The sequence below is a fragment of the Eptesicus fuscus genome, chromosome 18 (genome assembly GCF_027574615.1).
Source record: "Eptesicus fuscus isolate TK198812 chromosome 18, DD_ASM_mEF_20220401, whole genome shotgun sequence".
NCBI lineage: Eukaryota > Metazoa > Chordata > Mammalia > Chiroptera > Vespertilionidae > Eptesicus > Eptesicus fuscus.
In genome coordinates this window covers 34,200,841-34,448,741 of record NC_072490.1, presented here as the reverse complement: position 1 = coordinate 34,448,741, position 247,901 = coordinate 34,200,841, and the positions used below count along the sequence as shown (strand labels likewise).

The window sequence follows — 247,901 nt, the reverse complement described above, 5'->3', positions numbered from 1 at the left end:
ATCCTCGGCTCCCTGCTGCCCAGGGCAGAGCTGTGAGGAGGGGGAGGAAATGTTTTCCTTCTACAATTGGAAAAAATAACAGTGGGCCAGGCTGTGCGGGGAGGAGGGGGCTCCTGCTGTTGGGCCTGGGCTCAGAGAAGGCTTTTCCTGCAGGAAACGCTCCTGATGCCTCCTGATACGCTGACCGCTCTGAGCACTGCCTTGGTGACAGGAAGGTGCTGGAGACAGAATCCTCTGGGACAGCTCAGCAACCCCCTCCTGGGCCTCTACAGAGAGAGGGAGAGGGGGAGGGGAGAGGGGAGGGGAAGGGCCAGGAGCCGAGGCTTCTTCAGGGCTTTACCCCTATTGTTTCCCCCTGGGAGCAGCCTGAGAGGTGGGGTTTGTCAGCCCATTTTACAGATGGGGACATGGAGGATCAGGGAGGTGCCAACGCTCGCCTGTGGGGGCACAGCTCACTGGCCTCCAGACCCTGCTCTTGACCACTGCCTCTCTCTGCCCCTTGCCGGGGAGTTGAGACCTGAGTTCCACCACGGCTCTGCCCCTAGCCACCTGGGTGGCCTTGGTGACCCCACCTCTCTTTGAGCCTCAGTTTCCTTATCTGGAAAAAGGGGAGTACAATCCGCCTTACAAGGCTGCTGTGAGGATGGAAAAACATACCCATGTCACACGGCCCGGCGTATCAGGAAGTGTGGCATCCACTGTCTTCCCAGCTCTGAAACTCGGCTCCTCTCCCCCAGGCTCCTCACAGCGATCATCTGTACCCCACTCAGGAGAGCCCCCAGGCCCAGATAATGATATCACCCTCATGGCAGCTGCCACGGAGGCCAGTTGTCAGTGCCGAGCCAATTGGATGCCTAAGATCAGGGCGCAGATGCCTAAGATCACCTGCTTAATTAACCCTCCACCGGGTCTCCCTCCTCTCTTCATAGAAACATGGACACCAAGGTTCAGAGAGGCCTAGAGGCCTGAACGAGGTCACACAGCAAGCAGGTGGCCCAAAGCGACTCCTACTCCCTCTCTAGCCCATCTTGCCCCTTCATATCAGACCTCCTGTCATTGCCACCACATCCCACTGAGCGGCCCAGGAGGAGCCGAGTGACCCTCAAGTGGCCGCCCTGACAGGAGACCCAGCACCCGTCACGCCGATGCGTTTAAATTACAGACTGTGGTGCTGCTGGCATGGCTCTGTCGGCATTTCCCACGGCAGATGCCACAGGAAACGAGGCGGTTTCCCCACCTTTGGAGTTCTGGAGTGTTCTCTCCCCTGCCTCTGTCGGATGCCCCCTAGGGGTGAGGAGGGGGGAGTGGCCTTTTAGGCCTGGTTTCACAGCTCAGGAGGAGTGGCCTGCCCTTGCCCGAGAGGAGGCAAGTCCCTGGTCATTTCTCTCTGTCTTTGTCTCCCCGAAGGCTGGAGGAAATGGTTCTCATTCCTGCGTGAGAGCTGCCCTCTCGACTCTGGGCACATCCTTGCCCTCTGTGGTGGGGAACCAGACCCCCCGTGCACCCATCCCGGGCGCCGGGCCTGCCAAGCCCCGCGTGGCCCCTTTGTGCTCTGTGAGTTGGATAATGGGAGGCATTCTCAGACGTGCAGTCATGGGTCTGGGCCCCGGGAAAGGACCCCAGCAGCTCCACACTGAGGCCTCTGTCCAGCAGCCTACGCCCCGGGGGTCCCCACCCACATTCCCAGGCTGCCGCCATCTCCAGGGGACAACACCAGGGCGGGCTGGGGGCAGGCGACCCGTGAGCAGACAGTAGGTGCTCCATGAATGCGCCCCTGACGATGGAAGCCACAGGGAGGCAGGAAAGCCCAGAGCTGAGGAGGATGGGGAGTCATGTGGGGTGAGCACCCACTGTGCCCTGGATGCTCCCCGGCCAAAACCTTGCAAAAGCCTCCACACTATGTCCCAGTAAACTTCTGAGGACATTTCCCCCACTTCTGATGCTCCCTGGGAGACCGTGGTGGGGATGAAACCATTCCTGGAAGCATCAGAGCTGCTGATGGTCAGGCAGCTATGGGCTGAAATCCAGGCCTTCCAGCAGCTGCTTCCAACCCTCACTACTTGGTTGGCTGGGACACAGTGAGGTCTGAAAAGTGAAAAGGCTGCCCTACACGGGAGTGAGTGCCTGTCGCTGGAGGTATGCCCATCGCAGGAGGCCCAAAAGAGGGAGATGGCCTGAAACTGAATCAATTCTGGGATTTCCCCAACTCTGGCTGAGCACCTGCTCCGTGCTGAGCACACACGTGAACTGGGTCAGTCTTCACCACTCCAGGACGAGGCATCTGAGACACTCTGTCTCATTCAGTCACACACAGGGCACATGGGAGAGGCTGGCATGGATGAGCAGGGCCTGGTCTTACTTGTCCTGTGGCCTACACATGGCCCTAAAGATAACCCAGCATCCAGAGATGGTTCCTCTCTTGTGTTCTTGGTCAACTTGTATGCATCCCTCAAGACCCAGACCAAATGTCACCTCCTCTGGAAAGTCTCTCCTAGTGAACTTCTAGGCATTCCTCAAAGCCCAGGCTAAAGGGCCCTTCTCCTAAGAAGTCTTCTTTGAGCCTTGAAGCAGTGTTAGAAGCTCCTCCCATGAAACTGCTTACCACACGTATGAGGGTGTATGTGTGGGTGGGACACATGGTCGCTACCAATAAACGTTGGGATGGATGGATGGATCACCACCCAGGATATCTGTCAGAGATCTCCTTCCTGGACAATGCCAGACAACTCTGCCAAAGCTGCCTTCTTGACCCCCATTTGTCCATGGAGCCGCACTGACCGCCCACCTTCACAAGGCCAGGCCACATCAGGCCACCCTATTCTGTTTTGGCTTGGGATACCCACTGACTCTCAAGGTGACCCCTCACACTTGATTCTTGGTGCAGTTCTGAGGGTCCTGCCCCCTCCAGGAAAAACCTTGAGCAGAATAAAACACTAGAACCGAGTCTTTCCTTCCTTCCTTCCTTCCTTCCTTCCTTCCTTCCTTCTTTCCTTTCTTCCTCAATAACCATTGACCAACCACCTACTATGTGCCAGGAACTGGGGATGTTATGGGCACTCTACTGACATAGTCCCTGTCCTCAGCCCAGTCTCATGGGGGAGACAGTCTTTAATCAAATAACTCAAATAATTCCATTACTGCAAAGGGCCACCCGTTCTATGAAGGGTGATGCCGGGTGATCAGAGGAGAGTTTCTCATCGGGGAACTTGAGTCCATCTTGTTGTCAGTGGGGACTTCCCCATGGCGGTGAGGGTGGGGCCAGGGAGAGCGTAGGACACCGGAAATGCCTTTCAGAGGGAAGGGACAGGATCAGAATGGACTGACGGGGGACAGGCAGGTCATGACGGGGGCCTGACAGGTGGCGGCAAAGGCAGAGCAGGAAGAAGACCGGCCAGGGGGCTATTTAGGAAGTGGGCTCACCAGGACTGGGGTGATGGATGTGGGGTGGGGGTGAAGAGAGGGAGGCTCCAGGTGGGGAGTTCCCAGGTCTTGGGTTTTACCAACCTAGGGGGCCTCTTTCTGAGTCAGAGAGTACTGGGGTTGGGGGATGCAGAGCTCGTTTTGTAGGTCTTAAGTTCGAGGGGTCCCCGCGGCCACTGGTTACAGACTCTCTCCCCTGTTTGCACAGTCTTAGAGGGCGGAGCCTACCCCAGGCCAAGGCTCTGAAGGAGGAGGGCCTTCTCACAGACCGCTGCCGGAGAGGCAGGGCCCAGCCGCCTGGTCCAGCTCCCAGCAGCCGGAAAGAGGCATCTGGGCCCCATGGAGCCGCCCTGGTAATAAGCTTCTCCCAAAACACCAGCCTGCAGGTCCTGTCTGGGGGTGGTTCCCAGTGTGTGTGCGTGAGGGGCGGGGGGAGGGGGGTGTAGGAAGATGAGCATGGATGTGAGACGTGCCTGGAAGTAGGGGTGTGAATGTGTGTTTGTGTGCATGGAGGGCATGTCAGGGTCATGTGTACACAGATGGGGATCCAGGTACATGTGGGGGATGAGTGTACAAGCAAGTCTGCGGGTACAACAGGCTGATGTGAGAAGTTGTACACAAAGGCTGCCATGCACCAACAGTCTGCCATGGGTTCATGCTGGGATTCGGGCCATTAGAGGCCATCAAGACCTTCTCTGCCAAGGCCGTTGGTCCTGGTCCTGCTGCCCCCAGCGCTGATAGAGGGTTTCCCCATGAAATCCCATGACTTGCATGATCAACCTTCAATAGCACGATCTCTGCTTTGTAGGGTGCAGCCTGGCCTTGGATAGCCAGCTTCTGACCTTGGATGGTCCCGCACTTAACCTCGGGCAGCCCAGCCTGCAAGTAATTACTCAGCCTAGCCAAAAGTCCCCTCTGTTGAGGAACTTGGAACCAGTTCTTTAGGGACTTTCGGGTGACGCCATCTCTCGTCTTACTCAAGAGCAGCCTTCACTGACCACAGGACGAGCTGCAGTCCTTTGCTTGTACTCCTCCTCAGGCTCGCCCACATGAGTTAAAATCTGAGATCCAAAGGCCCAGCATGAAGAGCAAGTCCCGCTATGACCCTGAACTTCCCCTCCCTGCCCTGTCTCCCTGGTTATGTCTCCAGGACTCGGCTCTGGCCTCTCTTCTTCTTTTCTTCCCCCATCTTTAAAAATTTTCTATTTGATTTGAGAGAAGGAGGGAGGGAGGGAGGGAGGGAGGAAGGGAGGAAGGGAGGGAGGGAGGGAGGGAGGGAGGGAAGAAGGGAGGGAGAGAGGAAAGGAGGGAGGGAAGAAAGGAAGGATTTGTTGTCCACTTATTTATACATTCATTGTTTGCTTCTTGTATGTGCCCTGACTGGGGATCAAACCCACAACCCTGGTGTATCAGGATAACGCTGTAACCAACTGAGCTACCCAACCAGGGTTTATGGCCTCTCTTCTTACAGGCAGCCTTCCCAGACCTCCCAGGCTGGGTAAGACCCCCTCCTCTGGACTCCCATGGCACCCCATACTGCCACCATCAGAGCACCCACCAGGTGGCCATGTGTCTGTTGCTCTGGCTCCCTAGCCAGCCAGCAGGCATCTCCGGAGCTGGCTCTTGCTGGGCCATTAGAGGCCATCAAGACCTTCTCTGTCAAGGCGATTGGTCCTGGTCCTGCACACCCTCCCTGCACAGTCCTCTGCGCACACTAGCTGTATCATTTGGTTAAACCCCACACCACCAGGCAGAAGGTTGGACTCAAAGCAGGCTCACAAGAGTGAATGAATGAATGAATGAATGAATGAATGGGAGAGGAGATGAACGAATGTTCTCCATCGTTTTCTTGGCTGGTACCCACTCTATACAGTGCCAGGGCAGCCTTGACCTTTTCCCCTGCCCAACCCGTTGAGGCTGTCCTCACCTTCCAGGGAAGGTAGACATCCCCTGCCCTGGCCTGGGGAGGGTTTGTATGTCTAACATACAGGTTTTCCTAGGAGGTCGTGGCTTGGCTGTGTTGAAATTTACAGGGCCACCGTGCCAGCCTCCCCTCTATTCCCCCGGCTTGGGCCAGGGCAGGGGAGGGGCGCTTCGGGGCCCAGTGCAGCAAGGGAGGCTGTGGGGCCAGAAGGATTCCAGTTCACATCCTGCTTCACCACCTCCCAACTGTGGGACCTTGGACAGAGCCCTTCTCTCTCCCAGCCTGTCTCCCAGCTGCACCTCTCCAACTCACGGAAGCCTCCTCACTCCTGGCAGAAGGTCAAGACCTACGAGACCTGAGGTAGAAAATGCTTTTGGAATAAAAGCAGCTAATGTTTATCGAGGCTGCCCATGGACCCTCTTCCTCACAGCAACCACCTAAGAGGGAGGTTTATTGTACCCATTTTACAGATGGGGGAAGCGAGGCATAACAGTTAAGTGACTTGTTCAAAGTCACAGAGCAGATGACAGGCACATCTTGGACTCACCCCTGGGCCCCCACTGCAATGTGCTCAAGGCAGAACCGGGGAGGCACCTGGATGCCCTGTCCCTTTTCCTCACCTGTCTAGAAGTACCCCCTAGACACCCCCATCAGTTTGAGAGTACCGTATGGGTCCGAGTCCCACCCTTCTCACCTGGACTTGTCCTCCTGCTCCCTCTCCTGCTCTCCTCCTGCCTCTTCTGAGTCACTTTTCCATGAAGTAGCCTGAGGGATATTTTCAAATTGCAAATATGTTCATGCTATTTTTTTTCCAACTTGAAACCCTACAAAAGCTCCTGGGATAAATCCCTGTCCCTTTTTCCTCATCCGCAGTCTCTGTGTGGCCGTGGCCACACGCCAGGCGTGCATGCACTCCTGCTGGTCCCACCACCCAGCTGGCTGTCCCTCTGGCTTCCCAGCTCAGCTCTGTGGTCAGACTCCCTCGCACCCTCCCTGCACAGTCCTCTGTGCGTCCTAGTTGTATTATCTGGTTAATGCCCACGGAGGCCTGGAGGGCAGGTCCTCCTTTCTCCTTGTCACTGCTGCTGCCCCAGGGCCAAACCCAGTAGGTGTCCCCACCTCCCTAAATGAGCAACCAGTTCCTTCTCAGGCGGGTTTGGCGTCCAACAGAACACAGACGTGGGTAGTCGGTGGTGAATGCACAGGCCTGGGTGGAGGCATGCTGGTGGGGACTTTGAGCAGCTGTTTATGGAGGTAGCCCCCCAGCATCTGCCCAGCATCCAGGGGAAGCTATTTCCAGCTCCTGGAAACAGGAAGTGAATCATGGCCTGAGAAGACAGGCCGGACGCTTGGCACCTCGGGTGCGATTGATGAGTGCCTGGACGGAAGGGCCCAGCCTCAGACCAGGGAAGCAGGAAGGAGGCCTGGAGGAAGAGGATAGGAGGGGAGACCTCCCCAGCAAAACAGGCCGCCCTGTGGGGCCCCAGAGGAAGGCGATGAGGTCAGCACAGATTCAGCCACCCAGCCCATTATCCGGCCACACCTGGGCCTGGCCGGGAGGGCAGGAGTGGCCACACGCCTAAACGCCCCCAACCCAACTGGCACTCATCCTGGGCCCCTCCAGGCTGGGCCTGCACTTAGCTTAGTTACTCTCCACATGAGCACAGGGTCTGTCCGGCCCCGTTTTACAGAAGGCCGAAAAGAAGCAGGGGCCTGCCAAGGCCGTGTCGGCCAAGGGCAGCACAGGACTCGAGCACCGCTCTGTGTGACTGTGCAAATCGCTCAGGTGGTACCGGAGATTCAGGGGCCACGCCGGCCCCAGGGAAGCCACCAGGAAAGTCTGGGCCAAAGAAGCAACCATGTAGGTTGCTTAGTAAAAAAGAAAGAAAAAGGACTTTAAAAGAAACTCTAAAAATGACCTAGAAATTACTCTGGAAAGAAATAAAGAGAGGTTTCCTTCAAATGTCTAGAAAACTGTAATTAAAAGTCAATGTATTAGGCCTCAAAAAAAAAAAAAAAAAAAAGAAAGAAAGTCTGGGGCAGGTGTCTGAGGCTCTGGCTGAAACAGGCCAGGGTGCTAGTCCTAATTCAGGCTCTATCTGAAAACAGGGCTAATGTGGTGCCCCTCCCCTAGCCTCAGTGTCCCGGAACCCGCTCAAGGGGTGTGGCTGGCCAGGCCGGGTCAAAGCCAGGGGTCTGAGGAAGCTGGGGCTTCCTGGGCAGGAAGCCAGGGGACCCCTTCCTTCCTGCATCACAGCCTGGGGCTCCAGGAAACCCATAGACCGTGTGGGCTGAGTGGTGGGGGCACCTCCATTCCAAACAGGGGGCTGTGCTGGCCGGCGGTGGGCAGGTCTGTCAGAGGAGGGAGAACTGGGTTACTTTCACTTCTTCTGCTGGACCCGGTTCACCTGATCCCTGCCCTCCATTCTCACTTCCCCCTTGCTACTCATGGGCGGAGGTGGGCCCCCTCTGTCTTGAAGGGAACCAAGACCTTCCATGGCCTGAGCTCCAGCCCCAGTCCTGGGCGTGGACAGGCTGTGCAGCTGCAGATGGGCCCTGAGGCCTAAGGCCCAGCCTCCCAGGTGTGCATCCTGGGTCACAAGGTCAAGGAGAGGCAGAATTGGGCAGCATGCACCCCCAGTGCCTCGCCTTGCCGGGTTATGACTTTTAGTTGGGGGCGGGTGGAATGAGGTTTTCCTTTCTTTGTCTCTGAATTTTCTGTCTCCACAAAGAATGTGTATTGTTCACGTTAAACATAAACACGGGACAAAAGCCATCATGGGTTGAGTGAACATGGGTTCTGGTGGAGTTTTGCAGGGAATCAGAGGTCAAAGGGAATCCGCTTGCAGCTGCACCTCCCGGGGGGAGTGGTGGGGCCCAGGGGCTTGGATGGAGACACGCAGACGGCCGTCCAGATGGGAGATGGGGGCGCAGAGCAGCCAGCTACCTGTTGGAGGTCGTCCACTCAAGAAGAGTCCCCCCGCCCCCCAGCCTCTTCCCTCCACCACAACTTCTATGGCTGGACTCGCCTGGGTGATCTGCAGGCTCCCCTTTGGAAGCGTCGGAGGAACCCCAGCTCTACAACTTCTGGGCAAGTCACAGCCCTACTCCGGGCCTCAGTTTCTCCCAGTTGTTGTGGAGCATTAACTTGGGGCAGAGCCAGGCACACAACAAGCGCTGTGTAAACCTGGGGGGTGTTGGGCTCCATTCCACGCACTTGCGAAGGGCGGGGGTGAGATACCCCGCGTGAGTGGTACTGTCGGCAGGCCTGCCCTCCTATTCAGTACCTCGCCAGAGGGCGCAGGTGTTTTCCCAGGAGGTGCCTCCCTCTGCTTCCTCTACCCCTGTTCCTGTCCCTCTCTCCTCAGCGGCCCTCAAGGCCAACAAGTGGGTCCTGGGCATGGGGAGCCTAAGCCAGAGCCCTGGCCCTCGGGACCCCCTCATGCCTACCCAATGCTGGTCCCCCCCCCCCCGTGATTGGCAAGGGGACAAAAGGTTAAGTGAGGAGCCTCAGAAAAGGCTCTTAAATGTTGCGGCCACAGAGTGATTTACAGCAGGTTTGAGTACCCCCCTCCCTATAATTCACTTCCATTTGCAGGACCCTTGGCCCCCTCGCAGAGGATGCTGGGAGAAGGCAAAGGGGGGTGGTCGTACTAATGTTAGCATTAGCAGCCGAGTGGCTCGAGGTGATTTATGGGTCCAGGGCTCTGCTTTTGCCTCCATCCGCTGTACCCTTCCAGCCAAGAGACCCTACCACCTCAGTACCAATCCCAGCTCCCGCCCTTGCTAAGCTGGTTAGAACACCTGCAGGATCCCCCCCTAGACCTTGTGCTGGGGCCACTCAAGGGGTGCTCTTATCCTCATTTTACAGATAAGGAAACAAGCTGAGAGAACTCACCGCCCAAACTCACACAGCCTTGGGCGCTGTCCCATCCGCACCCGCTCTGTGCCTATACCCGCTGCCCCTCCGACCCCCTGGCCCTCCCATCTGAACTCGATTCTCCCCTTCTGCTTTCCCCTCCCAGATCAAGACCCTTGAGCAATCAGTGAGGACCATGGTGCAGGGACTGGGTCCCCGTTTCCATGCTCTACTCAGCTGGTGTCCACTGAGGGCCATCTTCGGGCCCCGTGCTGAGCTCAGAGTCTCATGAAGAGGAGATGACCCTACAGCAACACAACCAGCCCACAGTGGGAGGTCGATTATAACTTAATAAGAGCAGGAAGGTGCTGCTGACACCAGTTCAGTCCTGGTGGGGGTGATCGGGGAGGGCTTCCTGGAGGAGGTGTTGCTTCAAGGAGGCACTGGAGCTACCAATGGGGCCAGGTCTTGGGGTGGGAGGGGGCCAGCACGTACAATGATCCACAGGCAAAAAGGAGCACATCAGGTCTTTTCCTAATGCTTGCCCTGCCTAGACCACTCCCGCCTCCCCCCTCCACCTCCTACCCAGTCCCCCCCTGACCTCCCGCCCACACTCATCCTCTTCTGGCAGTTCCTCGGAACACCAACACCGGAAAGCAAAGTGGGAATCCAGCCCCGCAGCTCTCAGATGAGGAGAAACTGCTAGGAAGGAAAAAAAAAAAATTTATTTCATTGTTTCTGCTCCCAGATCCTTCCTGGAAAACAAAAACAAAATCAAACCCCAGCTGGAAAGGCTTTATCTGGCAAAGTTCTCAAGGAGGGGGCTTGGATTGTGGGCCAGTCAGGAACCCCAGCGAGGTGGAGCGGGGAGACCCGTCTCCCTCAGCCACGGAGGGGGCAGGCACCTCCAGGCACCTCCACGCGGGCAGCTGCGGGTGCTGGGGCTCTTCCCTAACAGAGTCACTTACTCCCCACGCCGCTGAGGAGGTAGAGCAGCGCCCCTCAGAGAGCTGAGGGCCTGGTCGCACAGCAGAGCTAGGATTTGTTTTTTGTTTTTTTTAAAATATATTTTATTGATTTTTTACAGGATTTGTATCTGAGCCTTTCTGACCCCAAACCCGCTAGCTTGCCCACTTCACAGGGCTCTCGGAGCAAACAATGAGGAAATGTTGGTGAGGTCACCTCCTCCACATTCAGCTGCCTCTGCTCACGCCTCCAGGGACAGGGCGCTCACTCCTCAAAGTCCATTTTCACGTATTTCACACTGTCAGGACTGTCCACTGCTGCCCCCACCCTTGGCTTGGTTCCTAATTTCTGACAGGAACCCCAGGAGGCTCTGAAGTGACAGGAACGGGACTGGAGGAGCAGTCCCATGGGCCACTTCAGAATGGGAACGGGAATGGGGCGGTCACAGGAGGGAAGGTAAAATCCGGCCCCGGCTAGCACTAGGGTCCCTTGGGCGGGTCCCTAGGAGACCTACTCCCCAGGCCTCTCACAACTTGGTGGGGAGCGTCACCCCCTCAAGGTGCCAGGCCAGGGAGGTGCTTTCCATGGTCCCACAGTCCTCTCAGGGGGTTAGAATTGGGCCCATTTTACGGATGGGGAAGCTGAAGCCCATGCACTGCGCTGGGGCTTCAGGAGCAGGAGGAGGCCCCCAGGGCAGACACGCAGACCCAGGGGCGGCGCCTCCTCCTTCCCACTCTCCCCAGGGTTGACCTGAACAGCCCCTGGCCGGGATTTTCCCAGAGCTGAGGCCAGGAGCACAGGTCCCGAGTGTTTGTTCAGGCCCGGCTGGGGCTCCGGGCAGGCGAGGCGGAAACGGCCGCAAGATGTTTGTCCAAGAGGGGGTCAGGCTCCACAGCCAGGAGGAAGGAGGAAGGGCCGGAGGAGCCCAAGGCCTGAGTCAGCACCCTTTGTGGCCTGGATTCGGGCCCCCAGGCCTCTCCTTCCTCACCCACAGGGGCAAGCTGCACACAATAGGCACTTAGGAGATAAGGAATCCGGCTGGAAGCAAGGAGAAGCTGGCAGGTCCTTCAGCCCAACCCTCATGTTCTCCTCCCTCTCCAGCCACATCCATTCTTCCCTCTGGGAAACCTGCAAACATAACAAGAGTCTGATCTCTATCCCCACCGACCCTACCACCCAGGTCCAGCCTATGGCAACAGTCTCCTCACCGTTCTCCCCATCCCTCCCTGCAGACTGTTCTGGGCGTTGGCATCAGAGGGATCCTATTAGCATGCAAATCATATCTCCTCTCTTCTAGCTCAACACTCACGAAGGCCCCCACCTCCCAGATAGCTAAAGCCATCTGTTATGAGCTAAACTGTACCCCCCCACACACCGCCACACACACACCAGAAATATATGTTGAAGTCCTAACCGCAGTACCTCAGAATGTGACAGTATTTGGAGACAGGGTCTCTGAAGAGGTGATGACGTTAACATGAGGGCATACGGACGCGCCCTCGTCTAATAGGGCTAGTGTCCTTATAAGGAGAGACGTGTTCAGACACGGGAAAGACCATGTGAGGACACAGCAAGAAGGTGGCTAGCTCCAGACCAAAGAGAGGCCTCAGAAGAAACCAGACCTGCTGACACCTTGATTTTGGACTTCCGGACTCCAGACTGTGAGGAAAGACGTGTCTGTGGTTAAACTGGTGGTACTTTGTTACGGCAGCCGAAGCCGACTCAGCACCATCTGACGCCATGACCTCACCAGCCTTCTTCTCTTCCCTTTTCTCTCGGCTCCAGCATCCCTGGCCTCCCCGCTGTTGCCTTTGAGTACTAGGCATGCTCCCACCTCCAGGCCCTTGCCTCTGCCTGTGAAGTCCTTCCCCTAGGGCTGCCACCTTCTCTTCACTCAGTCCCTGCTCAAACACCCCCCTTCAAAAAGGCCCTCCCCAACAGAGCAGATAGGAGGACCCAGGTTGAAACCCGGTCCCATCCCTTTTGACCTGGGGACTCAGTACCAGCTCCTTCCCCTGAAGCATCTGGGAAGGACTGGAGCATAGGAAGGTGCATGCCACTGAGGCATGATGGGGCAGACATCTGTCCACCTAGGGCCTGGTTCTGGCTCCAGGACTCCTGCCTGGACCTAAGTTCTGCCTGGACCTCAGTTCTGCCTGGAAGGCGGGGAAAGGCTGGGACACCGATGGCACTTCCTGGAAGTGGGGAATGTTCACTGATTTAGTCAATAAACTCTCTTGAGACGACACCACACCCACCGCAGGAGCTGACATTTAAAAGACTCACAACACCAAGTGCTGGCAAGGATGCGGAGCCATGGAGCTCTCATACACTGCTGGGCGGGTGTGTGTGTGTGTGTGTGTGTGTGTGTGTGTGTGTGTGTAATGGTGTAGCCGCTCTGAAAGACCATTTGGTGGTTTCTTTTAAAAGTCCAATGTAGACTTATGCAACCCAGCAATCCCACCCCTAGGTATTGAAATAAAATGAAAACACACAACCACACAAAAACCTGTACACAAATGTTTACAGTAGGTCTATTAATAGTTGTCCTAAACTGGAAACAACCCAATGTCCCACAGCTAGTGAATAGATAAATAAGTAAAGGTACATAGAATGGAGTAATAACGAATGGACTATTAATATACAAAGCAACGTGGCCCTAGCAGGTTTGGCTCAGTGGACAGAGTGTTGGCCTGCAGACCAAAGGGTCCTCAGTTTGATCCTCCCTGGCCCAGACCCTACTCAGGTGTGTGCAGGAGGCAACCAATCAATGTGTTTCTCTCACATTGATGCTTCTCTCCGTCTTTCCCTCTCTCTTCTTAATCAGGTGAGGATTAACAACAACAACAACAACAACAACAACAACAACAAACCAAAAGGATGGATCTCAAAATCAGAATCTAAAGTCTTCCTACTGTAGAGAAAAATCTGATCAGCGATTGTTAGGGGCCGGGGTTGGGGTCAGGGATTGACTGGGAAGGAGCACCAGGAACTTCTTGGAGCTGGGAATGTTCTCCCTTGTTCTGAGAACTGGTTACAGGGTACAAACGTGTAAAAACTCCTCATAGCTTTTCCACCCTCCCCTCTCCTCCCTGCTCCCGCAAAACTCGCACACAGCATTGCTCCGGCTGCAGTGCACTCGCTCTGAGCTCCCAGCTCCTGCTAAGGCAGTGCCACCCGTTTCCTTCCAGCTGCCATCCATTGTGATCATCTACCAGGACCTCACCAGCCATGATGAGATGTTCTCGATATCTACAAGACCCAGGAGATCTCGGACGGGCTGTGCCTGGAGGAAGAGGGGAAGATGGTCAGGAGGACAGAGGGTAACACTGATGACTCGCTGATTGGTGAAAATGCCCCCGCTGAAGGCCCTGCGGGCCAACGTACCGAAAACACAGCCATCACTGGTGTGGATATTGCTGTCAGGAACCATCATTTGCAGGAAACCAGAAGAAGCCTCCAAGAAGGACATCAAAGATGACATGAAATCAATCAAAGGCAAACGTGAAGAGCAGAGACCAGAGAGAGTAAACCCGCCCTGACCGGTTTGGCTCAGTGGATAGAGCGTCGGCCTGCAGACTGAGAGGTCCCAGGTTCGATTCTGGTCAAGGGCATGTACCTTGGTTGCGGGCACATCCCCAGTAGGAGGTGTGCAGGAGGCGGCTGATCGATGTTTCTCTCTCATCGATGTTTCTAACTCTCTATCCCTCTCCCTTCCTCCCTGTAAAAAAATCAATAAAATATATTTTAAAAAAATAAAAAGAAAGAAAGAGTAAAGCCTTTTATGACAGGGGCTGCAGAACAGATCAAGCACATCCTTGCCAATTCAAAAAACGACCAGTTCTTTATTGTGAAAACATGAATCCAGATGGCCTGGTGGCTCCGCTGGGCTACGTGAGGATGGTGTGACCCCATATGTGGTTTTCTTGAAGGAGGGTTTAGAAGTGGAAAAATGTTAACAAGTTTGGCAATTTGGATCCGTCACCTGTCGTCATAACTGGCTGCTGCTTTTCATCCACACACCAGGACTAGGACGTGGCACTGGTGATGGTATCCTGAGCTCTTCATTTATTTTGACCTTGATTTACTTGGAGTGGAGGCATTGTTCTTTAAAAAAACATGTCCTGTAGGTTGTCTAAAAATAAAATGCATTTAAACTCATTTGAGAGAATGCCTCTTAGTTTAATGCCTCTTAGCCTGGAGAAGCTAGAGCCTGGTTGTGGACCACTATTATAAAGCATGCAGACTGTCCACAATGGAAACTACTTCTGAGACTGGGGAGAAAAAAAAAAAAACAAAACACACACACACACACACACACACACACACACACACCCCAAAAAAAAAAACACCCAAAACGAGAATCAAGTCTTAATTCTGAGTTGAAGCAAAGGGAGAAGACCATGCTCACAGCAGCCAACATTTGACGTGGATTCCTTAGGCATTCCGTCACCTACAAACAGAAGTAGCTAACTGGAAGAGATTACCAAAAGAATAAAAAGGGACTCATACAGCCGGAAGCAAAGCATTGTCTGAGCTTATTTATCATGTCAAGTTAGGACTAAGTTCTGTAGAAACCTAGGTCTCCTGGAATTGTGCTGCATGCTCTCGTCAGATTTCATGACATGGGGTTGGCAAATTTTGTATGATTTCAAGGTAGTTCCCTTTCAAATGGGAAAAGTCAGCAGCTTACAGGACAGGAGCTCTAACTTGGAGTTCGGCTTTATCGGGACGATGCCACCATCGCTTGTTTTTAGAAGAGCAGAGATGAGTGACAGGCCTATGTGGCCTAATCAACGTGTGGACCTCTGAAAAGACAAACAAAAACAAACTCATCACAGTTCACAATGAGATTTGTCCATTTCCCTTTTTGTAAATATTACCTCAATTAAAAAAAAAAAGTTTTAAAAAGCAACCATCCCCCTTGCCAGGCCACCTGGGGACAGAGTAGGTCGGAGTGGACTCCTGGCCCCTAGGACAGCGCTGAGGGCAGAGCTCGGTGGGCTGACTCCGGTCCCCTCCACTCCAGCGCCTGGCGGCGGCGGAGAAAGGCCGGAAGCTGGGGGGTGGGGGTCAGGGGGTGACTATTGTTCCCACGTCCACTCCAGCCCCGCCTCTGCCATTGTCTCAGGGGTGGGATCCGCAGCGGAACCAGGTCTGCCAGTAGGGCCGGGAGGGGAGGGGGCTGAGTGGGGGTGGGGGTGGTGTGGGGGTGGGGGGGGGTGTGCAGACTTCGCTCCGAGAATCTCCTGCCCGAGCTGTCCCTCCTCGCTTGGAAAGGCGAGGTCCCCGCACTGGACGGGACGGACCGCTCTCCTGGGATGTCCCAGCTTGGGTCCGCGTTGTGAGCGCCCTGGAGCCCCTCAGCACCCCTCGCTCCGCAGCGTCGCACTCTTTTCTCTGACAGTGCACGCTGTCACCAGAGAGAAGGCCACCATCGGCACCCCCAAAACACACCCATTTCCCCCTTGGAGCCTTCAGCCTCTCCGAAACCACAGATGCATGTGCTCGGGAAAACGCGGAGACAGGGCTCACGGAGTTCAGTGGGCATCGCAGGCCTCCGGGTGGCGGGGAGCTGGGGCAAAGGAACCGCGTGGGCGAGGCGGGAAGATGGGAGAGTGTGCCTGGTGGGTGCAGCGCAGGGACAGTAGGAGGTGGAAAGGGAGAGGGAGAGAGAGAGAGAGAGAGAGAGAGAGAGAGAGAGAGAGAGAGAGAGAGAGAGAGAGGCAGTCCTGTTGGGAGCCCAGACTCTAGCGGAGGGCCGGGTTTGAGCGTCTGCAACCAGCTGCTTTTTGAGAAAAAAGGAGGCAGGAAGACTTGGTTTTAGTCATGCTCGAGCACTGGCCCTCTCTGGGCCTCAGTTTCCCTCGTCGTAGAAAGCTTCTGGGTTGGAAGCCCTCAAATTCTGACTTCTCTCAAACCAAGATCAATGTGCCTTCACCTTGGTTGCGCCTGCAGTGGCTCACAACGTCAGACGGACCTAACGACGAAGCGGTATCAACCCTGGCCAGCCAGGGACGCTCTGGACAGAGCCTGAGGCGGCGAGTTGAAGGTCTCCGGCCCGAGGGTGCGCTCCCCGCAATAGCCACCAGGTGGTGACAGAGACCAGGCTTTCCGCGTCAGAGTTTGTTTTGAAATAATTTCCGTTACAAAGTTGTGAGAACAGTACGGAGAACGCCTGGACACTCTTCTTAACCTAAATCACCAAGTTTTAGCATTTTGACCCCCCTCTCTGCATGTTCAAGTCCCCCTCCAAGCATCAAAGAGAAAGTTGCAGATGTGATGCCCCTTGACCCCTAAACCATTCCGTGTGTATTTCCCAAGAACAAGGACATTCTATTACACAACTACAGCAGAGTTTTCAAAATCAGGTGATTTAATTAGGATGCAATACCATTACTTAATCTGCAAAACCGTATGCAAATATTGCCAGTTGTCCCAAGGAGGTCTTTTTTTGTTGTTGTTGTTTGTTTAAAGTATTACAAATAGTAGTACATATGTCTCCTTTTTTTCCCCATTGACCTTCCCCCCTCCCCTACCCAACCCCCACCCCCACCCGGCACATGCCCTCACCCCACCTCCCCAGTGTCTTGTTTCCATTGGTTATGCTTATATGCATGCATACAAGTCCTTCGGTTGATCTCTTACCGAACACTCCCCAAAGGCCTGGAGAAATGGGCCCCAACACTTCCCAGCCTTCCCGCTGTAATTTGACAGTGTGTTTGATGCTTCTCTGCCTCTGTATCTCTCTTTTTGTTCATCAGGTTATAATGTTCTTTATTATCCATAAATGAGTGAGATCATGTGGTATTTTTCTTTCACTGCCTGGCTTATTTCACTTAGCATAATGCCCAAGGAGGTCTTTTATAGTGTTTCCCCTACCCCTGCTCCACCCATCCCACTCCACTATCACATTTAATTGTTTGCTTTGTTTTAATTGAAATTAATTTGCACTCTGGACTGGCGGTTCAGTTGGTTGACGCGCCCTCCTGGACCCCAAAAGGTTGCAGGTTCGATTCCAGGTCAGGGTACATACCTAGGTTGTGGGTTCAACCCCCAGTTGGGGTGCCTACCGATCCCACGTTTCTCTCTCCTTTCCTCTCTCTCTAAAGTCAATTAAAAACAAAACAAAAACACGTTCTCGGATGAGGATTTTTTTTTAAAAAAAAGAAATTAATTCACTTTAATTAGGCTTTCCTGGGCTGAAGTATCTTGCAGAAGATGGATGGAGATAGTTCCAGCCTCACCCTTAACCACATGCCCCTGGGCAGGTCCCTTGTTCTCTTCACCGAGAGGGGCCAGGTTCTGGGCAGGGTGCATGGGAGAGGCTGCAGGGGAGAGTGAATGCACTTGTATTCCGAGATGGAATCTTTCTTTCCTTCTTGGCCTGACCCATTTTCCCAGGCCTTTGGGGAAATGGGTCACCCACCACAGTCTTCCAACGGGCCCACTCCTAGAGAAAGCTTTGGGAGAGAAAGGCAAACGCCCCAGCCGCCTGAGGCTGACAAAAGGCCAGTTGGAAGTCTTGTGCTGGATCTGGAGAGAAGAAAGGCTCCAAAGACTGGGAAATAAATCCCTTAGCCAGTCAAGTACATAGTTCCCATTTTTTTACTTGCAACACAATTACAGGAGGGCCTAATTTTCTTGTCAACTAATAGAGATTAATCATAATTTCTTTAACTTTTACTATGTACAGTAAAATGGAAACAAACAAAAAGCAGAGGAACTAGTATAATAAACCCTCATTTACCTGTCACCCAGTTGCAGCAAAAAAATAATTCTTGTTGATATAATATTATTGATTTAAAATACTGGCATGACACGGCTCCATGCTCCCTCCATTCTTTTCCGTTATTTATGTCACGGGATTTCAGAGTGCTTTGCCTGTAAGAATGAGAACTAGGAATAGATGAAGCTGCACACTGTCTTGAAAAAGGAAGCATTTATCCATTGGTACACAAAATGGGGAAATGCAGTCAACTCATAAAATACATTCTAATATTTTGCTGAATAAATATCAACATTTGTAATATATTTATGTTGTTTTGATCAACTGCATACTAATATTTGTAATGAAAACTTTACAGGATAACGTTTTAAACAGTGGCTATGGTCACAGAAAAATTTTAATTTTTAAAATTTCAGTTTGTATTTCTAGTTTTTGCTGCAGAGAAGTAGGACGATGTGATCAGTAGAATCTCTTAGGCATAAGGACATATTACCTTAGGCTAAAACTGTGGGGACAGTAGATTTGAACACAAGTTCAAAGAGAAAAATATGGTAAAATCTCATTAATATAGAAGAGCGTGTTCATGTACTTCCCACACGGGTGACAGTGGGTATTCAATCACTATCTTTAGAGTCACTGGCTGTATTACAGTGATGAAACAGTTTAACCTTACAATGTCAATATTTAAAATACCCTGCAGTACATCCTTGGCAACAGTTTAAACTTTTATATTGTAAATGTCAACTTTAAAACATGTAAGAGTGTTTGTTCCCAAATTCTTTGGGGCAGGGAAGGTGCCCATGAGTAAAACAATTTGCAGTTCTCCAACAGGTGGCACCAGAGAGCTGGGTCTGAAGTGTGGGGAACCCTTGGAACGCTGGCCTCACTCCAGACTCAAGTTCCTCTGAGTACTTGTCCCATAAACCAGATTTCTATCTCAATCACTGTTTCATACTTGGTATCTCCCTCTCCAGAGCCGGAAGCATCCGGAGGCGCCCTTGTGGGATAGGTGCCCCACAGCGCCTGCCATTGCCTGTCTATTGAGACTGTGGGGTCCCTGAGAAGAGAAGCCTCGCCCTCCCTGAGCTCCCCTCACAGTCCAGCCGGTCTGCACCACCAACTCACCCTGTCATTGTTGCAAAGGCCCAGCACAGCTGAGCAGCAGCTTCACTGCTCCGTTTGGGGAAATGGTGAGGGGAGAAAGGTTGGTCGGGGAAGACTTCTGAGAAGAGAGGGTGACTGAAGGAAGAATAGAAATCCGAAGTGGACAGAGGGACAGTGGGAACTTCATGTGCGGAAGTATGAAGGTGATAGCAAGCATGAAAATGGCAACATTTTGTTACAGCCGTAATATATATATATATATATAATATGTATATATATATATATATATATATATATATATATGGCAGCAGAGCTTCCAAATAATAGCCACACAGGTTTATGTTAATTGAGAATTTATTATGCGTCAGGTATGGTTCTAGGTACTTCACATGGATTCACTCATGAACCAAAGCCTCACCTTGCCCATCAACTTCACCATTTCTACCTGGCTTACCTCAGGGAAGACCCCCATCTCTTTGGCTTCATCAGAAAAATTTCATTCATGTTAGGTCGGGCCATATGAAATTGCTGTTTTTATAAGAAAAATATTGGAAATTTCAAATGGCATCTAATAGGGATGCTGGGAGGCTTAAACAAGACAACAGACGTAATAGCTTAGCACAGCTCCTAGAATGCATAAACACTCCACCTAAAGTCCGCTGCGTGTCCATGCAGGCATAGGCCATGCTGGCGTGAAGGAAACAGAAACAAGTAAGTAGCTTGTGTCTTAAGGAGCTTGGGGAGATACATGAAGAGGGGTTACAGAAACACAGCCTGAATTAGATTGGACCAAAAGCGGGGATTAGTAAGAAGTATATTGGCAGATGTTACATCATCAAACGACGGTGGGGATAGCGTGCGGCTGGCCCCAAGGGCAGCTGGGCTGGGGGCCCTGGGTGCTGTGGTGTGCGTTATCTCACCTCTCCTGGCCAGCCAGCCTAGGGTCTGTCACTTACAAACTTCATACTTTCCTGCTCCTATGAGCCAAGCACTAGGACTGACCCTCTCTCCTGTCCCAAGCCTGACAGGCCTAGATTGTGAGAATACGGCAACTCCCGTGCAGACAGCATGCTGAAGTGAGGGGAGGTAGAAGGGAGGGTATGGGCAGACAATCCATTATGTATCTACCATCACATGTGTCTCTTGGCTGCAAACGACAAAACCCCGTTCGGACTAGCTTCAGCCATAAAGGAACTGCACTGGCTCATGACGCTGGGTGGTTCAAGCATGGCTGCTGCATCCAAGGAATTCAATTGGCTTTACCAGGAACCCTCTTCTCCATGTCTTGGCTTTGCCTCCCTCCCTCTCGACTTCATGCTTAGGCAGGCTGTGCTCCTGGCAGCTCAAGTACAGAGGGTCCTTACAGGTAGCAAACCTAGGGGGCAAGTCCCTCTTCCCCAGCGCAGCCAGCTAGAGCCTCAGGCTGACTCCGGCACGAAGTGGATCACCTGTCCCTCTCTTAAGCCAGGAGTCATGTGGGGACTACGGGATGTGCAAATGAGGGTGTTTTCTGAAAGAGAGCTCAGTTACCAGACAAAGGGATATAGTGTGGTAAAGCCACACGTAATCCAGTAGAAGCCATGCAATGAGGTAGGTGCTGTAAGGGAGGGAGAGAGAGAGAGAGAGAGAGAGAGAGAGAGAGAGAGAGAGAGAGAGAGAGAGAGAGAGGCAAACGTGGGGGTCACATGAATGTGTGAGGAAATCAGGGCAGGCTTCACAGAAGAGAGGCTGCTTATGTCCTCAAAACGTTGCACATAGAAGAACGCCTTCTCTCAGAATTACCACACGAGCCAACCATTTCCCTCCTAGGTGTACACCCCCAGAAGGATTGAAAACAGGTACTCAAACAAGGACATGCACACCCAGGTGCACAGCGGCATTATTCTCTGTAGCCAAAGGTGGAAACAACCCAGATGGCCATCACTTGATGAACAGATAAACAGAAGGTGGTCTATTCATACAATTGAATGTTATTCAGCCATAGAAAGGAATGAAGTGATGATACATGCTACAAGGTGGATGAGTTTTAAAAGCACTATGCTAAGGTCACATAGTAGATGTTTCCATTTATATGAAACATCCAGAAGAGGTAAAGCCACAGAAACAGAGTCCGGAATGGTGGTTAGAGGGTGGGCTCAAGGGGAGAAACTGCTTAAGGGATATGGGGTTTTCTTTTGGGGATGAAGTTCCTTTCAAACTAGATAGAGCTAGTGGTTGCACAATATTGTGAATGTACCGAATGACATGCAATCATTCACTTTTTAAATGATTAATTTTTAAATATATATATGTGTATATACTAGTATGTGTGTGTGTGTGTGTGTGTGTGTGTGTGTGTGTGTGTGTGTGTATATATATATATATATATATATATATATATATATATATATATATGATTTCAGAGAGGAAGGGAGAGGGAGAGATAGAAACATCAATGATGAGAGAGAATCATCTATTGGCTGCCTCCTGCATGCCCCCCCACCCCCACTGGGGATCAAGCCCGCAACCCGGGCATGTGCCCCTGACTGGAATCAAACCTGGGACTCTTCAGTCCGCAGGCCGACGCTCTATCCACTGAGCCAAAACAGCTAGGCTAAAATGATTAATGTTACATGAATTTCACCTTAATAAAAAGAACATCTGACCAAGAATAAATAAATAAAATAATAAAAGTGGACAAATAATGTATGCTCTCTTGTATTTGCTGCAAAAGGATCCAGTTTGAGGGGAGTAGGGACTGGAGGGCAGGTACGGATGAAGAAAGATTGACCACATGTGGATAATTGTTGATTGGGGTTTATTATACTATTCATTCTTTGCCTATGGTTGAAAATCCCTCAGTAAAGAGTTAGATAAAAGAATGAATAAGAGCTTGCCAGGCAGACAAGTGGAGTCGGGGGAGGGGTCACTGCAAGAAGGAACAGCACATGCAAAGGGGCAGAGGAGTGAAGCGGAACCAGGCATGAAGCAAGGAGAGGGAGGGCATTAAGACTTGGGCCAACCCAGCCCGCTACTGGAAAGTCACGCTTCCCTCTTCCTTCCTTCCCTCTTTCCCCTCCTGCCTCCTTTTCTCTTTCTCGCTCTCTCTCCCTCCCTCCCTTTCTGCTTTCCTTCTTTTGCATAAAATCGTGGTTTTAAGCAGAATCATCGCAAAGCTGCTAGATCAGCAGTCACAGAGTGCAGGCACAGACCTTACTTCATGGCAGGGCCTCATTCAGAACCCATTTAATCTCACGTTGGACATAATCCTGACAAACTGGGTTATATGGAATCCTGGCCCATAGTAGATGAAAAGCAGTTTTTAGAAGGGAATTGAAAGGCTTTTTAGGTACGGCAACCACACTGGCAATAATGAAATGTGACAGCCACAGCCTGGTTTGGGAGGATATAGACAGGAAAGCTGGTGAAAAGAGATATTAGAACAAAAACACACAGTCATCAAGGAAATGCAAGTCAAAACCACAATGAGACATCATTTCACATCCACAGGGTGGGTACGAAGTCAGATAATGAAAAGTACCCGAGGATGTGGAGACTGCTGGTGGGATTATAAAAGCGCTCAGCCACTTTGGAAACAGTCTGATAGTTTCTCAAAGGTTAAACATAGTTACTATATGGCCCAGCAATTCCACTCCTAGGTAGATACCCACGAGAAATGAAACATGTTCATTCAAAAACTTGCGCATGAATGTTCACAGTAGCATTATTCCAAATAGCCAAAAAAGTGAAAACAACCCAAATATCCACCATCTGATGAATGGATAAAAATGTGGTATATCCATACAATGTCATCTTATTCGGCAACAAAAAGGAATGAAGTACTGAAACACGCTACCACATGAATGAAGCTTGAAAACACCCTAAGTAAAAGAAGCCAGGCACAAAGGATCACATACTTCATGATTCCATTTATATGAATGTCCAGAATAGGCAAGTCTACAGATAGAAAGGTTAGTGGTTTCTTAGGGCTGGGAGGGATAGAAGAGCAGCAGGGTGGCAGCTAAGGGTGCAGAGTTCCTTTTTGGGATGATGAAAATGTTCTGGAATTAGTGATGCTGGATGCACAGCTCTGTGAATATACGAAAAACCACTGAATAGGACACTTTAAATGGGCGAATTGTATGGTGTGTGAAAGCTGCCATTTTTTAAAAAAGAACAAAAAGCACAGTAGACTAGGTTGTTTTAGTGCAGGGCCAAAGAGCATCACATGCCAATCATCTGAGTCAGCATCTCCAGGCTGACAACTGGGTCATGATGATTACATTACTTTCAGCAGGAAGTGTGTCATATGTTTTTGGAAGATGCCTGTTGGAAACGAGTAAGAGAAAAGAAGAAGCTTACACCACTGCTTAAAACTGTGTGTGATTCAGGGTCTCTATTAAAAGGAGGCTATCAAGAACCGCCAGGGCAGACAGCTGCCCCCACTGAATAACACTTGTGAAGTCAACTTTTCACATTCATGAATTATACATACTCTTTCAGCTTAATTATCTAAGAAAAAGGTTCATTGATACATTAAAACATATATATATATATATATATATATAGATATACACACACAAACACACACATACACACACATACACATACACACACACACAAACACACTAGGGGCCCATTGCAGGAAGATTCCTGTAAGAACAGGGCTTCCACCCCGCTCCGCCCGCCGCCGCCGCCCACCCTGCCACCTTGCTTTCTGCTTTCTTCAGTCCTCCCTCCCTCAGTGTATGCAAATTAACCGCCATCTTTGTTGGGTTAATTTGCATACTCGCTCTGATTGGCTGTGGGCATAGTGAAGGTACTGTCAATTAGCATTTTTCTCTTTTATTAGTGTAGATATATACTGTATGTATGTATATATATACATACATATATATATACATATATATATATATATATATATATATATATATATTTGGAACCAGATAAAGGTGTTTTAAAATGAAAAAAAATCAAATTATGTGATAGAGCATTTAAAATGGACAAAAACTTGGTGACATTATGCTTGAAATTTTTACTTTTTGTGCTTGAAAAATCAATTATTAAAATTAATACTAGCTAAGATTTGGAAACAGCCTAGGTGCCCGTCAGCAGATGACTGGATCAGAAAACTGTGGTACATCTACACAATGGAATACTATGCTGCCATAAAAAGAAGGAATTCTCATCATTTGCAGCAACCTGGATGGAATTGGAGAACATTATGCTAAGTGAAATAAGCCAGTCAATGAAAGAAAAATACCACATGATCTCACTCATTTATGGATAATAAAGAACATTATAAACTGATGAACAAAAAGATAGATACAGAGACAGTAAAGCATCAAACAGACTGTCAAATTACAGGGGGAATGTTAGGGAGAGGTGGGGGAGATAAGAGATCAAACAAAGGACTTGTATGCATGCATATAAGCATAACCAATGGACGCAAAACTCTGGGGGGTGAGGGCATGTATGGATGTGGGGTGGGGGGGCAATGGTAAGATATGTACACATATAATACCTCAATAAAAAAATTAATATTTATTTTAAAGGACATGAGAAAATTTTAAGCTGCTTGCAACTACTTCTTTCAGATAACCCATGAGCCTTTAATCATTACAGTAAATGAAGAATTAAATGGGATAAAACTGATACTATATATTTTTTTGGAACACTGAAGTACCACAGATGTGTTGATGGGCTCTGTAAGAATTCTGACCAGTCGAACACAACTTGCAGATTTCATGAAGAACATATTGAGAGGAACTGGCCCAATTATCATCACTTTAATGCTTCCATTAATGTGCTATGTCACTGACATGGTACCTTGTGTTTTTTCCTTTTAGCTCATGAAGTGTTTCATACAGTGCGAGTACAGGACACCATGAGTCCACTGTTACGCAGACATTGTTACATTTACATCCTCCTCCCCTGGCTTCCTGCTCCCTCGCTCCACAAATTCCATTTTGGTCATACCTAGATCTCAGCTACGTACTCCCATTTTGTCCTGTCCTGACGCTTAATCAGCTCAGTGATTATAGCTTATGCTTCTATGAAGATTGTGAGCTGGGCATCAGGCACTGTACTAAGAATATCATTTTTGTGCTGGAAAAGAACTAAGGCGACTGACTTTACACTGAGGCCCAGAAAAAGTGATTTGCCTTCTCAAGGTCAAAGAGTCTGAAATCCACAAATCTGATTCCTTGTCCAGCCAAATGGAATAGTAGAAATAGCATGGGCCTTATGGTAAACTCAGCTGGATGCAAAAGCTGACTTTGCCATTTACTTAGTGGAATGGCTTATCCACAGGATGAAATCCAAGCACCTACCTGAGCTTCTGTTTTCATCTGCAACATGGAATTTATGGCACCTCCTCTTCAGAGGAGTTGTAAGAGTTAGAAGTGAAACAAGTGGCACTGTGTCTGGCACTGAATAAGTATTTAATAAACAACATTTTTAAATTCCGCTTTTTAACAAGCTCCTTTGAAGTGCCAGGCACCATTCCAGGCACTAAGGACATAGCCATGAACACAATGTCCTTGTGGTTAAGAAAGCTCCAGTAAAATCCATCGTTAGCCAATTGTATGGGAGTCCATTTGCAAGTTTGTTCTCAATGGCTGTGGTGTTCTCTTTTGTTGTTTCTATTGTCAGGGTATATTTGACCTATACTGATTTTTTTGGTTTCCCAAATCAACTCAAGAGCCAGGGCTGGCCAGGGACAGTTCAAATTTTGGCTACTGGGCCCTTTTCCTCAGGTAAGAATGGGAAACATGTTATATTCTAAAGAGATCAAGATGAGCGAGACAAATACCTGTCTTCAAGGAATTATCAGTCTATTATTAATATTAATAGCCCAGCCGGTGTTGCTCAGTAGTTGAGCGTCGACCCATAAACCAAGAGGTCACTGGTTTGATTCCATCAGGGCACATGCCTGGGTTGGGGGCTCAATCCCCAGTGCAGGGTGCAGGAGGCAGCCGATCAATGTTTCTCTCTCATCTATGTTTCCATCTCTTTATCCCTCTCTCTCTAAAATCAATAAGAACATCTTTAAAAAATAATATTAATAATGGAGACTATTTGTGAAACGCTTACTCTACGTCAGTTGGTGGGCAAGGCACTGTATAATTATTTCACTTAATTCTCAGAATCTTCTCTTTAAGGTATAGTGGTTATCATTTATTTCCATCATAGTTTGCTGTACATTTAATAGGAGTCTCCATAACTGCTGAAATGAAGTCTTCTAAAAGAATATTATTTTGGACAATTTAAGCATTAAGGCAGAAACCTGAATAAATTTTGTCAAATCCTTTTGCTCTAGCATTTAAGAATTAAAAAATTTTTAAATGTTTTTATTTATTTATTTTTTTTAGAGAGAGGAGAGGAGAGATAGAAACGTCAATGAGAGAGAAACGTTGATCAGCTGCCTCCTGCACACCTTCCCACTGGGGGGTTGAGCCTGAGACCGCAACCGGAGCAAGACTGGGAGTCCAACCGGTGATCTCTTGGTGCATGGGGCGATGCTCAATCCACTAGCCACACTGAGGGTGGTGGAGGGGGTCGAATTTAAGAACTTTAATGCCAAAGGTGACAGGAATTGTTTTTGTAACAAGAATTGAACTCTGAGCTTCCTATACCCTCACTTCCTAGATATCAAATAAAATTTTCCACTCCCCCCCATTATAGGATCAAAAGGCAAAAGATCAAATACCTTGGACAGCATTTCTCAACCAGCCAATTGACTTAATGACACGAAAAAGGCTACAGGTTCCTTTAGAAAGTATTATAATTACCTTTAAACACAAGGCTGGGTCATTACACCTCCCAACAGCTTTAATGGCTTCTCTTGCAACCATAGGGCAAACCTTAGCATGGCTTTCAAGATTTCTTAAAACCTTCCCTACCACTTGAACTTTGTTATTGATTCACACTTTCTTCCAAGGCAGCCTACTAGCCATCCAAGGCTCACATCCATTGCTTGAACTACTCATCTTGGCCTTTTTCACTTCTGTGAGTTTTGCTAATATTGTTCCTTCAATGTGGAATGCCCTCCTCATTCATCTCCACTCATCAAAAACCCATCATCTCTCAGCCCAGATACCACTCCCTCCTCCATCCAGCCTTTCCCAATTGCCCTCTCAAAATTGCTTCCTCCTCCTCACTCCCACACATGGCTTCTGACTCTATTACAACATGTATCTCCTTCTGCCACATTCCTTTCCCCTTGATTTAGCATATCCCCACAGCGCAGTCTTATACACAGAATGGCTCTCAATCGCTGTTGGATGAATGAAGGGCTGAACTGAATAGGCTATCCCAGTTGCTGCAAGCACACTTCCCACTTGTGCCCTCTGGCATCAGGACATCCATTTGACCACCAAGCCCAGAAATCCAGGGCTGTAAGAAACTTGGCCCAGAGCCTCTTCTAAAACAATCCTAAAGAAAAAGATGGCCTATTATAGCCTGACATTAGGAACACTATCCACCTTATTTTTTTTTTACCTCTCCTCATTGGACTTATTTTCTTTAAGTTTTTACTTTCTGAAATAATATATATATATATATATATAATTTCAGAAAGGACGGGAGAGGGAACGATAGAAATATCAATGATGAGAATCATTGATCGATTGCCTCCTGCACGCCACCCACTGGGGATCCAGCCCACAACCTGGGCACGTGCCCTTGACCTGAAATTGAACCTGGGACCCTTCAGGCGGATGCTCTATCCACTGAGTCAAACCAGCTCGGCTAAGTTTTTATATTTTTAATTAAAAAATACACAAATACATTCATATTAAGAGATCCATATTTTACAAGAGTCAAGCATCAAAGTCCCACCATTACTCCCTTTCCCAGAAGTAACTATTTGGGGACAGTTTTCTATGCAGTTATGTTTCTATATATTTACATACACAAACAAAAATATTTTATTTTTAAAAAAAATATATTTTATTGATTTTTTTACAGAGAGGAAGGGAGAGGGATAGAGAGTTAGAAACATCGATGAGAGAATCATTGATCAGCTGCCTCCTGCACACCTCCTACTGGGGATGTGCCTGCAACCAAGGTACATGCCCTTGTCTGGAATAGAATCTGGGACCTTTCAGTCCGCAGGCCGATGCTCTATCCCAGGCGTCCTCAAACTATGGCCCACGGGCCACATGCAGGTGTTTTTGCCGTTTTGTTTTTTTACTTCAAAATAAGGTATGTGCAGTGTACATAGGAATTTGTTCATAGTTTTTTTAAAACTATAGTCCAGCCCTCCAACGGTCTGAGGGACAGTGATCTGGCCCCCTGTTTAAAAAGTTTGAGGACCCCTGCTCTATCCACTGAGCCAAATCGGTTAGGGCCAAAAATATCTTAAATGTAAATAGGAGACGATTCCACAACTGGCTGCACGCCCCCCTCCCCCCCTCCTCCCCCCCCTCCCCCCGGAATTTAATGCACTGATTTTCACACAAGGCTGAACATTTTCTTTTGAATGCTTATTGGAAATTCATTTCTTTTTTTGTGAACTATTTTGTCATAACCTTTGTCTATTTTCTATCGAGTTGACTTTTCTTCTTGGTTTGTATTAACTCTTATACTGACACGCTGTGGACACCCATCTTTTGTTACATATCCTGCATAGATCTATTTCCCATCACATTCATTTTCCATTTCCTACCAGTGTAACTTTGAGCAAGCCACTTAACTCATGCTTCACTGTCTTTAGCTCCACGAGGACATTGCTTATGGGAGATTGTGGGGGGAATTAAGTGAGAACTACATGTCAAGTACCAAGCATTATGCCTGGCATTCAGTAAGTACTTATCAAATGTAGCTACTCTACCTAGACTTAGTCCATAGCGTTTAAAAGTAACACATTTGAATCCTTTAGGTGAGTCACACATTTTCTAGTTGGCCATACTGTCCTCTACCTCCCCAAACTGTTTGCTACATGGCAACTTCTCAGATTTATGCTACCAGCCTTCCATTCTCCAAAGTTTTTAGTGAATGAAAATAAAGCAGGCTTTGAAATTGCATATCACCTATAATCAGAGCTGCTCTTTGTGCCCATTATGCACTGTACAACACTAAGATGTATCCTTCGTAGTGTAACTTACTTATCGAGCCCCTTGGGATTGGGCAATGCACAACCTGCATTCTGTTTCTAGAAGCTTAAGGAAGGGCATTCTCACAACAATTTTAAAAACTTTCTCAAGAGATCTCTCTTATTTTCACAACATCTACTAGGTAGGATCAAGATGGGTGTGATGTTTCTAGTTCATAGATGTGGTAGGAGGAACAGAGCTACTAAACCAGAAGTGTGGCCCCAAATATCCTGAAATGCAGATTACTTTACCCTGTCAAAGGCAAGATTAAGCTTCTGGATTTCCAGAGGCTTCCCATAGATCAAAAGCTGTAATAGAAATTTACTACCTCAGCCCGAGCCGGTTTGACTCAGTGGATAGCGCATTGGCCCGGTGACTGAAGGGGCCCAGTTTGATTCCAGTGAAGGGCGTATGTATATCAGTTGCAGGCTTGATCCCCGGCCCTGGTCAGGGTGCGTGTGGGAGGCAACCAATCGATGCGTCTCACATCAATGTTTCTCTCTCTCTGTCTCTCCCTTCCACTCTCTCTAAAAATCAATGAAAAAATATCCTCGGGTGAGGATTAACAAAAAATAAAGAAATTACTACCTCTACAACAAAACCCTCAATGGAATTAGGCTAGATAAACCCCTTACATGTATATGGAACTCTAAATGTTAAATATTTACCAAGTATGTTTATACACCCATCATAACATTTGTTTATTAACGATGGACAGGGATTATCATACCCACTGTGGAATCTTCAGATGCTGAATTGGGGAGTATCGCCTCTAAAGAACTCCCTCCAAAGGTCTAAAAGGCAGTCTTATCAGTCTAAAGGAATTGTGGCAAAGTGCCACACTGGAAGTGATGTATATAAAATCCAGGGAGACAGTGATAGCCACTCAGCTATCAGTTACAGTTTCAAGATACTGGCTAAACATATACTCGCACATGCTCGCACTCACACAACACATACACACAGTGTCTAATGCACAAACTAGTGGAAAGTTTTCAGACTGACAAACTTGTCACTGGAAACGGAATATGCAAAAATAAAGAGCAAAACAAACCCAAGTCCAACCACCTCGTTAATAGCTGAGGTCTTTATTTCAATTTGTATATACAGTAAAAGTGCTGCTGAGAATCTGCAGCAACCAGACAAAACATAAATGTAATTCTCTCTCAACAATTAGCAGCTTAAGATCTATCAACTACAGTGTTAACGTTCACACGTTCACAAGTGTCATTTCTTTACTTTTCAATTCGTGCGAGTTTTTATTCTTACACACTTTGATAAAACACACTTACAGTCTAGTAGTCAGTCCTACTGGGGATATCACTTAGCATACATAACACACAGATTGAAATGTTAACTCTTAGAGCCACATTCAAAATCCCCAGTCTCATTTAGGGGTGGGAACCATAATTTTGCCTTTGTGAATTTGTTGACTATAATATTTGGTTTTGTTTTGGATGCATATTTTCCAAAGCTGAAAGGCAGCTCTGTACTGGAACTCTCTCGGAATTCAGCATTTCATCTGACTGTACCTCAAAGGAATATGAAATTAGAAACAAAACCAAAGGCAGTGAAAGACACATGAAAATATGCTCATTATTAGGACATGACTAGCAAGGAAGGCTTAATCTCAGTATTTTCCTTGGTATCAGATTTTTACGTCATTTGGGTGGAGGGGGTACAAGGGAGAGAAAGGGTCCCAGTCAATGTGAAGTGTAAAATTTAACCTACTTTTGCTTAAGAAGCCACTGGAATAGAAAGCCTCCCTTGCTAGGATGCACTGAGTATATACCAAGGAATTGAAATTGGAGCAGACAGACATGTCCTTCAATTATCATAAAAAATGTAAAATATTAGTCATTCTATAACCTGAACATAGTCACCCAGGCTACCACAGCCAGCCTCAGGCACCACCACTAACAAGTAATCCAGGAATGCTTCATTTCAAAGGGAATGCATGTAGTCTTTAAAAGAGAAGAAGCATTAAAATGATGGGAATTTTCCACCTACAGAACAATTGTTAAATCATTAGAGCAAGGTTATAGAAGAGCTTTGAACAGACAAGAGAATCCAAGAACAGTCACAATGCAAAGAAACTCAAAGGTAACAGGTATGGGCAGCAGAAAATGGAGAAAGGCATCAAACCATATTCATAGTTACAAATAGCATTAAATGCAGACAACTGTTGGGCCTGCTGAACAATCAAGAAACAAGAGAGCTAGAAGGGCCATTACTGTGCCTGACCCAGCCTGAAGGTCCTTCCTAGGACAGTTTGAGAGAGGAGAGTGGAAAGTTAGCACAGGCATGTTTGGCTGGGAGATCAGGGGGCTTTCCAGAGGTAAAAACATTCCTTTGCTAGAAACCATCCCAAGGCATAAGGAATAATTTAAATTCATCTATCACAGTGACTTCCAGTGCCCGCAAAACTTAGTAGCCTTTACACAGTTTAGGGGACGCAAAGGTTCCATCTTAGAAAAACTGGAGAACTGTGGCTCTCTATTCTGAGCCTTAAGCTAAAACAGAAAGAACAAACTGTGCTAGTTCAACAAGGTCATGGTATCCTTTGGCACTCCGGTCTAAAATCACTGCAATATTTTTAGACAAAGTTAACATTTTCAATACATAGGCTTGGGAACAATTTGTTTTTGGCCTGAACATGAATTGGTTCCAATTATTTTTTAAAAGAAAAGTCTCCCTTGTGATTAAAAAAAATCCACCCTGGTCCCTGCTCTGGGCACTAATTTTGAGAGGTCAACAAAGCTAACAGGTATGCTACAATCATCTGGGGATAGAATGAAGACTGGGATACCTGAGTTAAAATATCAAAATGATTATGGTAACAACATGCTGACTCTGAGAAGGCCAGCCTGCCAAAGCCACCAGAGGCTGGAGCTGTCATGTAAACCATGCTGTCAGACAGACAAGGCAATGCTAATCTAGTTTCAAAGGAATTTCCCGGGATAGAGGGAAACAGGCAAAGCATGTTCTCTTTTTGGGGCACATCATGTGCCCCTTGCTCATTACTTGGTTGCACAGAGCTGAGGCTAAGAGGTGACTTAATGCTACAAATACACCTTCTAGATAAGCTCTAAAAGCCCAAGTTCCACCAAGATGGTGGAACTAGTTATAGAAAGGGGAAGAAGTCTCAGTCCATTTTTCTAAACTGTCTATAAAAGTCCACTGAGCATAATTATGTTAATGTCAGTCTATATGAATAGAAAGCTGACAACACTTTACACCCCAAACTTGGGTCCTTCTAACCTGATATCTCCTTCTCTGCTCTTTAGGGAGAATCGCCATCAGTCAGTTCTCTCAGGCAGACAAAATAAAGCTTTGAAATTAAGGATGCAGGGGCCAAAATGCAGACAGAAGATTCATAATCACTTTGGTTTCAGTAATTAGGAGGTGTTAACAAATAAATTAAGAAAACACAAGGAATTATTTATGACTCTCTTAGTCTCATTTTTTCCTAAAGACAGCTCAGCCCAAACTCACTGAGTGAACATTCTCTTGGGGCAAAAAAATCTCTATCCTATCATGCTGGTTTGTGGAAACAACTTCTCCCTGCACACCCCTTTCCTCTCCAACCAAGCCAAGCCCATGAAGTGGTGGTGGTGGTGGTGGGGCAGCAAATAGCAAAAAGCAGCAGCAGCAGCCAGACAAGGGAGTTTAAGCTGCATCACAAAACAAGGGCATCAGAGGGCAGCATTTATAGCAAGTCTTCCTTTACTCAAACTGTTTCAAGACAAGAGGGAGCAGCACTCTTAAATATCCACACATTTCTTCATTTAAAAACATCACTTCTTTATTTCAAAGGAAAAGTAAAAGACCCTCCCAACCCTTTCAAAAAACAAAACAAAAAAACACAAACCACCCAATAATATTAACAATAAAAAATCCTATTAGAAACCATAAGGAAGCACTGAGAGTTTGAGTATTACATTCTTCAAGTATGCTGTTCGGATTTATTTTTTTTAAATTGATGACTATACACATGTTTTTAAAAAAAACCTTAAAAGTGCGGCCATGGGATTTTGCTTAAAATTAAGTATTTGGAGGGCTACTTCAAAATACTGTAGTAGGACTATGCAGTGATCCTGTGGGGCATGATGCTCTCACACTTGTATCCTAGCAAAGGTTAAGGGACCAGGTTCAAAAGCAATCATACTTTCAGCATTAGCACGAGTGGCCAACTTGGGTGAGAAAGCCAGGGAGATCCATGTGTTCTTCCACGGACAAGGAAAATCCGCCCTGAATCCAAAAATTCAGACATGGAATGTGGTAGGATTTCACAGTAAAGTTAGTCTGGGAGGGGAGAGGTGGTGAGCCCAGACAAGGCAGGGTGTTAGGTTTAATTGGTTTCCCTAATCAGGTTTTCGCATCTTTTTAGTGGGTTTTAGTGCAGTTTTTCAAGCCACATTTTAGATGCCCTTCAGTGTGCTCCAGATTGTTGGTTCATGTTAAAGGACTGTTTAAGATTTGCATCCCAAGGAAAATCATGCTACATAAAAATGATCCAAGAATTTTGCCCAAAAAACTTCTTGGATAAAATCTAAAAAATACTATTGCAATTGCGTCTCTTGAAGAAAAAAACATTATTCTAAATGTAAACAGATTCACTCAACTCTTTTGTTGTTGTAGAAAACTTCAGAGTAGGTAAGTTGCTGTCTAATTCTTTGCTGCATGCACTCGCCAGAGGGTAAGGGAGCACTGCCTTCTTTTGCCAGCATCATCTGGGGGATGAAAAGAACCGTTCCACATAGCTGAAGAGGGCATCCCAGTGCTTCCAGAGAAAGGCAATGAAAACCACAAGAAATAAAGTGCTGAACGTCCTGTTGCGAGTCTTCATAAGAGGAACCACGCAGTTGGCTACTGTGGAGACAAAGACCAAAAGAACTGCCATGACAGCCAGAAGAATGTTGATGAGTTTGCCCAGAAGGTTCCGGGCAGTGGCATTCTCCAGCCCTTCCAGCTGCACCACCTGCTGCTGCTGCTGCTGCAGCTCCATCTTGGAGATGCGGGTCTGGCACGCCTCCAGGGCCTCCTGTGGGCCAGAACAGGGAATAATTAAGTCTTTTGCTCACAAGTAATCTGAGTAGCTGATTTGCCCCTGGGGCAAGCCAGATGCATCTTGAGCTATGCCAATGATTTTAAATATACTACAGTGACCACAGCATCATAGTGAAAAGAAGACTTCTTTGTTTCTCCCCTTAAATTTACAAATCAGACTAACATAATTCAAAAAACGATCCCCTGCTCAACATACAAACATGCCTAAAAGATCAACGCATCAGAACAGCTGAAGAACCCTGCAAAGAAGGCTAAGACCCGGGCAACCCAGAGGTGATTACAACTGTTGCTGGCAGTTGGGTGGAGCTATAAGATCATGAACTTGCCTCCCTTGTACTACCCAATCCAAAAGAGCCAGATAGAGAAAATTGAGATATCTTAAACAGTACAGCAGGGCTGCAAAATCATGAACGTGTCCCTGCCCCCATCCTGGCAGAGCCTAGTAGAGAGACCTCCAAAAACACAGTGGGGCCAGTGACCACTCGTAAAAAGAATGTAGCTCTGGCCCTGGCCGGGTGGTTCAGTTGGTTGGAGTGTTGTCCCGTACATCAAAAGATTGGGGGTTCGATTCCTGGTCAGTGCATATATCTAGGTTGCAGGTTCAGTCCCCAGTAGGGGCATGTATGGGAGGCAATGGATTAATGTTTCTCACATCAATGCTTCTTTCTCTAAAAGTCAATAAAAACTTTTTTTCTTTTTTTAAAGATTGCTCAATGAGGTAACAAGAGAAGTCAGAAAGGTGGGTAAAAGAGCTCAGGTAAAAAATGAATGAACAAAAGGAGTACTTTATCAAAGAGACTGGAACTATAAAAAAGGGGGCCAAATAAAATTCTGAAGCTAAATGAGATGAGAAATGCATCAGAGAGCATGGGAAACAGAGCAGACTAGATGGAAGCGAGAATTAGTGAGGTCAAAGAAAGAAACAACCCAGAAGACAGAGAACTAAGAATTTTTTTAAAAAAAGAAACAACTCTTTGAGAATTATCTGACTCCATTAGAAAGAGCAACATAAGAATAACAGGTATATCAGTAGGAAAAAAGAGAAAAAAGGGAACAGAGAGCCTATTCAAACAAATAATGAGAACTTCCCAAATAAAAAGTTAAACAAGGAAATATCGACCTTAAATTACATTAGTGCTCTGGCCAGTTGCTCAGTGGTTAGAGCGCTGGCCCAAGGACTGAACCAAGGGGTCACAGGATCGATTCCTGGGCAAAGACATGTGACTAAGTTGCAGGTTTTCAGCACCTGTAGGGACAGGTGTGGAGGCAACCAATTGATGTGTCTCACATGGATTTTTTTTTTTCTTTCTCTCTCCCCCTCCTTCCTCCCTACCACTCTCTCTAGAAACCAATGGCAAAAATATCCTGTGGGGGAGGATTAAAAAAAAAGGACACATTAGAGCAAAGGACAAATCTGATATTTATTGAACTTTCCATACCCAAATGACAAGAATATACATTCTTTTCAAGTGCACACGAAACATTCTCAAGGATAGACCATGTTGTAGCACAAAACCAGTCTCAATAAATTTGAGAAGACAGAAATCATACCAAAGCATATTATCTGATCAACATGGTATAAAACTATAAGAAGAAAGCTGACAAAAACATGAATATGTGAAGATAGAACAACATGCTGCTGAACAACTATTGGGTCAAAGAAGAAATAAATAAAACAAAAGATCAAAAGATACAGAGAGACAAATAAAAATACGACATACCAAAATTTTGGGGATGCAACAAAAATGGTACGAAAAGGTTTACAGCATTACAGGCCTATCTCAAGAAATAAGAAAAATCTCAAATAAACCACTTAACATTATACCTTAAAGAACTATAAAAAGTACAAAGAAATCCCAAAGTCAATAGAAGAAAGTAATAAAAATTAGAGTGGGAATAAATGAAATAGAGAACAAAAGGATAATAGAAAAAATAATGAAGCAAAGAGCTGGTTCTTTGAAAAGAAATAACACTGACAAAACTCTGGCTAGACTTGCTAAGGAAAAAAGAGAAAAGACTCAAATAAAATAAAAAATGAAAGAGAAATTACAATGGACACCACAGAAATACAAAGAATTATGCAAGAATACCATGAAAGGCTTTATGCCACCAAATTTGATAACCTCGAATAAATAGACAAATTCTTAGAAATACATAACCTTCCTAGACCGAGACATGAAAAATTAGAAAACCTAAATAGTCCGATCACTTGTAAGGAAATTGAAACTGTCATAAAAAAAACTCTCAAAAAACCCCCACAAAAGTCCAAGACCAGATGGCTTCACTGGTGAATTCCACCAAACATTCAAAGAAGGTTTAATACCTATCATTCTCATGCTCTTCCAAAAAAACTGAAAGGAAGTAATACTTCCTAACTAATTTTACAAGGCTAACATTATTCTGATACCAAAACCTGGTAAGAACAACAGAAAAAAGAAAGTTATAGGCCAATATCTTTGATGGACATAGATGCAAAAATCCTAAACAAAATATTGGCAAATTGAATACAAGGGTACGTTAAAAAGATAAAACATCATCATCAAGTGGGGTTCATTCCAGGGATGCAAGGATGGTTCAATGCAAATTGGTCAATGCACCCCATTAACAAATAAAAGATAAAAATCATGTAATCATATCAATAGATGTAGAAAAAGCATCTGATAAGATACAACATCCACTTATGATAAAACACTTAATACAATTGGTATAGAAGAAAAGTACCTTAACACAATAAAGGCCATATATAACAAACCCTCACCTAACATCATACTAAATGGTAAAAAAAACGTTTCCTCTAAGATCAAGAACAAGACAAGGATGCCCATTCTCACCAATGCTATTCAATATAGTACTGGAAGTCTTGGCCAGAGCAATTAGGCAAGAGAAAAAAGAACAGGCATCTAAATTTGGAATGAAGAAGTAAAACTGTCATTATTTGCAGATGACATGATTCCTATATAGAAAATCCTAAAGACTCCATGAAAAAACTATTAGAAACAATAAATACAGTAAAGTTACAGGATACAAAATCAACGTACAAAAAATCTGCTGCACTCCTATATTCTAACAAAGTATCAGAAAGAGAAATGAAGAAAAAAATTTCATTTACAATTGCAACAAAAAGGATAAAATACTTAGGAATAAACTTAACAAAAGAAGTGAAGGACTTGTACATTGGAAACTACAACACAGTGTTGCAATATACACTGAGTGGCCAGATTATTATGATCTCTGAACGCATAATAATCTGGCCACTCAGTGTATATCCTATATAATAAAAGGCTAATATGCAAATTGTCCCCTCAACCAGGAGTTCGACCAGCAGGCAGGCCGGACCCCACCCATGCACGAGTTCATGCACCAGGCCTCTAATATATATATATTTTAGATTATTATGATCTCAAAATGCATAATAATCTGGCCACTCAATACACACATACATACACACACATATATCAGAATGCATAGCCACTCAGTGTATAGGTTTAATAATAATCTGGCCACTCAGTGTATAGGTTTAATGCAACTCCTATCAAAATCCCAGTGGCATTTCTCTTAGAAATAGAATTTTTAAAACCCTCAAATTTGTATGGAACCACAAAAGATCCCAAATAACCAAAGCAATCCTGGAAAAAAAGAACAAAGCTATAGGTATCACACTCCCTGGCTTCAAATTATACTACAAAACTATAGTAATCAAAACAATAAGGTATTGGCAGAGAAAGGACAAATGGAACAGAACTGAGAGCCTAGAGATAAACCCACACATATATGGGCACCTACTTTTCAAAGGAGCCAAAAACATATAATGGAGAAAGGAAAGTCTTTAATAAATAGTGTTGGGGAAACTGAAAAGAGTGAAACTAGACTATCTGACACCACACACAAAAATGAACTCAAAGTAGTTTAAAGGCTTGAATATAAAACTGGAAACAATAAGATAGATAGAAGAAAACATAGTCACCAAACTTCAGGACCTTCATTTCAGGGGGGTATTTGTGACACCAAAGGCAAGGGAAGTAAAAGCCAAAGTATAGGACTACATCAAACCAAAAGCTTCTGCACAGCAAAAGGAATAATTAACAAAACAAAAAGGCAACCAACCAAATTCTAGAAGGTATTTGCAAATGTTAACTACCTGAAGGGGATAAAATCCAAAATATACAAAGAACAACTCAACAAGAAAAAAACCCCAAACAATCCAATTAAAAAGTGGGCAGAGGACCTGAATAGACATTTTCCAAGGAAGACATACAGATGACCAACAAATATATAAAAAAATGCTCAACATCACTAGCTGTAAGGAAAATGCAAACCAAAACTACAATGAGGTAGTCGGAATGGCTATTATCAATAAAACAAGAAATAAATGTTGCACAGGATGTGGAGTAAAGAGAATTCTCACATACTGCTGGTAGAAATATAAACTGGTGTAGCCACTATGGAATACAGCATGGAGGTTCCTCAAAAAATTAATGATTAGCCCTAACCGGTTTGGCTCAGTGGATAAAGCGTTGGCCTGCGGACTGAAGGGTCCCAGGTTTGATTCCGGTCAAGGGCATGTACCTTGGTTGCGGGCACATCCCCAGTGGGGAGTGTGCAGGAGGCAGCTGATCAATGTTTCTCTCTCATCGATGTTTCTAACACTCTATCCTTCTCCCTTCCTCTCTGTAAAAAATCAATATATTATATTAAAAAAATTAAGGATTAGAGCTACCATATGACCCAGCAATCCCTCTTCTGGTTATCTACCTGAAAATTCTGAAAACATTTATTTGTAAAGATATATAGATACCTATGTTCACTGCAGCATTACTTACAAGAGCCAAGGCATGCAAACAACACAAGTATCTGATAGATGGTTGAATAAAGAAGATGTGGTATATACATATACACACAATGGAATACTAATACTCAGTCATAAAAAGATGAAATATTGCCCTAGCCGGTTTGGCTCAGTGGATAGAGCATCGGCCTTCGGACTGAAGGGTCGCGGGTTCAAATCCTGTCAAGGGCATGTACTTCGGTTGCAGGCTCGAGCCGCAGGCCCTGGTCAAGGTACGTGCAGGAGGCAACCAATCCATGTATCTCTCTCACAATGTTTCTTGCTCTCTGACTCTCCCTCTCCCACTCTCTAAAAACCAATAAAAAAATATCTTTGGGTGAGAATTAATAGACAAATGATGAAATATTGCCATTTATGACAAGATGGATGGATTTTGAAAGTCTTATGCTAATTAAAATAAGTCAGAAAGAAAACAACAAGAAACCATATCATTTCATTTATATGTGGGATATAAAACAAAAAGCAAACAAACAAAAAGCAAAACAAAACAAATAAACCCATAGATACAGACAACAAAATGGTGGTTACCAGAGAAGAAGCGGGTAGGGGGAGGACAAAGAGGGTAAAGGGGGTTAAATACAAGGTGACAAAAGGAGTCTAGACTATTATTCACCTAAACTGTCCTCCATTGCACTCCTGTGGGATGGCTCACAAGAAGCAGTGGATACAATTAGATTTGGTTAAACATTTTATGGACAAGATCTCAAATATATAATGTTTCTTTTTTTTATAATTTTGTTTCTTTTTCATTTAAAAATTATTAATTTAAGTTGCACAAGACACACCTACTTGTTCACCATAAAAAAATTCAAATAGGACACATACTTTCTCTTGATATTTTCCTCAATTCCAGCCCCTGCTCTTGAAGTAAATACTGCAGTTTGGTTTGTTTTCATCCTTTCACCTATGTTTTAAGTGTATACAAATATGTGCCTAGGGAAATGTATGGAATTATTTTTTTATTTTCTATCATAATATAGGACTGTCCACACTTGCCTCTTTCTCTCAACAATGAGTCTTGGCGATCTCTCCATATCAACACGTAGAAATCCACCTCATTCTTTTTAACTGATGCAGGTAATTTTATAGTATAAATATGTCAGCCAGTTCCGTATTGGAGAGATTTAGGTTATTTCCAATGTTTCCACTATAACAATGGAGTACACCCTACCAGGTGTTCTTTTAAGTCAAGTAAGTCCCTGACATCAGTGGAAAGGGCTCTCTGCTCTGTCTTTTAAGTACAGAGCAGAGTACTTCCCCTTTTTAAGATTTACTGATCTATGTAGAGAGGACACTATGCTCAAATACTAGACCAAATATTACAAGTGATCTGCTCCCCTTAAGGCTATGACCTTCACCCATGGGTTTTTATGAAATTTACCATAAGACTCAGAGGATAGAACCTATTCCCTTAAGTCAGATAACCTCCAAAATTCAGCATTGGTGGAACCCTGGGTTTTTCTGATCTTGGTTTCAATGGGTCCTGGTTTCCTAGGATTTGAAGTGAAGGTCAGGCAACTTCAGACTGAAGTTAGCTGGAGAATGGACACAGGATACTTCCTGATGCACTATGATCTTGGGGGGGAAAACTAAAAAATAAACAGAATTCCAGGCGCCTGGACAAAACAGTAGCTGGGCAAATAATATAGACATTCTCTTGATTCTTTTAGGCTACTGTAATACAAGTTTCCTAGACCCTCTCCAAGACTAATTTCAAGATGTTCACATTAAATTACCAAATGTTCCCTTAGAAATACCTCCCAACTGGATAAGCAAAAGATAAATATTCTATTTTCCCACAGAATAAACTAGAGGGTTGCTACGAGCCTTACACATGATAGCCTTGTGGTATTCTCACAAACTGCCTAGCAATGTACCTATAAAAGATTTTGACTTGGCAGCTAGGATAAAAGCCCCCTTTGCTACAGAAGAAGATCAGCAAGATGGCCATGAGACTTGTCTGCACAAGCAGTAACTAACAGATGTAGTGCATATGATTTTCCATAGGCTGAGACTATTTTGAGCCTAAGAAACATTTCCCAGAAACCCAAGCAAGCGTATCACCTTCAAATTGTATAGATTTTTGAGAAATGAAGAGCAGGTATATTATAGCTGGTATTGGTTTCTTTTGATACTCTACCCTCCCAACCTTTCCCCCCTAAACTTCTTTTTATTATGGTAAAATAAACCTAACACAAAATTTACCATTTTAAAATATACAATCTAATAACATTTAGTACATTCACAATGTTGTACACTACTATAACAATTCCAGAACATTCTCATCACCCCAAAAAGAAACCCTCTACTCCTCAGCTATCACTTCCCGGTTCCCTTTTCCACAGCCCCAGGCAACCACTTATCTACTTTGTCTCCATATGTTGGCCTATTCTGGACATTCCATATAAATGGAATAATATAATATGTGTCTTCTGTGACAGGTTTCTTTCAACCGGACACAATGTTTTTCAGATTCATCTATGTTGTAAAATTATCAGTACTTCATTCCTTTTTCTTTTTTTTTTTTATTGTGTTAAAATATACATAACAAAATTTATCATTTTAACTTTTTAACCTTTTGCACCCGGATGTCGAGTGTGATTCGACACGGTTAGCATCGGTAGCAGCTCGAGAAAAAAAGCAAGCGAGTGCAAAGGGTTAAGTATAAAGTTCAGTGGTATTAAATACATTCATATTGTTGTGCAACCATCACCATCATCTATCTTATAACTCTTTTCATCTTGTAAAACTGAAACTCTATACCTATTTAACAACAATCCCCCCTATCCCCTAGCCATTGGCAACAATCATTCTACTTTTTTTAATCTTTTGCTTTTACACCTGGATCCTTCATGCTAACCTGGATGTCCCGGGCCCGTTCATAGGACTGATATGCAATTTTCTCTTCCATGCTGGCCAATTCCTGCTTCAAGTTCAAGATTTCATTCTGATGGAGTTCTGTTAGGTCATTCAGTTGTTCTTCTAATCGTTCACATCTAAAAAGGGGGGGGAAATTAAAAATTTAGGCATTCTGTATTTTCCTGGTGTTATTCACCTCTAATCCCCAAACTCATTCTGCAAAGGAATAAAATAAAAGCACAAAAAAGTTGAGTGGCCTGGGGTAACAGGGCATCCCAGTGGGTACAGCACTTCCTTAAAATGGGCAGTTTATCACAAGGCCATATGATAGTGGCAACATAACTCTTCTACATTCTTCTTCACACACAGTATTTGCAGAAATGCCAGCAACCCTGGTTAGCTTTGAGCATACCTATAATAAATGAGGCAGTTCTTTTTCTGTTCTGAGCAGCATATGGGAGAAGTGAAAACTCGAGTACAATTAAGCAGGTCTCATCAAAAGATAAACAAGCACATAAATGGAAACTGATCAAGCAGTCCCCAGTAGCTTGACAATGGACAGGTCACTCACCTTGATGTCCATGATTCACAGCCCATCGTTCCCATGGTCAAGCACAGTGTCAAGGACATCTCAGTCAACACATATTTACTGAAAGCCTGATGTGTGTCAGGTATGTTCAAAGTACTGGGAATATTGTGGTAAGCAAGATAGAAACCCGGACCTCAGGAGTTTACATTCTAAAGTAGAGGTGGAAGAGATGAGGGAGAGGCAGAAAACCCAAGATGATGGCAGAAAGGGATAAGTAATCAAAATAAGATCACTAGGGGTATACAGCAGCGCACCTGGTGGCTGGTTAAGACGGAAGGCCTCTTCCCAGTTCAACACTCTTCAACAATGAGAACTGAAACTTGAATGATAATATGAATAAGTGCTGTGAAGATGGGGTAGGGGACATCTTAAAGCAGAAGGAATAACAAGTATAAAGTTCTCAAGGTGGAAAACAAGCTTTGTAGGTTTGAGGGAAAGAACGTAGGCCTGTGTGACTATAGCTGAGGGAAAATGAAAGGAGATGAGATTCTTTGGGAGCAAGGTGATTTTATTATTTTATTTATTTATTGTCCAAAGTTTTACATGTCTCCTTTTTCCCCGCTTGACCCCACGCCCCCTGCCACCCAGCCATTCCCACCCCAGGCAAGCCCCCACAGCCCCAGTGTCTGTGTCCATTGGTTATGCTAATATGCATGCATACAAGTCCTTTGGGAGCAAGGTGATTTTAATTCACCTTGTATGACTAGCACTAGGACTACATATAAGAGAGCTTATCCTATCTAATAATAGAAAAATATGCAAATTGACCGTACCTTTGCTATGCCCACGATTGGCCAGGAGGCGCGGGGGGGGGGGGCGGGACTCAGGGTGGCTGATTGGGCCAGCGGGACTTTGAGCGCACGTTGCCAGTGGCGGCGTGCGCTCAGCGTCTGCACCATGGCTGTGCTGCGGCACAGAAGGGGCCTCTGGGGCAGTGAGCTCATGTCCTGCCGTGGACCATCAAAAGCGGGGGAGCTGGGTGCCTGTCTGCTCAGGCACCAGGCCTTTCAGAAGCCTCCAGCGCCGCGGAGGCTTCTGAAAGGCCTGGTGCACCAGCGGACAGGCACCCAGCTCCCCCGTGATCGAAAGCGAAAGCGTGTAAGGGACCCTATATGTGCATGATTCAATCATGCACTGGGCCTCTAGTTCTACATAAAGATGGAACCTGGGCAGGGCATCTAATGACCCATGGGACTGGAACAGGTTTAAAGAACGAGAGCAGAATTTCCACGTAGAAAAGAGCATGGGTAAAGGACAAGAGGTAGAAATGTATTAGGATAATTGGAATAGTGGATCTATGTTGGAGGAAAAAAGGGAAGTTTGGTCTTAAAAGATAGGCAGGTGAGTGAGGATTCTGGAATAGACAGTAGATGGGTCCAAAACAGATTGCTGAAAGGGGAAAGGGTGACATGATGAACACAGTATTTTAGGAAAATAGGTTATATGTTAGTGGTGAGGAGGACAGACTGGGGTAAGTTGTGTGTGGAGTCCCAGGAATCAAACAAAGAGCTACATAGGTAGGAGAAAGGTTGAAGACTACACATTTAAAAAGACTAGAAAGGAAAGAATAAACACAGCCCCAGCTTATGGTGACTAGAATGGAAGCCTCTCTGTCAGACAGAGGGCTCATCCCAACTGGAGTATATACTAACTAGCGAGCACTACTCAGGTAAGCACACACCTAACACTAGCATGTGAGCCTCAGAGGACTTCTTATTAAAAAAATAAAAATACCAGAACTCAAACATTTAAAACTACCCTCCCCTTTCCCTTACTTTTCATCACATCTATAGCATACAAACTTTTAAGAACTACAGGAAAGGTCTTTGTTTAAGAAAATTTTTCTGTTGTGGCATCAACAACATTCTTTCTTCCAATGATTATATGATAAGTAACAATATCCTGAACTTCATTCCTCCTATAAGAAACAAGATTTTTTTTAAAAAAGCATAGTTTGACCCTTTTACTATATTACTGAATCCTGTTTAATTCTCCTTTATCCTTGATAGGAATCTGTATTGCTTCCTTTCATGCTGAAATTCTGTTACTAAAGTGACTGAACAGGGTGATCAAAAAGCATTTCTACCGTTTGTCTGTAACTATGGCCAACATTTTCCGTAACTCTGCCTTTTCACTTCATCTGCTGTCCAGGGCATGTGCTCAAAAATAGGTGCCACCTCTGGAATTGATTTTCTATCAAATTTTAAGTTCACCCAATGCCATAAGATTAACATTTTGTCTTTTTATGAAATTAAGCCCATTGTTTTATGGTGTTTTCAGTGTTTGATGATTTTCATCATTCTCTCTCCTCATCAGAGAGGGGCTTTTTAAAACGGGTGTTCCAATGTGTCAGTTCCTTGGGATTTAAGAAAAAGGATGGGCATGTCAGCAAATAACTCTCCTAAGCTAAAGATTAATGTTGGTGGCAGGGAGGGGAGCATGGTGGTAGCAACCAGCCTGCATACTGATGAAAGCAGACCCATGTGACATCTTTGGCATGTGTTCTATAAACTACTGCCCCAATCTCTTGGCCCACAAATTATACAGTCTTTGAGGAATGCTGGGGGAATCTTTATTTGATATTAAACATAGTTCACGTATACCATTAGGTCAGATTAAAAAGAAATAGCAGCAGCAGTAGCAGAGCTACCATTTATTCAGTGCTTTATTTATTTATTTATTTTTATTTTTAAGGGGAGAGCACGAACGCAGTCCCCCACTACCACAAATTATGCAGTCGAGTTTCCCACATTTGGGGAAATCACAGGGGTCAGCATACCCGGAGTGCAATGGATAAGCCTCACCCTGGGGAAACCACCTTTGTGATCATGGTATCTCCCCTGCCAGGTAAGTATATTCAGTGCTTTTTAAAAATATATATATATTTTATTGATTTTTTTACAGAGGAAGGGAGAGGGATAGAGAGCTAGAAACATTGATGAAAGAGAAACATTGATCAGCTGCCTCCTGCGCACTCCCTACTGGGGATGTGCCCGCAACTGAGGTACATGCCCTTGACCGGAATCGAACCTGGGACCCTTCAAACCCGCAGGCCGACGGTTTATCCACTGAGCCAAACCAAACCGATCAGGGCTATTCAGTGCTTTCTATGCAAATTCATTTCCACAACACCAAGAAGGTAGTAGAAATTATCTTCACTTTAAAGGTGAGTTAAAGTAACTTGCCCAAGGCACACAGAAATTAAGTAGGGGAGCAAGGATTTGAATCAAGGTTTATTTGACTTTATTTTTTAAAAATATATATATTTGTATTGATTTCAGAGAGGGAGAGAGAGGTAGAAACATCAATGATGAGAGAGAATCACTGATTGGCTGCCTCCTGCATGCCCCCTACTGGGGATTGAGCCCCCAACCCAGGCATGTGCCCTTGACCGGAATCAAACCCAGAACCCTTCAGTCCACAGGCCGACGCTCTATCCACTGAGCCAAACCAGCTAGGCAGGTTTATTTGACTTTAAAACCCAAGTTTTTAACCTCTACACTGCGATGCCACTTTTAAACTACTCAAGAAGCCCAGATAAGCTAACCCCTTATAAGGAAGACATCTGAGTCAGGTCTATAGCTGACCCAAATCACACAGCTACAAAGGGAGATGGAGTGTAATACTAGTAAAAAGATCATGACTCTATAATAAAATACAAGATAATCACAAGAGTTGGCGAAGATGTGGAGAAATTCAAACCCTGATATATTGCTGGTGGAAATATAGCATGATGCAATTGCTTTGGAAAAGTGTGGCAGTTCCTCAAAAAGCTAAACTTCTGACCCAGAAATTCCACTCCAGGTATATACTAAAGAGAAATGAAAACTTATTTCTACACAAAAACTTGTACTAGTACATGAATGTTCACAGCAGCATTATTCATAATAGCCCCAAAGTGGAAACAACCCAATGTCCATCAACCGATAAATGAGTAAATAAAATGTGGTTTATTCATAAAATGAATTATTATTTGGAAAGGAAATGAAATGAGCCTTGGCTAGGTAGTTCAGTTGGTTAGAGCATTGTCCCGATATGCCAAGGTTGCAGGTTCAATCTCTGGTCAGAATCAACCAATGAATGCATAAATAAGTGAACAACAAATTGATGTTTCTCTCTCTCTCTCAAAATCAATGAAAAAGTAGGTATATATACACACACACACACATACACACATATAAATGAAGAAATGAAGTAATGACGCATGCTACAATATGGATGAGCCTTGAAAATACTATGCTAAGTGAAAGATGCCAATGGGAAAGGACCAAATTGTATGATTCCACGTATGTAGAATGTTCAGAACAGGCAAATTTATAGAGACAAAAAATTAATGGTTGCCAGAGGCTGGGGCAGGATTGGAAAAATTGGAGGTTGTTGAAAATGTCCTAAAACTGATTATGGTGATGATTGCATATATCTGTGAATATGCTGTGATTTGTTTACTTTAAATGGGTGAATTGTATTATTTAGGAATTATATCTCAATAAAGCTGTTAAGAAAGATTAGGGATATATGTAATGTACTTTGAAATGCATTAAAAAATAAGACAGACGTGGGATGCGTAGATGGAAAGATAAGTGATAAAACAACATAGTAAAATGTAGAATCTAGGAGATAAGTGTATGGGCATTCACTGTACAATTTTTTTCCAGTTTGCAGTGTGCTTGAAATTAAAAAAAAAATGGGGAGGAAATTATTACAGGTGTTATAGCCAGGAATACTTGTGTTTGAGTCCTGGTTCCTGCTCATAAACTATAGAATTCAAGGGTGAAACAAGACCCACAATGGATCCAGTAGAAACAGTCCCATTAATTCATTAGTAATTACCAGCATTTGTTTCCTTCTTAGAGTCATAAGGATTATCTAGAAAATGATGATTTTCTGAAAGAAAAGTTATAGCTGTTATTGTGTAACTAAAATCCTCTTACACTTACACAAACAGTTGTGTTTGGGTTACCATAGTAAACACCTCCAATCTGTAGGAAACATCAGGGAGGAAACTGAGAAAACCATAAACGTTGAGGCCTTTGCAAAATGTGAACAAAGAAATTGGTGAAATGCCCTTGGTGTCTTGAAATGCATGTTTTCTGGGTTGCCTCAGTGCCTTGAAAACATTACTGGCCTGTGATAATTAAAACACTTTCCCTATTTTGTTCACCCAGGTCATGGAAGTTTTGTTTTTCAGCTCTTTTCACAACCTCACAAGCCTATACATTATGCTCAGCAATTCCAGTCAAACATTTTTTCAGTGCCATCAGCCTTGGAGTGGCTTATATAACAACCTACATGTGAAAAAACATGCTAACACAAAGAGCCCAGTAAAAATGATGTGGTATTATTCTGGGTGGAGGAGTGCATGTGGGGAGGAATTAGGGTTCAATCTAATCTACTTAATCACTGTAAGCATCAAAACACTAGAACCAATCATAACAAGAACAATGATAAGTACCCTCTCTGTGCCGTTTTATGTGTAGCAACTGCTTCTGAGGAACTTAGATTCATGAGGATGTTTCTACATTAATCCTCACCTCCCTCTTCCTGAGGAGGTACCTTCAATTTATAATTAAGAAATGGGAGCCCAAGAACGATGCAGTAAATTTCCCCCGTTAATGGGGTACAGTTAGGAGCTGAACTATTTGGTTCATGCCTTTTGTTTGTAGATTTTTTCAATTGTTGCTTTTAAAAAACATTTTTTCCTGTACTATTAATCAAATGCAAAATCTGAACAAAAAGTAAAAAAACACCCATATTCCTGTTCCCACTAGTACTTCCATTATTAATATAATCTCTTTTACTTACTTTACTTGCTAATGTTTACTTCTGGTCTGAATTCTAAAATGGAGAAGCCAGATACCTAGGGAATTCATATAAAGAACACTTCTATCTTTTCATTAAATAATAACACTAAAGATTAGGGGGGGAAAAGGAAAGGTCAATTGTGTACAGCCTTTCATATGTGATTTTTTAAATTAAATCCCTTCATCTGATAATAATTAAAGCTATCTGGAAATAAAAAGGGATTTTTTTTCAAGAAAACTTTTATTATTATTTATTTTATGCTGAATTTATTCCCAGGCCACAAGTTTTTGTTTCTTCAGTTTCTTCTGGAATATCTTTTTCTTCTGTGCAACTTACTCTTCTGCTCTTTTTCATAGTAAGACCATCTCAATATGACAGGGAGAGAGCTCATGGGTTAATCCACCAATGAGGTCTGTTAAGTTCTACGTCACATCTTGGGAGCTTTGTTCACCTGGATGTGCTCAATGACCAGAGAATATACATCTAAACCCTAAGTTCAGCATTACTCTCCATTTTTAAGCATGTGCAGTAAAAATTCAGACTCTTTATGGGCCACTGACCCTCTGTCCTGTCCCACTGTTTGGCACGGACACACTTACCAACTCCACCATTGTAACAAGGGAATGGCACACATTGCTTCCATAAAGTGACATCCTTCAAATACTTGGTGGCTTTTTGAATATGCATATACTAATGGCCTGGGCAATTTCACAAGTGTTCCTAAAGTGAACACGAAGATTTGAACCTCTTGATTTGCATGATATTGTAGAGTTTTCTGAGTCAAATGAATAGCAAGCCATTTTCAGAAGTCACCTTTGGCCACTTTCAGGAAGACAGCGAAAAGGGGGATTTTTATCCTACTAGCATATGATTTTGATTAGCAAGTGCTTTTCATAAGACTCAGTGTGGAACACAAAGTAACACGAGATTAATAATGTCATTTTAATACTTTTTCCTCAAAGGTCCTTTGTAAATCATTACAACTCAAAGGGAACATAGACATTTCAATATGCTTTGTTGGTGGTGAACAATTCATAAATGAATACTGATCTTGGAAAAGTGTTTCATCCACTGGATTAATCAACACAGTAGTCACCTTCCTAGATCAAAGATAAGCCAGGGCTCTTTTGGGTCAAATTCCTGAGAATGAGAAATTGGGTGAGTATACAGGTTGGGAATGCTTCACTTAATGTATCACTCTTTAGGTGTGGCTCAAAAGTTTGGAGTCATCTCTGAGAGCCAGTGGTGCTTCCATAGTTGGGAAATAGGTCACTAGGACAGGATGGCTGAAGAATCTTGTAGAGCAGGTATTTGAGAGAAACAGGAAGAACTAGGTCCCAGGGCTGACACAGATAAGCAACTATGGGAGCAAACTACTGCATTATTTCCCAAATGTTTGCCAGGGATCTGATGTAGCTTCTGCTAGTGTTTGACCACAATAAAGAGACATAGTTGGAATAGGGGATATATGTGGTGGGAGCTTGAATATATTCTTGGCTGAATTGCAGAAAGTGGATTTTGCCTCCTTAACTTTTGTTACCTCATTTGTGTTGAAGTCTGAAAAGAGGCTGAACTAGCCTTCAGTTGAAAAAGAAGAGACTAGCCAAAGAATATATATTCATGGACCATGAATACAAACAATGGTGTGGTGAGGGCCAGAGGGAGGGGTGGGTAAGGGCTGAGTGGGGGTAGGCAAAGCAGGGAAAATGGTATGTATATATATATATCCTATATAATAAAGGGCTAATATGCAAATGGTCATCTCACCCTTGCATCCTCGTGCCCTCATTCCCTTGTGCCAGGGCACCTGAGGCTGTGCCCCCTGCCCTGGCGCAACCCCGCCCTGGCGCTCCCCCTGCCCCAGTGCCTGGGCCAGGGGACCTGAGGCTGCACCCATCCCGAGGCACCGGGTGACCTGAGGCCACCCCCCATCCTGGCACCAGGGGACCTGAGGCCATGCTCCCCACTTCCGCTGTGCTCCCTGCCCTGCGGGGCTTGATGGGAGTGGGGCCGGCTGGGTCTGGGTCTCCTGCGATTTTGAGGTGGGCAGGGACTTGACTCTGGGTCCCACAGTGCACCCCAGACTCTGACAGGAGGGAGATTTTCATATACATTTTACTAATTTTCTTTCATCTCTGACACTTCTATTATAGAGAAAGGGCAAACAGCAATATTAAAATATTTCCTCTAATTAATTCCCTTTTAATGTGCACGAATTTCATGTACGGGGCCACTAGTACTAGTGTGTGTATGTGTGTGTGTGTGTGTGTGTGTGTGTGTGTGTGTGTGTGTGTATGGCTAATATGCAAAGTGTACCCTGGGGAATTTGACAAGGAGACCGGAGTTTGATTGCTCGCTATGACGTGTGCTGACCACCAGGGGGCAGATGCTTCGAATGGTAGACTAGATTGCTGCTGAAATCTGGCCGATTAAGACTGGGCAAGATGGGCTAGACACACTCTGGAGCCCTCCCGCGGTTCCTCCCCGGTCCCAATTGTGCACCGGTGGGGTCCCTTGGCCTGGCCTGTGCCCTCTCGCAATCCGGGACTCCTCAGGGGATGTCGGAGAGCCAGTTTCGGCCCGATCCCTGCAGGCCAGGCCGAGGGACCCCACTGGTGCATGAATCCATGCACCGGGCCTCTAGTCTATATGTATTAAAGCCTAAGCGACCGGTCGACCAACCGTTAGCTATGACACGCACTGACCACCAGGGGGCAGACGCTCAACACAGGAGTGGAAACCACAGGCATGGAAACATGGAACAGACTGATGAATGGCAGGAAAAGATTAACCAAATATTTTATATGCATACTAGAGGCCCGGTGCACAGATTCATGCACCGGTGGAGTCCCTTGGCCTGGCCTGCGGGGATCGGGCTAAAACCGGCTCTCCGACATCTCCTGAGGGGTCCTGGATTGTGAGAGGGTATAGGCCAGGCCGAGGGACCCCACCAGTGCACGAATCTGTGTACTGGGCCTCTAATCTATACTAATAAAAGCATAGGTGGCTCTCACGCGACACCCCCATGACGTCACAAGAAGGCCGCCCCCCACGTTGTCACAAGATGGCCGCCACAAGATGGCCAGAAGGGGAGGACAGTTATGGGTAATCAGGCTGGCAGGGGAGGGCAGTTGGGAGCGATCGGGCAAGCAGGGGAGGGCAGTTGTGGGCAATCGGGCTGGCAGGGGAAGGCAGTTAGGGGTGACCAGGCCGGCAGGGGAGGGCAGTTGGGGACAAGATCAGATTGACAGGGGAGGGCAGCTGGGGGCCATTGGGCAGGCAGGGGAGGGCAGCTGGGGGCGATCGGGCCGGCAGGGGAGGGCAGTTGGAGGCCATCGGGCCAGCAGGGGAGGACAGTTGGGGGCGATGGGGCAAGCAGGGGAGGGCAGTTGTGGGCGATTGAGCCAGCTGGGGAGGACAGTTGGGGGTGATGAGGCAGGCAGGGGAGGGCAGTTGGGGGCGATCGGGCAGGCAGGGGAGGGCAGTTGGGACTACCAGGCCAGCAGGGGAGGGCAGTTGGGGACAAGATCAGACTGACAGGGGAGGGCAGTTGGGGGCCATTGGGCAGGCAGGGGAGGGCAGTTGGGGGTGATCGGGCCAGCAGGGGAAGGCAGTTGGGAGCGATCGGGCCGGCAGGGGAGGGCAGTTGCGGGGCGATTGGGTTGGCAGGGGAGCAATTAGGTGTCAATCAGGCCAGCAGGGGAGTAGTTAGGGGGCAATCAGGCTGGCAGGCAGAAGCAGTTAGGGGCAATCAAGCAGGCAGGCAGGCAAGTGGTTAGGAGCCAGCAATCCTGGATTGTGAAAAGGCTGTTTGACTGCTGGTTTAGGATATCCCCCGAGGGATCCTAGATTGGAGAGGGTGCAGGCTGGGCTGAGGGACACTCCCACAGGCACGATTTTCATGCACCAGGCCTCTAGTCTCTCTATATAAAAGTAAAAGGCTAAGCGCAGGTCCCTTGGCCTGGCCTGCGGGGATCGGGCTGAAACCAGCTCTCCAACATCCCCCAAGGGATCCTGGATTGCAAGAGGGCGCAGGCAAGGCCGAGGGACCCTACCAGTGCACGAATCCATGCACCAGGCCTCTAGTAAATAAATAAATTTTAAGAAAAAGGTAAGGAAAAAGTACAGAACCAGTCCCCAAACTTTAAGGGCAGTGCATTTGTCTTATAGACAAGAGACAGCAGATGCCTAAAGTATATAGGGAATAAATAAAAGCTAGAAGGGCTTTCTGGGTAATTCAGACTTGGTAATGACAGTTTTCTAACATCCTGGTACACCTCAGACCATATCTCATTTAATAATCTCAACAACATGTACAATAGATATCATCATCTTGTTTTTATAGAGGAAACTGAGGCTTAGATGAGTTAAATAAGGTCCTCCTCCAGCCTCAATTTATTAATGAAGTAATTTATCTCCTCTCCCTTTCTTCCCTACTCTAAACTTCCTCCCCATTTTTCCTCCATTACTTTTTCAGTGGCTAAACTAGGAGGAGCTTATCTGTAAATTTCTTTTATGAAAGGTCTTATCCTTCCTAAGAGCATCTCCCAATTAGGCTTTTTTTTTCTCTTAGAAACAAAGAGCTAATTTGATCCAATATTCTCAGTTTCTATTTCAAACTTGTTGGCCACGTATCTTCTGGAGATTCTCTGATCAATTTACTAGATGACAAACAGGACTAAAACCTGAAATAAAGGGGCTAACATAGTTATATCTGTCTTATGTCCAGTGATAATTACTTTATTTTAAGTAAAATTATATTTAAACAACAATTTGTTTAGTTAGAACTTCAATGGCCTGTACCTAATTGGGTTAGCCTAGTTACTGACTGTTCTACTGCAAGTGATGACTGCTAATGGTGACTGCCTCCTTCTGTATTTTTGTTCTTATGACTCAGTGCAATTTAAAATATCTCTGGGCTTAATACAATTTCAGAAGCCAATTTCTAAAGCACAATAATCCCCTTAAAATAGAAGCTTTCATCAACATCCCTGCCCTACATGATATTGCTTTATACAGGCAGTAGATGAGTAGGATTCTGCGCCAGGTTCCCTAGGGAAAAACTACAAAAGGAACCTGTAAAACTGTCTGTAAGTTGTTTTCCTAGTTCTCCCCTGTTTTCAACGGATTTTGCCACAGCTGAATTTTTTCCTATAGTAACTCATTAATATATTATACTCACTAAGAAAATAGGACTGGTCCTCCAGTTTTTAAATAGCAAATTAAATATAAGTTAAACCATTTTACTGTGTGACCTGGCAAAAGTCACTTTATCTTTCTAGGCCTCACTGTACTCATGTGTAGAACAAGATTAAACTAAATATCTAAGGGCTCCACTTATCTCTGAAGTACTAAGTGAATACTCCATTGCTACTAACAGATCTACAATAATACTTAAATGGGATGAAAAGACTACTAGCAAGACAAGAAGAATCTGAAGTCAGTACAGATCCCATCACTAAAAACCTGTCTAAACCTTGTCTCCTTCCTTTCCAAAAGTAGGTAATCTCACTCATATCTGAGTGCCCAATGCAAAGCTCAAAGTCTAAACTACTAGTCAAAAGTTGGAGTGGAGTTTAGATCCAAGCTCTGGTACAATGGCTTCCAGGACTAAGTGCATGTGGGTGGCTAAAGTACTATTCAGTCATGGCACAATTACATGGTTGGAGAGAGAGAGAAAGAGAGAGAGACAGAGACAGACACAGACACATTGTACTCTACAGGCTCCTTGATGCTTCTGATTTTTCCAGAGTAAGTAGATGATCTTGAGCAAAAATCCTGACTTGGCACTAATCACTGGGGTAGAGAGCAATGGGAAGCACATTAAGTAACACTGAGAAGGAACTCTGAAAAGGGGAAATAATGATGGGAATGAGGGTTTCTTAATATATTCCTCTAGTACATATCTACACTGTTGTATTAGCTTGAGAAAACTTTCCAGAGCTTATGCATTTACAGAATTTTCCAAAATATGTTAAAAATAGTGACTCAACCTTTAGTGAAACCTGGGAAAGGTCCAATACCCATTGCCAATGAAGTCCAGGTTTCTTAGAGCTAGACTCTAAAAGTAGTCTTTTAATTATAGAGGTTTTAGGTTTAAGCTTGGAAAACAAAACAAAAGAACTGGCCTGATATGGAAAAAATGCTGGCTTTGGAATCAGATAAAACTGGGTTTGATTCCTGACTTTACCACTTACCAAGTGACCTACCTCTGGCAAATTTTAAAACCGCACTGGGGCCAATATCCTTATTAGTAAAATAAGGATAATACACCTGCAGGGCTATTGTGAGGATTAGCAAATATATGTAAAGCACCTAGCATTATGCATATCACAGGAGTTTAGCAAATGCTGTCAGTGATAGTGTCTTCCTCCCCATCTCTTAAAATAATAAGCAGCAATTCTGTGTATGACCTTCCTCCTGTCAACTGTGATAATCTATAATAATAAAAGCGTAATATGCTAATTAGACCTGACATCCTTCCAGATGACCTTCTGGACGAAGCCGGGGCTGCGAGGGAAGCCTGGGTCCCGGGTGCCTGCCAGCGGCCGGAGGGAAGCCCAGGTCCCGGGTGCCAGAGGGAAGCTGGTGCCAGCAGCCAGGGGAATGATGGCCTACACTCGCACGAATTTTGTGCACCAGGCCTCTAGTCCTATATAATAAAAGGCCAATATGCAAATCAACCGAATGGCAGAACCAGTTGCTATGACTTGCACTGACCACCAGGGGGAAGATGCTCTATGCAGGAGCTGCCCCCTTGTGGTCAGTGTGCTCCCACAGGGGGAGCGCCACTCAGCCAGAAGCCGGGCTCACAGCTGGTGAGCACAGCGGTAGTGCTAAGGATGTCCAACTGACGGCTTAGGGGAGTGGGTCTAAGCCGTCAGTTGGACATCCCCCGAGTGCTCCCGGACTGTGAGAAGGTGCAGGCTGGGCTGAAGGACCCCCCAAGTGCATGAATTTTGTTCACCAGGCCTCTAGTCAGTAAAATAAACGAAAGCATTGAAAATAACCAGAAATGCATCTAAAGCAGCCATGTGCGCTTGGTTCTTGGTTAGAAAAGTGTTCCTTGAGTTCATCCCTAGGCTACTTCCTTCCCAGACAAAAAGACAAGCCTGCAGGAGTCTCTCTCTTCTAATTTCTATTTCTACTCTCCCAGAGGCTTAGCTTTTTGTGTAGGAAAGAGGGAGACTGGGGATGGAGCTAAAGTTCTATCCTGTCTCTGAATTATTTTAAATGTATACACAGGTGGGTCTTGGGAGACCTGTTTTTCCTCTCTGATTTTCTCACATTGGCCTACATCTGACTTGAAGACGTAACAACTCTATATGAATTTTTAAACTCTGGAAGAATTTAAAAACTGGAATGTTTTGCTATCCATTTAAAATAAAAGGGTCAAAGCAGGCAGTTGGTTTTTTGAGCAACTAACTATGGAACACCCAGGTCTCCATGGTTCAAAGGGGTATATTTTAATAGCAGCAGTGGCAGCTGCTACTTAACATCAACAAAGTACTTACTGGGCCAGGCACCAAGCTATGTGCTTCACATAAATTATTTCATTTAAATGTCACAGTAACCTTATGAGGGACTATTATTTTTCCCATGTTAGAGATGTGGAAACTAGAACTTAGGAACGTTAAGAAACTTGCCCAATTTTCAAGATTAGTAAGTGGCAGAACAAGAATTTGAATGTTAAGACTTAAATATAATATGGTACAAAGGACCAGGTGTTTTATTTTGAGTCTACTTGAATATTTGTTAAGATTGCTCATTGCTTTAGATATTGTCTTCTAAGTACATTAAAGAATACATAAAACAATGAATTAAGAATGGTAATGTATTTGCTTTTAGAACTTCTTTTCTCTTCCCCTCCCTCCCCTTCCCTCCCCTGCCCTCTCCTCTACTTTTGTTTCCTTTCCTCACAAAGTCTTAAGTTTGAATTAAAGGATGGAAGAGTGAAGATAACAGACAGGACTGAATTACTGACTAGTGTTTTCACCATGTGAAAGAGTTTGCTGCTGCAACTCTTCACTCATCTTACTGATTCACATGAATAATTTATTCAGGCCCTGAGATTATCTCATAAAAGCAAACTTAAAAAAAATCACTTAAAAAAAAGAGGTGAAAGGGACCTTAAAAGATTGCCTGTTCAACCCTTGATATAGTAGAATTGCTGAGGATTCCTTCTCATTAGAAACTGGAACAAAACCAGAACAAACATCTTTCAAGGCCTAACCCAACCTGTGGCTCCCATGAGATTAGCTCTTAATCAGTATCAGTGAGGTGGCTTATCTCTGGTTGACAAACTTTGGATCTGATTAAGTACTACAAGGTGGACATTATTTTCTATCTGCATGTGATGGAAACAAGAGGAAAAGACACACAATTTGAAGAATGGTCTAATATGAATATAGAGTGTAATATGAAACAACAAAGCTATTAGCTTCTACCTTTAGCACAGATTATAACTCAAAGCATTTAGCCCTCTGAGAATTCTCTAGCTATTGCAGAACCATTTCACATGTTTAAGTTCATTCCCATTCAAATGTTTGCCAATTCATAGTAAAGGTAACAGACATGCTTATCTGAATTTATTTTCAGTCTAATCTTTCTACACCAACTGCCTAGATAAATGTGTTTAAGCCCCAATAGCTACAGGTTCATTACATTTTGGACGGGCTATGTCTTTGATTTATACAGAGTTGGGGGTTATAACAAATCTTTTGAATTCAATGTAGTATACATACAGGCTGCAATGACTTGTGCTCTGTAATTATAAATGAATAAATGAAATGCCTCAGAAACCTTGGGGTTCATTTGAAAGTCTTAAACTAGAATGGAAGACTGGAGAGCTACAGTAATCATCACCTGTCAACTGCAATGCTTCACTGGTGTGTAACCTTGGGAGTTATTTAATTTTGCTGTGTCTGTCATCTGCATTCTATGATAGGAACTCATGCAGACATCATATTACATATCTAAAGTGCTCTGGACATTCCAGAGAAAGACAGTCTACTAAATATCTTTAAAAGCCAGCCCCCCTGACAATAGCCAAAGAAAAGGGAACCCCAAACATAATTTCGGATTTTAATTCCATATTAACTTACCTATATCGCTCTTCCTGCAAGGCCTGCATTATTAATGAATAGTCCCTCTGATAATGTTCCTTGAGGGTCTCAAAGGATTCCTCTAGCCTGGCCTGGGTTTCTCGGATCTCCTGGATCTCATGTAATAGTGCATCAAATCCTGAGCTCTGCATGTCCAGAGTGTTTGTTTTGGAGCTAGATGCTCCTATAGCGATGCCTCCAGTGGTGCTGTTGGCTCCTACTGAGCCTGAAGTGGCACTAGAACAATCTTCTTCACTACCATATTTTGGGCTTGACTGAAAGTTTGAAATCACTCCCAAAGCCTTCCCATCATCCACCTGTCCTTCTTCTAAAGAGTCCTTCAGGTTAGGGATGTTGTCTGCACTGCCAAATTTATTCCGAATTAATGAAGCGATCTCTCTGGGCTTTGAGACCACTGCCCCTGCTGCTGAATGAGTTGCCTGGGAGAAGCTGGAAAGTCCACCTTTGACACTGTCTACCACACCTTCACTGAAGCCAGTCACCTTCGCTCCCACATCCTTCAAACCCTGGTGCATGTCCCTGAAGACATCCTTTGGCTGCCGGGGGATCCCATTCTGCTCCACTTCTCGGAGCTTCCTGTGGTAGTGCTCAAGCTTCTTTTGTAGCTGGAGGATGGTTTGGGCAGATTTCTGGTTCTTCTTCTCAAAGACCTGCTTGATGCGGGCAGCCTGCTGCTTATCTGCGCTGTTGGCAAGCTTCAAATACTCAGCAACGTTGTCATCCCGGGCTGTTTGTGCAATCTTGATTTGTTCTGTGAGCTTCAGGATCTTCTGCTGCAGGTGAGCGATAGCAGCCTTTGTACGCTGAGGGTCTGGTGTTCCATCCACAGAGTCTGTGTGGATGCTGCCATCAGTGCTGGAGGCCACTGCACTGGAAGTCTGGGCGAGGCTGCTTACTTCCAACCGCTCGATCTAGCATCAAAGCAAAAAGTGGACGTTAAAAGGAGCCCCAAAGAAGACTACTTTTCCAGAATCAACAGGCCAATCAAGTATACTTTGCTTTAAGCAAAACAGATAAAAGAAAAAAGATTTATACAAGATGTAAACTGGGGTATTTTTCCTTTGTTAGAGTATTTAGTATGGTATATCTTTTTTTTTTTTTGTACGGTATATCTTGAAATAACAAAGCTCCTTAGTGGGCATAAGTTAATTTACATTCTTCACACATACTTTTGTTTACAAGCATATCTATGTAAAACAAGGTACATCTGCATTTCAATTTAATTATATAAAAATCATTTTAGTATTCAGACATCACAGTAATTCCAACCCATGTTCTAAGATTACGGTCATCTGAAAATGTTGGTGAGAACAAGTATTTTACTGGCTAAATATAAAAATCCAATTTTTATCACAGTATTTTTTTTTTTTTGGGGGGGGTGTCCAAATCATGTCATGGGCAATAGAATCATTCTTTCCATTCTAATAGGAACACTTATTGGTAGCTGGAGACAGGTGCAGGTAAGATTGAGAAGGTACTGCTGAAAGTGGTAAGGATGAATGTGTACACTCTTAAGAGTTAAAATTCCAAGACACAAGCAACTGTGATAAACTTGGGCAACATTATGTGAATATTAGAGACAGGGACAGTAAGGTAAATAATTTAAAAAGTCAGTGACTAAGTTCAGACCTTTTGGAGGCCAAATTCTATGAGTTCTAACCAGGAAACAATTTTTATTAGGCAAGAGACTCCAAAACACACACACAATGACTATACTTTCATACAGGTAAGCAACCATGAAAAAGAGTTGAAGAAAAAGACAAGCCGCTCAGATCTGAAAACTTATATGATCATACTTCAAAACTGTTAGCCAAAGCAGGGGATAGGTTAGTTTATCTAACTCAGGAGAAAAAAGTCTTTTAAGAAGGTGCCACTGGATATGGCTTGTGGTGGTGGTGAATTAGAGTAAGGCCTATGCAGAAAGGTTTTAGAAACTGTTCTCTATTGAACATTAACAGAAATACATAATTAAATAAACACTCCAGGTAATAAAAATTCCCAGTAAGCATGTCAAATTACAAATTTACCATCTCGGAGACTTGAGAGCACACCCTTTTCCTTGCTTCCCATCCCTAATCTGTCATCTTCAGCAATCTGCTAGCAAGAACTGTATATAGGTTACTCTCACATTAAAAAAGGTTGAATTACATTTTTATGATGACAATAATATACCAATTCTGAAATGTTCATAAAATGCTAATAATTAACTTGCCAGTCCAGACATGCATTCTCTTTTTTTCATCTTGGTTGTATCTCCTCAGTTTGCCTTCTGAACAGAATTTATTCTGATCTCTAACTCTAAAACACACTGAGTTCATTAATGAATTCAATATATTACTATTGATGTGAATAAAACAATATTATTTTCTTTCTAGATGAACACAAAAGAAATATTGTGCCTTTAAATAAAATCAAAAGATAATTTAAAACCAAAATGAGTAATAAAATGACATTATACTCCACTAATAAAAAAACACACCATCCAGAATAGTTAGGGGCTAGTGCAATAACTATTTTTTTTCCTTTTTATTTCCTCCCTCTCTCTCTCTCTCTCTCTCTCTCTCTCTCTCTCTCTCTCTCTCTCTCTTTACAATAACTGTTTTGTATCGCTTCCTCCATCTGCCCTATTCATCTTTTAGGTACATGCTAACTAGAAGTGAAAAGACCAGAGGAAGGCAGCAGAAGGGAGGATGATGAGCCAAAGTTCCAGATAATCAAGTTGCCAAGAGTTTCAACTCTTCAGTGCCTTAGGTTCACTCTCTTAGGTTGTACAGGGTTCCCACTGTGTGATTTTCTTTCTGAATGGGATTTCAGATCCCATAATTACAGTATGTAATATTGATACCATTGTAATTAACTAGTTATTAATAACTAGAGGCCCGGTACACTGGGGGAAGGGGGGTTTCCCTCGGCATGGCCTGCGCCCTCTCCCAGCCCGGGACCCCCGGTGGACATCCCTCAAGGGGTCTTTAGCACTGCCACAGAGCCGTGCGCCCGGCTTAGTGCTTAGGGGTGGGTCCTTAGTGCTTGCCAGCTATGAGCCCGGCTCCCTGTGGGAGCACACTGACCACCAGGGGGCAGCTCCTGTGTTGAGCGTCTCCCCCGGTGGTCCGTGCACATCATAGTGACCAGTCGTTCTGCGGTTCGTCGATTTGCATATTAGCCTTTTATTATATAGGATAGGAAAGGAGCAAAGGGAAGGCCAGGTATTATAGTCATGTTCCCCACAAAACACTGGGGGAAGGGGAGTGGACAAAGGGAAGATAGTCGCATGCCCAGTAAAGTTGGGATGACATAGGGAAGATACTTGACTCTCAATCACATCTGGGGACAGAGATAGTTGGCCAGAATGGGGATGGCAACTGCAAGCAAAATTTGGATACTTAATTCCCTGAACAAAGAAACTTGCTCTCTTGTGCTCTTGGCTCTTTGGGACTCCTGTGACTCTGGGCTTATGGGGCTCTTTTGTTCCTGCTCCCCTGCATTCCCCCACATGGTCCATGGCCATGTGGACCCCATACACAACGGACTAATAGACTGCAGTTAGCCTGGCTCCAACATGGAAAGGAAACTCTAGACACTGGCTTTGCTTCTAGCTTTACTGAAACCCCAGCTATACTTCTTCTATGACTGAACTAAGAGAAATGGGACTTTGGAAACCAAGGGGTATAATTCCAAGGAAATAAAGCTTTCTATCATATCACACCCTCTCGTGAGGGCCTCCGGAAATGTTTATTTCAGCGGTACCCCAAGAACCCTACTTCCACTGATAAAAGATAATATGACCCTGACTATGTACTTATGTTTAATAGCTCAAAATCTACCACAATATAAAAGGGAAGCAAATACGAAATATAATTTGATCCAAGACTACCAGCGTAGGTATGGTTTAGTTTTCTTAGGTTGTTATTCATTTGAATATCAACTTATATGTAATCTGTTGTCTAAAGAAATACAGATATGGAAATCAAGTTTATTACTCTGGGAGGATAAAAATTAACTATACTAGTGAAAAGATGGCTTTGAGATTAGAATCTTTATATATATTTTATTGATTTTTTACAGAGAGGAAGGGAGAGGGATAGAGATTAGAAACATCGATCAGAGAGAATCATCTATCAGCTGCCTCCTGCACCCCCTCCCCCCCACTGGGGATGTGCCCGCAACCAAGGTACAAGCCCTTGACCGGAACCAAACCTGGGACACTTCAGTCCACAGGCCAACCCTCTATCCACTGAGCCAAACCGGTTAGGGCAAGAGATTAGAATCTTTAGAACTGGAAAAAAACAAACAAAAAAACCCAAACAAACAAAAAAAACGAACACACTTTTAATACAATTATTTACAAATGATCAGTTGAGATGTGAGTTGTTTTCTCTACCCAGTAACTAAAGAAATAAACCAGGCTTTAATCGGACTTCTTTCCTACCTGGGCTATGTCCTTCCAGTGCATGGCTCCCCTGCAAGAGCTCAGCTGACAGAACCCAGTCCTCAGCTTCCAAAGGAAACTAACCCACAGCTTCAGCAGGAAGATAGTTTTAACACCTGAAACCATGAGTCACTGGATTACTCACTAACTACTCCCAATTTTGGCAGGCACTATCCTCAAAAAAGGAAGGAGAGAGAGAAAAGAGAAACTGGAAGCAGAAGGGAGTGGAGGGGAGGAGAACAGAGGACAGAGGGGCAGGAGTGGAGGAGGAAAGAGGAAGATATACTACACTGAAGAATTATAGGTCAGCTGTGAACAAAGCCCTTAGAGATACAAATACTTAGCACTGGAAGTGCCTGACTTAGCCATGAGTTATGAAGACAACAACTGAAAAGTGATTCTTTTTTTCCAACAGCCTTTGCTAGCATATTAGGTTATCCATATTGTGGGGGCTAAGCTAAATGTTTTTTACGTTAACATTTATATCAGGGGTGTCATAATAATGAGTCTGGAAACAAACTGGGCTGTAGAGACTTACATACTATATGGACAAAGGAGAAAAGGGGTATGGGTCTGGGATTTTGAAGAGGAGATAGGCAATTCACAGGTAGCTGAGAAAAGAGTGAAACACACTCCTGGCCAAATTCCTGCTAGGCAACCCAGAAACAATGGGATTTAGGGGAGTCTAGCTAATAGTCTCCTGCTTGGATCCTTCCTATCTACCAAACTTAATTCAGATAGGCTACTGTGAATATCCTTAAGGTGAATATGCTAAGATTCCCTTCCTAAAGCAGGTTTTTCCATCTGGATTCAACTGTAAAATGCATCAACTGTAAAATGAATGGGATAATATTAATGCCCATTTCAGAAAACTGCTGTGTGGATAAAATGAGTCAATAAATATAACAGTGCTCAAAACAATACCATGCACAGAGTAACTGCTATTACTAGCTATTACTTTTATATCATTTAATTGGTTCTTTTAAAAAATTCAAATATTAAAAGATTCCAGAATATACTTCAGTGGATGAAAGGGGCCACATGCTAACCTGACAAGCTAACCTGAGTTTGGCAGTCCTGCAAACTCAGAGACCTAAAGTAATCACAAAGGATGGTCTGAAATTAAACTTTAACTAAAAGCAGTTATGGTGGGTAGTTACATCCTAGGCTGGTATCTTCACTGACAAGGTCAACCTTTACCTTAACTGAGCCTATCTGTCTTTTTGCATCTGTAATAACATACCCTTTGAAATGTCTGGGTAACTTGTAACTTCCCTTTTTCTGGACCCCTTGGGGCACAACCTAAAGTGCTGGGTGCCAGGACAGATACCACAAATTTCTTCATTATCATGTTAATTGTTCCTGCACCCACCTAAGTATGTGTCTATCATTTTACTTTTTATCCATTCCCAGGGGTTTCCCTGCTTTGCTTTCTCCTGCCTCTCTAGTCATTACCAATGGATTTCATGTAACCCACCTAGGTCCCTTCCTTTGATTGCAATGTATAAATACAGATGTAACCTGCCATTCTCCAGAGCATTATCTCAATTCATTGAGGTTCTGCTTCCTGGCAATTGTTGACAGATTGGCTCAAATAAACTCACAAAAATTCTTTACAGGTTTTAATGGTTTTTTATGTTAACACTTCCTTCCTAAATCTTTTACATTTCAGGCACAGACAAGGGATATACAGAGTGGCCAGATTATTATGATCTCTGAACGCATAATAATCTGGCCACTCAGTCTCTAATCCTACCTAATAATAGACAAATATGCAAATTGACCATACCTCCGACACACCCACAAGCCATGCCCACCATCCAATCAGAGCAAGTATGCAAATTAACCCAAACCAAGATGGCTACAGCCACAGAAAGCAAGGTTTCCTAGGTAACAGAGGAAGCCAAGCTTTCCGCCTGCCCTTGCCAGGCCTAAGCCTCCACTCAAGCTACAAAGTTTCAATTATAGAAAGTAAACAAATTCAAACAAATGGCAGCAGGATGGAGCTTGAGAGAACAGGCCCGGGTTGCCGCAGGCAACAGGGGAAGCAAAGCTTTCCACACACCCTGGCCGGGCCCAGCCGCTTAAGGCAACAAAGTTTCAATTATAACCCCAACACAAATGGCTGCCGGCCTCGGAGGGAGCCCCAGGCTTGGCTCTGCTCCAGGCTACAAAGTTTCAATTGTAGAAGGAAAATAAATTCCAGATACCAGGGCCTCCGCTTGGGTTGCCAGGGGGCATGGCCAGCCTGCAAACCACCACAGGCCCCTCTCTCAGGCCGCCCCAGGCCCCAAGGGAACCCCCACCTGATTCAGGATGCACTTCAGGGCAAACCAGCTGGCCCCCACCCCTGTACCAGGCCTCTATCCTATCTAATAAAAGAGTAATATGCAGATTGATCATCACTGCAACACACAATATAGCTGCCCCCATGTGGTCAAAGATCCTGCCCCCATGTGGACACAAGATGGCCACCACAAGATGGCCAGCAGGAGAGGGCAGTTGGGAGGCACCCGGCCTGCAAGGGAGGGCAGTTGGAGGTGATCAACCCTGCAGGAGAGGGCAGTTAGGGGTGACCAGGCCGGCAGAGGAGGGAAGTTGGGGGCAAACAGGCTGGCAGCAGAGTGGTTAGGGGGTGATCAGGCTGGCAGGCAGAAGCGGTTAGGGGCAATCAGGAAGGCAGGCAGGCAAGCAGTTGGGAGCCAGCAGTCCTGGATTGTGAGAGGGATGACCGACTGCCTGGTGGGATCGGGGTCCCATATTGGAGAGGGTACAGGCTGGGCTGAGGGACAACTCCCCTCTGTGCACGAATTTCATGCACCGGGCCTCTAGTATGTGTGTGTGTGTATATATATATATATATATATATATATATATATATACACACACACACACACACATACATACACATACACACACACACACACACACACACACACACACACACACACTAGAGGCCCGGTGCATGAATTTGTGCATGGGTAGGGTCCGGCCAGCCTAGCCAGGGGGAGGGGACATGGGCAGTTGGTCGGCCTGCCTGCTGGTTGAACTCTGGTCGAGGGGACAATTTGCATATTAGCCTTTTATTATATAGGATATACACTGAGTGGTCAGATTATTATGCATTCAGAGATCATAATAATCTGGCCACTCAGTGTATATGTAGAGAGTCTAAACCAAAGGAATAATGTAATTCAACAGTACAGTAAAATAATAATAGTCACATTTCTGAATAGTTGGTCTTATGGCTAGGCACCTGGTTAGCTTATCTTCCAGTCCTCACAACCCAAAAAAGTAGAATTTTTATCACTAATTTACAGATGAACTGACTTTGAGGTGCCTCCTACTACCTTACCACAAGGCAGTTTGACAACAGCAGCAATAGCAGTATCACCTACTCAATAGGGCTACCCTGATATCGTGAGGGCCTACAGATCTGGTCATATCCATCAATGTAGCAAGTCAAAGACATTTATGGCTGAGGTTAGAATTAATTTGTATAGAAAAAAACTTAGGGCCCTAACCGGTTTGGCTCAGTGGATAGAGGGTCGGCCTGTGGACTGAAGGGTCCCAGGTTCGGTTCCGGTCAAGGGCATGTACCTTGGTTGTGGGCACATCCCCAGTAGAGGGTGTGCAGGAGGCAGCTGACAGATGTTTCTCTCTGATCAATGTTTCTAATCTCTATCCCTCTCCCTTCCTCTCTGTAAAAAATCAATTAAAAAAAAATCTAGGACCAAAATTCAGTCAGTTAAATATATTTTGATAAAACATATTATATATTGACTACTTATAAGCTAGGCAATGTGCTACAAAGCTATGATTCATATCTAATTGTTGCTATAACAAGCAGACATTACTGCTTTGTTTGCAGTTTGTCTCTTACTATTAAGAATTCATTTGCAAGGCTTAAATTATCTATTAGTTGATCTAAATGAATTATCAGAAAACAGCCCAAAACAACATTTAAACAGACACCTCAAAACACCAATTAATCAGGGGCAGAGTAGAGCCATCTAGGGCAGAGTATTAGATAAGCTTTATAATGGCTTACAATTTTCATTTGCAAACATATTAAAAATCTATCTATTTTCTCTAAGTGAATGAAAGTGTCAGAACATGGCAACACCTGGCTTTGAGAACAATCATGTTAAAGGCAATATTGTGCAAAAAGCAAGGACAAGGGCAAAAGGACCTAAGCTCAAATCTGGCTGCATGCCTCCTCACTAGCTGTATGTCTTTGGGCTACCTACTTGTTCTCTTTGAGTCTAAGTTTTCTCATCTACACAATGGAGTTAACATTGTCTCACGAGATTATCTGAAAATATGTTAAATGTGTGCTAAATCAGATCATGCCTGTCAAACATGGTAAGCATTCAAGAAGTTATCTTTTTCTATTCCTTACCTGGTTCATTATTCAAAATCCAAATTTTTAACTAGAATAGATTCAGAAATCTCTGACTTGACATTAGTATCTTCAAAAGATGACAGCCCCTACCTTAGTATGCCAAAGTCATCTTATCTATGCTTTATAGAGTATTAGCTCTCTTTCAGGAAATTTCATATTCTGCACACTAAATAATCTACATCATTTCTGAGAAAATTAAAGCAACATTTTTAGAGTAAAAGAAGGGGCTGGAGAGCGTGGAAATCTTTGTAAGTAATCTGAAAACAAATAGAAACTTGACTAGAAGTGTATCTTTTCCAGGGCCTATTTCATAGAATGGGCGATGTAAACTGATGCTGCAGACCCAGTCCATTGTTCTGCTAAAAATTTTATCTCAGAGATAAACTGACCATGTTTTAAACCAAAATTGGAGTGTGTGGTTCAATTCAAGTGCACTTAGTGGGGGCAATAGGATAGAATATTTGATTTTGGGGAGAGCACCCTCCAAATCCAATATAAATAGTAATCCCTAGAGATTCATAATCTTGGCCCTAAGAACTACACAGGAATCTTCTTCTAATCTATATTAATAAAAGGGTAATATGCTAATTAGATCGGATGTCTTCCAGACGACCATCTGGACCTTCTTCCTGACAAAGCCGGGCCCAGGAGAAGCTGCCCGCCCCGCGGTCCCAGGCGCCAGCACCTGCTCCTGCAGCTCGGGAGAGGGAGAAAAGCTGGGCACCTGCGGCTGTGGCCTGGGCAAAGCCACCTGCCCACAGTTCCCTACGGCTGTGGCTGGCCCGGGTCCCAGTTGCCTGTGGCCAGCCAGAGGGAGGGAATCCTGGGTCTCGGGTGCGGGGCTGAGGCAGAGGTGGTTAGGGGCGATCAGGCAGGCAAGCAGGCGAGCGGTTAGGAGCCAGCGGTCCCAGATTGCAAGAAGCATGTCCGAGGGGTCCCGAATTGGAGAGGGTGCAGGCCAGATTGAGGGATCCCCGACTCCTGTGTACGAATTTTATGCACCGGGGTTCTAGTCAATAATAAACCTAAAGATGCTCTGGTTGGTCTTATCAGGTTTTTTTTTTCTTCCAGGCAGATTGTGTTGAGGAAGTAAAACAGAAGAAAGCGTCTGGCCTTAGGAGACATATAGCTCTAGGTTTGAATTTTGTCATCTTCTTGAGGCTTTCCTTTGCCAACTCCCCCACCTAATCCCTACCAAAAAGAAAAGAAATCCCACAATCTATTAGCATTTTGTGCAGAAAGTATATCTTAATCATGACGGTATTTTTCGCCTATCTTCACTGTCTCACTGTAGAAATTATAAGTCCTTCCCTTCTCACTCTACTGAGAAATTCTTTCATGTACAATTCTGACTGACATTTAGTTTGCTGTGCTGTGGAATAGAGAGATCTCAAGTGGGGGTAGTAGAAAATAAAAATGGACTAAGTTCCACTAGTCTACAGACAAAAAGCTTTTTCTCTAAGTATTCCATTTTTTACTTTGGAACTAAAGTCAAGATTCAGCTTATATTCTAAAAATCAGGCCTTTTCAGTTGTCACTAAAATTTTTTCTCACTTGATAATTCTTGTACAGACTGGAGTGTTTCCTGTAAGTCCCAGAAATCACTTTTTCACAGAACTTGGGTACATGGAACAATATTAGGTTCTATGGAGATGTGTCTGGACCACCAATAAAGGGAATAGTGGAGCCAAGTTAACAGAGTTCCTGGAATCCTGATTATCTCTGTTTTCATCTATTTTATATGGGTATGATGGAGAAATTTTGCTTAGAAAAATAAAACAAAGTTTTAGCCGAAACCGGTTTGGCTCAGTGGATAGAGCATCGGCCTGCGGACTCAAAGGTCCCGGGTTCGATTCTGGTCAAGGGCATGTACCTTGGTTGCGGGCACATCCCCAGTAGGGGGTGTGCAAGAGGCAGCTGATCAATGTTTCTCTCTCATCGATGTTTCTAACTCTCTATCCCTCTCTCTTCCTCTCTGTAAAAAATCAATAATAATAAAAAAACCCCACAAAGTTTTACTGCTTAATTTTTTTTAAATTTTGAAAAATCATTGATATACAAATAATACTCATGATAATAATCCTGTCACTTCTGAATTTGGAACTACAGTCTAGTTTGTCTCAAACTTCCTTTTTCTACTAAGAACCATTTTAGGCCCTGCTCTCTCCACGCCACACCGCCTCCCCCCAATGATTTTGTGTATATATCTTCCTATATAATTAAAGTCTAACATGTAAATTGTCCCCTCAACTGAGAGTTTGACCACTTGCTATGAGGTGTGCTGACCACCAGGGGGCGGCGCGGAACATGGCAGGCGACAGCAATGCAGTGCTGCCGGCCCCAACGGGCCCTGACGAGAGCGGGACCGTGGCAGGATGGTGGAGCAGGTGAGCGGGTGGTGCCAGGCCTAGGTGGGTGTGAGTAGGGGCCCGATCGCCCTGCTGATTAGGCCCTGATCGCCCTATCAGGGCCAGGCCCTGGGCTGGAATGGGGGGTGGGTGGCAGTGACCAACCTCCCACAGCGCCTGGACGGGGGCCTGCGACTTCTCGCTGGCTACCTAGGGGTGGGGGTGATGGGGACGGAGGTGTGGTGAGAATACGGGGTGTCCACCGAGCTCGCTCTCACTCCCCCTGCTACCCTCCCCCAGGACACCAGGGCTCACATGCCAAGGAAGCCCCCTGCACTCAAGGTTCTGGGTGCCTGTGAGGAGCCCACCCCGCACCCACGTGGCCTCTTCCGGGTGAGCTGGGCTGCAGCCGCCAGGACCACAGGGGCCGGTCGAGCTCCCCGTGGGTTCGCACAGGATCCAGCCCGGAGAGCACGCGCTGCCCACCAGGCTTCCATGTGGCGCCGCTGGCTGGCCCAGAGGCCCACGCTGCGCCCCGGCTTGCATTGTCTCGCTCACTGCATCTCTGTGTGGGGATTCGGATGCTGTGACTCAGGCGGAGGTGGGGTGCGTGGGGACCAAGGGGCCCAGGTGCTGCCCAGGGCCCAGAGGTCAGCTAGAACCTGCCCTTCCATGCCAGATGCTTGCGCTTTGATCACCAGCCAGGCCTAGGGACCGCACCCGTGCAAGAATTTCGTGCATCGTGCCTCTAGAGAGAGAGAGAGAGAGAGAGAGAGAGAGAGAGAGAGAGAGAGAGAGAGTGTGTGTGTGTGTGTGTATATATATAAATGTATGTAAAATTTTTTAATTGATTTCAGAGAGGAACGGAGAGGGAGAGAGAGAGAGAAACATCAATGATGAGAGAGAATCATATTTGCTCCCCATTGGGGATAGAGCCGCAACCTGGGCATGTGCCCTGGTCAGGAATCGCACCGCGACCTCCTGGTTCATAGGTCGATACTCAATCACTGAGCCATGCTGGCCAGGAAGGCCCTACTCTTTTTTCTACCACCAGCATATTCCAGGTTTATCTACATAAAAGACAAAGTTTTAAAATCATTTCATGGGTGATACTGAATATGTGGTAACGAGTAGAGGACATGCTTGCTCAAATGGGAATTCTGGTGGGGTTTTCTCACCAGCTTTGTAGCTAAAGCAAAATGATAAAAAACAAAACAAACCAAACACACACAAAAAACAAAGCTCTATCATGGATTACTTGGGAATAACGGAAACCTTAAATTTAAATCCATATATGCTAAGTCACAACTATCATTTGGTTCTTCTGACTGGTGTGGCATGCTGTTTCACACCTCCAGGCTTTTGCACATACAGTTCCCTCAGCCAGTCCACGGCTTGCTCTCCTTCCCTTTTCTGGTTCACTACTATTCATTCTTCAAGACCCAGTTCAGGTGTAACCTCTTCTAGGAAGTCTTTCCTGACAACTTCTCTCCCAGCTGGATTAACAAGTCTTCCTTTATATTCCCATATATCTGTATATACATTTCTATCACTGTTCTTTTTTTTTAAAATATATATTTCTTTATTGATTTCAGAGAGGAAGGGAGAAGGAGAGAGAGAGATAGAAACATCAATGATGAGAGAGAATCATTGATGGGCTGCCTCCTGCACACCCCCCACTGGGGATCAAGCCCGCAATCCAGGCATGTGCCCTTGGCTGGAATTGAACCTGGGTCCCTTCAGTCCGCAGGCTAACGCTCTATCCACTGAGCCAAGCCGGCTAGGGCTCTATCACTGTTCTTATCATATTACGTTGAAATGACTGTTTAGGTGTCTTGTCTCCACTGACAGTTTCTGAGGGCAGGGGTTATGGCATATTTATCTTTGGACCCCAAGAAGCTAGCATAATACCTTGTACAAAGAAGACACACAGTGAATTTCTGTTTAATATAAATGCTCACCAGCATCTTCTTAGCATGATCCTTCTAGATCTCATATGTCAGGCAGCAACTGAGCCGATGTTACCATGAATGGAATAAATGTCAGAATTTTTGCAAGAAAAATAGCTTCCAATAGATGATACCCATCCTTCCAGGGCTGCCGAATAAAAACTACTGACTGGGTTGAATATCAGTTTAGATTATTAACATCCTATCTGGCCCACCCTCCTCCAACCCAACTGCAAAATATCCATTATAGGATCTAGAGCTGCTGCTCAGAATTGCTTTGTCACCAAAGGACGGACTTCCTGGCTTATGTGAAAGACATCATTGAGAATTACCACTGCCAGATATTCTTTAGGCCTGATGTTTGGACTTAATGGATACATGTGAGCCTGGCCAGATGATTTATTGTTCTTTTAACAACATTTTGCACAATGCCTCCTATGGACATGGCCTACGTTAAACATTTGAGGTATCCCACCCCACCCCCCAAAAAAGCTCTTTAGGAGCCTGCAATCCTAGTAGTGATAGTGTAAGTAGACAATAAGATGCTTTGTTATGGTTTAGAATTATTTTTATAAGCACAGATTCTCTGAGCTTATAGGAAGGAAACTGAGAAGTCACCCATTTAAGAAAATTTATTTTATAGATAAGTTAAAAGATTTTTAAGAGAAAGATCTCTCCCTGATACTTAAAAGAAAAAATAAGTGACATATACTGAAATAAGGAGATAACAGTTTCTGCATGCTACTGGAGTATTCAAGTGCATACTTTCACGTCTGCATGTTAAGAATGTCATATACACTGATTGATGAGATGATCCAAGTTTCCTTCTAATGTTAAGATTTTAACTTTTGTTTGCAAAAAACAGTGACTCAGGCTACGGGTTATTCAAAAAACATGACTTCAAAATGAAGAATGAGCCCTAGCTCGTTTGGCTTAGTGGACAGAACATCAGCCTGCAAACTGAAAGGTCCTGGGTTCGATTCTGATCAAGGGCACATGCCTGGGTTGCAGGCTCGATCCCCAGTAGGGGGCGTGAAGGAGGCAGCCGATCAATGATTCTCTCTCATCATTGATGTTTCTATCTCTCTCCCTCTCTCTTCTTCTCTGAAATCAATAAAAATGCTTTAAAAAATGAAAAGTGATAGTCTGAAGCACACATACCTGTTAATGCTAAAAATAGTCTATTTTCTGAGTAAATGCTCACCAGTAAAAGAAGGTAACATAGAAACGTTTTCACTGCTGAGGATTTAAAAATACATGTAAAGTGTGCTGGCCAATGTGGCTCAGTTGGTTGGAACATCATCCTGTGTGCAGAAGGGTCTTGGGTTCGATTCCTGGTCAGGGCACATACGGGAGGCAATCATTCAATGTTTCTCCCTCACATTGATATTTCTCTCTCTCTTTCCCTTTCCCTCTAGCTTTCTCTCTCTAGAGTCAAAGAAAAGCATATCCTCTGTGAGGATTAAACAAGCATAAAAAATCCATATGCAGATAAGCCAATTGGTAAACCCACCTTTACAAGTTAATTCCCTAGAAGTTCCCCTTTACAAGTTAAATCCATACAAATACTTTTATGACACAAGTCTCATTGAGACAAAAGATTTCTAAGACTCAGTTAATCCTATTTATTTCAAGTAATTTTGATAAAATAAAATTCTAATGCAATGAAAGAATTTGGAATGCTCCATGGGGTCTGTGATAATCTGGCTCTCTCCTAACTGGCTATTGTTAGGCCTCTTAGGCAGCTTTTGAAGAGTAGAGGCTTTAAGAAGGACCTGTCCTAATTATACATTCCCAATCTCATTTTAGGATATAATTAATCTTTTCTCTTAAAATGGTCTTAAATATAATTTATTTGCTAATAACTTCCAAATGTATACCTTCAACCCACACTTCCCTTAATTCTAAACTCAGATATATAACTATCTACTCAATATCTCTACATATATGCCTAACAGTCACTTCAAATTTCCTATGTACAGCCCTGGCGGGTGTGGCTCAGTTGGTTGAGTGTCATTCCATGCACTGAAAGGTTGCTGGTTCGATTCCTGGTCAGGCCACATACCCAGGCTGCAGGTTTGATCCCTGGTTCAGGAAATGTACAGGAGGCAGCCAATCAATGTTTCTCTTTCTCCCTCTCCCTTCCTCTCTAAAATCAATGAAAACATATTTTTAAAAAAATTACTATGTGCAAAACTGAGTTCCTGATATCCCCCAAACCTGCTCTTTGTGCAGTCTTTCCCATCTCAGCTAATGGCTATTTCACTGATTCCCAAGCTCAGATCAAAAGCCTTGGAGTCATCTTTGATTCCTCTTCCTCTCACATACCCTATCCGGTTAACAACAACAACAATTCATAGCTGCTAATATATATAGTATAGTACTTACTATGTGCCAGACACTGTCCTAAATTCTTTGTATGTTTACTAAATTGTTTAATTCTTACAACAATACTACAGGATGGGTATTAATTATTATCATTTCTACTTTATAGCTAAGAAACTGAAGCATAAAGAATTTAAGTTGAGCCCAGCCAGTGTGGCTTGGTGGTTGAGCACTGACCCATGAACCAAGAAATCACCGGTTCGATTCCTACTCAGGTTCCATTAAAACAAGATCAGCTCCCTGCTCGCTCCCCCCGCATCAGATAAGCGCTTGACAGGTTAGTGGGAGGTGTGGCAAAAACAAATGTTTGGTTTCTGATAGAATAAAAATTAATATTATAATAGTTTTCTAAAACTAACGTTTCCAGCCCTGGCCGGTGTGGCTCAGTTGGTTGGCTGTTGTCCCTTGCACCGAAAGATTGCCAGTTCGGTTCCCAGTCAGGGCATATATCAAGGTTGTAGGTTTGATTCCTGGTCGGGGTGCTAACAGAAGGCAACCAAAAAATCAATAAAAACATTTTTAATTAAGAAAACCCAAAACACAGCCCAGCTGGTGTGGCTCAGTGGTTGAGTGTTGACCCATAAACCAGGAGGTCATGATTCAATTCCCAGCAAGGGCACATGGCCGGGTTGCAGGCTCGATCCCCAGTAGGAGGTATGCAGAAGGCAGCTGATAAATGGTTTTTCTCTCATCAATGTATCTCTCTATTCCTCTTCCTTCCTCTCTCTCTCTCTCAAATCAATAAACACATATTTTTATTATGAAGAGGAAAGGGAACAGAAAATGCTTCTTGGAGGAGGTGACAAATGAAATGAACTTTGAAGGAAGAAATTTTGGATAAAAAGAGAAGAAAAGGCATTTCAGGTTGACAGCCTAGTATGAGGAAAGGTCTGGAAGCTGAAATGTAATAACACCTTCATGGTAACTGAATGGTTCATGAGGCTGTAAAAGTATGGCATAGGAGAGCCTTTGGTGGGAGATGAGCTCTGAAGGTAGGTCTAAACTACTGTTTTGGACTTTATTCCAAGGATATCACTGAAGGCTTCCCAATGGTAAGAGTTATATAATCTGCTTTGAATCTAGACTTACTTGACTACCAAACCACAACCACAATTCTCCTCTAACACTGGTTTTCTTATAGCATTTTGTATCTCAGGAAAAGCATCATAATCCATCAGGTTACACATGTCCAAACAAAACCAAAGCCCAGGAACCAATCTTGACATATGCTTTCTACCTCTATCAAATCCAATATCAAGTCCTATCTATTTTAGTTTCCTAATTCCATCAAATTATAATACTCTCCATCTAATGCTATTTATTTCTACTGCCACCACCTTGTCATCTCTCTCCTGAATCACTCACTCTGAATAATCAATCTATCTGCATTCACTTAGGCTCTCAGTTAAGCTGGAGAATTTGTTTTAAAAAGAAGTCCTAAATCACCCAGTGCTTAAATTATTTTAGTAGTTTCCCACAAATCTTCAAATATTAAGAACAAGAATTTGAAAAGGGTCTATTAAGTTAGTCCTATGTGATTAGGCTCTGGATCTCTCTCTCTAGCTTCATCTTAGAGCATGCTTCCCCTATTCTGGTCATGCTGGCCTTTTTCAGCCTGTTTGGTTCATCCAGTTTCTTCTCACCATAGGGCCGTTGCACATGCGATACTGTGTACTTGTCCTTTCTTCAACTCTCAGCCAGGCATTTTGCTAGGTGCTTGGGCATATACTGATGAACAAAACAAAGTCTCGGTTTTCACAATGCTTAGGGCTGAGGGGGAGAAAGTGGTAAAGACAGAAAAACCAATAATCAAATAATAAAAATTGTTGAAAGTGGTATGAAGAAAAAGAACAAAGTGATGTGAGAAAAGGAATAAAGTAAGGGAGAGAAATCTACTTTAGACTGTATGGACAAAAAGGGGCCACATGCTAACCTGACTAGCTCAAGGAAGGCCTGCATGGCAGCCTGGCAAATTTAGAGACCTAAAGTAACCACAAAGGATGGTCTGAAATTAAAACTTTTTTTAAACTAAAAGCAGTTTATGGTGGGTAGTTATGTCCTAAGGCAGTATTTTTCCATAACAAAGGTTAATATTCACCTTAACTAAGCCTGTCCTTTTGTCTTTTTGCATCTAGGATAACATGCCTGATTAACAAAATAATTTCCCTTTATCTGGATCCCTCAAAGCACCACAAATCCCCTCATTGTTATTCAGTTAATTGTTGACCATTAACTGTCCTGCACAGACCTAAGTAAAGGAATTATGTGTCTATCATTTTATCTAATCCCAGGGATCCCTCCCCCCACCTCAGCAGCCACTTTGCTTTTTCCCACCTCCCTAATCTATCACCGAAGATTTCATGTAACCCACTTACATCTCCCTCTTTTGACTGTAATATATAAAACAAGGTACAAAACTTCCATTCTCCAGAGCATTACCTCAATCCATTGAGATTCTGCTTTCTGGCAATTGTCAACAGTTTGGCTCAAATAAACACACAAAAATTCTTCACAGGTTTGAATGTTTCTTACGTTAACAACTGGGAGGTCATAGAAGAATTCTTTGAACAGGGGCATTTGAACTGAGCTCTCAAAGATAGAAAAAGAAGTTGTTACTTTAACCAGGTCATAAATGAAGAAAAGTATTATTACTATATGTTACATGAGTCAAGAGAATACAGAATTTGGAATTTTATCAATACTCAAGATGAAAATACACAGTTAACATGGCAATTCAAGTAAAGACAAAAGAAAAAAATTTGTTTGTCCACTGCTTGAAAATTCACTTGGTGAAAGTGTTAACAAAAAAGGTTAAGGAAGGAGCAGAAGGATGTTAAGAGAGGAAAAGGTGAGTAGTCAGGAAGGGGACCACCTGCCCAGTTACCTAATGAAGTATATGGACAGTTGTGGTTACAAGGCTTACATAACCAATGAGTCAGCAAAAAGTCAGGGCACAGGATCTCTTCAATGCCCATTCTAAACATCTAGGAAGTTTGGCTCTCTCTACTAGTGAGACAGGGGCCCGAGAACAAGATCTGAGGCAGACTAATAAAAGGTACTATACCTTCCAGCAATACTTGCCTAAGTTATTTAGCATGAGGAAAAGTAAACCTTCATGCTTAGCAAAACAAAAGAAACAGGATCCAACTTAAAGCAGATTAGAGCAAGTCGATTCCGGTAAGATTTCACAGATCTAATGTTGCCCATTTCTTTAACTTGTAAAGATTCAAAAATCAAGACTCCAGAAGGTACTGAAAGCAAAACCTAGATTTAAAGAGAAAATGTCTTTATATATTTTGGAGTCCATAAATATTTCAAGGCTACTTTCTTACTCTAATAAAAGCTAATATGTATTAATAGCAATAGAAAAAGGCTTCATAATGTTAAAACGGGGTCTTGTAAACAAAAAAGAACACATAAAAGGGATTAAATCACAGTACAGAAAAAGAGATACAGCACTAACATCCACTTGATACTGATCTGCAATGATGGTGAATACAAGACAAATGCTCACCAACACACAGCTATGAAAACAGCAGACTCCTCATCCTGCCTTCCTCTACCTCCATACTTATATTAGCTTATTACTGTTCCAGGGACAACAACTCAGTAAGAGCAGAAAGCCTTTATTTTTTCTTTTCCACTTCAGGCCATAGGAAAAAGCTGGTGTGAGGGGGAGGGGTGGGGGAAGGGTAGAAAAGTAGGGTGGAGGAAAGGTGTAAATATGACTGTTCAAAGAAGGGAAAGATTATCTGTTAGCATTCTTGGCTCTGTAAATTCTTGGCTTCTGCCAGTTTCCGGATATCTGAGAAAACGTGATAATTATCTCTGAAGGTCACAACTGAATGACCAGAAATAATGTTTTCCTTTCTGGTTCCCTTAGCCATCCCTTTCAATCAAATGTGAATCTGCAAAATGTTTTAATTATTGCAGACACAATTCTATGTAGCTGATATAGAAAAGTAAAACAAACAAGCAAACAAAAACAAAACACAAGCAACACATTTATCTTACCAAAACCCCCTGTCAGGCAGTCTGCTGATTTTGCTTGCCACAAAGCTCATCCTTCATTTGTGCACTGCCAGAGCAAGCTTGGATCGTGAAAACAAATCACAACCTCTTTTGGCTATAAGCTCTTTCCATTTGTCCCAGTTTCCAAGCTGCAGAGGAGCTGTGGCATAGTCTGTCACGGCTGCACGTACTTGGTTTCCGAGAATAACGCTGTAAATGAGGACAGCTACCACTGGGAATTCATTCCCCCACCAAAGAGCCAGCCGAAATGAAGCTTCTAGTGGATCCCTGGGCCTCTCACCTTCACAGACTCAGAAAAGGGCCTTTCACAGAACAGGCAGGTACAGCCGCACCACATCAACATCCCGCATAGCCAATCCTCCGCAGTGCCCACCTCAGCCTACGTACAGTTCCGGTTCTGTCTGCTGCACCAATTCTTAGAGCTTTCTATATCTGAGAGCCTGGGAGGACTCTGTGCTGAATAAACAGAAAGCTTCTGCCAAACAAATATCCGTGTGCATGTGCATGTGAGTGTGAGTGTGCATGTGTGTGGTTTGCTATAGCTGCTAATGCAAATGAAGTCTGAGAATGGAGATCACAAACAGTATCTGCCTCTCTTCTCGAGCTGTGAGCATCTTTTATAAGAGAAAGGCACCAAACTGGTTGGATTTAAAGCTACAGGACATTAATTCAACATTATGTGTCTTCTCACTTAAAACGAAATAAGATTTAGAGAATAACTTAAAGAATGTTAAAACATTCTAAATAAAGTAACACCATTTAGGTAGCGTGGTTTAATAAATACAAAGAAATAAACAATCTACCCATGCTTTGATAAAGGATTAACAAAAGATTGCCAGAACAGATTTCTTACGTGCTTTCCTAATGTTTCTTCCCTTGTTTTCACATTAGGCTCACAAAACCATTTAAATGAAAATTGATCAAGGAAAAGAAAACTGAACATGTGACCCTAAAGTCTTATTCTTACAGACAAAGAGAAAAAAGCTCTTCTGAATGAAAGGCATTAGAGTTCTGTGAAGTTTAAGCAACAGATTAAAACATCACAACTGTAAGCCCAGGCTAAGTACCTGTACTATCACATACTATTTATTGAATACGTGCAATATTGCATGAAAGAACTGAACACCTTAAGGATACTATTCCTGCCCTTAAAATTCACTTTGGGATTTAGGCAAGCTATCAAAAATGAGCTTTATTTCTTCTATTGTAAAAACAGTTTTGGGGACTGCAATCATCAAGAATTTTAATGATTACAAAATACAGTGTAGCATGTACAATGTATAATATCTAGTAACATTTCTCTCTGGTTAATATGCAGAAAAAAATCGGACATGACAACAGTTTGATATAGTATAGTACAGTCCTTTCTATGAGCCTAAAGTTGTGATAATTTCTGTTCTAGTTAAGTACAGAGCTGGAAGCTCAGGCTATCACAGTACTGAAAGGTCAAAGAAGGTCTTTCCAAACAGTATTCACCAACTTCATATAGCATTCTTTCATTTAAATCAGATAAAGCCCTCTGAATAGAATCCAAAGCATCTTAATTTTTCAAAAAAATATATTTTTATTAATTTCAGAGATGAAGGGAGAGGTAGAGTTAGAAATATCAATGATGAGAGAGAATCATTGATTGGCGGCCTCCTGCATGCCCCACATTGGGGATCAAGCCTGCAACCTGGACATGTGCCCTGACCGGGAATGGAACAGTGACCTCCTGGTTCATAGGTCGATGCTCAAGCACTGAGCCACACAGGTTGGGCCCCTTAAATGAATTTGAAGAAAATTCTGGGTTGAAACCAGTGTTCCATAAATTTCTCTTCTGTGTCTAAAGGAACAGAACCCTGATCTTGGCCTTTCAGAAAAAATTAATAAAAAATTTAATGACTTAACACAAGTTTTGTCTTTGCTTTCCAAAGAGTATTTGTTTATATAAAAACAATGTCAAAAAAAATCACCACTAGCATCAACACTAGCTGATGTCTGCTTAATTCTGTTTATTAGCATTTTTAATATCCCTTCTTTTAAGACAATCGTGTTCATTATAGAAAATTTTGAAATTACAAATGGGCATAAAAGAAAGTAAAAATTTTTTGTAATCTCACTGCTCACAGAAAGCCAAACCAGACACTGTGTGAGATTCTTTTATCCTCTTTTGTTACCATTGAGATCACTGAAGCCTGTGTTGAGACAAAGTGCCATAAGATCAAAACTGCCTTGATTGGATAAGCTACCATATATGGAAGACAGCAGCCCTGAAGAGTTGCCTGGGTCTCAAGTAGACCCTGTGTATGAGAAGTGTTCATTGTATATTTCTATGAGAGACATTATTATACCTTTAAAAATTATCCTAAAACAGCCTAGCTGGTTTGGCTCAGTGGATAGAGCATCAGCCTACAGACTGAAGGGTCCCAGGTTTGATCCAGTCAAGGGCACATACTTTGGTTGTAGGCTCCAGCCCAGGTCGGGGTGCATGCAGGAGGCAACCAGGAGGCAACTGGATGTGTTTCTCTCACATTGATGTTTCTCTCTGTGTGTCTCTCCCTCTCCCTTACACTCTCTATAATAATCAATGGGAAAATATCCTCAGGTGAGGATTAACAACAACAAATATTATCCTAGAACAGTTTCTGAGGTTCCACCAAGATGCCAATGGATTTAAGAGTTGCCAGAGAAGTGGCCCTCATTAGCTGCAATTAGCACGGGTATATCTCTTCTTAAATCCCAAAGTAAATCTCATGTGGCACTAGAACTTTAATTTTGCTGACTTTCTGGTTCTCTCAAAAAATTTTTTTCTCTTGCTGATTTTGCTTTTGTTTCTGGTTTAAGCACAGTTGATAAGTTACCCCTCATTGATGGCAGCACTGATTGAGAATTTGATTTTTATGGTTGACCACTTGATGGTCTCTGTTGAAGAATGATAAATACTTATTTTCTGTTGGGTGAGAAACCAAAAGAGAACCACATTAAGGAACAACAGCTGACTTTATATAGGGAACCAATGCCTATAAAGAAGCCTTCCCAGGAAACTGACCTGATGCCTGTATTTACAGGGTCCCTGGCTTACAGGTGATAAAGGAGGTCACTTACTTCCTGGTAAGCCTTAGCAAATGTTGGGGACTTGAAGGTAAGATTAACTCATCCAACTTTATCAACACTGCAGGTGAAATCTAGTGAGAGAGTTTCTTAGACATGGTTTCCTAACCTTGGAATAGTAAATAATAGAGGTGTTTAAAAGTTCATTCTAAGATTCCTTATGAAAACTTCCATACAGAAGTTAATCTTATAGCCTAAATAATTGTTCAAACCCTGGCCAGGTGGCTCGGTTGGATGGAGCATTGTCCGTACACCAAAAGGTTGCAGGTTTGATTCCCAGTCAGAGCACATATCTAGGTTGTGGGTTCGATGACCAGTTGGGGCATGGGAGACAATTGATTGATGTGTGTTTTTCTCTCTCTCTCTCTCTCTCTCCCCCTTCCTCTCTCTAAAAAACAATTTTTTAAAAATACAATATCACTGCTCAAAACTGTCTGACTCTGGATTTGCAAAGAAAATTTAAGGATGTCTGTCTGATTAACACTCTTACTGTACTTATGTAAATAATCCAGTCAAACCTAATGACACCAATCATTTTGTGACCAAGAAAAATCTTTAGGAATTAGTTATGATCACCAGAAGGATGGGAGAGTTTCAGCAAAAACTGTGAAAAACTAAAATGGAAAAGATTTTAAGTGTCTTTTTGAGGGACTTCCTAGTGTTATCTATCCAATTCTCTGGCTCTTTGTCTTTGGCTAGGTTATTTTACAGCTCTGAAGAGATGGAAATTACCTTGTGGACAGTGTTGGTGATGCAATGCAAATAAATGCTGTCTGGTAAAAAATATAAATTTCCTTAAGTCCAATTCTTATTTGGGCCAATTTAACATCTTACTAGTTCCTAATAACTGGTTAATTACTGAGTTAAATAAATATTTGACACATTTTGAATGAGAGTCATAATTTTACCTTTAAAAATATTTGTATCCTTATTTTTATTTCTCAAAGCATCTAACTAAAAAACAGTTGTGTAGTTGAAATTAATTAGCCTTTTGCCTATTTTTAAAAAGCTCTTACAAAAGAAATAACAAGAATTTTTACATTTTTAAAGAATTGTAAAGAACAACAACAACAACGCGAAGAAGACTATGTAACAGAGAATATACATGGCCCTTAATGCCTGAAATATTTATTATCTGGCTCTTTACAAAAAAAAAAAAAAATTTGCAAATACTTGCTTTAAAGTTATAGTATCTCAAATGGCATTGATATCTTAATATGAGTGATCAACCTAATAATATAGAAGAGACTGACTTACTCAAGTCAGCATTTTAGCAGCAAAGTCAACTTAGGACCCAGACTGAGAAAATAGGCTCCTTAATAAATATACCATAATTTTTACAATAACATTTAAAAAATGACTTACTAAATTCAGAATTATCTCTGACAAGAAAATATTTTCTTCCCCAGTAATACAAACCTACAATAATATCTTTATTGTGTTCAACACTGTTGAGTATCAAGGATGTTGAACATTTCATAAGGAAATATATTTTATCTTTCCAAACTTTCTGGGGAAAGATGCTTTTTAAAAACCTGTTTACTAACATATATAAAAGCAGAGAAGATAAAAAATCCTGTGCAGTCTTCATCCAGCTTAACTCATGGCCCATGCTCCCCTCCCCTACAATTATTTGGAAGCAAATCCCAGACAAAAGATATTCATTATAATAACCGAGGCTAATTCCAGAGGCTTTCCTATATTATTAAAGCCTATCTCAGCTGTCAGACTTCATGAATACTATACTATATTTTTCAGATAAAATGCCTAATGTTCTCCTTCTCTTTCACCCTTTACTATAATATTCATAAAGGATCCACTAGGGCAGTGGTTGGCAAACTCATTAGTCAACAGAGCCAAATATCAACAGTACAACGATTGAAATTTCTTTTGTGAGCCAAATTTTTAAAACTTAAACTTCTTCTAACGCCACTTCTTCAAAATAGACTTGCCCAGGACGTGGTATTTTGTGGAAGAGCCACACTCAAGGGGCCAAAGAGCCGTTATGTGGCTCGCGAGCCGCAGTTTGCCAACCACGGCACTAGGGAAAAATGTCCAAAGACCATAGAACTTATTCTGTTTCTATAGACTGATAGTCTTGATGTTGATGCTTGATGATTGACTAGATACATTTTTTTCCAAAGTGGCAAAAGATGGGTAAAGTTGAGTCAAGGAAGAATAAGTCTAACACATCAATTACTATCTGTAGTCCTAGATGGCAGAGAACAGATTTGCAAGAAAGGCACTAAAGTTAAAATGTGTCCCATCAGTTGGCTGGGTATTCCTCAAGGAATTTCTTCTGCGCTTCTCTATGTAGTAACCAGTTCAGCTAAAAAGTCCAGCTGAATTCAATTTTGACTTCAGCAGTTCTCTTTATGCATAAACCAATGTCCATAACCAGCCAGTAGGTGAGGAAGCAGAAAAATGACAAAGCAAGGAATTGGAAAGGTCTTTAAATCTTCTGAGATTAATATGATCATACCAGTGGCCCAGTGCACGAAATTCGTGCACATTAAAAGGGAATTCATTAGAGGAAATATTTTAATATTGCTATTTGCCCTTTCTCTATAACAGAAATGTCAGAGATGAAAGAAAATTAGTAAAATGTATATGAAAATCTTCCTCCTGTCAGAGTCTGGGGCACACTGCCAGACCCAGAGTCAAGTCCCCGCCCACCTGCGTGCACCTCGAAATCGCACAAGACCCAGACCCAGCCGGCCCCATGCCCATTGGGCAAGATCCAGACCTGGCCAGCCTCACCCCCATCAAGCCCTGCTGGGCGGGGGGCACGGCCTGAGGTTCCCCCGTCACGCTCCACCAGGAAGGGGGCGCAGCCTCAGGTCCCCCGGCCCGGCGCCATGCAGCCTCAGGTCCCTGCTGATCACTCGTTACGAGAACCCCACCTCCGCTGTGGGCGCAGCCATCTTGTGCTGGCATGATGGAGTGAGGGTCAATTTGCATATTACCTCTTTATTATATAGGATGGACCTCTAACTAAGGCAAGCACTTTCTTTTACTGCTTAGAACTAATTAATTCAGAAAGGAGAGCAAGAGAGGCTTTTGCTTAGTGTCAAAGACAATTATCAGAATTAAGAGGTTTTAGGAAGGAAGAATATAGGCATTGACCTTCTTTAAAAACTAGCTAAGTTATCCGAGACACCTAATTGAATAAGTAGAATAAGCAATGAAAATTGCTTATTTAGACTCTGCCTACCTCAAAGGAATCATGTATCATGATGCCTTCAGCTAAGGCTCAAAGGTGCTGCATGAGCTGTTTCACAACTGCAAAGTACATAAAGCCATGATGGGAATACCACCCCCTAACTCAAGGAAGGGCCAAGTAAACCCCTAGTACCGTCTGCAAAGCAACTGCAGAATCATATAAATTATTAAATTAAATTGTATAATAAAAAGTCTTTTTCTAATGTCATGAAAAAGAATATAGAATAGTGATTTCCAACCTCAGATCCACAAAAGGATCAAGTTGTTTTCAAGATTTCCAAATGCCCAATGGAAATTGTACGTTCTCCCATAGTAAAGGTATATAGGCAGACCAAAATGACAAACATTTAATTTTGTCTGGAATTATAATTACTCCAGGTGATATCATTGTATCAGTGCTGTTCAGAAATGCTGACTGGCTCTTAGTCCCTAATTCTCTCTCTTTTTTTTTTTTTTAAAGGGAAAATCATAAATGCTGCTTGTAAACAAACATTTTCAAAATAGCAAGCTCATGAGGAAAAAAAAAACCTGGTGAATAAGGTTGATTTAAGTTTTATTTTCTAAGTAAGATCACACCTTCAATGTTAATAAAAACCAAAACACTTAAATTTAAAAAGTATAAAGTAAATCATTAGAATATGCATATTCAATGTCTGGAAAATTACCATCTGGAGGTAATATATAAGTAATGCTATAATGTTTTAGAAAATGGTATTCACCACAGTGACTATGTCAGAGCTATATAAGCCATCTCTTGAAAATCCTTACTTAATATCTATTTTGTATCTCCCAAATCCCATACAGGAAGCTCTCAGGAATAAAAAATAAACACAATTTTCCACATCTGAGAAAATATGAAGAAAAATAGCATCCAATGATCTATTTCAAGTCCATGTGAGAAGAACAAGGAATCATCTCAATTTATTCTTTTCAAAATATTACCAGCCATAGATGGCTTTGGGGTAGGGGGGGGGGGGGAGGGGGCGGGGCAGTGGACAGATACAAAGCTATTTTAACTGAAAATAACCTGGCTTCATTATTCTTTACTATTTAATTTTCTACTAAATTGCATAGAACCTTAGTGGTTCCAAATATTCTCTAAGAATAACATATGACTCAATATAGAAATACAACCAAGAAAGAGTAGAAAGCAAGGTGAAGACTGATTTTATAGGCTACTTACTGAAACGTACCTCCTTTCAAATTTAAGTTTGTTATTTAAAAAAAACAACCAAATGTCCAGTTTCTCATCCCTTTACCTTTTCTCTTGATATACCAACATATTATATAGTACTCTACTTTTTCACACCATTAAGTTTAGATAGCAGGCCATATTATACTAGTAAGATGGGGTTGGAAGGGTGCTTGCCAGTCTGCAGAGGAGATGGAATTGAGTCCTTGCTTTGCCACCCATCAGTTGTGAGACTTCTGTGATTTACAGAGTTTAAAACCAATCAAGGTTTAGTACCTAAGAAATGGGATTGAAGCTTGCAGGGTTGAGGCTGAAGATGAAAAACTAGAGGGTGGGTGGTGGGTGGGTTGATAAATTCCTAGATATCTGATTTTTACAATTTTAAGAGTTTTCACAAAACATGATTCATTCTTTAATATATTTTTATTGATTTCAGAGAGGAAGGAAGAGGGAGAGAGAGACAGAAACATCCATGATGAGAGAGAATCATGGATTGGCTGGTTCCTGCAAGTCCCCGACTGGGGATCGAGCCCACAACCTGGGCATGTGCCCTTGACCGGAATCGAACCTGGGACCTTTTAGTTCGCAGGACTATGCTCTATCCACTGAGCCAAACCAGCTAGGGCTGATTCATTCTTTAAATACCTGAAAGCCTTCAATCTTGATTTTACTTGCTAGAATCCAGTAGTAGATGACATCACATTCACTGGTCCGATTTCTTTTGGCTCAAAATATTTAAAATAATTGTTTTTAAAAATCTAACATAACAATAAAATGATTTGTTCCAAATTCAAAGAGAGAAGAAACCCTGTTCAGAGATTTTAGGAATTCATTACCGTATACAGACTTGCCATAGTATTTAAATAGGTAAATTAACAGGAGATGATTAAACTCTTAACAATAAAATAAGGTCAACAATCTGTGGCCCATTTCTGAGAACCTTAGGAAAATGTATTTTATTTTCATTTCTATTCTTACAAAATATACTTCATTTTTTATTCATTTATTTTTTTAAAATATATTTTTATTGATTTCAAAAGAAGGGAGAGGGAGATAGAAACTTCAATGATGAAAGAGAATCATTGATCGACTGCCCATGGGCATGTGCCCTGACCGGGGAATCAAACTGTGACCTCCTGGTTAATAGGTTGACGTTCAAACACTGAGCTACACCGGCTGGGCCAGCTGAAAGTCTTTGGGCAGATGCTCTAACCACTGAGTCAAATCAGCTAAGGCAAAATCTCTCTTTTTTAAAAATATACTTTTATTGATTTCAGAGAGGAAGGGAGAGGGAGAGAGATAAGAAACATCAATGATGAGAGAGAATCATCCATGGGCTGCCTCCTCCATGCCCCACACTGGGGATCAAGCCCGCAACTGGAGCATGTGTCCTGACTGGGAATCGAACTGTGACCTCCTGGTTTATAGGTTGACGCTCAACCACTGAGCTACGCTGGGTGGTTGGCAAGATCTCCTTTTAATTATCAACTGCATTCCCTTAATTATGTGTTAACTTGACCATACATATTTCTGTGAGCTTCTTTGGAGCTCCATAAAAATCTCTTCTCTGAACTTAGAATCGGAGCATAGTTAAAATGTGCCTTGATTTTTCAAATTAGACAATATGTATGAGGAACCACCAGGAGAAAGAAAAGCCAAATTGAATTAGGCTTCTATACTCTGCAGAAATGATTCTTTATAAACTTTCCCTCACAAGTTTCCACTGAACATAAAATACTTTCTTCCACCCAAATACCAACCTAAACAGTGTGTATACTCTACTTGTCCTCAGACTTCAAACAACAACTACACTTTTCATTAAGAGCAAGTGAGAATTAGAGGTCATATTCTAATCATATTTCCTGGGCTTATACATCTCAAATGTTCCTATTTTACTTTACTGGTCTTTTAAGCCCTTCTTCAAATGTTTCTTTTTTTATGAGGCTTACACTTACTATCACATTAAAAATGGCAGTCTACTCTCAGAACTTCCAATTTCCCTTACCTATCTTTGTTATTTTCATTAGGCTTATATTTGTCATCATCTTCCCAAACTAGAATGTTAGCTGCATGAGGACAGAGAATATGTCTGTATTGTTAACTGATCTATTCCAAACACATCTCAAACTCTAAACGCTGATACACAGCAGACTCAATAATTGTTCAATGAATGAACAAATGATTGGTTTACACTCCCCTCTGTTCCAGATAGAATATAATGGAGCTGGCATTTAATAATTTCTGGTATAAATTAAAATAACTTATGGCAAATGTTTTAAGCTTGAAGTTGGAGTTCTTGACCTTTTCCCTCCAACCCTTATACAGTAACATGAGTTTGTTAATTTTAAAGAGGAGATAAAGGCATTTTGAGCACTGAGAATAGGGAAACACAACTTGAAATAGTCTCTTGATGTAGTATTGTATAATTCTCATCAAATCACTATCCTAGCTATGACTTTTGAATAGAATTCAATTAAAAAGGAATACTGTGAAATAAGATGGGCAGACCTTTGCATTGTTTCTATGGGATTTGACCTTTATGTGGCAATCTGAACCCTATAGAATGATGAGATTTAGGACAGCAGCAGTTTGAAGGTTTAGATGTGAGGGGAGTTTCATTTTATCTTTCAAAAGTTCACTGTTTAATATAGTGACAACCCAATGTAAATAACACTTATTCAAAAGGCATAGCATCTATATATGACAAGTGACCTCACATGCATGTTCTAAATTACCATTGTAAATTCTGAGCATTTGTATAGAAAACGAGGCAATGTCAACATTGCCAAGAAATTGTCTGGACCATCTGCATCACATACATGATTTTAATATATGTATATTATTGCAGGGTTATTAAGAAAGGGAATTACTGCCCTAACCGGTTTGGCTCAGTGAATAGACCCTTCGGCCTATGGACTGAAGGGTCCCAGGTTCAATTCTGGTCAAGGGCATGTACATCCCCAGTAGGGGGTGTGCAGGAGGCAGCTGATTGATGTTTCTCTCTCATTGATGTTTCTAACTCTCTATCCCTCTCCCTTCCTCTCTGTAAAAAAACAATAAAATATATTTTTTTAAAAGAAAAAGGGAATTACTAATCTTTAGAACTGGTCAACATTTGGGAATAGTATAATCTAACTAGAGGTCCGGTGCATGAAATTCGTGCACTGGGGGAGGGGGTGTCCCCTCAGCCCGGCCTGCACCCTCCCGCAGTCCTAGACCCCTCAGGGGATGTCAGCCTGCTGGCTTAGGCCCAATCCCCTCTCCCAGTCCAAAACCCCTTGCTCCTTACCACCTGCCTGCCACAGAGGCAGGAGAGGCTCCCGCCACCACCACTGTGCTTGCCAGCAATGAGCTTGGCATCTGACTGAGTGGGGGGGAGTGCCACTCAACCAGAAGCCGGGCTCACTGCTCCTTAGTGCTGGCCCCACCCCCTACCCACTGGTTGTGGGGGCCGGTCGGGGGCCGGGCCGGCTGGGGGTGCGGCCATGGGAGGTTGAGGCACCATGGTCATGTCCCGTCCCGCCTCTGTGGAGGCGCCAGGACCACGCCACCGCCTCTGCAGAAGGCACGGCGCTGGGACCGCCATGGCTGGCCTGGCGGCGCAGGTTCGCTGGCCCCGCCCCCTGCCCACTGGTCGTTCTGGAAGGTTGTCCCGCCATCTGACCTAATTAGCATATTAGCTCTTTATTATATAGGATATGTTTAAAATATAGATATGTAATACTATGCAGATGTAAAAAAGGATTTCTTACTCTTTGAAACAACATGGAGGGACCTGGAGAGTATTATGCTAAGCCAAATAAGTCATTCAGAGAAAGACAAGTATCACATGATCTCCCTCATATGTGGAATCCAATGAACAAAATAAAGTGATGAACAAAATAGATCCAGAGACATAGAAGCATGGAACAGACTGATGAATCTTACAGGGAAGGTGCGGGTAGGGGTAAGAGGTGGGAGAAAGATTAACCAAAGAACATATATGCATAACCCATGGATACAATCAGTAATGTAGTGAAGGCCTGGGAGGGGGAAGGGGGTAAAGGAGGTCAATGGGGGGGGGGGGAGGGAGGGAGACATCTGTAATACTTTCAACAACAAAGATAAATTTTTTCAAAAAGGACACAAATAAAAGTAGATAACTAGCGATGTAAAATACAGATATATGCCCTAACTGGTTTGGCTCAGTAGACAGAGTGACGGCCTGCAGACTGAAAGGTACCAGGTTCGATTCCGGTCAAGGGCATGTACCTTGGTTGTGGGCACATCCCCAGTTGGAGGTGTGCGAGAGGCAGCTGATCAATGTTTCTCTCTCCTCGATGTTTCTAACTCTCTTTCCTTCTCCCTTCCTCTCTGTAAAAAAATCAATAAAATATATTTAAAAAAATAAAAATAAAAATACAGATATGTTCAACATTTACAGAATGGGTTCTATAGTGTCCCATTTTTCTAAAAGTCTTTTTCTAGAATAAGATACATTTTCCCTTCTTGAGTGTTTCTTCAAAATGTTCATTCTGAAGTTTAGTATGAACTCTTCACAAAGCATGTTGCAATTTCATACAAAGAGTTCATAGTTGAACTCTAATCTACAGCAGTTTGATATACCAGATAGTCTTATTAAGAATTCCCGATGTTGCATCGGGAAGGTTAGGGAGAGGTGGGGGAGATAAGAGATCAACCGAAGGACTTATATGCATGCATATAAGAATAACCAACGAGCCAAAACCGGTTTGGCTCAGTGGATAGAGCGTCGGCCTGCAGACTCAAGGGTCCCAGGTTCGATTCCGGTCAAGGGCATGTACCTTGGTTGCGGGCACATCCCCAGTAGTGGGGTGTGCAGGAGGCAGCTGATCGATGTTTCTCTCTCATCGATGTTTCTAACTCTCTATCCCTCTCTCTTCCTCTCTGTAAAAAATCAATTAAAAAAAAATGCTTTCAAATATTTCCTCTCTATAAAAGGAGCCCTTTGGCACCACACTGCATATTAACCCCTATTAAAAAAAAAAAAAGAAAAGAATAACCAATGAATGCAAAACATTGGGGGGTGAGGGCATGTATGGGAGTGGGGTGGGGGGGGGCAATGGTAAGATATGTACACATATAATACCTTAATAAAAATAAATAAATAAATAAAAAAGAATTCCCGATGTTGGAGCAAGTACCTCATTTCTGAACATTTTTATTTTTTCATTTCTGAACATTTTAAATATTGTTTCAATAAGAGTATTTTAGTTCATCAGAATTGATAATAGTTTGAACAAGAGAGAGACATGGCTAGGGAAGCAAGGAAACAGTTTAATCTACAACCATTTACTCAAGTACTATGACTGATCGATTTATGTATTTACTATTTAAATATATTTCTATTGATTTTAGAGAGGAAAGGAGAGGGAGAGAGAGATAGAAACATCAATGATGAGAGAGAATCATTGATCGGCTGCCTCCTTCATGCCTCACACTAGGGATTGAGCCAGCAACCTGGGCATGTGCCCTGGAATTGAACCGTGAACTCTCAGTTCATAGGCTGATGTTCAACTGCTGAGTTACACTGGCTGGGCCTAAGTTTTTTTTGTTTGTTTGTTTGTTTTTAACAAACTTTCTCTTCTCATGAAATCAACTAAGAATGTTTAAAAAATGTTTTACATTTTCCTCCTCCCTTTGGACTGTCAATAATGGAGAAAAAGGAATTAACTTCTGTTTTACAATCAGTCTCTACCCCCTATCCTTTCAGGGCTCTCCTAAGAATTCTTTCCTTCTGACCACCCCATTCAACCTATATAATAAAAGGCTAATGAACTATCATCCTATATAATAAAAGGCTATTATTATAAACTATCATCCTATATAATAAAAGGCTAATGAACTATCAACCTATATAATAAAAGGCTAATGAACTATCATCCTATATAATAAAAGGCTATCATCCTATAAAATAATGAACTATCATCCTATATAATAAAAGGCTAATATGCAAATCAACCGAACAGCAGAATGACTGGTCGCTATGATGTGTGCTGACCAACAGGGGGCAGACGCTCAATACAGGATTTTCCCCCTAGTGGTCAGTGCCCTCCCACAGAGGGAGCACTGCTCAGCCAGAAGCTGGGCTCACGTTGGCAAGCGCAGCAGCAACTCCTGCCTCCACAGCAGCGCTAAGGATGTCCGACTGAAGGTTTAGGCTTAAGCCGTCAGTCGGACATCCCCCAAGGGCTCCTGGACTGCGAGAAGGCACAGGCCGGGCTGAGGGACTCCCCCCCAACACCCCACCTCCCGCCGAGTACACAAATTTCATGCACTGAGCCTCTAGTTCTTAATAAAACACAGGTAAGTAAACTGACCTTTTATTACCTCAGAATAAGCAAAGATGTGCCAGAATTTTAAAACCCAAGATTACAGAAACAACAGAAAAAAAAGAAAAGATACAGATAAAAGGCACAAATCTGCTAACAAAGTTAGCATTTAACTGATCAACCATAGGGAATGAGAGTAATTTAACTTCAAACTTGAGAGTGAAAAATCTGTTTGGATCTTAAATCCAATGTCTCATCAGCAAACAATATTATTGTACATTAATTTCAGTAACAGAAATGATAAAGAATCTACTTTGCTTTAGCATTAATCTCTTAGAATTACCTATGTATCATTTATAAAATCAACTTAAAAATCATGGTAAAAATCAAGCTTTAGGCTGTTTCTACTCAAGAATATGGGTGAAATGTGAAAATGGCGCTGTGTTGCATAAAGCTGAATCCTCCTCCTATCCAGTTGTATTTCAGGGACCTGTCTTGCTAACCTGGAGACATGAACTTAGCACTGAGATATGTACATACTGCTTTACAATTCAGAAACTTGCCAAGTCTTAGGTAAAAAATACACTGAAAACAAGTAGCTCAGTGGTAATAACCTTTTTAAATGTAATATTTCAAATGGCTCTAATCCATATACTTACTTGTTATGCATACCTGGCACCTTCAAATTTAACCCAAGCTATCCCAAGCTGCAAAAAGCAAACCAAACTCCTTTGTTTACTGACGAAAACACTTATTTTCTGGTAACTATTTAGCCTGACTGAGGATAACATTGACTCTGCACTGAAGCAGCCCATCATACAAGAGTTGGGATACTCCAGTATGATCTGAGCATTCCCACACAGCCAAAGAGCACTCTGTACTTTCTGCCCAAATAGCTATGGGTAAAATGAACTACTAGGAAACACGTAACATGCTTCTCAATTATTGCAACTTCACACAAGTCAGTCCAAAAATAGCAAAATGCCGTGGCTGAAATCAACTGCTGAAAAATGCAAGTTCCAGCAGCTCAAAGCATTTCCTGTGTCTGTATATTTAACCAGCCCCCACTTAAAGCTATAGAATTGTAGAATTAAGGATAGATTTAAAAAAAGAGACAGATACACACACATATACAACATACGGTTTCCGAGGAGAGTGAGGGTTCCATGCTTGTGAAGGAGGAGGAGGAGGAATATGCCAAATAACCCTCAGGTTTCTCCCAGATTTGAACATGCTGTACTGTGGCATGAGGTCAGCAGAGACTGACTCCAGCCCTGTGAGGCTGAATTCTACCCTGACAAAGCAGTATCACTGTAATATGAAGCAGGAGGATCCAGGGCATGTTGGCTGCTGTACAGAGTGGCTGTTCTAGAAAGTAATGGCAATTCCAAAACAAGAGATCTCTGCTGTCACATGAGATAATCTTCAGCCCAGTTAAGCAATAAGCACCAAAAATACTTTGAATCCCAAACATAGGCAGCACAAAATATTAAAAGTTAGGAAAGAACTTTTCTCCCTGAACATATTTTGTGTCTGGAGGGAAAAAAAAATTGAAGAACTATTGGTTAATTTGATTTGTATCATATATAATATACTGATTCTAATCTGAGACAAGACACAGTCTTCCGGACATTGTGACCTAGCTAAAGAATCCCTTCTCTGCGTCTTTACAATGGAGTAGGGAGAATGTTCTGAAAAAATATTTTTGGTAACAGATATATGCCAGAAATGAAGATATGGCAAATAATCTCATTTCTCATATGTACCCAAAAGGCAAAGGTTGTTACAAACCTAATGCACATTATTGTTTCTTTTTAAAAATATATATTTTTATTGATTTCAGAGAGGAAGGGAGAGGGAGAGAGAGAGAGAAACATCAATGATGAGAGAGAATCATTGACCGGCTGCCTCCTGCACACCCCCTACTGGGGATCGAGCCCGCAACCTGGGCATATGCCCTTGACCAGAACTGAACCCAGGACCCTTCAGTCCATAGGCCGACGCTCTACCCACTGAGCCAAACCAGCTAGGGCTCATTATTGTTTCTTTTTAGGTCACCAAGAAAGTATACAAGTATACGATTAGAAATTCTTCCTTGAATAAGGGAAACAAAAAGACCTTAAAAAGGAAAAGGAGCCAGAACATGAAATTTCTGTCAAGAGAAAACAGTGCAATGTAGATAATCCTTGACATTTGTGGTTTCCCTTACATTATGAAAGTTCGACTTCAGACCAAAAATGACCCAATCTTTTTTTATTTATTTTTGTTGTTAATACCCACTGGGTAATATTTTCTCCATTGATATTTAGGAAGAGAGGGAGGGTCGGGAGGGAGAGAAACATTGATGTGAGAGAGAGACACCTGCGATGGAAGCTGTGACCCTTTGGTGTATGGTGCATGGGCCGAGGCTCTAACCACTTAAGCCACACCAGCCAGGGCCCCAATCTTTTTAACACATAAAACTTAGCCAGATAACAGCAGTAAACACAGGACATAGAAATGAAACAAAAACTGCATGACAGCACAAACAGGAAGGTAAATTTGTAAGAAATTTTTTAATAGTTCAGTATTAGCACAGATTGAATGAAGTTAAAATTTTAAATGAACAGAAAATTTATCCTGTCATACAAATGCTTAAAAAAAAAGAAAATCTGTCAAAGCTCTTTGTTACTTACATGAAAAAATCCAAACAGCTATGTCACACAAAGAAAGTGATAATTAGGTCTCTGCCCACTGTTGCCATTCCATCTCCCCTGTCTTCCAATTGTACTACTCATTATTGCCATTTTACATGCAGAGAAATAGAATAGAGAGATAAGTAACTTAGCCAGAGTTATATGGCTACATGGCAGGGCTGGGATTTAAAGTCACACCGTATAATTCCGACTCTACACACGATAAGAGCTCAATCTTTAAAGAATCAGTGGAGACAGAACAGGAGCAACATAATGACGTTCAGAAAACCGAGGAAAAGTGGATGACTATGCATTGGAGAAAAGCTTCAAAGTTAGAAGTAGAACTTGAGTTGAGCTGTTTATTCAAATATTTAAGGAACTGATCTGAGCTCTAGAGAAACATCAGAGAACAGATTATGCCTACATCCTACATGGGGAAGACAGCCAATAAACAAATATAATAAATATATATATTCTTAGTGATAAGTGCTATGAAGAAAAATAAAGCAGAATAAAAGAGAAAGAGGATGATGGGACCTCTCTGATAAAATAACATCTGAGCAGAGATCTGAATATAACCATATGGATATGTGGGAAAGGGTGTTTCAGGGAGAGATATCAAGTTTAAGGGCCCTGAGATAGGAAGGAATGGGTTTGATGTGCATAAGGTATGTCAAGGAGGTTGAATGAACAAGGAATGAGAAGACAAAACATATGGACAGAGAGGCTTGAATGTGGGAAGCAGGTCAAACTTATATAGGACATTGTAAGTACCATAAAAAAGTCACTGGAAGTCTTGAGCAGAGTAGGAATAGGCTCTGATTTAGATTTTAACAGGATCACTCTGAGTAAAGAACAGACAACCCTGGAGTGAATAAGCGACAGGGTAGGTATATGAAGAGAACTCTGGAGGCTATTACAGTAGTCCATGCAAGATAGTGGACAAGTGCCTAATACATGTTATTTGACATATATTGAGGGAGCAAAAAAAAGGGTCTGTTAGTACATAATGTAAGTGAGGTGGGGAGGAATAAAAAAGAAATAAAAGAAAGGTCTTTCATTTATAAGATACACTAGCTTTAATTTTATAAATATTAATTCACTGTTAGATTTAAAAAGGAGATATACATCCTATATAATAAAAGGCTAATATTGACCAAACAGCAGAACGACTGGTCGCTACGACATGCACTGACCACCAGGGGGCAGACGCTCAACACAGGAGCTGCCCCCTGGTAGTCAATAAGCTCTCATAGGGGAAGCACTGCTCAGCCAGAAGCCGGGCTCACAGATAGCGAATGCAGCGGCGGTCGGACATCCCCCAAGGGCTCCCGGAGGGTGAGAGGGCACAGGCCAGTCTGAGGGACCCCCCCCCCCTGCTGAGTGCATGAATTTCATGCACTGGGCCTCTAGTAATTTGATAATTTGCTAACTTTCAAATTTCTGATAAAGATTTTTGGGACCTATATTTGCCTTCAAACACCTAATAGGTAATCTTACAATTTCTAATACCATTTTCCCATTCTTTAAGATTCTTACTTAGCCCAGCCAGTGTGGATCAGTGGTTGAGTATCGACCTATGAACCAGAAGGTCACGGTTTGATTCCCAGTCATGGCATATGCCCAGGTTGTGGGCTTGATCCCCAGTGTGAGGCATGCAAGAAGCAGCCAATCAATGATTCTTGCTCATCACTGATGTTTTTATCTCTCTCTTCCTCTTCCTTTTTCTCTGAAATCAATAAAAAATATTTTTTAAAAAGAATATTTAAAGACTAGAGGACTGATGCACAAAATTCGTGCACAGGAAGGGTCCCTAGGCCTGGCTGGCAATCAGGGCCCATCAGGACCTTCCTTCATTCCGCGCCACCCCCTAGTGGTCAGTGTACGTCATAGCGAGCGATCAAACTCCCAGTCTCCCAAACTCCCAACGGGACACTTTGCATGTTAGCCTTTTATATATATAGATATAATCCAACATCTTATTTTTTTTAAGTCTAGGAAACAAATAGAAAAATATTGTTACTGAGTAGTTTCAAAACAGGTAGTTTTTAAATACTAGATATGCAGTTTCCCATATTTAATAAATTTTGCTTTAGGTCATTTCATCGGGGCCTCTCAAAGAATAATTTACTTTGAACATGAATTTTTGTGTTGATATCTAGACTATCAAAATAAATTTTGATTCATTTTATGACACACAGGGAACAGTACCAGAGAGGTTATTATCAATTGAAAGAGAATACTTATACTATATTTTTGAGTTACGATATTCTTTCTTATGATTGTAACACAAGACCAACAGAGGATAAATTTGTGAGGAAACTAAAACATTCCTTTGGTGTATGGATTTTAGTTCACTCCTAAAGCTAGGAGACATAATGTTTTTTACTTCTTTCTATGAATCAGAACCAGGACAGAAGGGGGCATTTGATAAATTACAGAAATCTGTACAGGTAGATACAGCACTATCAACAATAGAATTTAGGCCAAAAAAGGGACAGATATTCATAGGGACAAAAAAGAGTTAGACAGTCATAGCTCATCTATAGAGGAAAGGTATGACTAAACAAAGGAATGAAACTTTTACCTCTCTAAATTATTTTCTTCAAAGTCCAAGATAAAATTTTCTAAATGGAGGGATCCTGTATTATTTTATTCAGTAAGTATTATATGTGCCACATACTGTTTTTGGCATTTAGGGGTAAAAAAAAATGAATAAAGAGATCTTGCTATCTACTGATTTTAAATTATCTATATTTTCTATTTTTTTTAATATATTTTATTGATTTTTTACAGAGAGGAAGGGAGTGAGATAGAGAGCTAGAAACATCGATGGGAGAGAAACATCGATCAGCTGCCTCCTGCACACCCCCTACTGGGGATGTGCCTGCAACCAAGGTACATGCCCCTGACCGGAACCGAACCTGGGACCCTTCAGTCCGCAGGCTGATGCTCTATCCACTGAGCCAAATTTCTCAACATTAAAAAAAAAAATCTTCTTTAGTACCTTCTCATTCTATGTTCTATGTTCCTTACCAGCCTGGAATCTTTTATTATACTTTGCTTTCTAAAGTTTGTATTTTGAAAATAAGAATTATACTTTTTTCCCCCAAAATTATATGTCTCCTCAGAGATTTTGATATCTAGAGCCTCCTAAGGACGTAAAGAAGCACTGTTCAGATCAAACACCTCATTTTGTAATGTGAAACCCAAAGCTTTGGAAAGAGAAGTGAAGGATGTAGTTGTGGCCATATCAGATTTTAGAATACACGTTTTCTGATTCCCCATTTGTGTTCTTTCTACTACACCATGTTGCTGCACTCCTACAAACATTTTCTTCATTCATTCATTCATTCATGTCATAACAATTTGGTTTCTCATGTTTTCCACTGCTTAAAAACAAAAGAACAAAGAAATAAGCAAGAACCAAAAACACCTCAATTTCTAAAATGTACTCATTTTATAGGATATTTCTGGTTTGGTATTTCTGATATAAATCCTTTCTTTGAGAAAAATTATTTCTATGGATACTGTTTGACTACATGATCAACAAGATTCCTTTCCAGCCTCAGAATTAATCCTGAGGTTGTCTGCAGTGCTATGTGAGCTCTTTTGTGCATTTTAAAAGAATATAATTTACATATACTAGTATAATAGTAGTTTTAGGTGAACAACATAATGATTTGATACATGTACTAGTATACTATGTATTATGAAATGATTAGCACAATAAATTTAGTTAACATCCATCACCACATATAGTTTCAAAAAAAGATCTACTCTCTTAGCACCTTTCATATGTGAGATTTTTTGGAGCCCCATTCCCTGTATTGAGGCTCAGTAAGTGGTAGAAAGAATTATGAGGAAAACCAATCAGGTACACAAAGGATAAACTCAAATTTTTATAAAGATGTGAGTCTATAACAGGAGTCCTCAAACTTTTTAAACAGGGGGCCAGTTCACTATCCCTCAAACCCTTGGAGGGCCGGACTATAGTTTAAAAAAAACTATGAACAAATTCCTATGCACACTGCACATATCTTATTTTGAACTAAAAAAACAAAACGGCAAAAACACCCGCATATGGCCCACGGGCCGTAGTTTGAGGACGCCTGGTCTATAATCATAGACTCATAGAAAATAATACATTTTCAACACTTAAAAATGTTTATATCTTTTTAAATAATAATCTTTTTCAATTAGTCCCTCTTCGATACTGGAGTCTCTTAATATTTTTGTTAAATATAAATAGTCCTAAAGGAAAGTTAAGTTACAAGGAAAAAATTTAAAAAACCCACTCATTATCTGTGATACACAGTAATTTGGAGGTCTCCAATGAGCCAATACTGGTATTCATGCCCTATGCAGTCCTCTTCCCACACATTTGCCATAGCTAGTCACATAACCCAGCCTTTGGTCATGTGACTAGCTATGGCAAATGAGGCTTTATCAAGCATGACACAGAAACTTGGTAAGTGCTTAGAAATTGGGATTTTTGAACACTCCTTGGAATCCAGTTGCCATGTTGAAAATAAAAGCCCATCCAACCAAGCAGAAAGTACTAAGACTAAGAGAATCAAGGTCCCTGGTCAAGAGCCACATCTGAACTCTGAGTTAGCGGCTAATACATACTGCTAGCCATGTGAGTGAGGCCGTTTGGACCTTCCAAGCATACCAATATCCCAGCAAACACAATGTAAAGCAGAAACACCTGGTCAGTCCACAGACTCATGAAAAAATAAATTGTCACTTTATGACACTACGTTTTAAAAAATGTTTTAAATTAAAACCACAAAATTGAATTCTTAGAAATGTGTATAGTTCTATGAATTTTAAAACGTGAGTAGATTCATGTAACCATCAGCACAATCTGGATACTGAGAAGTTCCATCACTCTCAAAGACTCCCTTTGTGTTGTCACACCTAACCCCATTGCTAATCCGTAACACATTCTTTCCACCAGTTTTGTCATTTTGAGAATGCTATCTAAACAGAATCATACAGTATATAACTTTTTGAGATTATTTTTTTTACTCAGCACAATGCCTCTGAGATGCATCCATGATGTTGCATGCATCAATGATTCACTTCTTTGTATTGCTAAGTAGTAATTCATTGTATGGACGTACCACAGTTTGTTTATCCACTCACTGGTTGAAGGGCATTTGGATGGTTTCCATTTGGCAGCAATTATAAATAGACCTGCTGTAAAATTAGTGTAAAGGATTTTATGAAAATGTGTTTCATGTCTGTAAGTTAAAAACCTAGGATGGATTTGTTGGGTCACATGGACAGTGTATATTTAACTTAAAAAGAAAGTCACCGAATTGTTTTTCAGAGTAGTGGTATCATTTTCCTTTCCTATAAGCAATGATGAGAGAGACTCCAGCTATTCTCTGAATCCTTGTCAGCATCTGGAATTGTCAGTTTTATTTTAGCCATTTGATTAGTCGTATCTCATCATGGTTTTAAATTGCATCCACCACTGTACATTCTCTTTGGAAAAAGGACTATTTAAAAATTTTTGATTATTTTTTATTGGGTTGTCCTTTTATTGGTTAATCTTGACAATTTATATATATATATGTATTCTAAATATATGACCATTGTCAGATATGTGATTTGCAATTTTTTCTCACAGACTATAGAATGCTTTTTGTCTAATCTAAGGTCAAAGATTTTCTATGTGTGTGTTTTTTAAGTTTTATGTTTTACACCTAGATTTATAATCTACCTTGTGTTAAATTTTGTATAAGGTATGAGGTCTATTCATGTGTATGCATAGGCATGTCAAATTCCAAAACTTTTTTTGAGAAAACATTCTCCTTCCTCCATTGAATTGTCTGCATTTTTATAAAAAATTAATTGGATGCCCTAGCTGGTTTGGCTCAGTGGACAGATCATCAGCCTGCGGACTGAAGGGTCCTGGTTTCAATTCCGGTCAAGGGCATATGCCCAGGTTGCGAGATTGATCCCCAGTAGGGGGTGTGCAGGAGGCAGCCAATCAATGCTTCTCTCTCATCAATGATGTTTCTATCTCTCTCCCTCTCCCTTCCTTTATGAAATAAAAATGTGTGTGTGTGTGTGTGTGTGTGTGTGTGTGTGTGTGTGTGTGTGTGTGTGTGTGTAAAAAAATAAAATGATTTTGAGCCCTGGTCAGTGTTGCTTGGTAAATTAGAGCATCGGCTCTTGCACCAAAGAGTCTCGGGTTCAATTCTCAACAAGGGTGTGCACCTGGATTGCAGGTTTGATCCCTGACCCCAGTTGGGGCATGTAGTGAGGCAACCAACTGATGTGTCTCTCTCACATCAATATCTCCCTCTTCCCTTCCACTCTCTCTAGAAATCAGTAGAAAAAATATACTCAGGTGAGGATTAACCAAAAAAGAAAAAAAAATTGGAAATATTTATGTGGTTCTATTTCTGGACTTTCTATTTGGTTCCAAGAATCTATGTATCTTTCCTTTTGTTAATATGACACCATCTTGATTACTGTAGCTTTGTAAGTCTTAAAACTGGATGGAATAACTCACTCAACTTTATTCTTCTTTTCTCAGACTGGTTTGACAATTCTAGTTCCTTTGCCTTTCCATAAATATTTAAGAATAAACTTGCCTATGATTATAAAAAATCTTGAGATTTTTTCAATTGAAATTATATTAAATCTATAGGACAACTGAAGAGAAATGACATTTTTACTATGCTGAGTCTTCTAGTCCCTAAATATATTTCTGTATTTATTTACATCTTCTTTTATTTCTTTCATCAGTGTGTAAGCATTTCAACATAAAGATCCTGTATATGATTTTTAGAATATACTTAGGTGTTTCTCTCTTGCTGCTTTTATAAATAGTACATCCCCCCTCCCCTCATTTTTCAGTGCAAAGTATATAAAAGCTGGTTTGGTTTGTGTGGGTTGATTGTGTGTTTCAACCTTGCTAAACTCACTAGTTCCATGAGTGTTTTGTGGATTCCTTGGGATCTCCTATGTAGACAGTCATGTAGCTTGAATAGGGGCAGTTTTATTTCTTCCTTTCCCATTTGTATGCCTTTGATTTCTTTTTCTTGCCTTACTGTTCTGGCTAGGACTTCAAGTTCAATGTTAATAGGAGTGGACTGAGAGGACATTCTTATCTTCTTTCCAATCTTAAAATGAAAAGATCCAAGCTTACACTGTTAAGTATGAAGTTAGCTGCAATTTTAAATTTTTTGCTAGATGCACTTTATCAAGTGCATCTTGATAAAGAATTCCCTTCGATTCCTACTTTGCTGAGAGTTTAAAATAATGAATGGTTATTAAATTTTGTTGAATGCTTTTTCTGTATCAACTGATATAACCAACTGGTTTTTATTCTTTGGGCTGTCAATATTGTGGACTATGTTGTTTGATTTTCAAATACTGAACTGACATCACATTCCTGATATAAACCACACCTGGATATGGTATATTATTCTTTTTTTCTTTTAATATCCTCATCGGAGGATATGTTTATTAATTTGAGAGAGAGAGAAGAGGGAAGGAGGGAAAAGAGAAACATCAATCGGTTGCCTCCCATACCCACCCCAACCAAGAATGGAACTCGAAACCTAGGTATGTGCCCTGACCAGGAATGGGGGAATGGGATCTACAACTTTTGGTACACAGGATGGAGCTCCAACCAACCAAGCCACCAGGCCAGGGCTGGCATATTCTTCTTTTTTTTTTTTTTTAATTTTTTATTGATTTCAGAGAGGAAGGGAAAGGGAGAGAGAAATGGAAACATCAATGATGAGAGAATCATTAATCAGCTAACTCCTGCATGCCCCTACTGGGGATCAAGCCTTGTAACCCGGGCATGTAACCTTGGCCAGAATAAAAACCAGGACCCTTCAGTCCCTAGGCCGACGCTCTATCCACTAAGCCAAACCGACTAGGGCTGGCATATTATTCTTTATATACATTGCTATGCTGGATTGTTAGTACTTTGTGGAGCATTTTCTTATTTATATTCATGAGGGATACTGGTCTGCTGTTTTGTTTTCTTATACAGCTTTTGTCTGGTTTTGATATCAGGGTAACATTGGCCTTATAAGATGAGTGCCCTCCTCTTCTGTTTTCTGTAACAGATAATATAGCATTGGTTATTGGTACATTTCTTCTACAAATTATGATAAAATTTGCCAATGAAACTATTTGATTTTTCAAAAATGTGTTACACTACAAATTTCATTTATTTAATAACTAGAGGCTCAATGCATGAAATTTGTGCAATAGTGGGCCTTGGCAGCCGTGGCGGCTGCCTGGATCCCACAGCTATAACCCTGGCTTCATCTGGAAGGTTGTCTGGAAGAATGTCTTGTCTAATTAGCTTATTACGCTTTTATTATTATAAACTAGAGGCCCGATGCACTAAATTCGTGCAAGAGGCTTGGCCCTTGCAGCCGCACCAGCTGCCTCAGCCCTCGCAGTCCCAGCTTTGTTCGGAAGGTCGTCTGGATGGTCATTCTGTTGTTTGGCTGTCCGGTCTAATTAGCATATTACGCTTTTATTATTACAGAACTCAGGCTATCTATTATATCTTAGGTGAGTTTTGGTAGTTTGTTTGATAATTTGATCTCCATTTAAGTTGTTAATTTATGAGTATAGAGTTATTAATAGTGGATCATTATCTTTTTTATGTCTGTGAGGTTTGTAGTGATGCTCCCCTTTCATTCTCAATATTAGTTTGTGTCTTATTTGTTTTTTAATCTTCACCAGAGGATATTTTTCCCATTGAATTTTAGAGAGAGTGGAAGAGAAAGGGAAAGACAGAGAGAAATATAGATGTGAGAAAAACACATCAATTGGTTGCCTCCTGCGTGAGCCCTGACCAGGGCTCAGGCCAGGGAGAAGCCTGAAACTGAGGTATGTGCCCTTGACCGGTATCAAACCCGGGACCCTTCAGTCCACAAGCTGATGCTCTATCCACTGAGCCAAACCAGGTAGGGCAGTAGTTTTTGTCTTTTATCTTACCACTAGCATTCCCGTTGCAGGAAAAATCCTGCAATAGGGTTTCCTGCTGCACTCTACCCCACCCTGCCTGCTCTCCTCCCTTGTCCCCTGGCCCGCCTTCTCCACCAGCCCACCTGCTTTTCCCTTCTCCCCCAGCCCCGCCTCCGCTCCTCCCTTGTCCTCCTCCCCCCCCACCCCCCCCCCCGCTTGCTTGCTTCTCCGCAGCTTTGCTCCCTTCTGCAGCTCTTGGCTTCTTTCTATGCTGTCTTGATATGCAAATTAGCCGCCATCTTTGTTGGGGTGATTTGCATACTCATCCTGATTGGTTGGTGGGCGTGGCTTGGGCATAGCGGAGGTGCGGTCAATTTGCATATTTGTCTATTAGGTAGGATTTTGCTAGAAATTTTCAATTTTATTAATCTTTGCTATGAATCATCTTTTGTTTTCATTGTTTTTCTCTATTTAGGTTTCAGTGACTCTGCTCTTATCTTTATTATTTCCTTCTTTCTGTTTGTTTTGGATTTTACTCTTCTTTTTTAGTTTGTTAAGACTGATGCTTATATAATTGAATTGACAAGTTTCTCCTTTTCCAATGTAAGAATTTAGTGTTACAAATTTCCTTCTAAGTACTACTCAAATTTTTGATATAATGTATTTTCATTTTTTTCTCAGATCAAAATATTTTCTAATTTCCCTTGAGACTTGCTCTTTGACCCATGGATTATTTTAAATTATGTTGTTTAGTCCAGGCAGGTTTGCTCAGTGGTTAGAGCATTGGCCTGAGGACTGAAAGGTCTTCGGTTCTATTCTGGTTAAGGGCACACACACTTTGGTTGCAGGCCTGATGTGTCTCTCTCACATTAATGTTTCTGTCTCTCCCCCTCCCTTCCACTCTCTCTAAAAAAAAAAAAAAAAAAAACCAATGGAAAAAATATCCTTGGGTGAGGATTAACAAAAAAACAAACAAAAAAATGTATGTGGTTTAATTTCTAAATGTCTGGATATTTTCCTGTTATCTTTATGTTACTATTTCCTAATCTAACTCTCCTATGGTCCAAGAACATAATTTATTTCAATGCTTTTAAATTTATTTGGGGTTGATTTTACAACCCATGTTATGGCCTATCTTGATGACTATTTCATGGACACTTGAAAAAAATATGTATTGTGATATTGTTGAAGTGTTCCATTAAAAAAATCTAGTTGGTGGAAGGTGCTGTTTAGTTCTATATCCTTGCTGATTTTCTGCCTACTAGGTTCTATAGATCATTGAGAAAGGGGTGGTGAAGTCTATAATTATGGACTTAGTTCTCTTTTCAGTTTTGTCCATTTTTCTCCCAGTATTCTTTTTTTTTTTTAATATATTTTATTGACTTTTTACAGAGAGGAAGGGAGAGGGATAGATAGATAGAAACATCGATGAGAGAGAAACATTGATCAGCTGCCTCTTGCACACCTCCTACTGGGGATGTGCCCGCAACCAAGGTACATGCCCTTGACCGGAATCAAACCTGGGACCTTTCAGTCCGCAGGCCGACGCTCTATCCACTGAGCCAAACCGGTTAGGGCTCTTCCAGTATTCTGAAGCTCTGTTGTTAAGAAAGCATTTAATATATTTTAAGAGTTTTTGCCTTGGCGATGTGGCTCAGTGGTTGGGCGTCGCCCCATGAACTGAAATGTTGCCGTTCAACTCCTGGGCAGGGCACATGCCGGGGTTTTGGGCTCGATCTCCTGCAGCTGGTGTGCAGGAGGCAGCTGATTGATGTTTTGCTTTCACATCAATGTTTCTCACTCTCCCCCCATCTCCCTTCCACTCGTTTTTTAAAAAGGGGGAAAAAAGAATCATATGTTTGGTTCCTTCTTTTCCTACTCCCAACTATTTATTAAATATACGTGTATACACATGTGCATGCAAAATTAGCACACAGCATTACCTTTCTCTCAATGTTTCTCAACTCAACTGTCCTTTCTTCTGAAACCCAGTTCTGCCATTTCTGAGAAGCAGTCAGTATAACCAAAAACAGTTCAGGCCTTTGTAACCTCTGATACTCTTACTTCATTTTCAAGTACTTCAGACTACCTCACATAAAGCATGGGCTCAATATACAGATTAGGGCAAAAGCTGACTTACAGTTGTTCATATGGAAAATAATACAATAATCCAGGAATAAACTCTGTGTTTCACATACTCACGACTGTAAATCTACCTTTTTCCCATCCTGTGTATTAGTTACCTTTCCTATACCTATTTTTTTATCACAGATCTATTCTCATAGACACCAATCATCATGGATTTCTATGCAGAAACTGAAAGTTTGCAAGTCAGAATTAGAGATCAAAGTTCTTTACTTCTCTTGTGCCAGGTGACGATATCTCCAACAGCTAAATGCCATCAAAAAGAAGCATGTCTACTGTTTATTAATTTAGTAACAGCAGCAAGATAAGAACTGAAGCTTGAACTTTGTATCTGTCATTAGGAAGATAATGGCACAAGATAAATCAAAGAATAAAAATTGTTCTGCTCCTTTCTTATACTCTTTTCTGAACTCTTTTTCTGATCTATTGGTTTTATATTCCCAAATAATGTTTCTCAACTTGACCATGGAAAGGAAAAGAAGAGTGCAGGGGCTAAGAGATCAGAGCTATGAAGTATTCAAGAGATGCTGAGCTACATGACACTTAGAAATTAACCAGTCACCTTATTGGTGAGATGAAAAGGGTCTTTAAAGGATATGAAAATAAGAATTCTAAGAAGTGACTGCCTCATGATTCAAGGCAAAGTCTACCCACCTCCACAAGCTCTAGCATTATTTTGGCCTCTTGTACTTACCTCTGTTTTCCGTCTTGACTTCATTACCTCACTGGTGTTCTGTCTTCCCCCGCCTCCTGAACAAAAATTTTCAAGATTCCAGCAGACACGAGGATAAACTAGTATACAACTGTGCTTTGTAACATCTAGCTCTTTCTGGGACTTACACATTAATCAACTGGGATATACCTTTGACCTTAACGTATGACATTGTTCCACCTCACCTCTGAGATCACCAATCTTAGGACTAGTTAACCCTTTGGAATTACATCTTAAGCTTATATAAGTCTAACTTAAACCTCATTGGTGTTACCCTATTCCCTCCCCACCTCCCCCTTCACACATTGGGATCTTTCTTACAAAGAAATCATGCAGAACTGGATTAGAATAACTGCTCTACTGATTACCGACTGTACAATTTTCATAATCACTGAACATCAGTTTTTTCATTATCAAAATAAAGTTATAACACATCTTGCAGAATTCTTTTGTTCACAGACACACAAACTATCAGCTGCTCCTACTATTACTACACTGAACTTCCAAATTTCAAACATAATAATCCCTTCTCTGTATATGATTATTTCATAAGTTTTCAAAGTAATTAATTTGACATCAGTTCCATTTTACAAGAGAGGAGACTGAAGCTTGCACAAAGTCCTGAATATGGTAGGGCTTCCGTAAATGTCAAAATACTATTCTGAAGGGTAAGTGACATAGTCAAGGTTACACACCTAGTGTAAATGAGGATCAGAACCAAGGAATTCTGACTCTTCAATAACATTCTTTCCAGTATTTTGCCATTCAGGTCATTGCCTATACTGTGTTTCTGTATTTATTTGAAGAGAATCCTATATAATAAAACCCTCATATGCAAATCAACCAAATAGCGGAACGACCTGACACGCACTGACCACCAGGGGGCAGATGCTCAACGCAGGAGCTGCACCCAGTCAGGAGACGACCAGCAGCGTGATGGGGTGGGGGTGGTGGGGTCAGCCAGTGGGCGGCACCAGGCCTCCAACCAAAGCGGGTGCCAGCAGGGGGCCCCCAATTGCCCCGCTGCCAGTTGCCCCACAGATAGCCCTGATTGCCGGCCAGGCCTAGAGACCCTACCCTATATATTGGGAATAGTCTCTTAGATTTAAAAATTAAAACCTAGCAAGGCTACTCTAACACGAAAAAACAGGATGATGCAGCGATGACATGCATGGACTCTGGCTTGTACATTTTGTGGTCAGCCCTGATTCTGACATTTATAATTGTGTGACAAAGCCAATTACTTGACTTCTCTCTGCTTCAGTTTTTCTACCCATAAGATGGGGAAAATGGTACTACTGCCCCAGAAGGATCATGTTATAACCAGGGCAAAAAAATGTAGCTGCCCATACAACAGCAAGATGCCTTTCACCTGTATGAAAAGTATGGTCACTGGTGCATGCAGCGTACTGGATTGCGAGAGGGATGTTAGACTGCCGGTTTAGGCCCAACATTCCCCGAGGGGTCCCGGATATCGAGAGGGCGCAGGCCAGGCTGAGGGACCCCACCCCCATGCATGAATTTCATGCACCGGACCTCTAGTAAAATTATAACATATTTTTCATGCACTTTCTCAACCACTTTTCTTTTTTATATTTGTTGTTGTTAATTCCCACCCGAGGATATTTTTTCCATTGTTTTTTTAGAGAGAGGGAGGGAAGGAGGGAGGAGGAAGGGGAGAGGGAGGGAGAGGGAGAGAGAAAGAGAGAGGGAGAGAGAAAGGGAGGAGAGGGGGAGAGAGAGGGGAGGTGGAGGGGGGAGAGAGGGAGAGAGGGAGACAGGGAGACAGGGAGAGAGGGAGAGACATAGATTTGATAGAGACACACTAATTGGTTGCCTCAGGGCTGGGGATCAAACCTGCAACCCAGGTATGTGCCCTTGACCAGGAATTGAAACTGCGATCCTTCAGTGCAAGGGCTGATGCTCTAATTACTGACAAACAACTGGCTAGGACTTTATTTTTTTTAATCCTCACCTGAGGACATGCTTAAAGAAAGGAGGGGGGAGGGAGAGAGAGACAGAGGGACAGAGACAGAGACAAAGACAGAGAGAGAGAGAAACATCAATGTGAGAAAGAATCAATCGTCTGACTGCCTGCCTTCTGTATGCAACCTGCAACCCAGGTAATGTGCCATGACCGGGAATTAATCTGGGAATACACAGGACAATGGACCAACCAACTGAGCCACTCTGGCTCTCTTTATCTTATAAATTTACAGTAATTTTTGCTTATTAAACTTCTCTCAAAGTTTCTCTATTCACTCATCCTATTCACTGACTTAATTCCAAGACTTAATTCAACAGAAGAGGTTGAAATCATCAGGCCATTTCAAGATAGGCATCTAGCACTACAACTTCACTCTCTAATTCCATATTGTAATCCTTCTCAGCAGATGTTTCATCTATTACTTATGAGTTCCAACTTTCAGTCACAGGAAAAGGACTCTCGGATCTAAATATCTTGACCTCACACTCTCTATCTGCATAATTTTCCTAGAATGCTTTCATTTCTGCCATTTATATCCTTCTCCCTTCCCCTCCCCTACTCCCTCCCCATTAGGGAAATGCAAATCAAAAGTACAATGAGATACCACTTCACACCCACTAGGGTGGCCATAATACAAAAGACAGATAATAAAAAGAGTTGTTGAGAATGTGGGGAAAATGGAACCTTCTGGACTGCTGGTAGGAATGTAAAATGATGCAGTCCCTTTGGTAAATGGTCTGGCAGTTCCTCAAATGATTACTGTTGGGTCTGATCAAATAATTGAATCAATACCCCCTCCCCTGGGAAGTGACCTTTAGGCCACTTCACAATGGACATTCCACTTGCTTAGACCACATTCCACTTGCTAAGACCATTATTTCTCCCCTTCAGCGTTTCCCAGAATCCGGACCTGCACAGAGAATTCTTCGCCCAGAAAAAGCCCACCTAGAGTCCTTTAAAAACCTCTGACTCATGCCCTAACCGGTTTGGCTCAGTGGATAGAGTGTCAGCCTTCGGACTGAAGGGTCCCAGGTTTGATTCCAGTCAAGGGCATGTACCTTGGTTGCAGGCACATCCCCAGTAGGGGGTGTGCAGGAGGCAGCTGATCAATGTTTCTCATCGATGTTTCTAACTCTATCTCTTCCACTCTGTAAAAAATAAATAATTAATTAATTAATTAATTAATTAATTAACTAATAAAAAACCTCTGACTCCCATCTTTGAGTGCTGGCACCATTTTGGGGCTCAGCCCATCTGGTATCCAGATGACCTAATAAATTCATAATTCTTTGCCCCTTTTGGCCTCGTGCGTTCCTCCTTCAGCGACCCTAACTATTACACATAAAGTTACCATATGATCTAGCAATTCCACTTTTAGGTCCATACCAAAGAGAAATGAAGACGTATGTCCACACAAAAACTTGTGCACAGATAAACACAACAACATTATTCATAATATCAAAAAGTGGAAACAACTCATAGGCCCATCACTTGATGAGTAGTTAAATAAAATCCTATCTAATAATAGACAAATATGCAAATTGACCATACCTCCAACATACCCACAAGCCATGCCCATCATCCAATCAGAGCGAGTATGCAAATTAACCCAAACCAAGATGGCTACAGCCACAGAGAGCAAGGTTTCCTAGGTAACAGAGGAAGCCAAGCTTTCCGCCTGCCCTTGCCAGGCCTAAGCCTCCACTCAAGCTACAAAGTTTCAATTATAGAAGGTAAACAAATTCAAACAAATGGCGGCAGAATGGAGCTTGAGAGAGCAGGCCAGGGTTGCCGCCGGCAACAGGGGAAGCAAAGCTTTCCACACACCCTGGCCGGGCCCACCCGCTTAAGGCAACAAAGTTTCAATTATAACCCCAACACAAATGGCTGTGGGCCTCGGAGGGAGCCCCAGGCTTGGCTCTGCTCCAGGCTACAAAGTTTCAATTGTAGAAGGAAAATAAATTCCAGATACCAGGGCCTCCGCTTGGGTTGCCAGGGGGCGTAGCCGGCCTGCAAACCACCACAGGCCCCTCGCTCAGGCCGCCCCAGGCCCCAAGGGAACCCCCACCTGATCTAGGATGCCCTTCAGGGCAAACCAGCTGGCCCCCACCCCTGTACCAGGCCTCTATCCTATCTAATAAAAGAGTAATATGCAGATTGATCATCACTGCAACACACAATATAGCTGCCCCCATGTGGTCAAAGATCCTGCCCCCATGTGGACACAAGATGGCCACCACAAGATGGCCAGCAGGAGAGGGCAGTTGGGAGGCACCCGGCCTGCAAGGGAGGGCAATTGAGAGGGACCAAGCCTGCAAGGGAGGGCAGTTGGAGATGATCAACCCTGCAGGAGAGGGCAGTTAGGGGTGACCAGGCCGGCAGAGGAGGGAAGTTGGGGCAAACAGGCTGGCAGCAGAGTGGTTAGGGGGTGATCAGGCTGGCAGGCAGAAGTGGTTAGGGGCAATCAGGAAGGCAGGCAGGCAAGCAGTTGGGAGCCAGCAGTCCTGGATTGTGAGAGGGATGTCCGACTGCAGTCGGACATCCCTCGAGGGGTCCCAGATTGGAGAGGGTACAGGCTGGGCTGAGGGACAACCCCCCTCCGTGCACGAATTTCGTGCACCGGGCCGCTAGTATAATATATCTATACAATGGAATATTATTTGGCAATAAGAAAGGAATACTGACATCTACAATACCAATGAATCTTAAAAACAGTGTGTCAAGTGAAAGAAGTTAATCACAAAATACCACATATTGTATGATTTCATTTAAATAAAATGTCCAGAACATACAAAAATCTAGAGATAGAAACTAGGTTAGTTGTTGCCTAAGGCTGGAGGGAATGGGGGAGTTTGGGTAATGATGGCTAAAGTGAGTGGGGTTTCTTTTTGGGGTAATAAAATGTTCTAAAATAAATTGTGGTGATGGTTGCAAATCTCTATAAATATAGTAAGTCATAGAAATGTACAATTTCAATGAGTGAACTGTATGATATGTGAATTATATTGTAAGAAGATGTTAAACTTGTTAAAAAGCTGTTAAAAATCATTCCTCCATGTAATATTTCTAACAGAACTTTTCTCCTCAGCCACCTCAACTCTTAAGATCAATACAAGTTTACTACATATAGATGTACCTGATAAGAAACAGAATGGTATATTCTATGGAAAAAGTCCTAGTCAAGAAGAGAAGAAAACATATATTGAATCCCAGTTTGGGCATCAATTACCTGTGGAGACAAATCTCGCTAAGCCCCAGTTTCCTTAACTTTAAAACCTTTTACGATAAAATTCTTGGTGGACTCTTAGAAAGATGTTCTTGTAATTTATACAAATTTGAATTTATAGGGGGGCTAGATAAGGGACTTCTATAGAAAGGTGTCATCTGTATTCTATGGTATCTGCTATATGAATCTGTGGAATAAGCAGTTACTCCTCTATATATTTATGTGAAATATTCAGAGCAAGCATGAAACTATGAAATTCGAAGACAAAATTATAGTTACAATACACAGATGGCACTTTGGAGTATGTGTGATTGATACCAAAATTAAAAATACTTATAAAGCTGTTACATTGCATTGTACCATGGACTCTTTTAGATAATGAAACATCTCTTTACCCTAAACAATATATTACTATTTTCATTGCAGATCTTATCAGTAACCACCAAAATAATAGTGACCTTTTATGTAACAGGCTCTTCATGTACATTATTTTATTCAATCCTCAAAATACCCTGCAATCTAGTTATTTACTGGCTTCATTTTTAAAGATGAGGAAATTAAGGCTTAGAGACTGCAAGCACCTTGTTTATCTTTGCTATTCAATCCATCTTTGATGTTGTCATAGCTTGGCCTACCTAAAAGACAAACCAAATCTCAAGGGACATGATTCATTTTATTCAAGTTATCCTAAAGGAAACTTGTTAGCATCATTTTTGTTCTAATGTCTTTAACATTACATTGTAACAGCAGCTCAACAGAACTGGATGGCTTGTAAATTACATATAACATTCACATGGTACCACCTCTGGGCCTAGGCTCCTACAGCTCTCTCACCCTGGAATATCCTTCTATCTCTATATATCCAAGATCACCATGATCTTAAAGGCCCAAATGACATTGCCCACCTAAAAATTTCTCTTGAGTTTTCTTTGTATAAATTATCTTCCTCTTCTCAACTCTCATAGAATTTAATGAATGAATAATAAAATACATACATTAAGCCAGATACTGTGATGGGCACTGAATTAGTTATACTAAAGATTAACTCTTTTGCTATATGTTGCAGACCAAGGAAATTAATTGTATGTATGTTGCAGTCAGTTTATACAAACTTGCAAATAGGCAAATCTGTCCGTAAAATGCCCTGTGCTGTTAAAGAAAAAAATCTTGACTCATAGCTTCAAAAATAAAGATAATTGAGGATGAGAGACATATTCTTGAGTTCAATTTCTAAACACTAAGAACAACTTAAAACTCACAACTTGGCTGTTATTTATTAACTTATTTTCCAATTCGAGTTTTTAAAAATAATTTCACTCTCATAAAACTCAAATCAAAGCTTTTCTTTCCATTTTGGTAGGCTTCAATTACCAAGTTTCATTTGTTTTAAAAAACAATCAAGTCATAACAGCATACATCACTCTATTGCTCAAAAAGCTATATAAGCATAATATAATCTGGTGGCTAGTCTGGAAGCTTCAGGTTCCTTATCTGTAAAGTGGGAGTGCTTTCCTCGAATGATTCCGAGACTCACATGGGATAATAAACATGACAGTCTGTAAATGTTAATTATGATGATAATTTAGTATCTCTCAAGCTTACCAAATCAAATTTTAATGTTTTATCCTGGTGTTTATGTTGCAGAAGACCGAAGAAAACCAAGCAACGCTTAGAGAAATGGGAGTTACACTTTTATTATTATTATTATTATTATTATTATTATTATTATTACATGCGGGCCCAGAGAAAAATGTCTTTCAAATTCTGGGCAAAAAACATGGAGGAAGCTTCCCTATTTATACTTTTTCCAGCTCTTTGTCTCCCAAATAAAAGTTTTTCCAGTCCCCTTTGCAAGTTCTTAAAGAGCTCTATGTGTTTTGAGACCTCAACCAAAGGCCTGGCCTGGTGCCAGCACTGATAACTTCGTCTGGGGGGGGTTTATGGCCTCTCTGGAATGGGAGTAGTCTTATTTTCCTTATTATTTAAGCAATCAAGTGTTTACAGAAGCCAAAATAGCAGGGGTTAAAATTTCAAACAGCAGTTTTTATATAAGATGGATGCTTCATTTAAACTTTCACTTATTCATCTGTACTTCACTTATCTGTGACTCCACCTATAGTCATTACCTCCTCTCCATCTAAATCTTACCTATCTTTTAAGAACCATTGCGGGGGGGTGGGGGGGGCCAGAAGCGGGCTGGAAGAGGTCAATGGGGGGAAAAGGAGACAAATGTAATACTTCCAACAATCAAGAATTAAAAAAAAAAAAAAAAAAAAGAACCATTGCAAATGACTTCTCATGGAAGCTTCCTCAGACTACTCCAGCTCAGGGTGCTCTCTCTATGAGCTCTCTCTAATCCTTCCTTCTTAAGACCTCTAGTAAGCATCTTCAAACATCATTTTCATAATTCCCCCTCTTAAAAACCTACAATGATTTCTCAGTTTGTTTAGCATAAAATCATGGCTATGAATTAGATTCAGTGAAAAGATGATGGCTGGTTTTGTTTATCTTAATGAGCCTTTTTTAAATGTAATTAGGGTTGTTATACAGTTTACTTTATTGTGGGGTTTTTTTTTTAAACTTAGCTGAGTCTATCTATTACTTTCCAAATGATTTCATGTTGTGTTCTCCCAAATGAACAGTTTTTATGTGTGTTTTTCAGTTTTTGAAAATTGTGGTAAAAACTCATAAAATTTACCATTTTAATAATTTCTAAGTGTACTGTTCAGCATGTACTGTTAAGTATGTTCACATTGTTGTGCAATAGATTTCCAGAACTTTTTCATTCTGCAAAACTGAAACTCTGTACCCATTGAACAACTCTCCATTTCCCCCTTCTCCAAACTCCTGGCAACCACCACTCTACTTTCTGTCTCTATAAATTTGACTGTTCTAGGAACCTCATGTTAAGTGGAATCATGCAATATTTTTTTCTATTGTGATGGGTTTTTTTTCACTTAGCATAATGTTTTCAGGGTTCAACCATGTTGAAGCATGTGTCAGAATGTCCTTCCTTTTAATGGCTGGATAATATTCCATTGTATGTGTAGATCACGTTTTGTTCACTCATCTGTCAATGGACCCTTGGTTTGTTTCCGCCTCTTGGCTATTGTGAATACTACTTGAAGTCCAATCTCTTGGGCTATTGTTCTCTTTAGAAGATCTGCAAGAAGATTGAAACATTCCCACCAGGAGCAAATATAAAGACTGAAAGCTAAAGATGAGTTGCCAACTACTGAAATAAGGAGCAAAGAGAAGGAGAACAATACAATAAATGTCCTCCTCTTCCTTTTCTTTCCTTACTTCTATGGAAATGGCAAAACCACGTCAGAAAAATTCTACTTGATATAATCACTAATCCCTGTGTGAGCTAGAATTGCTTAGTAGGTCTGAGAGTAGACTGCTACAAACATAAGGAGAAAGCAATGCCCTGATGAGTTGAGATGCAATGACAGAATGCTAAATTCATTCATTCATACACATAATCATTCATTCAAATATTTTGAGTTTTGGGCATTTGTAAGGCTCTGTGGTTGGAGAATACAAAGATGACTGTGTTGCTGAAAAGCTTCATAGAAACTAATGCAGTCTTTAAAGGATTTAGCACAATTCCTGGCACATAATATAAGCAATCAACAAATGTTAGCCACCATTACCAAAAAAATCCAATGGTAATTTAGATGATATAACAATGTTCACTAAACAATTCTTATGATAAATGCTTTTTAAAAACAGCTTTATTGAGATATAATTCACATATATAGTTCACCTATTTAAAAATGTAAAATTCAATAGTTTTTAGTATAGTCACAAAAAATGTGCAACCATTACCACAATCAACATTTTCATCATCTCAAAAAGAAACCTTGTAGATCCTTTTGTAGTTCACGAGCATGATGATTGGGTGTTCACGCTGCTGTGTGAGATGTGCCGCCCACAAACCTTGTTACACCTCTGGCACATGACCCATCTGACATGGAAAAAAAAAAAAAAGGAACCCTGTACCCCATAGCCATTGTCCTTCTATTTCTCCACCCCTCCCTTACCTTCCTGGCCCTAAGTAACCACTAATCTACAAACTTACCTATTTTGGATACTTCCAAAATAAATGGAATCATATAATATGTGGTCTTTTGTGATCAGTTCTCCCTCATAAACCAGCTTGAAAATATTTGGTGACAAAATAAAAATATTAAAGTCACCACATCCAAACAACTTCTGAAAATTAATTTTTAAAATGCCCACATATTTAGATAAGGCTTTAATGTATCCATGAGTTTATTATAAAACAAAAACTAGTTTAATGATAAGTGCCTGGTGAGAAAGAAATGACTTAAGCCACACAATCTAGATACTTTGTTTATATTTATCATAAATCCCACTGATTAGATGTTTCTTTCTCCTCCTACTGTCATCTGACAGGAGAAACGTAAACCGTCCATTCACTTTTATAGCTCATGAATAAGTTTTTTTTTCTATTTTTTTATTGATTTCCGAGAGGAAAGGAGGGGGAGAGAGAGAGAGGGGGGGGAGGGAGGGAGGGAGGGAGGGAGGGAGGGGGGGGGGGGGAGAGAGAGAGAGAGAGAGAGAGAGAGAGAGAGAGAGAGAGACATCAATGATAAGAGAGAATCATTGATTAGCTGCCTCCTGCACGCCCCCTGCTGGGGATCAAGCCCGCAACCTGGGCATGTGCCCTTGACTGAAATCCAACCCAGGACCCTTCAGTCCAAAGACGGACACTCTATCAACTGAGCCAAACCAGGTAGGGCTCATGAATAAAATTTGAGAACTAAATTGCAATAAAAAACATGAGTCTGGTTTAAGACTTTATACTGAAGTCCCAAATGAAATTTATTTACCCTGTAGGGGAAAATATAACACTACTATTTATTTCATTCAAAGTATTTCTAGTCTCACATTTAGAAGAGCCAGGCAAGCAAGGATTTCTTTATCAGTAAAATAAGGGGCTATATTATGTAGCCCCCCCCCCTTTTTTTTTTTTTTAAGCCAGGAAGTGCTTTTTTAAATTTATTTTTTATTAATTTCAGAGAGGAAGAGAGATAGAAACATCAATGATGAGAGAGAATTATTGATTGGCTGCCTCCTACACGCCTCCCACTGGGGATTGAGCCCACAACCCAGGCATGTGTCTTGACCGAATCGAACCTGAGACCCTTCAATATAAAGGCTGACACTCTATCCACTGAGCAAAACCGGCTAGGGCTGGCCTTGACTATTTAAAAGTACTCGATAGTTGTAAAATGTGGTCTGGAATACTACCTTGTGTTTAAGAGTTTTAAATACCATTCTAAACTTATTCACATCTATTGTCTACTTGTTTCTTTAAGATAATAAGAGTAACTATTATGTCATTTTAAAATTCAGGAACTGAAATACAGATAAATATTTGTCTAAAATCACACAGAATAGGAAAACTCTGGGTTTCTACTACTGGGTTCTTTTCATCATATCAAAATTTGGAATTAATTTGGAAATGTGGATACCTATAATTCAAGAACCAGAGTGAGGTTGCCAATTTATTGCCATTTCTGACTTTTAGACTTGTCTGATATCTATGAAAGAAGATAATATTAGCAGAGATTCAACAAATATTTACTTGGTGTCTATTAAGTGGCAAGTTTTATCAGACATAAGAATCCTCTGCAGCAGTAGGGAGGCTGGATTAGAAGTAGCCGGAGGTGAGGATGGTGGCAGTAGGTAGTATGGGAACAGATAGAAAAAAGTAGACAAGATTAGCCACTTTTTTTATTATTCTTTATACTAGAGGCCCAGCGCACGAAATTCGTGCACAGGGGTGTGTGTCCCTCAGCACAGCCTGCACCCTCTCCAATCTGGGACCCCTCGAGGGATGTCCGACCGCCCGTTTAGGCCTAAACGGGCGGTCGGACATCCCTCTTACAATCCAGGACTGCTGGCTCCCAACCGCTCGCCTGCCTGGCTGATTGCCCCTAACCTGGGATCGGGCCTAAACCGGCAGTTAGACATCCCCTGAGGGGTCCCAGATTGGAGAGGGTGCAGGCTGGGCTGAAGGGATCCCCACTCATGCACAAATTTTATGCACTGGGCCTCTAGTTTATTAATAATTACTTATTACTTTATTGTATTATTTTCCAGATGAACAACTGTAAACCTACTTTTGCTCCAGCTTGTATATTCACAGAAATATTAAGCCAGTCATGTATATTATCTCAGCTCATAAATCCAAATCAGGTAGATGTGAAGATTACCCTAGCTGGTTTGGCTCCATGGATAGAGCCTTGGCCTGCGGACTGAAAGGTCCCAGGTTCAATTCTGGTCAGGGGTGCGTCCCCCGGGTTGCAGGCTCGATCTCCTGTAGGGGGCGTGCAGGAAGCAGCCAATCAATGATTCTCTCTCATCATTGATGTTTCTATTTCTCTCTCCCTTCTTCTCTGAAATCAATAAAGTTTTGGTTTTTTTTTTAATCAGGTAGAAATTCAAAGGAAATTACTTACTTCTTTTGGAAAATAGTAATTTATATTAAGAATTCAAATTATTTTATTTTGTGTGTGTGTGTGTTTAAATGAACACTTCTCTAAATCTTAAGTTTCTTAAACTGATACTAAACTGCTACCAAATAACAGGACACTATCAAATATAGAAAGGGCAAGAATAACATTTAAAAAAAAAATATTTTCAAGTGCTCTACAAGTCTGGATTAAATTATTTCAATAAATCAATAGCAGAACTTCGGGGGGGGAGGGTCGGACCCACAATTCCTATTTCTTGGCAATTAATCTCTTCACAAGCCAATTCAAGATATACAAGTATGATTTTTATCTCGTATTCTTTTTCACCATATGAAAAATTTTAATATAAGCAAAAGAAAATGTCGTATGACTGAAAAAGAATTAAGTTATCACTAATTTGCTGTTATTTTAATTCTTTTTGTATAGAAAATGAATTCTGATGGTTATACCTGTCCTAAAGAAAGTAAGCTTCCCAAGAAAATGTGAAAATAAACGTGAACCCCAAATTGAGATAATTATTCAATCCACATCTGGAAAATTCAAGTTCAAGCTATTTTCTTAGAATAAACTATATAGCATTTATTTTTCATTTTAGAAAGGTCAGAAAATACATGTTTACACTTTCTTACATATGCATAAATAAACAACGGAAGGATAAACAAGAAACTGATTACCTAAGAACTAGTTGAAAAGGCATGGTTAGAAGCAAGCTTTCACAGTTATGTCATTTAAAATTTTTAAACTATGGAAATGATTGCCATTCAACAGTAAAATAAAAGGATGTAATATTTTCATGAAATAATCACTCTTAAAAACAATTTTTTCAAAGCCTCCTTCAGTTTTTATCATACCTTCTAAAAAACTGAAGTTCCTAGAAAAGAAAATTGTTTTTTTCTGATTTTCTCGTCCCTATTTTATTTTATTTTTAAAGATATCTTTATTGATTTCAGAGAGGAAGGGAGAGGGATAGAAAGTTAGAAACATTGATGAGAGAGAAACATCAATCAGCTGCCTCCTGCACACCCCCCCACTGGGGATATGCCCGCAACCAAGTTACATGACCTTAACCAGAATCGAACCTGGGACCCTTCAGTCCGCTGGCTGACGCTCTATCCACGGAGCCAAACCAGCCAGGGCTCTTCCCCATTTTAAAAACTTGGGGGTGGGGATGGGTAGAGCTAGAGTGAGTCAAGACAAAACTTTCTAAAAGTCTAATTTATCATCTCTTTCTGAATGTCTAATTTTCATCTCTTAAAAATTATTACAGAAAATCAAGAGTAAATTTTTCTCCATAAAGAGTGTTTTAAAGGCAGTATACTTTAAAGTTTTATATAAGTGCATGCAGTTAAGTTTCAACTAAATTTAATATGGCTTTATGAAATCAATTATCTTATTCAAATCGATGTTTCTCTGGCCAAAGAAAACAACTTTAATTGTGGGAAACGAGTTTGACCAAAAAAATTTAAATCTTATCAGATACTAATTTCAACTCTCTGGGAAAAGGCTGCTCTAAGGAAGTTACTCAAATTATTTACTATACTAGGGGCCCGTTTGCAGGAAGATTCCTGCAAGCGGCCTCCGTGGCCGCGCGCCGCCCCACCCACCGCCGCCGTTTCGGCCACCCTACCCCGCCCCACCCGCCGGCACTACCGCCACCGCCACCTCTGCGGCCGCCATGGCCGCGTGCGCTGCCGCCACCCGCCCCGCCCGCTGCCGCAGCTGCCTGCTCCGCCTGTACTTTCCCTCTGGCAGCTGCCTTGCTTTCTGCTTTCCCTCCCTCTTCCTTCTATGCTCTCTTCAGTCTTCACTCATCTCTACCTCAGAATATGCAAATTAACTGCCATCTTTGTTGGGTTAATTTGCATACTCGCTCTGATTGGCTGTGGACGTAGCGAAAGTACAGTCAATTAGCATTTTTCTCTTTTATTAGTGTAGATTTGTTTTCTATAAGTATGGATAAACAAATAGCAGTAACAGAGAATGATTAATATACAAGAACTTTATGGAGTCAACTGGTGTGGGGAAACAAAATGGGTTTGGAGTTAAACTTAAGTTTGAACCTGACTCTATACCTCCTGCTGATCTTGGGGAAAAAAAACTTAATTCTTCTGAACCTGTTTCTTTAATGACAGAATGAAGCTTATAACCATCTAACTTGAAGAATCATTAGGAGAATTAAGTAAAATGAAATGACGAAAAAAAAAACATTGTCAGGTTTCTGACTATATTGGCTGGTTCGTGCAGAGGATTTAAGACAGGAAGAAACAGCTTTCTTTAAGTGAATATATTTTAAGTCACACATGAGGAAACAATAAAGGAAGACAATAATTTAAAATGACAAGGAAAAGAGAAAGCTTTTCTGGAGTCAGATAACTGGGATCTATTCAAAGAGAATATGCATTTCTCTAAAAATAAAAAGTTTTAACTTCATTTATTTCTTAATTTACTTCCTCCTTTTTACTTATTTCAGATGTGAACACCCATTAGCATAGAAGAGCGATTTTCAACCTTTTTCATCTCATGGCACACACAAACTAATTCGTAAAGTTCTGTGGCACACCAAAAAATATATTTTTTGCCAATCGGACAAAAAAATAGGTATAATTTTTATTCATTCACATCAGACAGCTATTGTGTTGGCTGTTGTCATTTTTTCATTTGACAATCTAAGGGAAAAGAGGTCAGTGCCCCTGACTAAACAGTCAGGTATTGCATATTTTAAAAATTCTTGCGGCACACTGGTTGAAAATCACTGGCCTAGAAGAATCACTAGACTATTCTAGAGAAAACATCCAGTGTAAGTAAACATAACTATCAAATTTAAGGTAAAAAGTAACTAAGTAAGATACTAGGTTTAAAATCACTGGAAACATTTATAAATATTTTCTTTCAGAAAACTTCCAACAGAATTAAAAAATGACCACATGAGTACTTCTTTTTGTAAAAATGGACCATTGTTTTTTTAAATATGAGATAATCTTAAGACCACCCTATACTTGTAGAAGATTGTTTCTTATTGGCAAAAATACTTGTTACTAAAGTTGGATTCATATGAAATTGCCATTGTTCAACTGTTAGGATCTACAAAAAACTCATTTCACCGTGAGTGTTCAATGTGTGTCAGAAATACCATACACTGGGGTATAACAGGTCCTCCGTTTTCAGGTAACATGGAATTAGTTGAAAAGACAGAATAGGGGCATAGTGTATTCACTGCAATTAAGTAATCTTACTGGCATAACTATTCTGTTTCTCCTTCATATTTCAGTGCCATACAGACTGAAACAATTAAGAATATTATCTTTTTCAATTCGTTACTGAACATATACTATGTTTAAGGGCATTTGATAGAAAACAAATTTCCTTAGATTTGGTCCTGACCATCTAGTATCGAACCCAGAAACTACCTTTAAATGGAGGAGAGGGGATGTTAGAACAAGAAAGAAAAGAGATTACCTGCCTTTGAGACTTTTTATTTCTTCATGTTATAGAGAAGATGTGCTCTTAATTCCTCAAAAAGTGTCTTTTCTATAAATCACAGTAATATAGAGTATAGAGTGAAAAGAGTAAAGTTCAAAAAATAATTGGGAGAGAAATATTGGTAGTAAAATACCTAGAATGCAGTTACTTTCTAATCAGAAAATTATCACCTGGCCCTCAACTATTTCAGACACTCTTGTGCAGAATTGTCACTACTCTGACCTGACAATCTACACATCTGCTTTTTATATATACTACATATTGAAAATACATGAATTAGAGGCTGTTGAAGAAGAAACAAAAATCATTATTTTTATCGTTTAGAAGAAATTTGGGGTATTTCTACCCCTCTTCCTCCCCACCTGGAAAGGAGAGAAGAAAAGAAGGGAAATTTATTTTATTACACCTAAGAAGTCCCTGCTAGGCTTGGAGATCCAAGAAACAAGATGCAATTTGACATGGGGATGGAGGGGTAAGAGCTTTGTTCATTTTTGCTTGAATGCATACATTCTACACTGAGGTAACCTGTGAGGAACTAAATGTTTTCCCTTAGATAATAACACATTTCAGGATTTAACAATTCTAACAACCAAGGAAGTGAAGAATCCCTACTGATTTTACTATTTGTTTATGCTTCTGTCTATAGAGAATGAACTGTGACACAATTTAACCACCAAGTGCTACATTTTTAAAATAGACCTTTTAAAGAACAAAATTGTTTTTGAAATAAATCTCAATTCTCAGCACACACCTCTTTCCAAACTAGTTTCTTAACTTGCTAAAAAGAGAGCTCAATGACTGAGTCAAGAGATGGCTGGGCACTGCCAGGGCTGATTCATTAAGTCAGCAAACCCTCTTCAAAAAGGGCTTCATTTTTTTTTTTTTTTACGTTTGATTTTCTTAGATTAAAAGAACACCACCTCCCCAAAGTTGCACACAGGAAATCTGTTTTTCAGGCAGAACTCTGTAAGAATTGATTTCTGAGTCTCTGGTTACTGCTTTTCACAGACTCCTTCATTAAGTATGCAAGTTTCTTAACACAAATACTCATTTTAACATTTTCAAGTGCATCTTCAACTATTTTACGGTAGTTCTCCCCAGCTCAATACTAAATTTTGTATGAAAACACTGATTCCACAGATCAATAAGGTTTTCTCATCTGGGTCAACAAGCTGCTTAGATTAACTGCTAATTAAATATGTACCTTTTACCCGCTATTCATTTTTCACATATACCCTCTAGAAATTTTATCTGAGAAACAAACTACAACTGCGTCCATATTCAAAGATGACAGCTCTAGTATTAGGGGAACACAATCTGGGGTTGCCAGTGCAGTCAGCCTTAAACCTTTTTGTCTGTCAGAGGAAAGAACAAAAGGCAGCGCTTCCTCCCCCATCCTCTCCTTAGCATTGGAGGATGGCAGGCTTGACAGAACAGTTCTAGAGAAAAAGGAAGCCAAGCCGAAGCTAGTGAGAGTTTCCCCTTAAACATATACACAAAGCTACCCACCTTGGATAGCTGCCTCCTGAGGCTAAAACGCTGGACCATTGTCACCCTGAGCAATCTTCAGACAAAGCAATCCACGAAGGGATGAGTTTTTTTTAAAAAACAGCTTCTGGGAAAAGTCGGTGGCAAAACATTTTGAAGACTGTCATAGTAAGTCCAGAGAATTTCCTTGGGAGTCTTAGCAAAGTTGGAACCACTTCATTGTTCTATGGGGAGACACTGCAAACCCTCTGTCAGACAGGACGGGCGGACCGAGGCAGGGAGGGGCAGAATCCTGGAGTGACTGCGCCCAGTGCCAAGCTCTGCTAGCACTTCCTGTGAGTCAGCCGTGAGGGGTCTAGACAGAAGGACCACCCCTTCTTCCCTTTCTACCAAACCATTAGCCCAGGATGTCGCTGTGGTGCCACCTGAGATTCTGGGACCACGGACCTGACGTTCTGGAGGAGGAGTGCTGCACGGGGCTCAGAAAGCTCCTGCCTCTAGTAGAAAACTGGCAACTGCAACAATTCCTCCTACCTTAAGTTCTCCCAGTAGAAGGGGGAGGGGGTCCCCTGCAAAGAACAATACCCATTCTCGACCTCCAACTCAGGTAATACACTGGAAGAGATGATGTGAATAGAAGGACGTGGCAAGAGTCCTCCCCCCACTCCCTGCCCCGCGTCCCCCCCCCTCCCCCCCGCCCCCCGCCACTGTACCAGCTCTGCTCAGAGAAGGAAACTCCTCCCAGCTGAGCTCGGCAGCTGTTCAGCTTTGTCTATGGTAATTGGCCAACCCTTTCCTCTTATTCACTGGGAAGCGTCCTGCCCAGGGAAGGAATGTCAGGTGCAGAGAGGCATACTCCGAGGGTGACTTCAACTTCATTAGGAAGTTCAACATACTAAAGCTGCCCTCTCTCGTAAGAACAATATAATTTTTTTAAAATCTACACAAAAGAAACAGCTGAGTGAATTAATGCAGGTAAAGAAGTATGAAAAATGGCAATTTTGAGGGCAGTTCCAAAGATAAAAAAGATTTTGCTATGATTTGCCACTCTTCCTACCTATTTGATTCTGCTTCCAGACAACCAATGCTCCTCTCTGAATTGTTCATTACTTCTGAATGAATTTAATAACTTATCAGGGCAGAACATGTTGGCATTTATTAATTTTTCCCTGTACCAGTGACTCTCAATTCCCTGTAAGCATTACATCTTATGCTGCATATAGCCTTTGGTGGAATGAACCTACTATGTGCAGTCACAGTGTTAGGCATTCCACATCTGTTATCCCATTGATTTATCAAACAACCCTGTGAAATATCTATCAATATCCCAACTGTTCAGATAAGTAAAGTAAGAATCTTCTCTCTAAAACCTCAATATTATTATGAGTAAACCACAATGTTACTAAAAATTTTTTTCAGGCAAGTGAAAAAGGAATTGGAAAGAAAAAAAAAATCTTTATGCAATACTTATTCTCAACTATGCTCATATCTCATATCACACACTACCAGTTTCCAATTATCACCAAATACGATGTACAATTTTTAAAAATTCACCTACAATATGACACATGTATTTCACACTGCCTTAGATATACAGAAAGACATACCGTCTTTAAACATAAATACGAAGTGCTTCTGATACATAATCCTAGATCATTGCTGATTTTTTCTAACTACACTCCCCCCAAAATGAATGAGAAAGATAAAAGGAATTAGGAAAAAAAATGTCTGAAGTCTACAGATCCAGTACACATTAAATATCAATCATGAATTAAACAGGGTATAAATCCTCAAAATTCCAGATACACAAAGAAAGACTTATGGATTAAAAGAATGGTGTATTCATTCTAGAAAGAACATACACATTTTTGCGTATTAAAATAAAGATAAAACTCCTATAATTGTTTAAATGATACAAAACCGGTAAAAGCCATAGTTGGTTTGGTTCAGTGGATAGAGCGCTGGCCTGTGTACTGAAGGGTCCCCGGGTTTGATTTTGGTCAAGGCACATACCCAGGTTGTGGGCTCAATCCCCAGTAGGGGGTGTGCAGGTGGCAGCCAATCAATGATTCTCTCTCATCATTGATGTTTATCTCTCTCTCCCTCTCCCTCTCTGAAATCAATAAACATATATTTTTTTAAAAAATGGTTACAAATCATTTGATAAAAACTGAAAAGATCCTCTTTTTCCTGTTTTGTGGAATACGGCAGCTTTTTGGATAAAAATCGTAGACCAAGATCAAAGGTTTCAAAAGAATAGCAGGAAGGATATAAATGCTTAATCTAGAGAAAAATCAACAATTTTGCAATCATTCTCTTTGACTGAAAATCCTTATCAAAGTTTTATACTCTATGTGGAGGAGGCAAGCAGGAAATGTTCATGGGATTTTTTTAGTCTTCTTGGATCATGCACTTTGTGAATCTGTTAAAAGTTATGGACTCAGTCACTGGAGTGACACACATGAAATGCATGACCAGTCATATACAGTATTTTCTATATAATTCCAAATGATCCATGGATTCCCCTAAAACTCACCCATAGACATCATATTAAAAACCTTATTCTAGTCATGACTACAGAAGAGCCGAATATCAATCACTAAATGGTCTTGTCTTCTGCTTTCCACTATAAGTAATAGTTCTTAGTAAAACTAGGAAATAACAACAAAAAGCCTGTTCTCTGACATGTTCGCACCAACCCCAATACATTTTCTTTACTTGTATATAAAATAATAATCTACTTCCAAAGTCACAAATGGTATTTATGAAGTATTTAAGTGTTTCAGTTTTTCTTCATTGTGTAGAAAAAAAAAGATAACATTAATATTTTATCTTTCTATATGGTTTCCTGCACATTTTTTTGTTTCACAAAATTAGGACTATACTGTTTTCTGGTCACAAGTACCTTGGATGAATACTTATAAAATTTAAACAATCATCCCAATTTAGCTGGTTTCTAAACACAAAACTCCCTTTGTTCTAGCTTCATTCTTAAAATTCTCTATTAAAATTCTCTATAAATGCATTTAAAAAATAAATTGACGCCCTAACTGGTTTGGCTCAGTGAATAGAGCGTCAGCCTGCGGACTGAAGGGTCCCAGGTTTGATTCCGGTCAAGGGCATGTACCTTGGTTGTGGGCACATACCCAGTAGGGAATGTGCAGGAGGCAGCTGATTGATGTTTCTCTCTCATCGATGTTTCTAACTCTCTATCCCTCTTCTTTCCTCTCTGTAAAAAATCAATAAAAATATATTTTAAAAAATAAATAAAATAAATTGACATGAACAGTTTTGTAATTTTTAAAAATCCTCACCCGAGTATATGTTTTCATTGATGAGAGAGAGAGTGAGAGAAACATCAATCAGTTGCCTTCAGTACTCACTCTGACTGGGATCAAACCCTGAAAACCTAGGTATGTGTGTCCTTAACGGGAATCAAACCTGCAACCTTTTGACGATGGGACAATGTTCCAACCAACGAAACCGCCTGGCCAGGGCTAAAGTTTTGTATTATTAAATATCATGTACTATGAATTACATTATTGCAGAGAAGGAAAATAAATCATAGAGTTGGAATTAGAGTCGGGACTAGAACCCAAATACCCAGATTTCACTACATTGCTTTTTCCATTACACTATGCTTCCTTCTATTTTTTAAATTATTAAAAGAACTACTTAAAATACTCATGTAGTAAATTTTTTCCTGTAAATTGAATAATGATTCCATTTTTAAAACTTGAAACTTTACACTGTAAGTTATGAATTAGTTTCCCTATAGCCTGGCAAACCAGAGATAGTAATATGCTTATAGTTCCTCCCTTATCTCTTTGGTAACCAGCCTTGTAATAGTTACATAAAATAAATTTTATTGTTCAAACATCCCTGTGGGTTTTAACCAGTTTCCTGTGATAACCCAGTAGAAATAACTGTGCAATGCCAGCTACCAGTCAATCAATAAAACTATAAGCCTTTTACCTTTAATAGGCTTTCATTATGCAACACCACATCACTTCAGAAAGCACCCCCTCATTCATGCTAAACAAGCATTTTCGACACCAGACACTCAGTATGGAATGAAACATTCCCTTTACTTAAGGATGTCATAATCTAGTACAGAAACAGAAAACTTAAACAATTGTCATGAGGTGTGGCAAGTGCTATAGTAGCAGTGATAATATAATATGGCAACTGCTATAATAGCATAGACAATAATGGCATGAAGGAGGGAGTGATGAACTTTCTGTGGGACAAGAAGTCTTATAGCTGGAGTCTTTAAGGTTGAATAGGAATTCTGTAAATAAACAACAACAACAACAAAAAAAGAAGAAGAAGAAGGGGAGAGCATTCCATGCAGTGGAAAAAACCACAAATTAGAGAGAGAGGTATGAATCAAGTGGTAAGTAAAATTTAGTTTTTTCATACTAGACATGTCATAAGGCTAGAATGTTCAGAATATTATTTTGTTTGTGGAATAGAAATGTAGAACATAACAAAATTCATTTACTCTTCTTTTGCTAAATTGCACCTGTTAACTATTTTTCTATAAACTATCCAAAGGGGAATAGCCCACTATTTATAAATAATAATGTGATAGGTTCTCTCTTCACAGAAGTTTTTGATTCTTTTTTAAAAATATATTTTTATTGATTTCAGAGAAGAAGGGAGAGGGAAAGAGAATTAGAAACATCAATGATGAGAGGGGATCACTGATCGGCTGCCCCCTACTGGGGATCAAGCCTGCAACCCGGGTATGTGCCCTTGACTAGAATCAAACCCAGGACCCTTCAGTTCGAAGGCTGACGCTCTATCCAAAAGCCAAACCAGCTAGGGCTGATTCTTTTGATTATTGTCTTCCTTTAACACAAAGGGGGAGGAAATCCATTTTCAGAAAGTTTAGTAAACAGTGCTGCCAGTTTCAAGATTCCCTGTGGCAATTCAGGCTCCTTAAATGATATAAGATTTCTGTCTTGCAAAAACAAATTTCTTTTGGGAATCCCACAACAGATAACATTAAAGATCCACATTTCATCTAACATAAGATGAAGTAACTTGTGTAGTTATTTACAAAAGTCCAAGGCCCTGTCGATATAAATACCCATGCAAGTAGTACAATTAATAAGTGGTAAGACATTAAAAGTTGCTGACGATTAAAAAATTTTTTGAATACTACATCATATTCAATTCCATAACTAACTCATCATGATGGCTGATTTAAAGAATAGCCAACCATGTCAAATAACATTTTTATTTTGATAAATTGGACATGGCTCTTTCAAAAATGCTAAATTAAGGTTGTCTCCTTTGGTATCAGCAATGTTTTGGGGCTTGCATTAATTTCCCTCAAAAAAAAAAAAAAACTATGCCATGAATCACCTGCAGTGAATACATACAAAGGAGAAAAGGAGAGAAGAAAAGGGAGAAGAAAGACAGGGAGAGAATTTATTATGTGCCTACTAAGTGCCTAGCAACTAAGTAACAACAAAATAACAACTAGCATGATTTATACAAAATATTTAAACACTATAAAATCGTCCTTAAACTAATTTACAAGGTGCTTCATGTGCTAGCCTCTGCTTTCCCTCTCTAGACATCTCACTACTTTCAACTTTACCCCAAATCTCAGCTTAGATTTCTGTTCCTTCAAGAAAGCCTCTACCAACCCTCACCAAGTCCTTTCTCCAACTGATTCTTCCTTACTACACTGTATTGTATTTTCCTTGTCTGCATCCCCCTCATCAGGAACCTAAAATGTTCAGTGGTATTCTGACAACTACCAGGCCCTTAAATAGTTACTGAACGAATGACTTAAAAAACTAAGGTAGTGCTTGATGGCTCTATAAAACTTTATTTTTAAAAAATATATTTTACTGATTTTTTACAGAGAGGAAGGGGGAGGGATAGTTAGAAACATCGATGAGAGAGAAACATCGATCAGCTGCCTCCTGCACAGCCCCTATTTGGGGATGTGCCTGCAACCAAGGTACATGCCCTTGACTGGAATCGAACCTGGGACCCTTCAGTCCGAAGGCTGACACTCTATCCACTGAGCCAAACTGGTTAGGGCGGCTCTATAAAACTTTAAAAGTTTCTAAGACATTCTGGATTATCTTCTCTCTTCCTTCAATCTCACCCATACCCACAAATTCCCTGATCTTTCCACCTAATTAAATTCTACTTGTTTTTCTATTCCATTTTGTAAAAATAAACTTGAACTATTTGTCAACTATTTATTGCCCATTTATAATCATTCCTTGCAATTTAATATTTTCTAATAAAATATTTCCTATAATACAGAGAATACAGTAAATTATGAAGAATAAGGAAATCTATTAATGTTATCACCATACAAAAGTAACCACTACTAATGTTTTGATAAATTTTCATCTGGGATTCTTCTTTATTTTTTATTATATAAGTAATTTATGAATGTTTAATTACTGCAACCATTGTTAACAGTTTATCCTTCTTTTACTATGGATTTATATACCATCCTATGTAATAATAGACAAATATGCAAATTATTACCTCCGACACACCCACAAGCCACGCCCACCATCCAATCAGAGCAAGTATGCAAATTAACCCAAACCAAGATGGCTACAGCCACAGAGAGCAAGGTTTCCTAGGTAACAGAGGAAGCCAAGCTTTCCGCCTGCCCTTGCCAGGCCTAAGCCTCCACTCAAGCTACAAAGTTTCAATTATAGAAGGTAAACAATTTCAAACAAATGGCGGCAGAATGGAGCTTGAGAGAGCAGGCCAGGGTTGCCGCTGGCAACAGGGGAAGCAAAGCTTTCCACACACCCTGGCCAGGCCCACCTGCTTAAGGCAACAAAGTTTCAATTATAACCCCAACACAAATGGCTGTGGGCCTCGGAAGGAGCCCCAGGCTTGGCTCTGATCCAGGCTACAAAGTTTCAATTGTAGAAGGAAAATAAATTCCAGATACCAGGGCCTCCGCTTGGGTTGCCAGGGGCCGTGGCCTGCCTGCAAACCACCACAGGCCACTCACTCAGGCCACCCCACGCCCCAAGGGAACCCCACCCTGATCAGGGACACCCTTCAGGGCAAACCAGCTGGCCCCCACCCCTGTACCAGGCCTCTATCCTATCTAATAAAAGAGTAATATGCAGATTGATCATCACTGCAACACACAATATAGCTGCCCCCATGTGGTCAAAGATCCTGCCCCCATGTGGACACAAGATGGCCAGCAGGAGAGGGCAGTTGGGAGGCACCCTGCCTGCAAGGGAGGGCAGTTGAAGGTGATCAACCCTGCAGGAGAGGGCAGTTAGGGGTAACCAGGCCAGCAGAGGAGGGAATTTGGGGGCAAACAGGCTGGCAGCAGAGTGGTTAAGGGGTGATCAGGCTGGCAGGCAGAAGCGGTTAGGGGCAATCAGGCAGAGGCAGGCAAATAGTTGGGAGCCAGCAGTCCTGGATTGTGAGAGGGATGTCCGACTGCCCGTTTAGGCCTGATCCCAGGATCGGGCCTAAACGGGCAGTCGGACATCCCTTGAGGGGTCCCAGATTGGAGAGGGTACAGGCTGGGCTGAGGGACAACCCCCCTCCGTGCATGAATTTCGTGCACCGGGCCTCTAGTCCTATATAATAAAAGGGTAATGTGCAAATTGACCCTAACGGCAGAATGACCAGAACAACCGCTCAACCAGTCACTATGAGGCACACTGACCACCTCTTGGTCCCTTCCCCAGGCTGGCAGGCTCCTACTGCCTGATGGCGAACAGGGGAACCGGGGGTGGGTGGCAGTGGGGGGCGGGGCCAGCTGCTGGCAACGGGGAAGATGACCCTGATAGCAGGCCAGTCCTAGGGACCATACCCGTGTACAAATTTCATGCACCGGGCCTCTTGTTTACTTATAAAAGTATGCAGTATTATCTGCAGGCTAGCTTGGTTTGTTTTTTATCCCAACTAATGTATATATTATTTGAAACTTCCTTTATTAGTAATGGTTTGAATGTTTATGCCCCCCCCCATTCATATGCTGAATTCCTAAAGCCTAATGTGATATGATTAATGCTCTCGTGAAATAGAACCCTCCCTAGCTCTTTCCAACATGTGAGAAATCTGCAGCTAAATGCGCCACCCAGCCAGGGCCAACCTGATTTTTTAAATGGGCAAAGGACTTTCACAGTTCTCTAAAGATGATATACAAATGGCCAACAAGTATATAAAAATATGCTCAACATCACTAATCATCAGATAAATGCAAATCAAAACCACGAGGTCCGTCAAGATGGAGGAATACGTAAATTTGGTATTGCATACTCCCAAACTCCATCAAAATTACAACTAAACTAGAGAACAACCATCATTCAGAACCACCTGAAATCCAGCTGAACAGAAGTGATATACTATCTAATAAAGAGGGAATATGCTAAGTGACCATCATTCCGTCACAAAGATGACTGTAACCACAGCTGAGGCCAAGTTCCCATAAGGAGCCTTAACGAGCAATCAGCAGGGACCTGAGGCTACGCCCTCCCTGTCCCCGTGAGGCTTGACAGGGGACCTCAGGCTGCGTCCCCCACCTGGCAGGGCTTGACAGGGGACCTCAGGCCGCACCCCCCACCTGGCAGGGCTTGACAGGGGACCTCAGGCCATGCCCCCCGCCCTGGCATCAGGCTGAGGGACCTCAGGCCGCATCCCCTGTCCCAATGCCAGGCCAGGGGACCTGAGGCCACGCCCCCCGCCCAGCAGGGCTTGATGGGGGACCTCAAGGTGCACTTCCCGTCCTGGTGCTGGGTTAGGGGACCTCAGGCTGCTCCCTCTACCCCAGCGCCAGGCCGGGGGACCTCAGGCCGCATTCCCCACCAGGTGGGGCTTGACAGGGGACTTCAGGCTGCGCCTCCCCACCCTGGCACCAGGCCAGGGGACCTCAGACCGCACCCCCCACCCCAGCACCTGGCCAGGGGACCTGAGGCTGTGCCCCCCTGCCTGGCTGGGCTTGACGGGGGACCTCAAGGTGCACCCCCAGTGCTGGGTCGGGGGAACTCAGGCCATGCCCCCGCCCAGTGGGGCTTGATGGGGGACCTCAGGCCATGCCCCCCACCCAGCAGGGCTTGACAGGGGATCTCAGGCCATGTCCCCCACCTGGCAGGGCTTGATGGAGGACCTCAAGGTACTCCCCCCCACCCCAGTCTGGGTTGGGGGACCTCAGGCCACACCCCTCGTCCTGGCGCTGGGCCAGGGGACCTGAGGCTATTCCTCCTACCCGGCAGGGCTTCACAAGGGTGGGACTGGCTGGGTCTCACGCGATTTTGAGGTGCATGTGGGTGGGCAGGGACTTGACTTGGGGTCCCATGGTGTGCCCCAGACTCTGACAGGAGGAAGGTTTTCATATACATTTTACTAATTTTCTTTCATCTCTGACACTTCTATTATAGAGAAAGGGCAATTAGCAATATTAAATTATTTTCTCTAATTAATCCCCTTTTAATGTGCACGAATTTCGTGTACCAGGTCACTAGTATAACTAAGAATATTCAGAAGGCACATTGAGACTGGTAGGAGACACAGAGACTCATAGAGAGGGCTGGTCACACCCATGTATGGTGGTTAAAAATTGGGAGGGATATTTCAGTTATGGAGGCCTTGCCTGAGGAGCCAGTGGTCCTAGTTCCACACCAGACCCTGCAGCCTACGGTTCCAGTGCCAGGAAGAGAAGTCCCCATAACTTCTGGCTGTGAAAACCAATAGGCATTGTGGCTGAGTGAGAGAGAGGGCTGCTGGAGTCCCAGGTATTACTCGCTCTGAGCTTTAGCACTGGGGCAGCAGCTCAAAAGGCTCTAGGACAGTGATGGGCGACCTTTTGAGCTTGGTGTGTCAAATTCGGCAAAAAACTGAGCATAACTCGGGTAGTGTGTTACTTTGAGGAAAAAACATTATTTTGCAAATGTTTCATCCTCAGGAGCAGCAAATGTTTCATCCTCGGCATGCGGCCGCCTCAGCGGCCGCGTTTCATCAGAAATGGCTACGCGTGTTAGTGCTGACACGCGTGTCATAGGTTCGCCATCACTGCTCTAGGACATACAGGGATGAACTGAATTGTCCAATGAGGGCTGGAGGGACAGCTTTCTCCCAGACAGAAGTGCTGTTTTCTTACTGAGCCCTCCTCCCACAGAGCCAACAGATGGGTGCCACATCTGAGTCTCCATCAACCTGGCTAATACTGTTCACCCCACCCTGGTGATTCCCTGAGACCACGCCCTACCCAACTTGTGGGCCCACCCAAGCCACTTGCAGTGGCTTTTCCATACGAACAGCCTATCTTGGCTCATACTGTGGATTTTCCTAAAATCTTTCAAAGGTTCACAAACACCAAACAAGCAGCATCAGGCCTTGGCATGCCCTGTATATCTTGCTAAGTGGCCCCAGGCCCAGTACTAGTGGCAACTGAACTTGGTTCACAGCTTGGCCTCTCCCAGGTACCTCCAAGCCTAGCACAAGTAACAGCCATTTGCAGATCACTCTGTAGCTCATGTTGAGTAGCCTTGGGAAGGCACAGGTGGTGGCTGACCTTGGCCTGCAACTTCCAGGAGGCCCCAGAGCCAGCATACCCAGTAGACAACTTCACCACACTGAAGCACCACACACCCGCCTCCACAAGCAACACACTCAAGGGGCAAATTCATCAGGCTCCAGAGCCCCATTAAATAGAGTCCTGCTCTGTGGACTCAGCCCCTGCACAGCAGATCCTCTAGTTGTGGCCAGTCCTTATAACCAAACAGCCTGAGGTTAAATTTCTCCCACTGATGTGCCAATAGCAAGCAGGCTCAACTACAACAGGAGAGTGCACACAGCCCAAACGAGGGATGGGGGTGAGGAGGCAGCCAAAATGATACAAAGAAATATATCCCAAATGAAAGAACTGAACAAAAATTCTAGAATATGAACTAAACAAAAAGCAATCTACCAGATGCAGAGTTCAAAGCAATGGTTATAAGGATTTTAGGGGAAGAGTAATGAACTTAGTAAAAACTTCAACGAAGAGATAGGAAACATAAATATCTACGAACATCTTTAAATGCAAGTGAATTAAATGCTTCAATCAAAAGACACAGGGTGGCTGAATGGATAACAAAATAAGACCCTTTACATATGCTTTCTACAAGACACTTTCAAGGGATGGATAAAGATATTTCATGCAAATGAAAACAAACAAAGAAAGCAATACTTATACCAGACAAAATAGACTTTTAAACAAAGGCTATAACAAGAGACAAAAAGGACCCAGCAATTCCACTTGTGGATATTTATCTGAAGAAACTCAAAACACTAAGTTGAAAAGATATATAAATCCATATGTTCATTGCAGCATTATTTACAACACTAGGGGCTCAGTGCATGAAATTCGTGCACTGGGGAGGGGTCCCTCAGCCCAGCCTGCCCCCTCTCACATAATGGGAGCCCTCAGGGGGTGTCCTCCTGATGGCTTAGGCCTGCCCGAGGCTTTAGGCTTGGGCAAGGGGCCCCCCGCCCCTCCCATCGACGGCTCTGCCCCTGCCCCTCCCATCGCCGGATTGGCCCAAGGCTTTAGGCTTGAGCAGGGGGCCCCGGACCCTCCATAGCCAGCTCGGCCCCTGCCCCTCCAATCGCCGACTCGGCCCGAGGCTTTAGGCTTGAGCAGGGGGCCCCTGACCCTCCGATTGCCAGCTCGGCCCCTGCCCCTCCAATTGCTGACTCGGCCCGAGGCTTTAGGCTTGGGCAGGGGGCCCCTTGCCCCTCCAATGGCTGGCTCGGAGTGACCTGGGTGCCAAGGATGTTCCCAGGACCCAGGTACATATGCAAATTAACCGCCATTTTTGTTGGGTTAATTTGCATGCTCACTCTGATTGGCTGTGGGTGCAGCAGAGGTACGGTCCATTTACATATTTGTCTATTATTAGGTAAGATGGCGACAACTTAAGTGTCTGTCAAAAGGTGAACAGATAAAGAAGTAATCCTATCTAACAAATAGAGAATATGCTAATTGACCCTCATGCCATCACAAAGATGGCAGTCCACGGCCAATAAGGGAATATGCTAATTGACTGCCCGCCCTCAAAGATGGCAGCACCCACAGCCAATAAGGAGGGAATAGGCTGACTGCCCTGCCCTCAAAGATGGTGGCGCCCACAACCACAAGATGGTGGCACCCAGTCCCCTCAGCCACGCACCTGCCTCCAGCGTCGCCCAGTCCCCTCAGCCCCCCAGCCTCCCAGGGTCGGCCAGAGGTGCAGGCAAGCCTTGAATGGCGGCTGCCCAGCCACCCAGGGCCACTCGAGGCTCAGGTAACCAGGGCCAGCCAAGGCTTGTACTACCGGCAGTGGCAGCAGCAGAGGTGTGATGGGGGCGTCGCCTTCCCCTGATCACCAGGTCGCCTCCCACCCCTGAGGGCTCCCGGTGAGAGGGGGCAGGAGGGCTGAGGGATCCCCCCCCCCCGCCAGTGCATGAATTTTCATGCACCAGGCCTCTAGTCTATAATAATAAATGTGTAATATGCTAATTAGACCGGACATCCTTCAGGACGACCTTCCGGACGAAGCCGCGGCAGCAGGGGCCAAGGCAGCCGCTGAGGCAGCGGGGGTCGAACCCCTTGCACGAATTTCGTGCATCGGGCCTTTAGTGCAGCTATAAAAAAAGGGGATCTTTTACCCTCTAAGACAGCATGGAGAGACCTAGAAAATATTATGCTAAGCAAAATAAGCCAGTCAAAGAAAGACAAGTATCACATAATCTCACTTACATGTGGAATCTAAAGAACAAAATAAACTGACAAACAAAAGAGACATGTAAGCATGCAATAGACTGAAGAATCTCAGACAGAAGCAGGGGAGGAGAGGGCCTAAGAGATTAACCAAAGAACTTATATGCATAACCCATGGACACATAGTGCAGTAAAGGCCTTGGGGAGGGGGCAGGAGTAGGGTGGAGAGGATCAATGTGGAGAGGAGGTGCTGGAAGCAAATTCCAGCAGGTCATAATTATGTGAGAAGTTCCTCAGAAGGCTGATGGACCTTGGGGCTTCAGCAGAGCTGATAATCTGCATATTATTACCTGCTGCTGAACAGCTGTAGGCATTTCCCCTAAACTGATCATCTTTTCCTGTTTATCAAAATTTACCTTCTTGCATTCCTAAAGGGCCAATGAGTTTTCCAGTAAATAAAAAGCCGTGGGTCCGGACATTCAGGGAGCCCCACTTCACTAAAAAGTGGAGCCTCCCCTGGCTCCTCTATGCCTCCAAAATTTATATTTCTTGTCTAGTCTCTCAATTCATTTATGTCGCAGCCCCTTCTCCAGATTCCTGAACGCTTGCAGCTGCGGAAAGACCCTAGCAAGGAGGAGAAGAAGGGGACATCTGTAACACTTTCAATAAAGATAAATTTTAAAAAATAAATAAGATATCAAGTCCATTTCAATTAACATTTAAAATGATAGTTATTCTTAAAATTAGTTTTTAAAGTATATTACTGTTTAAAGCACAGTATGCATATCATACCAAAATGCTTTTTTATAGTCAGAAACAGGAAATACTTTGTTTTTAAAGAAAATGTTCACATTATCATAAGTAATATTATATATATACTAGAGGCCTGGTGCACGGATTCGTGCACCAGTGGGGTCCCATGGCCTGGCCTGTGGGGGATGGGGACAAAACCGGCTCTCCCAACATCCCCCAAGGGGTCCTGGATTGCAAGAGGGCGCAGGCCAGGTCAAAGGACCCCAACAGTGCACAATCAGGGCCAGGGAGGGACCACAGGAGGGCTCCAGGGCATGCCCGGCCCATCTCACCCAGTCCCAGTCAGCCGGACCCCAGCAACCAGCTAACCTACTGGTCAGAGCATCTGCCCCCTGGTGGTCAGTATGCATCATAGCGACTGGTCGAATGGTCAAATGACCGTCAGACACTTAGCATATTAGGCTTTTATTAAACAGGATGTGTGTGTGTGTGTGTATATATATATATATATATATATATACATATATATATATATGTATATATATACACACACACACACACACACACACACACACACACACACACACACACTAGTGGACCGGTGCACGAAATTTGTGCACAGTATATATATATATATATATATATATATATATATATATATATATATGTGTGTGTGTGTGTGTGTGTGTGTGTGTGTGTGTGTGTCCCTCAGCCCGGCCTGCACCCGCTCCAATCTGGGACATCCCTCTCAGAATCCGGGACCGCTGGCTCCTAACCGATCACCTGCCTGCTTGCCTGATCGCCCCTAACAACTCTGCATGCCAGCCTGCTCACTCCCAACTGTCCCACACTGGCCTTCTTGCCCCCAACTTCCCCCGCTTGCCAGCCTGATCACCCCCAACTGCCCTCCCCTCCTGGCTTTATCGCCCCTAACCACCTTTGCCTCAGTCCCATCACCATGGCTCTGTCTGGAAGAACATCCGGAAGGTATCCAGGAAGGTCTCCAGGTCTAATTAGCATATTACCCTTTTATTAGTATAGATTTTTTTTATTGATTTAAGAGAAGAATGGAGAGGAAGAGAGAGAGAAACATCAGTGATGAGAGAGAACCATTGATCGGCTGCCTCTTGCACACACCACACTGGGGATCAAGCCCACAACCTGGTCATGTGCCCTTGACCGGAATCGAACCCAGGACCCTTTAGTCCCCAGGCTGATGCTCTATCCACTAAGCCAAATCAGACAGGGCCAATAAGTAATATTCTAAAAACAAGACAAGCAAATGAAAAATGAGTCTTTGGAAAGCTACCATATCTAGGAGCTTTAAAAAGGAAAATATACTTAAACTAGAGGCCTGATGCATGAAATTCGTGCATGGGTGGGCAATCTGGGACCACTTAGAGGGATCGGGCCTAAACGGGCAGTCGGACATCCCTCTCACAATCCAGGACTGCTGGCTCCCAACTATTTGCCTGCCTCTGCCTGATTGCCCCTAACCGCTTCTGCCTGCCAGCCTGATCACCTCCTAACCACTCCCCTGCCAGCCTGATCAACGCCTAACTGCTCCCCGGCCAGCCCAATTGCCCCTAACTGCCCTCCCTTGCTGGCCTGGTCACCCCTAACTGTCCTCCCCTGCCAGTCTGGTCACCCCTAACTGTCCTCCCCTGCAGGCCTGGTCACCCCCAACTGCCCACCCCTGCTGGCCTGGTCACCTCCAACTGCCCTCCTCTGCCGGCCCGGTCACCCCTAACTGCCCTCCCTGCTGTCCTGATCACCCACAACTGTCCTCCCCTGATGGCCTGCCCCCCACAACTGCCTTCCCCTGCAGGCCTGGGTCCCCCCTGTCTTCCACTGCAGGCCTGGTCCCCCCCACAACTGTCTTCCACTATAGGTCTGGGTCCCCCGCAACTGCCCTCCCTTGCTGGCCTGGTGTCCCCCAACTGCCCTCCTCTGCTGTCCTGGTCACCCCCAACTGCCCTCCTCTGCTGGCCTGGTCACCCCTAACTGCCCACAACTGCCCTCCCCTGCAGGCCATCTTGTGGCAGCCATCTTGTGTGTTGGAGTGATGGTCAATTTGCATATTACTCTTTTATTAGATAGGATTAGGTTTTCAAAACATATTGTCAACTTCCTGTTATTTAAAAGCATAAAACACCTTATTGACCAAAGTGAAAATCCTAAAGTTATTTACTAACCATTAGAATCCCTGCAGCCCTAGCCAGTTTGGCTGAGTGTATAGAGCATCGGCCTGAGGACTGAGGGTCCCAGGTTCAATTCCAGCCAAGGGCACATGCCCAGGTTGCAGGCTTGATCCCCAGTAGGGCGTGTGCAGGAGGCAGCCGATCAATGATTCTCTCTCATCATTGATGTTTCTATCTCTCTCTCCTTCTCCCTTCCTCTCTGAAATCAATAAAAGTATTTTTAAAAAGAATCCCTGCAAATACCAGATTTTAGGCCAACATTTGTTAAGAGTTAGTCCCATAACCTAGCTTGGGGCCTCTGCAGGAGGATAATTTGTGAAGCATCTATATTTTTCATGGACCTCTGGTGTCCTCAGTGAATTGCTAAAACCACTAACTTACATCTGTGACTGCTAATAATCTACTTGATTTGGAGTTTTCCAGTGGAACCCAGGCCCCTAATTCATTTAGCATCTCAAGGAACCCCAGAATCTCAGAGCTAGAAGGGAATTTAAGCCATTCTTTAGGTCAGCTTTCTCCCAGAGCTATCTACTCCAGGTCTTATTGATGGCTATGAGATTATTCTTGGCAAGACTCACTGTAACAAAGAACAGTGGTCAAAAGTATGACTTTGGAGTTAGAAACACTTGGTTCTGACATCCAGTAAACTTATTAAGTGGGTGAACTTGACAAGTCACTTCGACCTCAATTTTCTGTTTCCTCACTTATAAACTAATTTATGAGATGGTAATATTTCACAGTACAGTGTTTGCAGTGAGGATTCACTATGGCATTCTAACACTTAGAATGACTGGGTCAATAAATATTTGTTGAATTAAAAATAAAAAAGAATATCCCAAGGACTAGGTATTATTTGCCTAGAGAAGGAACTATTCAGAGACACACATTTTGCTTGGCTTTAACTGGAGAAATACAGGGAACCAGATTTCAATTTAATATGTTGGATTTGTCTAATAGAAGCATCACAAGTAGAATGGTTATCTTTGAAAGATTCTGAGAGACCAGTTAACCACTTAGGGAGAATGTTACAGAGCTGAATAAAATGACTATAGAAGTCACTCCCAACCTAAGATGTTGTGTTAATGAAAGACTCAAAAAGAAAAGTGGAACATTCTTAGGATAATGCTCCAGCACTCTTGTCTTACCCTTCCAGGTGGCTATATTAACTTGGCAAAGAAAAAATAACTAAAAACACAGAATTAAAAATAATCAGTGCTATTAACTACCAGATTACCTGCCAGTCAGATTACCTGAAAGCAAGGATAAATCAGTCAATTACCTCTCTTTCCCCTATTTTTTTTTTTCTTTTCCTATTTTAAAGCACTGTTTGGAGGTTAGAAAGGCTATAATGACTTTTGGACTTTTAGCAATTTCGTTGCCACCTTTTGACAAAAGATACGGAAAGCACTGGTAAACTTTTATTTCTTTTATCCAAATTTCTACCTTACTCATTTCTACTACAAGAGTTAGTTTTTGGGCTTCAAATCTTGTTTTAATTGTTAAAACAAATTGTTTAATTTTTCTTAGATGTTTTAGGAAAATTTGCCTACTTAGATGTATCTTCAACTAGTTGGTAGGTTACTAACTTTTTGGCAGTCTAGATCCTTCTAAGATCTCCTACACTCTCTGTCTTTATATTACACTTTTCCCACTAAATACATAATAAAAACTTACAATATTGAGGCACCTGTGCTATGGTAGAATGAGCAAAGAACTTAGACTCAGCCATGGACGAGCTCTCTGGTCTATGTAAATTTTAAAATTTCCTAAGCTCTAATTACCTTGTTTGTAAAAATGGAGACCAGACCTACCTCAAAAAAATGACATGCAACTTAAATTATATTATATACATAGAAGTCTTGCTTACATTATATACTCAACAAGCTGAGTATGATCCCATATTAATGACATTAAAACAAATTCACTTCCACAAAACATTCTTGCAAAATTATTACCAAATACATGGAAAAGATTCTCAATTATCAAATGAGTCATTAAAATTCAGTATTCTCAAGGCAAGCTTCTTGGTGTTTTATGGCAATAAGAAAGATGATACAGGAATAGTTCTCACCTTCAACCCCCTTTCTTAACTATAATTATGCAACATTATATTATGGTTAATGTGAGACTTTAATTTGAGCTCTTTCCCACCCCACCCTCAACCTTGCTATGCAGAAATAGCTCCATGGAGATTATTTATTTAACTGGCTAACTCACTAAACAGAAGAGACCTTATCTTATATATTGTAAATAATTACTTTTTTGTTCTTATTATTTTGTTTAGATATCTGAGAATCCAGAATGTCATTGCTTATATTATAATGATGAACAGTTTTAAATAACTTTAGGGAATCATTCCAGTAGTTTATTTCCACTGCTACTCATTGGAAAAATACAAGTTATTTAGAAGTAATGACATAAGAAACAACAAGAACAAAAGAAACCAAACAGGGGTAGTGTTGAAATCAGCCTTTGTCACTGCTTAGATTTCTGCCTTCATTCAAACAAGTTGATCTAGTTACCAGTATTTGAAAAAAGGAAAAACTTTCTTTTCCCCTTTTCTTGTCCCCTGCTTGTGGGCTTGATGCTTGATAGGGAGCCTTACAGGAAGTGGTTGATTGATGTTTCTCTCTCATCATCGATGTTTCTTCTCTCTCTCTCTCTCTTTTCCTCTCTCTCTCTCTCTCCCCCCTTCTTCTCTCTCTAAAATCAATCGAAACATTTTTTAAAAAATAAAGTGTGAAAACCACTATCTAAAAAATAAAGAATGCATATGCTCTACTGCAGAAAGCAAAATGTATATTGAATGGCACAGTGTATATGAAAATTATAAGCAATTTCTATTTCCACACTAAGTAGGCACACCCAGATTCTAGAATTTTCATTACCTTCATTAATGTAAGAAAGCCAATTCATGTGCAAAACCAAAGCAACAACAAAGCATCTTTGTTCCTCTACCATAAAACTGAGACTTTTAAGACATGAAGAACACATAAAGTATACTGATGATTTTAGCAAAAGGAGTAAAATAAACAAAATATAGCTATATGTTAGGAAGCAAATAGGAATATAATTATAAGCATGCATTCATTAGCTGCAATAATTATTACTCATTCCCTTTAACAGAAACGGGAACTATCTTTTACCACAACTTTCAGATATCTCTTGCTATCTCTTTTTAGTTACCAAAGAAAAGTCTAAAGAATCCCAGATACAAAGAACATAACAGACTTACCCGCTCTACAGCTGCCTCATCCCCTGGAAGACATGCAGCAGCAGCAGCAGCAGCACAAGCTATTTCCATCACAGCAGAGCTGGTAGGAGCATCAGTAGTGGATGAAGACCTGGGTCGGCCAGACTGCATAACAGTTGCCATCTCCTGGCCAGATTTCCTGTTGATTTGGGGACTTCCCTTTGGGGCCTCTGGCTTGCCCCGCCTACTATGCAAGCTCGTCCCTCTCTTCATCTTGGGTGGCACTCGGATCTGTTGCAGGACACGGTTCAGAGCTGTGGGGTGGGTGGGGACACCATCAATCTCTGCACATGTGTTCTGGCTTTCCAGATCCATTTCAGGTTCTGGATCTGCCTGAATTTGTTGCACATCATGTGGAGACACAGATGACCTCCTGCGCTGATGCTGGAAGAGATGCTTCAAGCCTTGGCCAATCACATTAATGTTCTCCAAAGCATTGTGAGTCATTTTAGACAACTTTTGTTCTGATTCTGTCTGCTTTCTGGCCTCTGCATCTTGGGATTTGCCTCCAGGATCAGGGTCCTCATATAACTGTTCACTGCCCGAAGGCTCCATCAGTAGACTTAATATGCTTATTTGCAAACTCAAAAATTTTAAACACACCAAGACTGTCAAATTAGGTAGGCATTTGCTTCAATAGTAACTACACATGCAGCTGTGAGATGGAGGCTTCATGCCTATCTAATGCTTAAAATAAAAAAAGAAGAAGAAGAAGAAGAAGAACCTCATATTATAAATCCATGCAGAAACTCCAGTGTTAAAGAAAAACATGCCACTAGCCAACAAATGAGCACTATCATTAAGCAATCTTTAATCAGAAGATTAAAAGACAGTTTTCTAGATAGTGGGTAATGATTATTTTCTAGAATAAGAGAAAAGGCTTGGAAACAAGTACATAGGAAATGAAAACAGCAATGTTTTTTTTAAATCCCTACAAGTTTTAATATATGAAAAACTGAATACTAGAGCAGTCATCTTGGAATGGAAACCACAATAATAGTTGACAGCCTTAGCCGGTTTGGCTCAGTGGATAGAGCGTCAGCCTGCGAACTGAAAGGTCCCAGGTTCGATTCTGGTCAAGAGCACATGCCTGGGTTGTGGGCTTGATCCCCAGTGGGAGACTTGCAGGAGGCAGCTGATCCAAGATTCTCTCTCATCATGGATGTTTCTCTTTCTCCCTCTTCCTTCCTCTCTGAAATTAATAAAAATATATTTTTAAATAATAATAATAGTTGATATACAGCCATTGCTTGGGAAATCAAGAGAGAACATAATATTCAATATGTATAGTCTTGCTGAGGTGATTTAATTCCTCTCATTCATAACCACAGTTAATTATTCATCTGCTAAAACCCAATAAATTCAAACCATAATAATAAGTAGATATCATAATCTGTGTATATTTAATAGAAAAGAGGAATTTCTAGTTACCATTCATATTCATCAAAGTCACTAGCTGAAAAGTTTGCTCTTTTAAGAAGAAAATAGAAAAAAATTATCTTGTAAGCTGAACTATCTGTTGAAGCACTAATGACCCTGGGGCACCACACTAATGAACCCTGGGGCATCACATGACAGGATCTGTTTTCAGAGAGACTAGAGTTTTGCTCAGTACCAGCTATCAAGAAAAGATATTCTAGGAACTCCCTTTCTTTGAATAGTATCATCCCTGACAGAAGCTTCCCATATATCCACAAAAATTCAAAAGCAAAGAAGTCACACAGTAACTGGGGTATAATAAAAGAGTAGAGAAAAAGAAAAGATCAAATAGCAACAACCACACACCAATATTAAATGCAGGAAATTAAAAGGAAGCTGAAACTAAGAAATGTAAGGTCAGCACAACAGCCATGGTAACGGAAATCACATGCATAAAAAGAGGAGGGGAGATGGTAGGCATGAGATTTTTCATCGTAGAAAATGTTTTTTTTATGCAGAGTTTCTGCAAATATATAAAACAAAATTGCATTAAGGCACAGAACCTGCTAGAGAGGACAAAATATGGTGTAGGAAAAAGTTCTTTATGTCCATATTTTCCCTCAATTTTTTTGTTCAAAGGCCTTTAAAATTCCCTACACTACACCAAGTACTTTGAACAGTCTAAGTCACTATCAATGAAGCACTATGGTGGTCATGTTCTAGAGAAATGAGGATTCCTTGCCACCAAGTAATAATCTAGAAGGCATAAATTAGCTGGATGTAGTAAGAGTGTACCATGAACTCAAGGCTACTAGAGTTCAGAGGGACAGGAATGTAAACCCACTAGTTTTCTTCCTGGTAGCTACTCTCAGAAGACCTTCTTACTATGTATATGGGCACTGTCATTGTGGCTCTGCTGTCCATATTCTTTCATGCCTATTTCTCTATCTCCTGACCTCTTCATGACTCAGAAGCATAAATGTGGTAAGGTAAAAGATACTGTCTCTCTTTTTCTAAATACCACAAAATTCTTTGCTCCCAAACTAGGCAAACAGCAGCTATGAGAATGGGAAATTTTAGTGCCTTTCACTCAAATTCTTTGTGGCCACACTAAAATCCTGCCATACCCTTTTCCTGACTGTAAATTGCTTCTGGGTTTTTTCTTTTTTTCTGTAGGAAAGCCAAGAAAGAAAAACCCTTAATCCTTATTAGATTAATGGCTATCTTGGTCTCTACTGGAGTTTTCTGGGGCTCCTTGTGGGCAAAAATGTTGCCATAGTATACTGTATTTAATTATCCTCACCTTCCCTCACGAGTTTGTAGGGTAGACTTCTCAGAGAAAATTTACCAAAATAATCCATTAACACTGTATATCAACTAATCTCTCTTCTTGCACTGGGCTAGTTAGACCCTGAGAAGATAGGATGTGAAAACAGCAGACTGATAATGAAGAAGTAATTTACTTTTTTCCTTCTTTGTATTTCATTACTTAAATAATACAAATGATTTTCTTATTGGTTTAGAAAGTAAAATATATAAGATAAATTTCTCCCATGAGAAGTAAAGGGTACCATGAATAAAGGCACAATGTCAACATTAGTTGGAAAACCTACTTGTTTCATATATAAAGGTATAAGGAATTATAGGAATTTATTACTCAACAAACCTATTCCTTTGGGCAGTGTTATAAACTAATCAAGTGATCGTCTGCTTCTCTTATTTTTAATGAAAAATATGGTACATTTTATATGTCAGTAAATTCATTTGAAATTTCACTAGCATTTGGACATCATTTATTTTCATATAATTTAAAGTGATGATTGATTAATTATAAGGAAATGCCAACATTCCTAAGAAAATCTAGAAATAGGATGTCAGTCTCCAAGCCAAAGCTTGCACAGGCTATCAACACAAATACAATGATTATGTAATAGTACAGGAATAAATTCTGGGATTTCTAAAGGTCAAGACATAACCATACTAACCAGCAGAGGCTTACCTAACATGGCACTCTAAGTTGAGCTGTAAACATCAAGTGGTAAGAAAAGAAGTTTGAAAAACAACCTATTACATTGATGATACCAGTGTACCGGTTAATAATGCGGAATTTTTCAATAGCTGGAGTTACACATATGTTGATATACATGCGATTTGATATGTATGCTATTTTGTTGTATTGACAGCAAGCTTCAAAACTTCATATGTCAAATTTGCTGAAGGTGTTAACATCATAGATATTTTTACGCTTAAAAATGTCAAATTTCGTGCCAAAAAAAGAGTATTTGCGGGAAGTTTTAATTCATTACTTTATTTTGAAGAAAAGTGCCGCTGAAAGTTATCGTATACTTCGGGAAGCTTATGGTAAACATACTTCATCTCAAGATACTTGTGAACACTGGTTTAAGCTTTAAAAGTGATGATTTCGATGTGAAAGACAAAGAACGTTCAGGTCAACCGAAAAAGTTTGAAGACCAACAATTACAAGCATTACTGGATGAAGATGCATATCAAACTCAAAAAGAACTTGCAGAAAGATTAAACCTTGCTCAGCAAACAATTTCCGATTGTTTACAAGCAATGGGAAAGATTTTAAAAGAAGGAAAATGGGTGCTACATCAACTGAACAAAAGAAAGACAAATGGAAAACCGAAAAGTCATCAGTAAAATGTTGCTTCAATGGCACGAAAGTCTTTTTTCCATCGAATTGTGACTGGCGATGAAAAGTGGATTTATTTTGAGAATCCCAAATGCACAAAAACATGGGTTGATCCAGGTCAACCATCAACATCAACTGCAAGGCCAAACTGCTTCGGAAAGAAGACAATGCTCTGCATATGGTGGGATCAGGAAGGTGTGGTGTATTATGAGCTTCTAAAACCAGGTGAAATAGTTAATACTGATCGCTACCGACAACAAATAATCAATTTGAAAGCTTTGATCGTGAAAGGACCAGAATGTGCCAGAAGACACGGCAAAGTAATTTTGCTTCATAATAACGCATCATCACACACTTCAAAACCAGTTAAAGACACATTAAAAGATCTTGCCTGGGAAGTATTAACCCACCCGCCGTATTCACCAGACCTTGCTCCTTCAGATTACCACTTGTTCCAATCGATGGCATGCACACTTTCTGAGGAGCACTTCAAAACATACGAAGAAGTGGAAAATTGGGTCTCTGAATGGTTTGCCTCAAAACAAGTAAAGTTCTACTGGGACTGTATCCACAAATTACCTGAAATTTTTGGGGGGAGGGGTCGGGGGGGAGGAGAGGAGGGAATGTGTAGCTTGCGATGGACATTACTTTGAATAAAGCACTTTTGATGTTTCTCTTAAAATTATTGTGTTTTCTTTGATTACAAAATCCGCATTATTAACCAGTACACCTGGTAAAATGTAATCTGGTACTTACACTTGTAGCTATCATCTGCATTATTGTTGTGATATCAACAAACAAGAAATATGGTCAAAATTTTGACGCTTGCTAAAATTTTCTATAGGTCAACAGAAAATCTTTAAGGCCACCTTTCAACGTAAGTCAAAATTTTGACCCTTGTTAAAATTTTCTGTAGGCCAACAGAAAATATTTAAGGCCACCTTTCAATATAAGTCAAATATTAAGGAAGGTCAAATGCTGTGCCAAAACTACCAAAGACAGTAAAGTTGCAATATTTAACTCTATAAAATTGCTGACAGTAAGAATGCAAGCACAAACCTGACTAGTGTGGCTCAGTGGTTGAGCATCAACCTATGAACCAGGAGGTCACAGTTCGATTCCCAATCAGGGCACATGCCTCAGTTGTGGGCTTGATCCTTAGTAGTGGATGTGCAGGAGGCAGCTGATCAATGATGCTCTCAACACTGATGTTTCTCTCTCTGTCTCCCTCTCCCTTACTATCTCTGAAATCAATAAAAATATATACAAAAAATAAATAAAGGGAGGTAGCCACAGAGTCTGTGAAGCCGCCACAGGAGCCATAGCTGTCGTATCCCCTTCCTTTTCCACTTCCCGTTGCAACCAATAAAGGCCATTCATATCGTTTTATTGGGGGGGGGGGGGGGGGGGGAGGGAGATTGCAAGCACTAAAGAAATTCAACAATGGCAAAGTTTTTTAGGAATCCTCTATTTTCTTCTGTAAAATTCAAATAAATAATAACTGTTCCTCAGTTTTTAAATTCCCTGAATAACTATATTGAGACCCCTAGTTTAACACAAGTTCAACTGCAAAGTAAGTGTGCTTTTGTAAGAAGGAAATGTTGGCTTCTCTTTTATTCACTCAGCTTCTCTGAAAAGTAGAGTTCTTATAAGTAAACCAGAGGAAGTAGGAAAAGAAAAAGGAACAGAAGGACATGGCTAAAAGGGGGCAGGGTGAAGGAGTGAAAAGGGGGAAAGAGGAGAAAAAGCCACTTACATACCAGACATTTAAGGTAACTTTGTTAAAAGTCTCAGAATTTTTAACAATTTTTATAGAACCATTTTGCCAAAATACAATACACCATTAGTTCACATTCAAGAAACAAGTTGTTCTGAATTAGTATCAGAAGTAAGTTAATGGGGGGATAAGGACACATATGTAATACCTTAATCAATAAAGAAAGAAAAAAAAAAGAAGTTAAAAATTGTGTTTTTAAAATCTGTCAAATGTTTATGAGGATGCTTTAAAAAAAATTCCAAATTATATACAAACCCTTTTTCTTTTTTGCCTTTAAGCTTTTCTTTCATATATATATATATATATATATATATATATATATATTTTATTTTTTTTTGATAGGTATGGTAACCAAAGCTTTTGGTTTGGCAATGAACCAGTTATTTCATTGACTATAAAGAGTTGGATACTTGCCTTTATCACTCTTCCTCAAGCACTTCTGAAGTATACAGGAATCCTTTTAGGAAAAGCTGAAAAGAAAACATTAAGAATTAAGTGAGAAACTTAGAGGGGAGAACTTATTATCTATTATATACACAAAGAAAAAAACTTAGTATATGTATATATATATATATATATATATATATATATATATATATATATATAATATGTTAACATTTCTCTATCACTGGTAGAAATAGGGTAATTCTTTGCAATATTTTTCATTATTTTCTAATTATTCAAAAATCAAGAAAATTTTTAGTCAAAAAATATATTTGGGAAAAAAATCAACTTGTCAATACTTAAAAGTGGCACATGCCATAAGTAGCAATGAATATTTTTACACTATGATATGGAATTAGAAATTCTAATAATTCTAATCCTATCTAATTAAGAGGGAATATGCTAATTGACCCTCACACCGTCACAAAGATGGCAGCACCCACAGCCAATAAGGAGGGAATATGCTAATTGACTGCTCCGCCCTCAAAGATGGCTGTACCCACAGCCAATAAGGAGGGAATATGCTAATTGACTGCCATGCCCTCAAAGATGGTGGCGCCCACAGCCACAAGATGGCGATGCCCAGTCCCCTCAGCCCCGCCAGGGCGACAGGCACATGGCAAGGCCAGGCCCACCACCAGGAGGGCCCGGCCACTCTGCATGCCTGCCTCCGGAGTCCCCCAGTCCCCTCAGCCCCCCAGATGCCCAGGGCCAGTCCGAGGCTCAGGCAAGCCTCAGATGTTGGCTGCCCAGCCACCCAGGGCTGCCCGAGGCTCAGGTAACCAGGGCTGGCCGAGGCTTGTGCTGCCAGCAGTGGCAGCAGCAGAGGTGTAATGGGTCATCGCCTTCCCCTGATAGCTGGGTCGCCTCCCGCCCCGAGGGCTCCCGGACTGCTAGAGGGGGCTGGACTGAGGGACACCCCCCGCCTCCAGTGTATGAATTTTCATGCACCGGGCCTCTAGTCTTAACATAACATGAAATACAAGTACATGAAATACAACACAATTTTATAAGCAAATATTTTTTCAAGTAGCTTCCAATTCTGTATCTATAATCTATCTAATAAAAGAATAATATGCAAATTAACCATCACTCCAACATACAAGATGGCTGCCCCCATGTGGACACAGATGGCCGCCACAAGATGGCCAGCAGGGGAGGGCAGTTGGGAGGGACCAGGCCTGCAAGGGAGGGCAGTTGTAGATGATCAGGCCAGCAGAGGAGGGCAGTTGGGAGGGACCAGGCCTGCAAGGGAGGGTAGTTGAGGGCGATCAAGCCTGCAGGGGAGGGCAGTTAGGGGTGACCAGGCCGGCAGAGGAGGGAAGTTGGAGGTGACCAGGCCTGCAGGGAAGGGCAGTTGGGGGACCCAGGCCTGCAGGGAAGAGCAGTTGGGGAGGACCAGGGCTGCAGGGGAGGGCAGTTAGGGGTGACCAGGCCTGCAGGGGAGGGCAGTTAGGGGCAAACAGGCTGGCAGGGGAACAGTTAGGCATCAATCAGGCTGTCAGGGGAGTGGTTAAGGGGTGATCAGGCTGGTAGGCACAAGCGGTTAAGGGCAATCAGGAAGGCAGGCAGGCAAGCAGTTGGGAGCCAGCAGTCCTGGATTGTGAGAGGGATATCCCATATTGGAGAGGGTGCAGACTGGGCTGAGGGACACACAACCCCGTGCACGAATTTCGTGCACCGGGCCTCTAGTTTTGCATTAAAAAGCAACTCTAAAAACTGTATCTACCATATATAATTGAGATTCAAGATGCACCAAAATTGAAATTTTCCTGAAAAATCAGCTTCTGACAGCCATTACCAGGAAGCAATTTAATTAGACAAGTATTTGGGGGACATCTGCTATGTGCTCAGCAATATATACAACAAATAAGACATATATCCTGCCCTCAAAGAACACACAACCTATCATTGAAAGATTTACATACTTCAAACTTAAAGAAAATAACCAAAAACAACACAATTAAATGCTAAAATGTGTGAGGAAAACTGCAATTACCACCAGACTTCTGGAAAATTAGTTAGAATTAGATTTGTTTAGGATAATTGCATGAAAGAGAAAGAGACTTTAATGGAGCTTTAAAGGATAAGAAGATGAATAAACAGAAAGATATAAACCAAGACTTCCAGCTTAGACAGCAGTAAATACAGTATGTTTGGGGGCCAGTAAAGATGCAAGATGACTGTACTGGTGGATACACATCTGAGTCATCTAGAAAGAACTGGGCAGCTGGTGGGCAGGTGTGAGAGAGGTCTTTCTATCATATAACCTTCTGTATATTTTGAATTTTGTACCTCACGACTACATTATGTACTCAAAAAATAAACTCTCACACTTCAAAAGAGAAAGAAAATACATGTTTTAATTTCTAGGATAAACATTTAAGAAAGAGCAAAAGAGTATATGACTTCTATACTACTAGAAAGGAAAAATAGGTCTGGCCAGTGTGGCTCAGTGGTTGAGCATTGACCTATGAACCAGGAGGTCACCAGTTGATTCCTGGTCAGGGCACATGCCCGGGTTGCAGCAATCCCCAGTAGGGGGCATGCAGGAGGCAGCCACTCAATGATTCTCTAATCACCACTGATGTCTCTCTCTTCCTCTCCCTTCCCCTCTAAAATTAATAAAAATATATTTTTTGAAAAAATAAAGAAAAAACAATTAAAATACCCAAATAAATGCAAAAAGAGGGAGCACAATCACAAAAAAGTGGAACATATAAATAGCAAAATGTACGATGTCAAATGTAAACCCAAATATTCCAGTAATTAGATTGAATGTAACTAGATCAAAAGATAAAAATTATTAAACTAAATTGTTTTAAAATGTGGATACTGCAAATAACAGGAGGAACTTTGTAAAGTATATGATTGTCTAAGCACTATGCTGTACACCTGAAACTAATACAAAACAGTAAATGTAAACTATAATTTTAAAAAAATAACCAAAAATAAATAAATAAACAAAATTCAACTATTATGGTGCTTACAAGAATCATATCTAAAAATAAAAAGTATGGAAAAGGTCATACAAACACAAAGAAAATTGCTCTAGTTTAGTACACAAAGCAGACTTTAATGCAAAAACATTAACAGAGTTATAATTTATAGGAAGATATAACAATGTAAAAATCTGTATTCATATAGTAATATAGCCTCCAAAACTTCGCAAAATTACAAGTGAAAAATATCCATAAGCATAATAAGGAAATTATTATCAGTAGTTGATAGAACAAATGACCCAAAAAAGGGGGGAAATAGATAAAAATATAAATCTGAATAGCATGATTAACAAACTGGACCTAAATAGACATTCATATGACAAAGCACCCAGTAATTGCAGAACAAATAATCAAGCACAAAAGACCATTTATAAAAACTGATCATATGCTGAGTTCTAAGGCAAGTCTCACAAGTTATTCTATGACTACAAAGTGTATTCCTAAGGTTTAGAGAGTGGATGAAATTACTCTCCCCTCCCCCCATTTTCTCCTAACCCAACCTCTAGGCCAGGCGTCCTCAAACCACGGCCCGGCCCGCGAGCCACATGCGGGTGTTTTTGCCGTTTTGTTTTTTTACTTCAAAATAAGATATGTGCAGTGTGCATAGAAATTTGTTCATAGTTTTTTTTAAACTATAGTCTGGCCCTCCAACAGTCTGAGGGACAGTGAACTGGCCCCCTGTTTAAAAAGTTTGAGGACCCCTTGCTAGGCAATAGGGCCTGGATGGAGCAACACTGGACAAGCAACTAAAACCCTGAAGGAGGAAAAAGCCTTCTCTCTGACTAAAAGAAACAGTCACAAGAGCATGGATGAATCCCACTGCAGTTAGAAAGATTAAACCACAAATGTTGACAAATTGCTAAAGACTGAATATGAGTTAACATGAGAGTGTAAAGTTCCTGGGGGATGTAATCATAGGAGAATTCCCACCCTATTACAGGCTGGAATTTCAAAAGACTTACTAATGGGGGATGGGATAGGATGTGGGAGAAATCAAAGAAAGCTCCTCATTCCTGCCCTCAGGAGCTTGAAGAGTAGAATAGCAGGCAGTGCCAATCAGCCCAGACCTATTTCCCCTATCTCCCTACAGAATAAAAGGCTTAATCTGCAAGGAAAAATTAATCAAGGCCTGTGTACCCCGAGAACACATGTAAGAATCTTACTATAGCTAGAGGAAAGGAAAGGAGATTGACATACCAAATCTTCACTATCACTCTAAAGAAAAAATAACCTTAATGCAGAGGGGGGAAAGGGCTTTTAAAATCTTAAATGGCTTTAAAAACCTATCCTAGACACCAGTTGGGGAAAAAGAAAGAAGGGTAGACACTCCACCCCTGAAAGTAAAGTGGAAAGTCTTGTGAAAGCTACACTTCCAAGACCCAGGTTATGTTCCTGTCAAGGGCACATTGCCCAGGTTGCAGGGGCATGCAGGGGCATGCAGGGGCATGCAGGAGGCAGCCAATCAATGATTCTCTCTCATCATTGATGCTTCTCTCTCTCTCTTCCCTCTCCCTTCCTTTCTGAAATCAATAAAAATATATATATTTTTAAAAACCCAGGTTCTAATACCTGCGTAAATATGAGGCTTAATAGATCATCACAGAACTCCCTCACTCTCCATTACCATGCCAACAAGTTTTGAGCAAAAATAACAGTGGAACACAGCTGCAAGAGTCAGATACACTCTGAGAAACAGCACAAAGAGAAAACTCAAAGCCAAATGAGATAAGAGACATTAGGGAAATTTGAAGTCTCTGGTTCTGATGGAAACTATAAATGTCAACTCTGATAACAATAGCAATAATAAACTTCAAACATAGCCCAACCCCTAACAGATTAACACAAATTCCACCCTAAAAGGACTAGGGAAGAAAACTTGTGGTTTTCTACAATATCAAATATTTCAACCTAGGTATGTGCCCTGACCAGGAATCAAACCTGCAACCTTTTGGTGTACGGGATGACACTCCAACAAAGTGAGCCACCTGGCAGGATGTAAAAAATGATTTTGACAAGCTTATTAGTAGACTTGAACTGAAAGACATTACCCATACTGAAATGTAAAGAAAAGAAAAAAAAGGAGAGTAGGAAAATAAAACAAAAGAGAAAATTCAAGAACTGTGGGAAAATATCAAACAATGTCACATACACATATTTAGCAGTATAATGCCAGATGTAGAAGAGAGAATGAAGAATATGTGAATGGCTGAGAACTTACCAAAATTAGTGACAAAACACCAAACTACAGATTTAAGAAGCTCAAAAACACCAAAAAAGACTGAATACCAAAACAAAACAAAAACTTATCTAGGTATGCTAGAGGACTAGTGCACAAAATTCGTGCGGGGGGGGGGGGGGGAAGGGGTGTCCCTCAGCTCAGCCTGCACCCTCTCCAATCTGGGATCCCTCTCACAATCCAGGACTGCTTGCTCCCAACTGCTCGCTTGCCTGCCTGCCTGATTGCTCCTAACCACTATGCTGCCAGCCTGATCAATGCCTAACTGCTCCCCTGCCAGTCCGATTGCCCCTAACAGCCCTCCCCTGCCAGCCTGGTCACCCCTAACTGTCCTCCCCTGCAGTCCTTGTCGCCCCCAACTGCCCTCCCCTGCTGGCCTGGTCACCCCTAACTGCCCTCCCTTGCCAGCCTGGTCACCCCTAACTGCCCTCCCCTGACGGCCTGGTCACCTCTAACTGTCCTCCCCTGCAGGCCTGGTCGCTCCCAACTGCTCTCTCCTGCAGGCCTGGTTGCCCTTAACTGCCCTCCCCTGCAAGCCTGGTTCCCCCTACTGCCCTCCCCTGTAGGCCTGGATCCCCCCAACTACCCTCCCCTGCAGGCCTGGTCCCCCCCCAAACTGGCCTCCCCTGCCAGCCTCGTTGCCCCTAACTTCCCTTCCTTGCCGGCCTGGTCGACCCTCACTGCCCTCCCTTGCCAGCCTGGTTGCCCCTAACTGGCCTCCCCTGCCGGCCAGGTCACCCCTAACTGCCCTCCCATGCCAGCCTGGTCACCCCTAAATGCCCTCCCCTGCAGGCCTGTTCCCCCCCAACTGCTCTCCCCTGCAGGCCTGATCACCCCCAACTCCCCTCCCTTTCAGGCCTAGTCGCACCCAACTGCCCCCCCCCCTCGCTGACCTGGTCGCCCCTCATGGTCCCCCACCCCCACCGGCCTGGTTGCCCCACTCAGCCTGCTGTTCAGTTGTTTGGTCGTCCCTCACTAACACACCCATCGGCCTGGTCGCCCCACTCAGCCTGCTGTTCAGTCATTTGGTCGTCCCTCACTAACCCCCATACTGGCCTGGTCGCCCCACACAGCCTGCTGTTCATTCATTTGGTCATCCCTCACTAACCCCCCTGCCGGCCTGGTCTTGTGAGGGCATGAGGGTTAATTTGCATATTACCTCTTTATTATATAGGATGATTCCATTTATGTAAAGCATCCTCAAAGTGACAAAACTAGATATGGAAAACTAACTGATCACTGGTTGCCAGGGGACAGAGACAAGGATAGATAGGAATGGAGATGTGTTCCCAAATAAAGCAATGTTTTTTAACTTATCCAATAAACATTAACTACCCTTGGACTTTCAAATTTTAACCCTGTCTCCAGTGAAATTATCTAACTTTCCCCCCAACTAGTTGATTCATGAAACTAGTAGCAGCTAGTAAGAGAAAACATGAAGATGACTCTGTCTCTGAGCCATCAAGATATTCTTATAGGAACTCTGAAGAGTAAGTGTACAAAGTTAAGTTTCAGAACACATAGCAACTCCAATCTTAGTTGGCTAAAAGAAAACCTTGCTGTCAGTACCAAACATGCAAGACTATGAATAGGGGCCAAAAATGGCACACTGATAGTAGGGGGTGTTAGCTAAAAAATAAAGTCAAACAGACTAAACATTACTGTATTTCTTGATTTTCTTTGACTTTGTTTTTACCATGAATTCTAGAGGTAGTCAAAGATAAAATTTACAAAAAACAATTGCTGAAAGCTAACAGAAGCAATCATTTGCAAAGATGTGGTTAGAATACAAATGTGTCAAGTGCACATGTGTGAAATGCAACCATAACAAGCCTGAGCTATATCCAAAAGAAAAGGTTTAGAAGGTTAGCAAATTACAACCATAGAAGTAATTTGCTAACCTTCAATTTCCTCGTGGGTTATAATAGTACCCACCCTTATAGAGTTACTAGAGGTCAGTGCACGAAAGTCGTGCACAGGTAGGGTCCCTAAGCCTGGCCAGCAATCAGGGCCCATCAGGTTCCCCGCCTCCTCCTTCCCTCGCTGCCTGCGTGCCGCCACCACACAGTTCCCTGCCTCCTGGCCTCCCTACCTCCTTCCTTCGCTCCCTCAGCACCTGCTGCCACCACTGGTCTCCCGCCATGTTCCGTGCCACCCCTGGTGGTCAGCTCACATCATAGCAAGCAATCGAACTCCCGGTCTCCCGGTCAAACTTCCAAGGCGACAATTTGCATATTAGCCTTTTATTATATAGGAGGATTGTAAATATGAAATATAAAACACTCAGAACAGGGCCTAGTATGCAGTAAGTACAACATAAAACACGTATTTTAGGAAATACCTATATAGGCAGTGGTGGCAGCATCTTCCCACTCATAATGCTACAACAGGTGTTTCTCATTAGCTGGTACAAACTTAATTTCTATGTGCCACTCACAGTTTTTGGCTCAATCTAGTGAAAAAAGGAAATCACCAATTGAGCCTAATTATAAACAAATTTATAGGAGGCAGGAAGAGCCAGTAAATTGAAGACAAAAGCTAATACTAATATGAAACTACTGTTTTTTATAGATTTAGAGACCTCTAATAGCACCACTTCACATCTGTACAGCATGTTATAGATTCAAAGTACTTCTTAACACATCAACACATTTGATCCTCACAACACTCCTATGAGGTTCTTGCTATTATTTTACACTAGAGGCCCAATGGTCCCTCAGCCTGGCCTGCAGGGATCAGCCGAAACCAGCAGTCCTACATCCCCCAAGGAATGTAGTAGTATGTGAAGCGGCAGGCAGCCAGGGAGGAGTGCCGTGCTGCTCCCACTCATCCCAGCCCCACTGTGCCTGCCGCTGCCACCATTCAGTAGGCTCGCTGCCCCACCACTGCGGTCTCCGCTCACCCATCCTAGGGTGATACCGGCAGGCCCATGACTGAGAAGCGGCCATGGGCTCATGCCCAGTCAGTCCCAATGCCCGGTCCTGGTCCTGAGAGGCGCGCAGGGGGAGTGTCCGCGGAAGAGGCTCAAGCCACTGCAGCTGCACTCACAAGCCATGAGCGTGGCATCTGGCGCCTGTTGGTTAGCTGAGCAGCACTCCCACTGTGGGAGCACACTGACCACCAGGGGGCAGCTCCTGTGTTGAGCGTCTGCCCCCTGGTGGTCAGTGTGCATCATAGCTACCGGTCGAACGGTCACTTAGGCTTTTATATAGATTTTATAGATGAGGAAATAAGGCTTAAGTGACATGGTGAAGGTCACACAATCCATAAGTAGAAGAGCTGAAACTTAAACCTCCTGATTATTTTACCACAGCTGCCTCTATAAATGGGAATAAGTTTTAAAATGCTAAAACCACAACTTTCTGAAAATCATCCTCCATATCTCAGCAAATCATTAACAGCTTCAAGACATTTTAAAAGATTAGAATAAATCAAAGAATTACAGGACCTTAAGGATCACTTATAATTGTAACCACTAATTTTACATAAACTCTTATGAAAAGTAAATGTTTTTAGAACTCAAGATACTCTGTTAGCATTTGTAATCAATAGGAAAGGGAGGAAAGACTAGTGATGCATTAGAAAGTTTTGGCTATGCTTTTTTTTTTTTTTAATCTAGAGAAATGACATCAGATTTTTTTTCTCAGTGGTATCTGGTGGATGAAAAAATTGAAAGTTTCCCACTTTCAGTGTTATACATTTAATACTGAAATATTATACATTTAACAAGTCCTTGCACTTCTTAAAATAAGTATGTATTATAATTATAACCAGAAAAAATAAGAAATGCTATCACAATACCTCAAAAAGGATGCAGGGGAAATGATGAAAGCTTGGATTATAAACTCTACAAGAGCAAGAAACATGTGTTTCTTTTATTTACCATTATATCCCTAGTACCTTGTACAATGTCTAAGCATATATTTTTTTTATTGATTTCAGAGAGGATGGGAAAGGGAGAGATAGAAACATCAATGATGAGAGAGAATCACTGATCGGCTGCCTCCTGCACACCCCCCACTGGGGATCAAGCCCGCAAACCTGGGCATGTGCCCTTGACCGGAATCAAACACAGGACCCTTCAGTCCGCAATCCGATGCTCTATCAACTGAGCCAAACCAGCTAGGGGTCTAGCACATATTTATGTGTTCAATAAATGTGTCAGAATAAATGAAAGAATGAATGAGTGAACAAATGAACACCCTAAAAGCTCAATGAAGAAGAAACATTTCAGAAGTAAAATATACATTTGCTGACCAACATAAAGGCCAGGAACATGAAGAAATCAGAGATAACCTTGAGTTTCATGGACTAGTTAGCTAAGTGGATGATAAGCCATTAATTAAGATAAGTAAATGCAGAGATCATAGCTAAATGCTAAAAGATTTGGTGGAAGACATTAGGTTTCTAGACTAAAGATGCAGATTTGGGAGTTACCATATGAAGCTTAATATCAGAGATCAGAGTTACCACACACCATAGTTTATGGACTCTCATGATCTTAATAACAGAATAGGATATGCATATCAAAATGAAATACACCCACTATTATGGTGGCCTGACGCCCTAACTTGATCTTTGCCCCACTGATTTTTTAAACACAGATTATGAAATAAATGCACGTTATGCTTTAAGGTCATCATTTGCCTTCTAATAGGATACAAAGGCCCACAGTTCTATTTTTACTATTTACTACAGACAGAATTCTGGGCTCACAGATCCAAGGAAGATCAGAAATTCAATGCACTTTGCATTATTTACAAGAAACATACAAAATTTATATACTGGATTTATTCAATATTATTCGCTGAAAAAAAATCATAAAATAAAGGTTTGCCCCATTCTACTGACTTTTTAAAGTTTCAGTTTGAAACTTGAAATATTTCTGATAAAACAAATGTTTTGACAGAGCAATCTTTATCAATAGACAATGTTTTTACAGATGTTTATTCTCACAATAGGACAGGAAAAGTTATTTTTGGACACTTCTTTCCTCTTATTCCAAAATTACAATATGATACTTCCAATAGTCCTTATCTATGCAAGTCTCTTCCCCCTCCAATTCATTCTATCTACAAATGGGGGGGGGGGAGCAACCTCCCCATTTCATTTCAACTCTACCTCTCAAAATTCATCCTTTATATGTTTGTTTGTTTTTTTAAACCTCACCGAGGAGTGAGGATATTTTCCCACTGATTTTAGAAAGAGTGGAAGGAAGGGAAAAGGGACTTGGGGGTGGAGGAGTGGGGAGAAATATGGATGCGACAGAGATACATTAATTGGTTGCCTCCCACTAGGACCCCGGGGTGGGGATCAGACCTGCAACCCAAGTAAGTGCCCTTGTAATTGAATCAGCCATCCTCTGGTGCACAGGCCAATGCTCTAACCACTGAACAACACTGGCCAGGACCATCTTTTATATCTTAAACTGACCTTACTCAAAACTAAGCTCGACATGGGGGGAGACCTGGGGTGGGGCAGGGGTTGGGTGAAGAGTGGCAAAAAGGAGAAAATAAGAGACATCTATAATACTGTCAATAAAATTTAGAAAAAAACCAAAAAATTTTAAAAAGACAATAAGCTAATGGAAAATACCCTTCAAATAGTAGCAGATCCTGTAAACTCTACCTAAGCAGGAAATTTTTAATTTTTTTATACTTACCCAATACCTAATTATTTTTCATAAAAGTCCCCTCATAATATATACTAAGTAAAGTTTTCTAGCAACAGAGATTCTCACTAAAGCTTATTATAAGGAAACAAATTCCAAGACATGGCATACTAAATTCTAAAAGTGCTAAAAATATTTATGTTTGTGATGACTATTACATTAATATCCCCAATAAATCTCACTTCTTGGTTAAAAAAAACAACAACAACTAAGCTTGAAATGTCAACAAATGGATTAGGCTAGCCTCATGAATGCAGAAACACAATATAAGATTAATTTGTCTTCATGCTTTCATTCATGTTATTTTTCATACCTGCAATGTTTATTCCTTTTTTGCAACATTTATGCAAAGAGAGGTCACAGCCTGGCTGGCATGGCTCAGTGGTCGACCTATGAACCAAGAGGTCATGTTCGATTCCCAGTCAGGGCACATGCCCAAGTTGCACGCTCAATTCCCAGTATGGGGCTTGTAGGAGGCAACCAATCAATAATTCTCTCTCGGGGAGGGGGGCGGGTGTTAAGCGGGGGAAAAAGGAAACATATGTAAAACTTTAGACAATAAATAAATAAATAAAATAATTTTCTCTCATCATTAATGTTTCTCTCTCTCTCCCTTCCTCTCTGAAATAAATAATATATTCTTTAAAAAAATAGAGGTCACAAATCAAATCCTCCTCTAACCACTTCAGCACTCACCTATTGTCTCCTTTCTTTGAATTTACATAATACAAATTGAGCGGCCTTCAAAAATTAGCTGTTTTCCTCTATGTTGGAAAGTTTCCTGAAGAGAAGTGTCATATCAAAGTCCATAACAATAATGAGCACACAGTTGGCATTCAATGAATACTTACTAACTCAATGGTAGATCTAAATATATATATCTTAGATTTTTGACTTCCTAATTATCCTTTGCCTCCACATTGCCATATACCAAAAAAAAAAGAGTATATTATTTTGTTTTTCATTTTACAAGCAAATATTAGACCACCTAAAAAAATGTGGGGGCCTGTAAACATTGACATCAATCTTAAACTTAAATTTATTTTACTTTTTAAATGGCCAAGTCTATCATCTCATTTCAGGAAGAAAAAGCTAATTACTAAAACATTGGAAAAGAAACACTTATTTTTGCAAAATAAAAAAGAAAAAGGCAATTGTTACTTCAGAATCCTTGAATGAGCAATGCAAATTCTCTAGGTACAGGAAGAAATTAAGCAAACTCTAAATAAAATCAGATTAGAAAATTAACATTTATAACAGTACATTTCTTCAGTATACTATAATTCATTGTCGAAACGTGACATACTACTTAAAACATGGGGAAAATATATGAACATTTTGAAAAAGTTTGGTCAACTGGCCAGATTTTTCTAAACCTATCAACAATAAAAAACACACACAGTTTAAATAATGTTTTTCTGAACATGGTACCATTTAGGGGATATCTGACTAGAAAAATGATCAGTCACTCCATGAAGCTCCTGATGGGGACCTCAAGAAGTTAGCTACATAGTTAATAAACTTAGTAATTAACGCATGTAGAAAACTATTGTTCCAGGAACCTTGGTGTCCCAGGAGGACTGCAAGCGATCCATTGCGCTCCAAGGAGAGAATGTCAGCTGCCAGGACACAGTTAAAGAATCACCTGTCAGCAGATGAAGGGATGCTAGGAAAATCACCCGACAGCAGCTTTTATCTGATTAACCTTTTCCCTGAATTCCAAGCCCCTTACCTACGTTTTCCTCAATTCCAAACCCTTCACCTACACTTTTCTTCTCCTTATAAAAAAGGTCAACTTGAGATGACATGTAAGATGGTGTTTAGAGTACATTACCCACCATCTTTTCAGATCGCCAGTCATCTGAATATAGCACCCATAAAGTTTCAATCCTGTCTCTACTTATTGGTTCTGGTAGTGACAAGTAGCACAAATGTCGACTTTTCGTGTTTCACTCCCATTCCATCCTCTTTGGGTAGGTGCTAAGAAATGTGCTTGTTGATAAGTATCTAGTCCCAACCTAGCATGAATAAAAAAAATCTAATGTAATTCTACCAGAGTAAAGAAAGAACACATACATAGCCAAGCAAATAACTGAAGCCAGAGAATGGGTTATTTCACAACAACACTTGCCATTCAGCCTATCTGGTGATTCTGTGTTTGTTTTCAAGAAAACTTGACTTCAAGGCCATACTGAAACTAACTTTAAAAAAGGGGAGGTGGGAGGGTGGGCTAAGAATGAACTAAATCACTCGATCAGAGCTAGAAGGGATTCTAATGATTTTAAAGATGAGAAAAGAGATTAGAATTAGGTCATACAGGTACTGGTAGCAAAGGCTAGAAACTGAAGCTTCTAATTCTCAGAAGAGCAACAGATATTTACTGAGTGCTAGGCACTATGTTAGACCAGTGCCCACTCTTGCATATCATGATACATCCCATAAATGCTCAAAAACATTTAAAATATTAATTTAAAACTTACATTTTCTCTAAGGAAATTTCTGTATTAGAGCAAGACAGTATCCACATCTTTAACAAGCATGTTAAAATAAGCAGGTAGAGAAAAAAACTTGTAAAGTAGGAAAGAATTTGGAATTCCAAATAATTTACCCTTCCTGATCTAACTATAAACATGCACATACTGTTGTTTACCATTAAAAAGAGTTAAGACCATCAAAAGACATCTCTACCCAAGTTTCATGAGCCAATAGTTTAAGAAAAATGAGCTTTATCCTGTTGGGAAAATGATCTGTTTTTGTCACATCCCACTAAAGAATTAGCTCTGTCACAGGATTAAAGTACAGCCATCTGAGGACAAAAGTCTAGGCAGAAAAAGAAAGAATACTGAAATTTGATAAAGACCCCTCAGGAATATGGCATTTAGCTGTTTCAATGGCACCTTTCATCTAAGGACCTCAAAACAAATGTTATTTACACTACCAAGAATCAAAACTGTAGCACCATGGCCTAATAAAAAAAATGTATCAATGACCTAGAGCAGCGGTCGCCAACGGGTGGTCCGCGAACCACTGGTGGTCCGTGAGGTCCAAAAGGTTGGCGACCACTGACCTAGAGGGAATTCAATACTGATGTTCTGAACTCAGCCCTCTGCTCTAAAAATCAAGATCTAGTTTTATGTAAAAGTAGTGTGGTATAAGAAGAAATATATGTCTTCATCCTTAATTCCTGGTAAACAGAGCTCTTAAACCGTTAGAATTTCCTGAGGGGATAAGTCTCTTCTTTTATTCATAAAAAAATCCCTTTCGCCCTAGCTGGTTTGGCTGTGGACAGAGCACTGGCCTACGAACCAAAGGGTCCCAGGTTCGATTCTGGTCAAGGACACATACCTTGCTTGCAGGCTCCTTCCTGGTCTAGGCCCTGGTCGGGGTGCATGCAGGAGACAACCAATCGATGTGATTCTCTTTTTTTTTTTTTTTTTTTTTTTTTTTTTTTTTTTATAAATTTCTTTATTGATTAAGGTGTCACATATTTGTCCTCATCCCCCCATTCCCATCCCACCCCTCTCCCCACGCATGCCCCAATCCCCTGTTGAACTTAACCGTTGGATAGGCTTATATGCATGCATACAGGTCCTTTGGTTGAACTCTCCCCCTCCCCCCACCTTCCCCCTACCCTCCCCTATCCTCCCTCTGAGGCCCGATAGTCCGATCGATGCCTCCTTGCTTCTGGTTCTGTTCTTGTTCCTCAGTCTATGTTGTTCATCATTTCCCCTAGATGAGCGAGATCATATGTCACTAGATATATACTAATAAGAACTGAATGTGAGACGAGCAATAATAGTTATGCTGACAGGCAAATGAATCAATCTGTAGCGAGCTTCCCCCTGGACCAACAGTTCTTTTGAGACCCAATTTCAATGTCCAGTAGTTCCTTATGTGTACATGTCAGCACTGACCCCTCAGCTCTGGATGGTGGACAAATGGTGGTAATGGAGGTCCGACTCCCTCTGGTTTGGTCTCGGCCGAACCCAGGGGCACGGCGTCACCCAGACTAAGGGGTACGTGGCCTCACCCCTACCCAAGGGGCGCGTGGTCTCACCCGGGCCTGGGACCCAGCCTCACCCGGATGGATCCAGGGGCGCACAGCCTCACCCGGACCCAGGATCTGGCTTCACCCGTACCCAGAGACGCTTGGCCTCTCCCAGACCCAGGGGCACGTGGCCTCACCCGGGCCTAGGTGCACGAGGCCTCATCCGGATCCAGGGACACATGGTCTCACCCGGACCCAGGGACGCTTGGCCTCTCCCAGACCCAGGGCCACTTGGGCTCACCCGGGCCTAGGTGCATGAGGCCTCATCCGGATCCAGGGACACATGGTCGCACCCGGACCCAGGGACGCTTGGCCTCTCCCAGACCCAGGGCCACTTGGGCTCACCCGGGCCTAGGTGCACGCGGCCTCACCCGGATCCAGGGACACATGGTCTCACCCGGACCCAGGGATGCTTGTCCTCTCCCAGACCCAGGGCCACTTGGGCTCACCCGGGCCTAGGTGCACGAGGCCTCACCCGGATCCAGGGACACATGGTCTCACCCGGACCGAGGGACGCTTGGCCTCTCCCAGACCCAGGGCCACTTGGGCTCACCCGGGCCTAGGTGCCCGAGGCCTCATCCGGATCCAGGGACACATGGTCGCACCCGGACCCAGGGACGCTTGGCCTCTCCCAGACCCAGGGCCACTTGGGCTCACCCGGGCCTAGGTGCACGCGGCCTCACCCGGATCCAGGGACACATGTTCTCACCCGGACCCAGGGACGCTTGGCCTCTCCCAGACCCAGGGCCACTTGGGCTCACCCGGGCCTAGGTGCACGAGGCCTCACCCGGATCCAGGGACACATGGTCGCACCCGGACCCAGGGACGCTTGGCCTCTCCCAGACCCAGGGCCACTTGGGCTCACCCGGGCCTAGGTGCACGAGGCCTCACCCGGATCCAGGGACACATGGTCGCACCCGGACCCAGGGACGCTTGGCCTCTCCCAGACCCAGGGCCTCTTGGGCTCACCCGGGCCTAGGTGCACGAGGCCTCATCCGGCTCCAGGGATACATGGTCGCACCCGGACCCAGGGACGCTTGGCCTCTCCCGGACCCAGGGCCACTTGGGCTCACCCGGGCCTAGGTGCATGAGGCCTCACCCGGATCCAGGGACACATGGTCTCACCCGGACCCAGGGACGCTTGGCCTCTCCCAGACCCAGGGCCACTTGGGCTCACCCGGGCCTAGGTGCACGAGGCCTCACCCGGATCCTGGGACACATGGTCTCACCCGGACCCAGGGACGCTTGGCCTCTCCCAGACCCAGGGCCACTTGGGCTCACCCGGGCCTAGGTGCACGAGGCCTCATCCGGATCCAGGGACGCATGGTCTCACCCGGACCCAGGGACGCTTGGCCTCTCCCAGACCCAGGGGCACGTGGCCTCACCCGGATCTAGGTGCACGAGGCCTCACCCGGATCCAGGGACACATGGTCTCACCCGGACCCAGGGACGCTTGGCCTCTCCCAGACCCAGGGCCACTTGGGCTCACCCGGGCCTAGGTGCACGAGGCCTCACCCGGATCCAGGGACACATGGTCTCTCCTGGACCCAGGGACGCTTGGCCTCTCCCAGACCCAGGGGCACGTGGCCTCACCCGGGCCTAGGTGCATGAGGCCTCATCCAGCTCCAGGGACACATGGTCGCACCCGGACCCAGGGACGCTTGGCCTCTCCCAGACCCAGGGCCACTTGGGCTCACCCGGGTCTAAGTGCACGCGGCCTCCCCCGGATCCAGGGACACGTGGTCTCACCCGGACCCAGGGACGCTTGGCCTCTCAGACCCCGGGGCACGTGACCTCACCCATGCCTAGGTGCACGAGGTCTCACCCGGATCCAGGGACACACGGTCTCACCCGGACCCAGGGACGCCTGGCCTCCCCCAGACCCAGGGGCACGTGGCCTCACCCGGGCCTAGGCGCACGAGGCCTCACCCGGATCCAGGGACACACGTTCTCACCCAGACCCAGGGACGCCTGGCCTCCCCCAGACCCAGGGGCACGTGGCCCCATCCGGGCCTAGGTGCACGAGGCCCCACCCGGATCCAGGGACACATGGTCTCGCCCGGACCTAGGGGTACGTGGCCTCTCTCAGACCCAGGGGCACGTGGCCTCACCTGGACCTAGGTGCACGAAGCCACCCGGACCCAGGGGCGCGTTACCTCTCTCAGACCCCTGGTCGCGTGGTCTCACCCGGATCCAGGGGCTCACGGTCTCACCTGTACTCGGGACCCAGCCTTACCCGGATCCAGGGGCCCACGGCCTCACCCGGACCCAGGGTTCAGATTCGCCCGGACCCAGGGGCACATGGCCTCACCCGAACCCGGAATCCAGCTTCACCTGGACCCAGGGGCGCGTGGCCTCACCCAAACCCAGGGGCGTGAGGCCTCACCTAGACCCAGAGGCGTGTGACCACATCTGAGCCCAGAGGCTCGCAGCCTCGCCTGGACTCGGGTCTCAGCAGGGTTTCGTCTTCTTGATCCCAATTCCTGTTGGTCAATTCCCTCTCAGCAATTCCTTCGGTCATTTTCTCAGAGCTCCAGGGCGGCTGCCGCAGAACTCGTTGGGCGGCGGGCTCGGCAAGGCTCCGGTGTGCCCGGTGCCCGGCGGTGGGCTGGTCCGGTGTCGCTGCGTCGGCCCTTGGGTCTGCAACGGTGGCCAGTCGCTGAGCGTGCGCACCTGGCCACTTCGGGGCATTGAGATTCTTGAAGGACTCGGAGGTCAGCAAGCACGGAGTCTCCCACCCCATGTCTCCCAGGGGCTCGTCTGTCCGTGCTCGGCAGCGAGTGGAGCCGTCCCCTCAGCCGGAGACCGCCGGGGGAACTGCGCCGAGCACGTTCCTGGCCACCATTGTGTCGCCTGAGCCATAGTTCTTAAAGTGTGGACTTTGGGTCACCGGCATCAGCATCATCCTGCATACCCCTCTCTTTTATTCTAGTTGTAGAGCATCTGCTCAGCCAGCCCCCCGGTCTTTCTGGCTGGTGTCTGCTCTGCTCTCCCGTCGTAGTCTCAATATTGTTGTGGTAGGCAACGATCAGGCTGCCGCCCTATGTCTCCATCTTGGTCCTCCTTTGTACAGTTAAGTCTTGATTGTTGTTGGTGTCACTGGGAGGAATTGTCCTCCAGGCCAATTGGCCGTGAGGACCCTCTTTGTCCATATAGGAAGAGTTGCTGTGCAGGAGACATGTTTGTGGGCCGGGTCTTGATGCAGCAATGCCTTGGCGCTCACTGAGTCTGCCTCTAGAATGCCTCCCTTATGCAAGTGATTGAAATCTGGTGTCATCTCCCACCAACCACTAGATGCCCTCGTTTCTGGGTCTCCAATGCAGTGTGGGTCAGCCACTACCTGAGGCACTCAGCAGGAAAAAGCTTCTGCTCAGCTTGGCTGGGGCGGAGCTACAGGGTGGAGCCTACAACCTTGGCTTCCTGTCAGCCCCGCCCTATGAGGCTCCTGTGTCTGTGTCCCTCTGTATTCCTTGCAAACACCTCTGAGAGAAACGCGCCCTGGAATTTCGCCCACTGCCAAACAGTCCAGTCCCTCCCCTAATGAATCTGGACTCCCAGATTCTCGCCTGGAACTGGGTTTCAGTGCAGTTGGAACTGGGTCTCAGCGCAGTCTGGCGTCCCTGTCTCCTTCCCAGCAGGGCCACCCAGTGGCGCAGGCAAAAGTCCGTCCTCTGCGCACCTTCCAGTGCGCGCGTCTGGAGCCGCCGCTTCTCTGTGCCTCCGCCACCACAGCCCAAATTCATTCCCCCAGCGTGCGCCTGGCTTCCCAGGGTTTCGCCCGGAACTGGGGTTCAGTGCAGTCGGAACTGGGGTTCAGCACGGTCCTGAGCTTATGTCTCCTTCCCGCTAGGGCAGTTCAGTGGCGCAGGCAACAGTCCGTCCTTTGCGCCCCTTCCCGTGCGCGCCTCTGGAGCTCTGCCTTCCCCCGCTCCTCTGTGCCTGCGCCCCACAGCCCAGATTCATTCCTCCAGCCTGCGCCTGGCTTCCCAGGGTTTCGCCCGGAACTGGCGCTCAGTGCAGTCGGAGCCGGCGCTTAGCGCACTCCGGAGCCTTTATCTCCTTCCTGCCAGTGAACGCCGGCCAGGCCGTCAGCCGCCCCTTCCTCTCCGGCTCCATCCTCCCCGCAGGCGCGCGTGCTCGTGTCTCCGCCAGTTTCTCCATACCTCAGGCTTTTACGGCTTCCCCGATTGTCCCCGTGGCCTTCTCCTTCCCCCCAGCTGTGGGCATTTCAGTCCGCCAGCTCTCCTGTGGTTCTGGACGATGTCCGTTCTGACCTCTAGTTGTGCCTTTGAAATTGTTGTGCCCGGCTGCAGGTTAGGTGTTTCACCTATGCCGCCATCTTGGTTTCTCCTCGATGTGATTCTCTAACACTGATATTTCTGTCTGTCTTTCCCTCTCTCTAAAAATCAATGTAAAGCCCAACCAGTGTGGCTCGGTGGTTGAGCGTCTACCTATGAACCAGGAGGTCATGGTTCAATTTCTGGTCAGGGCGCATGCCCAAGTTGCAGGCTCAATCCCCAGTAGAGGGCGTGCAGGAGGCAGCTGATCAATGATTCTCATCATTGATATTTCTATCTCTCTCTCCCTCTCCCTTCTTCTCTGAAATCAATTTAAATATATATTTAAAAATCCATGGAAAAATATCCTCAGGTGAGGATTAAAAAAAAAGAAAGAAAGAAAGAAAGAAAGAAAAAATCCCTTTCAACCATACCTGAGTTTAAGCTAATGAGGCGACACTGGGTGTGCTCCAAGATAGCTTCAGAATGGAAGCTGGTTGCCAAAGGAACCAAGCATGTGAGTAGAAAGTTGGAACTTTCATGCCCTGCCTCCAATCTGGGAAAGGGAGAGCTGGAAACTGAGTTAATCATCAATATCATTGATTTAACCAATCATTCCTAGGTAATGGAACCTCCACAAAATCCCCTAAACAAAAGAGTTCAGAGAGCTTCTGGATGATGAGCACTCTGAGGTACTGGAGGGTGGTGGGCCCAGAGAGAGCATGGAAGCTTCCCATACCTTCCCCTATGCATCTCTTACATTTGGCTTGTGAGTTGTATCCTTTATAATAAACCTGTAAACATAAAGTGTTTTTTGAGTTTTGTGAGTCAACCCAGGGAATTATCAAATCTGAGGAGGGGGTTGGGAGAACCCCCCAAATTTGTAGAGAAGCCAGAATTTGTTGCAAAGCACAGGTGGCCCAGGACTTGCAACAGGCATCTACAATGGGGGCAGTCTTGTGGAACTGAGCCCTTTAACTTGTAGGATCTGACACTAACTACAGGAAGAGAGAGAGAGAGAATTACATTGTCAGAAACTCACACCGAAACCGGTTTGGCTCAGTGGATAGAGCATTGGCCTGCGGACTGAAAGGTCCCAGGTTCGATTCCGGTCAAGGGCATGTACCTTGGTTGCGGGCACATCCCCAGTAGGGGTTGTGCAAGAGGCAGCTGATTGATGTCTCTATCATCGATGTTTCTAACTCTATCCCTCTCTCTTTCTCTCTGTAAATCAATAAAATATATTTAAAAAAAAAAAAAAAGAAAGAAAGAAACTCAGTGTTACAGAATTGGACAATTGGTTGTAATGGGTGGAAGTGGAGATCTTGCAACATCACAAGGAAAAGAATTTCCTGAGACTCTCAGGGGAGGATGAGTAATATCTATTTGGGTAGAAATAAACCCCTGAGTTTTTAATGTCCCATTTCCCTCCGTCCTGCCACAGAATGTGTCCTTCAGCAGGGCCAGAATAAAGGCTACTGCCCACAATTTCTGCTTCATATTAAAGTCCAGCATCCTGCGTGTGGAGTCAGCAAGGCCATGGGCTATGCACCTGCTAAGGCCACATGGCTATGGAGAGAGAATGTGTGAATGCACGATGAGTGTAGGTCACGCACGGAGCAAGAGAGGACAAGAAAGAGGGAACTCTTTGGGATTTTAACAGGAGCTTCTTCAAACTAACCAATTTTTCCTGAGCTTTGCTGGGGTTTACCCCCAAGCCAATCCATTGTTCCCCAGGCTAGACTGACAACAGGCAAGCACTTCCCCTGCCCCACCACTTCTACAGTGCATGTGCCTATCTCCTTCTCCTCCCCGTCCTCCGCCCCCCCCCCGCCCCCGCCCTGACAATCCAGTCCAGGGAGGGGGAAGAAAGGACTATTAATCCCCTAGTTACACAGTGGTCTGCAAACTCATTAGTCAACAGAGCCAAATACCAACAGTACAACGATTGAAATTTCTTTTGAGAGCCAAATTTTTAAACTTAAACTTCTAACGCCACTTCTTCAAAATAGACTTGCCCAGGCCGTGGTATTTTGTGGAAGAGCCACACTCAAGGGGCCAAAGAGCCACATGTGGCTCGAGAGCCGCAGTTTGCCGACCACGGCCCTAGTAGGAACAATACTATGTGAAGCTGGAGCTCTCTGTTGAAGCTTCCCAGGTGACCACAATTACAATGTCTGACTTCCCTTTGCTTTCTTTCCTTTATTAAAATTAACTAGCTAATTACAACAGTAAGAGTTGTGGTATGGAAAAAAACACACACACCAGAAATTCATTCCTAGTCTATATTTGTAAAGCTTGGAGATACAAATGGATTTATTGATATAATGGCTCACTTTACCTTGCTGCACCTATATGAAGACCCAAAAATTTAAGCGATGTTGTCAGAATAGTTACTAAAAATAATTAGCACTAATTTTATGAAATATGTATGTCATCTTTGTGCCAAGCATTAAGCTTAGGATAAATTATTTCTAGTATATACAACTCTAAAATGTACTGTCCCCAATAGCAGATGTGAAAATTAAATCTAATTAAATTTCCCACTGCACACGACAAGTGACAGAGCTAAAGACTAAACCTAGTTTTAACACAAAAACTCCTGCCTTCTATATTATAGCAAGCTTTACTTTTTATTATTTATATAAAATTATAAACTCTCAACAATCCTTGAGAATAATATGTCCCAAATGATGCTCTTAAAAGACTTGTCTTAAAGGCTCTGTTGCGAGGGAGTGGGGGGTGGAGGACCTCTAAATTCTGATCTACTCCAGAGTTAACTAAGTTTCTCAACCTCTTTTTTCTTTCTTTTTTTTCCAATTTTTTTTTTATTGATTAAGGTAATCTTCCCATTGCCCCCCACCCCACTCCCATACATGCCCTCACCCCCCAATGTCTTGCGTCCATTGTTTATTCTTATATGCATGCATACAAATCCTTCAGTTGATCTCTTATCTCCCCCACCTCTCCCCAACCTTCCCACTGTAATTTGACAGTCTGTTTGATGCTTTACTGTCTCTGTATCTATCTTTTTGTTCATCAGGTTATAATGTTCTTTAATATCCATAAATGAATGAGATCATGTGGTATTTTTCTTTCATTGACTGGCTTATTTCACTTAGCATAATGCTCTCCAGTTCCATCCAGGCTGCTGCAAATGGTAAGAATTCCTTCTTTTTTATAGCAGCATAGTATTCCATTGTGTAGATGGGCCATAGTTTTTTGATCCAGTCATCTGCTGACGGGCAACTAGGCTGTATCCAAATCTTAGCTATTGTAAATTGTGCTGCTATGAACATAGGGGTGCATATATCCTTTCTGATTGGTGTTTCTAGTTTCTTAGGATATATTCCTAGAAGTGGGATTACTGGGTCAAATGGGAGTTCCATTTTTATTTTTTTGAGGAAACTCCATACCGTTCTCCACAGTGGCTGCACCAGTCTGCATTCCCACCAGCAGGGCACGAGGGTTCCTTTTTCTCTGCATCCTCACCAGCACTTGTCCTTTGTTGATTTGTTAATGATTGCCATTCTGACAGGTGTGGGATGGTAACGCATTGTCGTTTTGATTTGCATCTCTCGGATAATTAGTGACTTTGAGCATGTTTTCATATGTCTCTTGGCCTTCCTTCTGTCTTCTTTTGAAAAGTATCTATTTAGGTCCGTTGCCCATATTTTTATTGGGTCGTTTATCTTCCTTTTATTAAATTGTATGAGTTCCCTGTAAATGTTGGAGATTAAAACTTTATTAGTGATAACATTTGCAAATATGCTCTCCCATACACTGGGCTTTCTTGTTGCTTTGTTGATGGTTTCTTTTGCTGTGCAAAATCTGTTTATTTTTATGTAGTCCCATTTGTTTATTTTTCTCTTTAGTTTCCATTGCCCTAGCAGTAGTATCGGTGAAGAAATTGCTTTAGCATATGTCTGAGATTTCTCTGCCTGTGGATTCTTTTAGTATTTTTATAGTTTCCCATCTTATGTTTAAGTCCTTTATCCATTTTGAGTTTATTTTTGTGTATGGTGTAAGTTGGTGGTCTAGTTTCATTATTTTGCATGTGTCTGTCCAATTTTCCCAACACCATTTATTGAAGAGACTGTCTTGACTCCACTGTATGTTCATGCCTCCTTTGTCAAATATTAATTGAGCATAGTGGTTTGGGTAGATATCTGGGTTCTCTATTCTATTCCATTGGTCTATATGCCTGTTCTTGTGCCACTACCAGACTGTTTTGAGAACCGTGGCTTTGTAATACAGCTTGAAATCTGGTATTGAGATCCCTCCTACTTTGTTCTTCTTCCTCAGGACTGCTGTGGCTATTCGGGGTCTTTTTTTATTCCAGATGAATTTTTGGAGGGTTCTTTCTAGGTCTGTGAAATATGCCGTTGGTATTTTAATGGGGAGTGCATTGAATCTGTAGATTGCTTTGGGTAGTATGGACATTTTAATGATGTTGATTCTACCAATCCATGAACACGGTATGCTCTTCCATCTATTTGTGTCTTCCTCTATCTCTTTTTTCAATGTCCTGTAGTTTTCTGAGTAGAGGTCTTTTGCCTCCTTAGTTAAGTTTATTCCTAGGTATCTTAATTTTTTTGGTGTGATGGTAGATGGGATTGTTTTCTTAGTCTCTTTCTGTAAGTTCACTGTTGGTGTATAAAAATGCCATAGATTTCTCAGCGTTAATTTTGTATCCTGCTACATTGCCAAATTTATTTATTAAGTCTAATAATTTTTTGATGGAGTCTTTAGGATTTTCTATGTACAGTACCATGTCATCTGTGAATAAGGACAGTTTTACTTCTTCTTTTCCAATGTGGATGCCTTTTATTTCTTCTTCTTGTCTAATAGCAATGGCTAGTACTTCCAGTACTATGTTGAACAGGAGTGGTGAAAGCGGGCATCCCTGTCTTGTTCCTGTTCTTAGGGGAAATGGTTTTAGTTTTTGCCCATTGAGTATGATGTTGGCTGTGGGTTTGTCATATATGGCTTTTATTATGTTGAGGTATGATCCTTCTAGTCACACCTTGCTGAGAGTTTTTATCAAAAATGGGTGTTGGATTTTGTCAAATTTTTTTTCTGCATCAATTGATATGACTATGTGGTTTTTATCTCTCAATTTGTTTATGTGATGTATCACATTTATTGATTTGCAGACATTGTACCATCCTTCCATCCCTGGGATAAATCCTACTTGGTCATGGTGTATGGTCTTTCTGATGTACTACTGGATCTGATTTACTAGAATTTTGTTGAGGATTTTGGCATCTATGTTCATGAGGGATATTGGCTTGTAATTCTCTTTCATTGTGTTGTCTTTATCTGGTTTTGATATTAGGGTAATGCTGGCTTCATAGAATGAGCTTGGAAGTGTTCCTTCCTCTTGAATTTTTTGGAATAGTCTGAGGAGGATAGGTTTTAGTTCTTCCTTGAATGTTTGGTAAAACTCCCCTGTGAAGCCGTCCGGCCCCGGGCTTTTGTTTGCTGGAAGCTTTTTAATGACTGCTTCAATTTCTTCCATAGTTATTGGCCTATTGAGATTTTTAGATTCTTCCTGATTGAGTTTTGGAAGGTTGTATTTTGCTAGGAATATGTCAATTTCCTCCAGGTTGTCCAGTGTGTTGGAATAGAGTTGTTCAGAATATTTTAACAATCCTTTGTATTTCTGTGGGGTCTGTTGTTATTTCTCCTCTTTCATTTCTGATTTTATTTGGGTCCTCTCTCTTTGCTTCTTGGTGAGCCTGGCGAGAGGTTCATCAATCTTGTTCATCCTTTCAAAGAACCAACTCTTGGTTTTGTTGATCTTTTGTATTGTTTCTTTGGTCTCTATGTTGTTTATCTCCGCTCTGATCTTTATTATTTCCTTCCTTCTGCTTACACTGGGCTTTTCTTGTTGCTCTCGTTCTAATTCTTTGAGTTGTAGGGTTAGATAATTAATTACCATTCTTTCTTGTTTTTTGCAGTAGGCTTGTAGAGCTATGAACTTCCCTCTCAAGACTGCTTTTGCGGTGTCCCATAGATTTTGGATTGTTGTGTTTTCATTGTCATTTGTTGCCATGATGTTTTTTATTTCTTCTTTGATCTCTCTGGTAACCCAGGCATTGTTTAATAGCATGCTATTTAGTCTCCAAGTGTTTGATTTTTTTGGATTGCTTTTATTGTAGTTGATTTCCAGTTTTATGCCATTGTGATCTGAGATGCTTGATGTGATTTCTATCTTCTTGAATTTGAAGTGACTTTGTCTGTGTCCTAATATGTGGTCTATCCTTGAAAATGTTCCGTGCGCACTGGAGAAGAATGTATATTCTGTAGCTTTGGGGTGAAATGTTCTAAAGATGTCAATTAAGTACATCTGATCTAGTGTGTCATTTAGGATTGCTGTTTCTTTGCTGATTTTTTGTTTAGCTGATTTATCCAGTGGTGTCAGTGGGGTATTGCTATCAATCTCTCCCTTGATATCTTCCAGAAGTTGTTTTATGTATTTGGGTGCTCCTGTATTGGGTGCATATGTTTACCAGAGTTGTATCTTCTTGTTGAATTGCTCCCTTTAGTATTATGTAGTGGCCTTCCTTATCTCTTGTTATGGCCTTTACTATGAGGTCTATTTTATCAGATATAAGTATCACAACCCCAACTTTTTTCTCATTTCCATTTGCCTGAAAAAATGTTTTTCCATCCCTTCACTCTCAGTCTGTGTGAATCCTTTGTTCTGAGGTGGGTCTCTTGCAGACAGCAAATATATGGGTCATGTTTTCTTATCCATTCAGCTACCCTATGTCTTTTGATTGGTGCATTTAATCCATTTACGTTTAATGTTATTGACAAGTACATGTTTGTTGTCATATTTTTCCTTAATGTCTGGGTTTCTTCTTGCCTTTCTCTTTCTTCTTTTTACAGCAGTCCCTTTAGCATTTCTTGCATTGCTGGTCTGGTAGTGATAAACTCTCTTAGCCCTTTTTTGTCTGTGAAGCTCCTGATTTCACCTTCAATGGGTATAGTATTCTTGGGTTCAGACCCTTGCTTTGCATCACTTTGTAAATTTCATTCCATTCCCTTCTGGCCTGGAGTGTTTCTGTTGAGAAATCTGTTGATATTCTAATAGGAGAACCCTTGTAGGTAACTTTCTGTCTCTCTCTGGCAGCCTTTAAGATTCTTACTTTGTCGTTGGTGTTTGCCAATATAATTATGATGTGTCTTGGTGTCTGTCTTTTAAGGTTCATCTTGTTTGGGACTCCATGTGCTTCTTGGACTTGCATGGTTTTTTTCTTGCCAATATCAGGGAAGTTTTCTGTCATTATTTCTTCAAACAGGTTTTCTATTCCTTGCTTCTCTCTTCCTCTCCTTCTGGTACCCTTATTGTAAGAATATTGTTTCGTTTTGTGTTGTCCCAAAGCTCCCTTAGGCTCTCCTCTTGCTTTTTAAGTCTTCTTTCCAGTTGCTGCTGTGTTTGTGTTTTTTCCTACCTTGTCTTCTAATTCGCAGATGCGGTCCTCAGCCTCTTCTAGTCTACTGTTTAAGCTTCCATTGTGTTCTTTATTGCAGCTATGTCATTCTTAATCTCCTCTTGGTTCCTTTTCATGTTGGCGACATTCTCATTCAGCTCCTTATAATTCTCATTGAGTTGTATTTGTCATCCAGCTGTTTAAACATCCTTATAACCATTAATCTGAATTCCTTCTCTGATAAGCTGCTAGCCTCAATTTCATTTAACTCCCTTTTTGGCGATTCCTCTTTTTCTTTCCTTTGAGGATTGCTTTTTTTGTCTTCCCATGTTTTCCTGTAATGTTTTAATTGTAGATCCAATTGCTTTGCTACTCAAGTTTTTTTGGAGATGGTGCTACTGGTATAATCTCTCAGTTCTCCTGGGCTTGGTAATCTAGTGTAGCTCCCTACTTGAGCTATTTGTGTTCTCTTGATGTAGGCCGGCGAGCTTGAGAGGCACAACTGTGGTGTCTCAAAGTCAGCAGCCATGGAGGGGAGTGTCCCAATTTTTGCTGTCTTGCATCCTTAATTCCCTTAATTGAAATCACGTGTGCCCAGCGGGGACTCACAGTGACACCCAGGAACCGTCTGTTGGGGTGATGGGACTTAGGGGGCCTGCACTCTGGAAAGGCGTGACTGTGGTGTCCAGAGTTCTGTAGTTGTGGGGTGGGCAGACTCAGCTTTTGCTGCTGCGCCTGTGGTGGATAGGCGCTTACTCCCAGTGGCGGCTCACAGGGGCGTCCACGGTACGTTTGCCTGCGAGGCACACTGAAGCACTCAGAGGGGCCCTGGCAGTGTAGCCGCGTAATTGAGGCGCCTGTGGGCAGGTATCCAGAATGAGTGAATTCGGTATTTCTACTGCTGGGGGTGTGTGTGCCCCTGTTTGTCCAAGATCACACCCAGGGAGAGCTCACAATGGCTCCCACAAGCGCCCTGTGGGTAGGTGGGCTCAGGGTGTCTGCCTGTTGGAAATTCGCATCTGTGGAGGTGCGTTTGCCAGTGCAGAGTTCTGACGCACTCTTAGGGGTCCTGGCACTGAGGCTGAGCAGCTGGGGTGAATGTGGGCAGTTATTCAGGAAGAGGGAATTCAGAATTTCTACTGCGGGGCAGCACGCCCTTGTCTGTGCAGAATCACACCAAGTAGAGTCTCACAGCTGCCCCCCTGAGTGCACTGTTAGTAGATGGGCTCAGGGGTCCTGCTCCTTGGAAATGCGCGCATGTGAAGGTGCCTTTGCCTGCGCAGAGCTCTGACGAACTCTGAGGGGCCCTGGCACTGAAGTTGGACAGCTGGGGTATCCGTGGGCAGTTATTCAGGAAGAGAGAGTTCAGAATTTCTACTGCAGGGCCACGTGCCCTTGTCTGTACAAAATCACACTCGCGGGGGCTTCCAGTGGCTCCAGATGCTGTCTATGAAGTGGTGTGCCCTGGATGCCTGCACGCTGGAAATGTGCCAATGTGGTCTGGAGTTCTGCCGCTGGGGAGGGGGAGGTTGCACTTACTTCTGTGGTGCACCTTTGGGGGTGGAGGTCCCAGGGTCTGCAGGTCTGCGGGTGGGGCAGCAGGATTTTGGCTGGAGTGGCTGCTGGGTCGTGGGGCAGTTCCAAGGCCTGTCTGGTTGATGGTGCTGCTAAGTTCCTAAAAAAGGCCATTCTCCCCTTCATGATGGCATGGGCTCCGTGCCTGAGGCCCGCAGTCCGGGGAGTGCCCGCAACAGTGGCAGTCTCTCCTTGTCCAAGAGAGCCTGGTGTGCCAGCCCCTGCTGCTCCTACGGGGATTTAACTGTCCCTTACTCACTCACACACACACCACACACATCCACACACTCTCCTTTCATACCCTCACTCACTCACCTCTGTCCTGCTAGCCACCATCTTCATGACCTCCAACCTCTTATTTCTTATGTTTCTATTCACTCCCTTAGTGATCTCATCCAGGCTCCTGGCTTTAAATATATTCTATTTGACAACAGTGGACCCTTTCTGCTGTATTCCAGATTCATAAACCCAACTACCTATGTAACACCTCTACTAAGTCTAATAGGCATCTACAATGTATTATGTCCAAAACTGAACTGTTCTTTCCCTCCACACTTATTCCTTTCAGGCTCCCCCATCTCAATAAATGGCAATGGCATTCTTCCAGGAACTCATCCTGAACTCCATCTTTTCCTTCCCAGCACACATCCAATCTATCAGCAAAGCTAGTTGTCTTTACTTGAAAAATATATCCAGAATCACACCATGTGTCACCATTCCTCAGGCAAGCTTCTCTCTCAGGACATTTGCATTTGCCTTTTGCTATGGCTGGAATGCTTTTCTTTTATCTCCTCTCACCTCTTTCAAGACTTTATTGAAATGTCACCTTATCTGTAAGACTGTCTGTGAATACTCAATCCCTCCCCTCAATATGTCCTATTCCTCTTGCCTGTTTTTACTTTTCTCATTAGAACTTGTTATCATAGGTTAAAAAGTTGCCTTTTTACTTATTTATCTTGTCTAGTCTAGCTCTCCATATAATATATATAATATACTAGAGGCCTGGTGCACAAAATTCGTGCACGGGTAGGGGCCCTAGGCCTGGCCAACGATCAGGGCCGATCGGTGGGACAACTGGTGGGGTGATTGGGGGCCCCCTGCTGGCACCCACCTTGGCTGGCCTGGCACCGCCCACTTGCCGGCCCCACCCCCCACCGCCGCCCGTCGGGGCCTGCGGGCTGGGGGCAGCTCCTGCATTGAGCGTCTGCCCAAGGTGGTCAGTGCACATCATAGCAACCAGTCATTCCACTGGTTGTTCCTCCGTTCAGTCGATTTGTATATTAGGCTTTTATTATATACGATTATATAGGATAAGCTCTAAGAAGACAGTATTTTTGTCAGTTCTCTTCCCCAGTGCTCAGAGCACAGTACCACTCAATATTTTTAAATGCATAAAACAATAAATAAGGTTTCTCTTCAAAACACTATCTGGTAAGATTCTGTAAAATGGTCCCTTACCATTCAAACTGACATTGTCTCAGTATCACATAAAACAAATCAACTTTTTATTTAGTTAGTTAATCCGCACCCAAGGATATTTTTCCATTGATTTTTAGATAGAGTAGAAAAGAAAGGGAGAGACAGAGAGAGAAACATCAATGTGAGGGAGACACATCATTTGGTTGTCTCCCGCACGCCCAAAAAATAGACATAATTTTGATTGGTTTCCAAAAAAGAATAATAGTAATTACCTACCCTTTCTGCTCCAAAGTGGCTTTTTAAAAAATTAGGTGCCTATCCTATCTAATAATAGAGTAACATGTAAATTACCATCACTCCGCTACGCCCACGATTGGGCAGCGGGAGGCTGGGGGGCGGGACTCGGGGTGGCCTATCCGGCCATTGAGAGGCACGGATCCGCTGCCACTGAGGGGGGCTACCCTGCTGTTGAGAGGCGCAGGGGGCGGGACTCCCGCCCCCTGCGCCTCTCAACGGCCAGATCCGCGGCTGCTGAGGGGGCCTGCCGCGGACACCCAGCTGCGCCTCTCAACAGCAGGGTAGCCAGGTGTCCGCGGCAGCCCCCCTCAGTGGCCGCGGACCATCAAAAGTTGGCGAGCTGGGTGCCTGTCTGCTCCGGCACCAGGCCTTTCAGAAGCCTCCGCCGAGCCGGAGGCTTCTGAAAGGCCTGGTGCACCAGCGGACAGGCACCCAGCTCCACCGCGAAAAGCGAAAGCATGTAGGGGACCCTACACGTGCATGATTCAATCATGCACTGGGCCTCTAGTAGCCTATATAATAAAAGCCTAATATGCAAACTGACCGATGGCAGAATGACTGTTTGCTATGATGCACACTGACCACCAGAGGGCAGACGCTCAACGCAGACACTGCCCCCAGCCCGCAGGTCCCAGGCCAGCCAAGGCGGGTGCCAGCAGGGGCCCCCCGGTCACCCCGCCGGTTGCCCTGCAGAGGGAGGCAACCGGTGGAAACGGCAGGGGGCAGAGGGCAGGACCGGCGAGCAGGCAGTGCCAGGCCGGCCAAGGTGGGTGCCAGTGGGGACCCCCGATCACCCCGCCATACGCCCCACAAATCAGCCCTGATTGCCGGCCAGGCCTAGGGAACCTACCCCTGCATGAATTTCGTGCACCAGACCTCTAGTTTGTATATAAGGATTTCTGGTACCAAGAATTAACCAATTAGACGTAATCTTATTATGCAACATGGCCAATAGATGCAACTCTATTGTATGACCTATATATTTATGGTTCAAGACAGGGCATTCACACTGGGTGGCTATTTTTGTGCTGACTGTTGTCATTTTTTTATTGACAATCTAAGGGAAAAGACGTCAGTGCCCCTGACTAAATAGTTAGGTATTGCATGTTTTAAAAATTCTTGCGGCACACCCGTTGAAAACCACTGCTTTACACTGAGTGGCCAGATTATTATGATCTCTGAACGCATAATAATTTGGCCACTCAATGTATAACCTATATAATAAAAGGCTAATATGCAAATTGTCCCCTCAACTAGGAGTTCGACCAGCAGGCAGGCCGGCCAACCGCCCATGTCCCCTCCCCCTGGCCAGACTGGCCGGACCCCACCCATGCACAAATTCATGCACCAGGCCTCTAACACACACACACACACACACACACACACACACACACACACACACACTGAGTGGCCAGATTATTATGCATTCAGAGATCATAATAATCTGGCCACTCAGTATATATCAACAAAATAGTCTTCCACACAAATGTTATCATCTGATCCTCAACAATCCTTTGAGGTCTGTGTAAAGCAAATAACCAAAAGGCTAGAGGTGAGAAAACATACTTTAACCCTCAAAGCATGACATAATAATGTCAAAACTGGGAGTGAAGTCTCTTGATTTCTACACTATCATACCTCCTCTTGCAAATGATATTGAAACAGACTATAAAATCACATAGCCATATATTATGCTGAAGATACTAAGCTTTCCCAAACCATTCAGTGTCTATGCAGAATGGAAACAAACTCAGTGCAAAAAAGTCACAATCTCAACTTGAGGAATAAGAATTCAAACTGCTTCCTGTCACTTATTAATATAAGTCTAACCCAGAGTCCAATGACATTTAGGAAGAATTTAAGGAATTAGTTATTATAATGCACATCAAGAAAGTTCTTATTAAGCTATGACAATTGCTAGAAAAAAGGGAGAATAGAAAGGTAGATGAAACCAGTGAACTGAGAACTGAATTCTAAAGAGGAAAGTCAAGGTATCATTATTTTATAGTGCTCTGACTGCCTAAGTGATGCAATTTTGTAATAAAAGAAAGAAGACATACCTCCTCAAAATCCCAGCACAACAGCTTTCCTTTCTTTGCATAGATGAGGATGAAACGTTGTAATCCAAAATGTTCCCAAAAAAGTTATTTTTAAAAAAGACATAGAAATAGAAGATCCATACGAAAAGAGATCCAATCTGGGAAGATGGAGACTGTCTTCTAAATCTTGTGATCAAGACCAGCGGTTCACCAAGTGTCAGCATCTGAAGAAAGTGCTAATTGCAGTTGTGTCTTCTGGAGAGAGTAATACCTGCTGGGACAAAGGAGTAAGAGGAGAAAGAAACACTACTGAATGCAAACGAGTGGCTAGCAAACAATTACCACTCATTAGTCTCAACATTTTTCAAGTTGGTATTAGTGAATATTAAAAGATCACGTAGAGGTAAACACAAGTGGGCGAGCCAAATGACAATGGGGTTATCAAAGACAGTAGCAATCAAAGGTACATGTCAGTCCTGGCCAGGTAGCTCAGCTGGTTAGAGTGTAGTCCCAATAAGCCAAGGTTCCAGATTCGATCTCCAGTCAGGTCACATACAAGAAGCAACCAATGAATGCAAAAATAAGTGGTACAACAAATCGATGTTTCTCTCACTTCCCCCCCTCTCTCTAATCAATAAAAAAAATGCAAAGAACAACAACAAAGGTACACTTCAGCAGGTGATCCAGCTCTCTATTTCATGTTTTTTATAGTAAGACTAGTGACCTGGTACACGGATTCGTGCACATTGAAAGGAAATTAATTAGAAGGTGGCTGGCGGGGCGGGGCGGGACTGGGCAAGACGAACCGGACACACCCTGGAACCAACCTCCCCTGGTCCCTCCCTAGCTGGCCGCACCTGGGGCAGCGCCGTGACTCGAAGGGCATCTGCCAAGTGAGCGGGGTCCCTCTGGCAGGTGGGATCCCTCGGCCTGGCCTGCGGGGATCAGGCCAAAACTAGCTCTCCAACATCCCAAGGTGTCCCAGATTGTAAGAGGGTGGTTCACCACAGCTCGGCAGCTCCTGCATTGAGTGTCTGTCCCCTGGTGGTCAGTGCTACCAGTGGGAGGGTCTGCCCCCTGGAAGTCATTGCACGTCATAGCTACCGGTCGGATGGTCAGTCAGTCGGACAGTCACTTAGCCTTTTATATATAGATGATGATCATATCATACAACCAAACACAGACAAATAATATTAGGTAGCCTGGCAATAAGACCAAGCACTCTTATAAAACAAATATTATATTGAAGGAGAGGAGGATTAACTAGGGAACTTATATGCATATGTGTATAGCCCATGGACACAGAGAATAATGTGGTGACAACGTGGGAGGGGCGGGTGTGGGGTGGAGAGGGTCAATGGGAAAAATAAAAATAGAACAACAAAAAATAAAGGGGACATCTGTACTTTCAACATTAAAGATAAAATAAGTAAATAAATAATAAAGAAAAAATAAAACAAATATTGTATAACAACTAATTAAGATGTCTATATCAGCAGAATATATAGAATCATGCAAAAATATATATATATATATATATAGGTCTGGCAGAAAAACAAAGGTAATGTGGAAAAGAAGGGAAATCAAAGTTAATTGGACACATCGGGTGGTTTTCTGTACCCTTGTTAGATATCTTACAGACTTAGGAATCTGTCATATATATTTTTTAAAAAATATATATTTTTTATTTCAGAGAGGAAGGGAGATGGGGAGAGAGATAGAAACATCAATGATGGGAGAGAATCACTGATCAGCTGCCTCCTGCACACTCCTACTGGGGATCGAGCCTGCAACCCGGGCATGTGCCCTTGACCGGAATCAAACCTGGGACCCTTCAGTCTGCAGGCTGACACTCTATCCACTGAGCCAAACCAGCTAGGGCAGGAATCTGTTATATTTTGGCATCAAATTAAGGCAATACTTCTTGATTACGGCCAAATCACTGCATTTCCATCAAACTACAAATTATAGAATACAAAGTGAGGCAAAAGTAGATTTACAGTTGTTTGCTAGTATATGGAAATTAATAATAATGTAAGAATAAACTGTTTCACATACTACAACTGTGTAAACTTACTTTTGCCTAACACTGTATATAGTGGGCTGAAATGAAATATAATGAATGGGATTAATAGCAGATAAGACAATGCAGACTAAAATATTAATGAATGTAAAACATAAGAATAAATACTATCCAAAATGAAATCTGAAATACAAGAAGTCTGAGAAAAAAAGAGTAGAACACCAGCGAGCTATGGGACAACCTAAAGGAGCTAATGTATAATTGGTATCTTAAGGAGAGGGGACAGAATTTGAAAAAATAACATCCAAAATTTTTCCAAATTTGATGAAAACTATAAACCCATAGAGCCAGCAAGCTCAACAAACACAAAGCACAAAAACCTGGAGAAAATTAAACCAAGGAGTAATCAAAATCAAATTGCTTAAAACCAGAGATAAGAAAAAAAAAATCTTACAACAGCCAGAAGAATACAGAATAGGATAAAATGTTTGCAAATCATATATCTGATAAGTATTTATTATCCAGAATATGAATAGAGTCCTATAATTCAACCACAAAAAAACAAACAACTCAACTCAAAAATGGGCAAAAGACTTGAATAGATATTTATCCGAAGAAGATACATGAATGGCCAATTAGCACATGAAAGATGTTCAACGTAACTTATTTATTAAGGAAATGCAAGTCAAAACCACAATGAGATACCAACCTCATACTCATAAGGATGGCTACTAATTAAAAAGTAAATAAATAACAATGTTGGCAAGAAGATGGAGAAATTGGGACCCTTCTGCACTGTTGGTGGAAATGTAAAATTGTACAGCTACTGGGGAAAACAGCATGGTGGGTCCTTAAAATTTAAACCTAGAATTACCATATAATCCAACAATTCCACTTCTGGATATGTAGCCAAAAGAATTGAAAGCAGAATAAGAGATATTTGTACACCTGTGTTTACAGCAGCATTATTCACAATAGCTAGAATGTGGAAACAAGCCCAATGTCCATCAACAGATGAATGGGTAAGCAAAATATGGTATATACATACAATGTAATATTATTCAGCCTTAAAAAGGAAATGGCATATGCTACAACATGAATGAACCTTAACATCTATTAAGTGAAACAAGCCAGTCACTAAAAGACAAATACTGTATGATTCCACTTATATGAGATACCTAGAGTAGTCAAATTCATAGAGCCAGAAAGTGGAATGGTGGTTACCAGGGGCTAGAAGGCAGGGGAAATGGGAAGTTAATGTTTAATAGAAATAGAATTTCAGTTCTGCAACATGAAAAGAGTTCTAAAGATAGATGGTTGTGATGTCTGCACAATGATATGAATGTACTTAATACCATTGATCAGTACACTTAAATATGGTCAAGATGATAAATTTTACATTGTATGTTTAACGGAATTTTTATAAATCACAAGAAAAATAAAAGGCAGCCAGAATTAAACAACCACACACTATGTACAGAGAGATAAAGATAAAAATGACAGAAAACTGAAACAATAAGACAGAAAACTGAAAGAAAAATACTGTCAACTTAGAATTCTATAACCAGTAAAAATAGCTTCTATAAATCAAGACAAATTAAAGACTTCTTCAGACATACAAAAGCTGAAAGGATTTACCACCAGCAAACCTGTTCCACATGAAATGTTAAAAGAAGTCCTTCATTCAGAAGTAAAATGTACCATGTAGAAATCTGGAACTATACGGAAAACTGAAGAGCACTGAAAATGTAAATACACATACTGTACTTGACAGAGGCTTTTATTATGAGAGCAGATTCATTTACATTATTAAAATAAAGAAAAAAAGCACTAACAAGAGTTTTCATATTACATCTCTCTTCCCAAATGCCCGTCTTAAAAAAAAAAAAAAGTACCTTACTAGAAGAGATTTCCCATCACAACATTCTTATAAATTAGAGTCAATATTATCTTTTTATAAAAAGAAGTACAAAAAACAAACAAACAAAAAAACAGGTACAAATTATTTGTTCAGTAATAGAGATCTTCTTGGTTCCAGCCCAATGTTCATTACACAAACCCTTTTAAAGGGCTTGCCTACAGTGAAGTTCCTTGGGATAAAGTTTGATGGTGGTTAATATATAACTTATACATTTTCCGTTACCTCCAGGGAATCCCAAAGTCACTTAGAAGTAAGCTATAAAGACAGCAAAGACTATTCCTTGCTTTCAAGAAGTCTGAAAAACAGTAGGTTTCAATGGATTGGGTCAGGTTACCCCAAACTCGCAAAATAAGAAAACTTTTGCCAATTCGAAAAGGAATCTATCAAGGCAAAGGGGTCAAAGCAATAACTGCAAAACAAAGCTTCAGGGTTGGGTGCCAAAGTAAGAAAACACAAATATTTAATGCTACTCTATTATAGTCCAAATCTCAGAGGGAATGTGGTAAGAATAAAACCCCTGTAACATCAATGATGCCAAATAGATTACAGAATGGGAATCCTGTCTACTATCCCTCTGAATACATAATGCTAAACATAATTCAGACACTCAGATATTTGTTAAGACCACAAGCAAATGGTATAATCCAACTTCACAGTGAAAGACTACTTGCTACTCTCACAAGGATAACTGAATGGAACACAACATAATTCAAGATATTTCTCTAACAGAATTCTAAGGGAAGGCTACCTACTATTACCCCATCTGGATCAAAATCCTTTACTCCATAATGACAACAGGAAAATTATGTGATTTCAGTATTCACTGATGAATATTATGCCAAGACAAAGTAGCATTCTATCAGCACTTTACCCCAAATAAGCCACTGGGAAACATAAAATAAAACTTTACGAAAAGAAAATACATTCATACCCTAGCTGGTTTGACTCAGTGGATAGAGCATCGGCCTTCGGACTGAAGGGTCCCGGGTTCAATTCAGTGAAGGGCACATAACTCAATTGCAGGTTCCCGGCCCTGGTCAGGGCATGTGCAGGAGGCAACTAATCGATGTGTTTCTCTCACATTGATGTTTCTCTCTATCTTTCCCTCTCTCTAAAAAAATCAGTGAAAAAAATATCCTTGGTGAGGATTTTAAAAAAAGAAAATACAAGAGAATTTTAAAACATATGTTCAACAAAAACTGATACATGAGCCCATCAGGGTGGCTCAGTGGTTGAACGTCAACCAATCGAACCATAGTTCAATTCAGGTCAGGGCACATGCCCAGTTGCGGGCTCGATCCCCAGTGGGGGATGTGCAGAGGACAGCCAATTAATGATTCTCTCTCATCATTGATGTTTCTATCCCGCTCTCCCTCTCCCTTCTTCTCTCTGAAATCAATAAAAAACATATATTTTTTAAAACTGTTACATGAATGTTCATAGCAGCAGCATTCATAATAGCCAAAAAGTGAAAACAACTCAAATGTCCATCAACTAAAGAATGTATAAACAAACAAAATGTGGTATAACTATACAATGGATTATTATTCAGCCATAAGAAAGGAATTAAGTACTGAAACATGCTACAACATGAAGGAACCTTAAAAATATTAAGTAAAAGAAGCCAGAAACAAAGGCCATATATTATGTCTCCCCATTTAAGTGAAATGTCCAGAATAGGTAAATCCATAGGAATAAAAATCAGACTAGGGAGGAAACCAAGATGGCGGCATAGGTTAAACACCTAACCTACAGCCGGGCACAACAATTTCAAAAATACAACTAAAAGTCAAAACGGACATCATCCAGAACCACAGGAAAGCTGGCGGACTGAAATGCCCACAACTAGAAGGAAAGAGAAAACCACAAGGATAATCAGAGGAGCCGTAAAATCCTGAGGTATGGAGACACGGGTGGAGACACGAGCAAGCGCGCGTGCGGGGAGGACGGAGCCGGAGAGGAAGGGGCGGCTGACGGCCTGGCCGGCGTTCACTAGCAGGAAGGAGATAAAAGCTCCAGATTGCGCTGAACACCAGCTCCGACTGCACTGAACCCCAGTTCCGGGCGAAACCCTGGGAAGCCAGGCGCACGCTGGGGGAATGAATCTGGGCTGTGGGGCGCAGGCACAGAGGAGCGGCGGAAGGCAGAGCTCCAGAGGCGCGCACGGGAAGGTGCGCAGAGAAGGGACTGATGCCTGTGCCGCTGAAGCGCCAGACTGCGCTGAGACCCAGTTCCAACTACACTGAAACCCAGTTCCAGGCGAGAATCTGGGAATCCAGATTCATTAGGGGAGAGACTAGACTGTTTGGCAGCAGGCGAAACTCCAGGGCGCGTTTCTCTCAAAGGTGTTTGCAAGGAGTACAGAGGGACACAGACACAGGAACCTCATAGGGCGGGGCTGACAGGAAGCCAAAGGTTGTAGGCTCCACCCTGTAACTCCGCCCCATCCAAGCTGAGAACAGAGGCTTTTCCCTGCTGAGTGCCTCAGGCAGTAGCTGACCTACACTACATTGGAGACCCAGAAACGAGGGCATCTAGTGGTCGGTGTGAGATGACACCAGATTTCAACCACGCGCACAAGGGTCACATTTAGGAGGCAGACTCAGTGAGCGCCAAAGCATTGCTGCACCAAGACCCGGCCCATAAACATGTCTCCTGCACAGCAACTCTTCCTATATAGACAAAGAGGGTCCTCACGGCCAATTGGCCTGGAGGACAATTCCTCCCAGTGACACCAACAACAATCAAGACTTAACTATACAAAGGAGGACCAAGATGGAGGCATAGGGCGGAAGCCTGATCGTTGCCTACCACAACAATTTTGAGACTACGACGGGAGAGCAGAGCAGACACCATCCAGAACCACCAGAGGGCTGGCTGAGCAGATGCTCTACAACTAGAATAAAAGAGAGGGGTACGCGGGATGATGCTGATGCCGGTGACCCAAAGTCCACACTTTAAGAACTACGGCTCAGGCGACACAATGGCGGCCTGGAACGTGCACGGCGCAGTTCCCCTGGCGGTCTCCGGCTGAGGGGACGTCTCCACTCGCTGCCGAGCACGGACAGACGAGCCCCTGGGAGACATGGGGTGGGAGACTCCGCGCTTGCTGACCTCCGAGTCCTTCAAGAATCTCAACGCCCCGGAAGCGGCCAGGTGCGCACGCTCGGCGACCGGCCACCGCTGCAGACCCAAGGGCCGACGCAGCGACACCGGACCAGGCCGCCGCCGCGCACCGGGCACACCGGAGCTTCGCCGAGCCCGCCGCCCAACGAGTTCTGCGGCAGCTGCCCTGGAGCTCTGAGAAAATGACCGAAGGAATTGCCGAGAGGGAATTGACCAACAGGAATTGGAATCAAGAAGACGAAACCCCGCTGAGACCCGAGTCCAGGCGAGGCTGCGAGCCTCTGGGCTCAGGTGTGGTCACACGCCCTTGGGTCTAGGTGAGGCCTCACACCCCTGGGTCTGGGTGAGGCCACACGCCCCTGGGTCCAGGTGAAGCCGGATTCCGGGTTCGGGTGAGGCCATGTGCCCCTGGGTCCGGGTGAAGCTGAATCCTGGGTCCGGGTGAGGCCATGTGCCCCTGGATCCGGGTAAGGCTGGGTCCCGGGTCCAGGTGAGGCCGTGCGCCCCTGGATCCGGGTGACACCACGCGACCAGGTGTCTGGGAGAGGTCACGCACCCCTGGGTCCGGGTGAGGCCACGTGCCCCTGGGTCTAGGTGAAGCTAGATCCCGGGTCCGGGTGAGGCCGTGTGCCCCTGGATCCGGGTGAGGCTGGGTCCCGGGCCCAGGTGAGGCCATGTGCCCCTGGGTCCGGGTGAGGCCACACGCCCCTGGGTCTGGGTGAGGCTGGAGCCCGGGTCCGGGTGAGGCCATGTGTCCCTGGATCCAGGTGAGGCTGGGTCCCGGGTCCGGGTGAGGTCACGCGCCCCTGGGTCTGGGAGAGGCCACGCGCCCCTGGGTCCAGGTGAGGCCATGTGTCCCTGGATCCGGGTAAGGCTGGGTCCCGGGTCGGGGTGAGGCCACGCGCCCCTGGGTCTGGGAGAGGCCACGCGCCCCTGGGTCCGGGTGAGGCCACGTGTCCCTGGATCCGGGTGAGGCCTCGTGCACCTAGGTCCGGGTGAGGCCATGCGCCCCTGGGTCTGGGAGAGGCCACGCGCCCCTGGGTCCGGGTGAGGCCATGTGTCCCTGGATCCGGGTGTGGCCTCTCGCACCTAGGTCCGGGTGAGGCCACGCGCCCCTGGGTCTGGGAGAGGCCACGCGCCCCCGGGTCCAGGTGAGGCCATGTGTCCCTGGATCCGGGTGAGGCCACGCGCCCCTGGGTCTGGGAGAGGCCATGCACCCCTGGGTCCAGGTGAGGCCATGTATCCCTGGATCCGGGTGAGGCTAGGTCCCGGGTCCGGGTGAGGCCACGTGCCCCTGGGTCTGGGAGAGGCCACGCGCCCCTGGGTCCGGGTGAGGCCATGTGTCCCTGGATCCGGGTGAGGCTGGGTCCCGGGTCCGGGTGAGGCCTCGCGCACCTAGCTCCGGGTGAGGCCACGTGCCCCTGGGTCTGGGAGAGGCCATGCACCCCCGGGTCCGGGTGAGGCCATGTGTCCCTGGATCCGGGTGAGGTCTCGCGCACCTAGGTCCAGGTGAGGCCACGCGCCCCCGGGTCCAGGTGAGGCCATGTGTCCCTGGATCCGGGTGAGGCTGGGTCCTGGGTCCGGGTGAGGCCTCGCGCACCTAGCTCCAGGTGAGGCCACGTGCCCCTGGGTCTGGGAGAGGCCATGCACCCCTGGGTCCGGGTGAGGCCATGTGTCCCTGGATCAGGGTGAGGTCTCGCGCACCTAGGTCCGGGTGAGGCCACGCGCCCCTGGGTCTGGGAGAGGCCACACGCCCCTGGGTCTGGGTGAGGCCACGTGCCCCTGAGTCCGGGTGAAGCCGTGCCCCTGGGTCCGGCCGAGACCAAACCAGAGGGAGTCGGACCTCCGTTACCACCATTTGTCCACCATCCAGAGCTGAGGGGGCAGTGCTGACATGTACACATAAGGAACTGGTGGACATTGAAATTGGGTCTCTAAAGAACTGTTGGTCCAGAAAGAAACTCACTACAGACTGATTCATTTGCCTGTCAGCATAACTATTATTGCTCGTCTCACATTCAGTTCTTATAAGTATATCTCTAGGGACACATGATCTCGCTCATCTAGGGGAAATGATGAACAACATAGACTGATGAACAAGAACAGAACCAGAAACAAGGAGGCATCGATCGGACTATCGGGCCTCAGAGGGAGGATAGGGGAGGTTGGGGGGAGGGGGGAGAGATCAACCAAAGGACTTGTGTGCATGCATATGAGCCTATCCAACGGTTAAGTTCAACAAGGGGTTGGGGCATCCGTGGGGAGGGGTGTGGGATGGGAATGGGGGGATGAGGACAAATATGTGACACCTTAATCAATAAAGAAATTTAAAAAAAAAAATCAGACTAGGGATTGCTAGGGTTTCTTTTAGGAGTGATGAAAATGTTCTGCAATTAGATGGTGGTAGTGGTTGCACAAGATTGTAAATGAACTAAAAGCCTCTAAACCAGGCGTCCTCAAACTATGGCCCGCGGGCCACATGTGGGTGTTTTTCCGTTTTGTTTTTTTACTTCAAAATAAGATATAACAGTGAACTGGCCCCGTTTAAAAAGTTTGAGGACCCCTGCTCTAAACTGTATATTTCAAATAGTTAATATCAAGAATTTTGTTATGTGAATTTTACCTCAATACAAAAAAAAAAAAAAGTAATGGTCCCAAGTGTTAGTTATCTAATACCTGTATCTCCCACTACTTAAAAAAATGCTGTATTCATTAAAATCATTCAAAAATACTTTTGAAAATTTAGTATTCTGGGCCCTGACCAGCTATATCAGTTGGTTAGAACATCACCCTGATATGCCAAGGTTGTGGGTTTGATCCCCAGTCAGGACACACACATACAAGAAATAACCAGTGGCCCTGGCTGGTGTGGCCCACTGATTAGACCGTTGGCCTGTGCACCCAAGGATCTCGGGTTTGATTACTAGTCAAAGGCATATACCTGGTTTATGGGTTTGATCCCTGGCTCCGATTAGGGCACGTATGGAAGGCAACCAATTGATGTCTCTCTCTCATATTGATGTCTCTCTCTCTTTCTCTCCGTCTGTCTCCCTCTCTGCCTCCCTCCCTTCCACTCTTTAAAAAAAAATCCAAGGAAAAAATATTAACAACAAAAAAAGAAACAGTGAATACATGAATGAGTAGAACAACAAAGTGATGTTTCTCTTTCTTCCCTCTCTCTCTCTCTCTTTAAAATCAATAAATTAAAAAATAATATAAAATTTAATGTTCTGGAAAAGGCAATACTGTATAGACGGTAAACAGATCAGTGGTTGCCAGGGGCTGGCGTGGGGGGAGTTAAATAGGTGAGGCACAAATTTTTTAGAGCAGTGAAACTACTCCATATGATACTGTAATGGTGAATATATTAAAAGTTTGTAGCCCTGGTCAGTGTGGCTCAGTTGGTTGAGAGTTGTCCTGTACACCAAAAGGTTACTGGTTCGATTCCTGGTCAGGGCACACGCTCAGGTTGCCAGCTTGATCCCCAGTAGGGGGCCTGCAGAAGACAGCCAACTGATGTTTCTCTCTCTTCCTCTCTCTCTCTCTAAAAAATCAATAAAAATATTGTTTTAAAGAAGTTTGTCAAAACCCATATAACTTTAAAGCACAAAGAGTAAACAATGTATGCAAAATTTAAAATAATGATTTAAGAGTAAAGGGATCTCGGCATAGAATGCAGAATGTGACAAAACAATCTAAATGTACTGCAAATGTGAAACAACCTCACAAAGGAGGTGGAAGAATATAGTGCTAACCTAGGTAATGCTGGAAATGAGCAGAGTCTGTAAGACTAAAGCAAAAACGAAGGATCCACAAGCACTGTACTCTAGTTAATATAGTTGTTTCCCACAGTGGCACATACTAACCATTCTAAAACAATGTATATGATGTATAGTGGAATTGAAGAATTAAGTAAATGAATGGCCAAATTTCTTGCTGATAAAGTGGAATGATTAATGTGTTAAGGAATTAGAGTTGGACACATCAGTATGAATTCATGTGTAGCTTAATATAGAGACAAATGGTTTACATACAGAACTATTTATAGATATTCATGTACACATAGGTTAACACATACACATATATCTCTTTGCTACCTCACTAGAAACAATAATACTCTAGTTGCAACTAGCACACTTAGCACCCAGACCATAGTTTCTAATACCATTTCCAATAAAAGGAACGAGGCTCCTTGGAAAAAATAATCAATTACAGGATTAGAGCAAGATATATAAAGGATGAGCCTGAAACATTTTATGTTGTCAGAAAAGTGCTCACACACAATCATCAGAGTATGTCAAAGGAAAGACAGACAGGAGCCCACTGAAAAAGCTCCCAATGACCAAAGCTGGAACAATTTGAGCAAAGAAATTTATATAGATATTCCACTCTTAAGGAGGTGAAGCATACTCATCACTCATTAAGTGTGGGCTATGCATAGTGACTTTCTTCTAGAGTACAGAAAGGGAAGAAGAAAAGGGTAACATTACAGTGAAGAAAATAAACACTACCTCAACCTAGGTGATCAAGGTTAACATTAACATTGATAAGTCATATCAATAATATGTACTCATGATATGTGATAAGAATGACACTTTAACTCTGTGTTCTTCCTTTCTAAATCACATTATATCTACCGCTTAGAAAAACATCAGACAAATCTCAATTGAAGGACATTGTACAAAAATGCCTGATCAGTTATTTTCAAAACTGCCAATGCCATTAAAATCAAGGAAAGTCAGGCCCAGCCAGCATAAGAACCAGGAGATCAGTTTGATTCCCGGTCAGGGCACATGCCAGGTTGCGGGCTCAATCCCCAGTGAGGGACATGTAGGAGGCAGCCGATCAATGATTGTCTCTCATCACTGATGTTTCTCTCTCTTTCTCTCCCTTCCTCTCTAAAATCAATAATAATGTGTGTGTTTTTAAATCAGCCCTAGCTGGTTTGGCTCAGTGGATAGAGCGTCGGCCTTCAGACTGAAGGGTCCCGGGTTTGATTCTGGTCAAGGGCACATGCCCAGGTTGCGGGCTCGATCCCAGAAGGCAGTCGATCAATGATTCTCTCTCATCATTGATGTTTCTATCTCTCTCTCCCTCTCCCTTCCTCTTGAAATCAATAAAAATATATTTTTTAAAAAAAGGAAAGATCAATGGGGGAAAAAATATCCTTGGGTGAGAATTAACAAAACAAACAAACAAAAAAGAAATGAGCCCTGAGAAAAGTGAAGACTTAAGAGACATAACAGCAGTGTTCAAATACTTGAAGGGTCATGTAACAGAACTGAGAGTTAGATCATATACCCATTTAACTTACTAGCTGACCTCTGATAAAATATGAACAACACTCAAGGACATAGAGAGTGACAGATGTTCAGTAGAGCCACAACAGGAAATGCCTATTTGGAAAGACAGGAAGCAGGTGGCCTAGTTCTTCTCTGCAACTTTTCAAAGGACAGTGTGAATGTGAGCCCAATGAAGCAAAAATTTAGATTCAAATCCTGCATTTATTAACCATGTACCATGTGCTAGATGCTTCCTTACATATTATCTCATTTAATACTCACAATATATCTATAAACATTTATTAATGTAATAAAGGCTTAATGTAAAAATAAAATAAACCCTGCAAGGAAGCAGGAACACATTAAAATTATCTACCCTCCCCCACTCTGATAGGGATTTGACAGCTGTTTTAATAAACAAAAATGTTTGAAGGCCTACATATCCACATAATAATTTATTTCCTCTTGCTCCTTCCTGAAGTCAAGCTCAGTGGCTCTCAATCTGTAGCATGCATAAGAATGACATACAATTATATACAGTATACAAAATCATGCACACTATATAATGTAAGGAATTTTCCTATAGCTTTCATCTTATGTGATTTTTGTCTCATGCAGTGACTTTAGAACCGAATCCTGGGGATGAGGTGCAATCCCAGTGCAGGCTTACTCCATGTAAGGCAGCACCATGGAAAGGAGGGAAAGGATGAATCCTATTACAACATGAAGAACACTCTAACAATTAGAGCTATCTGAAAATAGCATAGGCTACCTCAAAGTAATGAATTTTCTGTCATAAAAGGTGTTCAAACAGGCTGAAAAATCACTGAGAACATTTTAAGAAAGCAACTGGGTATGAAGTTAAGATCTCTTCCAAGTCTTAGATTCTCTAATGGGTGGACTTTAAAAATCTGAAAGGAAGAGAACAACCTAGTTAAGAACAACACAGTGAAAAAAGACACAAAGGCAAGAGTGACATGGTATGTGGAGAACTTCAATGCAGGGGAACATAGGACAAGCTCAATTCCACCTGCAGATCATCTGCTAGGAAAACTCTTGCATCCAATATCTTCTCCTTAGTGAGGAGAAAACTTTTTCTTTTCTTTTAATATATATTTTTATTGATTTTAGAGAGAAGAGGGGGAGAGAGAGAAACATCGATGGGAGAAATATCAATTGGTTGATTTCATGTACGATCCCCGACCAGGGACCAAACCCACAAACTGGGTATGTTGCTTTGACCAGGAACCAAACCGGTGACCTTTCAGTGCACAGGACAACACCCAACCAACTGAGCCACACTGGCCAGGGCAGGAAACTTTTTCTACAAAGGGTTAGATTACAGCCCACAGGCCAAATCCAGTTTGCCCCAAGATTTTGTATGGCCTATGAGATAAAAATGGTTTTTACATTTTTAAATGGTTGGAAAAAAAATCAAAAGGAATATTTTGTGACATGGGAAAATTATATGCAATTCAAATTTCAGTGTCCAAAGTTTAAGTAGGACAGACAAGTTTGTTTATGTACTGCCTGTGACCATTTCTACACTAAAATAACAGAGTTGAGTAGCTGCAACAGAGACCATATAGCCCATAAATATTTACTTTCTGGCCCTTTACAGAAAAAGTTTGCTAATCACTGATTTTTAGCATTATCTGAAATTATCTTGTCTATGTGCTTATTGTTTCCTCATTCTGACATACACAGAATAAAGCTCAATGAGGGCAGGACTTAGTCTGCTTTGTTACCTCACTGTAGCCAAGTCCTTAGAAGAAATCCTGGAACAAAATAAGAGCTCAATAAATATTTTATGATTAATGAATGATCCATAAATTTCACATCAAGGAGTTTAAACTTAAGTCCTCAGCCAGAACAGGTTTTGTACATGTAAGACAGGCATAAAAAACTCTTACAGAAAAGGAGAAATATTCTTGTACAAAACAGCTTATAGTAACGGTGGTCACCAACTAATCCAGATCACTGGGTTTCTTCATCAAACTGTAGTTTGTGTGTGTGTGCTCATAAGATTCTCTCAACTACTTCAAGGTGTCACAACATTGTGTCAGCTGACTGTACTTCTGTTTATCTTAAGATGCAAATACTGAGAAATCTAATTTCATACACATAGTACAGGGTACCCATACCATGCCAAATCTTAATAAATGTTCATAATTATAACAGATCTAGATCACATACTAATGAATTTTTAAGATCTAAAATTTTGCTATGCTGATCAGCAATCTACTCTGTAAACAGCTTAAAACTCTTTAGAAATTAAAAGGTTACCACCCACAAACCAGAAGCAGCTTTTTAATCTTTCCAAACTAGCCAGAGAGTGGGTGTGTGATTTCAAAAAATACAAGCCAACTCTGTTGGTAGAGGACAAGGTATTGTTAAGTTAAAATCATAACTACAGGCATATTTTGTTACATGACACTAGTAAAACTACCACCTACTCACAAAGTTTCACTTTTTTAAATTTTATTTTTCAATTACAGTTGATATTCAATATTATTTTATACTAGAGGCCTGGTACACCCCGGTGGGGTCCCTCGGCCTGGCCTGCGAGAATCGGGCCGAAACCAGCTCTCCGACATCCCCCGAGGGGTCCCAGATTGCAAGAGGGCACAGGCCAGGCCAAGGGACCCCACCGGTGCACGATTGGTGCACAATTGGGGCCGGGGAGGGACCGTGGGAGGGCTCCAGGGTATGTCTGGCCCATCTTTCTCAGTCCCAATCGGCCAGACCCCAGCAGCAAGCTAACCTACTGGTCAGAGCATCTGCACCCTGTGGTCAGTGCACATCATAGGGAGCAGTTGAGCGGTCTTAGCATATCATTAGCATATTACGCTTTGGTTGAAAGGCCGACCAGTGGACCAGACACTTAGCATATTAGGCTTTTATTATATAGGATTTATTATATAGGATTAGTTCCAGATATACAAGCATAGTAGTTCGACAATTATATAATTTACTAAGTGATCCCCTGATAATTCAGTTACCCTCCTGGCACCATAGTTATTACAACAGTATTGACTATATTCCCTATGCTGAACTTTACACCCCTGTAACTATTTTGTAACTACCAATTTGTAATTATCCCTTCACCTTTTTCACCCAGTGGAGTCTCACTCTTCTAATACACAGTGGAGGAAAAAACTGTATCTACCTCCTGAAGGAACCTTGTCTGTAACACATTAACATTTTCATAAGGTTCTTTCCTCCAGGCTTTGTAACAATTTCTATACACGGGTACTTCAAAGACAAGGATTTAGTTAACCAATCACTTCCAAATTTTAAAATACTGGTCAGAAGGCATAAATAAATCAAAGTTGCATTTTATTTTTAAGCAGCTACCTGCTTTTTAAGCCCTGGGTGACTTTATTTTTAATAATTAACTAATTTAGGAATTCAGATCTTTCAATAGAGATGCTTGTGGCACAGGTACCTCTGATGACTTAACAGCATCCATTTTGGATTAGTGTCTATGTGTTCATCTTCCTTTCCTCTATGACAAGTCAGGTTGAAAAGTCAGCCTACAAAAGCATTGCGTTAGGATCTACCAAGACTACACTGTAAGGTGTCAGCAAAAAAAGGGGCGCGGGGGGGGGGGGGGGAATTGGCCAACAGCTCAAGTGGGCTGCTTCAAGAAACTCTGCTGCAGGTTCACCTGGGGCATCCTCACCATCAATGTTGTTAAGGAATGACCCAAACCGCTGGACAAGACTACACACAGCTTTGCTAAGGCTGAAAAGGGGAATGGAAAGGGGGGGTGGGGGGTTGCAAGCTGTAATCGGATTTCTGGCCCTTCGGGGAAGATACGCCCATTTTCCCTTTCTAAAAGGGCTAATCACAGGCACTCCGAACCCAGACCGCCTAGCTTCCCACCTGGCACTACCTATTCTCCCGATCCCAGGACAGCAGGTTCCCTCCTCCCCTTAAAACAAGTTCAAAATCAAAACAAAAGGTGCAGAACTGGTTTCAGGTGGCAATGGCTGAGCCCTAGTGGCCAACTTCTGGGGACGCCAGGGCGAGCGAGGGCTCACAGGACCTCAGACCCCGCCCCCCCCCCGCCCGCACCACCACCACCACCACCACCACCCCCAGAGCTAGCTCCCCAACAGTCCCTCGGGCCTCGGCCCAACTCCACACGCCCCTCCCTTCCCTCAGCCCCGGCGACGAGCGCTGGGAAGGGGGCGAGACGAGGGGGGGGTGAGAGAAATCCAGGGTCAACATGACAGAGGGGCCAGCCGGGAAGGAAGGCCAGGCGGGACGTTGGGGGTCGAGTCCTAGGCCCGGGCTTCAGCCCCGAACGGGGGCGACCGAGGGTCCGGGTCGCGCCAGGCCGTGAGGGGAGGCCTGGCCCGCGTCGGCAGCGCCGCCAGGCCACGCTTCCCGGACTACTCTCACCCGGCGCGAAGTGGCCGTGAGGGGGCCGCGGCCGCAACCACCATCCGGGGCGGGGGCGCTCACTCACCGGCAGCGAGGGGAGGAGCAGCCGGCGTCTCCGCCAGCACGGTCGCTCGAGTTCAGGCACCGGCTCCTGCCGCTGCGGCCGCCGCGCTCGGTCCATCCCCCCCAGGAAATCCCCCCTCCCGACCCTCCCCCCACGCCACCTCAGCCGCCGCAGCCGCCGCTGCAGCCGCCGCAGCCGCCGCCACCGGCGCTTCGGTCCCTGCGCGGGAGCGCGAACCGGCTCGAGTAGGCGAGAGCGCGTGCGCCCGCCGTCACCGCCCACAACCTCCGCCCCCGGCCCGCGGCGCACGCGCGAGGCAGCGGCGGGCGCGCGCACGCAGCAGGGGGTGGGAACAGACCCCCCCCCCCTTCCCGCGTGGCCCCGCCCCCCGTCCGCGCGCCCACCCACGCGCTCGACGGGCAGTGGAGCTGGGCGGCTGCAGGTGGAGCTGGGCTGCTGCAGGTGGACTCCTCCCGGCCAAAGCTCCGGGAACCGAGCTCCTCTGGTTTGGCCCCTCTTTCTGGGGAGACAGGGCCCGAAGCAATGCAGATTTGGGCGGATTTCTGGCCGCCTCTCTGAATCATACACCTGTTCTTCCCACCTGGAATCGAAACGCCTTCTTCCTTCTCCGATCTGGCGGGTTTTCGTCTGCTGCCAGGAAAAGGGCAAAGGCCGTTACTATTTCGCGTCTGGCATTACCACTGAAGGGACCACAAGCAGCCATCAGCCTAACCCTTTATTATTTCATTTTCCTAATTCATTTATTCATTCATCACTTATGTACTGAGGCTTCCTCCCTGTACTAGGTAGGCCCTGTTCCGAGTTGCTGCGAGTACAATGTGAGGATCACACAGAATTCCTGATCTCCTGAAGTTAGATCTGGTGGAGAAAGAAAACGTTAAAGAAATAATCAGCCCACCAGTCGGGAGAGCAGTGCCTGTGAGCGTTTCTGGACCTCAAGCTCTTCTCACAGAGGAAGGGACAGAACAGACAGCAGACACCATGGAGTCCCCTTCAGCCCCTGCTCACAGAGGGTGCATCCCCTGGCAGGGGCTCCTACTGGCCGTCTCACTCTTAACCTTCTGGAGCCTGCCCACCACTGCCCAACTCACTGTTGAATCAGGGCCCGTCCAGTGCTGCTAAAGGGCAGGATGTGCTTCTTCTTGTCCACAGTCTGCCTGGGACTCTAGCAGGCTCTATCTGATACAAAGGGGAACGTATAGACAGCAACCTTCTAATTGTATCATATGTAATAGACACTCAAAAAATTACCCCCGGGTCTGCAAACAACAATCAAGAGGCAATGTATCTCAATGGGTCCCTGCTGTTCCAGAAAGTCACCCTGAAGGACATAGGATACTACACCCTACAAGCCCTAGAGAAAGATTTTCGGAGCAAACAAGTAATTGGACAGCTCCATGTATACCAGCCAGTGGGAAAGCCCTCCATCCAAGCCAGCAATGCCACAGTCACAGCGTAAGGACACCGTGATCCTGACCTGTCTCATAGATGACACTGGGATCTTCATCCGGTGGCTCTTCAAGAGCCAGAGTCTCCTGCTCATGGACAGGATGAAGCTGTCCCAGGACAACAGCATCCTCACCATAGACCCCGTCAGGAGGGAGGATGCTGGGGATTTTCAGTGTGAGGTCTTCAACCCTATCAGTTCCAGCAAGAGTGACCCTCTCAGGCTGGACGTACAATATGATTCAACACTACAAAGTCCTGGCCTCTAAATAAGGCTATTGCCGACAACGTGATTGGAGTCCTGGCTGGTGTAGCTCTGATAGCAGCCCTGGTATACTTTCTGTATGTCAGAAAGACTGGAGGGGCAAGTGACCAGCGTGATCTCACGTAGCACAAACCCTCAGCCAGACTCCAACCACAGTCCGGGCCACTCTGACAACTCACCTAACAAGATCCCTGAAGTTACATATTCTTTGCTGAACTTCAGTGGCCAAGAATCAAAGAAACCAAAGTCAGCCTCCCCATCCCCAATAGCCACAGAAGAGTTTATTCAGAAGTAATAAAGAAGTAATGCAACCAGCCCTGCTCACTACACTGCTGACTGCTTCCAAGCTTCTCATCTCCAACACTAGGAGACCCCTTTGCCCTCAGGGAAAATGAGAAGAATAGAAAGCTGATGAAAATCCGCCCCCCCCCTCACTCTGTCATGAGGCACCTCCAGGCTCCTGGTCACAGCCCCTGCCTTCAGTATCAACAGATGAAAGCGAGTCTGTAGGAAGCCCAACCTTCCTTTTCATTGACATTTTGCTCATTAAATTAGTACTAGAACCAACAAGGTCTAGAGATAGTTCATTTAAAAGCACACTTCTGGCAGAATTATTAAGAAAAAAATGAGAGTGGGCACAATAGCAATATTAAGAGTGAAAAGGAAACAATGACAGCAGGCAATAGGAGGACATTAGGAGCATCCTTATTGCAAATACATGAAAAATTAGATTAAAAGGAATAAATACCTAGAAAAATAAAATGAAACCAGGACTGAGTCAAAAAGGAACAAAAGTATGAGTAGCCCTATCCTATATAATAAAAGCCTAATATGCAAATCAACTGAACTGTTGAACGACCGGTCGCTATGATGTGCACCGACCACCAGGGGGCAGATGCTCAACGCAGGAGCTGCCCCCAACCCGCAGGCCCCAGGCCGGCCAAGGCAGGTGCCAGCGGGGGGCAGGGGGGACCCTCAACTGCCCCGCTGGTTGCCCCACAGATCGGCCCTGATCGCCAGCCAAGCCTAGGGACCGTACCTGTGCAAGAATTTTGTGCACCAGGCCTCTAGTTAACCAATAAAGAAACTGAGTTGGTATATTTAATCCTTCCAATAAAAGATACATATAATCTAGATTATTTGCCAGGGAGTTTTCCAAACATTCAAGGAACAATGAATTCTAATCTTACATGTGCTCTTACAGAAAATAGAAGAGAGAGAATACTTCCCCAGCTCTTATTGTGTGGCTTATTGCCTTGACCACCGAATCAGAAGAAACTTGCTAGACACGAGCAGAGCAAGGACAAAGGGCCAGGTACAGAAACTCACCAGGGCAGAAAGCTCCAGATGACTAGCAAGGGGCAAAATTGAGAACATAAGAACCTATCTTCCCCTAGCATATCACTGGTCATGTGGTTTGGTTTAGACCCCCTGACCTTTTCCTCCCTACAGATAACATCTAGGCTTCAATTGTATTTCAGCTCCAGGCCCAGAAAAGCAGAAAAACCAGACAAGTAACACAGTGGCTGCCTCAGGACCCATTACATTGACTAATGGCACTGACCAATCACTGGAGACCATGACCCTAAAAGAGCACACCTGGAAAGGTGATGAATATTCTATTAAGACCCTGCCCTGAGACCTCCCCTAAGATTTCCACCTGCAAGAAAGACATAAATATGCTCAGGACAAAGAATACAGTGTGTGCTCTCCCTCCAAGGAGCATACCTCTGCCATTCCCCCACAGGCATGTATCCCCCAACCTCTAAGGGGACCCCATGAGACTTGCAACCAGAGGAACAATGAGCAGTGGCAGCTTGTCCCGGGCTAACCCCCTGAACCCGTCTCCAAGGTCCCCTTTTCTCTGACTTCTCAGTGAGTCAAAGAAGTCCAGCCTAGGCTTCTCTGTCGCTTTCTTCTATGCCCTTCCTTGTTTCACATTTTTGCTGCCATCATGGGCGTAATACCCTTTTGCTCAATGTGTGTAGTCCTTCTCTTTGGATATCCCCATCTCCCATCCCATTTTCCTTAAATAAATTCAATCTTCTTTAAAAAAAAAAAAAAAGAATCACATAAAATAAAAAATTGCAATTAGTAAAATCTTTTCTGAGAGGTATATGGAGCTAAGAGAACCTATATGGGAGCTGGGGGTGGGGAGGTGAAGTTTGATTTAGACAAGGATGTTTAAGCTGGAATCTGAAGGCTGACTTGGAAGGAATTATTTAGATCTCAGGATGAGAGCTTGGCATGGCCAGAGTCGGGCACTGGAAGACCACTTGAGTGTGGAGTAGAGTATGAGTATGTAGAGAGGTAGGCAAAAATTTAGGTAAGGATTTGAGACTTAAGGCAAGGTGAATTGGTGGTGGTAGAGAAGAGCACTTTTTAGGGAGCACAATGTGCAGGACAATGATCTATTGGATGAAACATGAATGCCAGGGAAGTGGCAATTTTGGCCTTTACATTTGAGGTTGGTGGGGGATGCAGTTATAGATATCAGGAGCACTGAAGGAGCCCCCTGAGGAAATTAACTAAAAATGGATGATAAATTTGAAAGCTAAAACTATAAGTAAATTTCTAGAAGGAAATATAGAAAAACATTATGTGATCTTGAGATAGGCAAAGATTTCTTAGAACACATAAAGCATGAACCATAAAAGAAATGATCCATAAGGTTAACTTCATCAACATTTAAAACTCTTGTTCTTTGAAAGACACCATCCTATATAATAAAGAGGTAATATGCAAATTAACCCTCATGCCCTCACAAGATGGCTGCCTACGACCAGGCCAGCAGGGGAGTTAGTGAGGGACGACCAAACAGCAGGCTGAGTGGGGTGACCAGGCTGGTGGGGGGAGCAGTTGGGGGCAACCAGGCCGGCAGGGGGGTCAGTTGGGGGCTATTAGGCTGGCACGCAGAGGCAGTGAGAGGCGATCAGGCCGGTGGGGGGCAGTTAGGGGCAACCAGGCAGGCAGGCAGGTGAGCAATTAGGAGCCAGCAGTCCAGGATTGTGAGAGGGATGTCTGACTGCTGGTTTAGGCCCGATAAACCGGCAGACGAACATCCCCCGAGGGGTCCCGGATTGGAGAGGGTGCAGGCTGGGCTGAGGGGACCCCCCTGCACGAATTTCGTGCACCAGGCCTCTAGTCAGAAAAATAAAAAGGCAAGGGACAGATAGGAAGAAAAAGTTTTCAAAACAATATATCTGACAAAACAATATATCTGGATATTCTTGTGTCTAGAATATATAAAGAACTCTTATAACTGAGTAATAAGAAAACAAACAACCCAATAAAACAATGGGCAAAAGATTTTAGTAAACACTTCACCAAAGAAGATATAAAAATGGCCAATAAGCAACAAAAAGATGTTCAACATATTTATTCATCCAAAGATTTGCAAATTAAAACCACAATGATATACCACTATACTCTCATTAGGATAGCTAAAATTAAAAAGACTGATGATCTCCTTAACTGTACTTGTTTCAAATAAAAATAAAAACAAAGTCATACTTCCATCTAACATGACACAACTAACCTAAACACAACCAAAAACGCTTGACACTTTCCCCAAGAGAAGATACAAAGTCCTTGGGTTATGTTCCCTTTCTGATTTTGACATCCTGTGCTATGAAGTTAACTATTATTAATACACTAGAGGCCCGGTGCATGAAATTCATGCACAGGCAGGGTTCCTAGGCCTGGCCAGAAATCAGGGCCAATCTGTGGGGCGACTGGTGAGGTGATTGGGAGACCCCCACTGGCACCCACCTTGGCCAGCCTGGCACCACCCGCTTGCTGGCCCTGCCCCCTACCACTGCCGCCAGTCACCTCCCTCTGTGGGGTGACCTGTGGGGTGATCGGGGCGGGGGGGGGGCTCCTGCTGGCACCTGCCTTGGCTGGCCTGGGGCCTGCGGGCTGGGGGCAGCTCCTGTGTTGAGCGTCTGCCCCCTGGTGGTGAGTGTGCGTCATAGCAACCGGTCATTCTGCCGGTCGTTCCACCATTCGGTCGATTTGCATATTAGGCTTTTATTATATAGGATTCCCATTGTGTAATAGCAATTGAATTCCCCCCTTGGTAATTAGGATCATTCATACCAGCCAGTGTAATAACTCCTTTCTTTGCCTTTTCAAAGGCATGAGATGCCCCCAAGTGACCAGAAACATTGTTGTGTCTCCTGTTGGAACCATTCCTTCCTTTGGAACTAAGACCTCTAGACAGGCAGAGCTTCTGGCCATTTCTCCTTCCAGGCAAAATGAACAACCAGGTTCACTGCTTGAAGTTCTGCCAACAGGATGGATTTTCCTTCACAATTTTTCTTCAAGGGTATCCCAGAAAGGGGCAATAGTGCTGCAACAGTTTGTTTTCACTCGGTGCCTGCATATTGTGTAGAAACATCATAAACCACACTATTAATGACCAAGACTGGGTGTTCTCTTCCCCAGTCAGAGGGAACATCTTCCCCATGAGATTATAGGCTGAGCGAGAGAAAGAGAGAAGATAAAAATAGCAGGAGTAGGGGCCGTGGGCATTTGGGCCGCTTCCTCATAACTTAACTTATGCCTTCAGGGCGCCCTCAAGCCCAGTCTCATAAAGACAGTTTCATTGATAATGGAGTGCTGCTGTGCTTGCACAGCTTTATAGCCTGGTGGACCAGACAACACTCAGCTCACGATGGGTATCTCAGGTCACTTGGTAACTTGAGGACCGATGGTTAAGAGTTCCGTACCTACTAAGGCTCGGTAGCAAGCCAAAGGCTGTTTCTCAAAAGGAGAGTAGTTGTCACAGAGAATGGCAGGGCTTTGCTCCAAAATCTTAAGTGTCTGCACTGTTACTCACCTACAGGGGCCTGCCAAAGACTTGAAATATAATCTCTATTAGCCATTTGCAGAATGAGGCTCTGGGTTTCATTTTCAGAAATCATGGCACTAAAGGTTTCTTTCAAAATCGAAATAGAAGCTTTCAGGTCATCTATGCATAGCTTGAGCTGGAAATTTGAAGCCCTGATCTCATCCTTTTCTTTTCTTTTTTTAAAATACATATTTTTATTAATTTCAAAGAGGAAGGGAGAGGGAGAGAGAGATAGAAATCATCGATGATGAGAGAGAGAGAATCATTTATCGGCTGCCTCCTGCATGCCCCACACTGGGGATTGAGCCCGCAGCCCTGGCATATGTCCTTGACAAGAATCAAACCCAGGACCCTTCAGTCCACAGGCTGACACTCTATCCACTGAGCCAAACTGGCTAGGGCTGTACTTCTTTTTATACTTTCATTATACTGAGCAACAGAAGCTGAAAACAAAAGAATACATACTGTATAATCCTATATAATAAAAGAGTAATATGTAAATTGACCCTAATGGTGGAACGACCAGGAAAGACCGGTCACTATGACTCGTACTGACCACCAGGGGGCAGACGCTCAATGCAGGAGCTGCCCCCTAATGGTCAGTGTGCTTCCACACTGCTCAGCCAGAAGCCGGCTCATGGCTGGCCAGTGTAGCAGCAGTGGCAGGAGCCTCTCCCACCTCCGCGGCAGCGCTAAGGATGTCCGACTGATGGGAGCGGGCCTAAGCCATCAGTCAGACATCCCCCAAGAGGTCCTGGACTGTGAGAGGGTGCAGGCCGGGCTGAGGGACCCTCCTCTTACACGAATTTCATGCATTGGGCCTCTAGTTCTATACAAAATTCTAGAAAATGCAAACTAATATATAGTGACAGCGGATCAGTGGTTGCCTGGGGCCAGATATGGAAGGAGAGATGAGAGGTAAAGGGGCAAAAAGAAACTCTTGAGGGTGATGAGAATGATCTGAATTCTTATTATGGTGGTAGTTTCTTGAGTGTATACATATATCAAAATTCATCAAATTGTATACTTTAAAAAGGTACCGTTTATTGTATGTGTATAGTCTACCTTAGTAAAGTCATTTAAAAATTTCTTTCATTGGATTAGTAGCAGATTAGAAATAGCAGAACAGAGGATTAGTAACTGAAAGACAGATAGCAGAAGGTATTTGGATTAATGCACAGAAAGAAAAGGAGTGAAAACAGAAAAGAACATTAGAGATATATGGGACACAGTACAAGGTAGTGCTGCAGAATAGAGAGTATATAAAATAGGAAAAACTATTAGTGTGCTCTTGTTGAAAACATTATCTGTATTAGTCAGAGTTCAGAGAAGCAGAGCCAGTAGATTTACTGGTTCAACCAACTGAGCCACAACTGGCTTTTTAAGAATTTTTTAAACTTGACAGTGAACAATGCGGTCAAAATCTCCTTTGACATTATCAATTTTTTAAATATATATTTTATTGATTTCAGAGAGAGTGGAAGGGAGAGGGAGAGTGAGATAGAAACATCAATGCGAGAGAAACAACATCAATCGGCTGCCTCCTTCCTGCTCCCTACTGTGGTTCAAGCTGGCAACCCAAGCTGGCATGTGCTCTGATTGGGGAATCAAATCGTTACCTCCTGGTTCATAGGTTGACACTCAACCAGCCCGGCTTGACATTATCAAATTTAAAAAGTATGTTCCAGAAACTGTATAACTGACCGCTTTTCAGTTTCAATTAGACATTTGAGTGTATTAAAAAACACTGAATATAAATTTGAACCCACTTTTAAACATGTGACAGAAAAATTGAGTTGATACTATCATGCCAGTAAAAACTCAGCTACAAACAGTAAGCAACGATCTTTTTATGATGATATTAATAAAGAATATGGGTCCTAAAATAACAGCCAAAGTTCTACTTTAAAACATATCCATGTCTAAATTTATTAGCTTAGTACTGACTTGGCATGATGCTTTAAACAAAATTAATGATTTAAGCAAAATGATACAGAAAATTCAATGTATAAAAAATGTTGATGTATATAATGCTCTCAAAAAACTCAAAGGGATTAAGAAATGATTTGAAGTATAACTGGATGAATCTTAAAAAATAAGTTACTGATTTTAAAATAAGTTGCAGAACACATATAAAATAAAATATTACTCAGCCATAAAAAAGAATGAAATCTTGCCATTTGTAACAACATGGATGGACCTAGAGGGTATTATACTAAATGAAATAAGTCAGAAAAAGAAAGACAAATAGTACATGATTTCACTTATATGTGGATCATAAAAAACAAAACAAATGAACAAACAAAATAAAACAGAAACAGAGTCATAGACACAAAGAACAAACTAGTGGTTGCCAAAGGGGAGAGAGATGGGGGGCGGGGGGAGGTGGAGAATAGGTAAAGGGGATTAAGAGATAAAAACTTCCAGTTATAAAATGAGTAAGTCACGGGGATGTAATGTATAGCATAGGAAATATAGTCAATAATATTATAATAACTTTATATGGTGACAGATAAAACTAGTTTATCATGGTGATCGTTTTGCAATGTAGGAAAATATTGATCCACTATGTTGTATATCTGAAATTAATATAATATTGCATCTCAACTGTAATTCATTATAAATTAATTCATTAAATAAGTAACATTGATTGAATTGCCTCTTGACATTGGTTTCAATTTCTCCAACACAGAAAATATAAGAAAAAGGAGATTTCAGTTGCAAATCCCACAACCCACCTAGGATCCAAAACTAAATTTTTAAATCAATTTCCTTTTTATTCTGCATAGGAAATTGCAATGTCATTTTAAAATTTAAAGTTTACAATACTGAAAGAAAATAATGATCTTTTTGGTCTTCTCATCTAGATCCTTACTATTCAAAATGTGGTCCCTGGACCAGCAGCATCAGCATTACCTAGGAGGTTGGTAAAAATGTAGGATCTCAGCCCTGCTCCAGATCACCTTAATCAAAGTCTTTATTATATAGCATAACCTGCAGGCAATTTGTATGCATATTGTAGTTTGAAAAGCACTGGATCAGATGACATGTAATTTGAAAAATTACAATGAACATGAACTGCAACAACTGTTAAATTTTACATTTAAAACTGATTAATAAATATTAGTGATAATGTTGATAGAAAATGAATACAGAGGAACTAAAACTTTACATTGTTTGGTAAAATCTAGTATAACTTCTGTTAAAGTATTGTGATATCTTTGTAGCAATAACTTGTCACATTTCCAAATAATCTCTATCTCTCAGTATATGTTTAACTTTGCTAATATAAATAACCAGTAAAAAGTGTAGATTCACAAAATTAAAATTTAGTCAAAACTGGTTAAGGTCTACAGTGAGCAAAAAAAGACTATAATGTAATGATAATGACATATTGGAGCAAGTAAGCATTGAAACTATCATGCGGCCCTAGTGGTTTGGCTCAGTGGATAGAGCATTAGACCCGCAGACTGAAGGGTCCTGGGTTTGATTCTGGTCAAGGACATGTACCTCAGTTGCAAGCTCGATCCCCAGCCCTGGTCAGGGTGCATAGGAGGCAACCAATTGATGAGCCTCTGTCACATCGATGTTTCTCTCTGTCTCTTCCTCTCCCTCCCACTCTCTCTAAAAATCAATGGAAAAATATCCTGAGGTGAGGATTAACAAAAAACAAACAAACAAAAAAAAACGATCATAGGGAATTTTATCTCCAAGAAAGCAAGACAAGTAATTGTTGTATAACAATTTATCATATGCTAGTGACTTTGAATTTCTAATTATTGTGCTAGTTTCTCTCTCTTAGCTCAGGACTTTGTTTCTGCTATTTCTGGTGCCTGGTACACCTTTCTTTTCAACTCTGCTGACCTTTCTGTCTCAGATGAAATGCCACTTCCTCAGTGAGGTCTTCCGTGACCCCATAGACAAGGTCAGCTTCTACCAGCAAGCATCCTGAGGTTTCCGTTTCCTAGCCCAACATACATGTAACTTCCCCCTTAAACATCTGCTTTCCTCTCTGGGCTGTGAGCGCCAGGGTGTCTGTCTCTGTCGTTCTGAACCCACTCACCTTTTCAGGTTGCTCAATACAGGCATACCTTGCAGATACTGCAAGTTTGGTTCCAGACCACCACAATAAAGCAAGTTGTAATCTTTTTGCTGGTGGAGAGTCTGTGGTGCAACATCTGTCAAGCACAATAAAATGAGGTACACCTATAAATGTTTATTGGATTAAGAAGTGAATAAATGGCCCTAACCGGTTTGGCTTAGTGGATAGAGCATCAGCCTGTGGACTCAAGGGTCCCAGGTTCGATTCCGGTCAAGGGCATGTACCTTGGTTGTGGGCACATCCCCAGGAGGGAGTGTGCAAGAGGCAGCTCATCGATGTTTCTCTCTCATCGATGTTTCTAACTCTCTATCTCTCTCCCTTCCTCTCTGTAAAAAATCAATAATTTTTTTTTAAAAAAAGAAGTGAATAAATGGCAATTCTATTCATAATGAATGAAGCATGACCCTGCCTTATATTTGTATAACCCTTTACTCTTTTTAATACCTTTTTAGTTCTGTTGTCCTGTTGGAGCTTCCAAAAACCCAGATCTACCTAGTTAGCCTTTCTCAGACCTTAAAACGCATATGACATTTCCTACCTCTTAGATAAAAGCATGGGCTACAGATGGCTTCCCTGCCTTCTGGTCCTAAGTCTGCTACTTCAAACCTGTGTCCTGGGCAAGTTACCTCACCCCTCTGTGCCCCAGTTCCCTTATTTGTACTTACCCATACGTACACTGTGAGGAAGGCGTAAATGAATACAGTTGAACCTTGAACAATGTGGGGTTTGAAGGTGCCAACATCCTGCCACGGATTCGAAAATCCACATATAACTTTTTTTTGTTGTTAATCATCACCTGAGGATATTGTTTTCCACTGATTTTTTTAGAGAGAGTGGAAGGCAGGGAGGCGAGGGAAGGAGAGAGAAAGAGAAAAAGAGAGAGAGAAACATTGATGTGAAAGAGGCACATCAATTGGTTGCCTCCCACACATGCCTCAACCGGGGCCAGGGATCGAACCTGCAACCCAGGTATGTGCTCTTGACTGGGAATCGAACCTGAAACCCTTTGGTGCTCGGGGCCTATGCTCTAACCACTGAAAACACCAGCTTGCGTGTCCACATATAACTTTTGACTCTCCAAACATTTAACTACAGTCATCCGTTGGTATCCAAAGGGAATTGGTCCCAGGACTCCCTGCAGATACCAAAATCCATGGATGCTCAAGTTGCTATATAAAATGGCATAGAACAATGTATATAGTTGGTGCTCTACATCTGCAGATTAAACCAACTGCAGACTGAAAACAGTGTCCATGGATGGGAATCCATGGATGAGAAACCTGAGGATACAGAGAACCAACTGTATATTTATTGAAAAAAATCCATGTATAAGTGGACCCATGCAGTTCAACCATGTGTTGTTCAAGGATCAATTATATATATATATATATATATATATATATATATATATATATATACACATACACACACACACACACACACACACACACATACATACACACACACACACACACACACACACACACACCTAAGCACTTTGAACAGTACCTGGCACTTAACAAATGTTAGCTATTATAGGAGTACCATGAAGATCAAGAATGTTGGGGCCAATATTAAAAATTAGGCATCCTGCCTTAGCCAGTTTGGCTCAGTGGATAGAGCATCGGCCTGAGGACCAACGGGTCCCAGTTTTGATTCTGGTCAAGGACACGCACCTTGGTTGCAGGCTCCTCCCTGGCCTGGGCCCTGGTTGGGGGCATGCAGGAGGCAACCAATCGATGTGTTTCTCACACATGGATATTTCTCTCTGTCTTTCCCTCTCTCTTCCACTCTTCCTAAAAATCAATGGAAAATATATCCTCCGGTGGGGATTAACAACAATAAAAAAAAGTAGGCATCCTTGCCCTGGCCAATGTGGTTCAGCAGTCGAGCATCAACCCATGAACAGGATGTCAAGGTTTGATTCTCAGTCAGGGCACATGCCCAGGTTGCAGGCAAGGGGCATGCAGGAGACAGCCTATTGATGAAGTTTCTCTCTAATCGATGTTTCTATCTCTCTATCCCTCTCCCTTCCGCCCTCTCTAAAAATCATTAAAAACATTTTTAAAAAAAATTTAAAAATTAGTCATCTTCAGTATTACATTGAGTGAAAATGAAACCAGACACAGAAGACCATATACTGTGTGATTCTATTACAGGAAGTTCAAGGACAGGCAAAACTAACCTATGATGATAGAGGTAGACAGAATAGAGGTGTGGGGAGAAGGAGAAATAGAAACATCAATGATGAGAGAGAAACATTGATCGGCTGCCTCCTGTTCGCCCCCCACTGTGGATTGAGCCCACAACCCAACCTGGTCATATGCCCAGACTGGAATTGAACCATGATTCCTGGTTCAAAGGTCGACACTCAACCAGCTGGGTATAGTTTCATTTTTTAAAGCAGTTTTAGGTTCTCAGTACAAATGAGCGAATGTTACAGAAATTTCCCTTATACCTTCTATCCCTATCCCTACCCCAAACTAACCTCACTATCAACATCCCCCACCAGGAAGATTGCTATGTACATCTTCCCAGTCAAATGCTGCCCCCTCTCCACCCCACACCTCTATTCTGTCTACCTCTATCATCATAGGTTAGTTTTGCCTGTCCTTGAACTTTCTGTAATAGAATCACACAGTATATGGTCTTTTGTGTCTGGCTTCATTTTCACTCAATGTAATATTGAGGATGCCTAATTTTTAAAATTTTTTTTAAAAAATGTTTTTAATGATTTTTAGAGAGAGAGAGGAAGGGAGAGGGATAGAGAAATAGAAACAGAGAGATTGAGAGAGAGAGAGAGAGAGAAAGACATCAATTCGTTGTTCCACTTATTTATGCATTCATTGGTTGATTTTTTTTAAAAAAATTTTGTTGTTAATTCTTACCCAATATTTTCCCATTGATTTTTAGAGAGAATGGAAGGGAGGGGGAGAGACAGGGAGAGACAAACATTTATGTGAAAGAGACACATCAATTGGTTGTCTCCCACAACTGAGGTAAGTATCTTTGTCCGGAATGGGACCCGGGACCCATTGGTTCGCGGGGCAATGCTCTAGCCACTGAGCCAAACTGGCCAGGGCCATTGGTTGATTCTTGTACGTGCCCTGACTGGGGATCAAACTCACAACCTTGGCGTATCAGGACGACGCTCTAACCAACTGAGCTACCCAGCCAGGGCAAATATAAAATCTACTAGATGCCCAAGGCACGAAATTCATGCAAGGGGCTCGGTCCTTGCAGCCCCTCGGAGCCCCTCAAAGCCCCAGCTTCGTCTGGAAGGTTGTCTGGACGGTCGTTCTGCTGTTTGGTCTAATTAGCATATTAGCTCTTTATAGGATATAGGATTTCAAAACTGCATTAGCACAATGACACATAATAAGTATTCATCTTAAGTGCTCATTATTATGATTATAATTATTCCATATAGCCTATAAAGTTCTGACATGCAATTATCTTGTGATAGTAAATGGGACAGCACAATAAAAAAATATAAAAATATGCCTTGATTTTATTTTCACTTATTTCTTTACTTAGTTAGCCTTGTTTCTATTTTACAATTTTTAAAAAATATATTGTTATTGATTTCAAAGAGGAAGGGAGAGGGACAGAGCGATAGAAACATCAATGAGGAGAGAGAGGGTCATTGATCGGCTGCTTGACCACACACTGGGGATCAAGCCCACAACCCAGGCATATGCCCTGACTGGGAATTGAACTGAGTCACACCGGCCGGAGTGTCTTGTTTCTGTTTTAAATCCCTAAATTTAAATCCCCAAACATATATTGACAGAGAAGAAGGTAATGAACATTTATTGAGTACTTACTGTAGGGTGGGCAAAAGTAGATTTACAGTTGTGAGTATGCTGAAATACAGTTTATTCTCATATTATTATTTATTACTTATTATATCATTTTCCATACCAACAAATGTAAACCTATTTTTGCTGCACCCTTATGTGTCAAGCAACTTTACATGTATTTTACCCATATCACCTTCACAACACCCTCTGAGGTAGATAACTTCAGAGAGGCAGTAAAATCTCTGCATTTGGACTGTATGGTTTGAATATTGGCCTTGCCATTTGTAAGCTGTGTGACTTCGGGCAAGTTATTTAACCTCTTTGTGCCTCAGTTTTCCCATTTGTTAAAAAAAAAAAGAAAAGAAATGGCTTTTGTACCAATCTCATAGAAATGCTGTGTGGAATAAATGAGTAAACACATAAGACAGGAACTGGCACATAGCAAGCATTTTGTGTTTGCAGGTACTATTTTAGAGATGTGGAAACTGGCCCTTAGCTGGTTTTGATCAGTGGCTAGAGCACTGGCCTGTGGCCCAAAGGATCCCAGGTTCAATTCCGGTCAAGGGCAGGGACCTTGTTTGCAGGCTTCTCCCTGGCCCGGTGTGTTTTTTCTGACATCGATGTTTCTCTCTGTCTTTCCCTCTTTCTTCCACTCTCTTTAAAAGATCAATGGGAAAATATCCTCCGGTGAGGATTAACATCGACAACAAAAAAAAGAGAGAGAGAGAGATGTGGAAATTGAAGCACAGAGAAGTCCCTTGCCCAGTGTCACACAGCTAGGAAGTGCAGATTTGGGATTTAAATTTGAGTATCCTCTTATAATAGACTAGAGGCCCGATGCACAAAATTCGTGCAAGATTTAGGCCTTCCTTCCCCCAGCTGCCAGCACTGGCTTCCCTCTGGCATCCGGGACCTGGGCTTCCCTCTGGCTGCTGTCAGGCACCCGGGACCTGGGTGTCCCTCACAGCCCCAGCTTCATCTGGATGGACGTCCGAAAGGATGTCTGGTCTAATTAGCATATTATGCTTTTATTATTATAGATAGACAAGCATACAGGCAATTACAAAGGGGACCCTGCCCTGAGCCCCATATCTTAGGCTCTGTCCCTCCAAATTCCACCCCCAGTCTCAGAGGAGAGAGGACGGTGCCCAAGAGCTGCTAGTGAGTGAAGTCCAAGGACAGAGTGCTGAGCAGAGGGACAGGCAGCCTGCTGGCCAGCGGCTGAAGCGATCTAACCTGGCAGCTCAGGGTATTTTTAGGCCTCTGTGCTCTTGCCCCTGGGCTGGAAGCAGATTAGAGAAAAACAAAAACGAAATGACCTCTGCTTGGCCTGACAACTCCACCAAAAGGAAGAAAAGACTTTGAGAAAAAGCTAACCAGCCTTTGGTCTATTTTGCTCCCTCTTCTCTCAGCAGGTAGGAGCAAAGCCAGCACCCCTAGTGGGGTAGGCACTCCTGCAAATACCTCACTTGGGACCAGGAATTTTCCCCCATCCACCCTCTCAAACTCACTGGCCACTCTGCCCAAACCTACCCTCTGCAGCATTGATTTAGCTAACAAACATTTACATTCCAGGCTCTACTCTCAGCATTTTCTAATATTGATTCATTTAATTCTCAAACAGCCTCACTTTCACAAATGAGCAAATTGAGGTCACCGAGATTGTTTAACCTGCCTCTGGCCATGGGAAGCCAAGTCAGGACTCAAACCAGACAGTATGGCTCCAGAGAACAGACGTAGCCTCCATGCTATGCCACTTCTCCAAAGTCTGGCACCTTTCAGTGCTACAGGACACCAGGCACCACCCTCCTGAAGTAGCCCTGACACTCCCCTAACCTCCCCTGCACCCCCCACCACCCCCAGCTAAAGTTGCCCAAGTTACAGTGGAAATCTGTTAGCCCAGAGTAATTATTAAATAGAGGAATTGCTTGTCCACCCCACTCACCAGTTACCTCTGACCTGCTGCTCTGGGCTGCTCTAACAGAGGCTCTGGGACCTTCTCACACCTCCTCACCAAATTCCTCCAAGTAACCCGAGTCCAGGCTGAAGTTCTTACACAATTTTGCTGAAAGCCTGAGGGAATAAAGGGAAAATGAAACCCAGTCAGCAGCTCTCTCTGCACTGACCATGCCCCTGCCCCGGCGGCCCCTTCTGGCTGCTTCTCTCCTCAGCACTTGGCCTCTCATTTTAGTCGGAGGCCCTGACCTGGGATCCCTTGTTCTCCGCCCCAGAGTCTGGGAATCCTCACTTCCTAGGCCATGCCCCAGCCAGAGCAAGTAAACCCAAGGAACAGCCCGCAGTCTCTTCAAAGACGCCTATTCCCTGCCCCCTCAGAACTCAGCAACTAACATTTGGTTCCCCTGGGACCAAGGTTTCTCAGACAACAGAGGGCCCTGGGAAGTGCTTTTCCAAATAAAAGAGCAATCTTTGCCCAAAGGGTAACTCTAGTGGCATCAAAGAAATGGGCTCCTGTATATTTTTTTAAATCCTCACTTAAATATGCTTTCTATTGACTTTAGAGAGAGGAAGGGAGGAAAGAGAGAGAGAGAGAGAGAAAGACATAGATGTGAGAGATTAACAGCGATCCGTTGCCTCCCATATATGCCCTGACCAGGGATCAAACCTGCAACCTAGGTATGTGGTCTGACCAGGAATGAAATGCGAGACCTTTTGGTGTATGGGATGACGTGTCAACCAACTGAGCCACCGTGCCAGGGCGAAATGGGCTCCTATTGAGAAGAGCTCTCCCTCTTCATTTCTTGACAAAACATAAGTAAGAGCTGTACACTGAGCAATGTACTCGTGTGGTATGAGGAGTAGAGTGAAGAAATAAAATGCAGTCACTGTAGTCAAGCTGCTAAATTACTAAAATCAAGTAGGTTGAGGCACCAGGAAACAATTCTATTCTTGTTTCACCTTGCCTGGGAACTTAAACTTTTGAACTTTGCAGTCCTGCATCAATACCTGGATATCCATCAAGCTTCCAGATAACCCTCTGATTCTCCCCAAAGGACTAAGAAAAGAATGCTTCCATATCCGGACCACCTGACATCCATTCATTATCCAGGCCACCGGTCACTAAGGACCATCCATAGGCTAAGAATGCAGGACTGATTCTTCTCAAGGATGTGTACTTTTTACCATAGGAACTCTCAGTTTCCTTTCTTCTTAAGAACCTTCTGGGTATCACCTAGTTGTGTTTGCAAACCCTAAGAGTCTTTAATAAATTTTATTTATTTGTTTGTTTGTTTGCTTGTTTGCTTGTTTGTTTTAATCCTCACCAGAGGACATGCTTACAGAGAAAGAAAAGGAGAGTGGGAGGGAGAGAGAAAGAAAGAGAGAGGGGGGGAGGGAGGGGAGAGAGAGAGAGAGAGAGAGAGAGAGAGAGAGAGAGAGAGAGAGAGAGAAAGGGAGAGGGAAAGGGAGATAGAAGGAGAGGGAGAGGGAGAGGGAGAGAGAAAGGGAGAGGGAGCGGGAGAGGGAGAGAGAAAGGGAGAGGGAGAGGGAGATAGAAGGAGAGGGAGAGGGAGAGGGAGAGGGAGAGGGAGAGGGAGAGGGAGAGGGAGAGGGAGAGGGAGAGAGAGAGAGGGGGAGAGGGAGAGAGGGAGAGAGAGAGGGAGAGATGAAAGAAAAACATCAGTCGGCTGTCTTCTGTATGTGTCTCCACCAGGGACCAAACCCAGAACCCAGGTATGTGCTCTGACTGGGAATGGAACTGGCAACCCTTCAGTGCACAGGACAATGCTCAGCCAACTAAGCCACTCCAGCCAGGCTAAATTTTTTTCATTTATTTCTAGCCAAAGCCTCCAGACTGTTTTTGGGTTTATTTGACAAGTATAATCACCAAATACTTATTTTGTCTCCCATTATCTTTTTTAAAATGCGTTCAGTAGAGGAAGCTCTATCTCTGTCCCTGGGTGAAAACTTGGATCTGATTATCCCCAGGTGTGATGGTTTATTTTATGTGTCAGCTTGGCTGGGCCATGGGGTGCCCAGATATTTGGTCAAACACTATTCTGGGTTTTTCTGTGAGAGTATTTTGGGGTGAGATTAACATTTAAATTGGTGGACTTCGATTAAAGCAGATTGCCCTCATAATGTGGTTGGGCCTCACCCAATCAGCTGAAGGCCTGAATAGAACAAAAAGATCAGCTTCCCCTGAGCAAGAGAAAATTCTCCAGCAGATGGCCTTTGGACGTCATCTGCAACATCAGCTCTCCCTGGTTCTACAGCAGATGGCCTTTGGACTAAAACTGGAACTTCAGTTCTCCTGGGTCTCCAGGCTGCCAGCCCAGTTTACAGATTTTAGACTTGCCAGCTTTCATGATTGCATGAGCCAATTGCTTATGATAAATACTTCTCTCTCTCTCTCTCTCAAACACTCTCACACACACACACACACACACACACACACAGACATATGCCATATAACAATGTTTTGGTCAATGACAGACTACTATATGAAAGTAGTCTCATAAGATTATAATTGACTAGAGGCCTGGTACACGAATTTGTGCACATTGAAAGGAAATTAACTAGAAGAAATATTTTAATATTGCTATTCGCCCTTTTTCTATAATAGAAGTGTCAACCAAATTCACCATTGACAATGACAGATCGAAACACATGCGTGCGATTGGCACCCACGAGAGCTTTATATGTATCATGCATGTGCAAGTCAACTTAGCCTTTTATAGATATAGAATAAACTTGCTTAATTAGACATGCTTTCTGATTTAGCTAAACTTTTTCCAGCCCAGTGAAGCACCCCAACTTCTCTTTCAGGTAATTGTCAGCAACACAGCAGTAAATATCAACATGAAGCAGATTATTATTGTAAATCATTCAGGGAGAACAAAAGGTAAAATATTTAATTTTAGCAGTGTTTGACTATATTCTGCACAGTAAGAAAACCTAAAATCATTTTCAAGGTCCACCATTTCTTACTTCTTTTCAGTCGGGTCAGATTTCTAAGCTTTCTAAATCTCTGTTTTCAGGCTAATGAAAAGAAAATAGGATTCTACCAAGTCTCCTATCTATCTACTCCAGGACTTCTCTGAGGATCAAATGAGATGGGGCACAGGAAAACACTTCACAGACATTTTGTTAAGGTGTAAAATGTTTGCACCTGGCTATAAAGCAAGTCGTGTTCCTGGGCTGAAGAAACTCCAAGGAGGCTAGTCGCTAGGGAGAGGAAGCCAGGCGTTGCTATGTGACATCATTACCCGGCACCCATAACGACCATTTCCAGGCTGGGCTGGGCTGTGGGCCGCATTTTGTGCCATGGGGTCTTGGCAGTGTTGGCTACAATTTGGTGGGGTGTCACTCTGGGGTGGTGGTGGGGCCTATGTCCTACTTGGGGGAAGCTGAGTGTTGCTTTGTGGGTGTCAGGTCCATGGTGCCATTTCTTTATAAATGGCCAGTGCACATCACAGCAGCTCCTGCGTTGAGCATCTGCCCCCTGCTGGTCAGTGCATGTCATAGCAACTGGTTGGACGGACACTTAGCATATTAGCCATATAGATTATAAACAAGCTAGACCTGACTACATTGTTGAATTTACTGCTAGCTCTGGGTGATTTTTAAATAAAGCATGTTGTCCATCCACTGTGCACCCACCTGTACACCTGCACACATGTACGCAGACTCATGAGCACAAACTCACTTTTCTTCCTTCACTTTCTCCCTCCTTCCTCCTGACCTCTCTCTCTCCATCACTGTCCTCCACTGACCCCACTTTGACCCACCAATGCACATGTATACACACTTTATTTCTTATACCATATTTTCACTGTACCTTTTCTGTGTTTATATATGTTTAGATACACAAATACTAACCATCCTATTTAATAAAAGAGTAATATGCAAATTAAGCATCACTCCACTACAAAATGGCTGCACCCATAGCCACAAGATGGCAGTGCCCAGTCCTCTTAGCCCCAGCAGAGTCTGCCCAGTAGCAGCAGTCCAGGGTGTCTGGCTGGGAGGCACCAGCGCCCAGCGTGAGCCACGGGATCACTGGCAAGTGGCGGCGGTTTGGGGGTGGGGGGGTCTCAGCCGCCCCCAAGCCACAGGATCCCCTGGCAAAGCGGGCGGCTTGGGGGCAGGGGTCTCAGCCGCCCCCAAGCTGCAGGATCCCCTGGCAAGTCCGGCTGAGACCCCCGCCCCAAATCCTCATGATCCCCTGGCAAGCCGGGGCGGCTTGGAGACGGAGGTCTCAGCTGCCCCCAAGCCGCAGGATCCCCTGGCAAGCTGGGCTGAGACCCCCGCTACCAAGCCGCAGGATTCCCCTGGCAAGCCCGGCTGAGTCCCCTGCCCCAAAGCCTCGTGATCCCCTGGCAAGCCGGGGCGGCTTGGGGGCAGGGGTCTCAGCCGCCCCCAAGCTGCAGGATCCCCTGGCTGTGAGGACAGCTTGGGCTGGGGTCTCAGGCCTGCAGGGCCCAGCACCCAAGCCGCAGGATCCCCTGGCTGGGCTGGCTGCCTGGGCTGGGGTCTCATGCCTGCAGGGCCAGGCACCCCCACTGCATGATCACCCAGCCAGTGGCAGCAGCCTGGGCTGGGGTCTCAGGCCGGGAGGGTGGTGCACCCCCACCATGCTATCTTCAGGCCAGCGAAGGCAGCCTGGGCTGGAGCCGTGCACCCCCACCGGGCTATCCCCAGCCAGGCTGAGGCAGCAGCCTGGGCTGGGGTCTCAGCCTGGCCAGGGCTCAATCCCCTTCCAGTGGTGGCAGCCTGGGGTCTCAACCATTGAGTCATACCAGCCAGGCAGATATGGAGGAATCTTAAATGTGTTTTTTTTTAATAATATATATTTTATTGATTTTTTACAGAGAGGAAGGGAAAGGGATAGAGAGCTAGAAACATCTATGAGAGAGAAACATCGATCAGCTGCCCCTGCACACTCCCCACTGGGTATGTGCTCCCAATCAAGGTACATGCCCTTGACCAGAATCGAACCTGGGACCCTTGATTCTGCAGGCCAGTGCTCCATCCACTGAGCCAAACCGGTTAGGACTGTCCAATATGCTAAAGAAAAAACCCTTTCTAATAAAGAGGGAATATGCAAGGGAGGGCATTTGGGGGTGACTGGGGTATCAGGGGAGGGCAGTTAGGCATTGATCGGGCTGGCAGGGGAGTGGTTAGGGGGTGATCAGGCTGGCAGGCAGAGCGGTTAGGGGCAATCAGGAAGGCAGGTAGGCAAGTAGTTGGGAGACAGCAGTCCTAGATTGTGAAAGGGATGTCCCAGATTGGAGAGGGTGTAGGTTGGGCTGAGAGACACCCCCACCCCTGTGCATGAATTTCGTGCACCGGGCCTCTAGCTGTGTTATAATTGCCTGCAGTATTCAGTACAGTAACATGCTGTACAGGAGCAATAGGCTATATCATCTAGGTTTGTGTAAGTGCACTCTATGATGTTCGCACAACAATGAAATTGCCTAATGATGTATTTCTCAGACTGTAGCCCTGTTGGTTCTGTTTCTCTGGAGAACTCTGACAAATACACCAGGTTAATAACAAACACACACACACACACACACACACACACACACACACACACACACACTCTATTTTAGGTTCTTAACACAGCCGCAGTTCAGAAGTTAAAATATCCAGTCTGGGGAGCAGCCAAAGCTTCCAACTTTTAAAAAACTTACAGATGGCCCCTCCCCGTTCTAAAGTGAGGCTGCATCCTTCGTTCTCTTTCCTGTCTTAAAGCCTCCCCCTCCGTCTTGCTCAGCTGGCTTCTAATCTCTGGCACGGCTGGGGCAGAGGGAGGGAGGAGATGTTGAGGAGTAGGAAGCCCTTCCTTGGTGGATACTGCTCCAGGATGGTGTGACCTATGAGTAAAGCTGGTCCCTCTCAGGGAGTGCTTTCATGGATTCTGGAGACCCCCAAGAACATTCCATTTTACCTTTTTTGGTTGTTGTTGTTAATCCTCACCCGAGGATATTTCATCCATGGATTATTAGAGAGAGTGGAAGGGAGGGGGGGAGACAGAGAGAGAGAGAAACATCAATGTGATTGAGAGAGACACATCTAATGATTGCCTCCCAAACGTACCCAGACCAGGACCGGGGATCCAGCCTGCAACTGAGGTACCGGAATCGAATCTGAGACCCTTCAGTTCGAGGGCCGATGCTCTAACCACTGAGCCAAACCGGCTAGGGCCATTTTACCTTTTTGATGTGGGTAACTTTTTTACCCCCTGCTGGTGACTGTCTCCTCAGCCTTTATTCTTCCCTCTCTACAACTGCTCACAAACCACACTGACTCTGTGCTGGGGTCACATCACTCATCTAGGTGTCCTTTGGGACATACATGACCAGGCCAGCTCTCCTGAGGGGCCCACATCTAAAATCCTGAAATCTGAAGTTGGAAAAGTGGTGCTCATTCCTCTGACATCCTCAGGGAGGGAGGCCTCCTTCCCGCTCAGCCGCCTCTCTAAGGCTCCTTTCTTCATCCTTCACATTGCTGAAGTGAGAATCAGAGACTAAGTCCCACGTCCATCATCCTACAAAGAGCCCAGACTTAGCTTCCAAGTGGTCCTGTTGGGGTTCCTCACTGGGTCTCATCTAAGGACACCGTCAGTTCCCCCCATGGGTGGGGTGGGACTGAGGGTGAGGGAAGTCAAAGTCCTACTCTCTCTGAAGAGGTTTGCCTCACAATTTTAAAAATCTCCAATAACTAGAGCATGAGGCCTTCGATGCAGGTGAGACAGTTTAGAGTCTTACAACAAGTTTTTATTTCCTTTGAACATTTCCATCTTGGTCTGGAATGTCTTATCTATTTTATTTTGATGAATCCTTCGGAGGTTACAATTTAACAGCGTGTTACACATAATTACATTTGCAAAGAGATGGAGAATAGATTATACCACTGAATTTTTGTGGGGAGAGCTCTGTGTGTGACTGAACAGGGGGCAGACTGGAGAGTTGGCTTGGGGTAGATGTTGAGAACTCTGGACTCTCTCATTCTGGTGTCCTCCCCTTTCCCACTCTACTCCCCCTGTCCAACCCCTTTGCTCCCGTGTCGCTGACAGAAAAGGTTAGAGAAGCTGCTTTGCATAATAAACAATTTGAAAGTCAATGGTAGGGGAGGGAGAACAGAAACAAGGGGGAAAGTACAGCGAGGATGGTGAAAGAAGGCCTGACACCTTAAAGCTGTCTTCCTATTACCAAACCCTGACAAAATTCTAAAACTCACAAGCAGGTTCCAGACCTGTGAGCAGATGCTGAGCCATGCCATTTCATCCCTTTGGTGGGTCTGGGAGCTCTGCAAAGGTAGGGACAGCTGGGCCTGCCTTCACCCCCATGGGATCCCCCAGAGTAGATGACTAATACAGCTCAAATGATTGAACAGGGAGCCAGGGCCTCAGTCAGGCTCCAGGGTTGGCTGGGATTGCCAACCTATGTGTTCAGGACTCCTATGCAGCTCTGTTCTCTCCCCTTGATGGTCCAGTATTGCCATACAAATTACATCTGTATATGTTATAAGCCCATCAACACAGGTTTCCTTTGGTTCTTTGAATATATTTAAAATAGCTGATTTAAAGTCTTTGTTTAGTAAGTCCAAGGTCTGATCTTCCTTAAGGACAGTAGCTATTAGTTGCTTTTTCTTTCTGTGTGTGGGTCATACTTTCCTATTTCTTTGTGTGTTGTAATTTTGTTGAAAATTTAACATTTTAAATAATATAGTGTGGCAATTCTAGAAATCAGATTTCCCCCATCTTTGGGACTTGTTGTTGCTGTTCATTGTTGTCTGTTTAGTGTCTTTCCTAAACAAATTCTGTAAAGTCTGCAGTCTTTATCCTATGTGGCCATAAAGTCTCTGCTTAGTTAGCTCAATAATCAGCTAATGGTAGGAAGGAGGATTCTTTAAATGCCTTGAACCTTAAGTCCCCTAGCCTTTTAAATTGATTTGAGAGAGAGAGAGAGAGAGAGAGAGAGAGAGAGAGAGAGAGAGAGAGAGAGAGACATGGATTTGTTGTTCCACTTATTTATGCGTTCATTGGTTGATTCTTGTACGTGCCCTGACGGGGAATAGAACCTGCAACCTTGACATAGTGGGACAATGCGATAACCAACTGAGCTACCCGGACAGGGTGTAAGTCTCCTAGCCTTTGATGAGAGACTCTGTGTCTGTTGGGGCATGCTTTTCATGTTCTATCAGGCAGTTTACAACACTACTTTAGCTTCCACTTTCTGTTAACCAGAGCCTCAAGGTCAGCCAGAGGTGAGAGATTAGGGCTTTTTCATGCATTTCCTGGCAAGTGCATAACCGCCCGTGTGCATGGCCTTCTAGATTCCCCAAAATATGTTGGAGCTTTTCAAATTTCTCTGTGGACATCTCGTTCCCCAGCTTTCTTTTATAAAATTTGTGGTCAGCTTCATTTGTGTCCCATCTGTTATCACTGCCTCAGGCAGCTTCTATATAAAATTATTGTTGCTGATTGTTTTTGACAAATGGCCCCAGGGAAAAGGCTGTTCACACTGACTGAGCTGAGTCTAGTCAAATAAAGACAAACCCTGGGAGTGGATATTTTCCAAGGACCTTTCAGACAAGTCAAATAATGACAACTCTCTGAAGACAGGACTTTTTAGGGAGTCCCAAACCCTTCTTCCCACTCCAGTGGCTGCTAAGCTGCTGGTTTTTATGGCTATCATAACAGTAAAACTGTTGGTTTTCAAGGCTATTGCAAAACTGGGACAAGAGGAATGGGATAAGATAAGTTAAAATGCCACAAAACTCGCAATTCTGAAAGTCCATCTGTTTTTTCCTCTCTTTTAAATAAATGTTCCTTGGGTGTTATAAGCCTTTGGTTAATTTTCAGATTACATAAAAAGTTAATTTGATGCCTGACCGGCATGGCTCAGTGGCTGAGCGTTGACTTAAGAACCAGGAGGTCATGGTTTGATTTCCGGTCAGGGCACATGCCGGGGTTGTGGGCTCAATCCCCAGTGTGGGGTGTGCAGGAGGCAACTGACCAATGATTCTCTCTCATCATTTATGTTTCTATCTCTCTCTCTCTCTCTCCTCTCCCTTTCTCTCTGAAATCAACAACAACAACAAAAATATATATATATGTATTTTAAATGAATTTGATGATTTTGCCAGTGTTCTCATAGGCTTTATGGAGGAGTGGATTTTCAAAGGTCCTCACTCCACCTTTCAGGAAGTACTCTACTCCCCTCCCCCCAAAGACTTAGAAATTCAAAAATTTTAAATGTGCAGCCCAGCCCTGGCCAGTATGGCTCAGTTGATTAATTAAAGAGAAAGAGAGATCAAGTTGTTGTTCCACTTATTTATGCATTCATTGTGAAAGGAATTTTAGAGACAGGACAGGCAGTCAGGAGCTAAAGGGGTGGTCCATGGGAGAGGAATGCGTAAGAGAGGGCTTGGAGATGCCAAAATGCTTATCTTACTTTTACAGAGGCTAGAGAAATGCTACGGGCGGAAGGCATATTTTTACAAAGTGTAAAGAAATGCCACCAGATACTGGAAAGAGGAAAACGTATTTTCACAGAGGATAGAGGAATGTTGCAAGATAAGGGGGGGAAAAAAAAAAAAAGAGGCACTACGTGGGCTTTGACTTTTGAAATTGATACTATAGTCCTGACTGATATGGCTCAGTGGATAGAGCATCAGCCTGCGGACTGAAGGGTCCCAGGTTCAATTCCAGTCAAGGGCATGTACGTTGGTTGCAGGCACATCCCCAGTAAGGGGTGTGCAGGAGGCAGCTGATCGATGTTTCTCTCATCGATGTTTCTAACTCTCTATCTCTCTCCCTTCCTCTCTGTAAAAAATCAATAATAATAAAAAAAGATTTGTCTCTTTAAAAAAGAAAGAAAGAAACGAAAGCAGGTTTTTCTTATTTGGGGACCCCTCCCAGGAAGAGTTTGTATATGATTCCAATAAACGTCCACATTTTTATTAAATAAGTCTTTTAGTCCACAAATTTATTCTTCAATTTTGTAGGACAAGGACCCACAGAAGAAGAATCTGTACCCTGAGCCCCACGTTTCAATTGATTGCTTTCTAATAATTGATTGCTTTCTAATACATTCATAAAATTTTCTATAGGTTTGGACTTTCTTACGTCAACACAGTGTGGGTGTGTGAATGCACATGAGAGTTTAAGGGTGTTGTGAGTATGAATGTGTGTGTGAATATTTGAGTGTATGTATAAGTATATGAGTGTGTGTGAATTAAATGTATGTGAGTCAGTGTGCACAAATATATCAGCATGTGTAAGTAAGTTTGTGCATGTAAGTATATGTGTATGAATGAATATGAGTGGGAGTATGTATAAATGCTTGAGTGTATATGTGTGTGAGCAGACTTAATATATATACTTGAGTACATGAGGTACATGAGTATATGACTACATTATTGAATGTGCATTTAAATATATGAGTGTATAACTGTGACTGTATGAGTGTGTATATTTGCGTGTGTGTAACTACATATGTGGGTGAGTAAATGAGTGAATGTATGAGCATGTGGATATAAATGTTGAGTGTGTAAGATATGAGCACATGTATATGTGTATGAGTACATGGGTCTGAGTGTTTACATGTATGAGTGCGTATGTGAGTGTGTGAGTGTATGTACAGAGGGTATCTGGAGCTCTGGAGAGGCAAGCGAGTGCTTAATCACAGCTTGGAGAGAAAGCCCTGGTTCTCCCATGGGATGTGGAGGGCAGGTGTCTCACACAGGGACTATTATGTCACACATGTCAGAAGTTCAACTGCCCGGTGCCAGCACCTCTGTAAGGACCCTGGCCTCCTGCTCCCCCATCACTCACACTCCTGGGGCGGGGGGCTGGGGGGCATAGCAAGACTCCCAGGCATTGGTCTCATGGCTGAGGCCTTGTCTTCCCCTGAGAGTCGAAGAAGCATGGAGTTTTCAACTCACCTTTGCCCCCAAGTTTGCTATCTTGGTAATGTAGGCAGAGCATGTCTTATTGGCACCGTTAAACTTTTCCCATTGGTCTCATTGCAAAGCTATGAGGCAGGAAAGGCAGGTATGTTCTGGAGTTTGCTTTAAAAACCCTGTTCCTATTTGAGGAATGATAGGATAGGTCCCATGTCTTAGAACCAGACACTATGCTGAGGGCTTTGCATATACAGGGTGTCCCCCAAAAATGTATACACACTTTAACAGCTGATAGCTCAATTTTGAAAATGAAATGTATTTTCATAAACACTGCCTTTATAATTATTCAAAGTGTGTGAATACATTTTTTGGGACACCCTGTATATGGTATTACCTCACCCAATCCTCCCAAAAGCCATTAGTAAGCCCCATTCAGAGTCAGACAGACCTGACTTCTTCTTTTTTTCTTTTCAACATATTTTTATTGATTTCAGAGAGGAAGGAAGAGGGAGAGAGAGATAGAAACATCCATGATGAGAGAGAATCATGGATCGGCTGCCTCCTGCAAGTCCCCCACTGGGGATCGAGCCCACAACCCGGGCATGTGAGCTTGACCGGAATCGAACCTGGGACCTTTCAGTCCTCAGGCCGACGGTCTATCCACTGAGCCAAACTGGCTAGGGCCAGACCTGACTTCCAATAGCGATCCTGAGAGTGGTTAGCTGTGCAACCACGGAAACCAAGAGAGTCCCCTCTCAATCCCAGTTGGAAGGGTGGCAGCCCTGTTCTCAGCCTTCAGGCCTCCACACGAACTTCACCTCATTCCCTCCCTCCATTATCTTCATCACAGCATCCTGTGTATTTCCTTGCTAACACAATCTGTAATTATCTTATTCTTTTATTAGTTTGTTGTTGTTTCCACCTCCAAACTCCTCTGAGGCAGGTACTAAGTATTCTGGTCTCACCTGAATCCACAGCATGTAACACAGCTCATGGCATGTGACATGTAGTTAGGTGCTCAATGAATAACTCAAACTGAGACAATGAATAAACTTATGAATATTCCACAGAAGTAAATACCTCTTGGAACCAGCTACCCACTGGGACCTCCTCTTTGCAAAGCTCAGGTGTTGTGTTTGCTGTCTTGAATTTTTAAATCCACTGGTGCTCATATTTGAGAACTGTACACAATTCAATTATTTGAAAACTCCAATTCTTGGACTTGGGTCCCTAATCCACCCAGTCACGTTATTTTTGGACCTACAATGTCACCTACAGGCTATAGATGGATCTGCACCCTAGGAATGGCATGGGGGGAGGGTGGATCCCAGCTGATCAGGAATTTATAAAATGAGGGAGTGATTATAGAGGTTTCTGACAAGCAACCTGGTGATAAAAGATAGGAAACCTCTCTTCTCCCTCTGCTCACTTTCTTAAAGCATTAAATTCCTCTCAAGACTTCAATTCTCAGGTTCCAAGGGTCTCAGAATCCAACCAAACTCCCCTCCCGCCCTTTAAGCCTGCTTCCCCCCAAGCCTTCCCCATCGCTGTAACTGCTCCAGCCCTAAACACTGGAGTCACCCTGCAGAAGTCCTTGACTTCACTCTTTCTCCCACGTCCTGTTTCTAGTCCATCAGCACACCCCGTCTGCTTCATCTTTGAAAGCTGTCTGGAATCTGACCACTTCACACTACCTTCCCTGTTCTTACTCTGGTCTGAGCCAACATCGTCTCTCATAGAAAGACTCCTCCCTGAACATTTATTTAAAAAAGATATACAAATGTCCAGCAAGCACATGGAAAGGTGCTCAACATTATTAGTCATTAGGGAAATACAAATCAAAGCCACAATGAGATACCACTTCAGGTTCACTGGGATGGTTTTTATTAAACACACACACACACACACACACAGAGAGAGAGAGAGAGAGAGAGAGAGAGAGAGAGAGAGAGAGAGAGAACGAGTGCTGGTGAGAATATGGAGAAACTGGGACCCAATACTGGTGGGAATATAAAATGTGCAGCCACTGTGGAAAGCATTTTGGCAAAATGTTAAATATAGAATTTCGATATGATCCAGGAATTCTAATTCTGGGTGTGAACATGAAAGAATTGAAAGCAGGAAATCAAACAGAGATCAAAAACTGGCTGTTGCTTTTCTGACAAATCTGGCTCCTAGACATGTTTTATTTGACCTGTATAGTGATATATGAACTTTGAATTAGTTGAGAACAATTAGAAATTGGGAAATTTCATCTAAAACCCAGATTTCTGGTCTTTTTTGAGAAATTAGTCTTTATTTATAACTTTGATTGGCTAAGCAAAATTGTGGTTACCCCCTTTAAGGGTTTCCTGTCACCATCGGGGGCTCAACCTATGTAACTCCAAAGGCCTATATTAAAAATCTAAGCTTCTACCGAAACCGGTTTGGCTCAGTGGATAGAGCGTCGGCCTGCGGACTCAAGGGTTCCAGGTTCGATTCCGGTCAAGGGCATGTACCTTGGTTGCGGGCACTCCCCAGTGGGGGGTGTGCAGGAGGCAGCTGATCGGTTTCTCTCTCATCGATGTTTCTAGCTCTCTATCCCTCTCTCTTCCTCTCTGTAAAAAATCAATAAAATATATTAAAAAAAAAAAATCTAAGCTTCTATGAAAATATTTCAGGAGGTGGGGTTTAGCATATAGCAACCCCAGGCTAGACTGGGCATTTGTCCCTCCCAGGAACCTAACCTCAAGGACCACAAGTTTAACTGCAATTTTGATGTTTGCCACCAGGGGGGAGCAAAACTGCAAAGTTGACCTAAGTCTTGCAGGTCCAGGATCAATCCTTTGCTAGGACCTAGTGGTCAGGAGGCCTAAGAGGGCCTGGAGCTGAGGAGGGGAAGGAAGTGGGAAGGAGATGGAGGAGGGAGGTGCTGGGCAATGTACCTGATTCAATGTCCAACAACGAGGGGAGGCCAGAGCGGGAGAGGTCGTAGAGGGTGTGATCAGAGAAGGCTTCTGGAAAAGGAGACTCTTGAATCAGGCCTTAAAGCTAGTCAACCCTGACTGGTTCGCTCAGTGGTTAGAGTGTTGGCCCACAGACCGAAGGGTTGCATTTTCGATTCTTGGTCAAGGACATGTACCTCAGTTACAGGTTTCCAAGCCCTGGTTGTGTGCAGGAGGCAACCAATCGATGTGTCTCAGGTCAATGTTTCTCTTTCTCTCTCCTTCCCCCCTCCCTCTCTCTCCTCCACTCTCTCTAGAAATCAATGGAAAACAATATCCTCCAGTGAGGGGAAAAAAAAAAAGCTAGGCAGGATTTGGATAGTAAAGGGAAAGAACCCTCCGGGAGGAAGGCATGGCTTGAGCAAAGGCATAGAGGGAGGAATGAATTTGCACAGGGGAGGCAGCCTGGCTTGAGGCCGTAGGACAATTCTGAGATACCTCAAGCCATTGTTTTAGTCATGACTCATGGGTACAAGTGACAGAAACCCACCTCAAACTGCCTTAAGAAAAATCATAAAAAGTCCAGAAGAGGAAGCCTTTAGGCAGGGGTGCATCCAGGGACTCCCATGATCTGACTGTGCACCAGCTGCTCTCCATCTCTTGGCTCTGCCTCTCTCCGTGATGATCCCATTCCCAGGCAATTCCCTTCTCCTGGTGGCAAGATGGCTAGGGGAAGTTCCAGACAGACCCCTTAAAACGTCCTAGCAACCACCAGGCCAGGAGAGAACTTTGTTCACAGTACTTCCACCAGACATCCCAGGGGTTACTCTCATTGGCCTGGACTGTGTCATATGCCCATCCAGAAACTAATTGCTGTAACTGTGGTTGACATAGTCTGCGTTACAGGCCACCTCTGGCATGAAGGGTAGGTTCATCCACCCAACCCCTTAAACTGAGGGAGAGGGGGTGGTCTCCAAAGGAAAAGCAAGGTGAGATGTTCTTTTCAGAAGATGGAACCACAGGTGCCACACAGACAAGAGGAGGGGTCTCTATGCCAGGTTCTTACCTCGGGGACGGTAAATAAAGAATTCTGGGGCAGTGAAGGGTGGGTGTATGTTTGTTGTCTGCTTATTCGTTTGTTTTGCTTATTAAATGTGAATGTAGGAGTGGCTGTTTTAAAGCCATGTCTATAGCTTCCATCCTGGCCAGGCCTCCAATGTACCTTACTTAGACAGCTGCAGTATGAGCTCATCCATTTAATAACTAGCTAGTGACATTTACCATGTGCTAGGCCCTGTGCCAGAAGCTGAGGGCATAGCAATGAACAGGAGATAAAGTCTTTGCTTTCCTGGAGTTTATAACCTGGTGGGACAAAGAGATAAAAACAAGAATACAACTAAATACATAATGTGCCCAGTGATGATTAAATGCTGTGAAGAAAAATAACGCAAGGTAAGGGCAGGGCAATTGGTTCATATGTGTGTGCACGTGTGATATTCCATACAGGATGGTCAGCGGGAGACTTGAAGGGGTGAGGAGTGAGCCAAGCTGAGATCTGGGGTGAACATTCCAGGCAGAGGGACTAGCAAGTGCAAAGGCCCTGAGGCAGGAATGAGGTTGATGTTTTCAAGGAATAACAAAAATCCTCATGGCTGTCAGTAGAGGAGACAGAGGAAGGAGGTGCAGGGCCTTGTGGGCCACTGTAAAGACTTTGGCTTTTACTCTCCCTAAAACAAAGAGCCACTGGAGGGTTCTGAGAAGTGGAGGAATATGATCTGACTTCAGTTTAAAAAAAAAAAACATCTGGGGAGAAACCAAGATGGCAGCATAAGGTATACACCTGTACGTGCTGTCTCTTATAACCACACCAAAACTACAACTAAAAGACAAAACGTCTATCACCCAGAACCACGGGAAAGCTGGCTGAGTAGAAGTTCTACAACTAGAAGGAAAGAGAAAAGCGCATTGAGACCAGGTAGGACATGCACAGGCGTGGAAAAGCAGAGGTACGGAGGCTCGTGAGTTGGGCTGGTGACTGGGTGCGCTGTTTTTTTCAATCCAAAGGGAGACACAAGCTCCTGACTGCTCTGAACTCCAGTTTCCGGCAAGACTCTGGGGACCCAGACCCCTACGGGGAGAAGCGATACTGTCTGCCATTGGGTCGGAAAGTGAGGGTGGCTCTCTTGCAGAGGTACGCGCAGGAATCATTGTTTACTGCGCTGGGGCGTGGAAGTGGGGACATGGAAACGTGGAGACGCAGAGAGGGCTGACTGGAAGCCATTGCTGTTTGCCATGCCCTAGTGATTCCCTGAGACCCCACCTTGCCCAATTTACAAACCCACCCAAACTGTGCACAGCGGCTTTTGCATATGAATGGCCTGCCCTATCGCAGTTTAACCTAACAAACTGCAGCTGAGTCGGCTTCAAAACTTCCAAACCCCAAGCAAAGAGGATAAATCTGCAGATCTTGCTGTAGCTCCTGCTGGGTGGCCTCAAACAGTAGCTGACCTGCACCTCCTTGGAGATCCAGAAGCCAGTATACCTAGTGGTCAGTGTGAGACAACACCAGATTTCAACTCCTCACATCCATAAGTGACACACTCAAGAGGCAGACTCAGTGAGCACCAAAGCCTCACTGAAGCAAGTCCTATCCCATAAGGGTGTCTCTAGCACAGCAGTTCTTCCATTATAGACACAGCGGGTCCTCACAGCCAGTTGGCCTGGAGGCCAATTCCTCCCAGTGTACCAACAGCAATCAAGGCTTAACTACAACAAGACTGTGCACTCAGCCCACAACAAGACTGTGCACTCAGCCCACAAAGAGGCTGCAATAACCACCAAGAGTGTCCACCTCAGGTGATTGGGGAGGCTGAACCACTGGGCCCTATAGGTCACCTACCACACAAAGCCATTCCATCAACACAGGGAAGCAGCCAAAATGCGGAGACAAAGAAACATGTCACGAATGAAAGAAATGGAGAAAAGCAAACTACTGGATATAGAGTTCAATACCACAGTTATAAGGTTACTCAAGAATCTTCTAGAAACTTCCAAGAAACTTAGTGAGACCTTCAAGGATCTTAATGAGAATGCCAAAAAAAATGGGAAAGGACCAGTCAGAAATTAAGCATACATTGTCTTAAATAAAGAATAATATACAGAAATCCAATAGTAGACTAGAGGACCCCAAGAATCAAACCAAAGATTTGAAATATGAGGAAGCAAAACACACCCAACCAGAAAAACAAAAAGAAAAAAGAATGAAGATAGTGTAAGGAGCCTCTGGGACAACTTCAAGCATACCAACATCAGAATTATGGGGGTGCCAGAAGAAGAGAAAGAGCAAAATATTGAAAACCTATTAGAAGAAATAATGACAGAAAACTTTCCCTACCTGGTGAAAGAAATAGACTTACAAGTCCAGGAAGTACAGAGAACCCCAAACAAGAGGAATCCAAAGAGGACCACACCAAGACACATCATAATTAAAATGCCAAGGGCAAAAGACAAAGAGAGAATCTTGAAAGCAGCAAGATAAAAACAGTTAATTACCTACAAGGGAGTACCCATATGATTGTCAGCTGATTTCTCAATAGAAACTATGCAGACCAGAAGGAATGGCAAGAAATATTCAAAGTGATGAACAGCAAGAACCTACAACCAAGATTACTCTACCCAGCAAAGCTATCATTTAGAATTGAAGGTCAGAGAAAGAGCTTCACAGACAAGAAAAATCTAAAGGAATTCATCACCACCAAACCAGTATTATATGAAATGCTGAAAGGTATTCTTTAAGAAGAGGAAGAAGAAGAAAAAGGTAAAGATAAAAAATTATGAACAACAAAGTGACAAAAATACATATCTATCAACAAGTGAATCTAAAAATCAAGTGAATAAAAAATCTGATGAACAGAATAAACTGGTGAATATAATAGAATCAGGGACATAGAAAGGGAGTGGACTGACAATTCTCGGGGGGAAAGGGGCGTGAGGGGTGCGGGAAGAGATTGGACAAATATCTTACACCTATGGATGAGGACAGTGGCGGGGGGTAAGGGCATGGGGTGGGGTGGGGGGAATTGAGTGGAGGGGAGGTATGGGGGGAAAAAAGAGGAACATCTGTAATAATCTGAACAATAAAGATTTATTTAAAAAACAAACAAACAAAAAAAACCCACATCTGGCAGCCAGGTGGGAAATAAACTACAGGGGGCAAGAGTGAAAGCAGGGAGACTGTTGCAGTTGACCAGGTGGGTGGCTGGATCAGGGTGATGGTGGAGAAAAAGGTGAGATTCTGAATATATTTTGAAGGATGACCCAATAGGATTTGCTGATGGATTGGTCCTGGGGTGTAAGAGAAAGAGAGGAGTCAGGAGTGACCCCAAAGTATTTCTGCTTGAGCAACTGTTAGGATAGTTATCTTTCCAGAGACAGAAAGACTACAAGAGGAGCAGTCAGCAAATACTGAGAACCTACTCCGTGCCAGGGGTTATGGCTGTGACCAAGCCAACCTTGTCCTGGAGTTTGGCAAGAGAGACAGACAATAACCACCACACCAGTAAGTAAATGAGAAGATACTGGTGATAGGAAGGCCATGCAGAAGATTAGAAAAGAGTCTCATGTTATGCTAAGAGCAACCAGAAATCACTGTAGGGTTTTCATCGGAGAGCGATGGGATCTGCTTTAGGACACTTCGCTGTCTTGTACAGAACAGATTTTCAGGATTAGAGGAAACGGGAGGCCAGTGAGGAGGCTGCTGAAGGCTTCGAGGTGGGAGAGGTGATGTTCACGTGGAAGAGCTTGGACAGAGGAATGGAGTTAGGAAACCAACCTTCACTCTCTGTGAGAGGTGCTTTAGGACACAGCGGAATCACGGTCCCTCTCCAGGGCCTTGGACAGGCACTGCACTCAGGGACTCTCAATCCCCAGCCCCTGCCACTTCATCAGTGACTGTCACTCTGCCATTAATTGCCACGTCACCCTTCATTTCCCTACAATCAGCTCCATCTCCGGGTTTTTTATTTCCTTAGGAGCCACCCCCTTTTGCTCATATCCTGTTGGTCCAGACCCTTCGCCTATCAGTGCAGCCTGTCCCTCTGGTGGTGACTTTCCAAAGCTTTTCCTGGGGTAGCAGGGAGGGGCTCCCCGCCTCGCCTCATCCTGCAGCCCCATGTCTGCTTTTTACCACTTCATCCTCAAAACAAAGCAAAACAAAAACTCCTGGTCATCTCGACCTTTCTCCCTAAATCTTAGAGTCAAATCACACCCAATGTGTGCACTGCACCTTACAGTTGGCACCATCCATCCTCCCATTTCACAGTCCAGAGAAGTGGGTCCTTTAGGGGAAAACCCACCAGGACAAAGGCTTGGCTCTACCATTCCCTAACTCTTACTCTGGGCCAGACCTGTCACCATTCAATGCCTCAGTTTCCCCAGCTGTGAAATCGGTATCACAGTCATTGTGGCACACGTGAAGGATCCGGCACAGTCCCTGGCAAGTAGCAGTTGCTCAGGAGCCAGGGAGTGGAGTGAGGCCTCAGGAAATGCAGGAACTCATTATGGAAGAGGGGTCGAGCCCTTCCAAGGAGAACCAGGACCCAGTTCTAGAGGCAGGGAGGTGCCAGGCCTGGGCATCTCTCAAGGCTGGGGTCACAGGGTGGGTAGCAATGCCACCAGCTACTCATCCTGCTCATTTCAGAGGCAGAGCACTATGGTTCTCAAACACGTTGGCTCTGGAGCCAGATTGCCAGGGTTCAAATCCCAAATCTGCCCCTTGCCAACTGGGCAATCTTGAGTCATGTGAAATTCCCAGAAGCAGCCTGGCCCGTGTGGCTCAGTGGTTGAGCGTCAACCCATGAACCAGGAGGTCACAGTTCAATTCCCAATCAGGGCACATGCCAGAGTTATACTCGATCCCCAATAGGGGGCATGCAGGAGGCAGCCAATCCATGATTCTCTCTCATCATTGATGTTTCTATCTCTGTCTTCCTCTCCCTTCCTCTCTCTCTGAAATAAATAGAAAACATATTTTTTTAAAAATTCCTAGAAGCAGAGCCTGAGTTGGGGAAGATGAGCTCTCAGGAGGAATTGATAAGGAGCTGAGGAAAACAATCAGACAGGGGAAGAAGTTGGGCAAAGATGTCAGTTTGATAGGAGGTTAGCCTTAGCCTGATCCAGAGAGGGAGGGCGGGGGGACACTCTGAAGCAGGAGTAACACTATGGCGTTGTCCCACCTTGTGACAAGGGGCCTCCGAGGGCTCTGTATTAGTTTCTTCGGGAAGCCATAACAGTACCACAGACAGAGTGGCTTTTGCAACCGAAGTTCATTGTCTCATGGTCCTGGTGGCCAGGAATCTGTTCCCTCTGAAACTTGTGTGGGGATGAGATGGATGGGCAGGGGGTCCTCTTGCCTCCTCTAGCTTCTTGTGGTGGCCAGCAACCCTTGGCATTCCTTGGCTTGTAGATGCATCTCTCCAAGTCTGCCTCCACTGTGACATGGCCATCTCCCGGTATGTCTCAGTTCCTGGGTCTCCTCTCCCCTTCTTATAAGGACGCCCGTCATACTGGATTCAGGGTGCATTGTATTCCAGTATGATTTCACCTTTAACTAAATAGGTAGGCGGTGATTTTATTTCCAAATAATAATCACACTCTGAGATGTTGGAGCTTCGTACTTCAATATACCCTTTTTGGAGGGACACAGTTCAACCCATAACAGGTTCCCTGTGGCAATGGGCCAGGCTTTTGTACCTACATGTTCACACAGTCATTGCCCAAGGATTGTTCCCTGTGGAGGACTTTTGGGGAGCTGCGGAAGACGAAGATAACTATCCAGGTGAGGAGGCTCCCATCAGCCAAAGACAACTGTCAGGAGAAGGGGGAAGCTGTGCTCTTTAGGAGTCAACACCCACAGCAGCTGGGGGATGGGCCAGTGAAGGGAACCTGGGTGGGGCACCCACAGCATCTAGACAGGCACATTTTTCAACCTCTCCATGCCTCTGTTTTCTCATTTGGAAAACAGGAGTGGTAGAGTGCCTACACTGGGGAGACGTAAAGATTAAAATAATTTGTGTTCTTAGAATATCACCTGATGCATGGTAAGTGCTTTGGGAATGTTAGCTTATTATCGGGCCCTGGTGGCTTTGGCAGGCTCTGAGAAGTAGCAGGGTTCATTCTCAGCTCACAGACTGGTCCCTACTCATCCTTCTGGCTGACTCAAAAAAAAAAAAACACACAAAAAACACACACAAACACCCCAGAAAAGTTTATGTACCATCAGCAAAAATAGAGAATGAGCCCTTCAGGACCATCCAATCCAGTCCTCCATAAGCATTTCACAGAAGGGGGAACTGAGGCCCCGCAAGGAACTTACCCAAGTAATAAATGGGAGGCAATATGGTGATCGTTAGGAGAAAGATTGTGGAATCAGACAGACTTGGCTCGAATTCCAGCTGAGTGACCTTGCATCAGTACCTCTGCCTCTCTGCGTCTCAGTTCCTTGTCTATAAAATGGGTCGTTGTTGCATCTGTGGTTGAATATTCAATGATGCTCTCTAATTGTTAAATGTGAGCTCCTGTGTCACACCAACAGAATCATGAAACATGGGCATGTACATGGCCATTCTGAAAGGAGGGAGACTTCTTTGCCCACGCCTCTAGGACAGGCATGTCAAATATTTTTGCGGCCCAGCCAATATAACGGTATGTAAGAAACGTTTTAATAAAAATTCCGTAACTTAACTTTTACAATATCCTGTTATACATAGTTATTAATAACGAACTACAACGTTCGCTAATGACTGATTACCATAATCGTGTTGCATTCATTTCCTTTATGCGCCTTACGCTCAGGCGCACCATTTCTCTCCACTCATACCAGCAGCGAATATTTTAGCAGCCGATTGCCACGTCATTAGTCTTATACTGACTTGTTTGGTGTGCGCAACAGGAAATATTTCGCTCTCGGAGAACAAGAAAAATAGGTTTATTTGCATTACGCTTATGAATGTGTGCTGTTATTCAGTGTCTGGTAAGTTAATGTTTAAGACAAAATATTAATTTGTATTAAAATGTTATATTATCTTATGTTAACAATTACTCATTTATTTCAGCCCTTCGTATTCAGCATGCCTCTATCAAAATAAACCTACGTTTCTATGACAGTTGAAGCTTTTGTTTTTCTGCGGCCCACATAAACTTAAACCTTGTTTATTTGGCCTGTGTTAGCCTTTGAGTTTGACATGCTTGATCTAGGATACCCTGACCGGGAAGGTTCCAACCCCAGCCCCCTTCCCCTGGTTCAGGCTCTGCACACTGTCTTCTAGCTCAGCAGAAGCTTCTGTCTGGCCTGGGCTGTGGTCCCACCAGGAAATCGATACCAGTCAGGCAGCTGTCATCCACTTCCCCGGCACCATCAAGCATCTTAATTGTATGGATGTTGGTGCTGCCGCCAAGGCCTCATTCGTCAGAGCCGTGTGGTCACAGCCGTGCTTGGCTGAGAGGTACATTCATTATGGAGACAGCCTTTATTGGGACCTTCAGAGGGATTGGGAAAGAGAAGCGAAGCAAGCAGGCACTCCTCATCCCCGGGGTGCCACAGGCTTCTCATCCAGGCTGCTGATAATAACAGCCAGCATTCACTTAGGGTTTACTCTGTGCCAGGCACCTTCCTAAGAGCTTTACCAGTATCAACCCACAGCAGCTCTGTGAGGTAGGCATAGTTACTATCCTTGTCCCCATTACACAGATGGCGCTACCGAGGCCCAGAGAAGTGAAGCGGTTTGTCCAAGTTCACTCAGATAGTAAGTGGGGCTAGTAGCCCCAGGGCCTGTGTGTTTAGTCCCTTGCTGTGGGGTTTCTCAGGGATAAAGATGGTGATATCATGGTATCTGTAATAACAATAGCAGCTTCCATGTATTGCAAGTTAGCAGGAGCCAGGTGTGGTGCAAACTTCTTTTTCATACCTACTTTATTTTATTCCACTCCAACACTCTGAGATAGGGGTGAGTGGCCCCGTTTTATAAATGGGCCAATTGGGCTAGAGGGGATGAAACACTTGCCCATGGCCACACAGCAGATGAAGGGAAGGGCTATTTTGTTTTTAGTTCCTTCAACCAGGGCATGTCTGGCTCTAAGCCTAGGTTCTTAACCATCCTCCTCTGCTGTCTCCCATTCACTTGCTGTGTGGCTTCAGGGAGGTCACTGCCCTTCTCTGGATCTCAGTGCACTTTTAATTCATCCATGAGCCTTTTCTGAAAGTTCCCATGTGCCCAGACTGGAGTTGGGGGGCTGAGGCAGGTCCAAAAGAGGGAGGGGATGCCACGTCTCTGCCCTCAGGGTGTCAGATACCTGTTTCCAGCCCCGAGGCAGCATTTCTCCCAGCATTTGTGGGCGTAGACCACCTGCCACACAATGGCGGGGAGCTTGTTAGCAAGGCCAGTGCCAGCCCCAGAAATTCTGATTCCGGAGGCCTAGGGTGGGGCTCGGGAACCTGCATTTAAAGAAACTCCCAGGGCCCAGCGGTGTGGCTCAGTTGGTTGAGCGTCGTCCCATGCACCAGGATGTCTCTGGTTTGATTCCGGGTCAGGGCACATGCCTGGACTTCAGGCTCAATCCCCAGTTGGGGATGTGCAGGAGGCAGCTGATCAATGTTTCTATCTCTCTCTCCCTCACCCTTCCTCTCCGTGAAATCAATAAAAACATATTTTTAGAAAACAACAACTATTAAATAGTGTTTAAACTAAAGAAACAAAACGGAAAACAGCTCCCAGGGAGTGGTGGTGCACAGTGTGCCCAGGCCTTGTTGAATTAGATTTTGCACTCTCTGCTCTTCATTCAAAAGCCTTATGAAGAGGACACTTCCTCTATACAAATCTTCAAGAAGGTTATTTTGGTCATTTAACAAATTAATACAAAACTAGATAAGCTTTTAAAATGATTAAAGAGTACTTTTCAGGTTCAGGTTAATACATGCCAACAGTATAGGAAGGAGAGGTAATAACTTTCAGCTTCGTCTCTTCCAGTCTGCCTCCTGGAGCTGCCCAAAGAGAACCATGCTCCGAAAGCTTCTTGATCACTTACTTGTGGTCAAGGAGCCAGGCGTTGGAGACAGCTGGGCCGGACAGACATGGTCCTGAAGAACCAATGACAATGACCTTGGCAGTTAACACTTACTGAATGCTAACAGTGGATAGACCCTGATCCTGACCTTTATAATGGGATATGGAGTGGTACTATGAACATTCCCTTTTTATAAAAGAGGTGAATTGAGCCCAGCCAGTGTGCCTACAATGGTTGAGTATTGACCTATGAACCCAGAGGTCACAATTCGAGTCCCGTGAGGGCACATACCCAGGTTGTGGGCTTGATCCCCAGGAGAGGGCGTGCAGGAGGCAGCCAATCAATAATTCTCTCTCATAATTGATTTTTTAAAAAAAATTATTTTAGAGAGGAAGGGAGAGGGAGAGAGAGATAGACACATCAATGATGAGAGAGAATCATTGATCAGCTGCCTCCTGCACATACCACACTGGGGATTGAGCCCACAACCCGGGTATGTGCCCTCTCTGGGAATTGAACCATGACCTCCTGGTTCATAGGTCAAAGCTCAGCCATTGAGCCACACCAGCCGGCAGGAGCCTGGATTGTTAAAGACACACCCTGGGTGTCTCTAGGCCGCTGCTCAGTTATGAGAACTACTGCCCCAGCTGTCCTGGGAGGTGGGAGGATGAGGGGAACACGCAGGTGGTGGGAGTTTAAGAGGGGGGAAAGAGGCTCCTAAGAGGGTACAGCAGGGCAAAGGTGCAGAGTTGGCTGGGCTCACCCCACTGGGTTTCTCCCCAGCAGGGTGGCTGAGCCCCCATCCACACCTAACCTCCCTCACCCTAAGGCCGCTAGCCCCTGAAAACCCTCCCCTCCTTCCTGAGATGTGCAACGATCCCACCCCCAGCCTCCAGGCCATCCCAGCTGCTTCTGTGATATCTTATTAGTCAAGTGGAACATTAATTAAATGTGAGAATAATAGAGCCAGAAATGGGGGGGAAATTGTAAAGCCAAGGAAGAAAAGAAGTCCCTTCGCACGGCTCTGCAGTAGCTGGAACCCTTAATTGTGTGACAGTGAGAAAAGGCTGTCACCCTGATATTCCCATTCTGCCAGTGACTCAAGGCAGCAGGCCTATGAATGTGTGGGAGGCATAGGGGGGCATGGCAATGGTGAGTCCAGGGAGCCAGGAGAAAACAGGGTCCCTGAGCCACCATGGGGCTCTGTGAGTCAGGGGCACAAGGAGAGCCACCATCCTGGGATAAACCATACCTTGTGGATAAAGAATAAAGTCCAAACTGCCTCCCTCCACCCCATTCTCACTCTCCTGTTGGCTTCCCTGGTGAACTCTCATTTGTTTCTCAAGCCCAGCCCCAAAGACCCCACCTCTGAGAACAGTTAGTCCTTGCATTTCCCAGGCTGTGGCAGCTCTGAGGGCAGCTCTCAGTCACTGTACCCACGTCTGTCCCCGCTCAGGGTTCTTACAACAAAGCCTGGTCCTGAGCAGGTATTGATGAACATTTGTTGGAAGAACGATGGGTCTTGCCAAGACAAACCCCCACATCCAGCCCGTACAGGTCAAGTAGACTAGAGTTAGACAAGTAGAACTTCTTAAAGTGACATTCAAGAGACCTCACTCAGACCCACCTCTTTATCAGGGCTTCTCAAGAATATTTCTGAGTCACCTGTATCGGAATCACCCTGGACTTAATGAGTCAGAATCTCAGGGAGTTTGAGGAGCCCCAGTCTGCAGACAGTGGGGAGAGTGGGAGGAGTTGGTGAGGGGCAGGGAGTGCACTGGCGCCCAGACAGCAGACTCCATGGAAACTGAAGAGACACACCTCTCACCAACCCCCAGGGCTGTAGTTTCCTCCTTTGCCAAGCAGTTAAGTTATTAAATGAAACACAGTGCTCCTAACAGAACAATAGAGTCATTACACGCTCTACTACCTCCTGGCAAAGCCTCTAATTGCCTCAGCCAACCTGGGGAGGCACTGAGAATACTCTCTGTGGTCCGCCCCCATCCTGCCAGAAGGGCTCCAAAGAGCACCTACCTGCTTCGTTTCGTCAAGGTCCTAGAGCTGCGCACACCCCGCCCTGGGAGAGCTGGAATGGTGGCAGGGTGCAGGGTCAAAATGGACCTGCACAAAGAGCTCCTTCCCCAGCCTGCCTTCATTCCCCGCTCTGTGCTCACACACCTGTGATGACTGGGCAGGTGGGGCTTCCCAACCAGCCCCAGCCTGCAGGCGCTGGCCCCTCCCAGGCTAAGTCTGTGCACCCTCACACTCCACACCATTTTGCACTTTCAGTCCTCTGTCCCTGGACTGTCCCTCCTCTCATTTCTCCAGCTGGTAAAATCCAATCCATGTCACCTCCTCTGTAAGACTTGCCCTAACTATTTCCACACGTTGGGCAGAAGTAAGTTCTTCCTCCCCTATGTCTCACAATAACTCATCAGAATTATATGAATAGAAGATAACATTTACTGAGCACTTACTGTATGCTGGGCCATCTGTTTTCTGACTGAACCCTCATTGCTATAGGCCCCATATCCCACTCTTTCCGCCTGGTAAGGAAGTGGAAGAATTGGGAGTGGGGTGGGGTGGCTTCTGAGATGGCCTTAGGAGGTCCCCGAGTGCTCAGTTTGGTGTGAGAAGCAGCAATATGATTCTCACATTCCTAGAAACATAGATGTAGCCCAAGAGGCCCAGGCAAGGGGATGCTGTAATGGGGGCCCACGGCTCAGTAGACCAATGACTGCAGAGCATGCAGGCACAAGGCCAGCTCAGGGGAGAGAGAGTGAGGCAGATTGTATTTGCAAGATGGCCACGAGCTGTCCCATTACCCAGGCTTATATTGCCAAGAGATGTTGACACTCCTTTCATTGAGAGGTAGGACTTCAGTTCCCTCCTACTGAGTATGGCAGGTGACTCTAGCACAAGCATGCCATGTGACTTCCAAGGCCATTGTGAAAGGTAACTTGGGCCTGTTCTTTTGAGTCGCTCGCTCTTGGAACCCAGCCACCATGCTGTAAGGCAGCGATTTTCAACCTTTTCCACCTCCTAGCACACATAAACTAATTACTAAAATTCTGTGGCACACCAAAAAATAGAAATTTTGCCTGACAAAAAAACGGGTAAAATTTTTATTGATTTACAAAATAAAACAATAATAGTAATTGCCTACCCTTTTTGCTCCAAAATGACTTTTCTAAAAATCAGATGCCTATACTTATATATAAGGATTATTTCTGGTACCAAGAATTAACCAATCAGATACAATCTGATTATGGAACATGACCAATAAGATGCAACTCTATTATATATATATCATGACAAGGCATTCACACTGGAAAGCTATTGTGGCTGTGGTCATTTTTTTTTTTTTATTTGACAATCTAAGGGAGAAGAGGTCAGTGCCCCTGACTAAATAGTCAGGTATTGATGTTTTAAAAATTCTTGTGGCCGAAACCGGTTTGGCTCAGTGGATAGAGCGTCGGTCTGCGGACTGAAAGGTCCCAGGTTCGATTCTGGTCAAGGGCATGTACATTGGTTGCAGGCACATCCCCGGTGGGGGGTGTGCAGGACGCAGCTGGTCGATGTTTCTCTCTCATCGATGTTTCTAGCTCTCTATCCCTCTCCCTTCCTCTCTGTGGAAAATCAATAAAATATATTTAAAAAAAAAATTCTTGTGGCCCGGCGGCATGGCTCAGTGGTTGAGCCTCGACCAACCTATGAACCAAGAGGTTGTGGTTCAATTCCTGGTCACGACAAATGCCTGGGATGCAGGCTGGATCCCCAGTGGGAGGCGTGCAAGAAGCAGCCGATCTATGATTCTCTCTTATCATTGATGTTTCTATCTCTCTCTTCCTCTCCCTTCCTCTCTGAAATCAATGAAAATATATTTTTAAAAATTCTTGAGGCACACCAGTTGAAAATCGCTGCAGTAGGAATCCCAGGTAACTTGGAAAGGTCATATATAGGTAGGTGTTTCAGGCCCCAGCCCCAGCTAAGGTCCTAATGAACAGCCAACATCAGCTGCTGAACGAGGCAGCCTGGCAGCCTTCAAGATACCTTCAACCTCATCCACTGTCTGATTGCATCAGCACAGGAGACCCTGAGCAAGAACCACCAAGCAGAACGCTGCCAACTCCCAGAACTGTGCAAGAGAATAATAGATTGTTATTGTTTTAAGCCACTAAGTTTTGGGGTGATTCCTTATGCAACAATGGGAAACCAGCACAGATGGAGACTGCAGATGGGAATTGAGTAGTAGGGATGGGGAGATTCTGAAACGATCGAGTTAAACTTCCACTTCTTGGCAGAAAGGGAGCTTGGAGTAAAAATGAAATTTCAATCTAGAAAATAACAATTTTGCATATTTGACTTTCAGACTGGAAGTCATAACTTTTATGCCAGCTGTGTGACCTTGGGCAAGTTACTTTCCCTCTCTGAGCTTCAATCTTGATAAGGATAAGACTCCCTCCTTGTGGGGTGGTGCTCCTTGTGTTTTAATGGCTGTCTTCCCTCGTGGCTGAGCACAGGACGGAGTACCCGGGCCATTTCCCTTGCCACCCTCCATCTCCACTCCAGGGTCTTTCTGACATCTGAACACTTGTATGCAGCTCCTAGGGACCCATATGCTCTCCCTCCCTCCTTCCCTGGTGCTAGAGTGAGCCAGAAGCCAGGTGACCAATGGCCAGCCCCGTCTGGATGAGCTCTCTGCTCATTATAAGTGCCCGCCACCTCTGCCTCCCTCCTTTCAAAGGACAGCTCCGCAGGTACTTAATTCAGGGCGGGAATAAGGCAACCAGAAATCCACTCTCCTCCCACCCCCACCCTATTTACCCAGAGCAGGACACCTGGCTGATCATACTGCCCCCGTGACAGGGCAGGGCCTGGATGGAGACACAGACCTTCCCCTCTGGAGGGTTTTGCGGTTTCACCTCTCCTGCTGGTCGGTTAGCCTAAACAATTACCATTAGTCCAGATAACGACGACCTGTTTATTGAGCACTGATTGTGTAATGACCAGAGACTTGACACATACATCGCAATTGAGTCCCACCAAATCCCTGAGGTAGGCACTATAATAAGGTCAATTTGATAGAGGAGAAACTGAGGAGCAAACAGATCGCTTTTCTCGGGATGCAGTTGGGCTGGAATCAGACCAGTCTGACTTCTCGGTCTTCCTATGCTCAAGGGCTATCAAAATTGCCTCCAAATTCAAGCACAAACCTGTCCCGCGCTCCACGGAAAACATCCTGTGGTTCTGATGAAGAGACAGGCAAACAGACCTATTCATTCGTTCACTGAGCACCTATTAAGTACCAAGCTGTTTCAGGCGAAGGGATAGAGAAATAAACAGAAGGAAGTCCCTGCCCTCACCGGGGTTACAATCTAGTGGCCCAACGAGGTGCTGTCACTTGCCTGAAGTCCCACAGCTGGTAAGTAGCCATATCTATGGACCAGCCAGAAGCAGAAGGGGTGGTTATGGGCAAAGGTCCCACCTGACAAGCCAGGGTCAGGCCAGCCAAGGAATAGAGGGCAAGAACTACTTTGGTAACAGACCAGCCAGTGTTCTACTCCTACTACGGCCATGCCCTTACCTTGAAACCCATCATTGTGACAGCTGCAATGAATCTACTTGTGACTCCCCTGGACACAAACTGAAAAATGACAGTCAGTAATAGTGTAGGGAGGGCTTCTCTCTCTGCAACACTCCAGCCAGAACTTATTAAAGTTTCTTTTTTTAATTTCTTTTAATTTCCCGGTTGAACTCATTGGCTCATCAATCATGGGGCGCCTTCAGTGTGAAGTGCGTCCTCAATATTATTGCACATCATCCGGCCACACCCGTCCATTAGAGCAGGCGGCTCTGAATGTCCCCTACCCACCCCAGTCTGTGTACCTGAAAAGATCAAGCTTATTGTTCGTCAGAATGCTGTCACTGCCTGCCTCTCCCTGCGTTGTGGAGCATTGGTTGTCATTGCGGGGCCTGGATTGTGGCAGAGCAGCTTGAGAGCATGTTTACAAGGAAAGGTCTTCAAGTTTATTATGAACAGGGCATTTAGAAACCCCTTGTGCTAGATCTACTGACCCTCCACTCTCCCACCTTCCCCACCCTGCTCTAGCCCGGGAAGACAACTTTATCAATGGCTCCCTTAGCTCCTGGTTTTCTGTAGGGTTTGGTCACTGGTGATGCTCAGAAGAGATCAGAGTGTGGGAGAAAAAAGGGGCCTGTAGTATTTAATCCCCTGGCTCCTGCTCTGTGGGGTCCCTCAACTGAAGGCTACAGCTTCTGTCAAGACCCTTTCCATCCAGCCCCCTCTTACTGTGGGTTCTGGCAACTGCAGCCCCCTCTTGCCCCTTTAGGCTTAGAGGTAACGATGGGTCTCCCCTCACTTTCCCTGTGCACCCTGCTCATATTTTTATAAATAGCCCTTTTATTAAATTATCCTCAAACTGTCCAATTCCGGGATACCATGTATTTCCTGGCCGTACACTTTCTCCCAAGATCATAAGCAGACACACTTTTGTTGTTTAAAAATTTTTAAATTAACTATATTTGTTGCTGATGACCAAAGTGCTGATTGGAGAAAAGTCAGGAAATAAAATACTGTCATTTATCAAGTATGTACTCTGTTTCAGGCAAGCACAATGCAAAGCACATTCCACATTTCTTCACAACACCCTGTGAGATACGTTTTACTGCCCCTGTGGTTCGGAGGTGACATTAGTTGCCCACAGTCACATATCAAAGTAGTGGTGGGCCTAGGATTGGAAACCAGGTCTAGAAACCAGATTCCAGGGCCCTTTTTGTGGCCCTGCCCCATGCTCAGAAGCCCTTGCTTATCTGAGCATCATTCATGACTGTCCTGAATAGCTCTCTGGCCCCAAAACCAATAAAGGGAAATCTGTTTGCTGCAGCCAGCTGGGTCCTCAGAGTAGCCCTGGAGATGTGCCCAATTCTGGCCTTTGGCATGGCCAGACCCAGCATGCTTGTGATAGATGGCTTTGACCCACCTCTCTGCCCCAGCTGTGGGCTAGAGTTAAGAGCAGCCATTACTTGTGATTTCTCCCTCCAGAATCCATGCCCTAGATCTGTGTCCACAACTGAGTCCTGGCTAAGCGATGATGGAGGAATCAGAAATGGCGAGTGCTAGGTGGGTCCACAGGTAGGGAGCAAGTCTTACACTTGGGCAGCTCCACTCTTTCACTTGTACATGGTGTCCCTCCGGAGTGCCCTACCCACCCCTCTTCTCCAGCTTCCCTAATACAGTGTTACCCATTCTTTAGGGTCCTCATCAGTCCCACATCAAGTTTGACTAGACATCTCCAGTCCATAGAGACAGCTTCCTACATGACACACCATTGGTGCTATGTGTTTCGGCACATAATTGTTTTCTAGTTATTTATATTGTTTTTGCCTTGTCTCCCAGCTGCCCTGGAGCCCCATAGGGCAACATATGTTGGCTTCTATCTCAGTCACTCACTAATTCACTTACTCATTAATGGACTTAATCATGTATTTACTCATTCCTGGGCTCATTCATTCACTTAATCACTTCAAGTATTATTATTCTTAAAAGCTTTCTGGCCTCCCTTTTGCCACATATGAGCCAGGGGAAATGAGCTATCCTTTTGAAACTCCAGTTCAGATGTTGTCCACAAGGCCGGGCCAAGTTCCATGACACTGACCTTGTGAATGAACTTGACTTTGCTTTGTCCTTTCAGAAGCTCATGAGACTTTGGGTCACTTCCCCATAAGAACACTTCACAGGTGGAATTGGAGCTTCCCCTGTAAGGTGCATAATAACTCAAAAAGCAAATGGGTCTTGGTGAGCCAGCAGGCAGGACAAAGCTCCGGCACCCTGCCCCCTCCTGGCCAGCTACCTATTCAACCTCTGAGAGGTTGTGTAACATTATGGTTAAGTGTTAGAGACTTTGTCTTCCACCTGGTGACCTTGGACAAGTTGTCCAACCTCCTGGGTCTCAGCTTTCTCTTCTGTAAAATGGGAATAACCATAATACCTACATCACTCAATTTTTATGAGTAACAATGCACCGAAAACACTTTGCATAAGGATTAATATGTAGTAAACAGTTAGTTGACTGAACGTTTTTTATTAGTAGTGTTTAAGCATTATTATCATCCTCATTTTACAAAAGGAAAACTAGAGATGTTAAGTAATGTACCTAAGGTCCCTAGTGAATTAGTGGCTAAACTGGTTTTCACACATAGTCCTTCCGAGTTTGAAGCATAGCCTAAAGCAAGGGAATTTCTTTGTGGTGTGGCCCCTCTTCCCCACCCTGGCATGGGATAAGCCATAACCCAACCCTGGATCCCTTCACCTCTTTGAATTTTATCTGTTAGTCATTACGTTTCAAGTGACAGAAAGAACAACTCAAATGGACTTAAACAAAAAAGGAACTTAGCTCCATCCAGTAATATGTCCAAACGAAGTCATGAAAAACCAGTTACTTCCCACTTCCTGGTTCAATTAACTTTGTGGTGGCAACATTCACAAGCAGAATCTTCCCAGGAGGTGGCAAAAATGGCCCCAGTGGTTCTGGGCTTACATCTCACAAATGCAGCCTGTAAAGAACTTCTCTTTCCACATAGTTTCAGTAAAAGTGTCATTGTTGTGTCTCATTGGTCCAGCTTGGCCAGACATCTGTCCTTGAACCAATCCCGGTAGCTGGGGAGATTCACACCCTGATTGGCCAGGCCTTGGTCCCAAGGTGGTGCCGGGCCCACACAAACCAGCAGGTTCGAAGGCAGGGGAGGGTGGTTCTCCTTTGTAAATCCAGCTTCCTTTTAGAAGAATAAAAGGACTGGAGGTTGACCAGACAAAAATAATAGTCGTCCATACAAACAGGAATAAAAAGACTTTCTTCCAAGTTTCTTGTGTGAATAATGCGTGATCCTTTAGAGAACATTTCTGGTACCTTTTAGGGCCCTAAGTGGGATTTTCTTTTCTTTTCTTGTTGTGCTTGACATCCATTTGACTCCATTGTACCACCCTCCCCTTCCCAGTCCTCAGCATTCCCCTTCTAACCCTTTCCTCTCTCCATCTCTGTATCCTGAAATCACAGCCAGGATCTCATGAGATTGCAGTACAAATGAGGAGGACTTATCAGTGAGAAATGTAAACAACAGAACCCAACTCTAACTAACCTAGCTGAAAGACGATTTATTGCTCCGAAGGCTAGAAGACCAAAGGCTACAGGCCAATAGGAAAGCCTTGCAAGAGTCCAGGCCGCAGGAAACTTTCAACCACCTTACTCAAGTGCTGTCGCTGTTCCTGGCACAAATGTCCCCCCAACAACTCTGCCATCTCTCCACCCAAGACTCTAAGTCCCAGGAGAAAGTGGGTTCCGTAGGCCAAACGTGGGACACATGCTGATCCCTTGTATTGGGCAGTGTGACTAGCAACCCATCAAGGCCATACAGGGCAGGGGGTAAGGTTATTCCCCAGAAGGAAAGAGGGATCCTTATGCTGACTGGAAGTCAAAGGGTAGATGCAGGCAGCCAAAAGACTATGGTGTCCATTCCAGACTCCAAAGTGGGTTCTCATGGGGCAATGAGAAGGGACGTTTGGATGCTCAGGAGAGGCAGTGGGCACCTTGTTGGGCCAAATGAAGGTCTCTGTCAGCATCCACTAGGCCTCTCCTCCTCCACCTGTTGTCACCCTGACTCAGGGCCCAATGTTAGTAACAGATTAATACCTACTCCCCCACTTGCAAGTTTCAGGATGTGTACTACATGTATTCTGAGGACAAGCTCTAATTAACTCAGAACATTGGGATAGAACCTACTTGTGGCTGACAACGAGATAAATGTACCTAAATGAGCAAGGTGAATTGGAGTTGGTTTTCATTTTTCTTCTGTAATAAGAGAGGCGGAGGCAGGGGTGGGGACTTGTAATCTCTAGTGGGCCTGATCGATGAGGAGGTGTCTTATCCGCCAGCGACTGTCACCGCCTCTACCCCAGCCCACCCAAAGCACTTCCGTCCTCGCCAGAATTAGTATATATCCTCTGGAGATGATCCAAAGATAAGCCTCATGATATTTCAAAAGTCAGAATCTCACTTTTTCTACTATGGGCTTTGAGACATCAGATACTGGGTTGAAGGGTAGCTTCAGATTTTTATTCCTTCAAGATACTTTCTATTAAAAAAAAAGTTCCTTTAATTTAGTGAGAAGATGTAACCAAAACATAAAAAGAATTTTACAAAAGAAAAAACTAATTCTCTGTTTTCATCATCATCCTAATTCATTAGCTATTTTCATCTGCCTGTATTCCCTTTCAGTAGGGTAGAGTGGAATCCAAGAAAATTCCTCTCTTTCCTGGCTGTGTGACTTTGAATAAGTCACTTCACCTCTCTGAGCCTTTGTTTCTTTATTTTCTTTCTTTATTTTTTGTAATTGAAAAATAAAATTTATTTATTTATTTATTATTATTTTTAAGTTAAATCTATTGGGGTGACATTGGTTAAGAGTATACAGATTTTAAGTGTACAATTCTATGATACATGCCTCATTTCTTTAAATAGGCAGGGTCATTTTGACTTCATAGGGCTGTATGAATTGAGGAAATGTATTCAGGGCACCCAGGAGTTGGTTTCAGTACACCAGTCCTTCTCTGTTGTCCCTCTCCAGTATTGATCTTCTACTCAGCACCCTCTGTGTGCTAAGCTCTGTGAAAGACGAACACATACTCTGCTCTCCTTCTGTTATGCTAACACATGTTATTTACCAGACTAACTAGCAGAAAACAGAGAATGGAAGAGTAAACAGGTAAGTGTTGAAGGAGCAGTGAGGATGTCCAATTCATGGGTAGAACATTAGATCTAGAGCCATGTTTCCTTACTAGATGGGGCCACCGATGACTGAAGATGATCACTAGACTCTGCCCCAAACTAAGCCACAATACATGTGCCACACATGTACACATTGAGCTGTAGACCTGGGCACACACATACATGCACACGTGCGCACCAAGGCATAGATATGCATGAATGTGTGCACACCATACACATAAATTGTGCATATGTACACACGCGCAGAGATATGTATACAAACACATATTGGCACATGCCCATACCAGCTGAATACATCAGACAACACCCTCCAGAAATCGCTCCTTGCATCCAACTCCATGCCAGGCCTGTGGGATAGCGGCATCCCCACAGCCCCCAGTGCCCTCCCTGAGCACGAGCTCCTCTCAGCAATATCCAGCTGGGCAGAAAATTGCTCTTTGGAAGCAATCTGGACCACACAGACCTGCAATTGGCCTCTCAGCATGAGTGTAAGAACTCATAGGGGGCACAGGGTCTGGGTTGGTGGGGGTTAATGGCTTCAGCTTGTCAGTCTAGACTGTGAGTGTGGAAGCCTGGCCTGGCCCTGAGCAACCTCAACAGTCCACGGACATTATCCATCTCTAGACCATGCTGCTCTGGGAGGAGGGCAGGGGGCCAGGCTGCTCTGCTCAGGAAGGGGAGAGGAAGCAGGTCCTCGATCAGCTTGAGCTCATCTGCTTCCAATTCTACTTGTCTTGACTCTCCCCATCCTACAGGGCCTGGCTTCTGCCCCTCTGCCTCCAGGAAGCTTCCGCTGATGGCTCTGGCCTTCAGATCTCTCCCTCCTCACTT

At 43.6% G+C, this 247,901-nt stretch overlaps 1 protein-coding gene, 2 non-coding genes and 2 pseudogenes across 8 annotated transcripts; 3 read left to right on the top strand and 2 right to left on the bottom strand.

Annotated features, from left to right (window-relative positions):
- The first annotated feature begins 13,378 nt into the window (after positions 1 to 13,378).
- Positions 13,379 to 14,128, top strand: LOC129152161 (translationally-controlled tumor protein-like; annotated as a pseudogene).
- A 417-nt stretch (positions 14,129 to 14,545) lies between these two features.
- Positions 14,546 to 196,035, bottom strand: TMCC1 (transmembrane and coiled-coil domain family 1). 6 transcript variants are annotated; one of them, XM_054708167.1, is made up of 7 exons: positions 195,939 to 196,035; positions 179,131 to 179,383; positions 147,074 to 147,129; positions 140,790 to 141,061; positions 57,349 to 58,280; positions 41,855 to 41,990; positions 30,133 to 34,122 (listed from the first exon to the last, which is right to left on the bottom strand). In XM_054708167.1, the coding sequence occupies exons 4-7, from the start codon at positions 141,018 to 141,020 to the stop codon at positions 33,808 to 33,810; spliced, it is 1,614 nt and encodes a 537-aa protein (XP_054564142.1). In that variant the 5' UTR covers positions 141,021 to 141,061; positions 147,074 to 147,129; positions 179,131 to 179,383; positions 195,939 to 196,035; the 3' UTR covers positions 30,133 to 33,807. The 6 variants fall into 6 exon arrangements, 4 of the variants coding, with proteins under 4 accessions (XP_054564142.1, XP_054564141.1, XP_027983499.2 ...); XM_054708166.1 differs by having other exon boundaries at positions 179,131 to 179,380; XR_008554505.1 differs by lacking the exons at positions 30,133 to 34,122; positions 147,074 to 147,129; positions 179,131 to 179,383; positions 195,939 to 196,035 and adding exons at positions 14,546 to 14,977; positions 17,920 to 18,053 and having other exon boundaries at positions 140,790 to 141,490.
- On the bottom strand, positions 45,134 to 45,297 carry LOC114228596 (U1 spliceosomal RNA). Its single transcript, XR_003614738.1, has one exon. It is a non-coding gene; the product is annotated as a U1 spliceosomal RNA (small nuclear RNA).
- Positions 114,293 to 114,396, top strand: LOC114228592 (small nucleolar RNA U13). The gene has a single exon (XR_003614737.1). It is a non-coding gene; the product is annotated as a small nucleolar RNA U13 (small nucleolar RNA).
- An 884-nt stretch (positions 196,036 to 196,919) lies between the features above and the next one.
- Positions 196,920 to 197,955, top strand: LOC103295851 (carcinoembryonic antigen-related cell adhesion molecule 1-like; annotated as a pseudogene).
- Positions 197,956 to 247,901: the final 49,946 nt, after the last annotated feature.

Excerpts from the sequence above, each read along its gene's own strand:
- TMCC1 (XM_028127698.2), bottom strand. The coding sequence starts at position 141,362 with ATGGAGCCTTCGGGCAGTGAACAGTTATATGAGGACCCTGATCCTGGA. Across the intron at positions 41,991-57,348 it reads TTGCAGGAAGAGCGATATAG|ATGTGAACGATTAGAAGAAC; the intron begins GTAAGTTAATAT and ends CCCCCTTTTTAG. Across the intron at positions 34,123-41,854 it reads AACGGGCCCGGGACATCCAG|GAGGCCCTGGAGGCGTGCCA; the intron begins GTTAGCATGAAG and ends TCTGGCCCACAG.